Below are 207,858 nucleotides of genomic sequence, written 5' to 3'. Positions count from 1 at the left end.
TGGTTTGCTGCCCAGGGTGCAGATGTTGCACATCACAGCTGTTCCAGGAGGTGCTGGCTGGGCAAAGGGCTCTGCTTTGCCGGGCAGGGTTTGGATGTGAATCCAGAGCAGCTCTTCTGATTTTGCTTCACTTCCCCTGGATTTAGTGACAGTGAACAGACCCTGCGCACGGTGAGGAAGAATTCTCCTTTCACTGCCCTTGTTTCTGAAGACTTGCGGGATGCCCTTGTCAGCAGTGAAGCATCCTCTAAGGGGACCAAACTGCAAAAGAAGCAGGTCCTAAACTGTTTATGCTGAAAGGCATTTCACTCCCATCCCACCCGCCCCATTTATTCTCAGTATTTATGGCATGCAAGCAATTTAAAAGTCAATGGATTAGGTAGTTTTCAGAAAAATGCTGAAATGCTGAAATTCCAGCATGATATTATGCTTTTCCATGTATGTGTTTCTTTCTTTTCAGCCGTAATTGTGAATATTCTCACATTTGTAAGGTAGAGATTGATGACATATTTTGGTCAAACCCAAAATGTTGGGTTAATACAAAATAATAGAACAAAATTATATAGTGTGATCTATGAATGAAAAGTCAAGATAAATTGTCACCTAAAAAATCATAAACAATGTTTTTTATTGTAACATCTCTTGATGGGACTGCAGTTTACTAAAATCTGTTTATATCTTTATAAAGCTTTCTACTCTGTAAACTTTGCCAGCAAGAAGAAAATGTTAGCAGAGAAAGATCTGGTTTTGAACAGATCTGTGCACATTACTTCTTGGGCTGAGGGAAATTAGAAAAATAATACGAGCAAAGAAAAAGTTGCTGTGTCACATACCCTTTTCACCCTCAGGGTCTCCATAAGGGTTACAGTGCTGTCATATTATTACAACTCTGTGTGCTGCACACTAAGATTCTTTCCATTATAAACAATATGCCGCCTAAACCAGATTTGCTTTATAATGGAACAGAAGCTGTAATGATCATGAAATATTTCTTCCTGGTGACAGAGAAAATAGTCACTTGAAGCTGTGGACAAGGTGTTTCCATTTGTATTTGTATGAGTTTTGTGTTACAAAGCTCAGGGATGGGGTTGCAGTATCTTTATGCAGAGACTGTTACTCAGAAGCCATCAGTGGAGCAACCAGTTTTCCAGTTTGTTTTTCCTGGTCATATTCCTTCCAGTGACAATTAGTCCTTGATGCAACTTGCATGACCTCGTGTTATACCCATGTACATCCCATGGATCCATCAAAGATTATTTTATCCTGAGCATCTATTAGGGGTTACAGGCCCAAGTTGTGCTTCTTGGACCCTTGGGCTCCAATGCTATGTCCCTGTGCAGAAATTGGATTCCTGAACTAAGATCGTGTTAGCTGAGCAGATCTGTGCTCATTTGAGCAAAGCCTTCTGATGTGAGCACGTGTCCTTAGTCCATAGTGAAGTCCAGCAAATGAAGTGCAACCCTAGAAACACACGTGATGTGTGTGATGCTCCCAGTCCCACTGTGGACATGTTGTTTGTGAAAAGACAAGTTCCCTCACAGCATCTCTTCATGTCCCATTTCTTTACCTGTAAAACCCAAGCATTTACCTGTCACTGTTAACAGAGGAATTACAACTCTTCCAAGAAGATTGTGTTACAAGTCAGTCTGATTAGAACAGAGCAGGCACTGTGGTACAAAAGACACCCCTTATTTGGGAGACAAGAAGTTGCCATCCGCAGCTCCTGCATCTCCGATGTTCCCCTCTCCCTTCACCCCAGGGCCAATCTGTGCATGCAGTGACACTTTCACGGGTGACGTGTCACACTGTCCCTCTCTCAGTGTGTCTGAGGTCTGTTCTTCTTCCGTGCACTCCTTTGTCTCATTCATGTCACTGCCTTGTCATTGCCTTCTTGCTTTTCTGCACCTGACACGATTCCTTACCTTCTACTGTTATTAGCATCACATGGGAAATACACTGGATTATTGCATGTGAGAAACACACTGCCAAAAAGAAGAGTTTTCCTTTTATTAAATGGTGCCAAGGCACTGGCCTTAGGAGGAGGTAAAGCAGAGAACAAATTGCTACAGGTTTGTTTTGGGGAAACACGGGGATTAACCTCATCTCCATGTCACTGATGGAACAACAGGCTAAAATGGCAGCAAGAAGGATGCACACTGGACATTTTCAAGGAACTTTTTTAGGAACAGGGATGCTGAAGCAGTAGCAACTACTTAAAAAGATGGAGAATAGCTTTGAAGAGCATCCCTCAGCAATCCTGACCCTGTGGTATGACATGACCAAGTTGTCTACCAAAATCTCTTCCTCAGTTCAGTTTTCCTGCAGGTAAGACTTGAATGGGAAGCAAACAGTTACCTCTGTTAATTATCATTACTTTACATTTCAAATGGAACTGCATCTTCATTTTCTACCTCTTCCAGGTAAAAGCCTGCTAGTATGTAGCTATGACTAATTCCAGACTCATTTAAGTCAATACCTCAGGCTGTCAGCTGAGAAACTGGGACACTTCCCCTGCTGTGGCCAGTTGAGATGCAGAGCCAGAGCCTGGGGTGACAGCAGGGACTGGGCCCACCTTCCTATCCAAAATCGCCAGGCTGAGCAGAGCCCAGTTCCTGTGCTGTACAACGACAAATGCAGCAGTCAGTGACACCTGAGGACACAAAACGGGTGGCACCCTGCAGGACCAGGGTCAGCCCAATGCCTACATCCAGGTTTTCATCTGGTCTTTACTGGGCACTATCAGGATATTAGGGACAGGCAGAGAAAAGCCTTGGAATTAGGGATTAAAACAAACAAAAAAATTTATATTGAGCCCAATTCTGAGCTGAAGAAAGGCAACATTTTATAGCCAGCTGGCTGAAGCCTCAAGAGCTTCAGCCATCCATTACAGAGGGTAGGCTGAGGGGGTGTGCATGGCCACCTCCAGGTGGATTAGGAAAACTGCTTTTCCTTCACTGGGGAGTTTTACTGCAGAGAAAGGAAGCACTTTAGGGCACATCATAAGTCTCAGCTTGAACACTCTGCTCTGGCTCTTTCCAGGCGAGACGGGAGAGCCTGGCTGGTGCTGAGCGCCGGATGCTCAGCCCGAGGGGTGCTTTGGCTCTCCTCCGTGCTGTGAAATGGGACAGAGATGCAGACTATGTGGGAGGCAAATTGTCTTATGGAAAATATTGGAAACCATTGTACTAAGCTGATTAACTCATTTTAGCAATTTTACTTAGCTGCAACAGTTGCCCCACATGAAAAGTGCAGCTGCAAGAATTTGCACAACGGAAACACTCCAACATGCAGGAAAGCCAGATAAGCCCCTGCCTGTCATCATTACAGCAAGACATTTTAGCACTTTGGGAACATTGCAGGGTTATTTCTGCCTCTGTTTAAATTTTAATCCAGAGCGTGGAGGGTACTGTTATGCTAACTGTTTTTGTCCATGTGTCTCATGTCCCAGACTTAGCCTGGTTTTGGCAATTCTTGGCAGGTAAAACTTTTGTCAGAAACATGAGAAATTGCAGAATTCAGGGCTCCCACCATCTAACTCTGCCTGGGGAGAACAGCTGGTTGTTTTACCCCAAGGCAGTATCTGTTCTGCCCCCCTTCACTTCCGTGAGTCCTACACTATTACGCAGGGGAAATTAGGCTTTCTTCATGCTTCCCCTCATTTTCCATGTTATTAGTCCCATAACAAGCTGCCTCTTAATCTCAAAATATGAACCTTTTGGACAGTGTTCTGCTAATCCCATGAGGGACTTGGCAACCAACAGGAAACCCAAGATTGTCTGGAATATTATCCAAACACGTTGGACCAAGGACCACCCTCAGCCTTCAGCATTTCTCTTGGGTCACCAGTCACACACTCCTCCCTGTTAAATTAAAACCACTCCAAAAACAGTGTGGTTTTAAGCACTAGCAGCAGGGCATTTATATGGGATTTTCAGACTGATACTTCTCCACGGGCCAGTTTGGGACCTCCTGAGAATAGGATATTGTCTCAAAATATTCCCTGAAAACCATCAAGAAGCATTGGTATCTAAAGACGTCAGTAACAGTTCTGCCATCTCTGCAAGCATTAGCTACAAAGGAGTTTTACCCTCTCTAAATGTTTCAGAGCTCATGGCTGGTGGTTTTGCTCCAATTTCCTATGCTTCCAATTATAGATTTGAAGCAGCAGCAGACCTCCACCAGAAACAGGAGCTGGGGTGGCTGCATGCTCCCTCCCTGCCAGCCAAGGCACAGAGCTGCTGCAGGGAACCAGAAGCTGTGGGCATGGATCTCCATGGAAATAGGTCCTTGGGAAGATCAGAGTGATGCTGGGGGTTGCATTCTGCCATTGGGTTTGTTCTGAACGGTAGCACTGTAAAAATCAATATAGCACTTTTAAAATGGATTACAAGGCAGTTAAATGACAAGTCTCCAAAGAGGAATTGCAAATGAAGAGTGATCCCGTGGGAGTTTTTACAGACGGAATATTCAGGAAGCTGTTCTTGGCTGTTTACCTAAGAGGTCACAATAGATAAGCAATTGAATACGAGTTCCATGTGTGATGCTCTTGTAAAAGGGGTTAATATGACCCTAGGATGTATAAATGGGAATATTGAGTGGTAGGGGAAACATATTAGCTCTATACATGACATTAATGAGACAAAACGAGTCCAGTTCAGCTGTCAACACTTAAAAATCATGTTGTAAAACAGAAGAAGGTTGGGCGAGGAGCTATAAGACTGATTGAAAGCATATCTTACAGTGACCAAAAGGAGCACAATCCATTTCGATTATCCAAGAGGACTGTAAGAGATTAACTGATCTATAAGTATCTATACATGGAGGAGGAATACGATACCAGAGACTACTTAACCTAGCAGACAAATGCATATAAACCAGAAAGAGTGGAGCTAAAAAAAATCAAGTTGAAAGTGAGGCACATTTTTCTTCTTAATGGTCTTGTAATTAACCTCTGGAGGAGCTGACATGGGATATGGTAGGTTCTCCATCACCCCTAAAGATACTTAAATTAAGTGTGGATATCTTTCTACATGATGTAGCTCATGTATTGGTGTGGGAATTGCTGGGCTAAACTCCATGGTCTGCATTATGCAGGAGGGCAGAGGAAACCACCAAGGCGGTGCCTTCTGGCTGTGAAATCTATGAAACTATTAAAGTGATGACATCTGTATATCACATCCCAGCAGCATCCTGCCTATTTATGCAACACATGTTATGAAAAGGCTCTTTTAAGGATATTTAGAGGGCTTTAAATATTTTATTGGAGTTTTTTAAAATATACTCTGCCTGTAAAACCAGGTAGATGAAATAAACCTTAAAAAAATAATTTAAAAAATCCTGAAATAGATTTCCCATATCCCCAAATCTCAGTCTTAAAGCCAATATCTCAGGATACTCTGGGTTTTCAATATGATGCTCCAAGGACTCAGGCCTTTATTGTGGTTTAAAGCTTCTATTTCACAGATTTATAGATGCTAAACTCAGGAGGGACTGCTGTGAATATCTAATCTGACCTTGTACATAACAGAGGCCACAGGGCATCCCTCAATTGCTTCCAGGTCATACTGAAGCCTTCCAGATTCTTCCTTCATACATAGCCAAGACAAAGCTTTGCCCTCCATCCTCACTGATAAACTTCAGATCATCTCACATCTCACTGCAGCATCCTTCCTTCTGCCCCTGACAAATGAAATCTTTCCTGGCACATTTCCATTCAAATTGCTGCTGCAAAGATCATTTACCATTCCTGTGTCTCCTTGCTGGCTCTCCCTTTTGCCTTTTAACCAACACATCTCCTGTTGCTCCTGCTCCCTACCTCTGCCTCTTCATGCCATCTGGTATCAACTCACTCCAGCCTCTCATGGCCTGCTTTGCTACCTGTCTTTTGTAAGCCCTTCTCTTTTCCTTAACAAGCCTCACGTGGTGTAGCACCAATTCACGTGGAAGGACCCTAAGTCACATCAGTGCTGCTAAATGAAAAGATTCTCAGAGCATTCACACACATCAGGGGGACAGGGAATGGGAGTTGTGGTCAGTTCATCACACGTTGTCTTTGCCACTCCTTTCTCCTCAGGAGGACTCATCATCCTCTTCCCCTTCTCCTGAGTGGATAGTTCCCATGGGAGACAGTTTTCCACAAACTTCTTCAACAGAAGTCCTTCCCATGGGCCTCGGTTCTCCACAAACTGCTCCAGCATGGGTCCTTCCATGGGGTCCAGTCCTTCAGGAACAAGCTGCTCCAGTGTGGGTTCCCCATGGGGCCACAAGTCCTGCCAGCAAAGCTGCTGCAGTGTGGGCTCCTCTCTCCATGGATCTGCAGGTACTGCCAGAGCCTGCTCCAGCACAGGCTTCTCAAGGGGTCGCAGCCTCCTTTGGGCATCCACCTGCTCTGGTGTGGGCTCCTCTAGGGGCTGCAGGTGGATCTCAGCTCTGGTGCCTGAAGCACCTCCTTCCTCACTGACCCTGCTGTCTGCAGGGCTGTTTTGCTCACATATTCTCACTCCTCTCTCTGCTGCTGTTATTCTGAACAGGTCTTTTCACCCTGTCTTAAGTACATTATCACAGAGGCGTTGCTGACTTTGCTGATGGGCTCGGCCTTGGCAATCCTGGAGCTGGCTGGTGTTGGCTGTCAGACATGGGGGAAGCATCTGGCAGTTTCTCACAGAAGCCACTCCCTTGTAGTGCCCTTGCTACCAAAACCCTGCCACTCAAACCCAGCACAGCGTATCCGTGACAGGTTCTTGTCACTGGATTCTTGTGCAGGGGGAGATCATTCATGTGAATTATTAAATGGCTGTATATCATTCCCAGGCATACATCAGCGTGGTACAGTTTACATCTAGACAAAGCCTGTATTTTAATGCTCTTTACCCTTCTGAAAGAGCCCAGCTTGATAAACTTCAGTGCAGGAGACTGCTGTCATGGGACTGTGAACAAGGGGGAGCTGGGGCAAGGAACAGGAGGTGCCACAGCAGGGGAGCAGGCTGGAAAAGTCAGATCATGGAGTAGCTCATCCCAGACCCTGCTTTCTAGAGAGGAGCTCCTTGCTCTGTGTGTGAGTGGTGCTCTGTCTGGGGTAACAGGTAAGCGAGGAGAAAGGATGCACAGGAGAATCTACAGCCTTCACTGATTCTGCTCTAGGAAAACTGACAAATATCCTCTTTTACAAAGCCTCAGTGCACAGAATTTTCTTTAACCTAATACTGCTCTACACAGCTGCACAAGGTTACCTTACTTTATGTTACAGCAGAGTTTAATCCTTCTGGAGCCAAACTGCATAAAATAGCCAAAAGCTGACACGTCTCCACTCAGCGCTGCCTATTGACAAGCAGGCACCTCTGGCCAAACCGAGAGGAAAACAGCTGTCAGGAGGTGTTAATGAGACCATCACATGTAGCAGGCAAGATCCAACCTGCTCTGCAAGATCTGACAAAATTCATGTTCTCATTGGGTGATCACAGCTATCTATGACTCCACTCAGCTGTCAGGGAATCACTTGCACATAGCCTTCCTCACACAGATATTTTATGAATTTTAGAGTTAGCAGGATGCAAATCTGCCCTTGGAGGCTTGTCTGTCAAAGCAGAGCTTTGACCAGTACCTTCCAGGGCTTCTGCAGGAAAACAAAGCAGTATTAAAGAATGTCCTAAGTGTCCATCTCTCTGAGCCAGCACAGTTGAAGCCTGGGGGTGGGAATTACTTTTTTTAGCAGTGATAAGAAGTTAAATGCCCCATTGTTTTTCACTAGTCCTGATGCCATGTTGTTTTTGCAGGAAGTCCTGGGCAGGTTCAATCTTCATACCTGCCAGCAGTCCTGACAGAAACACTGCTGCTGGTGAAGGTGTGTGGCATGTTTTCAGGTTGTCAGGCAATGGCATCATGGCCTTAAACACTGGTGAGTTAAAGCAGAGGGAGGGGCGGGGGGGAAATGGAGAGAGGGGAGGCAATAGCTCACAGAGAAAATTTTCATTTAATTAACTGATAATTTACATCTCACTGTACAAATCAGAGCTAAGTATATCTGTCCAAGCCAATGTATATGAGTCACAGTTCGTCAAACAGATATTCTGGAAGTGAGAAGTTACAGAAATAAAAGTCATGAATTATCAGTTGTTCTCCTATGCTCATGGACAGAATCTTTTATTACACATAAATTCCATTTATAACCATTGCAAACAACAAAAACAGCTAAAGTCAAGTTCGCACGGATAAAAAAGTGACACAACAAGAAACAGAGTCTAAGGATGGATGGATTTTACCCTGTCATTTTAGAGGAATCCACCTGACCAGCACTAAACATCTGCAAAGTCTGTTTCCGGGCTCTGCTTGGGGATTCCCCATCCCAGTCTGCAGCAGCCAGCTGCAATGCTGATGCACATCCTAAAAGCTGCCGTTTCCCTCTGTTGACCATCTGAGGAACCTCAGATGGAGATTGTGGTTTACTAAAGTTAATAAACCACAGATTAACCCTACTTGCTAATGCTTCTTGAAGACAAATTCATAGACAAGTCCCAAAAAATTTTAAGAATTTCTGATGAGACACCTGGTTTGATGCATGAGCCCTTCTCTGCAGTATGCTGAGCTCCTGCCATACTACCTACAAAGATAAGAGCAGCAAATGCCTCATCACACATTTAAAAGTCGCACCACAGAATCTAAGCTGAACAGCCAGAAAAGAAATGGCTCATTTTTATCATGAGTTCCATGTAAGGTTTGCAGTGGGCATAACTCAGCCCTGTCCTGCTCTTGAGAGCCAACATTGGCTTTTGCCGTGCCTTGTTGGGAGGACACATGTGGTTTGTCCCATTTCTCAATGTTTCTTTACATGTCAAGGAATACCATGGGTTTGCACAGTGGGAAAAGGAGCCCCATACCAAAACATTTCAGGTGAGACACCCCTTTCAAGGCAGCTCCTGCCCCATGTCTCTCTTCTAAAGATGAACCAAGCAGGAAGACTACACTGTGGGGTCTTTTTTCCCTCTGGAGGACATATATGGAGGCAATGAACAGGTGGATATAAATTTAGCTGTTTAACTGACTCAACTGTTTAGAAATTTAACAAACAAATGTACATACCAGTAGGTATCTGGAAACCAGTGTTTTCTATCTGAAACAGCAAAATGAATGGAGAGCAATATCCAAATACTGAAAGTTAACAGACTAGGTACAAAAATATATCAGTTGCTAGGAGATGGCATTTAATCTGGAATTTTAGGCAGGAAGTAAAAACTAAGTTATAAGAAGAAATATTGTTTAGGGCAGCAATCAACCCAAAGGAAGCAGCTGTTCATGAGAGGGAGCACAGCAAGGATGCTGCCCAACCACACGCCGTGGGGCCAGAGGTGAACAGGAAGGTTATTGACCTGACTGTGGGAACAAAACCCCTGCCAGTGAAAGACAGCAAGGACAAAACTCTTTCCTGGTTGAATTTGTTGGGAGATGTGCTACTAAAGTAAATAAAGGCTGTACTTCAACCTGCAAATATCACCTTTGCCTGTGATAGAAGTCCAACAAGAACCTAAAATATTGTGAAACTCAATCTGCTCCCTCCAGTTGTGAAAATTACAGAAAAAACACAGCAAAAATTCATTGCTTGTGAAGTTGGGTCCCCAAATCCACCAGATTCTGCTGGTTTCTTTCACCACTGAAACCCCTACTTTCTTAATAGCATTAGAATTGATATATGATGGAGTTTAAGACTAGAATATTTTGTGAAACCCTATGGGTTCAACAGCAAGGCCAGCAAGGAGTGAGTGGGGCTGGCTGCTCCTTGCAGCAGCCTAGTCTGTGGTGGTATTTGTCCAAGTGAGATTTTAGTCTTGCTGAAATAAAGGGTAAAATTGCAATAGATCTCAAAAGATCATTTTGTCCCTCCCACATATTGGTAAAGTGTTGTGTGTAATCTAGTCCAGCACATGGTAACCACCTACACGTACAGAGGACAAACCCCACTTCTGGTTCCTATAAGTGCAGGCAGGTATTAGAAGCAGTGTTTGCCGTCAGCACCATCACTGGTGGTGGAATTTCCACCTTAGACATCCCCTTGAGCAAGCCTGGAAAGCATTTCTACAATATCTGGTCATAGTGATTACATTGTGTCAGATCAAACTATTGGGTGATTTGTTAGATCAAACGCAGTGATTCATTAGTCAGATCAAACTACTGAGGTCCCAAGACCGAGATAGAAATTCAGACCTTTTACAGCTTTGATATTACCAGTAATCCTGATGCTGGAGCACTACTTGTTTAGACTTCCTTAGGATAGTGGTTGTCAAAGTGATTAATAATCTTCTCCGGGCAGCAGCCAAAGATCAGGGTCCATGCTGACATCTGCAATCTGCCAGAAGGCTTTGATATTTTCAACAGGGCTATGGTGAAGCCTAAATAACCACTGGTCAAGGGGATATATTGTCCTTGCTCAGAAATCCAAAGCACTGTCCTCTCTGCTGACCCAGCTTGTCTTCCAAAGGATAACTACTGATTGCAGACATTGCTGGCTGCTTCACTGGCCTCTGCAGAACAAAGTTTCTGTCAGAACAGCGGTAATGTGTGTGCTGTTACATCAGTGCTGCTGGTGGCACTGGCATCTCCATGCAACCCGGACAGCAGAGTTGGTACCATCTGGATCTGCACGTTTGCCAGGGTTCTCTGCAGTGAGGAGGGACTGGACAAAGACTGATTGGTGGTTGTTCAATCCCTCTGACTGATCCCAGTGGTTGGGTGGCAGAGTACCTGCCAATGAGGGTTGGCTGTATTTTTGTCATTACCTGTGGTTAAGAGCAACCACCACAGTGACTGACTGCATCTCTCATATTCTATCATCTCTACATGACCCTGCTTGAGTGGGAGGTTTGAACCAGATGCTCTTCAACTTTTCAACCATCATTCTGTGGCTCTCTGATTTTTATACAAGCAATGATTGCTGAAATTACAGAACTCACTGTAAAGCTCAGTGAGAGACCTAACTGGGAACCTGCTCTTCCACCCCTGAGAGGCCCAGCCTGTGCTGTAAGGCTTTCCAGTTGCACTGGGGGAACCTCCAGGAGGTACCTGGAAGATGCTTTCAGAAAGGATGATAATGGTGATGTAGACTTAGTGCAGGAAAGCTGGGGCCCTTGCAGCAGTGTGGTGATGCACTTGGGTCACAACAAGCCCGTGCAACACTCCAGGCTTGGAGCACAGTGCCTGGAAAGCTGCACAGTGGAAAAGAACCTGGAAGTGTTGCCCAGCAGTGACTGAACATGAGCCAGCATGTGCCCAGATGGCCAAGAAGGCCAATGGCATCCTGGCTTGTATCAGAAATAGTGTGGCCAGCAGGATCAGGGTAGTGATTGTCCACCTGTACTTGGCACTGGTGAGGCCACACCTCAAATCCTATGTCCAGTTCTGGGTCTCTCACTACAAGACATTGAGGGGGAATAGAGCTGGTGAAGGGTGTGGAGCACAAGTCTGATGAGGAGCAGCTGAGGGAGCTGGGGGTGTTTAGCCTGGAGAAAAGCAGACTCAGGGGAGGCCTTATGCTCTCTACAGCTGCCTGAAAGGAGGCTGTAGACAGGTGGGGGTTAGTCTCTTCTGCCAGGTAACAAGGGACAGGACAAGGGCAAATGGACTCAGGTTGCACCAAGGGAGGTTTAGATTGGATGTTAGGAAAAATGTCCTCACATTCAAGGGGTGGACAGGCACTGGAACAGGCTTCTCAGGGCAGTGATGGAGTCATCATCCCTGGAGGTATTTAAAAAATGTGTAGGTGTGGCACCTAGGGACATGGTTTAGTGGTGAACTTGGCAGTGCTGGGTTAGCAGTTGGACTTGATCTAAGAAGTCTTTTCCAACCTAAATGATTCTACAATTCTATGATGGCATGGCTACTCTGGGCTGCAGCCAGCTTTTCTCCCAGAATGACTGGAATTGCCTTTGCTTCTGCTGGCAGCAAGCACAGATTTATCAGAGGGTGATGGAGGCAGTAACCTCCATCCCTGCCACGTCAGGTGCAAGGGGCCAACAGCCCACACTGCCCATCTGTCCACATTGTGGCCTAGCCTGGAGCTCCCTTCAGCCCAGCGTGGGGTTTGAATGAAAATGAGAAAGAAAGAGAAATGTAAAAGAGGCATGTGGGAAACATTATCATTTTTTCAGCTTATTTTTAAAAGAGTGTGTTCCTGGGCTTCCAAGGGACTGCAGGAGGGTTTTGTCCACATGAAGTGGGTCACAAAGTGAAAGGAAATCCCTTACTCTTCAGTTTGTAATTGTTTGCAGTGATTTCAACTTGGAATATTGTGCCAAAGCAAATCGTACCCTGGGCTGCGTTAGAAGCATGGCCAGCAGGTGATGCAGGAGCTGATGCTCCCCTTCTATTCTGCTCTTACAAGACCTCACCTGGAGTACTGCATCCAGCTCTGAGTCCTCAAGTAATGGAAAGGCATGGACCTGTTGGAACAGGTGCAGAGGAGGGCCACAAAGATGAACAGAGGGATGGAGCATCTCTCCTGTGAAGGCAGGCTGAGTTGGTGCTGTTCAGCCTGGAGAAGGCTCCAGGGAGAGCTTTCAGCAGCCTTCTAGTACCTAAAGGGGTTTCACAAGAAAGACAGAGAGAGACTTTTTATCAGGGTCTGTAGTGACAGAAAAAGACATAATGGTTGTAAACTGAAAGGTCAATAGATTTAGATTAGATATGTGGTGATTTGACCTGGGTTGGATCCCAGATGTCCACCAAAGCAAATTTATCACTCTTCTCCTTAGGTGGACAGGGAGAGAAGATATAAAAAAGGCCTGTGGGTTGAAATAAGAACAGGGAGAGATCACTCAGCAATTACCATCACAATCAAAACAGACCCAGCTTGGGGGAATTTGTTGAATTTACTACAAATCAAAATCAGAGCAGGATAATGAGAAGAAACCCAAATCTTAAAAACACTTTCCCCCATCCATTTCTCCTTTCTGGGCTTAACTTCATTCCTTATTCTCAATCTCCTCCCACACAGCTATGCAGGGCAATGGGAAATGTGGGTTTTTGTCAGGTCACCTCAGGCTGTTTTTGCCTATTCTTCCCCCTTAGGGAGAGTCCTCTCCACAGGAGACAGTCCATGAACTTCTTCAACACAGGCTGCATTTCTCCCCAAACTGCTCCAGCATGGGTCCTTCCATGGGGTCCAGTCCTTCAGGAACAGGCTGCTCCAGTGTGGGTTCCCCATGGGGCCACAAGTCCTGCCAGCAAACCTGCTCCAGTGTGGGCTCCTCTCTCCATAGGTCCGCAGGTACTGCCAGAGCCTGCTCCAGCACAGTCTTCCCATGGAATCACAGCCTCCTTTGGGCATCCACCTGCTCTGGTGTGGGCTCCTCCAGGGGCTGCAGGTGGATCTCTGCATCCCCATGCTGTCCATGGGCTGCAGGGGCACAGCTGCCTCTCCATGTTCTGCACCACAGGCTGCAGGGGAATCTCTGCTACAGCACCTGGAGTACCTCCTGCCCCTCCTTCCTCACTGACCTTGATGGCTGCAGAGCTGTTGCTCTCACATATTCTCACTCCAATCTTCCCTGGCTGCAATTACCTTCATGCAATAACTTTTTTATTTCCCTTCTAAGATAAGTTGTCACAGAGGCATTACTACCAGCACTGATGGGTTTGGCCTTGGCTAGGAGTGGGTCCATCCTGGAGCTGGCTGGGATTGGCTCTGCTGGACATGGCAGAGCTTCCAGCAGCTTCTCACAGAGCCACCTCTATAGCCCCCTGCTACCAGAGTCTTGCCAAGCAAACCCAATACAGATGTAAGAAGAAATTCTTTACTGGGAGGGTGGTCACAGTGTAACTGGTTTCCCAGAAAAGTTGTGGGTGCCCCATCCCTGGAAATGTTTAAGGTCACTTTGGAGGGGTTTTGAGCTTTTGAGCAACAAGATCTATTGCAAGATGACCCTGCCCATGGCAGTGGGGTGGACTAGCTATTTGTTGAAGGTCCCTTCCAACCATTTTGGGGTTCCATGATTTGACTTTTAAGCCATGATTTGATTTGGGGGCACTTCACAAACCTTTAAGTCAGCAACACAGATCACAGGAGGTCTGGGAAGAAATTTCTGTTTCTTTTCTGGTATCTGGAGCTGAAAATAAGGAACCAGGGACTGGTACACAAACCAGTCAGCGAAACCAGCAGCCACAGGGCTTTTTGCTCACTGGTGCACAGCAGCTTCCAAACATTAGCAGCGATGTGTGTCTGCCTTCAGCAAAGCTTGCTCCCCACATGCATGGACTGTGGGCTGGTTGGGGCTGCTAGTCTATGCCACCATTGATACACAAAGCCTGACATAATCTGGTGCAGTGGGTGAGCTTAGCAAAGCCAGAGTAAGCATGGCTATTCCAGTGTAAGCTGAAGAGGGAAGTAAAAGCACAAGGCACTTCCAGGCTGCCAAAGGCAGCACCATGTGAATTGTAAGAAATACGAAATGGGGATGGAATTTGTTACCACTTTCCCTTGAGTTTCCTATTTATCTTCTTTTAAGGCTAAATGTTGAGGAGATATGTGAATTTTAGGGGTCCTGCTGTAACCTCAACTGTGACTCGGTGTGCACGGGGAAGGGAGGGGAAAGAGGGAGAGGTTGGTGTGCTTTTTCATGCGGGGAAGAGAACACAGGGCAAAGTATTTCTGAGGTCCACTCAAGGCTCAGTGAAGATCCCAAACTCCACATCTCTAACTGGTTTAAAGCCACAGAAGACAGCTGTGCACACCCTGAAGGGATCAAGGTCTTGCCAGTGAATGGAAATGACTGCTAAAGGTTCCCTTTCTGCAGCAGCATGGCTCACTGAACCCAGTGAGTCTGGAGAGCTAAGCTGAGCTGGGCTCAGCCCAGCCCAGCCCAGCCCAGCCCAGCCCAGCCCAAGGGTCCTCCACTTTCCTGGCTGTGCTTGAGGAATCTTCTTATTTTCTAAGTGGCTTCTTTGGGTTTACACTCACCACCTACCTATGGAAATGGGGATGGGGACTCACACCCACTTACTCTGTGCAGCAGAGCAGGCTGTGTGGAGAAGATGGATTACTTTCATCTTGGTGATTGTGTATTACCTTTTGATGCCCTGGATGTTTATTCCTTTATCAAGTATTAATTATTGGCATTCTCTAGGCTTCCTTCTGTCTTAATCTGATTTAAAACAGACATTTGCATTTGAAAAGTAGCTAGCATGTATAGCAAATCCTTTCCCTTGGTTTGCTATTAATGCAGCCAGCTTTGATGTATTATATTAATACTGTTTGCCAGGGGTGAAATCAGCACACCATCTATGGAGAGGCACTTCCTTGGTGAACCTACTGTTTTTACCCACAGGCAAAGCATTACCTACCCTGGTGAAAAACCTGGATGTTGACTGCAGCAGCATGGTCACACATCTGCTCCTCTCCCTGCTGCCTTCCACCTGATTTTGGGACGCTCAGAGGTTCTGCACTTGTGCCCATGATGACCCAGCCTGAGGACCTGCCACCAGTGAAGGGTGGATTTACAGAAGAAGGATTAGACATCCATCGGAATGGAGGAAGTGAGAGCTAAACACACTACAGGGCACCAAACCAGCAGCTGTGGGCTGTGCAGGGAATGAGGCAGGCAAGTGCAGGGGAACTCATGGCCAGAAGAGGACTGGGTGGATTTGCCTGATAGTCTTCCTGAGGGTTGTAAGCACTGAGGCTGAAATGCATGTGTGCTTCAAAATTATCCAGCTTTTGTGTAGCAATAGCTCAGCCAGTTGGGGAATAGACTAAATCAATCCTCTGGTGAGTTCAGTACCAGTATTTCCTTTTTTTCCTTTTTTTATTTTTCTGTTTTGCTTACATAATTTAAGGCTTTTGGGAAGTTGTCCTGAGCCTGATTGATCTGTTTGAGCTGGTGCAGAGGGCATATGGAGCCCCTTGGGCTGGGTTAGCTGCAGTGGTGAGTGAAGGGCAAGGGACAGGTGACCAAAGGAGCAGTGCCCGGCTTGCTCATGTGACAGTAGCAGAGGTGGCTCAAGCCACCAGCCTCAATCCACCACGGCTACTTGTGCAAACTTTCCCTCTGCTCTGCTGAGGTCTGGCAGTCCAACTGCCTGGAGCAACCTTTCCTCACTCTGCTCTGGCACAACATTCCAGATCAGCTGTGACTCCTTGAATGGGAGGCTTTGCTCACCTGGCTGCTGCTGTCAGGGCTGGGTGGGAAGCTGTATTTCTGTGCGGCAGAGCTGGGGAGGGGATGGGCTTTGGCAAGAAGCAGTGCCAAGCAGTAGGGTCTGGAAACCAGGCCCTACCAGAACAGCATGTCTGATCATGGCATTAGTTGAACAGAAACAGCTCAAAGTGAACTTGTTTCTTCCTAAATGCTCACACAGAGTTTTGCACCAGGCTGACTTGGTTTGAAAAGCATTTAAGTTAAATTATTACAACTTCTGCTCCTGGACAAAACTTTCTGGAAACAAAAAGAGTTTCCAGAGCTCATTTACCAAAGGGGTTGGAAAAGTTATTTCAAGTTAACAGCCTACATTACAGTAGTAGTTATTTGAACAGGTGGGGACTGGGGGAAGTAGGGACATTAGCCAAATCATGAATCATAAGCTAATCAGATTGCCACCCATGTTTGCACCAAAAGAAAAAAAAGCCATGCACGAAAATACACACATCACCAGCTACAGAACTGACTCAGCAAGGATCCAAACTTTTGTTGGGGTTTGTTGGGGTAAATGGTGACACTTTGACTTGGTAGGAGCTCTCTCTGGAAGCTACCAGGAAGCCTGGCTCTCCTCTGACAACTCTGAAGGCCTAGGACTCCTTTGTACTCTTTGCTCCCCACTGCATTTCTGCTCCATCCAAGCAGGGAAAAATCTGGCACCTTGCACTCTTTATCCTTCACTGGGTCTTTTCTGCCTGCCCTTGGATTTGAGGCTCTTTCCGCAGGTGAGCAGGAAAAGCAAAGGGCCCAACTTAGATATCCCAGAAGGGCACCTCAGGACATCCACAGACTCCACCTCCTCCACGGAAGTTTCTCTCTCTGGTGAAGCAGGATGTATTTGGCTGTCCAGAAAGAAGTGGGTCACAGAGCTCTTCCTTGACCCATTCAAAACCCAGGCAAAGGGCTGTGCAGAACCATGCCATGGCCCAGCTATGCTGGGCAGCAAGGGCTGCAGCAGCTCTGCACTGACCATGCACCGGGGTGGGGGTTCATCTGCTCCTGGAGTACAGTCACTGAGAAGTCCCTGGGGTGAAAAAGATATGGATATTTAACTGGATTTAGAATAAAGTAAAATAAAACTACACTACTGAAACTCTGTTGATGTTAGTGGAATTCCTTGTGTCTTACACCAGCAGGCACAAAATCATATCTAAAGTGCTGAGGCTGCTGGCAGATACTTTCCTGTTTGTGTGCGCAGTGGAGAAAAGTGCTTGTTTGGTGCTGATTGCAGACTATGGAATAAGAGCAATTTCTCATCCCACCTCCACAGAAGCTATTTAAATAGTTCTACACCCACTTTGAAAGATGCTCAGCTAGAAAGGAGTAAATCTGGAAGTTATTACTCCTCGAAGAAAGAAGCGCCAATAAATAGGCTCTGCTAAGGCTGCCGGTGCTCTCGGGGATAGCAGCCGCCCAGGAGCTTTCCCTTCGCCAGCCTGCCTTTGCAGTGAAACAGTTATTATTAGGCAGCCTGCAGAGAAAACACACGCTGCGGGAAAGAGCCCTGCGGCTCGTGGCTGAGGAGCCCTTGGAGCGACCCTTTGTCCCAGTGAGGCTTGGGGCCAAAGCCCAGCTGGCTACTCGCAGACTCCTCGCAGGCTGCACGAGCCCCACATGCTCCCCACGCAGCACACGAGGGGAGGGAACACCAGCAGAGCCCAAGGACATGCCAGGCGAAGCACTAGGCAGAGTGCTAATTAAAAAAGCCCTTATGAAATACCAGGGACAGAGCGGCATCCTGTGCAGTCATTCAGTGCCTCCCTTTCCCCTCCTTAGGGATTGCTAGCCACGAACTCTCTTGCAAAGTGAAAGTGTTGGCCAGCTCTTTCCAAAACTGGAGGTGGAGATTTAACCCATGGCACAGCACCTCCGAGGGGCTTCTGGCAGGATGCTGCCCACCAGCCAGCTGCTCTCCTGCTGCCCATGTCCCCCTTTGCTGGACCTCCAGCCCGGCAGGACAGTGCAGGGGGAGGCCCTTCCCCAGAGCAATTGCTGGCCAAGTCTCTTCCCGGGGGGTTTGGAGGGAAAAGTTAAACTCGGGTGGGGAACTGGGCCACCATCTCTGTGCAGGGAGTACCAGGTGGGACCCAGGAACCTGGCTGCTTGTCACCCCCAGGCCACGTCCAATTCTGGTCACACCTGAGAGCACGCATTCAGGCAGCCCAGGAGCTTTCCCACTCCCCACCATGTTAGATGTTCATGGATTTAAGTTGTTTCCAAATTGGGCTGCACCTAAAGAGAGATTTTTATGAATTGATGCACTCAAAATAGCAAAAGAGTGCTAAGTCGTCAAATAAATCTCATACAATGCTACTGTCAGAGCCAGCTGCTCATATTCAGACCCTTAGCACAGCCATCCTGCTCCATAACCAGCACACCAGGGCCCTGACCCTACAGCAAGTTTCAGGCAATGCCTTGTTTGTCTCTGGCTTTTTCCCAGCAGAGCTCTACTGTGAGATTAAGATCTTAATATTTTTAAGCCTCTGGTTTTACTATCTGTTTAATATCATAGTAAATCAGGTGCCTACACTGCTATCCCTCCAACTCACCTGAAAATCTCACCTTCTTAACAAAGGGCAGTTACATTTTTCCATAAAAATAAGCTAATTATAAAACCACTGTGATTTTCTCACATTTAAACAGCCGTTCTTTTCTGAGGACATGAGAAACAGCTGTTGCAATATTGCAGCTCAAACAGTTACATCTCTACTATTTCAATGGATAAGAGTCAATATTTTTATTCCGATGTGATATTACCAAGACATGATAAGCAACTAGAGCTTTAGCATTAATTTGTGGAGCAAAGATCACTTTAATTTGCCCCAACAAGGAATAATTTTAACAGAAAATTAGCACTCCACAAACAACTATTTGAAAGCCTGTTGTAGTTTCCCCCCCCCTTTTCCCCTCTTCCTTTGTTTTTTGATAAAGCAACACAATCCTGAGCAAGGACAATTCAAAGGCAGAGATAGTTTGTAAGGCAGCCTTACATCTTTCCAGACTGGGGAGTGGACTTCAAAAAATGCTTCCCAAAGCTTGACCTGGCATAGTCAACCACTGAATAAAGGAAGAGCACTGACTGTCTCCCACCAGAAGGTGAACAAATCTCAAATAGGAGTCAGTTCCTCTGCCACAGCCTTCAGGTGAGGACTTCTGCTAAAAGCTTCGCTCTTCAATCTGCTTATGATCACCCAAACCAAAGCGGCATCTGCAGGTACTTGGCATCTGTGGAAACCAGGCTTATAAATACAGAGCCAAGCCTGGAGCTCCAGGCTTCTGGCTCTGCAAGGCTTTGCTCAATTCTTTGGGAATCCTTGTTGCACTTAGCCAGGGAAAAGCAAGTGTGTGGCACAAAGAATGTTGGTTTGAGCTAATCAAGGAACAGAGTGACAGTTTTTAACTGCACATGTGCCTGTCAACAAGCCCTTTCAAACATCTTAGCTCCACTGTATTTTTATCCTTTTCCCCCAAGGATCATGACACACTTGACAGTGGTGATAAATCAGGTCTCATGCTGTCCTATTAGCTGGGAAAACAGTATCAATCCCATTTAGCTAGAAATGCGAGAGCCATGCATAGTCTAACAGACTGATTACTCCAGGTAGTTACCTATAACAAGCCAGTCTCAGGAGGGGAGTCCCACTCCACCCCCTTGGAGAGGATGCTCTCCTGGAAAGCGTGAGGGTGATTCTAGGTCTCCTACTTGGGCAAACACCTTTAAGCAGAGTTACCAGATTAAAAAATAAGGGGATAGGGACAGGTGAGAGACTGACAGCATTTTTTCCCTATGTTTTGAGTGGATTTCAGTGCCAGAAGCAAGGTTCTGTGTTTAGGTTTGAACCCTGTAGATGGAGAAACATCTAATGTCCAGTGGATCGGTCAAGGACATTACTCAACAGTTTCAAAACAAACATGCATCCAAGTGTGTGAAGCAGTAGGAAATTTTTCACATTAAAAAAGTGGAAGGTACCTCCAGATTTAAGGGACAGCTGAGCCAGGAACTCTGAGTAATTAAATTTTGAAGGCATCTATAGCTACAGCTGGACACCAAGAGAGACCCAAAATGAGGAGTCCACACTAATTTACCTCTCTAAGAATTTGGCCCCAAGTGACTTGCCACAGATTGGGCAGGTGTTAAGTTGCAAGGTCAAAAATAGAAAACCAATTCCCTCTCCTGGCCTTTCATTTACAGGCTTGGACAGATTCCCAGACAACTACCAGACACATGAAGATATAAAGTATTTGGAAGAGTGCAAAGGGTAATGAACCAGGGTCAAAAGCCACCTGCAGACTTGCAGACCCTTAGCAGGCAGCAGTGGCCAGAGCCAACCTGGGGTTGGCGACTCATGTTCTTGCCATGTGGATACACTGAAATACCCCTTTACCACTGATTCTTCTTTGTCTTCAGGTAAAATTTCTGTTATACACTGGTTTCTGCTCCACCATCTACCTGCCTGGTGGCAGATGCAGGCAGGGTAAGGTAGGCTTCCATTTCTGGAGCGCTCTGCCTCCAGTGCATGCTCAGGCTGTGGATAACTCTTCAGCCAAAGGGCTGAAGGCTAGCTGTGTGATTCCTGCCACGCTGCTCACAGGGCCTGAGCAGCAGCATTGAAGTGGGGTGGAGACAGGCTGATTTCAGTCTGTGACATAGGAAATGATGGCTGGTTTAGAAAGGTCTTCAAAAAGGCAACTGATCACCATAGCCACTCTCTCCCCAGTTACAGGCATACACACATCTCCTGAAGTAGGTCTTTTCTGGCACAGTGGGATCCAGATCTCTCTGAAGCAATTAAACTGTAACTCAGGAATCCTACTGATAAAACCTGCTAGCAGTGATCTGTAGAGGTTTATTTCTTTGTGGTCTAAAATGACAACCACATTGCCTTTTTCCAGAGCCAGATATTTCAAACCTGAAGTATCCACTGGCGCTGTGAAGTCGGGAACAGTGTGGCTACTTCAAGTGCAGGGCAGCTCAGCTGGAAACCCAACAGCTTTCACTTCCCTGTTGCAGGGAGCAGCACTGTGGTACCACAGGCTCACCAGCACCCCATCCTCAAAATCTATTTACGACAGCTACCATCCTTGGCACAGGCAGCAAAGCTCACAGCCTTCCTTTTCTGTTTGAAACTGGTCCCCAGAGGCTTAATTTGCAGAGCAAATTTGCAGTAATGGGATTCCACCTTCCTATGCCTGACAGAAGGTGCCTCTGCAAGCCGCCTTGGTTCACCTTTCAAGAAGCTGACCTCTTTTTCCCTGAACAGCATCCCAGTTCTGGTATGTGGGCTGTGACAAATGTTTCAGAGAAGGACTACAGGGTTAACGAATAGATTAATATTTAATCATACTTCCCCACTATTGGGTCATTGTCCAAAATTTCTGCCCCCTGTACCTAAATCTACACCAGCCACAGACACAACTTTTTTCTCAGAATCTGACTTTTTCTTATTATTCCCAACTTCTTCCTGCAGCAGTCCTCCCTACAGTCAAACTGTTTTGGAAGGAAATTGTCTTCTGTTGGCTCCAACTACAGGATTGATCCTGATTTTCTATCAGTAATGCACCCTTCCACAGTAGGCTCTCACCGTGTTTCCTGAAGAGACACACTGTCTTCACACACATTACTGCACATTTCTCCTCCTCAACTCAGCATCAGTGCCGCCAGAAGAGGAAAGGACACAACAGCAGCCTCGGCTCATTGCTGGGACATGCACGGAAGAACGCAGGGGTGGGGAAGCTTTTGGCCGAAGTGGGGTTTCTGTCCGTCTGATGATGTAAGACCTCTCTATATCTGGCATCTGGAGAGGGGGAATTGCAACCCAAGGAAGGCAAATCCGTTACAGTTTTAATGTTGGATATGAGCGACAAGGAAAGCATGTTGGGACAGGGGCTTGCTCAAGCACCTTGAAGCCCATCCCAGGTAATTTCCCCACTATTATGTGCTGAGCTAGCAGGACTGAAACAGATACGTTCACCAGCGCAGCAATCACCCCCTCCAGCACTGTGGGTGCCAAAGCAAGTTGGCGGCCCCAGCTGTGCTCCTGCCACCCCCTCCAACCTGGATTCACCACACAGACCGTCCTGCCTGAGTGACAAGGGCTCTCCCAGAACACAGGCTGCTGGCGATGGAATTGAATGCCAAGGAGCGGATGAGGTTAAGCTCAAACACGTAGCTGCAGGGATGGCTGGGTGCTTAGGCAGCTCGCTACGGACCACTCGTTAATCAGCACCGTTCTGCTGTCTGCCAGCCCCGAGGAGCCGCCTCAGCGGTGCGCAGGGCCTGCTCCCGACCACACCGCATCCCGGCCGGCGACGCGGGAGCGCCGGGTGCCCCGGGGCGTGAGGGCAGAACCAGCGCTGGCAGAGGAGCCACGTTCCCGCTCTCCCAGCCTTCCCCGCCGGTAACAGGGGCCGCGGCCACGGTCCCCAGCCTTGCACCACACAGAACGCCTGTCACCAGGCGCCTCGTAACTGGGTTTTTGGGTCTCAGCCCCGGTTTGGGGTCTGTTCCCTCAGGGCGGCTCCAGCATAGCGGCGCCGCGCTCGGCAGGGGGCGGCAGCGGCGGCGTCGGCACCGCCGGCAGAGAGCGGGGTCGCGGCACCCCCGGCCGGGAACGGAGGGCTGCACTGGCAGGGGGGCGGAGCGGGCCGGGCAGGGGGTGAAGGAGCCCCCGAGGTGGGGCTTGCTGGATATCACCCCGCGGGGAAAGCCCTGAGGGCGCCGCTCGAGACACGGCCGGACAAGAACCCCCCAATGCCGCCCCAGCAGCGGCGCCCCCCGCCCGCCGGGTTATGAATGGGCGCGGCGGAAGCCCCGCCCCCCCGGACGTGACGCCCGCCAATGGGGGCGCGGGGTGCGCGGCGGGGTGAGGTCAGCGCGCGGGGCCGGGGCGGGGGCGGCGCGGGCCGGGTGCGGCGGGCGGGGGTCGCGGCCCCGGGCGGGCGGGGCGGGCGAGCGGGGCGCGGGGCTCGGCGGCCGCTGCTGCCGTGGCCCGGGGGAGGCGGGGAAGGAGGGAGGGGCGAACAGGAGAGGGAGGAGGAGAAAGAGAGGGAGGAGGAGGAGGAGGAGGAGGAGGAGGAGAAGAGGAGGAGGGAGGAGGGTCCTCGTCGCCGCCACCGCTCCGTCCCGGGGGCCATTCAGCGGGAGCGAGGCGAGGAGCGAGCGACGCCGGGGCCGGGCGTGGGGCGCCGGGCGATGCGGGGCTTCGTCAGGCTGCGGCGCGGCGGCCGCGGGCTGTGAGCCGGCGGGGCTGGGCTGGGCCGGGCCGGGCCGGGCTGGGTTGGGCTGGCGGCGCGGGGCGGAGAGGGGTGGGCGGGAGCGTGGCGGAGCCGAGCGCCGGCAGCGGCGGGAAGGCGGGAGCGGCACTGCCCGGTGCCCGCCCCGCGCGGGGGGCCGGCCCTGAGTGCATGCGGGGCGCCCCGCCGGGCCGCCGCCGGGCCGCCGCCCGCCGCCCCTGAGACACCGGCGGCGAGAAAGTTGCGGCGGTCGCCCACATGCGCGGCCGCGGCCGGCGGCTTGGGGAACGGCGCCGAGCGGAGGTGGGCGAAGAGAGTTTGAAGCGCTCGCCGGCGGGAAGATGGCGGAGCGGAGCTGAGAGCGGCGCCCGGCGAGCTCGGGCCGCCCCCGCCTTCCTCCGCAGCCCCCCGGACCCCCGCCGGACACATGCAGGCCAAAAAACGCTACCTGACGCTGCTCTCTGCCGGCACCTGTCTCGCCCTGCTGCTCTACCTGGGAGGCGTGCGGCTGCGGGCGGCCCGGCACTCGCCGCCCGGTAGCCGGCATGGCCCGCGCCCCGGCGGCGCCGAGCGGCCCTGGCCCCGCTTTCCCGACGCCCTGCGGCCCTTCGCGCCCGCCGAGCGCCCGGGGCCCGAGGGCGGCGGGCGCGTCTCCCCCCGCCAGCGGCGGGACGCCAGCGCCGGCCTCTACCGCGGGCGCCGCTGCCGCATGGAGTCCTGCTTCGACTTCGCCCAGTGCCGGAAAAACGGCTTCAAGGTCTACGTGTACCCGCAGCAGAAGGGGGAGAAGATCGCTGAGAGCTACCAGAACGTCCTGGCCGCTATCGAGGGCTCCCGGTTCTACACCTCGGACCCCGGGCAGGCCTGCCTCTTCGTCCTCAGCCTGGACACGCTGGACCGGGACCAGCTCTCGCCCCAGTATGTGCACAACCTCCGCTCCAAGGTGCAGAGCCTCCACCTGTGGAACAACGGCAGAAACCACCTGATTTTTAATTTATACTCTGGCACCTGGCCCGACTACACTGAGGATGTGGGGTTCGACATTGGCCAGGCTATGCTGGCCAAAGCCAGCATCAGTACGGAAAACTTCAGACCCAACTTTGACGTTTCTATCCCGCTCTTTTCTAAGGATCATCCTAGGACAGGAGGGGAGAAGGGATTTTTGAGGTTTAACACCATCCCTCCTCTCAGGAAGTACATGTTGGTATTCAAGGGGAAAAGGTACCTGACGGGGATAGGGTCAGACACCAGGAATGCCTTATATCACGTCCATAACGGAGAGGATGTTGTCCTCTTGACCACCTGCAAGCATGGCAAAGACTGGCAAAAGCACAAGGATTCGCGCTGCGATCGAGACAACGCCGAATACGAAAAGTAAGTGAGCGGTGCCCCTTCCCCGTGCTTGTGTCCTCAGGGCATGCCTGCATGCCCCACGCTGCGGGTGGCTCGGGCCGCCGGGCAGATGTGAGCAGATGTGTGCCGATGCGCTGGCAGTGGCCAGAGGAAAGCATCGCTCCTGTGAGCAAGTCGGTGGCTTCTGTTCCCCGTGAGGTTACCGGTAGCTCCGTGCTGCCTTGGCCGGGGAGGCGTTGAAGGGCGATGCGGTGTCCTGCAGCCGTGGCGTTGCTTGCCCAGGGACTGATGACCTGCATCCGCAGCCCTATGGCTTTCCAAACGTTGCCAGCGGCAGAGGTGCTATTGAAGGATGCGCTGGCATTTGGCGCTGCCTTTTGTCCCGCCAGCGCCTCTTAGGCCAGATGCCTTGTGCCTTGCCGGCCTTGAGACAAAGTTTGTACGAGTTCTCAGCTCTCTCCAGGTCGCGTGTGAACCAGGCTCCCGAAGTGGGTTGGTTGCTGAGGGCGATGGCTGGGATGCGCTCTCCAAAAAGCGCTGCCCGGCGTGTGACCGGTGTCTGTGTATCTCCACAGACAAGCCGGTAACTTGCCTTGCTGTATTTTTCCTCTCAGTTCAAACAAGCGCAGTATCAGTAAAGAAAGAAGGAAAAAGGAGTGCAGTGCTGGCTGTGTTCGTGTCCTGTGTCTGAGTTTCTGGTTTCTACATATGAGGGGATACTCCAGTGATGCGAGCTCATCGTGTGCTTTCTGTGAATGCCTGGTTGCTTGGCTTTCCTCGACTTTTATTTTTATTTGTTGGTAATGTCACTGTGAAGCCGAATTTTGTCTCGCTGTACTGCTGCCCTTGTCTTCCAGTCTGCTTTTCAGGTTTTTATATATAGCTGCCGGGAAAATTGCTTCTGGGAATTACCTCCAGGACTGCGATGCTGACTAAGCTGTTTGCAACTGATTAGTTCATTTAAATGCCGACCACCGCTATGTGTGCTGCAGAGTAGGTGCCTGTATATGAAGTTTTTCACATGAGAGTATTTCCTGGGTAGCATGAATTAGACACTGAATTAAAACAGACCAGCCGTACAGCACTGGGTGATGTGCAGTGGAGCTGCACCCAAAGCTGCCAACGGCTGGAGGGTTTTGTGGTGCACAGGGGAACGTGGGTGGAAAAATACTTCTGGAGAGCAGTTGGGAAGAAACTACGTTGGCATTAATACTGGTGAAAATTTCCGACTGGCTAGCTGTTTCTTCATCGAAACTATCCCCGGGGGTTGGGAAGAGACCAGGAAGGTCAGCATTGCAAAGTCGGGAAGCCTGCATGTGCCTGGGTGAACTCTGCTTACCTTTTGGTTGCTGTAATTCTGCTGCAGAGGGGGAGGAAAGAGCAGTGCAAATACTCAGTGGACTTTTAATCCCATTCACTTTCAGGAAACTGAGGGGCGAGTGGTGAAACGATGCACACGTGGAAGTGATACAGTGTCAGTGCCAGGTGATCAGTAGAGATACTAAGCTAAGCTCACATTATTTGTCACCCGGGAGTCCCTTTGGCTCGTGATCTCCTTTAGGGAATATTTCTTTTGGGAAAGAAGGGATATCTGACTGCTTCAGCCTTTCAGGGTGTGTTGGTTGTTGGTTTTTAGATCTCAGCAATTTGAGCTAATTTACAGATGAGAAAAATCCTGGTTATTTGCTGTATACTATAGTATGTCTGCTGTCAAGTTATCATAAAACCTAACATACCTGCCTGTGATTTCATGTGAGTCTATTCTTTTACAGCTATGTCATTTGGTCTAATAAAAGATAGACCTCTCCCTGTGAGTTCTGCTCCTCCTAAAGTGTCTTTGCCACTTATTTTGTAGTGAGATTCATACATAGCAACCCTCAGGATACAATAGCACGAATCCAAGTGGTATGCTGTGCTATTCATACAGAAGCATACTTGCGGCTAGGATGTGGCCGTATCTGGGGTGGTGGGCTTCAGCATTTGTTGCAGTGCTGCTGTTAAAAGACAGGAACTAAAAACTGATGCTGACAATAAAATAAGATTACTCCAAGAACTGAACTGCAGATGCTGCAGCTCTTTGACCCAGCATCCTACCAGAGTGAGGGCACCTGGCAGAGCTGCTGCCCCTTCTCACTCGTGCCTCAGTGCCAATGCACAGCAGAGTGTGCCATCTGCTGCTCTCCCAGCACCGTGTCTTGCCAGGGCCTGCATCATCCTCTGGCTCCTCTGTGTCAGTAGGGACCATGCCTGGTGCTTCACTACCTTTTTAAAATCCATCAGGGTCACATCCCCAAGGTAGCATAACACAGCTGTCCAGCTGAAATGCTTCTGTGCTGATGTGTAACTGAGATGTGAAGGCTGTAGAAGGGACTCCGTTTTTCATCCCACCTAAATCAGCATCCGATCATCAATGAGGCTGTAGTGCTTGGGAAAGGGGGGTCTCTTAACACATCTGGGCCTTGAAAACTGCACACAGAGTGGCTCTCGTGACATGTTTGGGGCTTGGATTTGACAATGCGTCCTCAAGGTTTTAATCAAAAAGAAGGAAAAACATACTCTCCAGGATACGTCTATTTGCATATCCATATAGAATTGCGAGCCGTGTGTTGTGCTTCTCTGTGCCAATTTTCCCATCGTCTGCTGGGATACTTACACCACTTCATCTGAAGGACAGTAATGTGGGTGCCCTGGCCATGGAGAACTGGCCTTGAGATACCAATGCTTGCAAGGGTGCTGCATGAATGATTTGGTCTAGGTAGAGGCCTTGCCAAGCCAGGTAAATTAGGTGACCAGAATTTAAAACACGCCAACTTCGTGGCAGCAGGGTGGTGGTGTTAGGGTATGTTAGGCTTGGGGCTGCACAAATCACAAGTTCCTTGTGATGGGGTTTGCATCTACCATGTGGCATTTGGTGTTGGGTTCACATGAGGTCGACTTGTCTGCTGGCTGTGGTGTTTCTTCTCTAGGAGATTGAAAAGTCCAAGAAAGGTGACTTCTTGACCTCTGGAAAAATGCGTAGAGTGTCTTACTTCATTTGGGGAAAGGAGAAATGGGCATGTGTGTATTTGACTGTCTCTGTGAATTGTATTGAGAGATCCATCTGTATGTCACAGCTAATTAATTTGCATCCTAGTTATGCATCTCAACAGATAAAGCTGAGGCAGACTAAAATGAATTACATTATCATGATTAGACTACTAGCAAAGAGGATATAAAGGAAAACAAAGAAAACCTCTGGTTTTCTTTATAGTGTCCTTGATTGTTAGAGTTGGCCTTTGTTACCCAGCACGAGGGCAACTGGGCTTTCTGAATTCCTCCACAATAAGATTTCAGCCTCAAGCTTTCCATTTCACAAAGGGTTAAGTGAATAAAAGCTGCTGCCGCTGAAGTTTGAAGACAGCCTCTTAAATATTTAATGACAGTCTAAATATATACATATGTACAATGTGTTTTAAACAAAGGCAGAATTCGTATACAGGCTTAACTGGTTCCAAATAATTACTTTTTGGAAGGTAATATAAATGACTATGGATACCAAAAGAAGTGGAGGAATGTGATGTTCTAGTAACGCCAGATGCAGAGAAGTTTGCACCAAAATGAGGATCTTTCTAGGAAAGTAAAATAATGTGTATGGTATATCCCCTGAGCTACAGCATCCCTGCCCTTGGAAGATGGAGAGGGTAGTGGTGATGGTATCAAAAAACAAAATGTCTCACCAGAAGCTCATTCAAGAAGACTTTTTCCTCGTCCATGCAGGATATCCAAAGTTAATGATGACAATGAAAAAAGGAAAAAAATATGAAGAGCGTAGAATGGAGAAGTGAGAAAAACCCATATTTTTGGGGGACAAATAGTACAGTGAGGTGTTCTTTATAGACTTAAGATTTTTGACTGGTCAGTGCTCAAAAAGCCTGTGTGATCATGATTGAACTGAGAAGGGGAGGCAGAACACACAGGACCTCATGAGATGGGACTAGTTCTGCCAGAGGAGGTTGAGGGCATAGGAGGAGCCTATGGAAGGAGCTGCTCACAGATCTACCTGGGGCTGCTAGGTGCTGGCAGAAGAGGGAGAGCAGCACCACCGGCATGCTTATACCTGTGAGACATCACTGCAATATGAAAAAAAACCACAATACCACTAGGCAGGGTTGGATGTGTACTTTTACAGGAGAATATATCCAGCTGAACACTCTCATTGATGCCTGATACCCAGTAGGTTTACCTGGTGTGCACTCTACTGGTGGAACATGTGCCAATCACAGCTGAACCTCCCACCCTTGAAAATCCTGAGTGAAGGTCACAGTCGTGCAATAGGCACAGAATGGGAAGAAAAGCAAGTTTTAGTTTTGCTTTCTTTTCACTTGGAATAAAATACACCTATTGAAAAAAAGAAGTGGTAGACGCAGACACTAGGGATGACTTAGCCACTCACAAGACTGGCATGAGAATGTGAAGTCAAGGCTTAGGCTTGCCCATCCACCGTGTGGTGATAATCTGAACACTCCATATGCATGTATGTGCATGTTTCAAACAAAGGTGAAATTCTTGTATTTTTAATATACTGACCTTCCATGTATTATATTAAAATACAAATGTAAATGCCACACTTACTGGATTATTTTTTGAATTATTTAAAAGCCTTCATTTGCAACTATTTATGGCAAGTCTGAGAAATCACCCAGGTTCAGGGTGGCTATCACTCCAGGACATTTGAAATGAGACAGGAACCAGTCTGTGCATCTTGTATATCACCAGGCTGTTTTGGGAGCTTGGATAACACTCAAAAACTACTGAGAGAGCTTGGGCATTTTCCCAGAGTATCTTGGCTCCTACAAAGACCGGTCCACACCAGACTACTTTTTAATATTGATTCTTGAGAAACTGGAAATTTGCCTTGTTTACAATACGTTTATTCTAAAATGCTGTAAGCAGGTAAATAACAAAGGTTTAATGGACCTCTTAGAATAGAGGACTTGCTCTGTTGTGTTCTCCCTCTTGCTCTCCGTGTGTATTGCAGTGTCCTTATGCACCTGTTGATGCTGATTTAATGCAAGTAGGGCCCTGAGGGGTAGGAGCTTCCACCTGGGAGGCTCCAGGCTGATGCCCTGGCAGGAGCTGGGAGCGGGGGCGACAGGAGCATCCCTAAGCTCACAGCCAGCTATGCAATCCTCAGGCTGGCCATTTCCAGCAGGTTCTTCCTCTCGGTAGAGGTGTGGGAGTGGGTGGATGTGTGTGTGTGAGCATGTTCCCCGTGAGAGCAGTGCTGGGCACTGCCGTGTGTGTGGCTGGCTGTGTAGGGTCAGGCACTGGCAGAGGAGCCCACCCTGCCCCCGGGCTTCAAACCAGGCACTCTCCTAACCTCAAGTAATTAAGTTTTCTTGTGGGGTGAGTTATTATAATTGGTTGCCCTAGGCCTTTCTGTGTCCTTCTATGAAGCATCTCTTACGAGGCTGTGTGGTGACAAAGCATTACAGTAGATGGGTGACCTAGTCTGCAGCAGGTGTTTTGTGCATGCAGAATGTACATGAACACTGCTTTCACAGCTGGAGGGGCTCTGCTTTTATTTTTCCTGCCTAGGAAAATTGATCTAGAGTAGTTTATTGATAAATACTCATCACTGAAGAGACACTTGATAGAACAAAACTCAAAGAAAAATGTTATCTGAGTCATCATTTTAAGTAGAATTAATCTTGAAACAAGTAGTTCTTGTTCAACCCAGATCAGAACTGAGTTAAGAATAACAGTTCCAGCTACCTATTTTAGCAAGATGAAGTCCTCTTGTACCCCCAGTGAGGTGCCCTCAGCAAGAAGGTGCTTCAGAGCATCCCATGGTGCTGATGCCTTCTTACCTTCCCTGGCTGGGTGTTTCACAGGGCAACTTCGACTTCTGCAGAACATTTTGTAGTGGCCTAAAGTAAGCTTCACTGGAACAATTCCTGAGGGAGAAGGGTGGCTGAATTTGGGGTTCTCCTGGGCATTGTATGCAGCTGCATTGTTATTCCCTGCTGCATTGAGGTTGCTCTCAGCTGTGGGCCTCTTTGCATCCGTGCAGCTCTGAAATAGTGCATCTTGCTGGGAGAATGGGATTGAACAAGAGGAGTTTCAGCTCCAGACAAACCCGAGCGAGAAAGACTACTGGTTTGACTCTGCTGGAAATAATCCTTTTGCCCCACATACAGTCCTGCAACAGCCCACTGGAAAGTAAACCAGCAGCTGCTTGCGGGAGAGGGAAGTAAATGAAACTGGTCGGCACGAAGCACTTATTTACTCAACAGATGTGAGTCAAGAGAATGTGCTGTAATCTGATGATTTCTGGAGTATTATCTGTGATTGTTTTCCTTTTCTCTCTGAAGGGTTTCTTTCAGAAAATCCACAGAGTTTTGTGGTCTTGGGTAAACAAACTGTTTTGCTAACCAGAGAAAAATAATTGGTAGGTATGTGTATAACTGTCTGGCCTGTGAATGGAGTTAAATGCCATGTTCCAAGCTGCTCAGGTGACTTCTCAAGGACTTGGCTATATCTAGATGATGATGCAAGATTTATACTCTTGTTCCATGTCATATGGAGATTAGTTTAGCCTGTGGGAATGTGGGAATATAACTTCAGGTTATATTTAAGGTTCTGCACCTTTCCACATTGCCAAGTATTTGGGACGTATAGGTTTCAAAGCCTTCTCATGGTTTACAGTGAGCAGTAGATTTGTTCCTCTTCCTCTGTTCATCCATGTATGCTTTGCTTTTATGTGAGATTTTCTCTTGCTCTCTTTTCAATCCAAATTTCAGGAGGAAACAGGACATATCATCACTGTTTTGCCCTCAATTTAGGAGCCTCCGTCAAACCATAGGGAGCACTGATGCAATGTAATGCTGGTACAACTCATTCCCATGTCTCTGGAGAAGGCAGGGAGGGAGGAAGCTGTGGCAAGAGGTACCTGTGACACCAGGTGTGCGCAGGGGAAATTAAAGATCTGAGCCAGAGGATGGTGGGTATCCTTCCTTCCACTTATAGAACAAATCATAATTTATAACAGTTGACGGCCATGCATGGGAAGAAACTTTCCTTCTATTGTGGCACATCATAGAGCCTGGGAGAGTGTTTGGAGGCTAAGAGGTGAGAGATCAGCACACTACTATGGTGCAGGAGGAACTAGTTTAATAAATGAATTCCAAATGAGAACAAAAGAGAAGAGATGTGTTTCACATGAGAAGGAGGAAGTAATGTTTTAAGAAATACAGTCCCTATCTCAGCAAAATGTTGTGTCTTAACTGCTTTGCTGGGGAAAAACTGGTATGAGTGCTGCCAGACTGATGGTTTTCCAAGTGCAATCTAACTTCGTAAAATTATTTCTTAGAATAAGAAAACATTATTGTAAGCCAGTCAGGAGGGTTAGGCCTTCTCAATAATAGGAGAAAGAGGATGCCATTTTCTTTAAACATCTTGTGTTTCCTGGCGTGTCTCTCCCACCACTTCTTGCTGAGATTTAACCTCAGTTTTTCAGGTGGTTTAATGCTGCCTTCTTGGCCAGGATGCTAAGTAGGTGTTCCCTGAAGGGTAGTAGAGGTGGGATGTTTGTGTTGGCTAAATCAGGCTCCGATTTCATACTCCAGTAAGACAGACTTCTCAACCCTCTTGCAGTCCCTGGGAGATCTGTAGTATTTGCAGGGCTGTTGCAGGAGCTCCTGCCTTCTCCTGCCTGTAGCGGATGTGGTTTCAGGGCTGCAGTCCCACAGCCAGGATTGCCACTGCCTACCATAGTTATATTTCCATATGCTTTTAAAATGGAAAGAAGTCTTTGCTTTTCCTAAGCGTTTTGGGGGTTTACTTTAATGCTTTATAATGTTTAGAGCCCATATAAAACTGAAATACTACTCATTCATGTTTTCTGTATCCCTTTCTCAGGAAGCGAGTGTAGGTCTAAACTGATTTTCCAATAAAAGGTGACAGTTGTCAGAAGCAGTATAAAGCAGCTCTTCTCCGTGTGTCTGGCGAGAGGAAATCACCACTAAAGCTTTTTTCAAGTTTGACTTGTCCTGGGTCAGGACATGTTTGGTATATGAGCCTTTTAACTCTCCTTGCTTCACTCAGCCTCTACCAAAGGCCATTGCTTTTCCAGGCACTGAAGCGCTGTTGTTCATGACCACTCCTCCAAGGGCTCCTGTGGTGCAGTTAGCAAATTCAGTAAAGCTGCTGAAAGTTGACTTTTTTCTCCATGATGGTTTCTAGTCCAGAAATACATGAGAACAAAATAATTCCTGGGTTCCTAAGTGAATTTCCCATTTATTCACTTTTTCCCCCTCTAATATCCTCTTTGTGTTTATGAATGAAACAGAATTAGGGCTAATTTAGTTGATTGGCTGCAAAACAAAAGTATTCAATGCTAAGAATGGGAAATGAGAAGGCCTTTCTGAAATGTTACTTCTTTGCATAATTGTAATAGATTATAATTATACATTCGGGTGTTTAGCAGTGGATTTGCTGTAAACACGGTCGTGGGAAAGCTCTCGTCGCTCACTTGTGTCGGTTCGAGTCCCAGTGTGGTCCTGTCGATGGCTGAACCAGCATCTCTAAACATCATTTGGACAAGATGGCGTGCCACAGAGAATGCTATCTCCAGTTCCCTTCCCAGCTCCTCCTACAAAATTACTCCTGGTCGATATGGCCATGTCAGACTGTTGACACAAATCAATAAGATCAATCATTCTTCAGCTCCTAAACAAAATTGAGAACGTGATGCTGACGGCCTGCGCGTAGCAGTAAATTCCTAAAGGAAAAATGCATACCGTAGTGTTTGCTGAGTGTATCCATGGGGGATTCTGTCCTGTTAATAATTAGTTCTGTGAGGCTGTAAAAAGGAGCATGGTATAAATAGTTTGCTGGAGCTGCAGTGTGTGTTATGACCCCTGCAGCCTTCAGGCTGATGGAGAACATCACCTGACCAACAGCAGTGCAGGAGACAGGGGAGTATGGCAGTGTTTGGGTAGGAATCTTGTTTTTCTTCATTCTCCTAGAAGATCTTGACTTCTGATACTGGTTTTTGCCTGGCGAATAATTGTAGACATTTTATCACAATACTGGGAATTCCTGGTGCAGTCAGGTAGTTCAGTGTGTTACTACCAGAAAGCCCATCAAAATTGTAGTTTTTGTAGTCTGCAATAATAAAATCAGAGGCTGCTTCTAAAAATCAGAATCTTTGTCTGAAGAGAAGGACAAATTTTTGTTATAATGTCTGAGTTTATATCTCTGAAGGCTTGTTTTGGTGTGTCTGCTCATAGACTCAATCAGCTGCTTCAGGAAGATAAACACATGAATGTTTAATCTTATGAGTTTGCCACCAACCATTGTGCTGGGTGCTAGCAGATTTTTCTTTTAATTAAATGTAATTTATCTAATCCTAATGGGAAACATAATTATAGGATGTATTTTTTAATACTGTGATTTCAGAATTATCTTATAAAGAAGAGTAACACTTCCCCCTTAAGGGCGGTTTAAAAATCAGCAAACAAAATAGAAAAAAACTAAAGTACACTTTGCTAAAGGTAATAAATCTCAGACAAGATGCAAAAAAAAAAGGCATCTGATATGTTGGAGCTGCAATAAAGCTGAAAATTAATGATCAGTAGGTTGCTGCTGCTGCAAGAGAGTGAATGCATTATGAATTTGAGGAGACGCCTATAGCTTATTAAATGCCAGCAAATTTTTGCATAAGCAGTAGAAAACCCTGATCAGAAATTGTAAAACGGTGTGAATTGCAGCTGGAAGATCCAGTGCCACAAAGGATGTGTATGGTTGAAATATAAGAAAGTGCTTTGCAAGATCATGGTCTGAAGTTGCATGCTAAACTCCTTTACTTTCTGATTGGAAGGTTTTAAATGTTTCAGTAAGGCATGACTGTAGTCTCAGGAAGAGATTTATCATACTTTACATAAGAAGGTATGTATGACTGTTTAAAATAATTTAAAACAAATAACATCCCTTTACCCTTCCATACTCCTTTAAACTTTTTTCTCTAAACCCAAAAGCTAAGACTACTACTTGAATTGTAATGGAATAATATATCAAGTGAGTGATCACATCAGGCATGGACACTTACCAAATCACAGCGAGATAACTGTGAATAACTCTCTAGTTTCAACAATTTGCATGGCCATTAACAATTGATGGGTTTCCCTTAGAACCACATTATCTATGGCAGCAGGATCTATTCCTGTGCACTGCTTCTGCATACTAAGTGCCAGACAAATTCTCAAAAGTGAGGATAATAAAAAGTCTGATAGCAGCAAGGTGAATGAAGCAGGTAGGAATTTCAAGGCGACATTTTTTGAAGATGGGGAAATATTTCAGGCAGTCATGCATTTTCATAACTGTTCTTCATCCCCTTTCCCTACCTACTTATTTTACTACAGTTCTGCAAGTTTTAATTCAAGCTGGTGTTAGGTTTCTCTTCACTGCTTGGCATCACTTCAGGCTTAATGGTCAGTCTGGCCTGTGGATCAGTTTAAGCAAGATTCTAAAATACTTTTTGTTACAATTTTTGTTGGACAGGCGTCTTCAGAAGCTTTTATGCATATTTGACATATTAAAATCAAATTAATAAATCTAATAATAAAAAAATTAAATTAATAAAATTAAAGAAATATTAAAATGGCACTAAATTTAACCGTCCTAGATTGTTGAGTGGCTCTTTCCTGGGAGTGATTTCAAGCAGGTACCAAAGATGTGCTTTCCTTATGAGCATCATGCTACCGTTTTAATAAGTGTGCGACACATCCCTTATTTCTAGTGCTTTCATCTCTGCCTGACAGCATGTCAGTTCTTTCCAGATTCCTCAACCAAGCTGACTTTTTCAGCCCCAAATCTCTTTATTTCTCTTTCTCACCTTCTTCCCTCTCCCCCTTTCTTCTCATGGCGCTGTTGTTGTGGCAGGATGAAAGCAGCTGAGTGCAGTGGTGGCGGGGAAGGCTCTGGTAATCAAAGCACACAAGCGGCTGGAGCTGTGTGGAGGCAGGTGGGTGACACATCAAAGTCAGGGCTATGTGTGCTTGCTGCTCGCACCTCTCCTTGTAAATGACCCCCCTACCATAAACAGAGTTCCTGGGGTTAATTTGTGAGTTCACATGCACACAAATGCAATTACTTTTCTATGGCCTTCCCAAAATTTATTTGCTGAGGGCAGTAATAAAATCTTTGCTTTGTTCCTTGGAAGATGGCTTCTGCGGATGTGGTGTGTGAGGAGATGAGTACCTGAGCTGTTGATAGCAGGAGGTGGTCGTTCACCTTCAGCTGAGAGTAACCCACCACCTTATTGTCCCATCTGCCTGTGAGTGTTTCTGTGTTGCTGTCGGCAGGATGAGAGCTGGAATGTTTGAGCAGGCCTGGCTGTCCTCAGCTGGGCCCTGCATGGACAGAGACCCAACATGTCCTGTCTTGGCAAGGGGTAGGCAGCACACCTTGCTCGGCCACACGCTGGTGCTTTTCCCCGAGCTCTGCACCCCGTGTGAGGGCTTCAGATCCCATCAGCTCAGTGGAAGCCCCAAACTCCCCCTCATCTCTGAACTCTCTGTGCATGTCCCTTCACGTGGAGCTAACTATGGGGCTGGCTGTTCTCTCAGCTGTCACCTCTCCTCAGATCCTGCTTTGTCTTTGCTGTGGGGCTCAGCAGTAGAGCACCCCAAGGTCTGCGTCGACTCTTGCTCTGTGTTTTTGCAAGGGGACCTGGTCCTTGTCTTAACTGTTTGCCCCAAAGGTGTAAAAAATGGTTGCATTCTGCTCCTGCCATCTTTGACAGGACTCCTCCTCGCTGCCTGCTGATGCTTGTTTCAGTTACTGCTGCTGAGAACTGAAATAACCAGGGCACTGTCTCTTGACTTTCTGCATCACAACATTAGTGAATTGCAGTGAAAACAGTTTTTCAGCTTTTGTTTTATTAGCTATTTCTGATGGCCTGTAATAATAACCCTTTCTAGCAAAAAGGTTTTTTACTCTTTCATTTTTAATGAAAATTCTTTCTGACAGGTCATCGTAAAATAATTCACAATGAAATTGTCTGTGTTCTTTTGGTCTAAAACTGGAGATAAAAGAATTTAGAGATAGGGGTGTGATCCCAGGCTGCCCTGTTGGTGTAGTTATTGGTTATAACAATAGTTCTTACTTTAACTTTGGTCTCAGGGTAACCATGTTTCACAATAATCAATTCACTGATTACTGTACTTGCAGCCTATGGTACCGTGGTCTTCCAATTAACTGACTGGGCCAATAAAGTATGGAATTTAATGAATATTTGTAAACAAACTTGATTAGGAAGTAGGTTGGGGATATGCGCTGAGAGGATAATAGAAGAAACCCATCCTCAGCTTTGATAAATAGAACAGATGGAAACCTGAAAATGAGCAGCAAAGCATGGAAACCATCCCACTGGTGTTTACCTTGCATTTGTTGCTGCACCATGTCTTAAAAATATCTTCTTTAAAATAAATGGAAGTTGACTTCCTACTGCAGTGAGATCCTGTGTACACAATTTCAGTCTCTTCTGCTGAACTTTAAAGCATTATCAGACATGATGTTGAAAACTGGATTTACAGTGTAGGGCTGGTATCTTCTTAAGAAGTGTCTATTGTCACCCCATGATTGAATCGTAATGCAATTAAAATGAAAAAGGAATCCACCATTGAAAATGGGAAATAGATTTCATATTGGTGCCTCTGGGGAGGTGGATGGCTGACATCTGGTAGTTGCTGAAAAGTTGGCTACGTTTTATTGTCATTGAGGAACTGTGTCCCATTTTTGCTTGTTACTGGACATGCTTTGTGTGCCTCCCTCTGGTTGTGTCCCCATGTTTCAGATGCATGTCCTTTATCTCAGGTATAGAGGCCTGTCCTGCACACTCTGTCAGGCCATTTGGGAGGCTTTTGTAAGAGTCTGGCAAGTTAACAGTTAAAGAGTACATTGTGTTTGGGATGGTTGCTTTATTTTAAGGTTGCCAGAAATCCCTTTACACCTCCTTGCCTTCTCTCCTCTGTTTCTCCATCTTTACTCAGTCTTTAAGGTACTTGACTTTCATTTGCAGGTTTTCCTGGCTGAGTACATGTGTGTCTTTTTAACAAAAGTAATATTGAATCCTGCTTGCCCCACCTCTCCTTTTTTTTTAAGCTTTTGGTTATCTGCAGAGTTTGGTATTAACAGAAATGCAAGAAAAGGAAATGCATGTGTAAGGAGCCTTGGTCAGAGAGCTCCTGCTCTGAGCAATAGCCTGGTGAATGGCTGCTTCTGCTGCAGGAGCTTGGAGGGGAGGGGATCTTCCAGTAGCTCCAGTTCATCCGTTTACTTCCTACCTGCTGGTTTCCAACAGCATTAACTTTTATGCATTTATTGTATTTAATTAAAAGCAGGGCTGCTTACAGCAATGCTTGCAGAGATTCCTCCTCTCCCCCAAATGCAACAAATAGGCATCTGGTATTTGTTTTGTATAATACAATCCTCATAAAATGAAAAGTAATAAAACATAATTATCTCTAACAGCTAGTTTTATAAGCTTAGGAATGAGCTTGTTCCTGCCTTGTTTTTTCTAGTTGTAAGATAAAGATGCCTTTGTATGGTTTTAGCCCCTCTCCAAATTAACACTGTTTATATACACAGTGTTATAAACCCTGGTGTATAAAGGTATAAGGTGGTGTGAATGCACGCACAGGATAGCACTACTGGATCTCTAGAGGTGAGAATAGTCTTCCTTTCAGAAGTTTTTCCCTTACAAACAATGGGTTTTATTTGAAAGCTTTGGTAAAGTAAGAGGGAAGAAAATCTGTAGGCTACACAAACAATTCAGCATTTCTGAGCTGTAGGACTTAAAGTTGGGTTTGAGCCCTTTCTGCACGCTGCTCGTCCTTGGCAGCGTGAAGGACAAGTGTCATGGGTCCACACTCGTGCTTGGATGTGTGTTAGGACTCCTTGCCTTGGCCCTCCTTGTGTTACTGACAGGCTTTAACTGCTGTGTATCTTCATCTCTCAGAGCATTGCTGGCTTGATACACCTCCAGTTTGGTCGTCCAGACTCCCAGCACAGGATTCAGCAGTTTTGAAGAGCTAATTATACTCATTTCACCTTAAATTTGCTGTTTGCTATTTGTTTGTAGGCCACTATGCCATTTTGCTTGCCGTTGTCTTGCTGTAACCCTGCAAAGCCCTTCCCACCACCACGTTTGCACGATATTTTTCTGGGAAAATGTGAAACGAGATCATTTAAACCAATTAGATAGTAAAGCAAGACACGCAAATGGCTTATGGCTGTCTAAAGATGAGGTGTGAAAACCAAATCCTTTTAGAAAACTCACAGTCCAAACTCACTCCTTTATTTATTTTTCTTTAAAATAATAGTAAGCAAGAATCCACTTTTTTGTAATGAAAACTGAAGGCTGTGGGGCTTCAAGGCACCTTCAACTTCAGCATGCCTCGGAATATGTTTGCTTCAATCCTGTTCTGTGCACAATTAATTGAAGTGATAGAAGAGAGCTTCTCTCAGCTTTAATGTGAATTGTAGCCTTCTCAAAACCAGATATGACTTAGGTATTGCTTTCTTTCTGCAAGACAAGCCTTGTAATTTTGAATCTTGATGAGTGGCTGCTTTTGTTCTGCGAGTCTCAGAAACAATGGGGTTGGGAGCACATAACAAATTGCCAAATGATAGCACTGTAGAGAGAAAAATCTCCTTGAAGTGCCTCATTCCCTGCATCTTTCGTTCTCCAGAGGCTGCTTTGATGCAGTGCCAGGTGTAGGGACCCACTTCTGGTGCAAGGAAATGCTCCCCCAGCAAGTCCTGCGTTCTGGGCAGCAGCAGTGCCTGGGCACGGCCATGTGCTGAGCTGCTGCTGCCCTGTATTGGAGTCATTTCCTTGAAATACATTTTCCTTAAAATATGCTTTTTTTTTCATTTTATCTGGGGATACTGGTCTTATCTATGCATTGCTGACTTTAGTTGTTTAAGAGCACTGTTGTGGCTGCACTGGGTCCTCAGCCAGAGCATGGCCAGCAACAGCAGGGGAGGTGTTAGGAGCACCCGGCTGCCTTATGTGAGCTTAGTGTTGTTTTCCATGGCTAGAAGTCTTTGATCTTTTCAAACAGAAGCCTGGGAAGTGGGGGATGGATGCCACATTGTAGGCTGATGTGTAAATACATCATTTTGCACCAAAGTCTCATTTAGCTTATAAGCTAAATGTGCTAGGTATGTCAGAGGCTGTGGAGTCCATCTACAAGTCTAATGGTTTGTCATTCCCACACAGTATATAATGTTCCTTTTATCTTTCATGCAAGGTCTGGAATTCAACTGTTGTATTTTTTTTCTATTGCTCCTCTTAGGTGTAGAGTAGGGAGATACCTCTCTGCAAAATTTATTCATCCTTAATTCATTAATGCCTCCAGAATGTTCCAAGACCAATGTTGCTTTGCTTTCACAGCAACAGAATTGTATATAAAAGTTTGGATGGCTTGTGATTCAGACTTCTTATTTCTCAGGAATAATTGGGTTTCACTTTACCAGTGTAAATTAAGGGAAGCCTTTAGCTTCAGTTCTGCTATCAGTGTGGCATGGGGCTCATTATTTGTTCTCTCTCCATTGTGTGCAGAGTGGTTGCTTTTGGCGCATTTTCTTTTAAATGCGATGTAAAGTGAAATCCTGTTATTTGCACACATCCTGTGGCATGCATCTTCAAAGTATCTAGGCAACCTTTATGTAGATGACACTTTTAACTCAAACTTTTCCATCATTGTGAGTGTGGTCCTGTGAAAAGAAGCAGGATAAAAAAGGGAGGAAAGAAGGGGCTGGCTTGAACTCACTTGGGGCAGGTTGAGTCACTTGTAAGACTCTTTGTAGGAAGCATGACACACTGAAGATGTCTGCTCCCTTACACTTAAAACATCAACTTCAAACTATTCCATGTTTTTCCTTTTAGCTTGGGCAGGTAGGGGATCTCCTGGCTTTGCTGGAGCTGATAGTAGATCTATCTGGAAAGGGGGGTTTCAGAGCTTCTACAGTCCAGCTCCAAGCAGTGGACTTCCTCGTGTGGTTCTCAGCTCCAGGCTCAGGTGGATGAGTGGTCCAAAATGTCTGCAGCTGTAGCCCTGGGAGGTATGTGTGTTCTGACAGCTTTTGAGTTCAGCTGTGCTTCTCAGAAAACAGGAGCTGAATGGAAGACTTGAAAGACTTAAGGGGAAGCCACCATTGCTCAGTTAGTTTGCTTTCAACCCCTGCAAGGAAGAAGTAAAGCTTACTCCGAGGAGATGCTTTGAATAAAAACATGTCTGTGGGGTCAGGTGTGACCATGACCCATCAACAGTGCAGCTGGAGCAGGCATCTCCAGTTGGGGATTGGTCTCCAAAGCTAAAGTCAGTCTGATATGCTGCACAGGGATTGCTGTGGTCCCAAACTTTGAATCAGGGTGGATGTCATCTCTTTGAGCAGTTCTGGTTTCATTAGATCAAGCAAGCATCCTCCATACAGGAAGCAGGGCCAGTGTAGACATCACACCATGTGCTGTGGCTGCTTTAGCAGAAATGGGATTTGTGTCCTCATGCTTGATATTTACTGAACTGGGGCTGTGGGTGATCAGCATGGTGCACGTTGGTATTAAGGAGCACGTTGGTGGTGTAGGTCAGTGTACACAACAAAACAATCACAATTCCCCCCTCCCCATCAACAGGCAGCACACACAAATCTCACTTCTGCCCCCGCTGTTGTTGCCTGGTGCTGGGGAGCATGATGTGTATCCAACTTTTAAGAGGATGGGGGTGTTTGAAGGACTGATGCCAGAAGCCTGGGACTGTGGTTCAGGGAGATAAAAGGTTGTGTGTCTGTGATTTACTGGAAGGTGATTCCTTTGGTGGTTTACTGGATTTACTGGGAGGTGATTCCTTTGGGCTCTCGCTGCATTCAGGGTGTCAGGCAAATACCAGTGACTGTGACAGCATCCTCCTACGTGTAGTTGAGTTTGCCCAGAGGAGGCTGAGCTGGCAGTGGAAGGGATGGGAGACACCGTATGCTATTGTTGCCCCAGGTGCTGGGTTTTGGGAAGTGGCAGTCCCAAGCAGCTCACTGAGGTTTCCCTGGAAGCTGATGTAGAGCAGAAAATGAAGCTCATGTTTCTCAAGACTCCTGTTGCCAGATCCCCTTCTGCATACTCATGTTGCCCCTCTGGTCTTTATCCATAGCTGAGCCTGAGTGTCTAGCTACAGCAGGACAGTGAGTGTAGCTGTTTCTTAGGGAATGCTAAAAGGAAAAAGTTGGGAATGCCTTGGACAAATATTTAAAGCATGGCAAAGAAAGGTCCAGATTTTTGTTTTGAATGCTTAGGACACTAAGCAAAAGCTTGCTGTTGCAAAGTAAGGCAACTGTGTTTGTAGCCAGCGGTTGGGTTTAGGTTTTTTTTAATTACTATTAAAGGCCAACTGTATATATAATCTTGACTTAATTTCTCTGCTAGAAAAGGCTGAAATCATTAGCTAGGACTTCATGATTAATGTCCAACTTGCCTGTAAATGAGGATACCACTGGTAAGTATCCCCATGCAGTGATTTCTTTATTTGACCTCATGTCCGTGGGTTGGTCATGAAAGCTGAGATGGATATTGACTACTGTCATCTTGACTATATTTTTAATTACAGGGCAGTAAGAGTCAAGTGGGATAGCATTTTGGGTGGTTGGTGTGGGAATAAAGCGATGTGGTAAACTGAGCCCTGGTAGCTCACTTGGGACAGTGTGGTGAGTTGTTACTACATTATGGTGGGAGAAGCTGCCAAAGGAATACTACAGTACAGTTAAGTGGGACTGTTAGTGATATGAGTGAGTAAATTCATTAGTGGCAATGGTGTATTCTTGTATCTGCTTTTCCTTACAACTGCTGGGGGAAGATACTTGGGTGAAACAAGACCAGTGGGAAGAAGGGAGGAGGAAAAGAGACTCTAAAGAGCTGGTTCTGAAATGCAGCTGTTTCCTGGATGTGTTTTACTGAATACTGGCAGTTTACTGTCAGAGCAGTGCACTCCTGATGAAACATCTTCATGTAGATGCTGTCTCTGTGCATCTGCTTGTTGGATAGGTTGGAAACAACTGGGGTAAAGGACAGACATACTCCTGTCAGGTGGAGGCTTCTGTGCAAAAGGACTGAATCAAAGCAACAGCTGCTTTTGGTAGAGAAGATATTCTCAGTTACCAGTGTTTTCACAGGCAAATAGCAGTAAACCTGCAGGTGTGTTTGAGACAGAAAAATGCATAGAAAAAGGTGCCATCTTTGAGATTCCAAAGGAAAGCCAAAGTGAAGAGATGAGGCTGCAGACAGTGCAATATATTCTTAAGTATAGACAAAGCTGGTGTCTCACCTGTTTGTGTTTATCAGCATCTTTGTTAGGAATTAGTCTGCTGCTGGACCTTGTAATTTTTGGAGTTAGGGGAAGGTAATAAAGATGACCCTAAAGCAGGGAGTGGCTTAGGAGAAAAACAATACGCATTTTGTTTAAAACAGTGCAGTACATCCCTGTAGCAGAGCGTATACTCATGTTCAAGGGCATGAAGGCTTATGCTTCCTTCTACAAAAAAAACAGGGTCTCCGGTTGAGCTGTGCCAGGGTGTGCAAGATCACCTCTGTCCTTCTGGGGTAGCCCAGTGCCAGGGTTGATGTGTATTGGGTGAGACATCTTCTGGGCATCAAGAGAAGCAGGACAAGCATTGAGGAGCTCTCAAGAAGCTAAATGTTGTGTGTGTAAACCCAAGGATGGAAGGAGGGGAGAATTAAGAATTAGAAAAGCAGTGTTTCCTCTCATGTTTGCTAGAAGCAGGGTTGCACTGTTTGGGTAGTGAGGAGGTGAGAAGGTTACTGTCTTAATTTTTAATGTGGTATAGTTAAATATGCCTGCAACAGAAATGCTTATCATGGCTTGAAACACCTCTATGCTGACCTGGAGAACTTCTGGTGTGAGGGCATTTGTGCCTGGCATCTTGATTCACAAACAAACCAAGTCTGAGAGCTGTCAGTGCTGAATGATGCACCACAAGCATGTGATTTCAAAGCACAAACCTTGTGTGAACTTGCTCCAGTGCTCCAAATTTCCTTAGAAACCAAATCAAAACACCAAAGTGTGATCATCTGAGGTAGATCTGGCAGGGTTTCCGCTGAGACAGCTGTACACTGAGGCATCCAACTCTGTTCAGGTGCCATCTTACCTGAAAATGGTGTGAACCCAGTATGGAGGCAGAGGGGACACAGCCTGCAGGAAGATGCCCTTTCTGCCACAGGCTTCCTGGGTGTTGCAGCCAGGCCTCTGGTTTAAAGAGTGATTTTCTTTTAAACATGGTAAAAATGATGTGCAAGATGTATTTTTAAATAGAGCATGTTTGTTTTGTTTCCCTTTGGCAGAGAGTTTATGTCTGTGTAATCACTTTCGTTAAATTGTCTTATTTCTGTCTCACACCCATTATGCAAATTTTGCTTATGTGTTTTAGTTTTGATTTTTATTTTGTACAAAGAATCAGGCATGGTTGCATTAGCAATCAGGTGTTGCAGTGGTATTTGAGACACTTTGCTGCTGCATGGGTAGGGGGATGCAGGAGCAGGCAGGGAGGGGACTGGAGGCAGCACTGCTGCTGGGGCAGTCCTTGGTGTGCCACTCAACATGGCTGCACCAAGAGTTCAGTGGTGGTTGAGGCATTGGCATAAGTAATATCTTGGGAGAGAAGATGTAGAAGACCAGGCACTGCCTGCGTTCTGTCCCTGTGCAGGGAGTGATTAAGGAGCCACCTGAGCCTCAACTTCTGGTGATGGAAACATAGGAAGGATGTCATCGTCTATGGTATTAAAATGCAATGCTTGAAAGTGTCTCACAGCACCAAAGTTTGTTAAACATTGCATTTGGAGAACACTGGGAAGTGCTAAAGTGGCCCTGGGTGTGTGTTTGGATAGTGGAGCCTAACTGGATGCTTTGTACAGGATTTTTCTTCCCCTGCTTTCCTGTTTGAGGCCTATGTGTGTGTCTAAATACTTGTTAATGGAATAAACTCTGAAGCCTGCTTGGATGCTGCATCTGAAAAAGGGTAACTTTTTTCTTCCTAATTACAAATGCTGCTTATGTTTTTGCTCCAGTTTTTTGTAATATCAGAAAAGCTGCTCCAACATGCCATGGACGTTTTCCCTGTTATATTATGCCCTGGAAGTTTTGACCCCTAGCATTTCATAGTAGTTTGTAAATAATGTATGAAAATGTTCTTTATAGTTACCGTAAGAACTCCATGGAGATGGGGTGTCTTGAGTTGCTTGGTTTGGAACTGAGCTTGGAGATGTTTCCATGTGCCTCCCCAAACTCTCAGCAGTATGCTACTTTACACTTATTTGTACTGAAGATAACTTTTGTCTGTGCGTGCAGAAAACCTGGAGTTGCTCTTAGCCAGTTTAAGATAATGGATCACTTGAAAGAATATTGCCTAGTATTTATTGCTGCTCACCAGAGGATAATTTCAATAAGAGTTTATCATATTTATTCAGCAGCAGACTAATAAATTCAGATTTGTTTAAACAAAGACTTGAGGAAGAACCTGCTAAACGCTTGCAGTTATATTCATGGCAGGCATAAGCTACTCCATTTCACTCAATGTTCTTGTACCTGCTTATGTCACCAATTAATTTGGTTCTTAATATCTTATTTTCAGCAGTTTTTTCTTCTGGGTACTGCAGTCATATTCATCCCTGATGTAAGTCTGTTGTGGATAATGGCATCTCTGATGCTGTTTGTCTGTGGAGGGGTTTGATTTGTTGTTGTGGCAAAGCCTAGATAAAGAAAAATGTAATTGCAGGAAGGAGTGATCTAATATGCTGGGCTCGAATCCGGGAAGGTCTTGAATATGAATTCTCCTGTGCTATGCTTGTGGCTTTGAATAGTTCACTCAATCTGTCTTTCCCCCCCCATTTAAATACCATAAAGTACGGTGTACGGAAAATGTGTGCAAGTACCTTTGTAGTCTGAGATTTTTGCTAAGAGTAAGTCTAAAAATGAAGAAGCCAGGAGGGAAATGAGTGGTCAAATGATGCCTGGGAGCACACACGGATGGATGAAGGGTACATTTTGACATAATATGAGCTTAAAGCTATATGTTAACCCAATATAACTTGCTCTACCTGTGTTGGGCATTGCTTCTGGAAGCCACATGGATGTTACTAAAAACAAAAGCTTTCACCCTAACTGAAATTTCTTGCACCAAAGTTAAATTTGCAGAGCTATGTCCTCTGTGGGAAGGGAAAGAGTCTGAGTAGGTGGAGTATATTATGTCTGGTGGTGTCCAAATTTTTCTTTGTTGTGGGGGGTGTGTGATTCAAGTGTCTCTGTGTGTTCAGAACTGATGTATAGATCATGCTTTTCATTTGCATGCCTGCATGTACACACACATTTTATACAAAATTGAATACACCATGACTTTCTCTGTTTTGCTGTCATCCAACCAACTTGCCCTTTCTTTGCTGTTAATCTTTACTATTAAGTCACTGCAGACTCTCTGAAATAATGTGCACTACATATGTTAGGTGTGAAAACCAAACAAACCCTCACAGGTTAAAGAGTTGGTCTTACAGAGCACAGGCACCACAAACAGACAACTTGGCTCATGAAAAATTGTGGGTTTTGCAGGCTTTATTGATTCTTTGGTGAATTCAGCTCAGACCTAGCCAGAGCAGTGGCAAGAGCCTGACCCAAGAGTCCTGTACTCCTCTCTGTGCTGTGTAATTTAACCAGTGTTTGTGCTCCACCAGAGATTTTGGTATTCACAGAAGATGGCAATGTCTTGGAAAACTCTACCACAGTGAAAGCTTGGTGTTTGGACCTGTAGAATATGGAGGGTTAATAATGTTCAGGAGGAAAATACAAATATATAAAATATGTGGTGTCTAACCTATTTTCTGTTTATCAGCATCTTTGTTAGGAATGAGTCCGCTGCTGTACCTTGTCATTTTTGGAGTTAGGGGAAGATAATAAAGATGACCCTAAAGTAGCAGAGGCTTAGAAGAAAAACAATACAAATTTTGTTTAAAACAGTAAAGTACATGACCTTTTCCCTGTAAAATTAAGCCAAGGAATGCCATGGATATTAACCTAAAAAGGCCTACTAACAGTTGTTAACTTTCTAGGAAATGTTTGCATGTGTTGGTGGTCTCTATTCCATCACAAAGGGATTTTTCTGTGTTCTGAGAGTGAATCGCAATTTTTTTTCCATTTTGTTTTTAATTAAAAAGTAAAAGAGAGAAAACCTCTTTATACAAGTGGTTGTAAAGCTGAGCAAACCACAGGAGATAAATAAACTGGTAAAAATTATTGAACCAAGCAATGGAAGTGACAGATTCTTGTGCCATCCAATCCTTGACTAAAAATTTTATGAATATGACTAATATGTTGGTTTCTTAATGGGATCTATCCTTGCACTGTAAATTATTTTGTGTGGGCACTACGCTTTCTGAAATCCAGAGTAAAACAAAGCAACCGGTGTATATGTCTTTGCCATTAGCAGTAGTGTTTGAAGTCCAGTGCTGATGCAAGCTTAAAATTATTGGACAACAGGGAGTAAGGGAAATCTGGACAGTTTTTAATGCTTTAAAGTCTTCCAGTATACATTTAAAACACCTGGGCATGCGTGTCTGTGCAATCTCTGGGTTGCAAGTGGCTGATGACCTTCTGCAGGCAGCACTTACCTGGCAGACTCAAAAATACACTTGCAGTTAGTATTTATTGCATAGATGTTACAGGGTTTTAATTGCTGTTGTGTCTGGACTGGTGGCAGAGCAATGTGATTGCTCCTTGCGTGGAATTAATGCTGGAAGAGGGGTATCAGAACTGAAACGGTATTGAGCTGGGGCTCGTGGATGTGTAGGTGGTACAAGATGGGACTCCTAATAGGAAGCTGCTGCTACTGGCTGCATCTGCTCTTCCTCTGGAAAGGAGAGGCAAGAGTCAGCATGCTGTGTTCAGTACTGGTGCTTTTCATTCCACCTGATGAGATCCTGCAGGACCTCTCCATTAAAATAGCCAGAGGTGGTTTTAAATGGTGCTCTCCTGTGTTGTCAACAGGGAGTGTACCACCTCACCAAGTTGTCTGGAAATACCCACTCCCTCTGCCTGCGCTGCTGGGGGAGAGGTGGGTGTGTGATGGGAGAAGCTGGAGTTTGGCTGGCACTGCTTCAACTCCAGCTCTGCCCAGGAATGTTCCCCTGCATGACACGGAATGGGGTGAGAAGCTGAACTTGGTTGCTATTCAGAGCAAAACAGTGATGGAAACTGCGAAAATCAGAGTTTGCAACTATCAGTTTGGGGTAACTGATTCATTTTGAGGATAAGGATGAGGAAGAGAATTGGATGCTTTGGCAAATTGTGTTTGTGCTGCTCTGGCCTTGGAGTATCAGATGTTTTGTGCTCCTAAAAGCATGGGGACGTTGAGGTCTGTATGTAGCTTTGTTACTAAATGGAGATAGCAAAGACAAGTGGGCCTGCATGGTGTTTCTGTAGAGATATTTTGTGCGCTAACCATATCAAAACCTCACTGCAGGGTGGAGATTACTGGATTATGTAGATTTTGGCCCTTACCTCTTAATATGGGACAGGGGAAGGTGGCATTGCAGTTGTGGAGCACTGTCCTTGTACCTGGGAGCCTCCTCTCAGCCAACAACTGAAATCTGCTGTCAGGATCTTAAGAGGAGATTTTAATGGCTGTGCAGCTGGGCAGCAGCAACCAGCAATACTGTTAATGAGTGTTTATGACCCTTCCTGGTGCCTTCAGTGGTTTTGGTGCAATAAATGGACACCTTTTTAGTGCTAGTTTGAAAAGGGACAAACTATTTTTGTTCGATTACTCCCGATTTGCACCAAGCATGCTGTGACCTCTGCCAGCCTCCGTGCATTAACAAACTTCTTAAAGGTTTTACGGACATTTTCCATTAGCCGCACCATAGCTGTTGCTATGAATATTTAATGTCAACAGCAGTACTTTTTGTTATTTTTATTCTTTTCTTCGTTGCTCCGCTTTGACAAAAGTGGATATGTGCCCTCAGAGACCAGGTGGTGGCTGCATGCCCTGCACACCCCACTGGTACCTTCCTCTTCACCTTCTATCTGCAGTTTAGCCAGGCCTCTAAACTCCTTCTCCTCCTGCTGGCCCTCCTCCGTAGCCCTCGGGGAGCAGTGCCATTTCCGACAGGATTTGCAATTGAACTTCACTGAGCACAATGGCTGTCCCGTGCCTCGCCTGGGCGCCAGGGGATGAATTCCCCATGCTTCATGGGTCGCTGGGCCCTCTTTATCTGCAGCAGAAACAGAGGAATGCCTGCGAGACAGATCCAATTCTGAGGGCACATGTGGATCCGCAGCGTCTGGGGCACCCTCTGAGTGTTTTATTTCTTTGCTGAGGGAGCCACATTCTTCTGATTTGTAGCCTAAGTCCTCTTCGGTGGTAATTTGTTTGATTAATACTTTTTCCTCATCATCTTTCAGTGTCTGTGTTGTCTCCTGTTCCCCACTTCTTGTGCATGTCCACAGGCTGTGTTTTGCTCTCAAGGAAGGTTCTCTTATGTTTCCAAGAGCAAAAGTAATGCATGCCCAGCATACCCAGCTGCATGGGGCAAAAGTGGTGGTGTTATGGCACTAGGGTAAGTTTTGCTAAATGAGTGAGCTGTCTGCTTAGCTACATTTGAACATTTCCTAAATGCTAATGCAGAACAGCCCTGCCATTACTGTAGAGTGGTTTGTGTCCCCAGCTGGCCCAGTGGAGTTGCAGGATGGGTGATGGAATTTGTCTGAGCTGTGCAATACCGCTCTCAGAGCTGGGGCAGGACATGAGACACTTCCACGGCCTCTGCATGTCATCTTCAGTACAAATTTGGGGTGAAGCTCTTGAGTTCGTTTTATGCAAACTGTGGTCACTGTTGAATCGATTTCCTTGTCTGCACATGTTGGTGCTGATTAATGGTGGCCAAATCTATTGGAAAGCCCCAGCAAGCCCTGTGTACAGAAGCAGGCTACCACCCCTGCTGTGCTAATGGTGGTGTGCTTTAGCAGCCTGTGTCACACATTTGGGTTTTTGAGGTTTGAGAGACACTGAAGGGCATGCTTCTGTAACTGTTGAGCACTTCTGGAGTTACCTCAACCATGGTCCTTGCTGGCAAGAGCAGGGCTAGGATGCTGTGTGTGTTGTCTGTGCAGAGAAGCTTTGTGCTGGTTGAAGGCATCTTCCTGCTGGGGATCGCATCAGTAGGTCTCTTTCTAATTGTGAATTTAGGTGTAACTTGTTACAGCCAAGTCATAACCATGCATCCCGGATTAGTTTGTATGCCAGCTCTTAGTGTGAGGCTGGGACTGAGGGTTAGAAAAATATTTGATGGTACGAGGAAGGCTTGGGGGCAAGAGGCTTTTCCTTCACCATCATCCCTTTTACTGGAGCTGCCACAACACTTTGTTCTCCAAAGCTTCCTGCAGATACTATTTGGTCTCCGTACTTCTGATGCTGAGCTAAACCAGATCAATGGATAGTTTGAAACTTCCTGCTTTGCAAATTAGTTCCTGAAGCCTGTGGTCACAGTCATGACATTGCTGGTATCATAACTGCAGGGGCCCCATCAGCCCAACATCTCTCTGGTTTCGCTTTTCTAGGATATGGAAATTGAAATGTTCATTTCTGGAGGCAGGTGCTGAGGAGAAGGTGGGAATGGAGGGCGGGGCTTGACAGGCCAAAGCACTTCTTGTTGCAGCCTCCCTGGAATGATGCTGGATTGTGACCACAGTGAGACTGGACTTTGCAAAACCTACTTAAAATTTCATGATTGCTCCACAGGTAAGTAATACCTTCGAGGCGGGAAATGCATTTGTTCTATCTCCCTGGAATCCAACTCAGCTCCTGTTGGTGCAGACCTACCACTCCACCAGCCACAGCTGCTCCTTGTAGCAGTCACAGATGTGTAGGAGTGAGGGGATGGGGCTGCTTGGTGCCACTCTGCCTGACCCCCGCGCCTTTAGCTGAGGAGGGAGGGAGAGATGATGTCCACAAGACCTTTTCAGGAAGGAAGTGAAGTGCCCCTGGTGTCCTGCAGGCATGGAGAAGTGTGCAGAAGGAGTACTATTGGTGAATATTTAATCATGGCTTCAGGTTTTACTTTCTAAGAATAAATAAGAAAATGTTTCTTGGGTAGAGAATTAAGAAGTGTAAAGCATTACTGGAAAGCAAGTGGTAGCTGTATTGCACTTGCTTTCTCTCCCATGCAAAAAGCTTTTGTCTCCTTGCAGGTACTTCCCATCACCTATGGTATGCTTCCATGCCAGATTAAACTGATGTAAGTAATCTTACTTCCTTTGGATTTAGGGAGTGAGAGCCTATGCTTGATCTCTTTGCCTTCCTCTCTGCACTGAGAAGGGAACTGGGGCTGGGGTGTAGTTTTTTTGGAGGTGAGTCCTTGTCAGCAAAGGACTGTTAACCTGCAGTCTCTGAACTGGGCATGCATAACAAAAATATTACTAACAAGCTCCTCTCTTTTTACTCACCTTGATATGACATGCACTGGAAACAGGCAGGCTTCCCCACTCTTCCCCGTCCTGTCCCTGGGGGAAAGACATCTCTGATTGCCTAAACTTGGATTTCCCTAAATGAGAGTTTACAAGCAATTGGGACACTTCCATCATTGCTCTAGCCTTTTATTCAAGATAATATTAAGAGACATCATAACATCACAGTGTCAGAACAAACAAAGCACTATGTAATTTTATCCTGTATTAATGCAGAGCGTCGCAGATGGTGCTATCATTAGACAGCAATCTATAAAAATGGCCCATGAGACAAAGCCCTGGCACAATTATTTATTCTTCAATTATTTATTCAGCCCTTTAGGATGTGTAATACTGACAGACAGCACAGAATGTACTGCTTACCAATTTGCAGATCTTGACTGGCTGAGTCTTCTGTCATCGATGGAATAAAATATGCATGGGGGAGGGTGATGTTGCATGGCTTTGAATTTCATTTTTTGTTTGTTTTCCTGTTTATTATATGACTCTAAGGCTACCACTTTGAAGCAACCTCATCCACCCTGTTTTTCATCTGTTTATTTCAGTTAATTGCAAGGAAGATTTAGTGTTCTGAATCTGAGGTGTTTAATCTCTTGTGTGCTCGGAACCAGGGGTTGGTTTCCCCACGGGACTAACATCAGCTGGCCAGCCTTGCGGGGCAGACTAATTGGGCAGGTGCCTGCTTTCCTGCCAGCCCTGGCAATCCAGGGAGCTCTGCTCTCCTCAGCAGTTCACAGTGCTGTGGGTTCTGCACAGACCCACTGGTTTCCAGTTGGATTAATGGGTGAAGATATAGGCTCATTTGGTTAAGGCTCTCTGGCCCAAGACATGGCCTGGTCCTGACAGCTGTTACTGGTGGAGTGGCATTTTCGGAGAGGAATTTACCCCGTAATGAATTTTTACTGTTGCTTTACTATCAAAATGATGTCACTGCCATCAAAAGGAAAACATCTGCCTCTAAATGTACCTTTGCCTCCCCTGTGATAAGACAATGTGGTTGCCTGATGAACCAGAACTAGGAACTGATCTGGTTTAAAGCTAAGAACTGATTTAGGTTTAGGCTCTAAGTGACTATGAAACTGCTTAAATGTCATTGTCTAAAATGGCTCATATTAATCAGAAGAATCCTAAGCAGCTATATTATATTAACAGTAACATTAATTCTGTAGGATTGTAGAGTCTAAATAAAATGCAAATTTATCTGTCACTAGTGTCTGCTTTCTCTTTCCAGTGTGTGTTGGTTAGGTTTATCTCTTTGACATCCATATTGTCAAAGCCCCTGCCTTTGTACTGAAGCATACCTTAAACTACTGCCCGAAGGTATCCTGTTGGGTTGCTTTATTTTATAAAATAAATCTATAATGTTCCGTTGGAAAGTCTGTCCTTCTTCACCACAGCACTTGTCTTCATATCCGTGATAAAAATGAACAATGGCCCTTTCACTCAGAAACGCTATTTCAGTTATTTATAGATTATATTAACTACATGTCTTTAAAACTGTAAAATCCAGCCCTGCTCTTTTATTTGATGTTGAGTCATTCTGGCAAATCCTTTGTATAAAGCTGGTAAATTTTGGGCCAGCGTAACTAACCTCTTAATTTTTTTATTTAGTGGTAAATCTATAACAAGTGCCTTGTAACCAACAAGATAAAGTCTGTAATTAGATTAGTTTGCAATTTGTAAGTGCCTGTTTAGAGAGCCAAGTTAGCTAGTTTTGTTCTTGATGAGATAGGATCTCTTGGTCATTTGCTTCATTGAAGTAATTTTATTAATTTGACTTAAGTCTTGTTCTGGATTTTAAAAGTAGATGGAGAAAATGCATATGTATCCCTGCGGGCAGCCAGAGCTGCCATTGCTTGGCAGAACATTTAAATTGTGTGGAAAGGAGTTGGGGGCTGCTGTCACTTGTTTAACCCAGGCAGCCTCCTCTGGCTCCTTGCTTCTACCCAGGTCCCCTTCCCTTTTTCAGCCTCCATGACTGAAGCTTCACCAGTTTCAGCATTCCTGAGGCAGCAGGTCCTGATCCAGGCTGTGTGTGTGTGGGACATGTTGTGTGTGCTGGCCCTGGGGACTCAGTGGGGCTGTGCTGGGCACATGCTGTTTGTGATGGGAGACCAGTGAAACTAAGGTGGGAGGGGAGCTGCCTGACACTCTTCCCTGGCTGCCAGCAGCCTGTGTCCAGGTGAGCTCTCCTGCAGGAGGGGGGTCACCTGCTGGGGTAATTTCACAATTTAACCCATTTCCAGCCATCCCCCATTGTGTAGCTCCTAGTCACGCTAGCAAAAATGGAAAAAAATTCACATTCTTATTGCTCTGGGTTTTTTTTTTTCTCCTGCCTTGTGGTATTTTTAGATTTGGGAATCCCCTGGAGGGGCTGGGACAGCAGGGGAAAGGGGCAGGCAGTAGCCATGGCTGTGCTCACCTTCAGCGAGCCCAGGCCCACTTCTGCGGTTGGAATGCAGAATGTCCCCTTTCTGGGAATCACTTCCCAGTAAAGGCCCTGAAGCTTCCTATCCTCACCCTGCTGTTAAAAGAACGGCTAAATGAATTCAGTGAGAGTGACTGAAAGAGCCAAGAGCAGTTCCCCAAGCACCATTTTTGGCATCTCTGCCCCTGAGGAGAGCCATGCCATGGCTAATCCCTCGGGTCCTCCTCCCAACCACCTTCCTGGGCTTGGGAGGGGAGCCAAAGCCGGATCCTTGGGATGTGACGCTACTCTGAAATACCAATTGCTACGGTTGCCCAGGTCTGTTTGTCAGCACTATTCAGCGCTGCTTAATCCCCTTTTGTGTCCACTTTGGAAGGACAGCTGGGATTTTGCAAGTTGGTTCATGCTATATTCACAGCCCTGGGGAAAAGGAAGGTGAAACCACACATGGAACGGTGGGGGTTGTGGGGATGTGTGTGCATATGTGCTTCATCTTCGTGAGGTGTTCATGTAATATTAAGAAGAATATATCTGAGTGATGCTAGCAACTTGAGTAAAGCAAATAAATTACTGGCAAAGTCTGAAAAATCTCTGCTGACATGCAGGCTTTAACCCAGGCAGTTGTGCCAGAAGATCCAGAAAAGGCTTAATGGCAGGAGATAATGCTGCTGTGTCAGCACACATTTTCAGCCCTGGCTGTGAATTTCCTGGCTTTTGTGTACTTGAGTTAAACCCTGATGTTAGTAGCCCATCACCCCCTCCAAATAAGTGCCTTCAAACAAAGAGAGAATCAAATCCCAGCAGTTTGCTACTTAGTGGGGGAGACTGGTGGGTAATAACGTGTTCAGAGGCATGAACCTGATGAAAACTGAGAGCAATGTTACAGTCCACGAGTGATCTGTTATACCTACAGTAGTTTGGGTCAGTATGGACATTCCTAGCCAGAAATTCCCAGAAAAATATATTTAGTTCATGGATCAATAGCTAGAGCTAACGAGTCCTTGGGAGTCAGAGGTGCAGCCACCAGTAATCTTTGTGCTGTTGCTGATAGTGCAACATGTGCGTGCTAAAAAAAAAAAAAAGCCTTTCTTAAGCAGTTGTTTGGTTATACTTTCAATGAATTCAGGCTGCAACCAAACACTTCCATGATGACTGTGTAATCTAATTACTATAGCACCTTATCTATGGCTTCTTTATATTTTGCTGTTTAGTCCTTGCACCCTGCAAGTTCCCAGGCAGGGGCATGTGCTGCAATAATCCCTGTTACATCTTTGGTGCTGGAAATGCCACATGACATCCTGGGAGCATGGTAATGGTGGCACCAGGGCATTTGCTGTCTAAGGAAACACAATCATTCTGACAGCACTGAAACAAGAAGACAGATACTGGAAAGAATAACAAAGATACCAAGCAACATTTCAGCGACAGCAGGATTTGATTTTGAGACTCAGATTCTGTGCTGGAATCCATTAGGTTCTGATCCCCAGGTGTCCTACTCCCTCAGTCTCCTCTAACAAGAAACATTCAAGAGAAAGGAAAGGGAAATCTCTCTCTTGAAATTGAAGCTGTAACTGGGGTGTGAGTGAATCTATCTAATCCAGCAAAGCATGGACAGGGTTTATCTTCTGCCTCAGCCAAGTCCTTCTTAGTGTCTGCAGTGAGGAAATGTACAAAAGTGTAATGTTCTTGGTAATCCATGTTATGTGTGTGCCTTGAGGTTGTGCTGGGACAGCCGTGCACTGAGTATGGTGTGTTCACACTATTGGCAGCTTGTCTGAGCTCAGTCATCCTGCTGGCCCCTTGAGCACTGGGACTGGTGAATCCACCCCAGGTGACCAATGTTAAGGTTTAGTATGGTTGGAAGCGCAGCCTTGAGTATCATCAGTTCTGCTGACCAAATAAACCGGAGACATGAAATGTTAGAGGTGTTTTGTGCAAGGTGGGTTGCCTGGATTTGTGTGATAGCTACTAGAGAGAAATGCACACTCCAGGGTGCAATTCTTCCCCTCCTGATGTGGCATTAAAAATAGGTCAGATGACTCAGTCCCTAAAGCTTCACCATGAGCTCTGCAGACGAGATGCCTAGTTCAGATTATAGGTACTTGAGGATATGATTTGTACTTGGCTTAGATGAATATGGGCTTGGATTTGTCCTTAAAACAAGTCTTAGCAGAGTTGGTGCTTTCATGGAAGAACAAATGTTGTTACTTCCATGACCTGTGGAAAAGCTGGATACTCAGTTTGTCTGGAAAATGAACAGCTTTTTTTTTTTTTTTTAATGTTTGTTTGTTTATTTTGGATGTGTTACTGTGGCAAAGTTCAGAGGTACTATTCTGCATTCTGTTGGCACTGGAAATTTCCCCAGGTGTGTTTGCCTTTGTCCTACCCTTGCAGCAAACACACCCATGGCCATGTGCAACCACCCATTTGCCCTCTCCCTCAGAACTGTCATGGTTGTCCCTTGCTACTAAATGGTTTTGTGGCAGTTGGTCTGTAGGAATGAGAGTGGGGTCATCCATCTGTTTTAAGTCATGTGTTCTGTGAGCATGTTTGATTTGGAGAGCTGATTTCTAAAAAAAAACTTGATCACTCTGGTTGCATACTGTTTACCATTATGAGTGATGCTTGCAGTCCACTGTGAGGAATACAGTGCAGGGCCTGTGAAATTACAGCTTACCTAATTAATGCTTCTGCCTTTGTTCTCTGTAGTAGGGTTTGAATGGTGTAGTGAATATCTATACCATGGTGATTGGAGATAGGAGGAAGAGATCTGTCCACAAGCCAATTCTTCTTTTAAATCACCTTTGCCCCCTGTATCCAGATTGCTGAACAAAGCCTTTGGTCCTATTTCCCTCCTCCATCTTCAGTGAAGAATTTTGCCTTACACCATTGAACCCAGCATGGGTTCAGGTAATGCCAGTTGTGCACCAGACCTAGTGAAGATAGTGACTGCCACACTTTAATACTGAAAGTGCTTTGTAAAAGCTCCTTTCCTATGAAAGGCAGCTTCTGTATACACAGCTGACTTTGGAAGCTGGTGTTCTACAAGTGTCCTGTGCACCTCATTCAGATGGGCAATTTCAAGAGGAACTGGTGGGGCTGACCCAGCTGTTCAGAGGCTGCTGCAGGGTTTTGGTCTGTAAAACTTCAGCTGCATTTCAAGGAGTTGAAAAATCCTTTAACAACCAGCACTGTAAAGTGGGAAGATGGAGTATCTTCCTCACCTCTTCTTTTTGTGAAACTGATACAACCCCAAACCTCAGTGAGTTGTGGCTAGCACAGGTCTTTCCCATGAGAATTTTCTCCTGTGTTTTATAAACAAAGTTTGGATGTTTTTAAAAACAGTGTCTCGAGATTTGGACAGTTCAGGCCTGGCCAATCAGGCCTAGGGGGAGGTTTCTGACTGACTAATCTGGGTGACCTCTGAAAAATCCATATAAGTTGGAATCAAAATAATAAAGCTCTCTTTTCATGCCACGCTGAGAATCCGGGTCTTTTTCTCTGCTAGCGGCTCAACAGCGACAGTGAGTCAATCCCCTTCTACTTATTTTTCTCCAGGGGACCTCCAACTTGTGTCATATGGACAGTATAAATACTGCACGTAGCTGCCATGTAAACATGCAGATCATATTTTCGATAAAACCAGAATATACTCAATTAGAAAGTGAAATTTATTCCATGTTACTCTGATATGCTGGTTTATGCTGAAAACACAATTTGACCCATACTTTCTTTGAGTTTTTAAAGAAGTGGAATATCTATTACTTTTCACCTCTATAGTTCTTCAAATATTGCAAATAAGTATAACAGCTAAAATAAGGGGGATGTTTTGTCAGCGATTTGTTGGCATACAAGAGTTATTTTTTACAGAAAAGAAAGCAGAAAAGATGGACGATGCTCTGTCTTTGAAGATTCCACACAGAGTTGTGGTTTTCACTCTTGGCTTCTGAATGGTTTATTGTCCTTCTCAGGGTGGTGGTGGTGGACATAGGCTTTTCTGATTGCTCCAAGCTATGGCTGGTAGCCTATCAGTGAGCCAGCTCTGAGCTCTGCAGAGCAGGGATTGCAGCATCTAAATAATCAAGTAAATAAAAATAATTTTTTAAAAAAAGGCAGGATGGAAAAATAAAATTTTTAAAAGGACATGGGAGGAGGCAGGAATGAAGATGCTCTTTGCTCAGTTTCTTCTTCTCCAAAAGGTTCTTTTGGCTTGTCAATGCTGATGAAAAGGAAGATACAGGAATGTTGTAGTGGTCCATGGTGCTGCACTTCTGTGTTGGGCCACAGGTATTGGAAAGCATCTCACTGACAGACATGGAGAAAATTGTAGCTTCTCATAACTCCATAGGCTGCTTGGAGAAAAGTACCATTTAATGGATATAATATTACAGAGCCTTAAGGGTGAGCCATGGCATGTTGTTCAATAGCTGAATTCTGTCAGACGGATACAAGTCTTCATTTTGGAGAGCAATGCTTTCAGGCCATGCAGAAAAACATCCAATAAAGGTTTTAATCTGTGGGAAGCTGAATTTCCTCTGTGCTGTGTGGGACCTAGGTCCCACTTAAATTCCTTGTATCTGTCAAAATACTTCATAGGTGAATTGAAGTAGCATCTTGGCTTCATGGTGACCCCGTTTTGGTGAGTTTCCTCCCTGGGAACATCACAAGGAGCAGAGGTGTCAAGTGTCTTTGTTTCACTTGATCAGCCACTTGCCCTTCAGTAGCATCTTTTTTGCTATGCCTCTATGCTAAATCAAGGAAAACCAGTCTATTTTCAGCTGGCACCCCACAGGCTGGCCTCATGCACCCCATGCAGAACCTGTGTGCCATAGGAATCATAGAATAGAGGGTGGAAGGAGCCTCAAGGATCATCTGGTCCAGCCTTTCTTGGCAAAAGCATGGTCTAGACAATATTCCCAGCACCCTGTCCAGCCAAATACTAAACAGTGTTGGTTGGAGAATCCACCACTTGTGTGGGGAGATTATTCCACTGACTGGTTGTTCTCATTGTGAAAAATTTTTGTCTTGTGACCAGTTGAAATCTCCCAGAAGTAACTTGCACCCATTGCCCTTCATTTTCCCCTGGGACAGGAGTGGAACCCCCTGGGGCAGGAAGGTCTCCCATAGCTGGGGGGCAGTGAGGTGGCACAGTGTTTGAGTAGTTTGGTGTTGATCTGGGGTTTGCTGAGCAGAGGTGGCTTGGAGCTGGCAGCTCACTGTGTGCACAGACCTTTGCAGGGACAGATGGCTCTCCTGGGCTTTGGTGCCATGCCTGGCATGTGGACATCACAGCCACTCCAGGGACTCCTCTGCTCTTGCCTGCATGTTGGGAAAAAGGCTCAAGTTACTCATCTGCTTGAAAAGGGTCTGCAGGATGCTTTGAAACCAGTCATGAAAGTTGAGCTTTGGGGAAATCAGGATGTGAGAGAAGAGCTGGCTGTGAACATGGGTAGTGGGGTGGGAAGGGGAAGCAGGCCAGCCTGTCTGCATAGCTCCAGTTGGGGTTTCAGTGGGCTGTGAGTGGTGTGATGCTTATGGGAGGATTAGACCAATAAGGGGTTCAGTATCTGTGAAAGAAGAAAACAGTCTGGTGTATTGTGCTCACGTTCCTGAATGAAACTATTTTACAGTGGTTCTGGTAAAAGGTTTTAGGGCCAAAGAGAAAACGGGAATGTTTCAATTCTTTTTATAAGGATAGTCTATTTGCATTAATTCCTTTGTGTTACATTGAAGAGAATGTCCTGGCAAAATGTCATTTGAAAGGATTATTTTAGAGTTTAAATGCGTCTTGCCAATCCCTTCTTTTTTCTCTTCACCTCCAGAAGAACAGTTCGCTAAAATAAATTTTGGCTTCCTAGCTATTTAGGCCCCTAAGAGTAAAAATAATTTTATTTAAAGCTTACAAAATGGAAAACATTTGCTTCTGCAGTTCATTGCAGCTGAAGAAATCTGTTATATTTACTTCCTGCTTTTCAGTTCTGATGTGAAATGCACAGCTTTATAGCCTGAAAAAGGGTAGAAGCTTGGCTTGCATGGCCATTCTTATTATATAGTCTTGTCCACCTCTCACTTCTCTCCCTGTTTACAACCCTTGTGAAGTTGTTTTTAGTGAGATTTGATGTATGTAAATTCTGCAAAACAGTGATGAATTGAAAGTGAGTAATAATTTAGCACTTGATTCTGAGTAGTACTCTTGACATAGTGAAAATAGACCTTTATTGCATTCTAATTTTAATGTATTTTAAAAAGAAAGGAAGATAATTGACTCCTTCTCACTGAATTTTATAAATGGATTTGTAACTCTTAGTGGTTCCAAAAAGAAATATATTTGAATGATGCATGAGAGGTTGTGGTCTGTGACTTTTGGCACAAGATAAGCAATGCTCCAGGATGTACTTTACACAAATGCTGCAGTATGAACAAAACTTTGCCATAGGCCATTCCTAATTTCTCATCCACTTGTGAACATACTGTGTTCTTGCTGTGGTTGCCTCTGAAGAGATGGAACAGTCAAGAATATGACTATTTTCTGCTGTGACTTAGCAGGTAAGCTTGGTGGGAATTGAGTATCACCTGTCCTGCTCTGTAAACCTAAAGCTATAGTTTGGGAGCTGTATATTCACAAGCAATTGGCTTTCAATTTTCTCTGTATACTGATCTTACAAAGTTGATTATTGGTTTTGCTACTGCTCTCCTCTGCTATATGCAGTAATTATGGACTGAGATCTTGCTTGTATAGCACATTTGGTTCTAAAAAATATTTTAAGCTTCTTTCTTTCCTGATGTTCACCTCTGCTACCTTTTGACCTTACAGTGGAGATGCATCAGGGGCCAAAGACAGTTCTGATGAGAGAAGCAATAGCACAAAACCCTTGCAGTGGTGATAGCACAGAGCCCTTGCAGGGTCCTTCAATCAGAGGTGGAGCTTCTGTCCTACAAAAAAAAAGGTCTCCTGGTGGGGAAGCATAAGTATGCTGTTCTGAGACAAACAAAATGTATACTCTCCTCTGTATGTCCATGTTCATAAAAGGTTTTCCTTTTGGGAAACTGCCTGAGATTTTGCATCTGGTTCTGTCATTCAGGTAAGATGTCTCATGCAGCATGACCAGACTTTTACATTGCCAAGATAGACAACTTTATAACTATAAGCCAGTTGACAGAACAGTTGTTTTTGATGATTTCTCTTCTAAAAAGTGTTTTCTTTTGATGCAATACATCATAATTTCCTCCCCAAAATATGGACATACATAAATGCACTCTTTAACAAAGGAGATATGAGAACACTGACTGATGTCCATGAGATAGCATGCAGTTAGTTAATTTCATTTGTGAAATTCAGGAAATATTTCCTCAGCAGGAGAAAAAAGAGTAAAAAGGTAGCTTGGAAAGCCTGAAAACCACACTGACATGCTGCTTGTCCAGCAGCCACCTTGCCTAACCAGAAGGCCAAGATTTCTCGTCTCCTCAGTCAGATCTGTGCCAGAGTGCTGCTGGGATCCATACATCAAGGTTATTTAGTATCACAGTTGTTAAACTCCATTTGTCTTTCATTTTGCATTTATCAGAGAGATCCATGTAGAACCAAATAAACAAAAAAAAAAGAAATCTCTAATTTTAGGGGAGATTATTCTCAAAAAAAAAAAAATCAGAGGAAACTGCAAAGTACATTTTTGTTTCCAAGGGAAACAGTAATGAGAAAGAGTTAGGTCATTGTGGATAAAAAAACTACATAAAAGATATTTTTTAGCAAGGACATGGAAACAGAGCTTATCTTCTTGGACAGCTTTGCCTAATAGATAAGGCCCTGAACTGGAAGTGGGTTCAAATCCCAGCTCTGCTGGAGAATTTTTGTCAATTTAGACCTCTCAGTTTGTGTCCTTGTAATTTCTTTTTGCAAAGAGAAAACAGTACAGTTGGTCCTCTGAAAAGTGTTCAGAGTAGAGATGAGGGCCATGGGTGGTGTCCTGGCATGGTGCAGGTGCAGCTCCCCAGCTGTGCAGGGGCTTGGGGCCCGAGGTTTGAGTGTGGCAGGTTGTCATGCTCATTCGAATGTCCTGACTGAGATACTTTCACCGTCCCTTAGCGGACAGTTTTTACCAATCAACAGCAGTGCTCTCAGAGACCTTATAAAATACCTCCCTTTCTCACCCCCAACTTCAGAGAAACTGAGTTATTGTATTTGTCACTTCAGCACCTTTTAGCCAAGGCTCAGATGCTGGTTCATTAAACCCTGTATTAGGCTTTTGGAGTGTCTAAGCATTATCCCACCTTTGCAGGTGGTGAATGAAGCATGAGAAGGTTGACTGGTGTGCTCAGGATTATACAGCCCTGTGAACAACGCCAAAATCAGTCTCTTTGTATTTCTTCCTTTGTCTGAGGGTGAGGATTAATGGATTTTATGCTACCAACCTATAAGGGCTAGGTCAGTGTCAGAATAAGGGTTATCAAAGAGCTGGAGAACTGGAAGAGATACAGAATTTTACTTTCTGAATTGTGAGTCAAGACCACAGAAAATGAAGTCTTGTGTTGCTTGTGTTACAAAACCTCGACTTGCTAACCCAATGCTGAGCCAAACCTTAAGTGATGAGTAGCAGTGCTTACTTGTTTCTCAGTTTTCAGTATAGTGTTGCAGTCTTTGTTTCCTATTTTTTCTGGTATGCAATGTTTTCTGTAAGCTGCAGAATTGCTATGGTGTTGCTGACAGTGTCATTGAATACAAATCCTTGAAGTTCATGACAATGTTGGGAAATGTAGTAAAGAACATTTTAGAAATGGGCCAGGCACATGATGGTGGGCTGACCTTATTACCACAGCTGTAAACTGTGAGAGGAAAAAAACAATTGAATGAGAGTGTCTTTAAGTTTTTGTAAAGCAAATTTAAATTCCGCATCTAATGAATTTTCACAAGGAGTTGAGCCCAAATGGAACACCTCAAAGTCTTCAGTTAAAGATGCCTTTAAGACTCACATTTCAGTAACCCAGACTGTGGAAAAACAGATTCCATGTAGTTTCTGTAAGGTAAAAATTAACTGCAAAACCCAGTTCTGCTTCCCTGCCTCTCAGCCTTCCAGGCCTACTTTAAATCTCCAAAAGAAGCAGCGAACTATAGGCAGTCTATTGGGAAAAAATCCAGCAAAGCCAAACCACCAAACTATTGCTAGAAAAATAAACTTCCATTCTAGATATCTTTAAGGCAGTTGTTTGGTCCAGCAGTATTTGTAGCTGTCCCGGGTTAATGATAAGACTCTCTCCTCCGAGAGCGAAGGGCCCCGACACCCCCTCCCCCACCCACAACAGAACCTCTTAGATGGAAGTGAAGAAAAAACTATTTATTTAACAAAACCACGCAGAGTGCCCTGCAAGGCACAGGGGAAGGGGAAAAAACAAGGTGAAAGGCAGTTATTCAACCTGATTAAAAAGTCCTTTTCTCAGACGCAGTCCCTCTCCCCCTCGCCCCCACCCGGGGCCGGGTGGAGCTCCCCGGAGAGCTCTGCTGTCCTCTGGCCCTCCTGGGTCTCCGGGTGGCAAAGCAGATCGAAGAGAAGGGGTCCAAACGAGGAAAAAAGAAGAAGAATGGAAAAAACGGGAACAGAGCTCACTCCGACCCCCGTCCAGCACACAGTCTCTGCCGGGCGACGAATCCTCCCCCGGAGCAAGGCTTGGAGAAAATGTTTTCAAAACAACCCGCGTTTCTCTCTGCGGCTGGGTGCAGTTAAAGAGACAGGACCACACATTTTTACACATTTTTTTCTTTCTTGGGCATATAAGCCAACGATAGGGGATAAAGGATTATCATATCATCAATCCAAGACAGTAGCATCAGAAGCACCTGCCACAGGGTTATCCTTGACCCTACTGCCTCACATTCCCTTCATGCATCTCTGCTTAACAAACTCAAAACCTTTAAAGGGTGCCCAGGTTCCTCTGGGAATTTTAGCTGCTGGTAAATCCAAGTCAAGCAGAAGCTTTGTGAGCCTTCTGTTTAAGTATCTTTTAATTTTCAAGTGGTGGTGCTAGATTGTTGATAGTTGCTTTTTGTTCATACACTTTTTTAAAGTATAATCATTATTTAATTAGTTTTTAAGTGAAAGAAGTAGTTGAAATCTGCCTGTTCTGAAGAGAAGAAAGAGACTATTGTGGGTCAGTGGAAACTGACAAAAATGATGTAGTTCCATTTAAGAGCCTGTTAACTCCTTGGTTAACCAGCACGATCCCAACCAAAACGTGACCACAACCTGTATGTTTATATTGGCCACAGCTCTTGATATCACCATAGTATGGGAAAAAATCTTTCATACTGAGCCTTGTCCAAAAGCCAATGGTTAAGTTGTAGGCGACTTCAAAATGCAGTTACTCTCTGCATAAGACAATATACAGTAGAAAATAGCAGCTTAACCATGTGGAGAAATAAAGCCAGAAGAAAGAGTAGCAATTTAGTGCATGATTGATCTTACTGATAGCAGTAGTGTTGTGTTCATAGCTGAGTAAGCCCACCAGCAACAACTTGCTTGTAATGTGTGTGTGATGGAAAAATGCAAAGAAAATAAAATAAGTTTTAAGTAAAATTTACATTTGTATTAGAAAATCAACATGTTAAAGTTAATTGTCTTTCCAAAACTCCTGTTTATGTGTTTATTTTGCCATTTCCTCTGACTCTCTTCTGTGTCAGTCTTGATACGTCTAGTACGTTTTTGTTTTTTTTAATTAATACCTGAAAGGCAAAAATAACGTTGCCAGAGGCAGTTGACTTTGCCCCTGTGTGTTTATTTTCTTATTAATTTCTCTGCAGTGCTTCCTACCTTTTCACCCTTCCATCTCTCTGATAAGACAGCTGATAAAGTTGTGCAGTGTTTTTGCCGATGAGCGTTCCAAAGGAATTGTCCACTGCCTGGGTTATACAGACAAGAAATACTTCAGAGGGGCAAAGCATGGAGTAGCATGAAAGACTGGTCCCCCCTCTGAGGAGCTGGTGGCTCTGCAGCAGGGCCAGCTCTGAAGGGCAGCGTTGGTTTGAGATTGTGCAGTTGTGCAGTGTGGGCTGTGTACTCGAGGCATGGTTTTGTTCTAGTCATACTTTGTGGTTATGACTTGGGTGTTAGTGAGCAAAAGTTTGTTTTCCCTGATGATGTAAAAGGAAACTTGTAAGCTGAAGATATCTACCATGTGGAAATTTGAATATGAAAGTTGACAAAACCAGCTGGCAGTGGGTGAAAAAGATTTCTCTTTTTGCCCTGACCACTATGTGTGTCTGAACAGCCAGGGTGATTGTAAGGATGGTGTTCAGAAAGGCTCTGGCACAAGTGGGGAGTCTTGATGTATGTCTGTTCTTCTGCAGCTGTCTCTTCAGTGTTTCCCTTTCTAATGAAGGTGCTCAGAGTAACTGGCATACTTCAGCATTGTAAAATCAGCAACTTTATATTGGTTTATCCTTTTTCAAGTCCACAGCTTTTTCTTCCCATCCAAAACCATGCAGTGCCTCTTACCTTCCTTTCCGTCCCCTGCAAGGAGTTAGTGTGAAAACCATTCTGATAGTAGCACTGAGTCCTGCATTGAGGCAGGAGTGATCAACTGTCATGACCAGTAATGACCCTTTCCCTCAAGCTCCTTATGCTGCTCTGGCAGTTCTGTGCTCCTTGTCTACTGACCTTCAGAAATGAGACCACTGAGTTAAATTTCAGGCCCTAGCTGTTGGCATATGTGTTCACAACCTTAACATTGTCTGGCACGTTGATGTCTGCAAAACCTGGCTTCCCCTTTGGTTTATTTGGTTTATTGGTTCTTCTCTGCAGCTGAAGACATGCTGCTGGTTATAATTTGCTGCCTTGTTGGGCTTCTCTGCACCACTGAGGGTGGGGTAGCTCTTGCTGCAGCCTTTTAGGATGCTGTTGCTGTCAGCTGTTCATAGATCTGCTAGAAGATCAGCTTTAGTAAAGTTGGTGAAACCCTACTGTGCACCTTTATGATAGCTGGGCTTCTGGATTATTGTCCTAAATATTGGTGAAATCTGCTAATAAAAATAAGTTTGTCCCCAAGTCCAGACAGTAGGGTGGAGAGGCTAAGGCCAGCATGCCATCCCTTCTGCTGGGAGTGCACATGTGTTCAGTTATGCAGTTTGGCTCAAGTCTGGGGCACCTAAAAAGAAAAGGTCCTCCTGCTTGTAGGTCTTCATAAGATCTGGCAGAGGTGAGACTAAGCTCTTCCTAAGCAGTGTGACTGGTAAGAACCTGATGTGCATCTGGGAAAAGTGTTCCAAAGATTATTGGGAGAAATGCTTGAACCTGATCCTTATTCGTAGGTCCAAAATTTAAAATGTTGAAATATTAATAACAATATTTTGGAACACAGGACAGACCCAGTGTTGTCTAGACCCAGATAGCCTTAACTTTGAAGCAGCCTTCTGAATTTTCCCGATTTGGTTATATCCAGATATTGTTTTTCTTCTAAACTTTAGATCTGTTTTGTGCCACGAGTGGGTTGTTGTTGTTTGTTTTTTGGGGTTTTTTGGAATGAAGTGCAGTAGTTATGCCAGGATTTCTAGATTAATAATACTGCTTCAGTGTTTGTATAAGGGCCTGATATATTTCAGTTCCACTTGGGAGGATGCTGATATCTAGCTTTTGAGCATATATTAAACCATCATTGTGGGTCATAAATTGTTGTTGTAGTCTGTTCACGAAGTGCCTTAAGATTTGCATGCTCTGAACTGATAAATAAAATGAGCGATTGTGTTCTGAGTAAATTCAGGCTTTCTGTCTTACTGCTGTTCCTTTGAGAAATGGATGTTGCATGTTGGATTTTGCATGCATGGTGTGTGAAACTAATCTTGTTTCATAAGAACTCACTCTGCAGCCATTTATTGTGAGGTGTTACCTTGTGGCCTGGGAACAGCAGGTTGTTTCAGCTTAGTTAGCCCAGTGCCAGCAGTTCTTCAAGACTGCACTCTCAGGTCAAAAGTCCATGGTTTGCACAATGGGCTTTAGACTGTTTTCAGTGCCTTTTGTGTTATTTCCTCTCCTTTTTACTCATTCACAACTGCCACATCATTTTTGTGCTGGGAAGAAGAAAGTGAGTTATTTCCTTTGGGAGGTATCTTCCTGCTTGCAAAGAAGTGGCTTTCAGTATTTGTTTCCTGCTGCTATATTTCCATCACTAGATCAGCTTCTGTTTTGCTTATACAGTCTCTGCCTTCAAATGTGCCAAAAAGGGCAGTGAGCTGTACCAGACTATTATAGGACATGCTCATCTAGGCCTGTTCTGGTATATAAAGTAAGCTTAAGGCTGCAGCATCTGGCTGATGGCCTGGGTGAGTGGTTTGTGTGCCACTGGCATGTCACAACAGTAAGGTGCTCTGGTGTGCTACTTCCATCAGTAATTTCTTCCAGTTCTTTCTGTTTACAAGATGTGCTGAGTGAGATCTGTGTATAAAAGTGTATGACATCTCTGAGATGTATAAAGTACATGCTGTTAAGGAGGAGTTTGTAGTGCTCTGAATTAGTCTTCTGAAACCTTAAGATCTCATCTAGGATGGGAGACCAACCTCCTGTTTTACACAGTGAAAAGAGAGAGCAGCTCCAAGGGCTTGTGTTGCCCTTCTCAGGTTGGTATCCACACAGTTTATATCCATGCCACTGCAGCCATGGACAGATGGAATAAACTGGATTTTGAGAAAACCCAACTATTTTTCTTGACTCAGTCTGTATAGCTGACTTACAGTGCCTGGCTTTCTGGTGTCTGAAGTTAGGTGTCAGGAGATCCATCATCCTAAATGTCTCACACCACCTGTGGATCCTGAATGAAGGTCGAGAACTTTACTTAACAACTTTGTCTTTCATCAGATTATTTTCATGTATAAGCTGAGGATATTGTGCTTGTAATTGTGTCTTATTTTGAGGCAATTTTAAGTTTGCCTAGGCTGGTTATGTCTGCATGTGTTTACCCTGTTCAGTGGAGCTTTTCTTAGAGAAGCACATCTAGAATGTGTTGAGCTTCTCAGAAAATGAACAGAAGGAGATTTCTGAAACGTCTGTTGTGAAGGGAAAGGAGTATTTTCTGTGAAGAATGTAGCTAGAATTAACAGATATAAAGCAAATTACCATCTGAAATGTTGAGCTTTTGGGAGGTTTCAAAAGACCAGAGGAGATCATGGAAAACACATCATTCTACTAATGTAGGACACAGCTTAGTCCATGAAAGTTACTAGGTTTTGGAAACTTTTTGTAATCATGTCAAACTCCTTACTAAACCATCTGGACTATTTTCTTTTCTTGGCTCACTTAGTATGTGTAGCCTCTTTTACTTGGCGTGAATAGCATGGGGGCTGAAACAAGAGACTCCAGAGAAGGCTAAGGACGACCTTTTCCAAAGATCAGTTTTATTAAGAGATCATGTGAGAGAGTTTTGCCCTCCTTCGGGATATTGCAGAATCTCAAGGAGCTGATGTGGCAAGTAGTGAAGGAGCAAGGAATAGTCATGCTAAATTGGGTGCAGGTGCATGGAGATAGCTGAACTTTGCCCAGAGTCATTCAGTGAGTCAATGTGTATGTGCCTGCCTCCTAGCAGCATGGAATAACTTTAGAAACTCAATTATCTAATCAAGATAACAAGGCATTTGAGGAAGGATCTTTCCCATCTGGATCATTTTATTGGATCCACTAAATTGTATGACTTTGTTAGCTGTAATCTGCCTCGATTGAAAGGTACAGCTTGTGGAAGAAGATGGAAGAGGTGGCCCAGAACGAGCTGGGCCAAATTGCAAAATTCAAATCTGGATCTCTTGCTCCTCTGAAATTAGAGGTGTTTGGGCACATGTCTAATCAAGGTGTTTGGCTTATTTGAAAGTGTGTCTTTCTTTTCCCTCCAGTGTTGTTCACTTGTTGGAGGTTCATCTTGCTTTGAAATGGCTGGTCTCTCTCCTGCAGTTGTCAAATGTCAGGGTAAGAATGTTATAGGGGAGTATCTGTGTTCTGAGCTTCTGTGGATTAAAGACATGTACATAATGAGTGTGTGTGAATATTACATGTCATGTGGCACAGGAGTGGGAAGAGGTACAACTCGGGGATGAGAGAGGCAGCAGGTATCAATATGCTCCTCTGACAGGCATTCAATGTGCCTGCCAGAGTAGACCTTTCTCCCTGAGATAAAGGGCAGCTGTCTGCTGCTGACTAGAGAGGTGTTTTTGAGCAAATAAATCTTTGTTGTCTTTCCATCTGCTAATGTGGATGTGCTAAATTGGTGGAAAGAAGTAGGAGGGAGGTGCAGGAGACTACCTGCCAGTGACAGTGTTTTGCCCAGTTCTTTTTCTCTCCAAAAAGCTGCCATCAGAACTGGTTTTCTTACCGATTATAAAAAGCTGCTAAAGTACCCAGAAAGGGAAGAGTTGTATTCTTAGACATTGAGTCAAAATATGATCTATGTAGAACATTTTTCTTGTAATAAACCTAGTGTGCTCCTAGGCACCAATGGAAAGGCAGACACATTGCCAAGGAAGCTTTTCCCTTGTTTGTCCTGTGGTTTGTGGTCTGCTAATGAGGTCAGTTGGTTTACTTGAACTATTCAGAGATTTGTTGAAGTGCATGCTTACAAAAGAAGGCATGGCCATATCCCTGCAACAAGATGGCAGTTCTGAGCAAAAGTATGGTTCTTTCTTGATCCCTGGTTTTATTTTTACCAGGTGACATGATGCCTGACAGTTAGTTCTCTGTAGAAACGTCCTGTGTTACTTTTAGTAAGTGCGAGAAGTCTGGTGTAGAAAAGTGGAAATTAGATATTCACAAGTTTGCAACTGTTTGTGATTGGAATGTGGATTGTTGCTTTCAGTCAGAGACTGGATATTTAATTTATAAGGATGATTCCAATTAAAATGCTTATTGTTTTGCTTTTCCTTTTATATTGGAAAGTGCAGAGCCTGTTCTGTAAAAGTTCCCCATGGCTGCTTTAGCACAAATATACAGTTTTTCTTTCTTCATAACTCTTCACCACTAATTATAAGTAGCTCGATCACCAGTGTCTGACTCCACCTGCCATTAAGAATTCATCTGCATTATTCTGGAACTTATTCTTTTTCCCCAAGGTCTAAACTGGCCATAGCTTTATCAGATCAGATAGAAAAAGAAGACTTAGACTCATTACGTAGGTCTAAGTTGAAGACCAGGGGCTATGATCTGGCTACATTCTCTCATTAGTTTTTTACCCCACAAATATTGATGCATTCTTGCCAACAGGCAAATTTAATTCCTTGGCAGTCCACAAATTTCCTTCCTTCCACTGCTGGCTGTTCAAAAAGTAACCTGCTATTAATGTTCATGCTGTTAAAGATGTTCATGTTATACAGTCGTTTGCTGTGTTCCTTATTTTTCAGGATCTCTAAGGACCAGTATTGTCTGATTTGGGATCCATTACTTAAAATAGCTAATCCTTCCAGAGCTGCAAAAGAGGAAAGGTGCTGTGCCCAGTGGTTGGGGTTTATAGGGTTGGTACTTTGCTGTCAGTGGAAATGTTTGAAAGTTCCTTTTGTGCATATCTTACCATTTAAATGCATCTATTATTCTTAAAAACACATAAAGATTTTTTTCTTATGCTAATTAAAAGCATATTACGTGGTTTTAGACCAAGACACCTGATGCAAGGTTTTTAAAATTGAGTATTTTGGAAATTATTTTCAGCTGTTTTCAGGAAAGAAAATGGGTAAAAAGGAACTACTATTTTTTGAGTTTTTTTCCATATCATGACTTTGACTATAGATACTTGAGAGATTTTTTAAAGGAAAAAAATCTAGTTTTGTCTTGTTGCAAAGAATTAGTCTATTGTAATCACTAGACAGACATTTGTAGAGCGAAAGTGTTAAACCATGATGTAATTGGTTTTGAGATGCTGGGAAGGAATTTGTCTTGTTCTACATCTTCTAGAAAGCAAAGATAGTAGTAAAGGGTGTTTGATGCCTCATAAACTTGTTGTCATGGTCATTAATTTAACCTTACTTCTTTATTTTCTCTCAGTACCTTGAAGATGAATTTTAATGAACCACTTCGATACTTTAAAAAAACCCACCAAATTTTGTAGTACTGGCAGTAGATTGCAGGTAGACTGTTAAATAGAAATGCATAATTTTTTTTTAATTTTTGGATTATTTGGTTTTCTGATTCCAGTGGTGCCAGATCCTGGAGTTTAAAATTCTTGTCACCCCTTAGCCTTCGGTGAATTTGAATTTATACTCAAACTGTGCTGTATATATTGTTTCAAATTAACTTCTAGTACACACATTTTTCTAGGCCATCCATTTGAGTTTCTTCACGCTTTCTGAGGGTTCAGCCCTGAGTGAAGTGACCGTGACAAAATCCATCCTCTGGGATTGGGGGTGGGAAGGAGTTGGACTCCTTGTGGAATGAAAGGGAATTTGGTGAGAGGTTCTGATTTCTCTCCAAAGAGTTCGTTACATTTCCTAGCAAAGGCCAAATACTTGTTACTAAAAACTGTTAATTGGATAGAATATGCTTGCAAACAATCATGGGGATAGTAACAAAGAGCTGTCGGAGAGGAGGACAATGCGTTGTTCTGAGCTTGAGGATAAATGACAGTCCCGTGCTCATTATGAACTGATGGGGTGTTTCTCCACGGTTAAGGTTGCAACTAATTTCCCATTGTATTTTGTTTCATCAGGTTGTTTGTTTTGTTGTATGAGAGAACTTGGATTTGAAGATGTCTTTTGTCAGTTAACTTTATTTTTAACAAAGCTTTTTTTGTGTGTTTCCAGTGCTAATTGAAGTCCATCAGTGGCTATATGATTTAATGGCCTTAATAGGAATTTGTGAGCACAAACAAAACAGAACGCTATAAATCACAGCATGTGCAGAGAAATGTAATTCCATTCTATGGAGAGGTAAAGAGCAAAATTACTGAGCTGTATTATATTGCGTGCCCTGCAGGTCATTGAAGAACTGGGATTTCAGAGTTACTCGCTTTTCTAGAATAATGTCACATAAACAGAGTTAAGTACAAGTATCAGTGACTTCTTTGTTTCTTTTGTGTAGCCATAAGCAGTGCTGCTGTTGTTGGAGAGTTTTAGCAGCTTACTGTGCTTCCACATACTCGTAGGTACACTGACAGTAATTTGGCTGAGCACATTTGGTGGAATATATTGTTGTAAAATAATTGAAGATAAGTTGTTTTTCAACTATCTACCTGCCTGTGGTTCTGGTAACCAAGGTAATTGGCCCATGATATTATATGAAGATGCCTTACTTCTATTGGGATAACCTCTTTTTATTTCATTTTTAAGTAGTTAGCAACAGTACAGAAATTTTTATGTGAAGATGAGGAGAACTGCTATGCAAGTGCTGGGGCATGTGGAATATTGTTCCAGCATCTGTTGTTCAACATGCTGTATTTTAGTGTATGGACTATAAAATCAATCATTTTCTCCTTGTGCTAGCAAGACCAATTTTAAATTCAAAAAAGAAATACAGCAAACATTTACAGACATATGCCAGTAAAGACTGCAGTTGAATAGGTGTGATTTCCCATCTTTTCTCTCTTGACCTTGTTAGCTAGAAAACCTCGGGTATCATCTCAGACTAATTGAGTGTATGCATTTTACTGGGCTGAGGGATACCTTTTGATGTACATAGAGATTTAATTATCAATATATCTCTTGACAGCATTTCAGGAATGGTAGAGAACAGAACAAGTGTGCTATTTTTAAGCTATCATTGACATCTTCAAGCTCCATAGCATGTTGACAATGCATAATACTATGTAAAATTCCATGGTGGGATATTGAGAGCTACTGTCAAGACTCAGAATTTAAACAAAAAAAATTGCAGAAGGAGGGAAATAAGCTATGGATGGCAGGTTATTTCTTCTTGAAATAATGTGTCAAGAAATATGTATTTTATTGCTGCTCTTTGCATCCTTTCGCTACCTTATATGCAGAGCTACTTACTGTATCTTCTGTGTTACCCCTTACCAAAGGGACACCAATGGTACAAAGATCAGTTGCTGAAGCTGATAAGCTCCTAAGCCATGTTAGTCCATGTGCTGTTTCCTGCTCTGCACTAGAGATTTATGGAAAAGGAAGTCAGTTAGTTGCTCTAATAGGAAGCATGCAGAGAGTCCCAGTGTGGGGTGGATGCAACCAAAGCTCTAAAGAGCAGAGCAGTTCTGGCTGCTGACTGGGATCAGCTCTGAAGAGCAGGAGGTTCACAGGAGGTGAGCAGGGATTCCTTTAAGGAAAAAACAAATAGCACTTCTAGTAGACTGCAAGTTCTTAACTTGGGTTTGTATTTGTAGTAGGAAATGAAATTTTGTATGAATGACAGTACAAATTTGTATTCCGAATAGATGGGGGGGGGGAGAAACAAGCTTAAAAAACAACTACAGAATAAACGAGGCCATTTCTAGTTACACATGCAAAACCAGAACATAAGATTTGAAAACAGAACAATTACAGTTGCACTCACTTAAGTGCTCTTACCTTTTGATATGGTATAATGCCACATGTAGGTCCTTGAAACAATGTGCAACAAACCTTCGCCTCGTTTCTTTTGTTCCAGTAATGTTGTAAACCATTTAGGATTAACATTTGTAATCTGGTGCTACTTCCTGGATTGAAGTGTCACTGTGTAAAGTGTTGGTGTGTGTTTGCTATCATTCCTCATTACTCACGTGCAAGCAAAGTCCTGCGTCGTTGGCATGTGGCTGTGCCTTGCTCACGCTGCCTTGCTTTGGACAGGAAGGTTCTCTGCCTCAGTTGCAAATATTTAAGTTTTAGACCACAAAAGCATAACCTTTTTTTTTTTTTTCCACTGAAGTGCTTTGATATGGAAATGATCAAAATATGGTGTGATTCCAAAAGAGGTATACAAACTTTCTTGTTCTTGGCATAAAAATATTACTCTCTGGAAACACCTTCTGTGTCAAGTGATGGATATGTTCCTGTGATTTATGTAAGTGATTGTCAGGAGGTTTTGTGGCTCATCCAATTTTAGCAGTCAAGTACTCTTTCCCTGTCACTTATGACATACTTGATGAATTTTCATGATTAGCTAACGTGCTTTGTAATTGTCAAAACTTTGCAATGGTATTCCTTTGAAATACTGAGGAGGGGGAAGTCAACTCTACCTCCTACTTCTTCTGCACAGCCACACATTTTCTTTCAGTTCTCTTTTATTTACCCTGTCCAGTAGCCTTTTGGAAACCTCTCAGTTAGCGTTGGTTAACTCTTTCTCAGATTCATGTTTTGTCAATTCTTTAGCAAATAACTCTGTTACTATTGACTTGGGCTCAGGAATACCATAGTACAGGAACACATTACTTGTATTTAACAGGGTGATTTTGGTAGTAAGACACAGAGCTGCTGAGAATGTGACAGTGATATTTTCCATCTCATATTTTATCACTTGTGTTTTCTAGAGAGATACTGATAAAAGTGGGTTGTTTTTCCCTACATATAACCTTTTCAGATGCCCTTGGTCTCTGTTTCGAGTCGATGTGCACCTCGTTCCCTTGCTGTCCCCATCATTAATTCAGACATTCCAGTGACCTGTCAAGTACATCCTTCCTGTCACCAGAGAGATGGAGTTGTTTATGGTGTCTTTTATAAATGTTTCAATCTGTGATTCCATGATTTCTGGCTTGGTGACAGGTGAGGCCCCTAATGGCCAACCTCTGTGCCACCAGGGAAGGACCCCACCATTACAGGCAGCAAGGCCAGCACCTCCCTGCTGCTCTCTCTGCTCATGTCACTTATCTGTCTGCCGTGGCCAGCGATAATTACAGTGCAGCAAACTGGGAAGCAGGGGAAAATGCAAAGGAGCCCTGTGATCCTGCTTTAGGTCTCCTGCACTCTGGGGAAAGGCAGAGAGGGCACCACAGGGTTTGGCCAGCTGGCTCTGGGGTCATTTCTGGCCGATGGGCAAATGGCCATGCCAGTGCTTGATGGGCATCTGTGGTTTCACCCCTCTGGGCAGAGCTGGGCCCCTGCTCATGCAGGTGGTGTGAAGTGTGCTCCTGGCCCTGCTCTGAGGTCTATGTCCCTATTCTTTAGGCTAAGCCCCTTTACTCTTGTAGAGTGCAGGATTATTCCCTGAAAGGCAGAGAGATCAGGTGTACCTGCTGTGTCCCTGGGGAAGGCCAGGGTCCCCCTGACGTCCCCTCCCAACACTGCATGTGTGGAGTCTGTCATGTCCTTCTGCCAGGCTCGGTTGGCTGTTGTGCGTGTACCTTGTATGGGGTTGTCACCCAGAGCTCCTGAAGGCAGGTGTTCAGAGATCCCTGTCCGATGTACAATGTCTTTGAGGGGACAATACGTACACCACACCCTGCAAGGCTCTGAGAGTGTATTTTATCAGTTGTTTTCCCTCCTACCTTCCATTTCAAACCTTTCTGCGAACTTGAATCCTCCCATTAATTTGCCTGCAGGAAACACAAGCCTGCTATTCTTGAATCTCATTATTGACTTCTTGTACCAGGAGTTTATCTTGGGAAGGCACAGGCTCAGGTTGCTGGGAAGAAAATGCCACCCTGAACCTGCAACACAGCATCCATCAGGAATGCTGTGGAAGTGAAGCCAAGCAGTCAATGCTGTCATCATCATATGTTTGACCTGGGCCCTACTTTCTGCCAGGGACACCAAGAAGTTACCTATGGTAGCAACTGGTGCAATGTTGCTTGTTGCTAAAATAGTGTGATGGGGGCTTCTTTGTTTTTTTTCCTTGTTAAAGTTTTGAAATTGAATCCTTTGTCCTTGAGAAGTCCCCACAAGAATAAAATCTCTCTGAGAGGAGAAACTGGTGGATGTGCTTTCTGAATTGCTTACATAAATAACTAGAAAACTCATTTTCTTGTCTCTTCAAAGTATTGCAGCCCAGTATATCTGATGGGGTGCAGTGTTCCAGGCTTGCCCCCTGGGTCATGCAGAGGCTGGTGTGTAATTACGCCACTCTGTTTGCAGGAAAGTTGCAATGGTGAGACCTATTAAAATCTTTTGTGAATGTAAGAAAATATTCTGCTAGGCTCTCCATTACTTCTCTCTCTTCACCATGTTTAGCCTGCTTCTCTATCTTCTTCACCAAAACCCACTTGTTTTTGTCTCTGAAATCTAGATTTATCATTCCTCATGTATCTCGTGGAGAAGTTGCTTGCTTTGTAAAAAAGGGGCATTAAAATGCTTTTAAAACTTTAAAAATAAATAGCCAGAATGAAATTTGAAAATAAGTGTTCATAGTGGAGGTTCTCCAGCAGTTACTAAGTGATTACTGTTCAAAGGCTTTGACATTTTTACTGTTGGTTTAGGTGGGGATGAGTCTATGCCACAGTTGGCTCCTTCTGACAATCCTACCAATATGACATTGTAGGAAGACTCAATGTAAAACCGAAGAGGGGTGGGGAGTATTTTAAAGCAAGTAGCAGTGAACAATAACTGAAAGCTCTCTAGAATCCCATAAACTGAACTTTGGTTTTGGTGTGTCTTATTGCAGATGCCCATTTTAAAAACTGTCATTTTAGCAAAGGAAGGAGCAAGGCCCAGTCTCTAGGTCAGTTCAGCATGAGAGAAGAAGTTGAAATTAAAAAATAAAAATTAATATTAAAGAGATTTTCTGATATTTCTATTTAGAAGGTTGGCTGCTTTAACAAAGTGTTGTGATGGCTCTGTAGCAGTCAGTAGATAGCCAGTGACATGTACATCTGTCCCTGCCTGTGAGTCCCCCCACGTTGGCTTTTGGGCAGATCACTTGTGACAATGAGACTTCAGAGGGAGCTTTCTGGTTGCCTCTGCATTCCTGAATAATTCCTGAAAAGCCTGCCCCAGCAATTGATCACAGAGCTGCTATCAAGCAAATTCCTGGATGACACTATGGTGTCGGGTTCCAGTCTCTGTTTCCTCTCTCTGCCCCTGCATGAAGGTGACCAGGGCTGTTCCTGTGCAGGCATGCTGAGCTCCATCTGCGGCTGGTCCCTCCTGGCCGGGGGGAATGGGTGACTGTAGCTGTCGTGTGGTTTGTTGCTAACACAGCTGGCAGCGATATTGATGAGCAGTGGTTGTGTTGTGCTGGAATAGCTGAGACTGGTAATATTTATGGCTGCATTCAACCCTACAGCCTGAATGCTCTCCATCCTGCATTTCCACCTGCTTTAGATGTGTTTCCGGCAGTGGATTTCCAATGTGTTAGAGTGTGTGTGTACATGTGTGCATGTGCACAGATTAATCTCCAAAGTGGCCATTTCCAGAGGAGCCTTAATCTCCAGTTTCCTTTGTAAGGAGCTGCCTGTCTGGAGAGTAGATTTGAGCCTTTATTCCAGCGGGTCACATGCAGGGCAGTCAGCCAGCATGGATTTTCCTAGTCCTGCTATGCAGGAGACCTAAATCTTTTTACCTGACTGGGTTTTCCTTCTCAGCAGTGACACATCTGTGATCCTTCCCTACTCAAGCCCAGAGTTCTCTCTTGAACAGACATTACCCAATTTGTCTGTGTAGCTTATGCTATTTTATGCCAGTACCTCTCTGTGGCTTGGACCTTACAGCTCCTCAAGGACTGAGCTGAGATCAGCATTTCTGCCTTTATTTATTGTCTTCCCTTCAGCAAAGCAGCATGGATGGTGTTTAATCTGCAGCAGTTCCTCCACTTGGCTGCCCCTGTTCTTCTCCCATTCCTTACTGACTCCGATCTTGTATTACATGAATAGCAGCATATATTAAAATATCTAAGTGCTTTATGCTGGCAAGCACTGTGTTATGGACTGTGACCACACAGGAAGTTGGAAGTTTCCCTGGATGTTTGTAATGGTGAAGTTGCCCTGGAGCATGGCTTTTCCAGTTGTGACCATCACAGTAGCTGATAGAGCTCTCATGCAAAATTTAATGAAGATGATAATATTACAAAGAGTAGGGCTGTTGCAGAATATTATTTTTCTAAATGACATGATACAAAGTGAGATTAAAGCTAAGGGAAATCTCTGGCCAGTACAAGAAGAATGTTGATCACAAAAGAGTCAGTGACCAGGTTTTAAGACCAAGCTTCATTTCTGGATAATCTGGGTAAGCAAAGCCTGTTAGTGCTTATGAAAGAAAGCAATTAGATTTTTGTAATATAGATGAAATCAACTGGATTTTTCTAATGCTTACAAATTCAGCTTCCTAAATGATATTAACAGGAGAATCAGTAGAACAGTATGATACGAGAATCAGTAGATTTTCCCACTAGCTAGAGCAGCTGTGCCCTGGGCTATGGCCCCAGCCTCTGCAGTTAAGGGATTTTGTAAGAGATATAATGTGAAGAAAGCTAAGAACAGTGCTGTGCTCTGCTGGGTGACAGTGTTCTGTTCTTTGTTGGGAGTTGAGATTGAAGAGGTGAGGTACCTTCTTCTGAGAATACAGGTAAATAACATCGGAGTTTTACTGATAATTATAGTTCCTCTTCCTTCACCTTCTGCTATCTCTTGAGTTATTTACCTGTGTGGAGGTGCAAAGGGCTGATGTGAAAGCTGTGATGCACACAACTCAGTGTCTGTATTTTGAACAATTGTTGGGTTCAGAAAGGAATGTTTTTCTCTCCTTTTTATTGTTCAGCTATCTTGAAGGAATCTTTTGTACCTCTTTTCCACTAAAGCTTTTTTTTTTCTTGGGTATGTTGATACTGTCTCTTACCTTTAGAAGTTTTGAATTCTGTCCTACAATGTTGTTTTCAACGTCTCTGCCTTTCGACTCTCACTTGCAAACTCTTGGCAAACCGGATGGTGTCACCTGGATTTGGCCTGGGGACCCTTGCATGTGAAAGGATCCTTGCTGGGTCCCTTGCTGGGTGGTGTCAATGTGCATTAGGACTTCTCCAGGTGGAGCAGCCAGGAAAGGGGAGGCAAATCAGCATCCCTTGTGAAGTCAAAGCATTTACATTAAAATGTAAATGGTTTCATCCAGGTGTAAAATTGCCTTTAGAAGTACTGGCATGGCAGGAAGTGGTGGGATTTGGTTTCACATCTTGTAACACTGTCAGCTTGTGCCTTTTTGAATTCTCTAGTAAATTTTGTTTTGCATGAAGACAGTTGAAATGTTGACAGTCGTTAACATCTATAATAAAAGTTTAATAAATGTCTATTTACATCACCAAGGTAAACATACGATCTGAAGAACACACATTAGAGAAAAATCTTCATAATGGTAGATCTTGGGTCTCTCTGCTAATGGTTATTCAGTGGTCCAGTTTACACTCACCAGGTGCTGAAATGCTGAATTTCAGGCTGGTGGGCTGGTCCTCCTGGGTGATGAAGGTGCTCTGTGTTTCTGCATCGACTGCAGAGAGCTTGAGCTGGCCGGGGAATCTCAGGCCCATCAGCAAGGTCACTTGGTGGTACAGCAGAGCTGGGTGATTCAGGCAGTCGGGGTGTCCATCCTGCCACAAGTTAATGACCATCTGCTACAAGAAAGGTGCAAGAGGTGCTATCCAGAATGACAGTTTACATTCAGGAAGTTCTCAGCAATTAAACACTTTCTTTTTAATGAAAGTTTGCTTTTGCATGGTGAATGATTTATGGCAGGGTTTTAAAATGTATTGCTTTGACTATGCCTACACACTTTGAACACACTAAATAAAAATCAGAAACCTTTGAAACAAACTCGTAAATATTCAGAATATATTGCTTTCTGGAGGATGTGTAATGTAGTTATCACCAATCCGTTACAGGAAGATATTTACACAACATAGACATTGATACTTAAACCCCTAGTAATACAATTATTCCATTAGTTACCAAATCCTGAAATAACCTTAAGCCCCTGAGATCGGAGGTAGTTAATGCCAGAGGGAATATGTTGTATTTTAAACAAAGCAAGCTGTTTTAAAAAAGGATTAGTTACTTTCTTTTTCTCTAATGCTTTGCAGTTGTATATTTGAAAAGACGATTCACATTTTCTGTGTGCTCAGATAACAGTGAACTTTTCTTACTGGATTTTGGAACCATAGTGTTTCCTAATGAAACACAGATAAGAAAAGCTCTCCCCTCCCCCCAAGTCATTTGAAGTCCTCAGCCCATTTGTCACAGAGAGATATGTCACCGTAAAACAAATCTGGTATGCAGAAGAGCATTCAGCCACTTCCCTCTGGGGTAGAAAACCTGCAATGGTCACATCACTGGTGATAGCAAGTCATCAGGACTGTCCATGCAAACCAGATTTACGTATATAAAACAGATTACTGGGTTGGAGGATGTGTGCCCTGCAAAGCCGGGTGCTCAGGATGTAGTTTATTTTTGTTTTTAACAGATGGGGAAGATGGGTAAAGTTATTGGTATAGGGGGAGTGGGTGGGTACTCTGTTACTGTAACTGCCAGCGGGTGTTTATTTCTCAGCCTTCAGAAATATTTCCGAGGTGTTTTGTGTGGGGCAGGGGTCCATATCTGGGGAGCCTGTACAGGTTTTTCTGTTCATAGCATCAATACCCTGCACTATTAGCAAGTGTGACATCCACAAACATCCGTATGTGCCCCCAGTGTGGTTTTTTAAATAATCAAGCATTTAGGTGCTTAGATCCTCATTCATGGCCCTTGGAGAGTTTGGGCACACAGTCACTGACCTGCTCTGGCCCCGGGTGGTTGTGTGACCCCCAAATGATTTTTGAAGCTGTTTGACTGGGTCTCTACATGCTGCAGAATTGGCCCTTCCAGGCTTGCCTCCTTCACTTTGACTATGCAGGGGCATGTAATTGGGCCAGAAAACAGGCTGGAAATAGTAGCCAGGTAATTTCCTTAGTTCCCCTTTGACTTAATTTCTCTGCAGGTCCTTCTTGAAATTTTTTAAGCCATGCAACAGCAGTGACAGGGGTTGATCAGAAGCTTATGGCTGAGCTAATTTCAGACTTGTATTTAATGATACACTATTTTGGGTAATGACAAAATGGTATCCTTCATGGGAGTCCTTCCATTGTTTTATCCTCTAGCCCAAATTGATTATTGAAGGGAAAGGAGGGGCAAGAGTAAGACAGAGCTTATTTCATACAAGAGTCGTCATCTTAAATATTCTCATTGTAGACTGTAAATTTCGTTAACCTTGAGCACTGTCTAAGAAAGTTTATATCAAGCATTGATCCTATTTTGTTGAAATATTTGCATGGTCCATGCTTTTGATTTGTTAAATAGTACATTTGTAGGCACGCCCATTTGGGAAAACTCTGCCAGCCGGCCGTAATTTTACTTGATAATTAAATTGTATATGATGGCTTTGAAAACAAGCAGTTTGTAGGACTGTGTTCTCTCTGTTTCTTCTGAGTCTCTTCCAGAACTACAGTTTAAGTGTACTTCTGGTTCTACCTGAAATTTCAACTCTGTGGCTTTTGCATTCAAAAGACTTCTGGTGAGGAAAGGGTCCATGTGCTACCCGACAACCTGAAACTAAAGAGTTAATAATAAAGCTCTGTTTCCCTGTAAACTTTGGGTATTTGGATACATTTTTCTTAATCAGTTCTGACAAGAGATTCAAAACTTCCCAGTAGCCTAGAAGTTAGCTTCAGTAATTAAAATTTCAGTGTGAGTAACTAAACTGATTTATTTTTATTTTACTTTTAAGGGGAAACAATCTGATAAGCAGAGTGATAAGCAAGTGCCCAGGTGGAAGACAGCTATTTTCTTGTGTTCTTGCATTCATGTTGGGGATTGAAAACAAAATCCAAATGCCTCCGAAGTCAGGTATTAGAACATGTATGTGCAAGATACTGTTCAAGGAGACAAACCAAATCAAAACTGGAAACTATTGCATTGCCAATTAATTCTTCCTTTGATTCTTTGCTGTAGACTGAGACATCACTGAATTAAGATTTTGGAGATAAATGTTTCTTTGGCAAGTTCTGCAAAATTAATTTTAAACTTACAGCAGACACATTCTTATTATACAAATTTACCTTTGTTCTTATTCCTTGCTGTGGTCTGTGCCTGTCTTTGAGCAGAGTGATTTTTGTTTTGGGGTTATTTTTATTTGCAGTTAGTGCAGCTACTGCAGCTGTGTAATACCAGTTTTTGCACAGAGCCAGGATCTGTTGTCGGTTAGAGGTGCTTCACACTCGGTGGTGATGATTTCCTTTCTACCAGCGCAAACTCTCTAAGCACACAATTGCTGCATTTCTGTGCAATCAGAAACCTTTTCTAAACTAAAGTACCTGTGGGCAGAGGTTATGTTTTATCCTGGGCATGTCTGGAGCTGTGGACTTGTGAAATACACGTTTCCTTTAGGTGTAGAGGACTAAACCATGACAGAAGCACAGTCCTATAGAAATTAACAGGTCTTTTCTCGAAGTGCTTCTTGTCTTAGTCTTGAAATTGAAAGCTTTTTTTGGTGAGAGGAATCTTTCCTACCTCCTCCACATGGTTCTGGTCACTGCCCTTTATTTTTTGTTTGCTTACCTTAGTAACTATAATTACAATATATTCTCCTGTCCTTAACAATACAGTTTTCCTTCTTTTTGTGAAATATTTCTGCCTCTTGTAATGAAGCACATGGTGAGTTGATTTTTTAAAAATTTTTTTTTTAAGATGAGATAAAAATTCTGATTTCAAAGCTCAGAGTATCTGCCTGTACAAGGGATTGGGCACTATATTGCCTGATTTTCCAGGGCCCAGCATTTTACGTGTGAACAATTAAGTATTTCACCAATTTCTGTTTCTGGGATTCCTGGCTACCTGTACTGCTTTGCCTCTTGTGTTGCATTACTCTGCACATAGTCATAATCCCTGGTTTGAGAGGTAATAATTATTGAGCAGATGCAGCATACAATGATAGTGAGGCTTTTAAGCAGCTTACTGATAGAGCAGTTTAAACAATGTTTACCAGCTATAGTAACATTACTTCTGGTTGCCTGTCTTAATTCATTTCAGATTAATCTGTTTTATAGTCGGAAGGAAAATGAAGTGAGTCAGTAACTTAAAGAGTTATGTAAAATCTGTACAGTGCTAAATAATTGTGCAGTTCTATGTACGCTGCCGAAATTGGAATGTCAATTTGACACAAATTCGCCAAAACAGAATGCTAGATGATCTTATCTCTTCTTCAAATAAAAGCCTTGAAACCTCTCTTTATGTACTGCTTGGGAGTTTACCAATCTTCTTGTCTTCTTTCACGGGATGTCTTGGGCATATTTGTTTTTCTGTATAGCAGTTAACTAATTCTGTCCGTGTTGGTGTGTGGGAGTGCGGGGGTGTGTTTCAGAGAATGATGGTCAGAGGTGTATGTGAATATGCACACAAACAGCATGCCCCATTCCCAGCCACTCATGTTGAACAAATAACCAGCTGAATCAGATAAGGATATGACAAACCAGAAACATCTAATTGTATCAAAAGCAAACAGACTAAAAGTGACTAAATATTTTGGCAGAGAGCCCTACTGAGGAAACTAGATTAAGTCTTTCTGTTACATTATGTGGGAAGGAAGAGAGAGTCTGAGTTCTTTCCTTCTCCAAAACTCTTAAGCCAAAATGTGATTCTCTTTGACTGTTTAGAGCTGTTGAAAAATTGGTAAAAGGCAAGCTTGGGGCATGCCAGTGCCAGCTACTAAAATTCATAGTCTGGAACCCATGGCTAAACCCTTTTGCTTGTTGAACTTTCTGTAGTTTGTGACTGTTAGTTTTTCCTATTTATTTTAGAAAAGGGCCAGTGGGAAAAGTCTGGGCTCCCCGCCCTAAACAAAATAAATTGTGATTTCATCATATTTTGGCCTTATCTCTGTTGTTCTTTATTTCATTGCAGGCATTCAAATCTGCCGTGACTGTTAGTTCTGCTTTTTCACTGCATCCAACTCAAGCTTTGCAAACGTAGCTTAGGGCTTATTCCAATGTGTATTGTCAGCTGCTCTGTATCAAGGTTCATCCAATTTGCTTAGTTGCTTAGTTCCTATGAAGCATCAAGCTCTGAAGGTTACTTAGATAAGAATCTCCTTTTTTTTGCCTTTGATTTTTTTCCCTGCCTTTGTGGTTAGTGTAAGGGGCTAGGAACAGTAAATACAGGCAAACTGAATTCAAGGACATGGTAGTCTTTTGCATCCATTACAGGCATTTTGTGTCCATCACTTCACTGCTCATCATGGACAAAGGTTTGTGTCTGATTGTTGAATGCAAGACAAGTTACTTGATGAATCTGTTTAGGTTTTGGTGTGCACAGTATTGTGTTACACATAATTATGCCCTCTTTTTTTATAACACTAGTTTCTTTGATCCTTTTTTGGGAGAGCATGCATTTGAAGTCTCTGTATCTATTAGTTTTCTTCACTGCCATTTAGATTAAGCTAAAAAGCAAACTTCTTTGCAGTGTATATAACCTGATGTGTTTTGTAGTATCATCGCCAAAGACTGCATGACCACTTTTTCATTTATCTATTTATCAGTGACAATTCATGAGAAAAATTCCTATACCTCGAAGGAGAAATGTGTGACTTCATTCTGTGTGCCTTGGGACAACTTTTCTTCTGTGGTAACTGGATACACAGACACCATTTCAGTTTTGAGAGCTGAATTATTTTGGTAAACGAAGCTTATAATTGTTTTACCCCATTTTCTAGTGTGTAGCTTACTGCCTTGACCAGAGTTTGTAAATGAGATGAATGGCACGAAACATGTTGTATCTTGGGCTGTAGATGGGAGTCCTGCTTGCACCGAGGTGGAGCCCCGAGCTGCTTTGGGTGTGGCAATGTACCAAACAGATGTGCAAGACCCAGCTATAAGGTTTAGGGGTGCTCTGAGAGTATGGAAAGTTGGAGCTGGGAGAGGAAGGAGCTGTCTGATTTTAATATTTGCCTTGGGATAGAGGAGGTCAAAGAGCATGAAGAGGAAACCTGCTCCTTTGGGATTCCTGACTCATTGCAAATGGCAGTTTCAGCATGAGTTTGCGTTAAGACCCATCTCTGCCCCCTCCTTGGTTTCTGACAAAACTTGCTAAGTGCACACAGCTCCTTCTTACATGACCTTGACCTCTGCAAAGATCTTTGCAGAATGAAAAGAAGTAACTGTCATGCAGATTCTTGCCAAAGCTGAATGTTTGCTTGCTTGCAAAAGTGTTGAATAACATGTGCCACCTGGAAAAGTGGAGATAGTTTTTTCTCTCTTGTGTGTTTGTGAACACAAATAACATGTATTATGATAATAATACATCACCCAGAAAGCAACACTTCAGTGCTTCTCTGTATATGCTAGGATGGGAATTAAAGTGAAGCAACAAAGACTGGGGGGAACATCCTGTGGGAGGAAAATACAGTGCTCTCTGCTTTTTCACAGGAGAATCGAGATTTACATTTGAAAACGTTTGGTTCATCAGCTTTTGTGTCTTCTTTTGCCACTGAAAAAGTAGGTGAAATGGGATAGGTTGGCTGTGGAAAAGCAGAGCTACAGGAACGGAGCACAGCCAGCATTTGTTTCTGGCTTGTTAAAACAGACCGTGCAGATGTCTAGTAAGAATGCCAAGACTCACTCTTAGCAAAGTTTAAGATTTTCAAACTTTCTTACAACCCCTAATACTGATTAGGTACCTTAAGAGGGAAAATTCACTTTAATGAAGTGCTGGTACTGTTTCCTGTATGACTTTTTAAATTCTGTAAAAGCCTTTTCAGTCTGAAGGCTTGACCTGTCCTGAACCTGTGGAGCTTGGGAGACCTAATGAGAATGAATGCACATGGGATGTTTGAAGGTGGGAGTGATCAGACAAGCATGGATAGGGAGTATGGACGTGAGATTTGAGTTACTCAAAAATACAGTTTTTTGTATTTCTTGGGGATTAGATCATGAAACCACCATTAGTGCTAATAGGAATTTGTGTGGCTTAATCTTTGTAAACAGCATTAACATGCACCCCACAATACTTAATGTGTTAATGTATATGAAAACTGGCTTTCAGCTAGCACATTTGAATGAGGCAAGATGGGGTTTTGGAGGTCATTATTACCACACATTAAAGTAAAATTTATGTTGCACAACTCAAAATTCTCAAACAGATGGAGCTGGAATTGCTCCCAGCATCTGGCTAGAACACCAGAGCTTCCTCAGGAAGGGGGAGAAGCGATGTAAGAATTCAAACCATCCCTTCACTCCTTTTAAGTAACCCCTAACCATGCAGAGTGAGGAAGCTGTGGCACAAAAAGCTCTTCTTTGCTCCCTAGCACATCCTATTTTGTCTTTCCTTGGGGGTTTAAAATGAATGGGATGGTCTCCAGCCATTGCTGCCAGGGTGCATGTTTGCAGGAAGGCTTGTGTGTGACCTGCCCTTGTGGGAGGGGGAGATGGACCCTCCAGCCTTGCACTTGCTGTCTGCTGGCATCTCTTGCCTGGCAGAGGAGCAGTGCTGAAGCATAAAAATGCAAAGCTTGAGGTGTTTATTGTGTAGCAGAAAAGCAGCATCTTGGGCCTAGTTAAAGGTTGAGAGGCATGAGAGGAGCTGACCACAAAGAAAGCTGGCTTTGAGGCAAGGCACTTGCACAGGTGTTCTCCAGGCTTTTTTCCCTGACTTGAAAGACGTGCTGAGTACTATGGGATGTGTAAGCTGCCACTAACCCGGAAAGCTGGGAGTTTCTGCCATGCTTGATACCGAAGGAATTGGGCTGATTTTTCTTCTGACAAGGTACAGGAAGTCACCATTCTATGCAATCTCTTGCTTCTGTACTGTCTCCCTTTTCATTTGATACCTGTCTGTGTGAAAATAAAAACACTGGGAAAATTAGGCCTGTGCTGGTTTTTAACTTAGAGATGAGATTACCTTAGTCTTTGCCACACATCGTTTCAAATCTTGCTGTTTATGTCCTGATATACATTTTAATGCCCTTATATTCCCCTGCTTGTAGACAGGATCCTCATGAGGAAGGGCCACAAACATTACCTACTAAACCAGGAATTTTTGTAGTCTGTAAACTACACCATAAATTTTAACCTGACTATTTATATAGAAAAAAGCCTGCTACCCATAATTAGCACTGTGTTCGAAGCCTGCGCTGCTTGCATATTGTTTAAAGAATTTAAGAGAAATTAATTTCATATGTGAGGCTTTCTTTGTAAGCAAAGGGTAAACCAAAAGGAATTTCCTGGGATTGTTGCATGTATTAGATCTGAAGAGCATTTGGGGCGGTGGTGTGTTTAAAATTTTGTGAAAAGTGAACCTGAAGCACAGAAATTGAGGTCATTAGGATTTCTTTGTACTGAGAAGTGCTTGCATATGGACCAAAGCAAGGAGTTTATCTGGCTACCTGCCACTGCCTCCTACCTCACTCTTCATAGAAAGCATTTTCTTCCAAACATAGCAGAATGGGAACTGAGAGCTTAGAAGTGCCTGTGGTTTAGATGCCTTTACAATCACTATGCAGGCAGGGGAAAAATGTTTAAAAGTCTTCATTTTTGACCAAGATCCTGTTACGTAATTCAGGGGCTCCTACGTGCAGAAAATGTGAAACTGAGTTTTAAAAAAAATCATCCCCCAAAGACTGTGTTGTAATTCAGTCAGGAATGGTACTCTATTCACAAGGGTGAAGGCTAGCAAAAAAATTTCTGGGTTAATGCAGATTTAATTTGTGATTTTTAGCTTTTGATAAAGTAATTCTCTCAGACAAGAAGAGCCTAAACTAAGACTATACTGCTCTTTATATCAAGATGCAGGACTTACTCTAACAGAAATGATGGTTGGTTTTTGTTGCTCTTCCCACTTGTACAATTTTAATGGCATGGGAGGAACTCTGTGTACTAGTAGCCTTGGGCTTTTGTTAATTCTGATCTTTGGTATACTATAAAATATATGTCCATGGGTTATAATTAGTGGAAGGCCCCCCAATAATTAAATGACATCTGCTTTTCATCAGAATCGTGGCTTAGTTAACCCCAGAGCCATCGTTTTTCACAGGCTTTCCACAGCCTCCCAGGATGGTTGGACATGACTGTTTAAATTGCTTGCTGCAGCCTGTCATTGCCCAAGAAGATTAACGGAAATAGAGTCCCGGGTTGTCCGGTTTGGCAGTCAAGATGGGGAAAGTGCCATCTGCATAGCAGCTGCTGTTCCTCTGGCCTCGATTAATTTATCTCATATTGCATAATAGCCAACATTTTTTTCCTTTGTGCAATGTTTGACCTTCTGGGACCATCATTTCCCTTGGCATGTGTGGGTGGGTTTTTCCCCTTTTCTCTTCTATGACAAGCCTCATTTCAGGCCATTCTTTTAGGTCTTTTCGTAGCATTCTGCCACCTTGATCTGGTTTTGCTCTACTTGGGTGAGTGTGAGGTCCTGGGGAGAGAAGGCTCATGCAGCTCCTGCCTGTGTGTGTGTACAGTCCCTGGTGTCCTGCTCCTCTTTTCTCACCTCCATCCCTAGAAGCTTGTTAGACCTCAACCCTCTGATGGGTTAAGAGAGGAGGTCTGCCTGAGGCTACTTTTGAGACACATGCTAGGGAGGGAAGTAGAAAGCAGCTATTGATGAATTTATCTTGGAAGTGCAAGTGGTGGGTCTTGTTGCTTTCAGGTGATTTAACAAGTTACTTCATTTAAACTCCTACAAATTTCACGTAACCCCAGTGGTTTTGCTCTTATCTGCTTTGTTCCCTAATCAAACAGAAAGCCCCAAATCATCTCATTTGGACAGAATTACAGTGCAACATCTGTTTGAAAAGCAAACAGTGTTTGTAAATAGTTATGGTTATGAAATGGTTGCTCCGAAACAAAAACCAAACACAAAATGAAACAAGACTCCTCCCTAGCTTCTACAGTTTTGTTCTGTGAGTTTACTGCATTTGGGGAAGAGGAGAAGGGGGTAAATACAGAAGGAAAGAAATGCAGCTTGAAAGTAACCCATTTCTTCAGCTGGAGAGTTTTTCTCATTATTGTTGTCTAGTTGGAAATAGTTTTCAGGATTACATTCATGTGGTCTACACCAGGTTCATTCATTCAAACTGTTTCCTACCAGGTATTTATTTTCCTTGGAAATGAAGTTTATATGAAGTTTATCTTGCTGCTTTCTTGCAGCATGTGGCCATTTTACAAAGGGAACATTTGATTGGAAATAAACGAAGATTGCTTTTGGTTTGGCTTTCTTTCCTCCAGATGTGAGTGTGAGTCTCTCTCATCCCCCCACTCATTAGGGTTTTTCTTTTTTTGGGGGGGGGGCGGGAATTACTTAAATGACTCAAATTTTTATTGTGCTATGATAGAGCATCATGTGCAGAGCACTAGAAGCAGAGTGTAGATAAAAGATTAAACTTGTGGATTCTTCTATCTTTGCAGAAGAATTCTTGCCATTTTTACCTGAGTCGAAAACCTGTTCCAGCTCCAGACCCTTCTGTCAGTCCTGATCTGTTGCATGAAAGAAAAAGAGTATATAGATAGATTTTACTTATGTTTCCTAAGGGGGTTTTGCATTCATAGGTTATAGGTATTTGTAGCTGGCTTTGAGATGTAAAAACCCCACATTTTTACTTTGGATCAGAAGAAGGATATACATCCTGTCATTTTAAATGCACTAGGGAAATTACATTAAAGTAACATTTCCACACAGAAAAAATAATCCATCAGGTTGTTGATGGATTCTTCAAATGTGCTGCATACTTTTAGATGCTGCTGCTGACTTCAGTAGCACACCAGTGCTGTTTAGGTTTGGCAATTAATCCCATTTGTACTTTACCTTAAGCGCTGGTTTTAGAGCTTTTTGGCTTGTTTGTATAATTTTAGTGAATAGCATTGTTCTCCTGCAAGGCACACGTGGAGGCCAAAGGAAGGTGGCCCCGTGTTTTGGAGAGCTTGAGCAGATGAAGCTCCTTTGAGCAGCTGCTTTGGGGGTTCTCCTGCTGTGTGGGCAGCACCAGAGTGTCCATCCAGGGAGCCTGTGGCAGGAGTGGGGCTTTGAGGACCAGGAAATCCTCCTGCAGAGAGGGGGTGGGAAACACACAGTGAAGACTCACTGTGATTTAATGTGAAATGCCCATGCGATGCATCTCATTAGAGCAGGCTGACAGGAAACTTCCTTTTGTTAAGCCTTTGAATAAAGCACAGTACTGGTTTGCCTGCTTTGTCTTTCCCCAGAGACTTTTGGAGAGGGTCATGCTGTTCCAACCACCAAGTGCTTTAGAGCCTTGTAGCTCTCTCCCCCAAGAGAGGTGGAATAGGAGGTCAGGGTACTTTCATCATTAAACAGCCTATTGCTTTTGGCATGAAGAAACACGATTTGGAAAGATTTTCTTGTGCTCTGTGTGCTGCTGGACAAGTGCAGGACAAGAACTGGGGCAAGCCTCTCTTAGTTCTCCCTTGATTCCAGCTGGTGGTGATCCCTGTTGCCCTGCCTGGCCTCTGGAGGCACAAATGGGTGGGCCATGGGGTCCTGTGACCCTCTGGCAGCCCTAGGGTGGGATGCCCTGGCATCTTCACACTACCTGCCTGCTTCTACCTCCAGCTGCTGCCTGACACCAGGTAGAAATGACTGGAAGAAACAGACAAGGCCCCTAGGATGCCAGCTGCGGTGTAGAAGGAGGAAAAAATGCTTCATCCAGAGTGTCTTTCTGATCCCCCAGCTGATAGCAGAGCCATGGGGGGGGTGGTAGGATTAAACCCCTAGAGAAAACCAAAAGTGCTCCCATTTGCAGTCTTCAGTTTAATTTTGGCATTTTAAATCAAACTTTTGCTCAGTGCTTTTGAGTCTAGACCGTTTGATAGGAAAGCAAAGGAATAAAAATACCTTTGTGTGCAGGTTGTGTTTGCAGAATGAAACACTTCCTCCCCTACTTTCTCTTAAACCAAACAGATCCCTCCCACAAGAAAACTGGCAAATCTCAGAGCTGATCCCAACCCTGTGAAAAGTGTCAGACCAAAATAAAGACTCCCAAAGCAAGTGATAGTATGAAAAAGGGAGGGAGCAAGAAAACCCTTGACTTCCATATGAAGCTCAGCTTGTTTGGAGGGCAGTGTATGTCAGCTTTCACTGCAGAACCAGTTTCATGTCCCATCTCTGGAGATCATCACCTCCTCTTTCCATTTGATCAGCAAGGAAAATGGAGACAATTTCTCAAAGTGAATATAAAATATAATGCAATTGCTACTGTATTCCTTTTTCACAAGGTTTTGTATTTGGAGGTCAGGGAAGGATCAGATCAAAGGAGAGAGGGATAAACGAATGATGCCAACAAGAACAAGGCAGAAATTAAGCGTGGTTGCTGGGAGTTTGGGCTTTCCACATTAGCAACCAATGCCTCTGTTCCGCTGGGAGAACAAGTCAGTTTTGGAGCTATCTCAGATGCTGATTAGTCATGTTTTCCAGCAGTACAGGAAAATTTTCCCACTGTATGCAACTGTGTGGACAGTTTTCCGTCCTGGAAAACTTGAAATCAGAGTGGAGAGTGAGTGTATGGAGGGAGGAGTGGGGGAAGGTGGATGGGAGGATTGGCTGCTCCACTATTTTGTAGGCAGCATTGGCACTAAGGAAGATGATGCTTCCTTCTGACAACAGAGCTAGAAGGAAATAGCTTGTTTACAAAATGCTACACAAATACAAAACAAATACTGTGGATTTGATATAATGTGGATCAGAAGGCTTAAATATGTTTTAGATGGGAAAAGTTAGTTATCTCTGTTGGGCAACTGTCAAAAAAACCCAACCCAAACCCTTCAAAGTGAATTTTGAAAGAATAATTCAGGTTTCTGAGTATTTCTGTGGATGGGGAAAACTTGATTTGCCAGATGAAGAGATCTTCTCTGCCATGCTACTGGCAGAAGCTTGCACTTAGTGTAGGTGCTTCTATTTATTTTTTGCTTTATGTATCTTCTGCCACATAGCATATTTCTAGACAACTTCTCTCTCTCTGAGCTCTGCATAAAAACATTTAATTGAAAATGAATGTAGAAACATCTGATGTTCAGTGGTGTTCAGATTTTGGATTCAGCTCGTCTGCTGAGCTCTGCGTTACGCCAGTGGAAAAATGCTGGCTGTGTTTCATCACATCTGACTGTTGACTAAGTTAGATGCATTTTAGCCATTGCCAGATGTACAAGATACAGTAAAATGAGCGTTTCCTGTAGCAAATTAAGACTTTTTGGCTTTGTGATGATATTGGCAGAAGCTGCTTGTTTGCACTGGGGATTTGGCCAGATTGTGCTGGTCAATACAGACAATAAACTGAGTTAGCAGAAGAGATCTCCTGATCTAGCTGAATTTGTCTTACCCTTTAAGTTAGTAAAGATTGGGGGTTGCAGCCTTCTATTGTTATTGGTGACTGTGATACCAGTTCTAGATACACCCAGCGGTTAGCAAAGCCAAATGCCTTGTGGCATTTCTCAGCCAGACTGAACCAGTGGAGACAAGCTTCCCTGGAAGGGGGGCATCTTGGATGAAATGACTGAATGAGTGTGTTTCCTGTGCCAAATCCTGATCTGTCATGAACTGAGACACTGTGGAGTCAGGAACACAATACATGACTCACCACATCCTATGACTCAACTCATCAAGGCCAGGTTGGATGGGGCACTGAGCAACCTAGTCTAGTGGAAGATGTCCTGCCCATAGCAGGGGTGTTGAAGCACATATTCTTTAAGGTCTCTTCCAACCCAAACCATTCAATGATTCAGTAATTCTGTGACTTTGAGAAAGGGATAGCTCATCACGTAAAGGCTTGCTAGTTTGCAGATAAGCTGTCCATAGGTGCTGGCAGATAGGAGATCCATGACTGTCTCTTGCCCCTGAACTGCTTGAGGTTGAAGTCTTATTGGATTGTGTTCTAGGGTCATATATAATTCTTCATAGTGCTCACTGATTCCCAGGAGTGGGAACTATGTACGTATCTGAACTGTAGGGTGTTGTCCTGCAGCTGCTGCTGTTGTTCATTAGCAGACCTGGAATCTCACAGGGAGCTGGGCTTTGCCTTTCTGTGTCCCTGCAATTGCTGAAGAGATGCTGCCTGTCCTAAGCAGCAGATGAGCGGCTGTGGTGGATACAAGAAGTAAACCAGGAAAATTGCCATGTTAACATGAGGTCACTGATGGATAGAGTAAGCAAGGATCACAGGGAGAGCAGAAGAGCTGGGTTAAGGCAATTCTGTTTCTTGTCCTCTAGCTGACTTGGAATTTACTGCTTGAAAAGCTTTTAAGTGCTGTTAGGGCAGGCAAACTGAAAGGAAAAAAAAAAAGGAAAACTGTTTGTGTAAGAGCTCTGGTTATGGTTGAGTATCTGTATCAGAGAGGCCTTAGAAACCAGAGAAGAGCAATGACCCTGTAAATACCTGACATTTGCTGAGCTTTAAAGGGGAAGGTTATCAGCGTCTAAAACTACTCATGGAGCCCCCCAGCTATGAGTGCTGGAGCAATGGAATTTCTTTTGAGCTGGTGCAACATTTAGTATATTTAAAAATATTGTCAACCTGAAAATAGTTTAAAAAAATCCCACCCATTCTGTTGGATGCAGTAAGTTGACCTGAGTGGTGTCTAAGAGTGAATAAAGCCAGAAGTGTTGAACTCCTTGCCTGGCCTGAGTGAGAGAAGGGGTCACAGCAAGGTTGTGCTAATCTCGCCTGAATTTAGATATTCAAGAAAAAAACATCTGTGTTAATACCCATGAATCTAGTACAGTCAGTGTAGAAATAACGTGGTATTTGAGGGAGCAGTTTAATCCATGGCGCCTCTTTTGAGATGGAAGAGCCATGGAGCTGTGCTGGACCTGTGAGACTTTGGGCACTGGGAGACCCACCTATGACTGAAAAGTTTTGCAGCTAAGACAGCAAGTGCACATACATATACGTAAGTATGTGTGCAAGGGAAAAACTAGGATCCAACAAGCCATGGTCCTTGCCAGCCAGTGCAGCAGGTGCTGAAAAGTGAAGCTGGTGTAGATGTGAAATTAATGGGAAACTTCCCAGAAACTGAAATTCAGAGATTGGAGGTCTACAGCTGTCTCTCCACATGTAATCTCTGGTTTTGTTGCTGTTAAATCCTGTGCTGGAGCCACCCTAGCCACTGTGTGGGAAGAAGTTACCTGCCTTGCACCTATTGTCTTAAGACAAAGGGTCTACAAAGTAGGTGTATATGAGTAGTCAGCAGCTACTCTGCACGGAGCTAGCTGAAAGTTTGGAAAGCCTAGGGAGAAAATGCTGTGCTAATAATGTATGAGGTGTATAAGCTATGCCTTGTTTAAAATAGATGTATGGTTCCCCAAGGAGTGTAGTAAATGGGGCAAGGAAAGGTTTGGGCCAAGTCATAGTATTGCTTTTTCTGTCTCCTTCAAAAATGAAAACAGATCTAAAGAAGGTAATGCCTTTGGGAATACCTTTAAATAAATAAATAAACGTACAGTTATCTACTATTACCAGATCCCATGGCTATTGAAAGCAAAGCTCACGATTTACATTAGTAAACTAACCCTGCTATTTTCCAAAATAAGGGGAAAAAAAAGTTGTATTGTGGAGGGCTGGTGGAGGGAGGATATCTCTTTATCACATTTGGTGACCTGTATTAATGCAGTGGGAAAGACACTTAGAAATTCATCCAACTGGGGAATTCATTGATATCTCACCCAAAAGCCCCAAATCCTTAGGGCCAGTCTAGATCCCGTTTACCTCTGTAAATAATCCCATGCAAATCAATTTACTTTCATGGGTAGACTAAACAGGATTTGTCTGTAATTAGCATGAAGTGGAACAGATTGCAGGAGTTCTTATCTTCTAATATGGAGGTGCAGCCAGCAGAGGTTGAACACTGGGTGTTGCATCATCAGCAGAGCAGGGACTGGTGGATACTGGGAAGCTTTGGCTGAACAGAGGACCTTGGCCTTTGTCATGATTCTCTAGTAAATGCCATGAAAACAAACTAACTTCAAAGTAAGTTTGCCACATCAAAACAGTGCAAGATAAAACCTCATGGGAGATTAAAGTCCTTCCGTTTTATTTTTCCCTGTCACAGCATTGAATTCAGAGATTAATGCTGCCTCAGTTGTTCTTAGTTATGTTGCATTTTTTCAGATTAAAGCCAGTGGTAGTTCTGACTCAAATGGTAAAGCACGTTTCATCTTTAATTTATTAGTTCTAACACATTATTATTTAATATTTGATCTCCCAACTGGCTTTAAGTAGCTTCTTTTTAATACTTGAATCCCCCAAGTGATAACAGTTTACTTATTGGTTTAAGCTTAATTTGTGTTTCTTATGCTGTCAAGATGAGGACAACTTTAAATCAGGCCTTCTCTCAAAGTTTTTAGATGGGGTTATTCTTCTGCCTCTTGGGTGTTAAGCAGTCATGGCCCCATATGGATATTGTCACACCAAGTGGATTATTTTTGAGATGGTGTTGTACATTTTAACATGGTGTATGATGCCTCCAGATGCGTTCAGGTGGATCTCTGTGCCTCAGGTGAAACCTCTTTGTGTCCTCAGGGTCTGAGAACACATGGGCACCTTGCTGCTACAGCTCATGCATGAATGCAGCCTTCGTCCTTCAGTTGGCCTGCAAATGTTGTGTGTTGCATTTGAAGTATGTTTGGTTTCACTCCCTCAAAGTAAGGGTTTCATTTTCCTTTGTAGGTTAGATTGGCTTTTTTGGTTCATAAAATATGTCTCAGTTCCATGCTTGCTTTGGCAGGGATGATAGTTCCCATGCACAGGGAGGGATTTCCCTCTCATCTGGTACAGGCTGAAGGTGTGTTACGGCTCTTTGTACCGAAGGTAATAAAATGCTTTAGTAATCTTTATTTTTTGTATATATAATGCTTCAATGACACCACTCGTGCTGGGTACCAGCACCTTCTCTGATCAAGCCAATATTTGCAAGAACTAAATCCTGTGTCTCCCAAGATAATGTGTTCTCATCCATGTGACATCCAAACCTGCCTAAGTCAAGTTAAAATAGAAAACTAGGAACGAGGTCAGTAGAACAGCATTAAATTTACTCATGCAAAACTAAAAGGAAAAGTTGGCCTTTACAAAGGTTAGTTTTTGCTAGCAAATCCACAGGTAGTAGATGCATAATGATAGAGTTTTTATGGAGCTTTTCCTTTTCAATGTTTGGTGAAAACTACAGCTTTAGTATTTAACTTGGGACATAAGAAAGCCTTATACTTTCACTTAGCTTAAATGAAATTAGAAGGAAAATAACACTGAATTTAGCAGGAGTTAAATTTGTTCAGGGATGAGTAAACCTGCTTTTTAATTTCTGATTTGTGAGCTGCTAACTCTAAAGCTGGGGGTTTAAACAAACAAAAGTGGAATGGCAGTATTATGAGATTTATTTACACAGTATATGCAAGCGAGCTGTTAATTGAGTTGGTTGAAGAAACTAAAATTGGATATGTTTGATATATTGATATAAATAAATAAAATGGAATCTGTTTCATAAGTTGAGCACTGGTATTTGCATTTACTCTGTGTGTATGCATGTGTAAATAGGGGTCTGACAGTTTGCAACCTGTGCAGGGTTCCCTCCGGGGCAGGGATCCATCTCATGCTAACCCATGAATAAGGTGTTGATAACCTCTGATTCAGAAAGAAAAAAAATCGAATTGATTTGATGTGATAGCAAGCATTTTGGGGAAGATCTGTCACCGAGGCAGAAAATGACCCAGCACTTAATATCCAGCTTTGACCTCGGGATTGGTTGTTGGTTTTTCAGTTTTAGTAATAATGAACACTTAATATTTGCAGCTAAGCCTGCAAACAACAGAAGGGAAATTACAGGCAGGTTTCAATTCCATGAGCAGAAATGAGCAAACCAGAAATTTTTCATGCCTTGTACTGAATAACATAAATATTTTATTTAGCTTTAAGGAATAACCTTTGAAGTGAGAAGTGACAGCTAGCTGAAAAATGGCCCTGAGTGTGGAACTGAAAGGCTTCTACTTGCAGTAGATTTTTAGGGATTTTTAAAATATTTTTTCAAGTTGGGTCACTTCATACTTTCCATTTGCAACCCCCCCCCCCGGTTATGTTTGCAGGCTCCCCAGTACCGGTGCATGTGTATCCTGCTGGGAGCAGAGCCTGCCAACCCTGCAGCCTCCGGCTCTTTTTCACCTTTGGGAAGCTCCCAAGCAGCAGGGCGGGCCTTGCAGAGCCCCGGAGCACCCAGAGCAGCTTGTGCAGCTTGGGGCCGGCCGCTGCCTCTGCTCTGATTGTCCCCGGGCCGCTGAGCCTCACAAAGGCCGTTTGGAGGGAAGGCTGGTGCTACAATGGAGCGCCTGAGGTGGATGCGGGGCCTGGGCCCCAGGCTGGGGAAGGCAAGGCAGGCCGGGCGGCTCCTCGCTGTGCTCGGGCGATGCCCTCGGCACCTCTGGGCTGTGCTGAGCCCAGCCCCGGGAGCTGGGGAGCCTGACTCGGGGGGCCTCGGCTGTCCTTTGCCTGGCTCTTGTTTTTTACAGCTTCGTGATAATTGATCACGCAAATCGCTCACAGAGAGCCACTGGAGTCCTCCGTTCCCCCGGTGGACATCCTGGCCCGGTCAGGGTGGGCAGCTGGCTGCCAGGCTGGCCATGCAGCTCGGGAGCTGGGGAACCATGCGCGAGCGGGGAGGAGCGGGCATGGCGGTGTGAGTGTGAGTGCGTGTGTGTGTGTGAGTGTGAGTGTGAGTGTAAGAGAGTGCGTGTGAGTGTGTGTGAGTGTGTGAGTGTGTGTGAGTGCGTGTGAGTGTGTGTGAGTGTGTGTGAGTGCGTGTGAGTGTGTGTGAGTGTGTGTGAGTGTAAGAGAGTGCGTGTGAGTGTGTGTGTGAGTGTAAGAGAGTGCGTGTGAGTGCGTGTGAGTGTGTGAGTGTAAGAGAGTGCGTGTGAGTGTGTGTGAGTGTAAGAGAGTGCGTGTGAGTGTGTGTGTGAGTGTAAGAGAGTGCGTGTGAGTGTGTGTAAGAGAGTGCGTGTGAGTGTGTGTGAGTGTAAGAGAGTGCGTGTGAGTGTGTGTGAGTGTAAGAGAGTGCGTGTGTGTGAGTGTGTGAGTGTGAGTGTGGCTCTGAGAGGGCGAGAAGGGAAGCCCATGTTTCTCTCCCCACCATCAGACGGGAAGAGCAGTCAGAGGGTGAGGGTGGACAGTGGAGTATTGCTTTTAAGGTGGTCAGTAGCTCCTGCACAGAGCAGCTTCAGGCAGATGCCGAGCGGTGCCGTTTGAGAGGCGCAGGGTGCTGCCAGCGCCCGCAGCCATAGCCTGCAGCCATAGCCTGCCCGTGTCCTTGGCGGCTCCCTGCTCACATCCCAGCCACGGCAGTGCAGCGGCTAGCAGCCAAATCAGCAGTCTCGCTCAGCACCTCCCTTGTCTTAGTTATGGGCAGTCCACACTTTTATTCCAATTACTAATCTTTTTTCACTGTCATGTGAACTTCAGGGCTGTCACACTCAGCAGCAGCTGACTGACAGGCCTGCTGTTGCATTTGATCTGCAGATCAAGAAAGGGTGCTTGTCCTGGTGCATGTTTTGGCATATCTGTCAGGTCTAGATTAATGCTATAATTGTTACTTCAGGGTTCAAAACTGCTTCTTTTTTTGGGTTGTATCGAGACAGTCATAATGTCATTAAGGGAGCTGTAAAAGTGTAGCTGAGGCTAGCATGCTTGGGCTAGCGGAAGGAAGGGATTTATTAACCAATGTATCTGTTTCTGTTCACAGTACTTGCTCAGTTTGCCATGTTTTACCCAAATCTGAAACCAAAGAGCAGATGAGAAAATCTGCACTTCCAGTGTTTTCTCATGCCACGTTTCTTGCAGTGGAGGGATAAGGACATTGTGGCTTGCTATTGCAATTGGTAACCAAAGTCAGTTTGCAGAGGTGACGCTTTGGAGGGGATGGGGCTTGGGAGCCAGTGCCCTGGATCCGTAAGCCTCCATTGACAGGGGACCAAGTGTTGCTGCACAAGCAGGCCTCGGCGTGTGGTGATTCAATCCGTAACGAGTTTTCCCATCCAGGTTTACAAACCATTGGAACAGCGCTTAAAACTGGAATTTCTAAACAGCTCCAGCACTGTATGAACGGGGGCTCTTAGTTATAATAAAAAACTAGCAGACAACTGCTCCTTCTGCTGTTGTGCAGCTCTCTGCATGGGGCTGCCCTCACAGCAGGACCATGTGTCTGTGCAGGCTATAATGAGACAGAGCTCTGGCTGGTTTTGTTTATGAGTGAAGGGCAGGGCTTTATAAAAAAGTCCACTAGCTAGCTGTGAGTAAAGCTACGTGGTTTGACCAGAGACGGAGATTAAGGTATAAATTCACCCTGCTTTTTTTTGTTTTAAGTTTTAATTAAAAGAGGAAGGTCTGACCTTTCTGTGCCAAGACAGCCTTTCAAATTAATTTAAAACGCATTAGTGAGTTCTGCTGAGGTCTACATGTAGGTGACTCTTGTGTCACCACTGCTGCTCATTCCTTTCCCAAGAAGCAAGAAAACTGAACTCTGCCATCTGATACAGTTTTGAAACCTAGAGTTGAACAGGACATTTATTGGGCAAGGGGAAAAAAAAAAAGGTCTTGTTAAAACAACAAGATAAACAGCGATTTGGAATGTATGTAGGAGCTGTGTGAAGGGTTGGAGGAATAGGAAGGCAGCAGCTCAAGCTGGGTTTCCACAGTGGTCATCTTGAAGTTACTCTAAAGAAGTGGAAGACCAGTAGTGCAATTCTGGCCTTGATTTACATCTCAATTTTAAACAGCAAATCTAGCTGAAGGGAATAAAGCAATTTCCATGCCATGGGAGTAGCTCCCTGATCTCTCTTTCTTCTGAGCAGTTGAATAAAGAGTCATTTTACAAAGACCTTTTCCCTAATAAATAGCAAAGCAATCTCATAAAGAAAGTAATGTGCTTTTTAGGCTCAGTAACCATATTGAATTAAATGTTATGCACAGTGTAATTACATTTGCCTGTCAGTTGTATTAATGTGAATTTCCTTGATTAATTTTTCAAGTTAGTTGATATTAAGTAGGTAGGAAGTTTAACATCCCCCTAGACTTCCTCTGTCAGACAGGCTCAGCTAGTGGAGGGAGGGCAAAGCTCAGCACAATCAGTGTTCAGTGTTATTTCATTAACTCGGCCTCTTTAATAAGCACCTGGAGTCTTCATCTTTCCAGTCATCTGTAGTCATCTGGTACAGTGGGTACAGTGTGACTCGCTGAGCTGTGAGGAGCAGTCCTGTCAGGTGGGGGGTGAAGCACTTGGAAGCAGCGTGAATGCCCAAATCCCTGCGTGCTGTAGAGGTTTTACAAGGCAATGATGGTGGGGGGGCAGGGGGTCCTGTAAGATGGTGAGTGGGCCTCAACTTTGACCATGCTGCCTGTGCTGTGTTCAGAGGGGCACAGTGAGTGTGCAAGTTCACTCATTTCCTTGAAATTGTGTGGAGTCTGTGATTGCCAAGGATTCGGAGCAGCAGTTTGAGAGTAGGGGAAAGAAACAGAAGCCTCATCAAGACAAGGTAGTGCACTGCTTTACATACACATCTCAGCTGATTTCTCACAGTTATCATCCTGAACGTCAGCTCCCTGTCTTTCCCAAAAGCTTTCAGTTAGTGTGCTGCACAGGCTGTGTTTACTTCTTGAGGCTTTGTATTTGGGTCTTGGCCACGTGGAGAGTATTCATTCCTCAGAGGTACCTGGCTAGCCTGTTACTGTACCCAGTGATTTCACAATGTGCAGCACAGACTCTTGAAACCAGTGGATGTTGATATGTCAGTCTGACCTTCTCTGAATAAATAAAATGCTTGAAGCTATTTTAGAGAGGAAGCTGGAGTCATTTGCACAGTGGGGGTCTGCACATTACAGCTGTGCTTCTTTTTGCTTGGTGTCTTCAAACTTTATATTAGGTCTCAGTTACTGATTCATCTCTCAAACATCTGTGCTAGCTCAGGGAGCTGGGGGAGTCCTGGTGTAAGTGTGAAGTAGGAATGAACTGAAACAAGCTCACTTAAATGGGGACCCTTCTTGTGTAAATCGGTCTGGATTATAGTGATCCAAATAAACAATCATTTGAATGCATACATTCTGCAGCTCTCTATTACACAGCTCTTGGGAGATGAAAAAGGTCTGTTTAGTGTCTACTCAAAAGGAAGAAATGGGAACAGGGCTGTAGAAAAATGTTTCAAGTCTGCTAGTCTGCTTCATGTTACAGGGCTTGCCATATTTGATACAGCAAATTTCTTAAATATTGGTGCCCTACACAACTGATTAGCAGTTAACATCTGTAAAGCCATGGGGTGCACTGTACTTTTATTTCCAATGCACTTAGTTTTTGCTCCTTAATTCCATTCTTTAAGTATTTTAAAGCACTTTGGGAAAACATACAAAGCCAAGTACACATGATCAGGTAAGAAGAGATGTGGGAACAGCTGGAATCACTGTATCAGAAGGTCCAATATACTCAAGGTTATTGCTTTAGGAGGATTTTTATTTGCTCTTGCCCTATTGTTCCCCTATGGAGCATATACTATAGCAACCATATGATGCAGGCAAAGTTCAGAGTACTCGGCCAGGCTGCAAGACAGCATGGACACAATGGATTCTCCATGCTTTGTTTTTCTCACTTTTTCCGCTGCTGCCCTGTTCTGAAGAGTTGGCATGTTTGTCAGTTTTTAGCTTATTCTTATTTAAAAGAAAAAGAAAAAAGAGCAACCCTCTCCTTCCCTCTCCCTCCCCACTAACAGTACTTGGAAGATAAAAGATCACCCACAGCCTTCCCTCTACTTTTAGAGCTAGTGAGAGGAGTACAGTGTTTCAGCTGCATTTCAGTTTCAGGTCCTGCCCTAGCTGGACTGAGTCCTTGTCATGTTGTACATGGTTTGTTCGGAGCAAGTGTTTCTTTTTCTATGTGACCAGTGCCTTGTCAAGTAAGAGAAAGATCCTGGCTTGATTAAATAATAGTGTGAAAGTTGCTTGCTTGTCAGTTCAGTGGAGCCATATTTGTACCTGGAGTTAAAGATTGCAGAGAATGAAGTGGGTAGGGAAACCCAAATCATTGACTTAGTTGTTGTAAGCTTCAGAGTACAAGAAATAAAAATGACCATACACCAAATTTCTTATGTGATTGGTTGACAGCCTGTAGAAAATGAGCCCATACACCTTGTCTTTCTGCAGAAGTAATTTTTTCTGTAGAATGGGAGAATGGGAGTGTTCATAAATGTTGCATGAGTACTATGAGAAAAAATTAATTCATTATTGCCTGAACATTGACCAAACTTGTATTTTCTTGATTCAGTCATGTTCGTACCTAACGTGAACAAAAGTTCTAGTAACCACAGTGCTGAATGTCATTCTGAGGAAGAGCATGGGCTTAACCACTGATACATAGAAAGCCTGGATAATCAGGGGAGCAGTAACATAGTTAAAACTATAGCAGATTTACCTTCGCATTTCTACATTGCTTCCATTTCTTGTGTTCTTTGGATCAGCTTCTGTCTTTTTGCTATAGGGCAGAAAAGAAATTGGCCCTGTTCCATATAGAAGGGGAAGAAACAGTTTGGTGGGGAAATCCACTTGCTCTAGGGCTCTAATGAGTTGGAAATATTTTGAAATACTTGTGATTTAGATCATAATGAGTTATGCTAATGATTCAAGTTAAAACTTCTTTTAACACTGTAAGGAGGTAGGGGTATTTGTGTGTGTTGCTAGTAGTGGTAAGTCATGTTCGGCAGTCATCACAGATATTTTTGGTGTGCCCAGAGTGCCTAAATGCTCCTTAGTGAATGGTAGAGAATAGGCTGGGATTGCTGCAAGCAACTGAAACCTCTGGCACTGTCTCAGCAGTCAGACAGGAGCAGCACAGGGACATAGCAAAGTGCTGTGTAAAACCTCTTGGTGTTCTGGAGGGGTTATCTGGATGGCCCTCGATAACCTTCTACAGATCAGACTCAGACCATACCTCTTGTGCTCTCTTAATGTAAATAAAAGCTGCTAAAGTAGACCCACTGCTCAGGAAAACCTGAGTTATTCAGGCAGTAATGTGCCTTAGGAAAAGAGGTGCAGCATTTTCTTGGGGAAAGTCTGATTCATCACTTGTCTGCATGCCTGGACAAGAAAAGGGTCATATTTCTGCTAGACACCAAAGCGAGGGGGGGAGGGTGTTTCTGACTTGATTTATCAACTAGGAGAGATGAATTAGAACCCTCGGGGGAGGGAAAACTTCACAGAAACTGAAATATTTTTACATTGCAGATGATTGTGGCCTCCAGACTTTTTCTTGTATGGCATTTATGCAAGCACACATTCCAAAACAAAATTAAACAAACAGTCCCTTGAAGACTCCTAATTAGCCACTTTGCTCAATACTCAATTAGAATAACCATGTAGGTAAAATATGACTGCAGTGCAGAGAGTTTCATTTGAAGTAGCAGTCCATAAGTAATGTTTAGGAAAAAGTAATAGAGTTCATCAATGAATGCGTTTTGCTTGGAGCAAATTCGGCTCTGCAGACGATTGGCAGTAGGGGAGGGTGAGATGCTATAAACCTGATGGAGTCTTGTAATTTAAAACAGAGGCCTAGAGTTCAGATGATTAGGAAAGATTGTGCCTCTGCCAGAAACCTTAATGTGACCTCAGGCAAGTCACTTTACCTTTCTTTGCCTTATCTGAATAAATATCTCTGTTTCCTATCTGTAAAATGAAGATAATGCTTCATACGTGTCCTGAAACTTGAGTGTTAATAAAATAAACAGAAACCATCAGATAGGAAGTTCTCCAGAAGAACACATGCTGAGTTGTATACATTTGTGCAGCCCTCGTTTGCAAGTGTTTTTTTCTTAGGCCACCTGCAAATACGTACTGTATTGGGACTTATTTGGCTTATCTTCCTTATGAGGAGGGTAGGCCTGAACAAGGCATTTGGATTCAAACCCTCTGAATGCTTGAGGGACAGAGAACAGCTGGTTCCTTTATCCGGACTTAGACCTAAAGTGGAATTTTGGATGTAGTTGTCAGCTGCACAGTGACTAAAACTTTGCTTTGGAGCCTGACACCAGAGCCCAGATAGGAAGTGAGATTTTGTGGCTAGACCTACCTTGTGGCTAGACCTAGACCTTGTGGCATGTTTCTACAAAGCATGTTAACTAAAAGAGCATTAAACAAATTCCACTACTTAGAAATTACCATTTGTGCACATGACTATTAGCTTCATTTCTGCAAAAGGGTATAACTCTCACAACTAGTAAATTATATACTTACTGTTAATACGATCTAAACTGTGCTAAGGGCTAGTTTTAGCTGACTCATCTGCTTTTTGTAATATAGAGAGAATTACCTAGAAGCTCTAACACTAGGCTTGTCTTCTCCCCACCCCATATCTTCAGCCCTTCTTATGGTCACATTAAAGTGTCTGCTCTATACTTGGTCACACTTTGCTAACTGTTGGTAAAAGTGAAGACCCCACTGGGGGATACCTCCTCAGAAAGACATTTTGCCATGAGATAATCATGCTTTTGAAATGTCATGTCCCAGGTGAGGTAAAATGCAGAACATTCAAGGAAAGATTAGAGAAATGCCTGAATATTTCTGGAGAAAGGCAGGCGAAATTTGATGTGCTTTTAATGATAGGTGTTAAAGCCATGGCTTTAGCTTTGGTAATAAAGTATCAATGACATAGTATTAAAAGAGCTATAATTTAAAGAAGTGATTTTCTTAAACAACAACAACAACAAAAACGTAATGTACTGATTTGTTAAAAACCCAAAGGTTTGAAAAAACATTTTTTAAAACCCTGGGAAAGGTTTAGATCTGTCTCAGATGGTAACTTCAGTTATCTGAGGACAACATCTTTTAGCTATATTCTCAGGCAATTGTAAATTACAGGACACTGAGAAGACCAAGTTCTTCTTGAAAATAAATTGCAGTCCAGCTTCTGACTTGGATCATGCATTTCTGTGTGTGAACTGACCAGCTGAAATCAAAGGCTGCAGAAGTGGCTGCAGAGCTGAAGCTGCAGACTGGAAATGGGAATGGGGGTGTGAGGATGGCCACAGCAGCACAGGCTGCATGAGGGATTGCTTTCAGGTTTGTGTGTTGTTCACAGTGCAAGAACATTTGATAGTTCATAAAATCCCTTGTTGAAATTCAAAAGCAGTGTTATGGTTCTTGGAAGAACACTTTTGGGAAATTCTAAAAGGTTTTACTTTTCTAAGATTGTATTCACAGGATTTGGGAAACCGAGTCACTTTGTAGTTTCCTGGGATTTGGACAACCAAAGATTAAAAAAGGTATGTGAAAATGTAGCTCTTTATCCATTCTTTATGACAGACAGGACAGGAGAGGTCACAATTAGTAACAGTTTAAAGTAAAACTGTTTAAATATTTTGTACTTTTCCTACCTCTATTTGTAAAATTCAGTTCTGGTGTTCTACCTGCAGGGACCTTCAAACAGGTCATTAAAAAGAACCCAGCAGTTATGAATCAATTTATTCTAAATTTTAATTTAAAATTGCACTTGTATAATTTTCCAAAAGGGTTGAAGCCTGTGTAAAGTTTATTTCAATAATTTTTGGTTTTATTTTTTAAAAGAAGTCAGGTGATATATCTTTACTTATCTTCCTGATTAAATCTCTCCATACTGGAGAGAATTACCATTTCCTTCCCAATCTTTCCTTGTCTTTTGAAAATACCAATAGGTAATTTTAGCAACATAGATAAGGAATTCCATTATAACTGGGAAGCCAATTATCTGTCAAGACATTATTGCAGTATTATTAGAAAACTGGATACTTAAGCAGCAGGTAATTTTTTTTGTATTTCCTGCATAACTATCATGCACTCTGTTTTGATTAGATCCTAATGATACCAAGAACATTTTAAACAAATACTCTCAGCCCATGCAAATGAAAAACATTTTACTTCTTCAGTTGCTCTTGTGCAGCAATGGTAATTAATACGTCTCGTAATATTCAAACTGCACCTGATTAAATCACAGTGCGCCAAAGAGGGCTTTATAAGTAATCTTCCCATGAATCCTGCTGAGAAATCTGGGAGAAAAAAGGAAATGTGATAAACGGCATTGTTGTGCCTAAAGGTGTCTACCAACAGTGACGTTGCACCTATAGATTCCTGTGCCCATAACCCAGCTCCTGCCCTGGACCACCCATGGTGAATGAGACCAACTTGATTTTCCATCATTTTTAGGGTAACAGCAGACTGCAGTGCTGTGCCCAGCAGACTGGCCAATTCCTGTTGAACTCTAACTCCTGTGGTTGCTTTACCCTGTGCTTTACCAGTGGTTTGTTCTGGTGGTGGACAGCCTCTCCAAGAGAGCAGTCCCAACATCCAGGCATGTGCAGCCTAAGCTGTTTCTCCGTAGTATGACCCTCACGCATTGGTTGTAGCCTTGGACTCTGGTAGAAGCGTTTCATAATAGTTGGCTTAAAGGATACGCCAAGGAGTATCTGCTTGGAATAAGCTGCCTTGGTGAGTTATCCCTTGAGGGACATCACCATGTTTACATGCAAGTAGCTTTTGGAATTAAAAGACCTTAAATGCATTATTATTAATTAATAATATTGCCAGTCCTTAACCTTACTGATCTATGTGCAAGCCAGAAAAAGAAGTTTGTTTTGGTTTTGAATTAAACATGTTTTAACTTTCTGAAGGCTGAGATTAAATTCCCCCATGAAGGAGGGGATCCATTTTTAGAGACACAGTGCCAACCTAACAACAGCAGAAAAAGAAAATAAAGAATCCTTGTGTTATTTTATATTAGCTCTTTTTTTCTCCATTCCCCTTACAGAAGTTTGTTGTAACTATGTGAATTTAGAGGAAAGAAATTGCTGTTTTCCACATGATTTGTTTCAACTTTGTTAGGCAGCTTCACTCTTTCCCCTGTGTCATCAGCTTCCTCTTGTTGTTTTCATGGCTCTTTCCTATAGCTACAGGAAGCAGGTTTGTAAAAATAGGAAAATGTGCTGTTAAAACAAAATAAAAAGTAATTAGGATAACTCATGGGCATGGGACACTAATCAGTTTTTAGGGTTTCCAGTGTCTCTGTGTAGGAGCCACCCTCTGTTGCAGTCCATACTGGTTTCACAACTGGATGGTAAGCAGGCACTAGCCTTGAACACCGTCATTTGCAAAACTTCATTTTCTAAGTGTTTGGGCATGTCAGCAGCCTTTGAAGATTTATTAATAACAGATTATACTATTTTTTAGGGGTGTTTTCAAGTTCCTGGCTTAGATGAGGGAGTGGCCCATTTACCTCCGCAACCACCCATATCTAACTGTCCAAACCGAATCACTTCTAACTCCTTTTACAACATAACTGCCAAAAACTGGCACAAAATCCCTCCTGTGTGAAAGGGTGTTCAGAAGAACATCTGTATTGCTCCTGGGGATGGCTCTGTGGCTCTGTGGCTCCGTGTCAGGTTGCACATGAGCTGTTGGACGCAGCTGGGAAGGACCTGTGGACAGCCTGTTGAGTGCTTGCTGCAGAGCTGAAGCTCAGCCATGTGGAAAAGCTTTTGGGTTGAAGATCTTGGGAGGCAATGCCCAGGTGTTTGGCATTGCTAGACTTCTCTACCTGCTTGTCTGGAGCATCAGGATTAATTCCTTGTGCTTGTGCATTGTTTTCCCTTTGAAAACTGGAAAGCATTTGGTAAGGGCGAAGTGTTACAGTAAGTCAACATGAGTTGTGCCAGAAGGTCTCCCAGCAGACAGAGAAAGAAAGAGATTTGATTCCATTTAGTAGATTCAGTTTGGATGTAGTTTGTTAATTTCTTGTTCAAGTTAACCATGTAGGGTCAGTACTTGTGAATACTCCTGTTTTGTAAAAAACACTGCAAAAAACGAGAAAGGAGAAACAGAGTGAAAACAAAAGATGCTGAAATACTTCTGAAATACTGCAAAAGTACCAGTGAATCAGCCTCCATTTAGCTATTCATGAGTTGTACCTTCCCAGTGCTGGTGCCCATGTTAACATTTGCCACAGAACATAAAAATCTTGGATCTTTCTGTGGGAAAATACTTTGGACCTCAGACACTGACAATTTTTTAATTATAGCCTTTGGCAATCCCAGCTTTATGGAAGGAATTTCATGGGGAACTGGCATTTCTGTCCATCAGTGTACTTCATTTACATTTTTAAAATATTTTGATTGTGGTTTAATAACTGGTAATCAAGTGCAGGTGGTAGATTTTGAGTATGATCTTCATTACTTTTGGCAGGGAAAGAGAAAGCTATCTTTATGAATAAATACTTCTTCTTTCCAGAACTTAAATGCTGAGATTCCTTCTTTGTGGGAAAGAGAGTTTCTTTTCTCAGCCCATGGTTCAGATCTATGACTTGCCCTTTTTGGGACACACATACTAAATACACTTTTAATCTTACAATATGCCCAGGTGTTCATTTTCTTCTTTTTCTTTCTGCTCCAGAGCTGTAAGTAATTCTGGACTCATTCCATCCACCTGGTTGAGTGCTTTTTTCTATTCTTGATTTCTATTTTTCTCCTTCTTTCCCCATCTCTCTCGTGTTTCATTTCCTAAGCTTTTCTGCCAGAACAGCTTTTTATTTCAATCACCTCCGGGATTGGAGTGGACATAATGAATTGGGTATTTCATACAGGCTCTGTGAAGGAATCAGGTGTGGCAAGAACTGATACTAGGCAGCCCTGAAGCAGAGCTCTGAGCCCTTGCCAGCACAGGACACAGGGCACCTGGCAGCACCATCCAGCCACAGGGTGGGAATCTCTGACTTTTTGCAGTTGCTTCTAGTCTGTGAAGCAAACATGGGCCTGTCACTTCCTGCAGTGTGGTTGGGGAATATTTTCAGGAGCAGAAAGTAACTGCGGCAAAGATCTGTACTCTTCCATCCTTGCTAATCAAGATTGCTGATGAAACATTTATTTGTCAGGGTTGGATGTTTAGCTAAATATAGGAATAATTTTTTTGCAGTGTGAAGATGAACATCAAGGATCTTGGCACAGGGTAATGTCAGTGAAATGCAGATGCATTAAATGTCTCTTGTCAAACTATTATCCTGCCCATGGTTTAAGGAGGTGCTGGATGGGAGTGATTCATTTCTGTTTGCTTCTTTGTTTGTTTGTTCTGTCCCAGGTTATTGCTGCTACCTGTATTGCTGTTCCATCCTCAGCTTCAGGCATGGAGCAGGACTCCCTAAGAATGCTAAAATGGTGATACGCATTTGCAAGAAATTACCTAGTTTCTGGCACTGGGACAAGAAAAAGTCTTCCCCTGATCTCATTTGTCTAAGCTGCTGTAGTAACATTTCATGAAGTTAATCCTTGTTCTAGTCTTGAACATTGTTTACTTTTTTTCACTTGATACCCTACTGAAATGCATTTTATTGCAAATGGAGATATTTTGTCCATCCACCATTGGTCATGGTAATCTACAACTTTTTTTTTCTTCTTTTTGTATTAATTTTTTTTTCAGCTAAACTTTTTATGATTTTACTTTGTAACCCTCTTTTATATTTTACTTTGTACCACTAATTCTATTATCTTTTAGTCATTGGGTAAATTTCTTAAATCTCTTCTGACTTTTGCTCCCCTATTCAGGGTCTGGGCTGTTTTAAATTTGGCTACTGCGGTATCTGTCTTAATGCATTGTCTGAGCCTGGACACAGGAATGTGACTGAGGTCTCACAAAGGCTGAATAAACAGAGTAATTATCTCCCACTTCTTATGTATGCCATTTCTCTTCCCAAAAATCAAGATTTTGGGGGTGTTTTTATAACAGCATAACTTTGTTGACTTGGGTTTGTGTTGTGATTTGCCATGACCCTCAGATTCTCTTTTTTTTTTTCATATTTATGCATCAGTATTTGCTTCCAAAGCATATTATTTAGTTTGTTAATTAGCTCTTCTGAGTGATCTAAATTCTTTGGATTCAAGAGTAGCTCACACTTTCCCATGTGGAGGGTTTTTTCCTCTTTATCCTTGCTTTTTCTTCTGTTGCTATGTGAGAGACAACACACACAGAAAACAAAGAAACTGCCAGATATTGAGAAGAAATGGAGAAGCTGAAAATATACAAAATAAACAGGATAAAAAAAAAAGGAAAATATTTTTCTTTCTTAGCTGTGGCAATTTTAACTGCATTCTTATGAATAGTAGGGGAAACAGATATCTAACATGCAATTTTAATGAAATGAAGAGTAAATTGAGAGCGAATTCTAAAAAAAAAAAAAAAAGTAAAAAATGAGCCACAACAAAATGGAAGGAGCTATTAGATATATTGCTTAGTATTTCTACGGACGATGTTATGATTTAGCCAGCTAGAAATGGCCATTGGAGCTTTTGTAAATATGATGGATTGTGGAATAATTCATGGTTGACTTTCATTTTTCAATTCAAATATGTTTGCACATGAATTACTGTTTGTCCTGGGTATATTAAAACATCATCTTACTGGATAAATAGATAGATCAATGCATTCAATGTTAATCATGTCTTCAAATTTATTTTAGCTGGGAGTTGTGAAGCTGAAGTCTTCCAAACATACGCATTTCTCAGTAATTTTGACTTTTAATTCAGCCAAGAAATGGGGATTTAAAGTGGGTTGCTAATACCATTTTGCTGTGAAGGGAAAAAATGGGGTGGAATGAGCTTATTCCAGTAAAAATGTTTTGAAATTCACCAAATGGACAGTGAGCCCTCAGTTTGCACTGTCTGATACCACAATGTCAATGTCATTGGCCAATATAAGCTCTTCAAATGTCCTGTACTGCAAATAAATACATTTTACTGTGGAAATTTTAGGGAAGAATAGCTCAGACTTTCATGCCGAAGCAAATGTTTCACTTTTATTCCAAATTTGTAGTAAGAATATTTGGGCTGCTTGTTGCTGCAGCTCTCAGACCACTGAACTCTCCTATCAAAATACAAATCTCACATTAGGCAAGGTGGAGCACTTGTGTTTTGGGAGTGTTTACCTTGCTGAATCCCACCAGGAAGGATCTCGCTCTGCAGAGCAGAATGAACCTGGTATCTCCTTCTGCAAGGGCAGGAGACCTTGAGTTTGGGCTGTTACCCAAGTCTTGATTCTTTTTTCTCCATCTTCTGAGGCAGGGGGGTAAGCCCAAGGATCAGGAATGTATGAGAGGATACACAGTGACACACACATTTGTTGGTGGATAGTATAAAAGGTGGGACTGTCTGGCCTCAGGACAGAGGGGGGATAGGGCAGGAGTCAGCTCTTGGGTACCCTAGTTCCTGTTATCTCCAACCAGTCTTTCCCTTTTCATGCTGGTGGTGGAGGCTACCAAAGGAATCTTGTGTTTTGATCCATGGCTACTACTGCCACTCACCCTTTTGTTACCCTTCGTCCTTTCCCTTTGCACCAAGGGAGCAATTTATGGATACGCAGGGGTGCAGCAGCAAGCCCTGGGAAGAGAGGTCGTCCAAAGTTTGGAGGGTTGCTAATTAGATTTTTTCTTCATTAATTAGTCGGAGCTAATTAGTGTCTGTCATTGCAGAGATTCTGATGCAAACACAAGAAGAGAGTAGTTGTCAGGAATTTTAAAGCACCCTTGTGTTACTAACAGCACCAGCAGACATTAACCCCCTCTGCCCTTGTCCTTTTCAGTTTTCAGGCTTTCCCATGGTGGGTAAGATATACCTGTTGCCAGACAATCCTATTGAAATGCTCTGAAGTCAAATAATGTGTCTAAATCACCAGCCCAGCCAGACAGGATAGCAATTCCTTCTGTTAATATCTTGGAGACAACTTTGCGTCTGGAGGAAGGAATCTAAGGCTCGCTGGGGGCTTGATTTGAATGTGTCCCCTCTCCCCCTGCTCCTTTGCCTCCTGGGCTGACCCAGCTGTAGAAGTGTCAGCCTGCCTGGAGATCCTCAACCAGCCAGACATGATGCATAGTTCCTCAGGCTCTTTGTTGTGTTCTGGTGGCTGCCAGGCTCAGGGAAGCTTTTTGCTGGACTGCTGGTTCAGATGAGAGGCATAGCCCTCCCACTGCCAGCCCCCATGCTTATTTTGGGCCGATGCAGACAGAAAATCAATTGTTTTCCAGGCACTCGTCTTCCGTAGAGCAAGACTCTGGTGTTGTTTATCAGTGTAAAAGGAAATGAGGATTTATAGCATTACCTGTTAACTTTACCAGGGAAAAAAGATTGCTGGAATTTAAAACGACCCTGTTGGGATTTTTTTTTCTGTTTTTAATTATAAATTAGTATGCAAATAGTCCAAAGTCACTTTGGCTGCTGTTGTAAACTGCAACGCATGGGAAGAGCTCCCTGTGATAGCTGAAGTGATGAAAGCAGCATGTAGAAAATGGTTGGTAACTGCTAAGTGAGGAGGAGAAGGGGAAGAGGGCAAAAGATTGAGCTTGTTCACAACTTGGAGGTCTTACGACATAGCAAGATGTCCTCTGTGTTTGATTGCCTGGGCCCTTGGGGGAGACTGCAGCTCAGCATGGTTGGCATCAGTCTGGCATGCCACTGCTGCCTTGTCTGGGGAAATGTGTGCCCTTGGAATCCAGCCGTGCTTCGTAGTTCAGCAGTGAGGACGCTGGCATTCTTCGTGGGGGGCAGTTGTAAATGTTTCCATCCCCATACTGATTAATCTTCAGGTACCTTATGAGAGGCACACCATCCAAAGCATAAAATAACTCTGCTGCTCTGTGAACCAGCAATGCAGTGTGATCTGATGTACTAAATATTTGGTCCTGAAACTCCCAGTTCAGGATCCTTATGTGTCCTTGTGCAGACGTCTGTGTGTTGTTACCACATATCTGCTGTGAACAGTGCATGACTTAAACAAAATCTCAAAAAATAGTCTTGGTTTACCTTAGTGTAGGTGAGATCAGAGTCGGATGTCTGTCTGACCCCTTTGTTGAACACATAGACATAACAACCCTCCCTTCTCTTCCAGGATTAATTACTGATCACAAAAAGCTTTTTTCTAACATAGAGAGCATTATATAATTACTATTATATATTTCTTCTTAGTCTTGGCTTGTGGACTGTTGCTATCACAGAGGTTGTCAGAAAGGTGGCTGTCTACAGCTGTCAGCTGAGACCATTTTAATTAATTTTTTTTTCATCTCACATTCAACTCACAGTTTTAGGCATGCTGAGGTTGGCTTCTTGGCACGTGAACTTGGAGGTGGCTTCTGCTGAGCCCATTGGGGATCCCCATCCCTTCAATGCAAGTCCTTCTTTGTTTCCCTCCCCGCTAATGCTACTAAGGAGCAGATATTAGCCTTTTTGACAGGCTTGATATTAAAAATTAGCTTTGATTCAATACCTGATACTCCTGAAACTTTCTGTTGTACTCTTTACTGCCTGGCATTTGTGGCATTGGAATTGCATCTATCTTTGTCAGGTTTTTTGTAGGTAACATCCAATTTTTAATGAGCGGAAAGTTCAGGATTGTTAACCTAAGCATCAGACAGTCAGAAGTATTAGCCTTTCAAGTTCCTCTGTTGCTTTGACTGAATATGCATGACAGTCTCTTAGAAACATCCTTCAGGTTATTTAATTAATTCATTGGTGTAGTTTCATGTTGGACATTAACTGACTGGGAGGAGGATTGGACTGGATCTCAAATGTTTGGTGTGCCATGCTTAAAATGTATCATGTATGGGAGCTGATAATTTAGGTGTGACAGTGTCCAGGCATCAGGAGAAAAGGTGGTGGTGGAAAGCACAGGCTCAGCCATTTCCACATCATGCCTGGCTCTGTGCTGGCAGTGCTACTGTGTCCCATCTGCCTACAGCCACACCACTGGTTTCTGACTCGGTGCCCTTGGGATTGGAGTTTCCCCACTTCTTGTGTTTTGCTTGCATATTGGGCTGGGGGTAGAAGGGCAGGTGCTAATCTCTATTTCCAGTGGAAGTCTGGAGTGGTATTCCCTTTGAAGTCAGCACTGTTTCTCTACATTTGCATTTGTGCAACTGAGATCCAGATCTGGTACAAGGTGACAGGAGCTTTTTTTGCTCTTTTTTGTGGTTTTTGTTGCTGAAGTGCTGCTACTTAGAGAACATTTTAGGTTTCACTGATACCTAAATCAACACAGATGTTTCTCTGAACAGAAATTTCCACTATGGGCTGAAGCTAACAGCTTTTTTAGTCAGGTGTCTCTAGATCATTCTGAGTTTTTCTATTTGCAGGGGATTCTTCTAAAATCATAAGAAATTCCCAGTCACTGCTCCAAGAGGTTTTAATATCGTCACTTTGTAATATGCTGCAAAGCTTCCTCAAGCCTTCTCCTACCCCACTCCTTCCTAGATCTTGAAAGAAGTTTGAGAGCTCCTGATACCCCTTGAAATAGTTACTGGTATAATTTCAAAGTAGGGGCTTTTCTTTACATGTATGCTTTGCCTCTCTGTCCCAGTGAACTTTGAGCACTCAGTCTGCCATGCTGGGTGGCGAGGTCTGTTGGAGAGGCTGCTCTGCCCTGGCTGGCCTGGCTGCTTTCTGGCTCTGTGTTTAGTAAAGCTATTGCTAATAGCTGGTTAAAGGGATAAGATCACTTGGGCAGTCTAATCCCAATAGCCTTATCTTACTGAGACCAGTTTGCAATTATAACGAAACACGTTCCAATGTAAATGCTTCAGCACGTTAAACTACTCAGATGCTTTAGCTTTAAGTGGGAATCTTCATGGGTTAAGTGCAGAAATGGCCAGAGGATACACATCCTTTGCCCCACTCCCTGAACATCCCCTCTGGGTAGGGCAGCCACTTAACGTGTAGGGAAGCCAACAGCTTCGAAGATTATGTTCCCTGATCAAGGGTATATGAACCCTTCCAGGAAGGATGGCCAGCTTGCTTCTCTTCATGCCAGTTTGGATATTTTCAGTACCAAAGCAGCACTGCTATAGTTCCCCCTAAGAAAGGAGTTACCGTGGTGGGGAAGGATGGCCTGATGGGTATCCTGAGAGCAAACATGGAGCTGCAGAGCACCACTCACTGTTTTGAACAGGACTCTTGCCCCTGCAGAGATCACACAGCTGTGGGCTCTGCATCCCCCTCCACCATCAGCATCACTTGACTGCCCAGGATGGTTCACAGTTTGGGCAAAAAGGAGCTAATTAATCCCTTTGGCTGTGTAAGTCTAGACAGGAGCAGAAGCATTTTAGGCATGTTCTGTTTTGTTTTGGTTTGTTGGTGGTTTTGGTTTTTTTTACTGAGGAGTGTAAGATGAGGCTGCATTCTTTGGAATAAAATTAGCATTAGCTTCCTCTGGCTAAGCAGAGCAGGACATGAATTCCTGCCTGCAGTTAACTGTGAGAGCCTGGGAGTCGCTTTGTAACACTTGTGGTTTCATGCTCCTGCAGCCCCACGTGCCTTTCCATTTTATAGATTGTGGGGTGTTGGTGTTTGTTCTTTCCATAGAACTTTTTGAGTGTTCCAGAGTTGTGTTGTGTTTTGGGGTTTTTTCCCTTTTTTTTTGGTCTTTGTTTAATGACTGCATGCCAAACTATAATACAGAAGACTTTAAAGCACTTCACATCTAACCTTCCTGAAAAGTAGACCGTTTTGGGCTGGAAAAGCATAAACTAATAGGACAGAATAAAGGAATCTTAGTCCAAAACCAAGGACCCTAAAATAAATGGCAATGTTAACCATCCCAGTATGGAAGGATGTCATGCACTTAAACATTTGTTTAGCTGAGACTTCTGGAGTACATTTTCAAACTTCAAAATGGACTAGAGGATAAACTGTTGGGAAGGTCATTACCAAAATATCTAGAGAATCCAACATTTTCAGCTGCAAACTCCTGGTTTCTCTTTCTCAAGCTAAACAGGAGCCTCTGGGAAGTCCCTGGCAGTGGCTCAGGCTCTGTGGCTGGAGGACAATGGCACCTGTAGGCTTTAACCATCTGTTTGAATACAGGCTGCAATACTTGCATCAGACAGCAGCTCTCAAGTGCTGTTTCAGCAGATGTAATGAAGGGGAACAGAAGCCGAGCTGGAGGGAAGCAGGACCAACAGCATCAGGTATAAGGCACAAAGTTAAGCTGCTGAAATTTCCTGTTTTCCTCCTCTCCTGTTTCTCTCCCTTCACCATGGGTCATGGGTGCGTAAGTGGCCTTTGTGCTTATTATCCCTCTTAATCTTCCCCAGTGCAAATCTCCTTCCATGCTAGAAGTGTCTTGCCTTCTTATTTGGAAAGCAAATAAGGATGAAATAATGGAGAGCCATTTTTTAAATTATGAAGAGAAAGAAGCTGGGGCTTGTGTGTATGAAAGAAATCACAATGAAGCCTTCCTTGTTTACACAACCTGGGTTTAGATCTAAACACTACCCGAGAAGTGTCAGTGACCATAAATGGGGAGGGCTAATGCACAGCTGGTTTTATGGGTAGGTTAAAGCAGAGATCACTGGAGCGAGACTCATAATCCTCAAAGAATTGAATGACTAGCAGCTGCTTAAGGCGTTATTCCTATTCATAATGCCTGTGCAAGTGCACTTGAAGCTGGTTACTCTTTTTGGAGACACAAGGCAGAAAATGCATAAACAACTGAGCCAGGAAGAAAATCAGAGCGCTTGTTCATACTGCGTCGGTCTAAGTTCAAATCTGATTGCTGTAAAACCAAGCAAGTTTAAATCTAATTCATGTTGGCTGCACCTCATATAAAGCCAGTGTTGGGGACTAGCCCCACTCAGTAGCTGTCTGCTCAGAGGTCAGGTCAAATTCGTAGGAGAATTGAGCACCCAATCTTCCGGAGGTTGGAGCACGGAGTCCCTGCAGGGCCAGCTCGAGGCGCAGGTCAGGCTGCTGGGGCAGCACAGCCTGTCACTGGTGGAGCCCTGGCTTGGTTTGCACCCGGCATGCCCCTTCCCATGGAAATCTGGGATGGAGAATAGCACCTAGGGGAGGGGTCCTGCCTGGCTGGGGAGGACATCAGCACGGGCATTGTGCAGAGATGTCTTGGGGTACACAGAGCATCTCTACCTGCTGGTGCTCTTGCAGCATTCCTGCTGTTCTCCCTGACGCTGCAGAAAGGTTGGTGCTTTCTTCTAAAGTGTCTTCTTTTTAATTGTGGGGATTTTTTAAGACCATTAAATGTAAAAAGGAGAAAAGCATATTTATGTGAACCCTGGGTTAAAAATGAAGGGGATAGGATACATAAGGACACATAAAAGGCACTGAAGAGTCTGAAATTGCAATGGTTCTGTCAGTGTGGAAATGCAGGGATTTGTGCATGTATGTAGATAATTTTCGTACGAATTGGTGCACATCTTTCTTGTGCAGAGTTGGTAGTGTTCATATTGAAGAGAACATCCTATAAATGACTTTAATCAATCTGTTTCTTTCCCTGTAATAATAAAATCTTTGCATTAGCTTTCCATATGTCTGCATTTCTAACCGAGAAGCTGTGCTGAGTGCAATTTAGCCAAATTAAAAAGTAAGTTTTGCTTAAGAATGAGGAACTGATGGAGGGCTCAACTCTTTTCTTGCTGGGGGTGATGTAAATCATGAGTAAGTTTATTGGAGTTGATTACATTATAGTGGCACAAGGAAACTCTATAATGAGATGTGAGTCAGGCTCAGAAAGTCCCATGCAGAGATGCCAAATGGCAGCACGGGATCATCAGAAAATCCCACAGAGCAACTTGAAAGTTAATTATTAGGGACATTTTCTCTTCTGGAGCAAAGTCTGTTGTTTATTGAAGCAGGTTATGAACCTGCACAAATCCTGCTATGATTATTTGGCCAAGATCACACCACACCATGAAAAAAATGTGTTTTCTTTCTCCCATTTGTTAGTCATATGTGATATCCTGTTTTATGCCCTGTGTTTCCCTTGTGTTTTCCATCTGGCAGCTTCCACTCTGTGTATCTTTTCAAATAAGGATGAGGGTGGAGAAGGAGGGTTTTTCCCTGGAGATAGGAAGGGTGAGCAGAAAGAGTCCTTTATGCTAGCAAGGAGATAAACAGTTTAGCGCATAAGCGCCTTCACTGAACACCTTCAGAGTATGTAGTGTATTTGAGCTGCTGCACATGGGAAAAAACTCTCTTGGCTCACATCTTTACGTCAGTTCCTACCAAGAGGACCAGAAGACAGTGATACCATCTTATCTGACTTCAGCAATAGCTTCAGCCATCAGCCAGGGAGGATTTCCTGTTACAGAACAGGGATGTTTCAGTTGAACCTCATTGATGCTATTTCTAATCCTAAACTAATTAATAAGCAAAATTATACCCCAGAGAGACATTCTGGTATGTTCTTTATGAATTCACACTTCCTCATGAGTAAGAAATCATTGTGGTTAAAATTGATAGGAAGAAACTTGCAAGGACTGCAGGATGCTCATTTGGTGGAGGTTGTAGGTGTCCTTCAGCTTGCGTATGAGTAATGGTAGAAGAGTGGGAAGGACAAAGAAAAGATCATTAAGGGCCAGTGCTTTCCCAAAAATGAAACAGAAAAATTCAGAGGAGAATCAGACATGACTGCTTTATGCAAGAGTCTGTTTCAGGGCTTCCTACAGAAGACTGGGCATTCAGCGGTTGGTGAGTGCAGGAAGGATCACTGTCACCAGAATAAATATGTGTTGCTCTGAGGATGGAAGCTCTGGTTGCAAGATCAATTCCATGGAGATCTTTTGGAACAGTGAAATAAAAAGTTTCTGTAGGGGAATAGGGATCAAGTCCAAGATGTTTCACCAGCCAAGATATCTGGAGAGCCAAGGAGGTGGGGACATAACTGTGGAGGCAAGGGAGCACCCTGGTGCTGAGACTCAGACTCCAAGTACTGAGAAAAACTGATGGGGAAGGTAATGCCTGTTAGGCCAAACCCCCCAAAAGGGTGAAACAGAGCTGCACATGGGATACTGCTGGCATGAGCTGCTCTCTCTGGTATGCACTGAAATGTTACTCTGCCCCATTTCTTCCTTTTGAATGGTCAAAGAATGCATGCCTTTTCCTCCCCACAGTTTCTCTGGGGAATGGGAAGTTTGGGAGTTTTCTTCTTGGCGTGATAACTGACATCCTTTGCGGTCCAGAAGGAACCTCTCTGATCCGTGTGAGCAGCTCTGCACATCCAGCCAGATGCAATACTGCACATGAGCTTCTCGCCCAAGGGAAAACAGAGTGGGGAGCCAAGTTCTTGGGAATGAGGTGTGGAAAGCTGAGTCACTGGACAAGCCTACCCCTGAGCTTTGCTCCTTTTGCTAAAACGTGGGGACAAGGCTGTTGCAAGCACAATGATTGTACTCCCTGTGTCTCTACTATTGTAATCAGACTGGAGAAGAGCTGTGAATTAATCATGTGTTAGGGGAGGATGGATAAAATGAGCTGTTGGAGACAGTAGGTGAGAGAGCAGCCCTGCCAGCACATGCAGCCTCCCTGGGCAAGCCCTGTCTGAGCAGCAGGAGGATCTGAGGGGACCCTGGGGCTGGGACAGGAGCTGGGCTGTTGCGTGGCTTGTCTGGTGCCAAGTTTACTGCTCGTGCTAGAAGGTCGTATAGCCTTTCAGAAAAATCAGACTGGAGGGAAGAGGAACAGTTATTAAAATTATCATTAAAAATTATTAAAAATATTGTTAATACCTAAAAAAAATTTATGAATACTTCACTCCGGAGAAAATCAAAAGAAATCTCTGTATCATTTGAATGGAGTTCCCAAGGAAAGCATTCACAGGGCCTGGAGCAGCTAATGCCTGCATCGTGCTGGGTGCAGTGTCCTTGGAGCTGTCTCTGGGAGAGAAGAACATTTTTCAGAGGGGGTAAGAAGGTTTGCTCTCTGACACGCTGAATGTTTTTCAAGTAAAAAAAGTCACGCAATTCCCATGAACTTGTAAACTGGCTGTTCATAGTTTTGGCATTACCTCTGCAGGAGCAATCTGAGCCATCTCTGGCTGTGGATACTGTAGTCATCACAGAGTGACTTCAGAAATGTGAGTCAGATTGTGACACTGGCTTCCTGCTTGCTGAGTAATCAGTCTGACTTGTGGTATGTGCTGCTTTGCTAGCACACCCCGGCCCATTCCCACTCTTGCCACGTGTTTCATCCGGGTTTTTTATTTAGTTTGTTTCTTGTGTTTATTTCTGGGTTGGTTTGTTGAGCAGTTGACTTGAGCCAAGCACTCCAAAGCATGTTGCATCCCCGGGTGGATTTTACTAATTTTTCTTTTGCAACTATTATTACTAGCATTGGTGAAAGCCCCACAGGGGAGGGGGTTGAGAAGCCTCTGCTTTTTGCTTTGGTGCCAGGATATCTGCTTGCTCAGGTTTTACATGAGCAGGCAGCACTGAGAACCAAGGAGGGAGATGGAGAAGCATGGGTCAGACTCCCTGAATCAGGAGGGTTTAGGGAGAAGCTGTTTGAATTGACTCCCCATCAGTTGAACACAATGCATCATGGATCTGGGCTGAGGCTGACATTTTAATGGTTTGATTAGTTTAGGAAGAATACTTCCATTGTGTGTCTTCGATTATGTTAAGTACTGTGTGAAGTTGTTATATCAGGATGAGCTTAGATTGCCTTTCTGTATACAGTACAGTCTGCGCTGTCTATCCAGGATCCTACCAGTAAGCTGGTGGAATCCTCTTAAGTAAGGAGCTGCTAAATTAATAAAGCTGTTAATCACATGGTGGGGGTAAAAAAAGAGATAAAGAGGAGAAAATCTTATGTAGAAATGCCAAATCGTAGCTCAAAGGTTTCCACATGGGATGGTCGTGCAGTGCTGGGTAGAACAGTTCTTGTGAGAGAGCTGCTTTTCATGTGGTGATTTTTATACAACCTCATTTTCATAGATATTCTCTGTGTCAGAATTTGAGCCTTGCTCCTAATCAAATGCAACACTCAGATTGTGCTGTGCTTCTTAAATGTTAATCCCAACTTTATACTCAATAAAACCCTGTTATTATTATACTCTGCACACAGGCAAGAATTTCAGGCAGGGAAGTGAAGTGAATTGCTAAAGCCCTTCTGCAGAGTTGCCATCAGTTCCAGTTCAGGACTGACAAGCTGTGTTTAGACCATGGGACTGTGCTTCTACTCTAAATATAGTTTTAGGACTATGTAAAAGGTATTTTAGGTGTATTTAAATATGGCAGGATTGACTTAGGTGTTCTTGAAGTCAGTAGGATTGAGGTGGCTTGCCAGATACTCCGGTACTTTCAAAATTGTGCTTTGCATCCATTACTCATCAGAGTTGCATGAACGAAAAGGCACTGAAATGGAGAGTGATAAATAATTTACATAGAAAACAATTGAAACTTTACTTTTCCTGTACAATTAGCTATATGCAGCTGTTAATTAGTGCAGATAGTGACCTGGGTTTGATTGCTCTTTTTTTACCAAACATGGCTGTAATACAGAGAGTAGCTGTGGTAGACATGGATGTGTGTGTGTGTCTGATTGTTCACATGTTGAAATAAACATGGTCCTTGTCAGTTTGTTGTCAGAGTGGTTTTAGTCCTTGCTGCTTTTTTGAGGGAGGAAGGGATTGCTGTGGCTCAGCCTTTTAGCACAGGATGCCCCGCCTCAAGTGCATATTTTGACTGAGATCACAGAATCAGAATGGTTTGGGTTGGAAGGGACCTTTAAAGGTCATCTTGTTCCGACCACCCTGCAAATGAGCAGAAACATCTTCAACTAGATCAGGTTGCTTAGAGCCCTGTCCAGTCTGACCTTGAACATTTCCATGAGCTTGTTCATGTCTTGGTCTGGAAAGTTCTTGTATGTCAGATGTCCAGCGTGACATGCTGGTAAATGAAAGCAATTAAATTTTAAAAAAGCAGAATAAAAAAAATGCATCTTTATGGAATCTTGGGAGCTGCAAGCAGGGCAGCAGTGCTGACCTGTGTGCAGGGGCCAGGTCCATACAGAGATGTGAGTGGTATGTGTCACCAGGAAACCTATAGGCAATCTTAAGCCATAATCTGCCAGTGTTTTTGCATTTCTTTTTGAAGTCAGGGGAGCTGTGTTCCTCTAACATGACCTTTGTATCCTCCTTTGGATCTTATTGTGTGAGCTGGAGGCCAGCGTGTCATTAACAAAGGGGCAGAAAAGCAGAGCTGTCTGGGCTTTTTTGTTGTTTTAAGACCTTTTCTGTTACAAACAGGCATGCCAGCACTTTGCCTGGACAGTCAGGGAGGGAAAGGGAAGTGGCTATGCTGGCACACCCCTGCTGCCCCCCAGCCTCAACCACACTGCCCACCGTGGGTGTGCCTGGCTGTGCCAGGCTGCCCCTGCCTGGCTTGTGCCACCAAACTGCTCCTAACTGCTGTAGCTGAACATCCAGATCCACTCATCTGGACTGATGGGCTTCAGCTTTTGTCCTGTGAACGGCTGGCAAAGGCACCTAATACCAATAGCTGTTGTTTTTTGGCAGGAAGGGCAGGGTATTTGGCCTCATCACCACTGAATCCCAGCTCTTGGCCTTCTTTCAGAGGGAGGCACTCAGAGTAGATCCAGTTGACTGAGAAAATCTCTATTTCAGATGATGAACTGTGTCAGAGGGATCAGGCTTTCGAGGAATGGCACTCCCAAGCCTAACTTTAGCACTTTGGCTTGAACTGCTGTGCTCTGTAGGAGATGCAGCAGGATTAGAAAGGTCAGTCAACAGAAGTACTTTCCTGGCAAGCTCGTGGCTTGACAGTGACCCAGAGCTTCTGCCAGCTGTTGCCTGCTGGATGGCTCCAGGCCATTCTGGGCTGTCTTGCTCCACTGCCACCAACGAGGCTGACAAATCCAACGGCAGCCTCTCAGTGTTTCAAACACAGCCATGGCCAGACGCCACATATGCTCTCATAGGCAAGAGCTCCATCAACATTGAGACCATGAAGCCACATGACTGAGATGCTGTGTCTGACAAGTGCGTCCTGCCATTCCTTGAGCACCACAGTCCCCCTGCACAGGTGCTGGAATGAACAGCCCTGCCCTATGCTCCTTAGAATCCTCCTCCAGATCTTGCATTTCCTAGCAGGAGAGCACTACAAGTATCTCATCTCCATCTGACACTTGTCTTTCATGGTATCCAAACAAAAAGTAATTCAAACGACCGACCACCAGACCAAGAGACCTCTGTTGTCTCCTGCAACTAAAGTGGACCAAAAAGCCTTAGAAGGCCCATGGAGTACTCTGAGTTGAGAGATACACTTTTGCATCTTGGGAAGAGCAAGTGATGTTGACCTCAGACCGAGGTAGAAGCAATATCTTTAATCTCATGTTGTACTGGATTCTTAATCTCCCTTACATTGCTGTATCTCATTTGCACATATTTTCCTGTGTACGTAGAGATAGGGGCTTTTTTAAAATATTAATCAGCCTGACTGATGGTGGAGATTTGTGCATCTGACAACATGACATCAGTTCTGTGCAAGCCCAGTTGTTTGCAGGCCATTACAGAGCACCTCCTTGAAACGAGTGTTTCACAGGCAAGTTTTGGGGTTTTAGGTGTTAGTTTTACAACTTGTATTTACTTCAAGAAAAGTAAGAAGGACATAATTCTTTGGCACATTGATACCCTTATGTTGCCATCTCAAATATTGTTAGAAGTTTGTTGAGATCTTAAAATCTCGTTTGTATCAAATTGCTCAATGCTGTTCAGATTGCTAGGGAGATAATCCCTCCCTCCCTCCCTCCCTTACCTGGTATGTTATCTAGCGAAATAAACGTAGGAGCAGCCGAAACAGTGCTAGATTGATCATGGTGCAGGACTAGGATAAATGGCACCCCATGCTACTGTTTGGAGATGCAGGGTGTGTAGCTGCAGTTTTGTTTCTGCCAACATATAGAAAATCTGCCTTTAGTTACAGAGCAAGCAAGGCAGAAATGGGGTTTGTTTCTTTTTTGTTGAGATCTACCCTTTTTCTCACTTGCTTTTTGGGGTTTTTTTTTGTTTTTTCCAAATCTAAAGCACGGACTGAAGCTGCTACTTCTGCCAGCAGGGCTGAGCCAGGCTCCAGCAGGGCTGGCACAGGGTGGTGGTCGGGGCTGGTGGTGCAGAGCTGCCTCTGGAGTCCTGCTGGTGCAGGACTGGCCACTGGGCCAGTGAGACAAGAGCGTGTGCAGCTCTCATTTGCTTGTGAGGCATCCCAGTTTAGCCAACAGCTCTGCAGCAGCTTGTCATCTGGAGGCACAGAAATGTTCTTAAAATGACCCTTTTTGTTTCCTTTTTTCCTCCCAGCCCTTTCTCTATGAAAGCTATGGCATTCTGGCTGCTGTCAGTTTAAGAGTTTGTTAAACCATTCCAGACGTGTTTGTAGCATATCTGTTCTGAGTGTAATCTACACTGTGCTCCCTGGACCCTTCCTCTTTGTCACAGAAAAATAAGCTTAATAGAGTTAAATGTTAAAATACAATTTCCACTGAACTATGAGAATTGACTGCATAAGCCTCCTATGTAAACAGAAAGCACCAATTTGTACAGCTATGCAGTTAAATACTGCAGATTAATTTTTTACAAATGTCAAATGTCTGTATTTAAATTTAATATACATGTTAAGCCTTTTCCCTCTTTTTTCAGCCTTTCATTTGTAACAGGCATGGAGTCAGTTAGAATTACTTCTTTCCAAAAACAAAAGTGTCTAGTTTCTGAACCCCATGCTAGGCATGAAGAAGGTTGCTTCCCCAAACAGGATTTACTCACTCGCCCTCCCCAGCCCCTGTGGCCCCGTGTCCCCCAGGCTGCACAGAGCTGTGTTTAGCTGAGCCCAGCAGCTGCCCCGTGCTGCCCTTGCACTGCTGCCTGGGCCTTGCCATTGGGGCTTGTCGGCAGCACCTCTTCTTCCCCACTCGTTTTTGTGCTACTTCATCTCTTCACGTTATTTTGGGAATGATGGGTGGAAGAAGGAGAACCTCTCCCCCATCCCTCTTCACAGTGTCTCCTCGCATCCATACATGTTTTGAAAGCGCAATAAATATGTGTTCTGGCCCAGATTCTGTTGCTGGGCTCTCTGTGGGGGGGAGTTTCAACTGTTTGAAATGCTGGCACATCTGTGAAGCAATGTGGCTGTCTGTTGCCGGGGTCTCTGGGTGTGCCTTGCTGGGGAGCAGTCACTGGGAGGAGAGCAGTGTCCCCGTCTCCCTCCTCAGCCCCTGCAGCAGCTGCGCTCCAGCCCCGCAAACACGCACAGCCTCTCCAGCGCCTGGTTCTGGGTTTGCTTGTGTAGCACATTGCTTCCAGAATGAAATTACTCTTTCTCATGGGGAAAGTAAGTCTCCTCGGCTTTATAGGCAAATTAGTCTCAAGGTGTTAGAGGAAGACTTACAGGGCAGTAGCCTTGTGGATGACATTAGAGGCAAATACGAACACCTCAAATTTTTTTAGTTTTCTTTTGCGCCACTCATTTATTTAAATAATTTATTCCCTTAATTAAAGTAAAAGTAAAAAATAAAACATTATGCAGCATCATACTTCATTAATAATCTCAAAATGTTTCTACTACTGTACCTTTTAACCTGTATTTATTTTTTGAAGAATATTGAACAGATGCATCTTTTGTTATTTTCTCTTACCCTGATTGCTGTTACCTTTCTGCTCTTCTTTATATATTTGAATAATTCCCTTGAAACTACATGATTGGCACACACAGATATTTATGTGCATAACCATCTGCAGATCAGGTAATCAGTGGGAATTAATGCTGAAATTCATGTTGATGCAGTTCAGGGAAAAGAAGGCAAAATAGGAATAACCCTTTCAGAAAAGCCATGAAATGTATAAAAAAAGGCCCATGTTGCAGCATCTGAATAGCAGAGCTGTACAAAAGAGAAATGACAGTGGCATTGAACCTGTCAGTAAACACTTCACAGCTTTCCTTTGGCATTGCAAACCCTTTGAGCTCCATTCTTCTGGTTGATGTGATTCCGGCTGGACCCCGGAATGATGTGTTTTACAGCCTTGTAATTCTCTTCCCTGGCATATATTCTCTGTATACATTGGTGCTGCGTGACCCTGCTACCTAGCCTGCTAAAGACAAACACCCAAGCAAATCCATTGCCCGTGTCCTGTCTGTGTAGCACTTAATTTTTGGGAAGAACCCCCCTCTTAATTTTTCTTTTTGGTTGTATTGTTGTACCTCAGGACAGCTGAGCCTGTCCACAGAGGCAGCGATGCTTTATCTGCGTGAATTAACAACCTGAATAAAGGGTAGTGTCTCAACAGCTCTCATTATTTATCTATCTTTATGTTTGTCTTGTAGAACAAATAAAACTGTGTTGGGTGGTGTGTGATGTGGAACAGCTGAGGAGCCTGGCTTGGCTTTCTCCAGCTGGTACCCAGTGTGGCTCCAGAGCTTTGTGTCCTCTTCATCATGTGCACATTTAAGCCTTGGAGTGGGGATGGAGGCGGTGGGTACTGAAGCAGTCCCCAGCTAAGCTCTCTGGCTGACCTTACTGCAGGTGTCTGCAGTTTTTGTTCCTCATGTAGTGGAAGATCACCCAGGGAGGTGTCAGTGCTGGTTGTGTCTGAGTACATGCAGCTTTGGTTAGTTACCAGTTACACCCTGGCTGCTCATCTCCGAAGCACAAGTGTACAACTGAGCACAGCAACTTTGTGCACCATCGCCTTTTAAGGCAGTAGGGTCACAAATAGGGGCATGCAATTTTTAGTAGGTCATGAGAGGTGGTTATTGTACTGTTGCTGAGTTATAACGTCTTCATACAAGATGCCTGTGGCAGTGGAGATTCAATTTAGGGGTGACTGATTTACGAGATTGCACCAGTGATATATGCATCAATCTGTGCACAGGCTGCTCAAAATGGATGCATGGGGAGTACTTCTCTGGGTACAAATGTACTATATATTATAAATACATAATGCTTATGTGGACCAGTTTATGCCTTCCAGTAGCATGTGGAAGAAGCAGGGAATAGAGAGATACCTGCCTTTACTCAAACATGGACCATAGTACTGGAGGTGTCAATATCTCAAGGATCAGAAGGGGCTTCATAAGTGCATTCATTATACATAAATCTCACACATGTGCGCAAAGAGATATATGTAAATGACTACTGGAAGATTGAGTTTTGTATTCTATGTATGTAAATGCCTATTCATGCACTTGGAAGTGTAGTGTTGGCTGTAGGTTGCAAGTATAGCAAAACCATATGGCTTAAAAAATAACTTCAGCTCTGTGCTGTGAAATGGAAGAGAAATGCAGTGTAATGTGTGGAGCTGCAGTCACTACTTTTACCTCTGGGATTTTGACACATCCATTAACAAGGAGACCTTGGTGGTGCAGTTGTTTTCAATCACTGTCAGTCTCATGGAAAATTCAGAGGCAAAAAATCCACAAATAACTGGTAATATTGTTTAAGCAATAGTGTTGAAACTCATTCATTTAATTTGAATTATATATGGCCATATAAATAAAATATGAGTATGTGTGTGCATAGTATTCTCATATGTATGATTAAATGTTTGTATGGTACCTTCCATTTCAAAATGTTAGGTTTTGTAATAGCATAAAGGACCTTAGAGGGAAAAGTTAACTTGTATGCTAACATCTTTTTGTTTCTTTTTTGCTCATTAGTAAAATGACACAATTGCTAAGAAACAGGCTATCCACCCAACAACATGCAGAAAGGCATCGTTTAACTTAGAAAACCAAGTGGAGTGTAATGCAGTATCCAGCTTGACTGATGCCTTGCAGACTGGGTCAGCAGAGTGGGGCTGGAGGTGACTGGGGTCAGTAACTTCATTTTAGGTGGAAAGGGATTTTATTGGCTGCAAGGTTATCCTGGAACCTGAGTATATGTAATGGTATATGCATAAGAAAAATTCAATAATAGATATGCAAAAATAATAAAAGAGATTGAAATAAGTAAGATAGAGATAAGTTTCAGCAGCAAAATCCAGATGTGGATTTCATAGCAGATACTTTTTTAATGAAAAATTTTGGGAAATATTTTCCCTTTCTCCTTCCAGCTGGCTCTTGCTTGGGCCCCTCTCTAATATAAGCCACATAAGAGAAATGCCAGTCATAATCTAATATTGCACTTGGTGAATATGAAGTATTAAGAAACAATGGGGAAATGAGAAAAAGAGACTGTAGGAGAACCAGTCTCCAGACCTGGCCTCTTTTTCATGGGTTTATCTATTCTGGGAAAGAGGATATACAATATTTTCAGTAAAGTTTTCCACAGTTACTCATTTGCAGCTTTGTTTTTAGCCTGGTTCCCAAGTCTCTGGTATTTTTCTTTCTTCTTATTTGTGATGTGAGTCTGATATCCACCATCATCGCCAATAACCTGAAAACAAATTACTTTCATAAACTGGGTAAGTTAAACCTCTGACTGTCCATAGCCTCCACTGCCATTAATGGCCTTTTTGTTCATGCCCCCAGACGCCAGTCTTAAAAAACCCTTGTGCCTAGACATGACTCAGAGGATAGATGTTCAAGCATGAATGACAAATTGGTTTATCGCAAATATATGAAAAAGAAATGAGGTGCGACGATGTCAAAGTTAGATAGGCTTCTGAAAAGCCAGCGTGACCTTGTGCAATGTGTGTGCCGAGTCGCTAAATTTAACTGGGTACAGTCTTGTTAAGAAAGTGCTAATGCTCCTTTTCTAGGATGAAAATGGGCCTTTTGGTTCCCTAGGCACCTGACCTCTTTCGGTGCAAATATTGAATAGCTTGCACATCCCGACCTGCTTCTATTTACAACCCTTCCAGCTGAGCCCAAGGAAATACTGCTGGGAGCAGGGAGGGAGGAGACCAAAGCACAGACCAAGTAGGAGAGGGACCCACATCTCTTCACTGCTTTATACAGCAGGCCTCATAGAAGTGTAAGAAAGTGTTTTTATGCAGTGGGTTTTACCTGCAGAGCTGTGAAGGCTGCTCTGTTACCTTGCTGGAAATGGGCTCCATGCTAAGGCCAAACAGGAGATGTGGAGGGATAGAAGAACAGCTCATGGCTTTGCTTTTCACAGCTCTTTCTTGATGTTGCAGCTGTTGCAGTACCCAGCAGGAGTGTGCCATCCCTGACACCCAGCTTTCTTTCCAGAGCCATGGAGGCTGTCTTGGGTGGGATCACACCTGTAGCTTCAGGTGATTTCCTGGCTGTTCACTGTCAGGGTGGCCAAATGTCCTCCCCATCAGTTGTGCAGCAGTACTGGGCTGGCTAATTCCAACTGCATCCTCTTGGCCACCTCAGTGGTTTAGCACACAGCCAGCCATGCAGCTTGGAACTGCAGGGCTGTCTGGTTCAAGGACTTTTCCTATTCCCCTGATGTACAGTGTGGCCTCACTTGGGCTTTCTCTAGAAACTCAATTGCCCTACATATTTCTGGAGGCACGTCACCTTTGCTCTGTCAGCTGGGGCCACGCAAGCTGTTGACAGCAGTGGAAAGATGACTTCATGCGTCTTGCAGTCTGTGCTCCCGGCTCTGCTTTCCAGGCTGGGCAGCATTTAGGGTTTTTATTTCTGTTGGTTTTGGTTTGGGTTTTGTTGTTTTTTTTTTAAACAGGAGTTATCCTGGGTTACACTGCATTTATGATTCACTGTAATCATCAGGTCCTTTTCTGAAAGGCAGTAATCTAATTAGTTGCTCCCCACCCCGCATGAAGTATATTAATAACAACAGGAACAGTTCATTTCAGAAAATCCCTTGAAAACTAGGCATGTGGCACATAGGCAAGGCCAAGTAGAAAACTTGTTTCTTCTTGAGTACAGAGTTACAAATCTCAAAGAGCTTTACAAAAAAAAAAAAAATAGATACCTCTGTTTCAATTTTATGGATATGAAAACTAACTCATGGAGAAGGCAACTGACAGGTTTTTCACCATCCCAACGGGAGCTGGAGGTGCAGAACTGGAAAGGAGCCTAGTGATCTGGAGCTCCTGCCCTGTCCTGTGCCTACCCTGCCAGTGGGAAATGTGTGCTGCGCTCTGCTTATCTCTTATCTGACCCACTTCTTCACATTATTTTCCTCTTAATTCTTGTATCTCAAGCACTGTGGTATGATGGAATAGGGATTCTCATCACTATATGCACCGGAAAGATAAATGTTATGTCCCAGTATTTTTGTACGCTGGCCCACTCGAATTTTTGCTTTGGAGAGTCAGTCAGCACTTTTGAAAAGTCCCTGTTGCAATAGCTCACAGAAGGTAAAAATCAGCAAAATAGGAAGATACGTGGTTTGCAGCTAGTTTACTGGCTAGAGATGTTTGGACTGTGAATCACTCACCATCACTCTGCTTTACATACAAAATACCTTGTATCAAATTACCTCTGTGCATTTTTGTCCTCTTTTTCTATGCCTCCAAGGTCCAACAGTAACAATTACTCTGCTTTCATAAACCTCCTGGACAGCAGTGCAGATGCTTGGTCACATCTTCTATTTATTCAACTTGTTTAGGCTTGCAGTGATAATTGTTTTTTCTCTGAAGCATATGATATAACCCATGAGGCCAATGTGAGGTTGCCATGAGCCATGCAACGCAGCAATCACTGGCAAATGCTGATTACCTTTGTGCTTAGATGATTTGAGAGGATGTTGCATGAAGGTGTAAATAGATAATGTTCTTTTAGCTTCTGTTAGCAATGCAACCAAAGGGATTCCCCCTCATTTAGCATTATTCCAATTCAATTTGCAGCAGCCTTGTCAGCCAAGAAATACCCTGGTGAGCTTCTGGTCAAGAGTGGCTTCCTAAGTACCACTAGAAAAGCAGCCAGCCCTCCCAGGCAAAATGAGTCCTCTTTCTTATCCCTGCTTGTTGCTAGTAGCAGGCTTTGGCATTTAGACTGCCTGGTCACAGTTCGAAGGCATAAAAAAAAGTATAAAATAGTTTGTCTGCTTTCTTCTACACTTATTTACAGAAAATCAAAATTAATAGTTCTCTGTGAACTGAGGGGGGTTCTTTTCACTTTGCCATTTCCTTCTCCTTTTTCTTCATGTTAAAGCAAGACTACTGGGTTTTGCAATCAGAAAAGTAGCAGCCTTGTTGCTAAAACTTAGAAGTTTTGAGAATGAGGTGGAAGTCTCTCAAGGAGATTTCTGTTTTCTTTCCAAGAACAGTTACAGTTGTTCCTAAATGGATTATCTTCTTCAGCAGGACAGCCCTGCTGAGCGTGAGGGAGTATTTTCCTTTTTTACAGGGTTTTAAGGGACTTTTAAAATTGCCAGTGTAGCAGCAAACTATTTCTTTGATTAAATATGGGGAAAGATTGGAAACCAAAGAATTTATGTGGATGGTTATGGTGGCACTGTGGGCTTTATTTTTACAGATTAGACAAAATTCTTCTTTTATTTTAATGTCCCTTGTTTCGCTGCTGGATTGGCCTTTGCCTGGGAGGGGGCTGCTGGCTGAGCAGAATGGTGGCCATGGATGTCACAGATTCCTCTCCTGAGAGGTCTGCTACCATTGGAGCTGGTCCTGCACTGTGGGATCATCCCTCATTCCCTGTGTCTCTGTGCTAGGTGGGCATTAAAAGGACAGAGTGTCAGCAAAGGGATGACCCCGGCTGGGCAAGTGTGAGGCTGGTCTTTAACTCCAAGTGCACAGTTGGGTTATAGTGATCCTTCTGCCCAATTTTGCTCTGTGTCAAGATCCAGCTGGAGAAAACTCAGTGCTTTTACATGCTGTTACTTGGTTCCAGTACTTCCCCATCAGGTATTTTAATTAAACAAGTTCTAGTTCCATCTTAGCATAAATGCAGACTTCACACCAACTCCCATAGTTTTGGCTTAGCTTGTACCCTCTACCAAGAGCCAGCACACTGCCATGTTGGAAATTTTAGGCTCACACAGGATGACTGCTGCTTTGAAACTGAGCTAAATGTCTTTTTACTGTCTCATAAACAGTCAAAAAAGCAGACGGACCAAGATCCTGCATTTGTGCAGATTCACGTCTGAATGGAGCTGGATCTGGGAAGGAAAACCAGAGTGTTTTTGCAGGGATGCAGGGAGGGGAACGACTGGAGAGCCCCTCTTGGGCCACGAGCTGTGTCTGCACCTTTGAATCATAGCCAGACTGTGCCCTGCACTGGGGACATCTCCTCACCTTTCCTCCTCTTGCTTGGCTTGGGCTGCTGCTATGGCCAGCTCAGTGGTGGTCAGAGCAAATCCGGTAGGAGAGAGTGTGGGACATGACTCATCTAGAGAGCAAATTAAAAAGTGCCTTATTTATTAAAATAAATACCTTCACAAGGCTAATCATTCATGCATTTGTTATGAAACAATTCATTTCAGGTACATCCTACTTTTCCTGCTCAGCTTTCAGCTTTAAACCAGGTCTTCCTTATTTTAGTCACTCATGGATGGATGCCATTTCCTCCAAGCCAGTTGTAGATGAGGGCAGGCATCCTCCAGCTGTGACTGTCCCAGCAGCCAGTGGGTCAGGGACTGATACAGGTGTGTGAGGTGGCCTCCCTGGGCTTGGGCTGGCCAGCAGGACTGCCATGACCTGCAAATGCACCTGGCCTTGACCACCACCTTTGGTGAGGGAAACACTCCTGGTGCAGGAATTAGCAGTCCCATTACCACTCCGGTGCCAGGGAAATGAGGCTTTTGCATTACAAGACCATGGTAAATCACAGGGAGGGATGACAGCCTCGTTAGCATGGGCAGAGTTACTGTAATTTATGTATAAATAACTCTTTTGTGTCAAGATAATTCAGCTGCCTTAAAATGCCTTCTCACATTCTGCAGAGATACCTGTGATTTACACTCCATAATTCACAGCATTTTCCTAATTACACATAGACATTTTAAGGGATTTTTTGGGTGTTCATGCTTTCAGGTCAGCCCTTAGCAGTAACCCACTTCTCCAGGAGGTCCTGGAGGATATGGGGCAGGTTGGCTTCTTTCTCCTCTGCTTTCCTGGCTGGGCTGGGACAGTGGAGCAAGTGTGTCCTTTGCCAGTGGGTTTTGCTCAGCAAGTTCACATGGTATCCAAGGGCCACTGGCTACAGACTGCCCCAGCAGCAGAGGCACCAGGCAAAGCACATGATGCTTCCTGCAATGACAGGCCCAATCATTGGGTTTCCATCAGTTCTCAATAGGTTTTTTGGGGAAGGACTTTTGTTTACAATTAAGCTTGGCTTTACAAATGGGGACATTTCAACACTTCCCTTTGGTCATATTCTTTGCTTGCCGAGGAGCAGTACGGCTGTCAGGTTTAATTCTGCACCTATGTGAACTCGTTTAGATTTGCCTGCCTCCTGGTGGCTAATGCCAAATGTCTGAAGGCACTGTTTCCTGTTAACTGTGGGAGAAGGTGTTTTTTTAATAAAAGTTTTGAAAGGCCTTGGCATTACTGGGCCTACAAATCATTGGAACATTTCATCAGCCTTAATTGTTTTCCAGCACAACTGTGTTTTCAACTCATTACTGGCACATTCAGTATCATCTGTATTTTTTGTGTTAGTAACGTAATGCTGTGCGGCCTTTTACCGACCGTAGTCTTTCACCAGGTGAAATGCTCCATTTAGTCTTTGGGGTACAGCTTGAACTCCTCATGTGGGCTCCCCTGGACAGGAGACCCACAACTCTGCTGCCCCAGGTGGGTGGACCTGCACTGCTGAGGTTTCTTCCAGGTACTTTGCAGAGAAGTAAGTATCAGTGGTTTTGGGTAGATCAGGCATGAAGTGGGCTGTAAGGCAGTGGCAGCAGGATCACAGCCTCCTCTCTGCACTTCTAGTTCTCTTTCCCTGCCATGCCGATGCTGTCCTGGCACCCTACATAAGGACCACTAAAATTAGATTTGAAAAGCTATAGCATGAGTGTGCATTACAGTAGTTCCTTGTGTGGTTGGTTATTCTACCTTTGTTACAGAATTTTCATTCCGAAGAAGAGCCAAGTAGGAAAACAGCTTTCAAGTCACAGGGCTTTCAGTTGTGGAACAGTTAACGGGAGTGCTGCATTCCTCCAGAAATTCATCGCATGTTGCAAACAGCACTCAAGTTGCATCATAGCCCAGTAAGGTGTGGGCAGGCTCCTCCACCCATTTTAATGACAGGAGGAAGAAAGGTAGTTTAGGTACCATATGTGGACACTGAAGGTGCAGAGAGAAAAGTCCTGACTTATTGTATACATGCACACTAATAAGAATAACTAAAAGAGCTGAGACAGCAGCCTCAGCTTGTCTGATGCCTTTGTTTGGTGAACAAAAGGCATGTTTTTCATTTCCATTAAGCTTAATATGATTGAACTAATAAGAATTTAAATGCTCCCTTCATCACTGCTAAGACATGCTCCTGTCTGTGGCTGCTGTTGTAATGTTGGAGCATGTTGAGGACCACTGGCAGTGTGTCCTTCATAACACCATCCAAGCCTGAGCTTGAGGCTGTGCCCTGCCATACCTGACAGAGGAGGTGTGAGGATTTGGTAATAGTTGTACCATGCAAGCAATATTTGAGCTGTTTTTTCAGTTTGCTTCCATCCAGCTCAGAGCACAGTGAGAACAAGGGAAATAAACCAATTGATGATGAGCTGCAGGCAGGCTGGGCTGGAGAAGTACCCTACCAGTCTCCCTGGGGCAAAAACAAATGAGGTCTTAGACATTGAACAGTTTTGGAAACTTCACCCTTGGGTTATTTTATGGGGAGGAAACCCAAGCCTTGAAGCTCCAGTGGTAGAGCAGGACCTTTTGGTGGGCACGCCTTGAGCACCATCTTCAGATGAGGAGCTATTAGAGAGAGGGACTTCAGGGTATGGGTCTAAGTATTTTGTGGTGTCTTTTCATGGCAGAGTAGTAGTATTACTTTCTACTGCTATAGCTTACAAAACCAGCCTCTTTTCAGTCTTCTTTTCCAATAGGGGATTTTTACCTTAAATACAGAACTTGATATAAATAATGATTCATCTGCTGTTCTCACGCCTGAAAGCAGTTGTTCACTGAATTGTTTAATGTCTGAACCTTTAAAATAGAAGGAATGACTTAGACACTTTATTGGGTTTTTTTTAATTTTAGCCTCAGAGACGGCGAGAGGGGATTCAACTTGAAGAGAAAAACACATGTGCACTAAGGGAATTGTGGGTTTGGGGTTTCTTTCCAAGCTCTGCTTGCCTTTCATGGACTCCAGCCCCATGCTCCCCTGGCCACGCTTCCTGCTGCAGGAGGACTGCAGGGCTCAGGGAGAGTGAAGGTTGTGGTGTCCTTCAGAAAATCCAGCTTTCCAAAGGTTTGAAATAAAGATTTTGCAACTGAGCTGCAGAGTTTTTAAGGGGAGTCCTTTGGGGATGGAAACAAATAGCTCATCATAGCATTTCACAGGATTTAGCAAAAGGCAGTGCTTCAGCAGAGGATGGTGTGGGTACTTGTGGGGTTTTTTCATAATCGCATGGGGGATTTCTTTTTTCCTTTTGTCTCACAGTGAGTAGAGTGTGTACAACTGACTTCTGAATGGAATAGATTCTTTTTAGAAAGTGGAACTGGTGTTAAACTGTGATTTGACCCACTGATAAATTAATGAAACACTGAAGCACTACAAATTTTAAGTAACTCTCCCAGTCCCACAGGAAATTCAGAGCAGACTCAGGACCAAAGCCCATGTCTGTCGCCGTGGGAGCAGACTTCCCCAGAGACTGATTAGGGTGTGAAATCCCTGGCAGTTTCTCCTCACCATCTATCTGGGAGAAGCTGCAATTGAAGTGAGCCTTCCTGCAGGGAGTCTGAATATTTTGGTTAATCACTATTTTTCCCACGGTCCTTTTTTTCCCTCCATTTCATTTTTTTTTAATTGCTTGAATTTCCAATGAGCTAAAAATATGCAGGGTGCGCGTGCCTAGATGCTTCCATAGGTCTCAGCATACCTTCTCTGGAAATGATAGAGCAAATTCCAAAATGTGGTGCCAAGAGGATCATTTGCAAGGGAATGAATTTGCAGTCAGCTGTAGCATTGCCATGGTAAACAGGCATGCTTGTAGGGGTTTAAAATCCTCAAAGGGTCTTGCAGAGCTCTGGAGATACAGAGGAAAAATGAGTTTAAAATTGCAAGCTCACTGCCACATTGGGGAAAGGCTGCTGCAGCAAGACATTGTTTAAGGGCTCTGTTTTCAGCATGCTTCTGAAAATGTGCTCTTGGAAACAGGGATTTGTGCCTAAATGGAAATCCAGACATACAAAACACTTCATTTATTCATGTAAATGTCTGTATAAAAATGCAAATGTGGTACCTATGGCTATTGCCTCCATGTTGGGCTACAGTATAGCGTATAAAACGCATACTGATGAGTTTTCAGTGAATTTTCTGAAAATGCTTGAACAGTTACAGGCTCTGATGTATGAAGTTACCATTTAAAGTCATTTAAAGAACTAGATAGTTGGTTTTGCATCCCAATGGCTCAGTTTCCCCACAACTTTGAAAATACTTCCAATTTAAAAGAAATCTGAATCTAGAAACTAGCTTTATTTCTAATTCTGTTATTGGTTAACTTCACTCTGGGGTACATTTCCTAGAGAGTTCCAACTTCAGCTTATGCATTTATTTACTTAATTTAGGGTTTTGTAATTTTTTGAAAAGCATGTTTTGATCTTCAGGCAGATGCAATGCAGCTGAATCCAAAATACAGTAATTGAAGAGGAAGGCTGAGGATCAAAACTGCCTGTACCTGGCAAAAGCAGCAGTAGATAGTAACACTGAGCTTGCTGAAGAGTCAATTTAAAATTGGTGATTAATTTCAATTTTTAAACTGTCCTTAATTTGATATGATGGCTTACCATGTTGCAAGTATCATTTGGTATTCTCCTGTTAAGAATTGCAAATAAGAATGTTTTGGCTGACACTTAAATAAAACGCCAGCTGATTTGGAAAGATATGGATAATGTTGGTGAGTGGTGTGTAACCTGTGCCAGTGCTAATGCTCTGCTGCCAGTCTTTATCCGCTTTTATGAGGAAGAGTTAAAATACCATACTGCCTGTGCTGCCATTCTCCCAGCACTGCTTTTGACAAGAACAAGGAGCTTTATCTGCGGCTGAGGCCAGACACTGTCTGAGCTGTCTTCCCAGGAGAACAAGAAATGAAAAACGAGAAGAAGAAATGAAAAAAGAGGAAACTCTGGCATGTGAACGTGCCCATGGGGACAGACACACACCTCCCCACAAGTTGTCCTGGGGAAAACAGCATTCCTTATCTGCAGCGTATCGTAGGGAAAGGATACACAGCAATGCAGGCACTGTATGTTCTTTTCTCAGTCACATCTGGAGATATTCAGCTGACTTCCCAGGATGTGGGAATGATCTATAGGGGTTTTAAGTTTTCCATGCTGGGAGTTAGTTTTGCAATAAAGAAAAAAAAAATCAAGTTCGGTCACTCCTGGTGCTACATATTTCAAAGTGCACCTGCCTCACAAGGTTCATTTCCACAGTGTTAGCTCTTTCTGATCTTCAAATTGAGACCCTGAGCTCTGGTGGATCAGACATAATAGGGTTATATTTAAATGTATGAATCTGCAATACCCACCCTCTCTCTCTTTCCTCTTTGCTTGCTTTCCTGGTGATTTTCCCTGCCTGTCTTCCCTGCTTTCTCTCTCCCCACCTATTAAAAATAAAACCAGCCTGGCTGAAATGGATGGGGTTTGTTGCTGCAGGCTCAGATTTCAGGAGCCTTGTCAGACAACAAAGCGAGCAATGCACTGAGATCGCCTTTATCCAGCCTGAGAAACTGCTGTTGATCAAATTTGCCATGTCCCATGTGAAGAAGCTTTCCTGGAGCAGGAGTGATCACCTATCTCCACAACAGCCTTGTCGTAGGGTGCCTGTTGCCTCCCTTGGCTCTCTGCTTAGCCAAGCCAAACTGCCTGGAGATGCCTAATGAGGGACAAGTCAGGATGCTTTGTGCTCTAATTAATAAAAAATTAACCTCTGGTTGCTGGCTGTTTCCAGCACTCCCAGCAGCACTTGTTTGCAAGGAGGCAGCTATTATTTTCTGTCTCGTTCTTTTAGACGGGCACAAATAAGAGACAAGGGAATCACCCTTTGCCAAGAACTTCTCCAGAGTTTTTTTAGAAAGTATCATATGTCTATGCATGTAAATTTTTAAGTCATTCTGGGATTAAGCGTTCAGGTAATGAGCTGTGTTTAACTTTTTAGCTGTCTGGATCCTACTGCAGCCCTTCAGCATCAGTACTTAGGGGTTTCTGCCCTGTTTTACCAAACAGCCATCAATTGCTCCCAATCTTTAAGCAGTTAAAGATTACCTTAATCTACAATAATGTTTTTAGGATGTGTTTTTTTCTCCCCACTTTTGCTCTTTTGCAGTCATCTTAGTGAGCTTGCAAGGAAGAAATTGTCCAAAATACGTATTTTTTTGTTTTTGTCAGGGCGGGGGGAAAGGGAGAGAAATAAGTTATGACTTGCTGGCTTTGAGAGAACAGACTTTCTAACCCTGTGTGTGCTCACCGGAGTAGGTGAATTCCTTTTGACTGGGAGTGGGCAGAGGTTTGGGTTCCACCAGCTGGTTCCTGCCCAGCCACTGGCTTTCCATGACCTTGGAGCAGTTACTAAACCTGCCAACTTTATTTTTTCTAAATATAAATCAACCATTATTTCTGTAACAGAAAAGGAATTTTTGTTTTGAATTAATGGCAGAGGTTTAGGGTGTGACTTCTCAGCTCCATGCATTGTAGACTGGAGAGCAGTTAAATCGGTTGGGCTAAATCTTCGTATGTCTTCCACTCCATAGTTATGAATATTATAGTTATGAGTGTTGATGGAGTGTTAATTCTTCCTACAATGACTAACAGTATTTTCAGGCTTGTAGAGAACCTTAATTTTTTTATATTTAGATTATATGAATGCAGGATAGACTATACTCTTGAGGGACCATGTGTGCAAGCAGTTTTTGAGAGGTGAGCGGGTCTGTAGTAGTCAGTGTTTGGCACTAATCATCTTGGTATGATTTTGAATCACTTTCACAGTGCATAATTGTAAACCTGGAGGGAGGATATAATACTGATCCACAGGTGCTGTGCTTTTTTGCATTTGTTTCATATATGCTCAACAACTTTTGTGATTATACCACTTCCTGAATTTCCTTTCATTTTGGCCACTGATAAAGGTTTTGTTTGATGAATAGCAGAATAAACCTGAGCTGGTCAGCCTTGATTTTTGTGGCATGCTGGCTCTTCAAGGAAAGAAAAGGAAGGGTAGAAGGGAGTTCAAATTTATCATCTTAAGAAGTCAGGCCATCATATAAAGAAGTAGATATTATCATCCTTTGCACAGAATCCCCCTGCCAGATTTCTGCAAGACCATGCATTAAATACCTGGTAGTGGCACAACAATGTAGTTGATCTTAAATACCTTCTACCTGTGTGGATTTCTGAGGAGACAGAGGAGTTGTAGAACTGTGGAAAGCACTGTTGCAGGTTCAGAGGCAACCTATCTAAAAGGTGATGCTGTAGTGATATGGTCCTAGGCTGGAAAAGCAGCCCCAGTGGTTGTACTCCAACACATCATGCGCCCAGCCCTGGGCCACTGTCATCAAGCACAGTAGGTTTCATCTTCTCCCTTAGGAATACCCTGCTTTATTTTTCTATTGTGTTGAAGTGTTACTGTCCACCAACAAATACTGGAGGTCAGCGTTTGTTCTTAGTGAGGATGAAGGTAGACATTCATGCAGGCTGGAAAGAGAAGGATGCTGTTTGCAAGTAGGAAAGTTTGTGGGAATGATCTGCTTTTATTGTGAGGCAGGAGGGGACTCTTCTTGTTCTTCAGTTCCTTTGATTCTTTTCTGCCTTGAGAGAAAAATTAAAAAATACCACATTTTATAGAATATTCATCAAGGTAAATAAAATTTGGCCAAGAAAGAACATTTTGGGAATTATTTTTTAGAGCTAAGGGGAGCTATCTGATGAGAATGCTCTGCTGTATTCTTCAGATAGATATATATAGATATAGGTATAGATGATATAGATATAGATGATATAGATATAGATATAGATATAGATATAGATATAGATAGATGATATAGATATAGATATAGATATAGATATAGATATAGATATAGATATGCATATGCATTGAAAGAAATGCTTGGTCTTCTTGGTTATTACTGTTGGCTTTGGCACTGAAGTGATGTAGTTCTTAAAGTAACACAGGAGACTATTGCATTAAGAAATCAGACGAAAAGAATAAAGCCATCTCAGGGAACCAAACTGATGTTGATCTAGCACACCAATTTTTTACACTTTTTAAGAAAATTTCTAGCAAAAAATCTGGCAATTGAAAATGAAGCAGCACCTTGTTTGCTAGGCCTCTGCAATTGTTATAGTAATCTCAAAAAATTACCTATTTCTAGTCTAAATGTTTAATGAGTAACTGCCCACAAGTGGCAGAAATTAATGAAAATGAGAATGCTTTTAAGCCACGTCTTTTAGCTTCTTTTCAATAATAGATAATTATTGACATTTCTAGGAAGCATATGGAGTCCTGGAACAGCAGCAGTACAGTGAGCTCCTTCAGTCTTTCTTTTAACTTGAGCTTGGAGTTCCTCCTCTCGAAAGAAGCAAAATCTTGGGTCTGTTGATGGCAACAGCAATTCTCCCTGCAACTGAAAACTGGCTATTTCCACCATTTAGTAATTTCTGGTTTGAGGCACATTCAGTCTTTGAGGTCTCTACTGAGAACTGCCAGCAAGGGGAACAATAACTGAGGTTATAATTTTTGTGGTGCAGAAATATTAGCTCTCTGGCAACTGGACTAAACATACCAGACTCATTTCTCATAGGACACCAGAAAAGGTTCAGTGCAGAATGTAAGTCAGACAAATTGTTGATATTTCAGAGCACAGACCAGGAAGGATTAATTTGTCCAATAACTCTCTTCATGTGGTCAGAAATTCTGAGTGGCAACAACCCATTTGGCAAATGACATTTCTAATGTTGTCTGCAAAATCTAACTTCACTCCTAAATTTGAGAGTGTACTTTTTTCATTGATGAATGCTGCTGTAGATATAAGTTTCCCCTGTATCCAAAATGAGAATATAACCTTCATCTCAGATGTGTGTGCTGAAGGAGAGAGGAAGAGAGTTGTTAATGCTTTAAGTCCTTTAGGTCTGTTGGTTTATCAGGCTTGGCAAGATTTGGTTCTAGTTCAAAGTGCAAATTTTTGAAACAGTCGAGATGGCTGCTGATCCTTACTGAAGTTGTTTTATTTTCTTGTCCTTTGTGTTAAGAGAAAGCTGTGGTTTATATAACTTGGGAACCTTTTTTTCTTCAATCTCAGGAATTTATTCCATGTGTGTCCCCAGTGTAAAACATGCATTTCTAATGTAAAAGTGCAAATTCACATATATGAAATGTATTTTTGCTGCATTGAGACCTACATAAAAACAGTAAAGATGCTTGGTTCTTGCTAATATACAAGCATAAATACATGCATATATACATGCACTTAAATCTGAGGTGTATGTAAGTATGCAGTTCAGTCAGTGAACTTTTCATTTAAGTTATATTCCAAATTAATTTTGATATTGTTTTTAATCTCAAAGACATCAACACATCTCTTTAAAAACTGTAAATCAGTCCCTTTATGGATTTCCCAGCTCTGTCAGGTTCAGGAGTAGTAAAGCCTATCTCAGAAAGTGCTTTTTGCAGTATTTCTAAATGTGAGTGCGGCTTCTGCAGTTGTTCCTCATAAAAAGCACTTTTTGACAATTTCAGAAAATGTAAATTTAATCTTGATAAGTGCTTTCCCTGAATGCAACCTCTCCTCTCTAGTGGGAGAGTGCATATTACATCAGCATAAATGCATTCAGATAGCTCTATACACAGGCAAGTGACCTCTCATTCAAAAGATGTTTTAGGATCACTTCAAAGACCCTGTTATCCAGCAGAAAGTTTAGTGTAGATTAGGGAAAAAATAATAGAATTTTAGGTTTTCTGTGGTTTTTTCCCCATGTAACAAAGAGAATCAGGACTTTGCCTAGAAATCATTTCCCACACTGTCCTCTGAGCTGATCATTGTCATTATTTTATGTCTAGAATGCACTGTTCATTCATTTTTTCTGCCCTGTAATACAGCCAGAGTTAGCAGGTAATGTAGAGCTTTCTACTGTAAATAAATAACATAGGTGAAATGGAAAAACTGGAGTCTTTCCTTTTTACACGTTGTTTCTTTTCCGTTTACAAATGGAAATTTAAGTTTTTCAAGAGCATATTTGAAAACATTCACATCCTACCTTGTCAGAAGAGTCATGGGGAATAATACAGCAATATTGTTTAAAAACAAACAGTAATTTTTTAGAGATCTTGTTGTGTACAAGTAGTGTAAGTAAGGCTTGTAAATCCTGACACATTGGTGGAGTGTTGGGTCTTGAATACAATTCCAGATTTATATTTTCTCTAGGTATTCAGCATCCCAACAACATTCTGGTTTCCACAGATATAATTGAAAGGGAAGATTTCTCAGTCCTGTGCTGTTGTTATGAGGGTATCATGTGTCAATCACAGTGGAGCTATTACCCTCTGGACAGCAAAGCACAGCACCAGCTGGGTTTGAAGGTCTCCACACAGCCTTGCTTCCTTATCAGCACCATGCCGACCCCAGGAGAGGGATCCAGGCACACCAGGCAGACAAAATGCATCTCAAGACATCTACCCAGGCCTGGCATATGTAGTTCAGGATGCAATGGATGACTGCACCCTTTGGAGAGAAGGCCCTGGGAAGCCTGAAAAGGTAGCAGACGTCTGTGTTTGGGCATATGTGCTGCTCAGGAGAGCAGGACACAGATCAGTACCAGTCAAAGCTTATTAGAAATTTTTGGAGCAAATTTCAGTGAGCACTGGGTGATATCTTTGTGGTGTGTGGATGTTGTGTGTGTGGGTTATGGTACTAGGAAACATTATGCTGGATTTTATCAAGGTGCATCTTCCACCTTTGATGATTTTCCCATCGTTGTGGTTTAACCCCAGGCAACAGCCAAGCCCCAGGCAGCCGCTCACTCCCCTACCAGTGGGATTGGTGAAAGAATTTGAAGGGTAAAAGCCAGAAAACTTGTGGGTTGAGATAGAGACCATTTAATAGGGGAAGCAAATACCACACATGCAAACAGAGGAAAACAAGGAATTAATTCACTGCTTCCCATGGCCTCGAAGGTATTCAGCCATCTCCAGAAGAGCAGGGGCCCATCACACATAATGGTGACTTGGGAAGACACTGTCACTCCAAATGTCCCCGTTTCTCCCTTCTTCCCCCAGCTTTATACCCTGAACATGATGTCATATGGTTTGGAATATCCCTTTAGTCAGTTTGGGTCACCTGTCCCAGCTGTGTCTCCTCCCAGCCTCCCAGGCACCCCCAAGCATTTCCTTGCCAGCATGGCCATATGAAAAATGGAAAAGGCGTTGGCTCTGTGTAAGGCCTGCTCAGCAATAACAAAAGCATCTCTATATTATCAACTTTGTGTTCAGCACAAATCCAAAACACAGCCCCATACTAGCCATGTGAAGAAAATTAACTACCCCAGCCAAAACCAGCATACCCATATATGTTAGTTGAAAGGGCTTTCTCAGGTGACTTGTGCTAGTTCAGAACAGTGTTTTTGGATTGGTTTAGGGCCCCTAAATCTCTTACTTGCATTTTATTAGTTCAGTTGTTTACATTCCTGTCCAAGCCTTGAAAAATATTTTGCCTCTTTGTTTTCAAGTTTTCCTAATGACTGCTTAGCCTGTCCAGGCAGTGCCTGGGCCTCGGTGGAAGGCACCCTTGGGTTCTAATCTTGTGACTCTCAAATAAGCTCCATTTCAAAGTTTGTGGAAACCAAGCTTTTTAATCTGATGATTGGATGGGAGCGTAAAGCTAAGAATTTGTCAGCAGAGAGGAAAATGAGAGAATTCATCTTCTTTGGCTTAACACTTTGGAGGTTTCAGCCTTTGCCCATCGCCTTGAATTCTGCGATGATTCATGCGTGTGGATGTGCGAAGGAGTTTCTGGGTAAAGCATGTGTGGGCATATAGATGTGCTCTGGTGAATACTGCAGTTGATGGTGATTCCGTTCAATTGCAGGTTTCTATAGACAAGAAGAACAAGAGGGTGAACTATGGCAAATGCAAGCGTGATTAGCATTTCCAGCATGAATCCCTTTGGTCAGCAGGAAAGAGGAAAAGGAAAGCAGTTTGACACATGAGAACAAGAACATTTCTTATTGCCTAGGCTGGTCCTTGAGACTTTGAAATGCCCCTCTTTGTCGAGGAAGCATGCAAATGTTCTCATTATTTTCTACAATTTGCATTATTAAACAAAAGTTATTACCAGGGCTCAAGCTTTCTCAGAGCACCGAGTCAAAGATACTGTTTTGCTTGCTGACACTGCATGCTCAAATGGGCCTAATGGTGTTCTGTGCAGAAGTATTTTATCTTTAAGGACCCTTAATTGCTTTAACATGCCGTGCTGTAAACAGACTGAATCACGGATAAACAGCAGTGCTTTCCAGCTCTGTTGTTAGGTAGGGTTAAAGGCTCTGGCTCAAATTAAGAGTTAATCCTTATTCTTAAATAAGGGTAACTAAGTCCTTAAAAGAAAAAGTAAAAAAGCACCTTTAGTAGTTCCTAATCCGGATTTTTAGCCCTGGGTGCTTCCAGAGCAATCTCATCTCTGATTCTGGAATCCTATTTCTGGCTGTTCTTTTCTGTCATCTGTGTTTGTCTCTCTCCCTGTTGATCACGGACCAACATTGCTTCTTTGAGGCTTGCCAGGATTTATTCCTTTTTCTGAAGGTCCCTCCCTTTGCAAACACTGTGTCCTTCTTTCATAGTCTGGACGTGCCCTGATGGAGCAAGACTCTCCTCTCCTCCAGCAGTACTGAAAAACATGCTTTCCCTTAAGGATCTGGAGCAAGATGGGTGCTCTCCTCAGTCACAGCAGGAGCCCTATGGCTGCTGAGAGCAAGGAGTGGGAGGTAATGGGGATCTGAGATGAGATGGTGAGACTGATTCTCAAAACTGGCACCAGTGTCTCAGATTTTAAAACCAAAGGCTGTGAAATGAGTGGAGAGTTTTCCATTGTGTTTTTCTTACCGAGGCTAATGGTGGTCAGAATGATGTGGGCTCAGGGTGAAATGCAGTGTTGGCAGTGGCTGCCTGGCTGTGGGGAGCCCTGCTGCAGAGAGCGTGGCACTGCTGCCCCGCTGCTCCTTTTCATTCCGCTTAAGGAAGAGACAAAATGAGTTGTTGATGTCTGAGAGAGGCAAAGGGCAGGGGAAAAAGCAATAAAGTGCTTGTCTGGCACTCAGGCTGGAGCAGCAGGGAGGGAAGCCGTGGGAGATGGAGGGCTGGCACCAATTCCAGCCTTCCGTCCTGCACCAAGCTGTGTTGAAGAGCATGTTTGGCTGCAGAAGTACAGATACTGATCTACCCTGGAGGTCAGTTTGCTTATTCATTTCTCATCACTGGCTTTCCATTTACACCAGGAAGCAGTTTAGCTCTTTGAAAGACTTTGTTGGTGTGAGGGGTTGCTCTGGTACCCATGTGGTTGTATCACATCCGCTTATCTTACCCCAGGCTTTTGTCTCTAAGGATTTTGAGTGCTGGTGAGGATGTTTCTCGTGGTCCAGCTCTCCTGCATGTATACACACACATAGTGGGAGGTCTCTGTCTGAGCTTTGATTCCAGCTGTAGGATGACTGCAGGATGGGTTGGAGTGTTGTGATAATAAAAAGGCAATTTCTTTAATCCAGATTGGCCTCTGCTCGCTTGGAAAATAACTTGTTCGCTCTTAGCCCCTCAAATAGTCTTCTGTAAATAACACTGAGGAGTGGATCATCCTAATCTGTCCCAGGCATCAATACAGTATATCCTAGCTCACCAGAACCATTTTCACATGGCAGATCTGTTTGATGAAATGGGTGTGAGGTTGGCTCCCCAGTTGTAACACTTGTGCAGAATAGGATAGCTGCTGGTGCTCTGGTCCCAAAATCAGGTGAAAGTGGCCTCTGTGAAGTAAAAGGGCATTTTTCCTGATTGAGACAATGCCAGGCTGCACAAACTCGAGGTCTCTCACTTAGCTCTCCGGCCAGAGGGGATGCTTCTTGCTGCAGCTTCAACGGTGTGCTCAGCAAAGGGCAGCAGGGGATGCTGGTGGCTCTCTGGAACAAGGTCATTGCCTGGACACTTGCCACCCTGCATGACCAGGATGGCATCACATTTTACACAGAGTGATCCAGGAGTCCTGATGAGTATTTAAACAAGTTGAATTGGGGGAGATGATTGTGATTAGGCCACTTTGTCTTCTTGACTTGGAATATTTTCTCCTCCAGCATTTTCAAAACAATGGAGTTGAGCCTTCAGATTCATAGCTGACACTTTATTATCCTATTAGTCAATTATGGCTGCTGCAGAGCAGGAGTAAGTGACAGTATGGCAGATTACAGCAATTTATTTGCAGTTTTCGTAGTCTGGTACCACATATCATCAGGCTGTTTAAATTTAATGATAGGGTTTTTGCGTGTGTTTTAGTGCAGTTAAAGTTGTAATCAAAATGTTTAGGAAAACCCCCACTGACCTGCATAAATACTCCCATCTTCAGCACTGCTTTCATGCCCTGTTGTAATCTTTATTAGCAGAGCTGACTCACTAATTAGGAGAAGCAACTTGCCTTGGAAATAATAGATTTTTTCTTCTTTTTTTACCACTTTACAAATCTTTGAGGAATAGAAGTTGATGGTGACCTTTGTTTCGGCTCTGCTTTTGAGATGTTGTCTTACTGCCCACCTGATTGAAATTAAAATGTTGAAACAGGTACATGTTAGCTTGTTTTCCATAAGCCCAGCACAGTATATTCCATGTGGGGGAAAATAGTTACACAGAATATACTATTCCCTGTGACTATTCCATGGTCTTCAGGCATCAGGCACTGCTGATGTTGTTCTTGAGGAGGTGTCTGCGGTCAAACAGTGCAGCCTCCAGCATGGTCTCAGCTCCCATCACATTTGGTCTTCAGAGATCACTGTTGAAGAGGAATGGGGATAGTACCAAAACTTTGTCCCATCATGTTCCATGGGTTTGTAGCTGAGGAGATGACAACCATGAGGTCTGAAAGCAGGCTTGGGCATCCTCCAAAGCAGCATCCATGGCCTTTCAATGGAGGTTGTGTTGAGTTTTCAAGCTGACTACTGGTGACCATCTGCTCCCTTGAGACACTTAACCTGAGGACCTGGATGTGTTGCTGCTGCTGGCCTGAGGTACAGCCATTCAGCAGAACACCCAAAAGCTTCCTGGCCAGAATACCTAAACACCTGGCTTCTGAAAAGTTTTAAGAGATTATTTTCAAGGATTTGGGGTCTAACTGGGACATTGAGTCATTTCATCCTGCACTGAAATAAAGATGTAATCATCAAACCTGTGAGCATATTCAGCCAGCATGCTCAGAGCCCTCATGGGGAGATGGATGAGGTTGCAGCTGCCTGCCACTGCGTGCTTTGATGCAAAGCAGCAACCAAAATGAAATAGGGATATGCGGGATGAAATTTAGGGATAAAGTGTTTTGTGACATATGGGGAGCTCCTACAAATAGCTGCTAAGCACTGAGTACATAAAGCATGTTGCTTACATAGAGCAGAACGGGTGGCCAGGAGACAAACGGCTCTGGGAAAAATACTTGAAGAATGTGTTTCTGCTATAATGCCCTGAAACAGAGTGGAGGATGATGAGAAGGCCTGGATGGAGGTTGTAGTCGCAAGTGAACAGACCTCTCTCCTCTTTTGCCCTCAAGAGGCGCTGGCAGGCTTCACTTTGTTTTTCTGTTCTGCAGCTCAGCTTTTTGGTTGAGTTGGGGCAGGGTTTTTTGCTTGTCTTTCCATTCACCTTCATTGATTCAGTTACTGTGCATGAGCTGCCTGGATCCTGCTGCAGCCCTTCAGCAGCAGCACTTTGGGTTTTCTGCCATTTTACCAAACCACCATCACATGCCCCCAGAGGGTGAACCTCACCAACCCTCTCCCACCTGCCTCTCTGCCTGCACTGGAGCTTTCCCGGGGGAAACTGGCCAAGACCCTATGACTCCTGTTCACAGGAGCCCCTCGATCTGCAGTCCTGTGGCCATTGGCACAGGAGCTGCAAAGGGACTGCCTTCCCTGGGGACTTCCGTGAGGCTGGGATAGTCCTGCCTTTGATTTGGAGGAAAGAATATTCTCTGAGCAGAGAAGTGGTGTCAGATTGGTGTTTAGAAGTTGCTAATTACTGATTAATGTTTTGTAAAGCTGAGCTGGTCTTCCAGAAATACACTAGTCATGTGTGTAAGTTAGGGAATGGTTTACAGACGATGGGTGTTATTTTGTGCAAGGGCAGGGACAATTAAATGGATTTTCTTAGAGTTGTTAACCAGGAGGCATAATACCATTTATTACATCCATATTGGGAATATGTCACATAAAAACATAATTGATGGAAGTATTATCTTGCTTAATTGGGAAATCGAAAAAGCCACTTCCCCTTTATTTACAGTTTATTAGTATCTCCTGTTTGGCCTGGAATGGTTTGTACATAAGTCACAGGCTTTGTGCATTAGATTCAGTATATAATTCACTTAAAGGACTCCTCAGTCCTGTAAGAGGGGAAACCAAGAAAATTTGCTCCTCATTTTAGACATGACAACTTCTGTTGAATATGCTGTTGAAGCCTCAGTGGTATTTTGCAAAGGCGCAGTACAACCAACACCTAGGGTAACTGAAAGACTCAGAGGAAAAGTAGCAAAAATACTGTTTTCTATTTTATTAAGTAGGTGAATTCCCTAAATCTTTAGTTGCTTCTCTTCATGAGAAGGAATTTCACCTTGACTCTGCTTGACAGGGCCTTGCGTAGTCAGGATAATTATTTTTCCAGTAGTGTTTGGCAGTAAGTTTCTCTCTGGTGATTTTGAGGATGTTCTTCCAGTAATAAGAAACTTATTTTTAAAGGGAAAATATGATTATGAAATCATGAAAATATGTGAAGAGTCTGAAGCAGAGATAAAATTCAAATGGAAGAAAACAGGAAATGAAAGAAGAAGAATTGGCCCCATTTGGATTTTAAGCTCTCACTTTCCTTTTAAACTTTTTTTAAAAATTGAGATGCTGCCAGAAATCCAGACTTTTTCCACCACCTAAAATATTAAAACCCAAAATAACAAGTATTTGATTTTGCATCAAAAAATTTAAATGTTTTACTAAAAATATTGATTTCAGTGAGTGGGCAGTGCCTGCTGAGAAGAAATGAATCAGTGAATGATTTGGGGTTTTGTCATAATCAACTTTAATGAATGTGTTCTCCTCAATTTAAAGCACTTTTTCTTTCAATTGCAAACCCATTTTTGTGAATTTAAGACAGATTTCCTTCTTATCAGCCCAGGGATGTTCATCTTTGTAACCACATCCAGAGCGCAGTAAGGGTAAAGTGGGTGGACTTGCCTGGAGTGGGCAGCAAGGGTGGGACAAGGTGTTTGGAGTGCTCTGGTGTCCTTCTTCTGGGCATGGAAATGCATTCACTCCCCCAAGGTGTTCGCCCAAGGTAGACCTGGGCCCATGGCTGGTTTTGGGTCCTTATTCTGTGTCTGAGAGGTGTTGCCATGGGGGCCAGGGAGGGAATTTGAAAAACAGTTGGTTTTGTTCTTTCAGTGTGAAAACAGATTTTAAAGAAACTTCCAAGCAGAAGCTCACTGTCTGAAGCATATGGGCAGTTTTCAAGCAGAGTAGTTTATTAACCTCTGTTCAAGTATGCAGAAGGCTACTGCGATGCTGTTTTCAAGCTTGATATAGAACGAGAGAAAAGCATATTTCTGAAATAAAACTTATTCCTTTGGAGTCTCTGCTCTGCTTTACACATTTTTGCCCTCCCAAACTGAGTGATTCAGGTATCACCAAGGCAGAAATGATGAGAAGGAAAATGGTTTAAGCAGCAAGCTAAAACTTGTCCACATGAAACCGGGAGAACATTCCTTAGCTGCATCCCATCACATCAAACTGGTCAAAAGCTCCTGGCTGACTTGTGGCCCTGGACATGTCATTACACCTCCCTTGTGTTTGATTTCTGCACCCTGCACTGCAGGAACCAAATCCTGCTTTGTCTCCCCGAGATTTTGGATGAGCATTTATGGTTCAGCTGTTTTCCTGGGAGATGTTGTGCAGCACAGGTTGTTGGCCAAGGGGTTGCCAAACCACGTACATATTCATCCAGCTCCTAACAGGACTTAGCCAATGAGCACAGCTGCCATTTGAACAACCTTCCCTCTCTCTTGGTTCTGTTTTCTAGCCACCTCCTTGAAATACAGGTTTATTTTCTGGCAGTGTTTGAAGATATGTAGCATTATGAATCGTAATGGGCAATGGCTTAAAGCACAGCAAGTTCAAAAGCAGAGTTCATCAGCACGGTAGAATAAAGCCCAGGTCTCTGAACACACAGCCAACCCTGCCAAATAACCTTTCAAAAATTGGCTGATTTAAAAGCTAGCTTGGGCCAGGATTTGCTGTGGTCCATCAGACATTCATTACTTCTGCTCTTGAGTTGCATGATGTCCTTATCTTTATCGGGAAAATGGCTCAAATCTCTGGGAGCTGCTTGAAATGATTGGTGACACGACAGAGCCTCTTATTTACTCCTAGAATAACCATAAACATTGCGTGAATGCGGTGACATGCCCTGTGCCTGCTGCTGGTTATTGCCTGGAGCCTGGAGCCTGGAGCCTGGAGCCAGACAGTTGGCTGTGCCCTTGCAAGGCAGCTCCCTGAGATCACACTGGGACTGGTCGTGCAGAGAGAGCTGCTGGCGTGCAGCAGTGACTGCATCTTCCGTGTTAATCTGGGAGCTCTGGAGCCTAAATAATTAGCAGCACTCAGTCTGAAATTGGACAAGATGCGAAGTCCTAGCCAGATGATGTCAGAGATTTATTATTAAGAGTTCTTTACTATAAGAGATGACATTAAATTGTTATTGAAAGGGTTTCTTTATAAGAAGGATAGGGCAGTGTGGAAGCTCTGGACAGGTCCTTGTGTACCATGTCCTGTGCTGCTCAGGCCAAAAGGCTACAGGAGATGCATCAACCACCTCTCACCCAGGTGGACATTTGTCCGAAAGTTCTCCCTAGACCAGATCAAGGTTTTTACTGCTGTCTGTCCCACTTAACTCCCCCAGTGACATAAAATGGCCATGGTGGGGGATACAAGACTCCTGCTCATGCAGAACTGTCCCATACCACTGCTCATGGCTGTCAGGTACCATCAGATAAGCTAGTTCAGGTTGCCTGCCTGTCATCTACCTTCCCTGGGGCCATTGGTGCCCAATTTGCTTGTCTGCCAAAGGCCAAATAAATAAAAAGTTGCCTTGTTACTTGCAGTGGACCATGTCAGCGTGAATTAAATTGCTACTTTGATTCCTTTCTCAGCACGGTGTTTGTTCACACCCTTTTTCCCACACCTCTTTGGGTCGTAAGATACCAAAATTATGGGCTCAAGGCAGATGTGGTGCTGAGGTGAGTGACAGCAAGAGGCCAAGAGGCAGCTCGGGGCTGTGCTGTGAAGGCTCATGATGACTTCATTTTCCCTGGGGATCTAGAGCGACCCAACCCCTTTCCAGTGCTCTCAGTGGTTATGTACCAGAACTCAACACACTCCAGGCCAGATATGCAGCACTGCATAGGGCACTGTTCACATGCTTATTTTAGTGGTAATTAAATGAATGTATAGTTTTCAACCTTGCTTGTGCTCTCCTATTAGGGAGATGTAATTGGAAACACTGGCTTTTCTAAGTGTTGCAAGTGGTTTTCAGGATTAGGCCTTTAAATCTCATTGTGTCAGTCAAGCAGACAAATACAAAATTATGTTCTCCCATTCTCTGTCCAATTGCATGGAAATTAGTCCCTCGGACCTGGATTTGCATGGTGTTGGGAGGCATCACATCGCGAGTAGCTATTGCGGGAGCTGATCATCCCCCAACCTGGATGAGGAGGTGCTGTGTGATTCATCTGCTGCTCAGCACCATGCCAGGGAGGGAGAAGCCCCAGATGACATTTCTTTCACGAAAATGTTCCTTCCTATTGTAATTTCTTTTTAGCTGGTGCCAAGCAAAAAAGCAGTATGTTGTTCAAGCAGCCTTATTTTGGCTCCCCAACAGCTTGAAATGCCCCATGTCTCCAAAGAGCCATCCATTTGCAAGCAAAGTGCAGTTGGCCAGGCACTGAAGAGCACATGTCTGAGGTCAGGGGGCTATTTTCTGCCCTTTGGTGTGTAGAAATGTGCAGGAAGTGAATCTGAAGGATTAAGGATGTGTTCTTAGGTGGGTTGGAAGGATTTAGGATGAGACTGTCCCTCTGTGTGGAAGGGGAAACGTGTCTGATGATGCAGAACCTGTTTCTGGTGCAAACAGGTAATTTCCTCCAAAAGATGAGTTCAGGGGATGAGAATGGCTGGACGTAGGGGGATTCACAGAACACACTTGTAAGAAAAAAACTCTCAGGATTTTGGGCATCAGCCTAAAAACAAAATCCAGGGTGCCGAGGCTCTGCTGGAATATAACCTTGCAGCCTGTTCAAAAGCAATTTAAAAACAAAGTAAGATCAAGTACTTGCTGCCAAGGGTCTGATGCAAGAAAACCTTCTACTAGTCATCACAAGAGCAGGAATGGATCCTGTCATAATCCCTTTCTCCACAAAGTCTCCCCACTCCCTGCAGCTTTGTTCTTCCCTCCTCCTCTTCCTCTGCTCTCCCCTCCTTGCAGTGCCATAGGGATGTGAACATTCTCTTGTGTGCTGGGGTATCCCTGACCCTGCTCTGGACTTTGGTTTGAAAGTATAATGCTTGACTCACTGAAACCAGGTCAAAAGAATCAGTGCTGAGGCATTCACATTTACTGTGTGTGAATGAAACTGATAAGCAGTACTTTGGATAGTTCATTATCCCAAAATATGTGTAATCATTATGGAAGTAATCATAAGGCACAAAGGAGCTGTGGCTAATGAGGGAGCACCCTGGCCGCTGAAGTGACTGAGCTGAGCATGTCCCACCTCACCCCTGTGCTGGCTTCAGCCAAACTTTTGTATTTCCAGGGACAGTTATCTTCACCCATTCCTCTCTTCTGTGGTAGTCTTCCTGGATCCAGCCATCTTTGCTGTAAAAACTTGCCACCAAGAAATTGAACCAAGACTTTTTCTGATCTTTTTAATGTAAAATACCTAAAAATAGACCACGTGGGAACAGTTTTCCACTTAAAGAGCGAAATCGTGCAAAAATGTTTTAATGCAGATTTGGGTCCTAATTATTTTTTCTCACTAAGAGATGTAGTTTTGCTACAGTATGAACAAGTCCATAACACTCAAGGTTCATCCACTTAGAACTTGGTGTTTTCCTTCCTCTCCTTAGGGCTTTACTGAGAGAGTAGAGAATTGAACTATTGAACGTTATCCCAAATGTCCCAGAGTCAACCCCCCCATTAATTCTGCACTCTTCGTTACACCAGGAAATGCCAGCTGATTCAGCTGGATGGCCTCAGGTTAGTCCAATGAGTCAAAAGATCTAAACTGGGCAAAAGTCAAGTGTCCTTAACTGAAAAAAATGACAAGAGAAGTGCTATAGTTAAAACACGGTGTTTCAGAGCACTCATTAGACCAGTATTGTGATCAGATTATTTTAGAGTAGGCTGAAGCACACAGAAATGTACAGACAGCGTTGTCCAAGGATCTTGTGTTACTGGCAGGGACTTACCCAGGCTGTTCTGCCATTGTCACTTCCATCTTTCCTAATGAACAGTGCAGTGCATCCACTGTGCCAGCAAGGGCTCCTCAGCCATGAACAGACACAAGACCAGTGTGAGTTGAAGGGAGTGAGTTGGATCTGAGTGTGTTCATGGGTATGAGCCTGTGATGTCAGTTCTCCCTACCTACAACAATAGCTGGTACAAGAGGAGATCTAATCCCTCCAAACACCTGCATCCTGTTAGCTCACTGGTAGGGTGAACAGGGTGGACAACAGGGCATTCTTAAAATCCCACATGGCAAAGCATGCAAAGGCCATTCCAGGACATACGCAGAAGCATTTCTGTATGTCTGCAGTTCTGCCTGTAAGTATTATAGAAATATCTGAAGTGTAGGCTGCATGCTCACTGAGGAAAATGTGTGGTAACCATAATGCTTCTTATCTTCTCTGACTCCTGAGAAGCAGAGACCTGAGCTGGCAGGGGCTGGTGATCGACACATTGTGGTGGTGCAGAGTAACACACTGTCCTAGCTCTTTGGTGCTTTTGTAGTGTCAGATCTTTATATTCCAAGGACAGATGTCCAAATGAGGCCCTGATGGGGAGGCTGGGGTCAGGGTTGGAGCATCAGCTCCCTGCAGTGAAGGTGTTAGCAGTTCTTCGCTTCCACCATGTGCTTCATTCACCTGTTGGGTCTGGAGGCTGTTGCAAACAGGACTGTGTTGCTGGGAGCTGTGACTGCCCCAGCCTTGTGCAGCCCTGCACTGGGATAGTGGCACAGGTTCATCTGGGTGCTTTATCCCAGCTATTTGTTTTTAATCTGTTGATATGTCCAAGCAGGCTAAAGAAGAAGCTCTGCTTGTTTCCAAATGGCTGTCTCGAGAGCAACACAGGACTTCTGCCATGCCTACAGTGAGAGGACAAGAGTATATGGCCTTAAGCTGAGACAGAGGAGGTTCAGATGGGATATTAGAAAAAAATTTTTAGTGTGATCAGGAACTGCAATAGGTTACCCAAGGCAGGCATATAGTCACTATCCCTGGAGGTGTTTACGAGGCATCTGGATCTGGCACTGGACGATGTGGTTTACTGTTACAGGGATTACAGTGGTAGTGCTGGGTTGATGGCTGGACTGGATGATCTTGAACATCTCTTCCAACTGTGATGATTTTATGATTCTATGGCAGGCCTGAAGAAAAGGAGGGTGTGGAGGCAAGGGCTTGAGAAATGTCTCTGCCCTCTCAGCCTGGTGAAGACCTGGTCTAGAGAGACTTAAGCAGTTTTCTATGAGCAACTGTGTCCTTCTCCAGCGGGAAGTCCCATGTGGTGGGCACATCTACCCCTCCGTTTAACATGATGATGTTTAGCTGCTGCTCCAGTGACGCTGAGGTAGAAGTCAAGACACGTCATGGGTTCCTCAATACCAGAGGTACCTGGAGTGCCAGGGTCTCCCCTCCTGCTTTCCCTATGAATAAGTAAAAACCTGTGCTCTTTTGACCCCGTACAGGATGTCTGAATTCAGTAAATAAACCATAGGCAGCCCCAGACAATTCAATTATAGGCTGTCACTTGGCTTTAAATCACAGCTGTGTGCTTATAGTCAATGCCCTTTGGTGTTGTGACAATTTCAGACTTCTTTCCACCTTATTTTCCTCTCTGAACAGCTAAAATGAAAATATTAAGCAAGTCTTAAATAAGCTAAAGCTTGTCATGAATATCTGAGAGTGTATACTGCTATTTCAGAGGCGAGCCACAAACTGTATGCATAAAATATGTATTGTCAGTGATTAGGCCCTGCTCGAGCAAGGAAAAAAGTATCATCTGCTTTGTAACAAAAATGAGGAAGAAAGTGTGCTGTGGTCCTGAAATTCTCTGTATTGGGACAGTAATTTACAGTGGTTGACATTAAGGCAGATGATACTGACTACACTTTAATAGCTTGTCACAAACTAGTATTTTAGGTTTCTCGAAGAATCACTGGCAAAGATATTGGCAAAAGCAGGGTTAGTATAAAAGTGAAAGTGTGACAAAGTTAATTTATAAGGTTCACTGTACTATTTACTAGATGGTTAAGGCACACACAGAAAAATCCTGCTAAAATCAAAATCAATATCTAAAACTAAAATCAACCTAAAATTATCTTCATGGAGACTGGGCGTGGAAAACATTCATAGCACATTTGCTATAGCATATTCCCATTCACATGCACACAGTCTCAAAGGAGCATGTACAAAGTATATACCTGTGAAAAATTCCCCCCCAGGCTTGGAGAAGTACTCACATCAAATGCCTTTACATCTTAACAGGCAAAGTGTTGAGCCTTGAGGAGTTGGGGTATCAGCCCAGGCTCCATTTGCAGCTTTTGGCAGTGGTCCTCCAAGTGTAAAGAACTTGAGAGTTCACTAACTCTCCGAGGAGTCCTACTCAGAGTGAGGTGCTGGTCACAGCCCCTGCAGTCCAGGAAAGCTCAAAGGGTCTCACTTAGGGCCACTGTTTATAGGGTCACAAAAGAATTGTATTTAGTCATAGTAATTTCACAAAGTGGCTGCAATTTGGGTTGGTAACTTTTTTTGAAAGTTTGATAACAAAAATGTTGTTCTACTTGAGCTGTTATTCAGGCAACAAAAATAAGTTTCCAAGGCTTTTTATTAAAAACTAGGAGCTCCTTAGAGAGCATTTGCTCCTGAGAGCAGACAGTGTTTCTTTTTTCTTATAAGCTCAGGAGGAGCTCAGCCCAGGTGCTGTTCATCGAGGCCAAAGCCTAGCAAGAATTTTTGAGGTGACAGTGTAGCCCAAGGAGTGGGAGGGAGGACGCACCATCACATAGCTTAAGATGTCACTAAAACAGGATCTGGTGCTGATCAACCTTAAAGTTTCACAGCCTTTGCATGTTTGGTCAGTGGTGGATAAGTCTGGAGATTATTAATTACTAAGCAGAGAAGTGTTGTCTGATTGCCATTTTGAAGTTGTACATATAGCCAAGTATGTAAATATGTATGGCTTACATGGACAGGAAAACTTCAAAGCGGGGCAAAGGAGGCAGCCTCCTGTTGTTATTCAAGAGTTCAAAGGTCTTCAGCCACAGGCTGAGGATGGAAGAAGGGTCAGGAGCAATATGAGTGGCAAAGATTCTCAGGTATTTCATTAAGTCAATTGATCCATTTAATGAACTTGATCAATTTTCCATAAGGGAATGAATGCAATTGCACCCATGTACATTAACAACCACATTGACTCACAAGGCAACCAACATGAAGCCAGTGCTCCCCACTGCTCATGGGGCTGTGCTGTGTGACAGTCAGCATGTCATTGTTCAGTCAGCAGGAGCTCCAACAGGCAGGGCTTCAGGTCAAAGGCTGGGAGTAATTGAGAGCATTTATGAGGAGATTTTTGTGATTTGTTTGCACAGTCACAACTGCTTCATTTTCAGACCTCAGTGGATTTAGGTAGCTCTGTGTGTGACCACTGCAGTCAGCGAATAAATAGCTGCACTGCTTAATTCTTTGATTTGGATATGAGCAAAAATAAATTAATTTGAAAGCTTTTTGAAGAAATAATCGGCTATGTCAAGCCATGCAGACAGGTCCTCCTGACATAATGGGCCACAATAACAAATTCAAACAGTTCACCTCACTGCCAAAGCCTCCCCTTGTGCTCCTGGCCCTGTACTCTGTGTGCTTGCTTTCTGCAGTCTTTACCTGCAGCTGTGAAGGAAATGACTATGAACAGGAATTAAAACTAGTTTCAGACTGTCAGTGCTTCTCAGTCCCCCACAACTTGTTTTCCATCTGTTCCTCTCCATATCCTTCCTTCTGCAGGTGTGGGAGAGGGTTCCTCTGATTCTCCTGAAGGATCTGTTTCCTTGCCAGCTGACATCTGTAGGCAGCCTCCTCCAGCCTCTGGCTGTGGTCAGTACTGGCATGTGAGGAAGGCCGTACAGTCCCTAAGGGATGATTATAAAATAGTTTCCTCAAGGTTCAGCTTCCCCCACACCTCCAGTCCAAGGTACACTGCAGACTTAGTTTAAGCATCCCTCACTCATTTTGTGTGAAATATAATGTAGCCATGATAGTCATGTTATTTATTGCTTATCCTTTCTCTGATCTCCCAGAAGTTCCTGGCCTGAATTATATTTAGAGACAATTAGTTCCATGTCTTATTTATAATCTTTGGAGTGGGAAAAAAACTTAGAGTGCTTTAAATCCATTTTTTAAAATTGGCTGTTCTTATTGTACAGCTAAAAACAAATGGGAATGCCAAGTGCCTCTGCTTTGTATTTCTAGTTGTTGTGCATTCCACATCGGACTGGCTCTGCTCTCATCCCCAAACTTAAACACTTGCTTTCTTTTTGGGAAACTGTTTCTGCTCCTTCTCATTAGCCATACTTGGACCCAGACCAGATTCTATTGTAGGAGCATTCGTGGCTGCCTGAGCAGTGCCATTCATAACCTACCACTAAGCTCGAATGGTCCTTTCGTCTTCCTTCATCCTATTGCTTTCATATTTTTCTTGCCCTTCTGACAGTTGCTATACTTCTCGCTATACATCCAGTCACCTGCGGTCAGTCACTTTTCCAGTTGTCCCCTCCTCCAGGTCACTCCATGCTCAAAGTAAACACTTTAAAAATTAAATATAAGGAGTTGGAGGCAGGTAGGGCACTTCTGCCTCCTTATGTACTTGCCTTAAATATTGCTGCTAAAAATAAGTGGATAAAAATGTGGAAAGTGTAGTTTTAAAACTGAAAGTGTGCCCCAAGAGAGAGGTGTCGTTCTTCAGCAGCTTTACTGGTCTTCCGACCTAATTCACCCACCCCCAGAAAAGCTGTCTGCACTTACTCCTTTTCTTTAATTAAGAAGAATGCTGCCAGCAGTCTCAACTCCTGCTGAGACCATCCCACTCGGCTGTCAAACCCCATGGGAGTTGCCATGTCCCCTGCAGCCCCCAGCCCCTTTCCAAGGGGTAAACGCTGCCACTGATGGATTCCTGGTGCTCTGGTGCCTGCAGCCGTGAGCAGTACTGAATTTATGGAGCATGCTGAGAGCACATAGCCCTGGTGGCATGAGAACAGGCTTGGATGCATCTCGACAGCCCAGGGTTTGCAGTGCTGAGGGATCTGCCTGCTGTTCTAGCCCGGTCACTGATCTGCTCTGTGACAGGGGAAGTCCCAGATTTTTGGATGAATTATAGATATAGTTAGTGTGCCTTTCAGTAGAGGAGCAGTCCTTTATGTACACCTAGAAGAACTGTAGCTTGGTCTTACTTGACTGTGGTGCAACTGGAATGTAATGAACCATAATAAAAATCCTGAGTTGCTTGTCAAGCAAAAAAACCAGCTGTTTGGTATTAATGTTTTCAAGAAGTAATTTTGTGCCCAGTATACACTGGCAGAGTATTTTTTGTTTGTGCTAACACTGTATAATAAAATTCTTGGGGAGTTAATAAATAGGGAAGGGTTTTTTTGTGATTGTTGTTGTTGGGTGGTTATTACTGAGCATAGCAGTGCATCTCCTGTGCTTTTGAGGTCAAGTGGAGCTGTGACTGATGCCATGCAATGGTAAATGATACAATCTCTCCGGTAGCTGGCAGGATTGAAACCAGCTGTTGGAACTTGTACCCACACAGACCCTGAGTTTGCAAAAGGGGAAAAAAGAAAAGAAAACGCAGCTCAATGCAACAATCAAGAACAAGATGTCAGCTTTTTCCTCTAGACTCACTTTGCACAAGTGCTGTCAATTAGAACTTGAGGTTTCTCAGCCAAGGTGCTTCCTGCGGAGGGAGGCAGGAGGAGTGAGGCTGATCAGGGACGTGGATGTAATTCTCAGTAACAAATGAGCTTGTGGCATTGCTTGGGCTGAGAGAAGAGTTTTACTAATGCTGACAGTGGATTATTTGTGTATTTAAATTCTGTTGCTAGTTAATGGCCATGGAAACCTCTCAGGATATTCATGTTTCCACACTAGGTGTAGTAGTTATGTAGCAAATGTATTAACCGCAGGTTTGCACCAAACATGCAAAAACAAATTAGAAATAGGGAAATACAAACACATTTTCTCATTAGGGGATATAAGTATGTGCTGACTGTAGTACAAATATAATTTTTATTCCATTTGTGTAACCTTTGGTATTTTAATGAAGTCCTGTTCCTGTGTACAGCGTATGGTTCACTGTCAGATAATTTAACACTAAGAAAATCTGTCTTGAATAAATTACAATATATTTGCAAATTAATTGGTTAATTAGATTTGAGACATCTCTTGAGGACAGGAGAGAAACAGATGTGTGCAAAAGCCACACAGATAGTTTGGGGATGAGTGTTTCTTGTAGGGTTTTATCACTCAGTTTTGTGGAAAACAGCCTTTCACAAGTGCCAAAGATTAAAAAAACTCTCGGCTTTAAATGCAGAACATTAAACTCCAATTTCTGTGGTACTGCTGATTTTTTTCTGGGGCACAGGCAGAGGCATTTGGACCTGTTTGCTGAATGACTGCACTCAGAATAGGCAAGGTACCTCTTGAACTGCTTTTTTTTCTAAGAGTATCCGGGAAGCTGTCTGGAAATCCTCTGAACTAAACACTGGCAGATCAGCAGAGAGGTGCCAGCTGGTGTCGTGGTGAAGTCAGGCAACTCATAAGAAGAAGCAGGTCTAAGATGGAGCCCAGGATTTAGAAGAACAGTCACCGAAGAAGGAAAACTGACGGGGCAGGTTTTTTTCTCAGCTACGTCGGTGTAAATCCAGAGCAACTCCGCTGAGATTCACACCAGAGTAACTGAGAGCAGAATCTGGCCAACATCATCCACCTGACCTCAGGAGAGGGCTCGGATGGAGAATAATTCCCTTCCTCTTACAGGCCTTTTGCAGCTGATTTTTTACAGAGGCATGAATTCAGTTTTGCTCAGTTTGGGGACAGACATAGTACAATCACATAGTAACCACCGATTGATTTTTACTGATTGGTAAAAGCAGAGATTTTGCTTACCAAAATCAGCACTTGTGTATTCACTATTGGCTTAGACCCCTTCAAAAACAAATTCTGAGTAGATCTTCTTTGGAAACTGAGGGAATTCAAATTTTAAGGGCTTGAGTTGGTCCAGAAGCTGAGTAGGAGAGGATTTTCAGCTTGCATCCAACTTTCCAGCTCTGCTGAAACAGTACTGCAGTTTAAGCCCAAACCAGAGGACGTTGATTGGTCCCTCCTCAAAGACACCTGGTGATCACATTATTTTGTTTTTGCAGTTTTATCTCCAGGATCCCATTTTGGGTGTGTTCAGAACCATTTGGCAAAAACCTCATCGTTAAAAGCAATATTTGCAGTGTACAGTAAGACAAACAAGAGGCCATTTGTGTGCGTCATCGATCATTTTACAAACAGACCTCAGGCTACGCATAGAACTCGCCCGGTGCTGGCTGTTCAGGGTCACAATACAGACGTCAGAGGCAGAAGTGCTTTTCCTGCTGGCGTAACCTCTGTTAGGCACCAAGACCCTGATGCTGCTGGGAAGAACCTTCAAGTCATGTTCTTTCTTTGACCTTGGTGTATTTTTCTAAGCGGTGGACAGGGCAAAGTAAAAGCCTTGCTGCTGTCGCTGTGTGAAAACTACAGGCAGATTTTTGAAACTCCAGAGGCTGAAGCTCCATGGCTGAGGTTGCAGGGGATGCCCACAGCTGCACTGTGGCTCTGTGCAGGAGGCACCAAAGGAGGCCACGGGGCCTCTGGGCACAGGCGCCGTGTGTCCTTGGCCTGGGACTGCTCTCAGCAGCCACATGCCTTCAGGAAGAGAGCGCAGCTTTTAGCAGGGCTGTTGCAGACTGGGATGTGAAAAACCTGGCCGTGGTGACCTCAGTGCACTAATTTATGAGAGCATCTGGGCTGGCCCCTGAGGGCAGCATGACTGCAATGTGCGGGTAAGAACCTTGCGTGGCTGGAGCCACTGTCGGGGCCCAGGCAGCCCACAGGGATGTCTCTGCTGAGTGCTTGGCCTTTCAATCCCGGTTAACCCCAGAGCCCAGCTCTTCCTTCGCAGGCAGGGAGCTCCTGTTCCTACGCAGCATCTGGCTGTCTCCTGAGCCTGCTCCCTTCTGACCTCGGCACTTCTTCCCTCTCTTGTGCAGCAGGGCTTATCGAGACAGGTTGAGACAGGTACTCACTTCTAGTGGGATCTGGTTTGTATTGCTGGCAAGGCAGCACTACACCACCATCCATGCCTGGGATGCTGTGGAACAGTCTGTCTTCCAGTCCAGACAGAGCTGCTCTTCCCTCCAGATGTAGCATGTGCAGATTAGTTATGTTCTTGCGAATAAGAGTGTAGATGCATTGAGAGCTGAGGCTAAGAGACTGTGGGTTTGCAGCTGTGATAAGTATAAACAGCTATGGAGGGTGACCATGAACGTTTCCCTGCAGCATTCATCTGAATGCACAGTGTGCTGGTTCCTTGGGCAAAAATGAATTTGTATATTTGTCAGGAGTCTTGGGCATGAGGAGAGACCCAAAACTTACCAGCTATGATGGAATTCACAGAGTAATGGGTTAACATCATCCTCCATAACTTCTCTATGGGGCTTTTGTCAAATCTCTGATTCAAGCAGCGTTTGCTGAGGCTTTTGACATTTGTGGCAGCACTGGGACAGACAGTAAGGTCGTGTGTCACTTTAAAGGCCTAATTTTTTCCAGATTCCTCACAAAACTGGAGCTGAAGGCTCTCTCATGAATTTCTTGGGGAATCTGCTGAGGCAGCAATTATGTTATCCTTCAAAACTCCGTGGAAAAGGTCACCACAGAACCATGCTGAACCTGTCAGCTGAAGGAGGAGGGGCTGAGAGGCTGCTTTCTGTGCTGGCTGAGAGCTGGGAGACACCTGTGGAAACCACAGCCAGCTCAAGATGTCATGGTGTGGGCAAGGCACAAACCGCACATCTCCTTGCCTGCTCAGGTTTCTGCCAGAGATGTATTTACTCAGCAGGGCAAGAAAGCCCAAAGCAGAGGAAGGTATAAACCAAAAATCTGTATTTGAGAGGTGTGACTGCAGTGCTCAGACATTCCTTCCCTCTGAACACAAACTAACCTGGGGGATGATAAAACAAGGAAGGAGCTGCCTTCAAATTTATTTCTCATTCTTTCTTCATTTCTGCAAATCTCCCACTGTAGAATATTAATTCATTATGAGAAACTAGTTTTAAACAGGACGTTTCAGTGCAAAAGATAATAAACACTGATCTTCCCTGATGAGATTACACTGATGAAATTACAAAGGTCTTGGTAGGTTTTGTAGAAAAACTGGCTGCATTACTAGACAGAGCTCATAAACCTTTGAAAGGCAGAGGGAGGAGAAAAGAAAATGTTCCACATAGGGAAAATGTGATTGTGTTAATGACTTTGCTAATCCCTAGGCTTCCACATTTATCCATTCATGTTTCCAGTATCTGCAGATAAACTCGGGAGGGCTTCAGTAATCCATTGAAAGAAGATAATTTTAAAATTTCCATCTAGGCATAATCATTTATTGGTTTGGATTTTTTCCCCCTTCTTCTCTGCTAATTTATGGATGCCTTTCTTAAATTTGCCAATTTGATAATCAACCTTGATACTTTGTTTGGAATGATCATCCTTGCGGAAGAGTCTTGTGGAGAGTTTTATAGGAATGAAACCAGTTGAGATCTATAGAAATATAATACTGATCTCAGTACAAAAAGAAAAAAACCCACGTTTTTAACTGTCCATTCATCAGACAAGTAATTCTTGAGTAAGTTGAATGTGTTGGTGTGAAATAGAAAAATCCTGAAGGTTATTGTTATCAGGTGTAGGCTGTTGTTATTTAGTCTTAAAGAATTTGTTGTACCTCCAGTAAAGCGATCTAAGTAGTGCCTGGGCTGCTTATCAGAAGATACCCCCAGGCATTTCAGTACTAATGTAATTGGATGAAGTTTACATGATGGAATATTGGAGGTAGAGGTTCTGAGCTCAGGACTGTGAAAAAGCACCAGATACTAGTCGCTTTTACAGAAAATGGAAGGCCAGATGGACCAGGAGATTACTGTGTCTGATCTGCACAGCCCATTCCGTGTCACCCGCTTTACCCCGTGCTGCGTCCAGTAAAGCGGGATGAGTTACAGCGTGTGCTCCGGCTAAGCACTTCCTTCCGATTTCAGGAGATCATTTAATGGAGGAGCCACCATCGCTCCTGGCAATTTGGTTCAGTGCTTAAAATACCTTCAGTGCCGGGCATTAGTACAGATTTCTATTGATGTTTGTTTCACTTTTAACTTCCACCTCTTGATTCTTGTTGTGCCCTTTTTCAGCAGGTTGAAGAACTCTTGCTTCCTTTTATTTTTCTCCCTGTAGAGCCACTTATGTGCTGTAATCAAGCCACTTCTTCCTCTTCTCTCTGATAAGCCGAACAAGCTGAGGTCTTTCAGTCTCTTTCAGAAGGGTGTTTACTATAGTCCCTTAAATAACTTCTCTGTCCCTTTTGACTGTCTTCAGTTATTCACCATCTTAATAAAATGTGAGGATATTAGCGCAGCGCATTTTCTGGTGTCTGCCTCACTGGCTGCAGGTACAAAGAGACAATTTCTTCTCAGTGTGTACATGGTTGATGTATCTAAGGATTCATTTGCTCTTCTGTAACAGCCTTGAGCTGCTTGTCCACAATGACCCTCTAATCCTATACAGAATTGCTCCTTTCTAAGGTAAATGTTTTGTTTCAGATGCCAAGCATTATATTTTGGTTTACTGCATTTTATAGTCTCTTAAACAGTAGGTAAAAGATGTCTGTGCTACATGAGGATGCTCCAGAACCCTGCTCCAGGTCTGCACCTTTTTAGCCTCCAATGTTGGCAAAAATTGCTGACACATCTAACATGTGATTTGAGGCACTGCTGTAGGAAAATGCCTGTATCACAGCCCATCTGGAGTCTGACAGGGGGAGCTAGGGGAGAACAGCTGCTCGGAAGTTTGCAGGGAGAGCTCGAGGTCTTGTTTATACCCCTGGGGGACACAACACACAAAACCTGGACTCAGCTGGGAGCTGTGCAGCCTGGTCTCTCACTAGCACAGGGTGGTGCAATTATGGTTTTTGAGAGGTAGGAGGTTGAATTTGCCCTGACAGAGAAGCCTCTTTTACAGATGTCTTTTCACATGCTCTGTGCTTATCACTGGAATTTCAAAAATAATATTAAATATTTTAACACTCATACCAATATTACCACACCTGTATAAAAAAGCAGTCCAGTTGCATGTTGCAATGCATCATCGTATGGCCTCTCTTACAGTCAACACTTTTACGCTCCATCTGTTGGCTGTTAGCATTTGGCTGAAGAGCTGTTGTTCCTCTGACTAATCTCATCACTGCTGGCATCCTCTCGTAAAGCCTTTTGTCTGGACAGTCATGTTTTCCTTGGCAATCTGCGAAGAGCACCAGATCATAGGTCTCTCTGAGCACTTGCATGCTGATGCCTTTCCCTTTCCATTTGTCCTTGCACCTTCTGTGCTGGAGGAAATATAAAAAGGCTGGGCAGGGAGAGAGCAAAGGGCCAGGCAGTGTCATTCTGGCCCTGCACACTTCCCAGTGGGGCTGGAGAAGGTGTCTGGCAGTGTTCCAGGGCTGGGGCTGGTGGAGCTGCTCCCTGGTGTAAGTGTGGTGCAGGTGTGCTTTGGCTACTGACCACAGAGCAGAGTTGCAAATACACTTGGGGGTTCCCTGCTCTCCTGCAGCTCGTGTGAAGTGCTTCAGTGTTTGGCAGATCACAGGAGAAGGTGCCAACATATGCCTAACCTGATCTGTGCTTCTCATTGGGGTTCTGGCTACAAAACCTACCAGCTTTAGATTTCCTTGCTGAGGCATAAAATTTCTGATAGTTAAAGCTTCATTTGGAGTGGAAGGTGCCTCTCTGCAAAAGAGGAAGTCCTTTCAAGTCTGCAGAATCTAGTAAGTAATTCTGAGACAACTGAATTTGTTGGTTTCTTTAAAGAAACATAATTATTTAAAAATAACAAACTGTTCCTTTTTCTGATAAATGTTTTATATCTTTGCTGCTATGCCTGAATAGTTTGTGTAAATAATTTATTAGCTTGCAAACAGACGTAGCACGTTCAGGCAAACACTGCCCAGCGGGGCAGGAATGCTAAAAAGGCGAAACATGATTCTGTGCGGTGCTGAGCACCGGGGGCAGGAGTGGGCATCAGTAGGGATGTGGAAACACCATCTGCAGCTCATAGTCTTGGGCCCAACATAGATCACGTACCTGGCACTGCAGTTAGGCTCTGGAGGTGCAGATGTGAGCAGTCAGGCAATCAGCAGGTATGTCTGTGGGATTCTCAGGAGCAGAGTGAGAGCAGCGCTCAGAGTTACAAAGTGGTCTGGTTTAGGTAGTGTTTGGCATTTAGCATTTGCAGACTGGTTTTCTTGCTCTGCATGCTTGAGAAGAGCTCTCCTTCAGTTTGCTGTGGTTAGTTATTCCTGTAACTTTGTTCTCAAAATGGGCCTTGATTTTTGAAAAAGTAATTTTGCAAAAGTCATATGTGATGTTTGTTTTGTGTCAGGGCAGGGTCAGGCAGGAGAAGGCTAAGCACATGCATCAGTGATTTCCAGATGAAAGTCCTTTGTAAATGGTGTGGAAGTGTGTGCATGTAAGTATGCATGGATGCCAACATGCTTCTGGGGTTTTTTACACAGCAGTTTTGCCTAAAAGTCCTGTATGTCACAATGGGGAATTATAGAACTGTAGGAAGGTTTGGGTTGGATCTTAAGATGTCATCTAGTCCAATCCCCTGCTGTGGACAGGCCATCTTTCAGTAGATCAGATTGCTCAAAACTCCAGCTGGTCTGACCTTGAACACTTCCAGCGATGGGGCATCCTGAACTTCCCTGGACAGCCTATTCCAGTGTCTCAGCACCCTCAAAGTAAAAAATTTCTTCCTTATATCCAATCTAAACTTAGCTTCTTTCAGTTTGAAACAATTATCTCTTCTACCTTTGAAAGTGGATAAAACTCTTTCCAGCCTTACTGAATGTAATATAGACACCCTGCTCTGGTTCAGCATCAACTGAAGACCACTGGAGTTGCCTCAACAACACTGTGAAAGGTAAAAAAAACCTAATAAAAGCAATTTGCAATTCTAAACTTACACTTAATGGCATGCAGCTCACTCTGGCTGAGTAGGAGAGGAGAGTCTGGCTCCAAAGGGCACTTGGTGATGCAGAAATAAAGAGGATCTGTGCACTAGTTATGGATGCCTTTTTTGCTGAGAAAAACAAATAACAGAAAACTTAGATTTTACTGTAGTCAGCAGAAGTGAGCAAGCACAGAGAAAGAGCAGATCTGCAGAGTGACAGATTCCATTTTACCTGGCCACTCAGTGAAGCACAGTCCTGGTTCTCAAACTGCACATGGCATGGCCTGATTTAGCTTTATGTTGGCAAATCTGTGAATGGGAATAGGAGGCATCACCAAAAACATTTATCAGTGCATTTTCCTGCTATATGCTCTTTACTCTCCTTTAGAAAATGAAAATAATTTTAATACTCACTGTTGACTGCAGTAGGGAAAAAAATTGTCATTTCCTGACCTTCCAGAGTTCACACTCCTGCTCTGCATTATTGCAGAAGTTAGTCCTCATGAAGTCCAGAAGATCAGCACTTGCTGACAGCCAGTGGGAACCAACCTGGACTATTAACAGTGCTGGGATTTCACCCTAAAATTGAGAGCTACAAAATCAAAATACACAGAATTAGGGTTGTTCCCCCTTCCCCACTTTGTTTCCTAATACCTATTTTTGAGGTAGCTTTGTCTCATTTATAGAAAGAAGAAAGAAAATACTTGGAGGTCCTGAGATGAAGGCAAGTAGAAGAATTAATAATCAACCAAAATACTGAAGTATCTTGATGTGTTGTGGTGTACTGCTCCCGGGGACTGAGCTGCAGCTGACTCTGTATGAGTGAAAAATCACTTCTCTATTTCATTCAAAGTTGTTCCTTGGATTTGCTGAGCTACTTTCTCCTCCAAGCATGGTCACACTTTAGGTCAGCATGCCTAGACAACATGGGGCTCTGCCAGCAGTTCTGTGTAAAGTCCCTCTTTGTTTTTTTGGAAACAAATCCAGTCATTCACAGAAATGAACTCCTGCATAATTAGAGCCAGCATTGCACATCATCTTTGCTTTCCATTTTTAGATGTTGTGTCTGGAGGACTATAACTTTTAAAGATGCCAACAAGCCACTTAGGAGCTCGATAGCCGTAATGGGAAAATCTGTGGAGCTGAATAGAAAATTATAAGCTTCATAAGGACTATTCTAAATCGTTTGGTAAAGAGCTCAGCCAGACATTCAGAGCAAGAATAGAAACTATAACCCCTTCTAATTCGATCTTCTGGGGGTTGTACTTTCTCTACTGTCCTGCTGAAGTCCCAGTCCTATGGGCAGCTTACTGGAGAGGATGGTGTTCTTTACAATGGAGTCCTCTGGTCTCTGCTGGGTCCAGTTATTGGACTGTGGCATAAATGGGTGCAGAACACTGATTTAATCCATATTTTACCTTCCGGGGATTGTAATCAGCCTTTTCTGTCTCTAGGTTAGTTAAAACGGTTGGTAACTGCAGATACTGAAGGGTAAAACTCTGGGAAGCTGATCCTCTTCAGCATTTTTTAACCTCAAGTTTTTAATAAAGAGCTATTTTAAAATAATTAAGAAAGATTTGGGGCCTTTTATTTTTTTGACAGGCAGGTAGCAGTCATGAACTTCAGAGCCAACAGGTGTGTTGACAGGTGAAAGATCTCACAATAAGTCTTTTATATCTCTGCATGCTGAGGCTTTCAGGTATGTCCTGTAATCTCAAAATTAGAGTGGGTGGCAGATGAATCTAAAATTTGTTTCTTTGTTCAGAAAATGCAATATAGATTTTTCTTTGTTCAGGTCTTTAATTCAAACTGATGCTTTAATAACTGAAATTCCAGTAGTGGTTTGGTGTTCTGTGGGTTTTTTTTTTTTGGTTTTTTTTCTTTTTTAAGTTAGACAATAAATCAATAAGAAAATTGTCTTTGCAGTGGGAAATTACCTCAAAGATGTTCACTGCTGGACTGTCACAGCATGTGAGTTCAGTTAATGGGAGGAGATGGAGCTATTCAGGACAAGTGTTTGACACTGCTTCGCCGCCAGGAAAAGGCTAAAGTGCAAACAAAGTCACTCTGAGAAGGACAGAATATAATAGCCCCAATTTTAAAAATACTTATCATAGAATTACAGAATTATTTGGGTTGGGAGGGATATTTAAAAATCATCTAGTCCAGCCTCTCTGCCATCAGCAGGGACACCTTCCACTAGACCAGATTGCTCAGAGCCCCATCCACTGTGGCCTTGAGCACTTCCAGGGGTGAGGCATCCACAGCGTCTCTGGACAATCTGCCTTATCACCCTCACACTGGAAAAATTCTTCCTTATGTCCAGTGTAAATCCATTAACTTTTAATTTAAAAGCATTACATTTGTCTTGTCACTACAGGATGTGGTAAAAAGCCTCTTCCCATCTTTCATATAAGTCCCCTTTATATGTTGAAAAGCTACAATAAGGACTCACTGGAGCCTTCTCCACACTGAACAGCCCAAACTTTCATCCTTTCCTCACAGGAGAGGTGCTCCAGCCCTCTGATCATCTCAGTGGCCTCCTGTGGACCTGCTCTGACATGTCAATATCCTTCTTGTGTTGGGGACCCCAGAGCTGGACAGAGTGCTCCAGGTTGGGTCTCACCAGAGTGGAGTAGGGGGAGAACCATCTCCACAACCTACTGGTCACACTTCTTTTGATGCAGCCCAGGGTATTAGTTCCCTGTTGAAACACCAAAGCAGACTGTCAACAGTTAGATACTGCTATGAACGCACTCATTCATTTTTCCGTGCAGAATACTAAGAAACAAGGCTGAGTAGATTAAGCCCAAGTTCAGGCTGCATGGCAGTTTCATCAGTGAAATGGAGGTGCTCCTTTGTTCTCCTGCTAGCAGGCTGGTGTCCTTTATATTAAAATATTCTAAAAGGGGTTTGTGACCTCCAGAAAATGGCAAGGCAGAGGTACCATAATGATGTAGAGTGTTGGGGTAATTTATTGTTGGAAGAATCCTGTTAGAAAGAGGCTAACTGGATCTGAGCCACTGGATCATCGTAACAGCTTGATCTCACCTTTACCTTGTAAGGGTCCAGCACCTTGGTGGTCAGTAAGTGCCAGCTGGGCACATTTCAGACAAAGAGGATTTGTACATGTTTTTGTCACTTCAGGGGCATGGCAGGGGAGGTGGGGCCAGGTAAAATCTTCCTGTGTGGCTGTGCATCCGTGTGTTCCTGGCCATGCATCCATGCATGCGAGCATCAGTATCTTCACTGCTGTCCCAGTGACCTGGAGGGAGTTGAATTTGTAATATGTGGGGCTGCATTTACATTCTTCACAAGATACAGGCGAGCACTGCAGTTGCTTTTCCATGGTTTTTTCTTGTTCAGGCATGGTGTGAGTTTTCTTGCTGCCAGCCCAGCGAGGTGCAGCTCTGAAACAGGTGCTCTTAGGGGACTTCAAAGCCTAGGAGCCAGTGTTTGGTTTTAGAAGAAGCACTACTCAGTGCCATTAGCAGGCTGCTGGAAACTGGGGTGTAATGCTGCCTGGAGAGGCATCTCTTCAAGGTTTGCCTCTGACATGCCACTTACAAACCCACTCTGGTACACTTGTTAAATAAGCTGTTATCTTTAAACATTGAATGATATTGTTGAGACCCCATTTGCTACTGCGTAAGATTACTTGTTCTGGGTAGTGTAGCTACTACACTGGGAGCCAGTTTGATAGTATTTTGCAATCCAAATGTTGTGCATGCTTTGCATGCACCATATAGATTTACAGGACATTATGTGTAAATATTTAGACAGAAATCTTTAGAGCATTCTTATTTGTTAGAATGCACATTGACTTTAACGGCTTGTGTATCCAAATGTTTTTCTGCATAATATTGAAGTGAACTGAATCCAACAGTGATGTCACTGAAGACTTTGAAGACACTTTCAGTTTTAATGGTTACTGTCCATCTTAACTGTAAAATAAATTTCCTTTAGCAGTGCATTAAAGCGAGAAGTCTACTTCCCTGTTTTTCTTTGTTAATCCAACCTTTCGAACTAAAGAAAGATTCTGTCATGGATTAGAGAAAACAGTTGTATTTTGCTGTTACTTGCCGAAAGCTTGCAGAGTTTATTTCCATTGCAAGGCCTAGTAGAATCATGCAGAATTTTCAGGTTGGGCTTGTGCTCATACCCATACTCAGCCATTACCTGTGTTCCAAAATCGTTGTTCGTGCTTGCCGCTGCTGTAGTTAGACAGTAGCACTCCTTGGAGTCCAGCAGCCAGGGCAGAGTGGTGGCAGCGGCTGCAGTAACGAGCTAGACTGAAAGAAATACTCCAATGGCTGCTTTTCAGCACTTGGCAAGAAAATCCTTTTTATGTTAGTTTCAAGGTCGTCAGATATCATTACAGCCAAGTATTAAAAATTTCAAAGAAAGGAGGCAGTGTGTTTGATTTATAGAATAATTATCTAGCTTTTGCTCTAACTTGGCTTTGGCAATGGTTTTGCAAGCACTCGAAAATTAAATCCATTTTTTATGGCACTACAAGGTATTATCTCACAGCAAATGATAATTAAACACCTGTGAAATCAATTAGCCTTTTAAACAGGGAAAAAAAAGTTTTCCAATTATGTTTTTGCACCTCCAAACTTTCTAATTCCAGAACCAGCACTTGCAGAGCAGGAGATGAACTGCCAGCCAGTAGCCGGTTAACCGGCATTCCGCTCACCCCAAAGCGTTGCGCAGCCGTAAATCCAGGAGCAAGCAGTTTGCAGTGACGGCACCCTTCCAAGTGGGATGCGTTAGCCTTCCCAGCTCAGTCTTGGGCAGCTATCTGTCTGACACACAGCCGAGCTGTCAGCTCTTCCACAAAGGCACTTACTCACTCGGTGTTTTCAATGCCAAGTTTTACTTGACAGTTTATTTAAAAGCCAACATACCTTAATGGAAACCAAGCAACGAGATGTTCCGTGTGACTGAGTGGGGTTTCTTCTCAGGCTCTCAGTAATTCAGAGCCATCTGCATTAAGCATTCACACATGGAAAAATGGTCAATTGGTTAATAGCTAGAAATGAGTATACTGGAAAACTGGGAAACACTCCTCTGTCTACCCTGTGTTACAGGTGTTTACTGTCTGTCTTTGCTGTAGTACTTCATCTGATACAGAAACTTCTGGAAGATGCAGTATGCATTCATGGGGTTGCAGATTCAGAGAGGGAGCCCTGGACATAGTTGGTTAAGTGCCATTACAAATTTTTGGCTCAGGAAATAAAAAAACAGCTCTAGTCACATCTGATATCTACAGCGGAATGTGCTGATACTCCCTGCCAAAGATGAGCTCCAGTGTCTTCCAAAAGATGGATTATGTGTGGCACTGTTAAAATACATACTTCTGGTTAAACCCATTGCATTTGATTTGGGTTAAACCTGTTGTTTTTGGCTTGGGTTCTGCTCCTGTATTTCCACCTGAATTTTAATAGACATAACATGCAGCTGGATTTCAGTGAATGATGCATCACCAGAGAGGAAGCAGTAAGGTCAGGATGCTGGGGTTAGCATGCCCATTTCCCTCTAGCTGCTGGAGAAGCCACCAGTCATTTGTGTCTCAGGTTTTCCATCTGTGAAATGGGAACAGTGATGATATCCTGTGAGAAAACACGTAGCCTACATGACAGGTGACATATAGCTGGGTAAAGCATGATAATCATTGCATCTGGACATAATTGCTGGTCTACCAGTCCTTTTAGACCTCTCTTCAATCAGTGGTGATGAAGATGTGGCTTTCAAAAAAAGTTGTTTATACTAAAATTGGTAGCGAAAATGTTTCCCAGGCTAGTTTATAATCTCTACAGTGTAGTGACATGGGGAAATACTTAAGCTGTAGGAAGGAATGTATGGCGTGGCTGATTAGTCACTGCAGAGCCTCTGCAGCCTGCCGGGGCTCCTTGGGATAATGGAAAACCAGGAATCTCAAACAGCCTTCTAATCCATGTGCTGATTGACATGGTCGGCACATCAGAAGAAAAAAAAAAAAAAGAGGGGGGATGGGGAAAGACAGAAGCTATGTGTTGGATCAAGAAGTTGAAATGCTCAGCATTTGGCTGAGCAGTGTTTCTCCTTTGAATAATTGCCCACATGGCATTGCAGTGTTACACCTGTGTGATAGATAGGGCCAAACATGTATCCTCAGCTATGGGTAGTGGCAGGGAGGGAATAATTCAATTAAGTTGTGAATAAAGTAGAATTGATTGCAAATACAGCCATTCTTTTATGCTGCCTAAAAAAGTACTAGCTGTGATCAAGGTACACTTAATCATTACAAAAAGAAGCCTGAAAGGTAATAAAACATGCCTCTAATACTTAAAGAGGGATGCCAGCTTTGGATTAAATCTGTAGCTATTTTAGTTTTGAAGACCCAACTGTCATTTTTAAGGCATATGCATTTTGGATTTTAACATGTTTGAATGCTGCAGCTGAGACCCAGGCCAAGCCAACCCTAAAATTGGCAGTAAAATGTTACCTCTGTGCAAGCGTGCAGAATGAAGGAATCAGGAATGTATGAGCAATAAGCATGTGCCCCCACTCCCCGGCAGTCTTCTAATGTGGAAACCTGGAGCTTTCTGGAAATAAATACCTTCTGAGCAAAGCAGAGGATTCCTCTAAAAGCTGTTCTACAGTAAATGCTAGGGAAGATAAACTGCAGGAAGGAAAGTGCCAGAAGCAGTGCAACACCGAAGCAGCACAAGTAAGGAAGAAGTGCCTGGCTGGCCCCTGCTCAGTGCTCTGCAGTGCTGGTCTTTGCTCTGATTTTATGGAGCCTGAAAAACCTCCACAGCAGGGTAAAACCAGAGTGTCTCAACAGGCAGGTAATGGAGAGCTGTCCCCACATGCTGGCAGCTCCAATTTTGCAGAAACCACAGCAATGCAAACTGGAAGAATGTAACAAATGTCCCTGCCATCTTCAGATGTTACCAGCTAATGGAAATAAGTAGTTCTGAAAACTGATCTAACCCCCATTGCTGGGGACAAGAATAAGAGGAAACTCTGGAAGAACCTCTTCTAAACGCTTGACTATTCTCTCTATAGCTTAAGGCGCCTCCTCCAGTTGCCAGTGGGGGTTCTAAAACTTCATTGTCTCCCTGAGGTTTTGTTGAGATTAGTCAGTGGAGATGGTGAGATTAGACAGGGAAATAAAGCCTGTTGTTGATGCCATACTGATATTTGCATTAGATGCTGGATTGGTACTTAATGTACAACGTCAATACTCTAGCTGAGAGGGTGTTCCTGGAAGTCTGTGCCAATTCCAATTTCTCTCCTGGACAAGTGAAGGAGAAATTTCAAGTCCAGCAAATACTTAACTCAGATACCTGCCTTTAATTATTGAGATTATCTCACTCACTTCACTGAAAGTATTTTAAGTCTTGAGTTGAGGGATGTGCAGAGATGCTTTCAGGTGTAATGCTTTATGTTTTCTGTGCGGGAAGAAATGCCAGTTGTACATAAACAATTTTCAGTGCTGGCAGAACTCAAACCTGCTGCTCTGTGTGTGGCTCTGTCTGGGCTGAATGGGAAGGAGTCTGAAGCTGAAAGTTGCCCTGAGCCTTCTGTCCTCACCATGGCCTGTGGGCTGGAGTTTCATTTACCAGGTGATGTTTTTGGGCCAAGGTCTCCTCCAAATGCTGCCTGGCAGTCTGACAAAAAAAAAAAAGAAATGGTCTCTGCTGCAAACTTGACTCTGAAATACTGTTTGGTACATGTAAATTATTTCCTCTACAAGCAATGCTTCTAATTACGAAGCTATGCTTGCAGCCTGACAGAAATGTTTGTGTATTTGGAGCTGGCTACGAAATTTGGTATTTGGTGTTGCACGAAAAGTGTTTCCAAATTTGTATTTAAACATACTGGGCCATCTTCTGTCCTCCAGCTAAGGCGGGGCACTCCCGTTGCTTGGCATGCTACCCATGAACATGTAGGAGTAAAAGTACACCTTGTGTTTTGCGGATTTCAAATGGTTGCTTGATCCTAGAGTGGTCTCTGAGGTGTTTCAACTAGAAATCAGTCCTTTATCACTGTGCTCAAAGATCCCATTGAGTCACCTTAAAGCATTTTGGTTGAAATTGCAAGGAAATTTGTTCAATAGAGTCTCTGGTGTGGTTCATTCACTGCAGCTACTCTTGATGAATATTGCTTTACTCTGGATCTCCTCCTTCTGTACGTGTGGGTTCTCCCTGAAGCAAGTAGAAATTTTGTTTCCATACATCAAGGTTAGGATGGGGCTTTCTGTGTATATATGATGTAGATAAATTGCTTCATGACCATGAACTGTGCTATTACAGAGCTCAGCAATAAATCACATGTTAAGTTTTAAAAGGCACAAAAATGGGAGCAAGATGCTAACTGGTTTCCAGGTGGAAAACGGTCAACAAAATCCCTTTTTTTCCCTTTGTAAATATATCCTAATACCACCAAGTTAGATATGAAAGAGAAGGTGTCCAGTATAGGATGTCACTGGGATATGGAAGACTCACTTGCAGTGGCCTTACTCTCTGCTTTCCTTTGTGTTCTGGTTTTGCCATCAATGTTTTGTGGATAATGTTGAATTCCATGGTATTAACAGGATTTTACATTTTTAGCTAGCTAATGATGGGGAACTTCTGGTATTTTAGCCCTACGGGGTATTCTATTTTTAGTATTTATTAACATTTTCTGTCCTACAATACATAATAAAAGCAATGAGCCTCAGACCTCTCAATATGTAAAAAAGGAGTGCTTAAAAATGGCAATTTTTTTTTTTTTTTTTTTAATTCCAGTTACCTAATATTTTCCCCTGTGTGCTGTGTCAGTGCTGACTGGTGAGCTGGGACATGGCTGCCAATCTCTATCCCACACAGAGAAAAATAAATTGCTGCCACTCAGATGGAATATGTATATATGTATTTTAACCAAAGTTGAGATAGGATTCAAAAGAAAAAAGGGACTTTGAAGTCTGTTTTGTAGTTTTAATTAATGCAATGAGGGGTTTTATTTTACTCTCAGTGGAGATAATCTTAATCCATTCACAGTGACCTTTTCTTGTGCAAATTAGCTATACACGCTTGTTTAAGCAAATGGGCCTTTGCAAGATGTCTCTTCCTAAAGACAGTGCTTATAATTGAAAATTGGCTTACTCCCATCTGTCTGGCCTGTGTGAGAATACAAACACAGATCCTGACTTCTTTGTATATAAAATATGATCATGTATATATGTATATATGTACACATAGACATACATACAAAAAAAATTGCTCTGCCTGCAGGACATGGTAATATTAGACTATTAGTGTCAAAAAATTTCAGTGCTACAAGTTGCTGTCAAAATAACATGTATCTGCAGAGTCCAGGACACATCAGAGAATGGAGGGTGTTCAATCTGGATCCTTTTGACTCAGATGAGGTCAATGCCATTCACAATTCTATGGGTTTGCCAGAAGTACAATTCACTAATAACAGGCGGGAAACTGTTGGGATTTTATGTGTGGCTTTGGTCAATGATTTTGTGGTGATTGATGGAATTGGGAAAAGAAAAAAAACCCAGAAGTGTCTATAAGCATTTTCATTCAGAGGAGCATGGATCATTGCAGCTATTGGTTAATTGCCAAAATTTGGTCGTTTTTTCCTGTCTTCACACTTAACAATAACCACCAAGAGAGTCATTGTAACCCCCCATCCCCTTTTTAGTGCCTGCTTGGTAAGGAAATATTTCTTTAGCGTAGTTTGAATTTTTTTTTTTTTTTTTTTTTGCTTTCTACAAACCTCTTGTGCAGAAATGAGCACAGCTATGCATGGCTTTGACTAAATCTGGATAGAAATCAGGATCACAGAAGTGCTGCAACAATGCTTTGGGTATTAAAATATTTAATGTGAGTTTGTTGTTAGGAGTCATGCACTGTTTGTATAGAACTGGCTCATTATTGCAAAGGCAAAATTCCTTCCTTCCTTATCAGTTTGATTACCACTCTCCTCAGCCCTCTCCCATGGTTGCTCCTGAGGGTGAACAAAAAGGAGCTAGAGAGAAGGCTGACACACATGCATGGAGGGAGCTAGTTAACCTGGTGGTGAACAGTCTTGGTTGGGGATGATTTTATCCAGATGTGTCTCAACAGCTGTTTGCATTTTCACGCCCAGTTACTCTAGGACTCACCGCTAATTGAATTTTCTCTTTTCTCCCCTGTTCTTGTTAGGTATGATTACCGTGAAATGCTGCACAATGCCACTTTCTGTCTGGTTCCCCGTGGCCGCAGGCTTGGCTCTTTCAGGTTTCTGGAAGCCTTGCAGGTAAGAGCTGCAGTTTAAAGCCGTGGCTACGCTGGCTGCAATTCAGTGTGCAAGGAGGCGGGGCAGAGGGAAATGTGTTTCATTTCCCTAGTGGACAGTAATCCACTTTGCAAAAGCCTCTATTCATACTTCTGGAGCAATTGGCAGCTTCTTCCCAGGAGGGGCTGAGCACTGAACTCATCTGAAGGTTGGATTGCGTTACCTCCAGGAAAAGGGTTTCCCTGGATGTGGTGAGGCTGAGAGGCTGGACCAGTTTAGAGCAGTATTTATCAAGCTCTGAGACTTCCCCTGGGAGATACTGGCCTTTACAAGTAAGCCCTGGTCCACTGAAAATAGCTTTTTGTTTTCACTTAGCCAAAACAGACCTGGTTATGCATTGCCAGTTTTGAGATGGTGCTGAACATACAGATGCTGAACATACAGAAGGTGGCCTGGAGGTGGTAAAGCTCCAGATGGAAGCTTCACACGAAGGTGGATGTAAGCTGATCTCAGGGAGCTCACATGCTGTCTGGGCCAGCACCTGAATCCCCTTCACCTTTTAAAAATGTTTTGGTTGGTGGTCCCCTTTTTACCATGGGCCAGCAGCAGAAGGCAATGCAAAAGGGCTCTGGAGTCCCTGCGGCCGCGAAGCACAGTGGTCAAACCTGACACCTACCTACTACTCCATCTGCAGTCTGTCTGACTGTTTTTTATTTTTTTTTTTTTTTTGCAAACATCAGCTCACTCCTGGGGTCCTGGACCTTCACTCAGCCACAGAGAGCAGTTTGTGAGGTGCTGCAACTCCCCTCTCGGTCTGACACCTGTATTTCCTTGGGGGCTGGAGTGAAGGAGCTGCTGAGGCACTTCTTGGTTTCAGTGAAATGGCAAATGAACACACTTTACAGGGTCCTGCCACCAGGATTTCTTTTGCCATTTGGAAAGTGTCCTAGCATTGACAGTAAAGCTGTTAATGAATGGCATCACATCTCTTTTCATCATCAACCATAAAATGTTTGAGCCACTATTAGAGAGTATTGTTTACTGAAGTGTTGAGCAGGATTCAGGTACCTGAGTGTAGGTATATTATGTCATTTTACAAGCCCAGATTACCCAGAAACCCTTCTAGCTTTCTGCTGCTTCTCCAGAAAGACTCCAGCAGATTCTGTGTCATGTCTGCCAGCCTTTGATGGGTTTCTTGGATACCCTACATGTTCTGATCACGTAGGTGTAACCACAGAACCCCCACGCCCCTGCAATCAGATTTGAGATCCAAGTTTTGGACTGTCACTTGCCTCTTTCTCTTACTAAGGAGAAGATTAATAGCCTGAAAAGTGCTGTTCTGTCTTCAGTCTCTTCAGAGAAAGATGTGGGACTGGCTTATATGAGATGACAAGTCACTTCAGATCCTCCTAAAGAGCTCTTCTCAGCTCTTCTCTCATCTAGGCCCAAAGTCATGCAACTTCTGTTAAATACATCACCTCAGGAGGAGAAAGCAGGGAGTGTACCTCACTGCACAGAGTTTGTGGGCTCCAGGTCAATGATAAAATGCAGGCATCTGAGAATTTTGCTATCAGGCTAGCATTATTCACCAATAATGATGTATTCCCAGTTTTTATTTGGATCCAGGTCATGTTGAAAATCCTAATCCACATTAGTGGAATGTTTTAAACATGAAAATACATTACTAAGTGTTTTCTGGTTGGCTTTTTTTCATGCATGATGTAATTTCCTTACAGAAGGTCACAGTTCTTTACACATAATAAGCACTGCTGTAATGCAGACTTGACCAGTCTAAGATGCTGTGCATGATACATATTACCAAGGAAGGTACAGCAGTCTGAAAGATTCCCCTTTATACCATCTTTTGGGAGGTCTGAACCCTAGTCTGGACCAGACTCAGAGCAGTTAAGCTTGGTTTGATGCAAAGGAAACTGAACCAGAGCACAGGTTTGATAAAAATCCTCTGGTACTAAGTTATTTCATCACATCAGAAGGTTTTTGGTTTGCATCTTATGTTGTGACTGAGCTGACCAGAACATGGTGGTAATCATTTGTTTATGGAAGTACTGACCTATTTACTAAGTATTCGCAAACTCTGCAGAAGAACTTGTAAAAGTTTAAATGGTTTGGACAGATCATACTGGTATGAAATAGATATTAAATGTATATGCTTTTTGTTTAAGACATACAACAATTCTTATTTCTGTAGACAGGTGATGACAGATGAGCTGTGTCTGTGCAGTTGCCTCTGTTTGGAGAGTTGATACCAAACAGGATAGGGGATTTACTCCTTTGTGGGAAAGGTGCTCAGGAGTTAAATATGATCGGTATTTTCTGTAGGTTTGTCAGCAACATACTGTAAAAATTAGAGATGTTGCTCCCTGCTAAATGGTTCACAAAGCAGCGAGGGAGGCCATTCTTTTGTATTAAATTCTCCAGCATTCCATCTGCAGCATTGAACAGTTCTGCCCTCATCTGGCAGCGTAAGCACCACATTGCAAATGCCACTGTCCATTCAAATCCCACCTTTCAGTGCATCGGAATAACCCCAAAATGGAAAACTATAAACACTTGGGCTGCCTTCCTGCAGCTTCTGGCTTCTGGTGTTCTTTGCCATGTTGCCTCTCCTGAGCTTGTGCAGCAAACAGGATCCTGGTGCTGGTGGAAAGCTCAAAGCCTCCCTGGTGGTGGGGCAGCTCTGACGATGGCTGTGCCTCTGTGCCCACAGGCTGCCTGCGTCCCGGTCATGCTCAGCAACGGATGGGAGCTGCCCTTCTCGGAGGTGATTGATTGGAACCAAGCTGCCATCATAGGCGATGAGAGATTGTTATTACAGGTAAGGAAGAGACTGTGGCCTTCAGCACAGCAGTTGATTATTGCTGCCACCGTCTAAATGGACAGGGAAGATGAATCCAAAAGGTCATGGCTGTAAAAGAATTTTTATCATGAAGGGATTGTGTGTGTCAGATGGGCTGTGAACTCATTTAATATGACATCATTCATGATTTGACCTGAAGGTCACTGCAGCCACCAGGCCACATTCTTAAGTGCAGGACACTTTTATTTTTGCAAAGAGCATGAAATCTCTTCGGATGTGGAGCACTTGGATGCCAATCTGAGGTAGACCTGTCCAGGTACTGTGATGAAAGGGAAAACATTTGAGGATGGATTCTGCTCCAGCCCTTAAAAAATAGTTTATCCTCAGGGGTATCTTCAGGAAAGCAGGTATTTTCTCAGGCAGGAATTACCATCTAACAATTTGGTGGGAAGCAGGATCTGTCCCTTTCCTGATGTGTGGACCATGTAGCATTGCTTTGTGAAGCAGTGTTCATGTCACTTATTGTTAATCTTGAGATCATGGAACAAAAGTGGACTGAGAAGATACAAATTTCGTACTACTTTCAGCATCTGCTTTGGTTTTAAATACACTAGGGTTGGTTGGTTTTTTTCAGCTACCATAGTGGGTTTTGCAATCTAAATATATTCCGTAAATTCTGCAGAGAAGTTGATGTGAGGAGAAGTTCTTGAAAAATTTGTTTCCTCAAAGTGCCATTGCCCAGCATGAAGCTGAGATCTACCAGATCTGGCATAGCACAAAGCAGCCACTAAGAGGGATTTTTTTTTAATGCTTGAATTTAGTGTCATTCACAGAGAGAAGACCTCAAAGGTACAGGTGTGGTGGCACCCCAAAGCAAAGTATTTTTGCAAGGTCATTGCATGGCTGTTAACTTGTCTAAAGAAGTAAACATTTGTGAAGAGCTGGCCTAGCAAGCCTTGCAATGTGCTGCCTATTCCACTTAATGTGACACAAGCTGCAAATATAAAAGAGCCATTTGATTTTTGCTTCTGTGGACAGCACATCTTTTCTGAGCAAAATTATGTCTCTCTTTAAATAATAATAATTTGCTGATCTTCGTGTTTTCCGGTAACGTGCCATTTGTTCACTTCACACAGCTGCTTCCATATTGAACAGCTACTGCACCCTTATTAACAGTGTTTTTAAAGAGCTGGCAGAGGGCCTGAATGTCTGCTCTGGGAAATGTTTTTGTTATGTTACAGTTTTTCATTTCCTGTTTGAGAGCAACTCGGATGTTTTCATTTGCATATTCTTCTCATCATAGTGCTGGGAGAGCTTAATCCAGCCTTTCTGCATTTATTTGTGCAGGGTGGCTTTTCCCTCCCCACTACTCATTGCTGAAATGTCCTTTTATTAAAGTTCTAATAATTCCAATGTAATCATGCCAGATTAGTATTAATACATCATTTTCCCCACCTGTCTTTCTGGACAAGTAGATTAATAGGCAAACGTATTTAAAATGGGAGCTCAAATTTTTCTTTCCAGCTGTTTAACAGAGCCTGCATCAAAGCTTTTTTAACCTTGACACTGTGTTTGCTGGCACTCACAAGCATGGTATGCTGTGTGAAATCATAACTTCTTGCAGTCACCTTCATAGTCAGAGGAGCCTTCCCTTTCAAAAGGTGTAGTTGGGATTGAATATTGATTTTATTGGTTGCTTACACAGGTATGCACACACACCACACAAGGTTGTACATACTGCAATGAAATGTTTATTAAGAAAATGCTGTGTTGCCACTGTGAAGTGACTTAAATCTTGTCTTTGTTACTGATAATGTTTCTGAGTATGATTAATACAGATCTGTGCAGCCAGTACAGGTAGTGTTTATTACCCTTCTGCTTATTGGAACACATCACAAATAGTGATGTGGTCACTTAGAAAGACATGTGCTAATACATGTTTTCAGGTTCTGTCTTTCATCCTACTTTTGCAGGGAATATTTTACCTAAAGACCTATATTTTACTTAAAGGGCCTATGGGGAAGGAACATAAAGTAGCATCTTGGACAATCTGACCATTGTCTTCTGCTCCACCTTGCTGCAGTGCTAACTCTCTCGTAAGCCCAAAGTCTGTATTATATTAGCAGTGTCTCTGAGATGATAGTCTAGGAGTTGAAGGGCTAAGAGAGCAAAGATTGGCCCATCTGACACTGTACCCACTGGGGTACAGTGGTACCCAAAGTGTCCAGACCTGGTTGCAAACTCTGCAAGTAAAGAATTTGCTGATTCTTGTGGAGATTTTTTACGTGTAAATTCTTGAGGTCAAATTTTCTTCAGGAAAGAGGTTCCATGGGAAATCATTTGATTTGCGAACACATGAAAACAAATAATGATCACTGACACTTCTCAGAATATTTTGGGAATAAGCAGAGTGTGTTTTGGTCAGGAAAGGGTGGGATGTGATGAGGTGCAGGCAAACTTTAGAACAAGCTGGGATGCACATGGACCAACACACAGCTCAGGTATTTGCTTTTAGAACTAATGACTCAGGTAAAAGATTTTTGAGAAATGAGTGTTTAAGTCAGCCTAATTTAGTTATTGGACTCAATGATTTTAGAGGTCTTTCCAACTTAAACAATTCTGTGATTCCAGTTAGAAGTCATAAAAATGTAGGTGCAGCAACACAGCTCTTCATTCCTAGAAAAAGATGAGCACAAAACATATCCTAAATGCCTTTCTGGTGCTGTGACTAGCCCTTGTAACTGAAGCAAATTTCAGTTAAATTCCCTTGATAATGTCAGTTTGCATTGCACAAGTTGTACTGGAGGCCTTGGCCAAAGTCCTAAGTTAAAGAATGGCATGGACACACATTAGTTTCAGGAAGGACATGGGGATGCTGAAAGGTATAGACATGAAGCCTTCCCCTTCTGATCTAGCAAACGGTTACATTTTTTACTGGAAAAGTTTTGCAGCAGGGCAATTTGGGTTTATTTGTAAGGCAATTTATACAACCATTAATGTGTAGATTTAATGGAAAGAGGGCAAAAATGAGCACTGTTTTCCCTTGTGAATAACAGATGTTGTGGAAGATGTTATTCTTTCCAGCTAAGGTAATTAGTAAAATGCAATTTGATCCACAGGCTCCCAAAAAGTTGAGTCTTACTTAAGATGTTGCTGTGTTTTCCTTAGGGCACTTAGTGTTGCCATGCTGTGGTAAATGCAATTCCAGATTCTGTTAATATACTTGGAGCGTGGGGATTATTGTTGAACTCTCAAGACCTGTGGGTACTAAGTTGTTCAAATAATAGTCCACTAAGAGCTTTGTGAGATGAAAAGCATGAGGGATGCATGGAGGAGCTCCTTACTATGCCACACCACAAGGCTGCAGGGGGGTAGCTTTGTTACCATAAAACAATCAAAAACTAAAAGAAAGCAGATTAAAAAAAATAATATATTCAATACCAGAAGTTATAAAGGGTTGCATCTCATTCGTTTTACGTCAAGGCTTTAATTGTTGACACACATCTCTGTTGGACAGGAGTGCTGAAGCTGTACAACCTGCTAATAGAGGAGAAGGCTTGTCAGCAGCATATTAATTTGATGAGACTGTGTTGTTTCTAAAGCTCCTGACTGTATTACATCTTGTATTACAGATTCCTTCTACAATCAGGTCTATCCATCAGGATAAAATCCTAGCACTTAGACAGCAGACACAGTTCTTGTGGGAGGCTTATTTTTCTTCAGTTGAGAAGATTGTATTGACTACACTAGAGGTGAGTAAAAATTGTCTGGGACCTTGCTGAGCAGCAAGATTTCCTTACCTGTCCAGCTGCTCCTGTCCTCAGCTGGCATCAGACCTTGGCTTTCATGACACGCAATTGGTCACTGGGAAAAAAGCTCAGCATCTTGATGAGTTTTCTCCCCTAAGGAAATACTTCCTTCATTATCGGAATCCACATTAGAAAACTGACATGGTGAAAAATGGGAGCTACCCAACACGTGGAAAAGTTGTCATGTGTGATCTTGACTTTGCAAGGCTGTATGACTTATGAATCACTATCCTTGTCATTGGTAGTAAATGTATTTCTTAAGAAACCCTTCTGGAATTCATTTTGGAAAAAATACCACTGTAGAGCTCCTCCTTGACCATTCCTTAACATTCTGATGTGTTGTGATTGGGCTATTGATCTGGCTCAAGCAAAAGGGGGGGCACTTGTAAATGCTATGCCTTATCTTCACACACAGGAGAAGGGAAAGGCCTGATCATTCTTATAAATTATTAATAGATAATCATAATTAGACTGCTATTAAAAGGGGAGACAGATGATCTCAAATGTGGAGAGAATCCTTTCTGAATTCAGAGACAGAGGAAAGATGAAAGGCTCTTCAGAAGTAGGGCCCAGGCTGCAATTTCAAAAGCAGGTTTCTTTTCTGTTTTGCAATTTTTCACATAAATTTTTGACACATTTGTAGCACTGAAAGGGGCTCACTTTGTAGGTGCAAATGCATTCGTCTTATGCTAATGCTTCTGCAAATGCACTCGTCTTTGTGCACAGTTGTAATGCACAGTTGTTAAGGCTCCACACTTCCTGCTGTGCCTGCTTCCCTCTGAAAACTGCAAATGAGTGCCCATGGCTGATCAACCTCCAGCTGCTGCAAGGCAATCCCTTAGGTTTTTCCATGCCAGTGAAGAAAACCAGCTAGGGAACATTTGCAGAGCCCCTGGCATAGCTATCCTCACAATGCTCCCATTGCCCTCAAAAGAGCATGTCTTCATGTGTGCTGCCTGTTGGGAACTGCTCTGCATCCTCAAACTCCTCATAAGCACTGATGAGGTGGTGATAATTACCACAGCCCACACCAGGATCAGCCTCACAAAAGTGGAAGACCATGTGCCCTTGCTCACAGTTTAATTAACCCTTACAGAAGAGCTCCAGGGACCATCAGGTGCCTCACGCATCATCTGCCCCTTCCCTGCATGTGCCCTGTTATTGTTGGGGGTTGCTAAAAGGACAGTGGCACACAGCTCTCCCCTCTGCCCCTCTCCTGCCTGTGCTAGGGCTGGATTGCAGGGCACATAGCCTGCAGCTCCCACAGCCTTGGTGTCCATCACATCAAGCTCCAGTGCTCACACATGTCTTTAGTGCTGCTCAGGGGCACATTGGCCCATGTGGCTGCCGGAGCCCAAGGGACAGCAAAACCTCTAAAGCTGAAGCAGATGGGTAACCAGCAAGCTGGAGTTTCTGCTCAGAGCAGAAAAATTAAAGTGAAAACGAAAGTCTTCCAGGAAGATGTAGTTTAATGAAATTATTGTATGCCTGGTATTGAATTATATTCTGGGTTTTTTCATTTGTTTGGGAGACTGATTTTGGTTTTGAGTTTTTTTGTTGGTTTTTTGTTTGGGTTTTTTTGTTTTGTTTTGTTTTGTTTTGTTTTTGAGGGTTTTTTTTGTTGTTGTTTCTTAATTCAGGACTATCAATTTTTTGAGGCATCTAGGAGGGATTCTTTCCTTATGAACAGATACTCATTTCACATTTCAACTTGCCTAAGTAAAGTACTGAGTTAACTTTCCTTAGGAAAGGAGTAAAACAGTTGAGAGCGATTTTTGTTGTCTGAAACCTACAAGCAGTATATCCTCTTCTTAAATTCTAATGCCTGGAAGTAAATTCCTAGCAGGAATTTATGGTGTGGTTGTTTTTTTTTTTGGTGGATGTGATCTATCTTCTGTTGTAATATTGTTGTGTCAGAGTGCTCTGATGATTCTAGATATCATCAGAATAATCACTTGCCTGCTAACTGCAGTGCTAGTGTATGTCCACATCTGAGGATATCAGCACAGAAAAAGGTCTTCACCAAATCAGATGTCTGCAAGGAGATCACAGCCCTTTATCCTGCACACCTCGGGAAATCTTAAATCACATTTTAAGTTCTTGATCTTCTCACAGCATTTGGTGGCTGTTGTGGTTTTACCCCACCTGGCAGCCAAGCCTCAGGCAGCTGATCACTCACTGTCCCACCAGCGGGGTCAGGGAGAGAATTTCAAGTGTAAAACCCAGAAAACTCTTGGGTTGAGATAAAGATAATTTAATAGGGAAAGGAAAAGCTATGTACAAAAGTGAAGCAAAGCAAGGCATTAAGTCACTGTTCAGGGCACCATCACATGTAATGGTGACCTGGGAAAACAAACACCATCACTCCAATTGTCTCCCTCTTCCTCCTTTTCCCCTGCACTTTATATCCTGAGCATGATGTCATATGGTCTGGAATTTCCCTTAGGTCAGTTCGGGTCACCTGTCCTGGCTGTGTCTCCTCCCAGCCTCCCAGGCACCCCCAACTTCCCTGCCAGCATGGCAGTACAGAAAGCAGAAAAGGCCTCTGTGTAAGTCCTGCTCAGCAATAACAAAAACATCTCTATATTATCAACCCTGTGTTCAGCACAAATCCAGAACACAGTCCCATAACAGCCACTGTGAAGAAAATTACCCCAGCACCGTGGCCTAAGCCAAACAGCTCATAGTTAAACAAGATGTTTGAATTATTTGACCAGCAGCCCCCTGTAGCAGGCGCAGAGGGACTGCCCAGTGCCTTGGATGAGGTGTGGGTTAGTCAGTGATGCTCACAAGTGTCTGCTGCAGGCTGGTGGGTGGCAGCACTGGGGTGCAGCACTGTGCTGCTGCAGGCACCATGGGGTGCATGCTCCAGCGTATCTGCACTTCTTCAGTTTGGTCTTCCCTGGAAGCAAACCCAAAACATCCCTCCACAGCATGCTCAATCCTCCACTCAGGAAGAGGGGAGAGGGACAGCACTAAGTACAGACAAGAAATGTTGGATGCTTGGCTAGGGCCTGTTGAAAAGCAGCAGTGATTAAGGCAGTATGTGAAGCTTTTGAAGTGTGAGGATGAGTGAGACAAAAATATCAGACTATTAATGCATTCCAAAAAGAAAAGGGAGATCTTGCCAGAGATCCTAACCACTTTCTTCTCTTATTAAGCTTCCTGTCATGCCTCATCATTGGAGAGACCATGTAGATGCTGTCTCTGCAATATGTGCAACACTGTACACTCTGCATTTTAATTCCTTGGTCCTCCATGTTATCTTTTTTTACACTTCTTAGTTCTCTTTCTGCCAAGTTTTCTTTTCTCCCCTCTATCCTGACAGACAGTTAGGTTTCTTTAGTAGACCAGGAGAGTGTCAAATTAGCGATCCATTATTTATCGGTGGTGAGCCACCACCCCAGCTCCCCAGGAGGATGCAGAACCACGCTGGTGAGGTTTGTGTGGCTGATGTGCTCTGAAGGCAGCCTGTGCTGCAGTGGCAGCAGGCTCTGCCCTGTGCTGGAGCTGCTCTGGCTCTGGGCACGCTGAGGCAGCGTTGAACACAAGCCATGTGTTTCCCCTGCAGCCTTGTTGGCTACCAGTGCCCTGGAAAACTCCACCTTCTGTGAAAACCTCCTGGCCATGTAAATTCACAGACTTCTCCTTATCCAATTGTGCCCCAGTTCTGAGAAGGCAAGAGGGAGGAGCTATAGTATTTACACTTTGTGGTAAAAATCTCATAAATAAGTACTTTCTAGTCTCTCTCTTTTGTTCAGTGGCATAACTTGCAGATGGGCAAACAGCAGTTACTGTGTTTTCTCCTGTTCCCACTACCATGTGGGAGATCTTACGACTCCCTAACTTTCCAACCAGAGATAGTCAAACACATTTTTGTCAGTGATGACATTACAGTTCTAAGTATGTTACTAAAAAAAATAGTTAAATTAACTTGCTCATGTGAGTGAATTACTGCATATTAGCTATGGTAATTGGCTGTAGGCAAAATTCAGACAAGCATGCACTTAACATCTGCCCCAGTTTAGCAGTACATGTATTGCCACCAGCAGTGGATTGTCTAGCACAATGTAACTGGTGTTTTAATATTTTCTTGTCATGGCAGTCAAAAATTCCAGGAAAACCACTGCTTGTGGCAACACTTATTCATGTTTTGTATTGACCAAATGTCCCTGAACTCAGCAGCTTACAGGGATTTTAGCTTGTTTAGACTCCAGCAGCTGCTTTTGTTCTGCTTGTGGTGGGTCTTTTTGCTTGTTTTTTGATTTTCCTACACTTCAGTCCAGCTTCAGAGACATGAAGTTTCACCCAGATACGCCTGCATTAAGGCCAGAGACATTAGGTTAGGACAACCAACATGTTCTTGGCACTCGAGCCCTGTGCACTGCATGAACTGCCAGTTACGTGAAATCTCCTTGGGAGATCACAGAAGATGAGCTGCAGAAGAAGGCAAGGCATTCCTGCTTAGCCAGCATGGGGGAAAATTCATCCTTCACCACCCACTGACCCTTTGCAGCATCCCATTTCCAGACCTGCCAACTTCTAATAGTTCAAGGAAAGTCAAAGCTGTAAGAACGTGTGGCTCAAGGGTGTATTGCACTTAGAAAGGTGCACCTTATTTGGAGGCTGAATTTGTCCTGTTAGAGATTCCCACCACTGAACCTCGTTATGCTTTTGCAGGAAGTTTAAAGAATTTCCCTTCAATGTAAGGACCACTCTGGTTGCTGCAATCAGGCATTTGATGTGAAGCAGCTGTAATTAGTTTCATAAACAAGTACTAATTGTACAGCCTGGTATCTTTTTTCTTTTTTTGCTTGTGGTTTAGATTATAAAGCAGATGACTTAGCAATTTGTTCTGACCTTACAAATTTAGGACTCTCTGGTTTTGTTCCTACAAAGACAGACAGTAGTTGTGAAAAGATTGTCTATTTCATCCAACAGGGAACTGTTACAGAACTGAGACATGGGATCAGTGACATATCTGAATGCTAATATCCTTTCATAATTCAGCAAAAATTAATAATTAGTGCAGCCTGATTTGCTGAAAGTCTTTTTGGTTTTGAATACTCTCATTATCTCCAAATATTACCTAGCTTTTTAATGCCATCTTCAAATAATTATCTTCTGTGAGTTCTGGATAGTAAAGCTGACAATAAACTAATCAGTCTTGCAACTGCTAAGATACTCAAACAGACAAAATATTTGACTTGAAATGTAAAATGCAATAAATTGCATGGTCCCCATGTCCAGAGAGACTAATGAGGTGCTCTGAAACCTATGGCACAAAGCCTGAGCTGCTGAAGTGGTGTCAGAGTGTGCAGATTCTGAGTCCTTTTAAGAGAGATCAAGGAGGAATGTCTAGTAATTTGTGTGCCTCAGCTTTTTGCAAAATGGGTGATGATTCCAGTCAGCTGGAGTCCCTGAAGCTTCTACCAGTGACTATGACAATCTATTTAAAAATCATTACTTCTCTTGTTTTCCAGATTATTCAGGACAGAATATTTAAGCACATATCACGTAACAGCTTAATATGGAACAAACATCCTGGAGGGTTATTTGTACTGCCACAGTATTCCTCATATCTGGGAGATTTTCCTTACTACTATGCTAATCTCGGTGAGTGGATCCTCGCTATAATGTAGTAGCATCTGGAATTTCTAGTGGAATTTTGAAGTTTTGTCTTTCAGTAGCATGTGCCAAGTTGACTTACCATTAATTTCTAGTTAATGATGCCTTTTATTTACCGTGTCTCAATCTTCCCTGCCCACTGTAGACTGGAACATCTCTGGCTCATCAACATGCATCATGTGCCTCTTGCTTGCAAAGATTGTTTTAAAAAAAATCTGTGTTCCCTCATACTTTTCAGTTGCTGATAATTAATGCCTGAGTTACTGACGTATTCGTGGCCTGAGGGGACATAAGAGGAATAGCTTTTTCTTTTCTTTGTTTATTTGTGCTTGGTAAATTGGAAAAGTGGTAATTTACCCATGACACTTGTTATTGGAGTGCACACTTGGTATGGATTTATTTGCCATACTATGTGTCTTCATATGGATTCCACTAGCAGGAATGAATAGGGCTTAGGTCCATGGCTTTTTCCTGAAGCAAAGCTTGAACAATGAGTTCTGCAGGCAAATGTGCCTCCAGGCTGAAGGGATTCTGCTTACCAGACTGCTGCTACTTTTGGCTCAGCCTGTGCCAACCCACTTGTGTGGATCTGTACTGCTCACCTGCTAAAAATGGACAGTTACTGTGTTAAAAAAGGGAGAAGAAGGTTTCTGTGGTAATTTTGATGAAAAATTACTGTGACCCCACACAGATGAATTTGGATGAGGTTGAGAGCAGTAATGAAGGGTAGGCACCAGTAGGATCTGTTATTCCAGGCAGAAAAGGAAATTGTAGCAAGACAAAAATTTAAAAATGGAAGGCAAAGATGCAAGCAGAATTATCAGCTCAGGAGGTAATTGAAGATGCACGTGGATAGAAATCAGCCCAGAAAGAGCAAAAATCTGACAGAGGCTGTAATGGAACTGAGGAAACTGAAAAGCTTCTGGAATTTGTGGAGATTATCTGTAAAAAACATCAAACATCCAGAGCCAGGCAGCAAAACAGAGCCTGTGTCAAGAGAGACATTTGGTTGAACAAACTAGATGTCAATATTGTGAAACAAACTGGATGAAAGAAAGAGATTACAGGACATCTGTGGATATAGTGAGGAAGAAAAGGAAATAATTGTCTTGGAGTCCGGTATTTCAGAGTGGAAGTTAAAGGCACAGAGTGGGAGTTAAAGGGAAGTGTGATCTCCTCTGAAGCATCTGGTATCTGAGATGAAGGGAGATGACCTAAAAAAATCTGGCAAGGTTTGCATTAAGTGCAGATTATTTTTTCCATCCCCAAAGTCCTTTAATCTGTAGTAACTGGGGCGATTTTGTCTTTACTGAACATGTATCTCTTCACTTCAGGTCTGAAGCCTCTTTCCACATTCACTGCCGTTATCCACGCAGTAACTCCCCTGGTTTCCCAATCTCAGCCTGTGCTGAAACTCCTGGTTGCTGTAGCCAAGTCCCAGTACTGTGCACAGGTAAGCAGCACTGTTTGGCTGTCAGTCACAGTGGAGACAAACCGTTCTGTCAGGAATGAGGAGCCTAATGACTCAGCCCTGTTTCAACCCTGTTTCAATTTTGATGTTTCTTTCCTCTGAAATTTCTTCTGTCTGTGACCTATATGCATGGGAAACAAAAATTCTGAGTATAATGGGAGTGGAATAGAGATAGTAATTAAACCCCTTTGTTACATGAGACAGGTAAAATAATGACTGCACTTCAAAGATCAGCACTGTGTGTGCTGCAAACTGCAAAAGGATGTCTGTGCCTCAAGAGCTGCTACATGATCTTCCTTCCTCCCACTGTGACTCTTAATCTCATCAGTGCCAGGGTTTTGGCTCCTCTAAAAGAAACCCTGGGGAGTTCAGTAGGAGTACCCTCTTGCAGTGGAGTGTCACAAGGGGTTTTGGCTTTAATGAGAGCTACAGTAAATCAGTGACATCTGTATGATGTGATTGAGACAGACTTCTGAAGTTCCTGTCCAGCCTATATTTGCTTGAAAGGATATATATTGTAAGTAGTCAGGCTTGGTAAAATTAATGTAGGAAGTGTTATTTTTTTACAGATTTGTATCATTACTTTTGATTTTGAAATTCCTAACTTGAATTTAACATGTCTGTCTGGAGATCTGAGACCTTAGAGTATGGACTGCATTGCCACAAAGGTCTCCGATCATATTCTCCAATATTCTCTTTCAGATTATTGTTTTATGGAATTGTGATAAACCCCTCCCAGCCAAACACCGCTGGCCTGCCACTTCTGTGCCTGTCATAGTCATTGAAGGAGAGAGCAAGGTAGGTGGGGAGAAGCATGGTAAAAGGTTGCCTGTATTCTCTGACAGGACGGGAATTTATTTTTTGAGTGGCTTTGGAGAAAGCTTTGCTGTTCCCAACAAAATGACAGCTCCCTGCTATTCCTTGGCCTTTTGTACCAGCTTTGCAGATTTGTGTTTCGTGCATGGGCCCTGTGCACTCAGAAATCATCAGCATGGCAGTTAATGCCTTGGATCTGAGATTCACAGGTGGGACTCAGTTTTGAAATGTGATCCCAAGAGTAGATAGTGTTGACCCCATCATTGGGGATTTTGTCTCTCTGCAGGTGCAGGAAAGCAGTGATGCAGCTGCACGCATTGAGCCTGAGAAGTCACATACAGGACTTGGGGCTCAGCTGTGGACTTAAAAGCAGAGTTAAAAATGAGAGCTTGCCTTTGAAAAGTATCTCCTCTTATGGCCTTGTGGGGTACTGCTGCCACTGAAAAAAAAGCAAGGGACAGGCAACGTGGGACACTTGTGTGGAAACAAAATCACCGTGTCATCTCGCTGTGCAACACACGTCTTGTTTATACTTTCATAAAGTCAAAATAGATGCCATCAGATGAGAAAAGAGGGTTTTTTAAAATCCACACTGAAGTGGATGATTCCTTTCCAAATGCAGGCCTGAGAGAAGCAAGACTCAACTAGAGTTGAGTCAACTTGCAACTAGAATCTGAAACTTGCAGTTGATCTGCAATCTGAAAGTTGAGTTGCAACTCAACTTGCAACTAGAATCTGAAACAGATTTGAGCTGTTTTTGAGCTGTCCTCTCTGCAGTCTCTGTCAGCTGGCTCTAGAGCTCTGTATTGGCAAGGGGACTTTTAGTTGCTTTGCCTATACAGTCCCATTTTGAATTTGTAGTCTTGTCTTAGGTCTTTTCCCCTTGTCACCTTAACAAGGGGAAAGAGAGCCCTGCAAGGATGGCAGTTAAAGGCTCTGGCCTTAGCTAGGGCATGTAGACAGTATCAGGAGAATTGCTGCATGGCCAAGAAAGGCTGTAGAGATTTCTGACCCTTTTGAATGTTCTGAGTGCTTTTATTTTCTGTTTGTAAAACTTACTGAGGTGAGATAGAGGAGAAAAATCTCTGAATCTCTGACCAGTTCTACAGTGTTTGTAGAAACTGGCCCCAGGCACTGTTTAGATTACAAATGAGTCTCCTGAGTACACAAAGGTGTGTTTATAGTGGACAGTCTCTTCCCTCTAATATCCCAACATATGCCAACTGGCTTCTTGTGTGGAAAGCTATTTGTTTGGACAAAGCTTGCAGAGCCAGAGCAGCACAGTTCAAAGGTTGCACAAAGGAACTGCTTTTCATCTCCAAACTTGGCTGAAGCCTACTGGCAGGCACCAGTACTCCATGCAGGTGATCACAGAGGTCTGCCTTTACCTAACGTTCACTCTTCCCCTTGAAATCAAATATTATCACACCCATTTTACGAAAGAGTACATGACAAATCCTGACTGTTGTACTATTTTACAATTTTGCACAGTCTGTAAAAGATCAGGGATGAGAAGGTGGGTCTCATGTTGGCCACTTGCTCTGCTTTGTCTAAGCAAAGCAAGATGTTCAGCCCCAGCCAGATAACCTCTTCATCAGAGCCACTGCCTCCCTGGACCAAGGCCATTGTAGTGATGGCTCTCCAGGGATGCTCTGCAGACAGACAGTCTGAACATCCTGATTATGGAGACAGATCTTTCTCTGAATCAAGGCAGAGATTCCAAAGACTTGTTCCCAAACAGGTTGGAGGGGATATAGAACTGACTATGTCTATTGGGAGGGTTGTGTAAAACTTCTCCGTGTCCCCGTTTCCGTATAGTGGATTCCTCTTGCTGGGCTTGACTTCTGAAATTTTTTCATGGCATAGTAAATCGGCAAAGAAGTCAAGTAACTAACCAGACTATTTTTCCTAGCAAATGAGGGAAACAAACTGTGTTGTGTCCTTGTTATTCTTCATCTGTTCTCGAAAGGTGCTATTTAGTCTGCTAAAGAAACAATGTGGATTTTAATTTTCTGCTGTTATCTTTTTGATCCAGCTTTCCAATCTATTTCCTATTACTTTGAGGACTGTCCTGCCATGTATTTAAAAGCTTATTCTGTGTGTATATATATATATATATAATGGTTTGAGTTAGAAGGGACCTTAAAAACTATCTAGTGCCAACGCCCTTGCCGTGGACCAAGAAAACTTCCACTAGATCAGGTTGCTCAGAGCCCTGTACAGCCTGGCCTTGAACAGTCCTAGGGATGGGGCATCCACAGCTTCTCTGGGCAAACTCTTTCGGTGCCTCACCACCCTCACAGTAAAGAATTTTTTCCTAACACCTAATCTAATCTGATTCACTGTGAGTTTGAATCCATTCCCCCTTGTCCTGTCACTACATGTTCTTATTAAATGTCCCTCTCTATCTTTCTTTCAGGCTCCCTTCAGGTACTGGAAGGCCATTTAAGAATGTGACTTTTTAAAATGCTACAATACCAATAGAATTCTTCATGCAGATAAAACTCAATTTGAGTTCATTAGCATATTCTCCTTATCTGATGGAGAATGTTACACCATTCTGGTAGCATTACATCCTTTACATATAGCCTGGGCTTCTTGGTTTACCAGCTGTGTAGCCTTCTGAAGGCTACAAAGCCCTTCTCAACATTCATTATCTTTGGTCCTCACACCCTGTAGGAGAGCAGAGCGATAGTCTTAGCCATCAGGGAAAATGTTCTCCACAAAGAAGCTGTAGGTACATCTGATTTCCAGTACAGACCATTGCAGTTTGTCACTAAAGGAAAGCAGCCTGCTCCAAAGAGGGAGGTCTCTTCAGAAATTACTCCTCAGATAGAAGGTGTAGGATGACTGCTGGGTGACAAAAATGACACTCCTTCCCTCCTGAGCTGAAGGGCCCTTTCCATCAGATAGAAATATGCCATGTACCTCACACAAGAGGAAATAAGAGTGAGGAATAAAATTGAGTATTTGCCTTGGAAATGAGTCCTTCAAGTGATTTTTATTTCCTCCCCTTCCTTCCTTGGATACCCACAGGTTATGAGCAGTCGCTTCCTACCCTACGACAACATTGTGACAGATGCAGTGCTAAGCCTGGATGAGGACACCGTGCTTTCGACCACTGAGGTAAGGGGTCTCTGTTGCCTTGGGAGTCTGCTTGGCTCCTGGGCTCAGCCTGAGCACAGCAGATATGCTCCTCTCCTGGCTTTGCCAGTGAGCAAATGTTACAAGATTTCCTGCTATGCTCCTCAAATTTAACGTGTTGCACTTGTTTCAGCAACCCTGCCACTGGCTGCCATCAGAGGAGCTTTTCGCCCTGGTTAATTGGCTCATCATTAGCATATGGTTCTTCCGTTCTTTATTATTTTAGTAACATAGCTGCAGGCGGGTGTAGGCAGCCAAGAGCAGTCAGCTCTAATATTCTGTTCTCACTTTTCTGATTGGGGTAGCTTTCCCCCCACGTTATCAGTAGGGTGTAGGTGGAGAAGGAAGGGTTGTCAGCAGCAGGGGACTGCTATCACTCCAAAAGACAGCATTGCCACCCTAGTGCAGGATTTCACTGAGGAATGCTCTTTCCCCATTGTGTCAGCCCATAAAATTGGAGATCTTCGCTAGTTTAGGTGCTCGAGTGTTTGTGCCAAGAGCAAGATAGCACTAAGAAAAGAAAAATACTGTAGAAAACCAATTTTTACAACTGGGATGAGTATTGATTTCTAGAACCTCTTCCTGAGAACCACAAGGGAAACTGATGACAGTTTGTATAGAGTGCAATATTTGGGAAATACATTATTAATGATGGCCAGGGAATAGCTTGAAAAACTTGATTTTCTTCTGTTTTCCCTTTTTTCCCCATGTTTGTGGTCATTCCCCTCTCCCCACTTCACCTTTATAAAAAAGCATTTCTGTCAGTGACGGGGATCTTTCACTGATGCTGCCACTACTTATATATCAGTGAGGAAATGCATAACATTAGTATATTGCTATATACTCGAAGATGTTACTGAATGTGTTCTAAATGGATGAGATTGCAACTGCTTCTCTCCCCTGGAGAGATGTTGAGCTGTGGTTAGACTGCTCCAGGAGCAGCCACAGTAGCCCTCTTTTGCTTCACAAATGGAAGAAATAGTTGACATTGAACCTGTTTGATACCAACATTACACCTTGGTAGTTTCTGATAGGTGAGGAAGAATACAGCTGCTGCCAAAGCACTTGTGTGCAAAGCCATGCACAGCCCAAAGAAACCTCAAAGCAATGAAAGGCATTTATCCTTGGGCTGGACTTCCTAAGCAGGTTGTTGCTCAGGATGAAGGGTCCCATCTCAGCTGCCCTGGGGATCATGGTAATACCTCTCAGGGACCTCATTGCACTGAGGCAGTATTTACAGAAATCCAGCCTGTGGATTCCATGAGGATTTGGGGCTTTGTTTTGTTTTAACTGATATTTAGTCATCCTCCATACTTCAGTCATTCAGGCTTCTGGAACACATATGAAATAAATAGTGTTTCTCATTCAGCTTGGCCATGTTTTACCCTAAACATTTTGAACCACAAAAACTTGTTGTTGTGTGAGACAGCCTACACTTTTCTTTGTGGCTTTGTTGCGTTGGTTTGTTTTCTTTGTTGCTCCTGTGAGCAACTTGCAGCTGATCCTGCATGTTTGAACAGTGGGTATTTGCTCTACAAGCCCCGTGGTCCCTGTGCTGCAGACAGAACCAGCTACCCAGCTTTTGCCAGAACACACCTTGCAGGTCCAGCATGTCTCTGCTGGGGTGCCAGCAGCAGCAGCTTGGTGGTTCTCCATGAAGAGCTGAGGGGCCTCTGTGTTGTTTCACTTCCCCCACGGTACAGCTTACTCAAATGTGTTGTGACATTTCCCTTGAAACTAGCTGCTCATGGAAGGTTGTTGTGGCACAGCTTCAAGGCCCAGAAAAGACAATTTAGAAATGTGATCAAAGACAATCACATTCCTATTGAGAGCAGCAGTCACCAGGCACATTCTCCAGACTGTTCAGCCCTGACGTAGTAAAGGTTTTCCATTCTCAACAGAATGGCACGTAATTGTTCTGTGAGAGGCGCTGTTCCACATGCACAGGGGGGTGTGTGCATGGCAAGTCATTAGAAATCAGCATCAGTCATGTTCCAAAGCTTTAAGAGACTGCCAGCTTGGTTGGATTTCCCTGCTGATCAGCTGAGAGTGGCAGTGCTGCTGGAAATTACATAGGATGAGACTTGAGGGGTTTTTTTAATAAAGGGAATTTTCTCTTAGGGTGGTTGCTCTAGTGCATTTCCCTAGTACAAGGGCAGATAGTTGAAAGCACAGGAGAGGGCACTGAGTGCAGCAAGGTTATTATTTATTTAAGTTTGAGATTCTCCGACTTCTCTAAAGAAAACAGATGTCATGTTTTATGGGAAAGGCCTTTATAGGGAAAAAACCTCTTCAATTCTTTCATGTGGTATTGATTTGGATGAGATCAGAACTATCACAACGGTAATTGGTTTGTGCACATTGTCTCTCTAGTTGGCCTCAGATTCCTTGAAACAGCTTTAAAGAAAACAACCAGGCCCTAACTTTGTATTCCAGCCCATGTGTGACTCTTCTGTTTCATAAAAACACTTGTAAATGTGAGAAGTCTGACAGTAATCAACACAAAATGGGACTGTTCTCAGAGCAGCTATTCTTTATCTAACCTCTACACCCTTAACTTTGACTGCATTCTTGGAAGGCTTTTCAAACATTTTTGAGCAAAGTTTTAGATCCCTCTGGTACTGAGGGGAACCTAACATGCGGTGCAGAAACAAAGCCCTCTGTTCTTGGGTTTGACTAGGACAATTAGAATTGTGTGTAACTCTTTTTAAAATTTCAGTCTAGCTTGATCTCCAAAATCTAAGTTGAAGGAAAGAGACTGCCAACCAACTTTTAATTGATAGAATCTTTCCATATGTATTTTTACTAAACTCTTTTCAGACCATCCTTTTGCAAACTACCCCAATCATCCCTTTCCTATTACCAGATTGTGTTTGGTAGAATCATGGGGTAGCAATGTACTGTCACGTCTCAATTCTCAGAGATTTGAGTTATTAAAATAGTTACAGCAAGACCATAAGATAAAAAAACGCTATTGGCAGCATTTGACATGCTCTTGTGGCTTATATAATATGAAGCATTTTCCTTTGGGTTCCTTACACCGTTTAAATAAATGGGAATTTTATCTTCCTCTTTATTAAGCTGTATGTTGAACCTTTTTGGTCATGCAGACGATCTTAAAAGTATGACTGGCATGGTGTTCAGAAGGCTCAAAACAGATGGAAAATATAAATGGACTCCACACTGACTGTCTGTTTTATTCTCACTGAGCCACCTTTACCATTTAAAGTGTTTGAGTCCTGATTTTCCAACTCTGTGATAACAGTGATAAAACGGTAGGTGCAATGCACAGAGATTTGCAAAAATTTCAGTTTACCACATGGCTCTTACCCCTTGGTGTTGCATTGAGGTATAAATACATGCACCTACACCCATTCTTTCTGTATCTTGAAAAGGTTTGATATGTAAAGGGCAAGCTTGAAAATGTTAATGTAATGCTGTGATACTCTAGACTGCCTTTAACAGAAACCATTAAAATGTGCATAATTATAGGGCAAAATGTCAAGCAGTCAGTTTAATTTACTGATGAATACACAAAATTAATGTTTTGCAACAATTCCAAGATTTTGAATTGCGAATTAGTGGCAAGGTAGTATTTTGTTTTGTTGACATTTGTTGAAACAGTTTCGGCATTCATTTGGCCTGTGCCTTTTGTCCACAGGTGGATTTTGCCTTTACAGTTTGGCAGAGCTTTCCAGAGAGGATTGTAGGGTACCCTGCACGCAGTCACTTCTGGGACAACACTAAGGAGAGGTGGGGGTACACCTCCAAATGGACTAATGACTATTCCATGGTATTGACAGGAGCTGCTATTTACCACAAGTAAGAACCTGGAGCATCTGCTATCCTACTTCTATATGAAATAAAATAGTAAAGAGGGGGTGGGGGGGGTGGGGTGTGAAGAACATTCTTCCGGGGAGGGGAAAAAATAGAAAGATAGTAAGTGGGTCTACTTTTTATGGGGTAATAATTTAAGTTCTTGGTTTAGCTCTGGGGATCTGGTAATCATTATTGCACTTGTTGGGTCTCTTTGAAGTCACTTGTGTTTTGAGGCAGTCGGACTGTTCTTTTTAACATCAGGAATTACACACTTCAAAGAGTTCCTGAATTCATTAAGCTGCTCGGCTGAATGGCCTGTAGCATAGCAGAAAGGAGGTTACTTCCAGACCAGCTCTGGGTATGTGTTGGCTGACAGCTGCAGACTGCAAAGTCTTCTGGCTACTCTAGAAGTGTAGTACAGTGGGCATGTCACACCTCAGCATATTGCAGCATGTTGGAGAAAACTCATGTTGTTAGAACTTCAGCAGACCAATGTCCTCTCTACATTTAAAGAAAAAGAACATTCTGGAGTCTCTAATCCACACCTCCAAAAAGGAGAAAACGGGCCACAAGGGATGGTGTAGACCCAAAGGAGAATAACTTCAACAATAAGAACAGTAGTAGGGCAGTTTTTAATAGAGTTCTTTCCAACTGAATAGTTTGGAAAGGAAATACAGAAGATGAATTTATCAGTGTTGTCTATCACATTATAGCGCTGTGGGACTCTGCTTCGTACATGTCCATTATCTTGATAGCTAGGCCCACATTGTTTCTTTCAACCTGGTTACAAACAAAGCATATGTTGTGTTTCTCCTCTAAAACTGTTTACTGTCTTGAAGAGAAACTGATTTGTTTTCCCTTCTTGTTGAAGGGTGAGACCAAAGAAAGGAAGTGGTATTTTGGGAGTTGAGTACAAAACTTGTGTCTCTACTGGGATAGAAATTTCCTGGACCTTGTGATACCTGAAAGCTCAGTGACTTGTATTAATAACACTGCTGTTGGTTTCCAGATATTATCACTACCTGTACACTCATTACCTGCCTGCCAGCCTAAAGAATATGGTGGACCAACTGGCCAATTGTGAGGACATTCTAATGAACTTTTTGGTGTCAGCCGTGACAAAATTGCCTCCAATCAAAGTAACACAGAAAAAACAGTATAAGGAAACCATGATGGGACAGGTATGTAATCACAGCATGTTTTAACAGTTGGGATGTATTGATAATGTAACAGGTTCACTTCTGGGTTAGGCTTACAGAGTGATACAATTCTGTCAAATATTTTGCAGTTTTAATTTAGCCTGTAAATAGATTTTAGATATGCTTATTTTAATGAACAAAATGGAAAAATGGCAAACATCTATTGTGGATCCTGCTTTCCTTCATAGTTTTCTCACACAGTGTTATACATGGTGATCCCAAACTCCTGGAACTGATGATTGTGTTGACTGAATTTCAGTTAAACTCTAATTTTCTAATTAAGTATTCTAGACCTAAGACCTAGTCATGGAATGCTAGAAGCATAAGTAAATTCTTGAAAGACTTTCTATTTTTATTATTATTAATTAATATAATGTATCAGGCTGTCCCTGTGCTATTTTAAATTATATAGTGTGATTCACGCACTGACATTGAACTGTCACAACAGAGTTAATTTGTGGTATGCAAGTGTTTTTTCCCCACAAGGAACATTTTGTCCCACAGCCATGCCATCACTCACTAGCAGCCATGAAGTGCTTGCTTTAGATCCTCTTCCAGCTACTGGATAAGCCTTTTGTCATTGCAGAAGTACTTCTAGTAACAGGGATACATAGTAACGTGGGGACGCTTGTCCTACTGCCCTGTGTGCGAGAACAATGAGGGAATGGCAAGTCCTGCAAAACCTGCAAGTCCTGAACAGCCTCCCATCTGTGCTGCCACAGTGTCTGTGATCTCAGTGCAGACAGTGCCATGATTACTAGGGGACAGGTGAAAGAAGGGCCCTCTATTTTCCCCTCACGTATTTTCCTGGTAGCATTACTTGGATCTTTGACTGGAGGTTGGCCATGCCAGTTTGTAAAATCCCTTATCTGTATGTCCATGCACTTGTACCTGAGGTGTCAGTAGCACTGGTAGCATTCAGCAATTCTGGCTCATCTGGGTGCCCAGGAGACCTTCTGTGAACAAGAAGGTGCCATCCAGAAAGTACCTATTGCTTCCAGTTTCAGCTTCCCCTCTCTGTAGGGCTGTGCTTTTGCTGTTTGGCAAAGCAAGAGCATTCATTTTTCATCTTGCAGCACGGGTGACTTGAGTCAGCCATGAACTATAACTCTCTCCTAAAGACAAGTTGTTCCTGCAGCTTTGGGAAATGTAATGGACCATGTTCATAATTCCTTGAAAGACAAATAAAAAATTAACAGAACCCCAGTGTTGTGACAGAGATGAATAGTCATATGGAAATTCAGTGTTAATGGCCAAAATGTCTGCTATAATCCACTAGCAACAAGCTTTTACTTGCTCTTTAGTGGCTCGGTATAATCAGGAGGCTGTAATCAGTGCACATCATAACCTATCACTTGAGCTGAACCGGGCAGGCCTTGGACCAACAAGTCTGGTCCCACAGTCACTTGGCAAGTCCCTGACTGTATCTGTTTCTTCGTGTTTTAATTTACATCCTTGGGCTTTATTAATCTATATTTGTTTATAAAGTATAGTGAAAACATAAGTGCTATAGAGAGATGCATGGGAAGTGGCACAAAAAACCTCCAGGTTCTCAGCATTCATACTTTATCTTAAATAATAGTTTTATTATGCTTGTAAATGATCTTTAGGTACAGATAAAGAGTAACAGCAGCTTTAAAGCTGCTAAGGGCCTTTTTTTCCAGAGCTGCTGAGTTTCAATGGACTTCCACAGGGGTTACAGCTGCCCTGAACTTTAGAAAATCAGGCCAGAATATTTTGCATGTATCCAGACAAAGAGCATGGTCTTTTCCTTGGTCAGAGTTGGGACTCCACTTCATTTTTTATGTCTGTGAGGCAGTGCTGTCTGATGCACTGGCCTTGGCCAGTGAGATTCATGGAAGCACCTTGCTTTTCACTGCAGGGCATCTACACACTTGAGTAATGCCAAGCACAAAAGGACTTCTACTCAGTTACAAGCTGATTGAAATTACTTGTGTATAAATTTCTGCGGATCTGAACTGCAAAAGTACAGTTTTGACCTTGAATAATTATCTTCCCCCTACGGCTGAAGACTGTGGGCAGCAGCTGTCCTGGGCTTGGGTGTGCACCTCTGCTGGAAAGCAGTGGCCTTCTTTTCTTTCCTGGTGGTTTTTAAGAACTTGTTGTATCTCTGAAATAGCTGGAGGGTTTGAAGAAGAGTGAGGGATGGGGTGAAGTAGAGTGCTGGCAAGATTTGGGAGGGCTGCTCGTGAGTGTTGTGCTCCACATCAGGCTGGCTCGTGGTTGAGCCCAGGTCTCCATGCTTCCCTGCTCTCTCCTCTGTTTGGGAAGTCAGGGTTGTCCAGCTCACCACACTGGATCTGCTGTGGGCAGGGTGTCCTTCCCCCTCTTTGAGCCCCCGAGCAGATTCCAGCCGAGCCCTGGAGTGGCTGGGCACTGTGGTGTCCTCCTGGCCCAGCTCCTGCCATTCCCACCACCCTGTGTGCCACAGCCCTCTCTGATCTCTGCTCTCCTCTCCACACAGACCTCCCGGGCCTCGCGCTGGGCCGACCCCGACCACTTTGCCCAGCGGCAGAGCTGCATGAACACTTTCGCCAGCTGGTTTGGCTATATGCCGCTGATCCACTCGCAGATGAGGCTCGACCCTGTCCTCTTTAAAGACCAGGTCTCCATCCTGAGGAAGAAGTACCGAGACATTGAACGCCTCTGAGGACGCTGCTGAGGGGGCCGAGCCGCCCTCACCCGGGTGGGAGGCAGACTGTGTGGCCAGCGAGCGCCTCACCCCGCCAGCCACGTCCCTGCCGGGGCTACTGCTCCGGACTGCGCCCAACCGCCGGCACGCTGCTGTCGCTGGGACTAGGTCGTGTACAGTTTCATTATGGAACATTAAATAATTATTTTTGAAATGATTGCTATGCAGGTTTAAACTTTTTTAATGATCAAAAAAAAAACCCTATTAAAAACAGAGTTCTTTCTTTAATCAAAATTGTGTTGGTTGTGAATATTTCAGAGCTGCCATTTCTTTCTTTTATGCATTTGATTGTCAATGCAATTTTCATTCCTTTTTCTCTGCACAGTTAAACGCTGGAATCTCACTGGGAGAAAATGCAGCAGGTTCAGAAACAAACTGAGCACAAGCAAGACAGAACTGAAGTCTTAATGTTTCTCATTTACTACCAACTTTTAAATTTTTTTTCTGTTTTCCCCAAGCCAGTAATGACCACTATGGCTAAACTCCTTTGGACAGAAGGAAAACTGGAGAACTGCCAAGGAGCCAGATGAGAGATCCTTCTGGCTGGGGACCCCTGTTTTAAAGGCAATCAGGCTTGCTTTGAAAGGGAGAGAGGAGCAATATTGTGGAGGAGCAAACCGGTAATGTGGAGCACAGGGACACACACAGCAGGGCTGTGGGGCCGTGTGTGTGTTGTGCTTGCAGAGGCACATCCTGACTGTCCCTGCCCATGGATGATGGAGCACCCCGGGGCAGTAGGCATGGCATGGTGGTCCTGTGGGATACCTGGAGCCTGTGCAAATCCCTGCTTTGGGCAGTGGTGCCACTTGGCAGCTAAACTTCCAGAAGTGGCTTTGTTCTGAGTGTAAAAGGGGTGTTGATGGAAAGCAAGAAAGCGTGTTGGTGCTTGCAGTGCAGGAATTTGGCCAGTAACAAACTGGTTTATCTGAAATCAAAGGCATGGGCTTCTCTTTTTCTTTCTTTTTTTTTTTTTTTGGAAGCGCAAGTATATAAAGAAATTCTCTCATGGAGGTCTGACACCTGAAGTAAAGTGTATGGTCAGACACTGGGTCCTGGCAGCAGTGGTGCTCCCAGGCATGTTTGGGGCAGGGTAACTCACACAAAAAACTTGCTTCTGAAATACTCAGTGCTGCTCATGCTCCAAAATGGTTTTAGCATTTCAAATATAAGTATTTTTAAATTGAAATATTCTAGTTGTTTCTTTCTCTGTAGTCCTTTGCTTATTTATGTGTTTCTTTACATTGAAGAATGAAAACAGAAGCAGTGATTTGGGTCAGGAAGATGCCATTCCAATTTGCTAAGAAAATAAGCACTTTAAAAATGTTTTGAACTCTCACATTTTGATGAGTTGCATTTGGGGTGCTCTGTAATTATCGCCACCCCAAGAGCTCTGTTAAAGTCACAGCAAGAGGGTTTAGTGCCGATGCCCAGAAGACCAGCAAGCCTTTCTATACCTCATTTCTTTGTAAGCAGGCAATCTGGTAGCAGGGATGAAGAGTAGTGACTCTTCAGTCACTACCAGTCCCATCTTGTAGGGATGAAGAGTAATTGGACCAGAATTATCACCTGTTTCATTGAGGCTCAGGCACCAATTTAATATACAGCTTTAAGCAACTCCCATGACCAGGGCATGCCTCAGTTTCCTCCTTTGTAAAAGTAATAGTTACTGGTTGTAGAGAGAATGCTGTGAAACTTAAATAATTTCTCTTGCTGGTGAGATTATTATCCCTAAATGGAAAGTTGCTGTAAAAGTGATAAGTACATATTGCTAGATGTTGTATGCAACCTGACATGTAAAGACTTGCAGAGAGTGCTTTGCTTTGCGTATGTATTGCAATATTTGAACAGAGCACATCGAGTTAGGACAGGACCATCAGGTTCCTGACATTCTGTGTTAGAATCATAGAATGGTTTGGGTTGGAAAGGATCTTGAAAATCATCTATTTCCAACCCCCCTGCCATGGGCAGGGACATCTTCCACTAGACCAGGTTGCTCAGAGCCCCATCCATCCCGGCCTTGAACACCTCCAGCGTGTTCTGGGCAACCTGTTCCAGTGCCCCACCACCCTTATAGTAAAGAATTTATTTCTAATATCTGATCTAAATCTACCCTCTTTCAGTTTAAAACCATTACCCCTTCTCCTATCACTACATACCCATGTAAATCTGAACCAAATCTTTAAAGGAATCTGCTGAAACAGTGTGAGACTGCAGCTAGTGTCTTATGCTGCTGAAAGGAAGAGGTGCCACTTTTCCCACCATTGCTGTTGCACTCCCAGTCCCTGGCCATGCAGTCTCACCTGACACCTTCTGCCATGGTGGTGGCCACCAGATGCTTCTGTGAACCCATTCAACTCCCTAAACTCATGGAAAACTGTCCACTGATTTATTGGATTTTTCTAATACCATTTTAGAGAGTTAAATCAGCATGTAAAGAGAAATTTAAAGAGGCAACAGTAGGTAGGCAGGGCCAGGGAGGGAAGGGGAGCAGGATATATTTCAGTCTGTGTAGGGTGACCAGCTAATTCAGCTGCCCACATCTTGTAAGAATCTGAACCTCACTTCCCTGTGCTCTCAGGTCTGTGTTTATTGATCTGCATGGGGAGGTGAAATCCAGTGGTTTGATTTTCCAGAGTGCATAGCTCAGTGACTCCCATGACAGTTTTCCTCTTGGAGATCAGGTAGCTCGTTCAACGACTGGAATAGACCTTCTCCTTAGACTTGCTTTTTGGAGAATGCACCAAACACTGGATGAGGTTTGCAGGGCTCATGTTTTGCTCATGTGCCATGTTGCAGGTGGGTGAGCAGCCATGTCCACAAGAGCATCTGCACCTCTGGGAAGCAGTCACTGGTCTGTAGCCAGCAAGAGCGGCCTGTACTAAAACAAGAAAGACAATTCTGCTTGGGTTTTAGTAAATTCCACTTGGGGGCACGTGGGTTGGAGTTTAGTTAAAAAGGGAGTATCTGTTTTTGGAGTGCAGTGAGTCAGGCCAAGCTTTTAAGCTGTTTGACATTCTGTTATTGTCACTTTTCGGGGTGGCTGAAAGAGACTGTGCTCACTCTCAGTGTGATTTGAGGCCCCTTGTGTTTACTGATTGCTAATTAAGCAAATAACAATGGAAAGCTTAGCTCCAGAAGGGATGTGGATAGGTAGGAGCATTTCTCTTTGCTGTACGTTACCCAGGCGTAGTCGTCTTGCTGGGAAAGAATGTCCCTCACGGCTGGTCTCAGCGCGGCTGTCACTCCCGGTGACCACAGTCTGGGGACCCAGGGGAGGAGCTGGACACAGACCCATCTCAGAGACTCTGTGTTACACTCCCTGCAGCCATCACTGGCCAGTGCTCCTACAGGCAGCAGGCAAAGCCTCCCACGTCTACCTGTGTTGGACAGAGCCGTGTTGTTTCCTTAGAGAATGAAATCACTCTTTTGTCATGTCCTAGGTGCAAGTTAATGGTTCTTTATTCTTTTTTTTCTCCTCTCCCGATTCAGATGGTGCTGAAACAAGGTTCGGTCCTTGTTGCTCCTTTTGTAGGTTTTTTTTATTATTATTTTTCATTAACAGCAGGCTATGTTAGCCTTTACTTTACAGGTACTTGAATGCCTGATGACTTGACTGAGTGTTACGCATGTGGCCTTTTGTAAAGGTTACTGACCTTAATTTAATCAGGGGTGAGATGGATGGATGAATGTGAATAGATCCATGCCATTAAAACAGAATAAAAGTAGGGATTAGAGTTTGGGAGAACTGATGAATTTTTAATTGAATTTATTAAAGGGAAAAAAAAAAAAAAAAGAAAAAAACCCTTCCCAGTTATAATTTGAATGAGATCTATTGCTGGAGGAAGGTTTCACGAGAAAATGTGACACAAAAATAGGGGCAAATATCCAAGATAGAAAGTGCCTGGCACTCCTTGCAGTCCAATGGGCCTGCACAAGATTTTATTTGCCCTCTTTCTATTTTGTGAGAACCTCTAATTATTCCCATACCTTTTTCTAAACGTAAATGTTTAAGCTTTGTAATAATTTCATAGTGAACACACTGGTGTGCTAATGTATGGCTATTGAGCGCTTTGATCTTTTCCATTGGAAAACATCATGGATTTGATCAATTTCAGATTGCAGTTTTTCTTTTAGAGCCAATTTTGGCAAAGAAATTAATCTTTCACCAATGAGCGCCTTTATAATAGCTCATTTACCAAAAGATGTTGTTTGGAGAATGGAAGTCATTGTTTGAAGCAGTGAAAGAAAGAGCTAGATGTAGACTCAGATTTTTAAAAAATCTTTACATGCCCAGTGTAAAATGTTGTGTCCTCCTCTTTCATGCTCCCTCCCTACTGAAACTCAGTGTTTGCCATGACATCTGTTACCGATTGATAACAATTTGTTAATTCCTCCACTTAAACGTCCTCTTACAGCAAAGGGTGGATTGGTTGTCTGCTCTTTTTTTTTTTCCTTATTCCCCCCTGACAGGCTGTGATGTCTGTTCTGGAAATGTGGCCTTCAAGGGCATCAGCCTGACAGAGCCATTTCCCTGGGCGTTAGTGGGATTTCACCATATGGACCTGTGTTCTTCCAAGAAGGGACCTACCCCACACAGGGTCTTAGCTGGTATCTCCTGGAAATAAAATTGCATCTTCCAAAATTTTGTACATCTCACCCTTGTTTAAAACTAAGTCAAGCTGGCCTTTATACCACTATTTTAACCATCTTCACACACATTTTTTAAGTTGGAGTTCAATTAGAGGGAGTTAAATTAGGCAGGGGTTAAACTGGGGGGGGGGTGGTATGGGGCTCATCAGATGCTTTGAGATGCTCCCTCCCACTCTTTCACAATGTTTTTAGTGATTATTTCACAGGGGTTAGTGATGATCCAATGGGCCTTGCGACCTTGTACATAATTCTGTATATTTATTTTGAAAGAAAATATGTATAGTGTTTGGATTATGAGAATGGAAACCTGAAATAAGAATTCTTAGGTTGGCAAATGTAAAGCAAAAAAGCAAACAAAAATACAGTCTTATTTTGTATAAAATGTACATTTTTGAGAAAAATTTTCTAATGCATTACCAATGTTTTCATAGTGCTGCCACATCTTTTTTAAAGTGTTTCTCCCTCTTTGTTTGACTATTGACAACATGGTGCAATTAAACCTAAAGCAAATGTGTGAGTGAGCGAAAAAGAGAGAATGAGAAATTTAAAAGCCATATAATTTGGTTTACTTCATTAACCTGTATAACATCATAGGTTTACCATCTAAGATAGGTTGTTTTTATAGATAGTGTCACCAAAGACTTTTTTTCTTCAGATTTATTTTGAAAAGTTGTTAATAAAGGACGTACATTTCTGTTGCAGTGTGTTCTTATTTTTAAGGTAGAATAACAAATCTTGCTTGGGTTCTTGAGAATGGAAATTTAGGAGCAAGATTGCCACGTGTCTCAAGTTCGGGGTAGTTAAATGGAAGGCTCTTTATCTGCTTTCTCCTTAGCCTGAACTGAGCATTGGCCCTGTGTATATCCTGTGTCTCTGTTGTATTGACAAAATGTGCTGTAGCATCCATACAGTGTCCTAGTCCAGCAGCACTGACAGGTGTTTGCTGTCTTACCTGAGGGCAGAACTTTCAGTCTGTGTCATTTGTGTAAAGCAGGACAGTATCCCTGCATGGTAACACTGTCACTGGTAGGAACGGTGACTTAGAAGGAGTCACTGTCATGTGTGCATGCAAAAATAATTACTCCACCAGCCTGGAGGCCTTTGTGGGCTGATCCATGCAGGCTGGGATGTATTGGTTTGTGACCCGTATTTATTGTTCAGGGGTATCAGAAGCTTGCCACAGTCACAGGAGTGCACATTCAGCACACCTGACTCTGGATGTGCCCAAAGCCCTCCTCTCTCTCTGTCAGACCTCACTGTCTCTCTGCACAGCTGACAAGCAGAACAAAGTGCTGCTGGGATTATCCTCCTCACCTGTTTCAGACATG

The 207,858-nt window shown here is 43.5% G+C and overlaps 1 protein-coding gene and 1 long non-coding RNA gene across 2 annotated transcripts; both read left to right on the top strand.

Annotated features, from left to right (window-relative positions):
• The first annotated feature begins 23,488 nt into the window (after positions 1 to 23,488).
• Positions 23,489 to 202,114, top strand: EXT1 (exostosin glycosyltransferase 1). The gene is made up of 11 exons (XM_085053445.1): positions 23,489 to 24,782; positions 176,391 to 176,484; positions 179,192 to 179,299; positions 182,914 to 183,033; positions 188,574 to 188,706; positions 190,053 to 190,171; positions 190,892 to 190,987; positions 194,042 to 194,131; positions 197,811 to 197,971; positions 198,978 to 199,149; positions 201,653 to 202,114. The coding sequence occupies exons 1-11, from the start codon at positions 23,836 to 23,838 to the stop codon at positions 201,836 to 201,838; spliced, it is 2,226 nt and encodes a 741-aa protein (XP_084909571.1). The 5' UTR covers positions 23,489 to 23,835; the 3' UTR covers positions 201,839 to 202,114.
• LOC146442365 (uncharacterized) lies at positions 43,550 to 52,526 on the top strand. Its single transcript, XR_014850239.1, has 2 exons — positions 43,550 to 44,766; positions 45,030 to 52,526. It is a non-coding gene; the product is annotated as an uncharacterized LOC146442365 (long non-coding RNA).
• Positions 202,115 to 207,858: the final 5,744 nt, after the last annotated feature.

Source organism: Lichenostomus cassidix, chromosome 2 (assembly GCF_008360975.1).
Source record: "Lichenostomus cassidix isolate B80296 chromosome 2, HeHo_3.0, whole genome shotgun sequence".
NCBI classification, from domain to species: Eukaryota; Metazoa; Chordata; class Aves; order Passeriformes; family Meliphagidae; genus Lichenostomus; species Lichenostomus cassidix.
The sequence above is the reverse complement of the archived record's forward strand: the minus strand, read 5'-3'. Positions and strand labels throughout refer to the sequence as shown.

What these genes read in the sequence shown, in the direction of transcription:
- EXT1 (XM_085053445.1), top strand. Translation starts at nt 23,836, where the DNA reads ATGCAGGCCAAAAAACGCTACCTGACGCTGCTCTCTGCCGGCACCTGT. An exon ending in GACAACGCCGAATACGAAAA is followed by an intron (nt 24,783 to 176,390) that starts GTAAGTGAGCGG and finishes TGTTCTTGTTAG; the next exon opens with GTATGATTACCGTGAAATGC. An exon ending in TTGTATTGACTACACTAGAG is followed by an intron (nt 183,034 to 188,573) that starts GTGAGTAAAAAT and finishes CTTGTTTTCCAG; the next exon opens with ATTATTCAGGACAGAATATT.